The sequence below is a fragment of the Schistocerca cancellata genome, chromosome 1 (assembly GCF_023864275.1).
Source record: "Schistocerca cancellata isolate TAMUIC-IGC-003103 chromosome 1, iqSchCanc2.1, whole genome shotgun sequence".
Classification (NCBI taxonomy): Eukaryota; Metazoa; Arthropoda; class Insecta; order Orthoptera; family Acrididae; genus Schistocerca; species Schistocerca cancellata.
In genome coordinates this window covers 369645069-369894063 of record NC_064626.1, presented here as the reverse complement: position 1 = coordinate 369894063, position 248995 = coordinate 369645069, and the positions used below count along the sequence as shown (strand labels likewise).

The 248995-nt window shown below is 43.4% G+C and overlaps 1 protein-coding gene and 1 non-coding gene across 2 annotated transcripts; both read right to left on the bottom strand.

Annotated features, from left to right (window-relative positions):
* Positions 1–86824: 86824 nt before the first annotated feature.
* Positions 86825–220847, bottom strand: LOC126174884 (uncharacterized). Its single transcript, XM_049921304.1, has 9 exons — positions 220722–220847; positions 182414–182531; positions 176003–176076; positions 142168–142273; positions 111613–111749; positions 107044–107082; positions 95955–96150; positions 93163–93218; positions 86825–87402 (listed from the first exon to the last, which is right to left on the bottom strand). The coding sequence occupies exons 1-9, from the start codon at positions 220773–220775 to the stop codon at positions 87379–87381; spliced, it is 804 nt and encodes a 267-aa protein (XP_049777261.1). The 5' UTR covers positions 220776–220847; the 3' UTR covers positions 86825–87378.
* Trnaa-agc (transfer RNA alanine (anticodon AGC)) lies at positions 109636–109708 on the bottom strand. The gene has a single exon. It is a non-coding gene; the product is annotated as a tRNA-Ala (tRNA).
* Positions 220848–248995: the final 28148 nt, after the last annotated feature.

The following is a 248995-nucleotide window of genomic DNA, read 5'->3' as shown; positions in this document are numbered from 1 at the left end:
CTTTAATGACATTGGTTCGACTAGGGTTGGTGGTGGTGGGGGGGGGGGGGGGGGGGGGGGAGAGAGCAGGGGGGCATACTGCATACTACTATATTAATCGTGTGCTGGTGCTGATGGGCAGCTGGAATATGCTGCAGGTGACCTCATTACCACAGTCTCGGCTACAGCCATTCACCTCTTCATCTGAAACATCCAGGCAATTTTTCAGCAAGCTGAAATACAGATGATGGTCTAGCTTTCCATTCTACTGTGTCTATTTTCGAACTCTTGATGTCACAAGTTAAAAAGTGCTTCACCCGTTTCATATGTCCTGTTAATTTGTAGTTGTTGGAACACTAATTCTATTAAATTAAGAAATAAAAATAGTTTTTATTGCCCATATAGTGTACTAAACATTTACACTACTGGCCATTAAAATTGCTACATCACGGAGATGACATGCTACACACGCGAAATTTAACCGACAGGAAGAAGATGCGATGATATGCAAATGATTAGCTTTTCAGAGCATTCACACAAGATTGGTGCCAGTGGCGACGTCTACAACGTGCTGACATGAGGAAAGTTTCCAACCGATTTCTCATACACAAACAGCAGTTGACCGGCGTTGCCTGGTGAAACGTTTTTGTGATGCCTCGTGTAAGGAGGAGAAATGCGTAGCATCATGTTTCCGACATTGATAAAGGTCGGATTGTAGCCTATTGCGATTGTGGTTTATTGTATCGCAACATTGCAGCTCGCGTTGGTCAAGATCCAATGACTGTTAGCAGAATATGGAATCAGTGGGTTCAGGAGGATAATACGGAACGCTGTGCTGGATTCAAACGGCCTCGTGTCACTAGCAGTTGAGATGACAGATATCTTATACGCATGGCTGTAACGGATAGTGCAGCCACGTCTCGATCCCTGAGTTAACAGATGGGTATGTTTGCAAGATGATAACCATCTGCACGAACAGTTAGACGGCGTTTGCAGCAGCATGGACTATTAGCTCGGAGACCATGACTGCGGTTACCCTTGACGCTGCATCACAGACAGGAGCGCCTGTGATGGTGTACTCAACGACAAAGCTGGGTGCACGAATGGATGAACCCAGGTTCTGTTTACAGCATCATGATGGTCGCATCCGTCACATGAACGCACATTGGACTCGTGTGTTCGTCATCATCATATTGGCGTATCACCTGGCGTGATGGTATGGGGTGCCATTGGTTACACGTCTCGGTCACCTCTTGTTCACATTAACGTCACTTTGAACAGTGGACGTTTCAGATTTCAGATGTGTTACGACCCGTTGCTCTACCGTTCATTCGATCCCTGCAAAACCCTCCATTTCAGCAGGATAATGCACGACCGCATGTTGCAGGTCCTGTATGGCCCTTTTTGAATACAGAAAATGTTTGACTGCTGCTCTGGCCAGCGCATTCTCCAGATCTGGTCAATGGTGGCCGAGCAACTGGCTGGCAACAATATGCCAGTCACTACTCTTGATGAACTGTGGTACTGTGTTGAAGCTGCATGGGCAACTGTACCTGTACACGCCATCCAAGCTCTGTTTGACTCAATGCTCAGGCGTATCATGGCCGTTATTACGGCCAGAGGTGGTTGTTCTGGGTACTGATTTCTCAGGATCTATGCACCCAAATTACATGAAAATGTAATCACTTGTCAGTTCTAGTACAATATATTTGTCCAATGAATACCCGTTTACCATCTGCACTTCTTGGTGTAGCAATTTGAATGGGCAGTAGTGTATTTACCTTGATATTCTTTCTTTACTTGTTTATAAATTACTTCATACGTTTCTGGAATTGTGGTATTTAAGTGCTGTATTGTAAACTAGAATAGCTCTCTCCTGTATTAAGAAATCAGTGTTATGGTTTAGGCCGTCTTCTGCATATATAACATTTCTCGAGTGAGTATTCTGTTTTGTAATATGAGAAGCCACTTTATTGAAATTCACTCTCGTCCATTTGTAACTAATTTACATAAGACTTCACAACCTCCACTTGCAGCTCTCGGAACAAATTTTGCTGAATGCTTTTGTTATTTTGACATAAAACCTACAGCTTCACCCAAGTAAGTTTCCTTTTTTTCCGTCACTTATTTTCCAAATGCACACACAATGCAACTTTAGTACAAGCAACTACAGCACATAACAAGAAGTTGTTGTTGTCTGCCATGTTGACCTTTGATGAAAAATATAATGGCAGTGCACTACCCTTTTTCAATGCCACGTCAAAGATCGTTGTCAAAGAAATTTGATGAATATCTGATTGTGTTCCTTTGTCAAACAAATATTATAGTGTAATACCGGCCTAAAACTGAATTTTACATTTTTGTTTGTTTGAAATAAAACAAAAATAGTATTACTCAATTTAAAAGATTGCATTTAATCTCTCTAGTGACAAGAAACTGGCGATGCATGTTCATGAATTACTTTTGTCAGAATTACAGAGAAAAAAATATACTTTGAACTATTTTTATTCTGAGAATGACTATATTGTAAAATTTCATCCTTTGTTGTACCACTGATTTTTTTCAAAGGGCATGGCTCACTGTGCGCTCGGGAAACGCAATCTGATTCGTGTTGTATGCACACGCACTGCTGGATGCTGTTACTGCCAATTGCATCCCAAAACACTTGCTGCCAAGACACTTCACTTCCATTTCATCAAATACGGTTGTGTTCCACACTGCGGGGCAAACTGCATTAATTGCTGCCCGCTTCGTTCCACTCATCCATGGCCTGATGCCCGATTTGCATAAGAATCAAGAGGATGGAGGGATGTGCCACCACTGTGACCTAGCAGTACATGTTAGCCAGTGTGTTAGTCCACACTTCTGTCAAGTGGTCAAATGATACTATGGTGTCACCACATCGTTTCTAACAGGCTGCAGCATCACTGCAAAACACTTGAAGTCCTGCTAATGTCTTGCTACCTCTTGTTTTGGTGTCAGCAATATATTGTTGTCTGTTTTCCATGTCATAAGGTTCATTCCTCACTCCCCTGTCACCTAAGGTGTTTGGAGGTGCGAGACATTTGTCAAAGCATGTAAGACCCCCTGCGGGTTCGGGGGTCAGAATAGGCCCGCGGTATTCCTGCCTGTCGCAAGAGGCGACTAAAAGGAGTCTCAAATGTTTCGGCCTTAATGTGATGGTCCCCTACGGGGTTTGACCCCTATCTTTCAAAACTTTCTGTTAGTGGGTACCATTTGGGGAAGGACACCTTACGTGGTGTTTTATATATCCCTCTTGCCCTAAGATCTGGCACAACCGATATTGTCATGGAGTTGGCCTTACACCGTGCTTCCAGCCACATCAGCTGTTGTGTTTTCCGGGCAGCATACATGCCCTCCATTATGAACTTCCATCTTTGCCCTCCTGACACACATGGATATTCGACACCCGACATCCAGCACGGTAGCCAGTCCGTTGTGGTGGGGTCATCATGTACCCTCTTGGTGGTAGCCCCCTGACTACACAGGGATCGCACTGCTGATGCCTGAGCTGCTACCTCCCCACGTATGCCGAGGAGTAGATGCCTATCCCTCTGGGGCATTGGGACTCCCGGCAAAGGCCATCCTGCCAGGTGGTCTTTGCTGTGGCTGGGTGGCGCCCGTGGGGAGAGCCCCTGGTCGGAGTGGGTGGCATCAGGGCGGATGACCCGCAATGAAGCGTGGTACATCATCTCTCGCTGGTGGGCCTCCACCAGCAGTCTCTAAGCGATCGAAGTCTAACCTCAATGGCAGGAAATACGAACCACGATCATTTCCCTCCCTGGCCACTCCATGGGAGGAACGTATTGCAAAAGAAGACAATGGAGAATATTTACCCCGGTACCTTGTGTGTACGAGAGTTGATGGGGAATCGTTTATGTCAACCAAGCCCCAGTTTTTTGTGGAGCATTTAGAGGACAAGTTCGGGGAGGTGGAGGGCTTGTCCAAAATGCGCTCTGGTTCAGTACTCATCAAAACAGCATCCTCTGCCCAGTCACGGAGGTTGCTCAATTGTGACAAGTTGGGGGCTGTTTCCGTTAGAATCACGCCGCATAAGAGTCTCAACATGGTCCAGGGTATTATATTCCACAGGGATCTTCTTCTGCAGTCCAACGATGAACTACGTGCCAACCTAGAACGACGAGGTGTTCACTTCATCCGGCGCGTCCATCAGGTAGCCACCGGTGCCTTCATCTTGGCCTTTGAGGGTGATGTCTTACCCGAAAAGGTTAAGGTAATGGTTTACCGTTGTGATGTGAAGCCATATATCCCTCCTCCGATGCGGTATTTTAAATGCTGGAAGTTCGGGCACATGTCATCTCGCTGTACTTCCAGCATCACGTGTAGGGATTGTGGACGTCCTTCGCATCCTGATACTCCGCCTCCTATCTGTGTTAACTGCGGGGAACACCATTCCCCCTGCTCGCCGGACTGTAGGATATTCCAGAAAGAAAGGAAGATAATGGAATATAAGACACTCAACCGCCTGACCTACCCCGAGGCTAGACGGATATACGAGCGGCTCCATCCTGTGGCAATGACGTCAACCTACGACGCTGCTGCAACGACGGTTCTCCCATCATCACGAATCGGCTCTAAGATCAGTCAGCATCCACCAGCCCCCTTGCTTGTGGGGGCACTTCACAACCTGTTGCTCCTGCTCCATCTACTTCAGGAGCAACACCCCCCCAACAATCGGGGACATCAGTTCCCCCTTCCCAGCCGGAGAAGCGTAAGACTTCTTTGGCTACTCTCGCAAGGAAGGGGTCCCTTGGGGACCTCCCTTCGCAAGTTCCGACCAGCGGCACAGCAGACACCCGCAAGTGGCTTCAACAACCACCAGTCCCTGGTCGTAGGGCCTCACGGTCATCGTCCGTCCCTGAGACTGACCCTGTGAAGCCCTCCAAGCCTGAACCACCGAAGGCACAACGAGGGAAACAGAAACAGAAGAACGTCCCCAAGAATACCGACATTGCGGTGGCACCTATCCCACCGCTTCCTACAAGCTCTGCACCTGAGGACGAGGTGGAGATTCTGGCGTCCACTGAGGACCTCGATCTCGCCGGTCCCTCAGACGCCATGGATAGCACTAGCACAGGTGCTCAGTCGGAGGCAGCAGGCGACCCAACGACATAATCTGCCTTCCCAGTCCAGTCACGCCTCTCTCAGCCATGGACAACACCATGCTCCAGTGGAACTGCAGCGGTTTCTTCCACCATCTAGCTGAGCTCCGCCAACTTATCAGCCTTCATCCTTTCCTCTGCATTGCTCTGCAGGAAACTTGGTTTCCAGAAATGAGCACCCCCGCCCTCCGTGGCTATCGGGGTTATTATAAGAACCGAGCAGCTTATGAAAGGGTGTCTGGTGGCGTCTGCATCTATGTCCTTAACTCTCTTCAGTGAGTCTGTCCCTCTACAAACAGCTTTAGAGGCTGTCGCTGTTAGGGTGTGGACGCCACAGGCTATTACCGTCTGCAGTCTTTACCTTCCACCGGATGGTGATGTCGCGCTGCATGTCCTGGCTGCACTGATAGCCCAATTGCCGCCACCTTTCTTGTTACTGGGCGACTTCAACGCCCATAAACCTCTGTGGGGTGGGTCAGTGGCAACAGGTCGAGGCGCCACCATTGAGCGTTTATTGGCACAGCTCGATCTTTCACTTCTAAATGATGGTTCCTTCACGCACTTCAGCGTGGCACATGGCACGTACTCCGCCATCGACCTTCTGATCTGTAGCCCTCGCCTCTTACCGTCTGTCCAATGGAGTGTGCATGCCGACTTGGGTGGCAGTCACCACTTTCCGATCCTTCTGTCACTGCCACCACGTCACTCTTCTGGGCGCCCAAGCAGATGGGCTATGAATAAGGCTGACTGGGACTTGTTTTCCTCCACTGCCGCTATTGCACCTCTCTCTAGTGATGCCATTGATGCGGTGGTTCAATCGGTCACCACTGATCATTACTGCCGCTGAATCTGCCATTCCCCGTTCTTCTGGGTCCCCTCAGCGGAGGGCTATGCCTTGGTGGTCGCCTGAGATCGCTGAAGCGAAAGATCGCCGGCGGGCGCTCCAGTGTCACAAGCGACATCCCTCCATAGACCACCTTATTGCCTTCAAACGGCTGCGTGCGCGGGCCCGCCTCCTTATCCGCCAAGGCAAGGAGTGCTGGGAGTGGTATGTGTCCACCATTGGCCTCCATGTCACTCCATCGCAGGTCTGGGCCAAGATTCGACGCGTCTTCGGCTATCGGACCCCTGCCAGCGTCCCTGCACTCTCACTGAATGGAGCAGTTTGTACTGACTCCAACGTCATTGCAAACTGCTTAGCAGAGCATTTTGCTATGAGTTCCGCTTCTGCGACTTACCCCCAGGCCTTCCGCTCCATTAAAGAGCGGATGGAATGTCGGAGCCTTTCTTTTCGCACCCACACTTCTGAATCCTACAATGCTCCATTCAGTGAGTGGGAATTTCACAGTGCCCTTGCCGCTTGCCCTGATACCGCTCCCGGGCCAGATAGCATCCACTGTCAGATGCTGAAACACCTTTCAGTGGACTGCAAGCGACGCCTCCTCGACCTTTACAACCGTCTCTGGATCGAGGGTGAGTTTCCGTCACAATGGCGGGAAAGCATTGTCATCCCCGTTTTGAAACCGGGCAAGAGCCCTTTGGAGGTGGACAGCTACCGCCCCATTAGCCTCACCAACGTTCTTTGCAAGCTTCTCGAACGGATGGTGAGCCGGCGCTTGAATTGGGTACTGGAGTCTCGGGGCCTTCTGGCTCTGTCTCAGGGTGGGTTCCGTAAAGGCCGCTCCGCCGCCGACAATCTGGTGAGCCTGGAGTCGGCCATCCGTACTGCCTTTGCCCGCCGTCAGCACCTGGTCGCTGTCTTTTTCGACATGCGGAAGGCGTACGATACGACATGGCGTCATCAGATCCTTTCTACGCTTCATGGATGGGGTCTTCGGGGCCCTCTGCTGATCTTTATCCGTAATTTCCTGTCGTATCGTACCTTCCGCGTGCAAGTCGCAGCCTCATATAGTTCCTCCCACGTCCAGGAGAACAGCGTGCCACAGGGTTCTGTTTTAAGTGTCTGCCTGTTTTTAATAGCCATTAACGGGCTCGCTGCGGCCGTGGGGAAATTCTGTCTCCGCTTCCCTGTATGCTGACGACTTCTGCCTTTACTACAGCTCTATTGGCATTGCAGCTGCTGAAAATCAGCTACAGAGCGCAATCCGCAAGGCGCAGTCTTGGGCTGTAGCGCATGGTTTTCAGTTTTCGGCTGCCAAGACCCACGTTATGCATTTCTGCCGGCACCGAACGGTCCATCCTGACCCGCGGCTTTCTCTTGACAACAAACTTCTTGCTGTGGTGGAGACCCACAGGTTTTTGGGTGTAGTTTTCGATGCCCGGCTGACTTGGCTGCCTCATATTCGGCAGCTTAAACAGGCGTGTTGGAGGCATCTCAATACTCTGAGATGCTTGAGCCACACCAGCTGGGGCACCGACCGATCTACCCTGTTACGGCTCTACCAGGCGTTAATCCAGTCCCGTCTGGATTATGGGAGCGTGGCTTATGGCTCAGCATCCCCATCTGTGTTGTGGGTGCTGGACCCAATTCTCCACAGCGGGATATGCCTTGCTACTGGTGCTTTCCGCACCAGCCCTGTGGACAGCATACTAGTGGAGGCAGGTGTCCCTCCACTGTGGTTAAAACGCCAACAATTACTGGCACTTATGCTGCCCATGTTTTTAGCTTGCCCGGGCATCCAAATTACCGTGTCCTGTTCCCACAGTCTGTCGTCCATCTGCCAGAACGTCGGCCCCGGTCGGGTTGTCCAATCGCCGTACACGTCAAGGAGCTTCTCTCCGGGCTTGGGTTTTTCCCTGTTCCACATCCTTTTCGGGCACCTCTGCGTACACCCCCGTGGTGCGTGCCTCGCCCTTGCCTTCGGCTCGACTTGGCACAGGGCCCGAAGGACTCTGTCCCTCCAGAGGCCTTCCGATGCCGCTTTTATTCCATCCTGGCCACGTATCAGGGCTCTGGCATTGTTTACACTGACGGTTCAATGGTTGCTGGTCATGTCGGGTATGCGCTAACTCTAGGGGACTATTCCGAACAAGAACATGTTCCTTGCAGGATGGCTGCAGCGTTTACACTGCTGAGCTGGTCGCCATCTTTCGTGCCCTAGAGTATATCCGCTCCTGCTCAGGTGAGTCCTTCGTTATCTGTAGCGATTCCCTGAGCGGTTTACGAGCTCTCGACCAGTGTTTCCCTCGTTCCCGTCTGGTGATGGCTATCCAAGAGTCCCTGCATACTCTTGCCCGTTGCGGCCGCTCTGTGGTCTTTGTGTGGACCCCCGGTCATGTTGGTATCCGGGGCAATGAACATGTTGACCGCCTGGAGAAAGAGGCCACGAGTCAACCATCTCTGGATGTTGGCCTCCCAGTGACTGATTTGCGGGCAGTCCTCCGCCGAAAAGTTTTTGCGCTTTGGGATGCTGAATAGCGTGATCGGCTCACGCCCAATAACTCCGTGCCATTAAGGAGACGATGACTGTGTGGCGGTCATCCATGCGAGCCAACCCCAGGGACTCGGTCTTCCTTTGTCGGCTCCGCATTGGCCACCCCCGGCTGACACACAGTTATTTATTGCGCCGGGAGGACCCTCCTCTATGTCGCTGCGGGGCAGCTTTGACAGTGGCCCACATTTTGTTGGCCTGCCCCCTTTCAGCTGTGGTCAGGCAGACATTTGCGCTGCCTGATACGCTCCCTGACTGTTATGGTTGGCTTAGTTTTACATTTTATTCGGGCAGGGGGTTTTTATCGTTTACTCTGAGTGTTCGTTATGTTCTTTTGTGTTGATTCTGGCCATTGGCCTACGATTTTAATCTGAGTTTTTAATGCTTTTCTCGGTGGTTGGCTTTTCCTTTTTTGTTTCTATGGTCGGCCAACCACCATCACACATCTGTGTGATTTTAGTTTGTCGTGCCTGGTGTTTGTCTAAGTCTCTCTTGTTCTGTGTTGTCTGTGATCTATTCTGTTACTTGTTTTTATTCTCTGTGGTGTTTTTAGTATTTGGAAAAAGGGACCGATGAGCATTTTAGTCTGGTCCCTTTAATCGCACAAACCAACCAATCAAAGCATGTAAGAACAGAAGAAAAATGCAATAGACAGTGATTCATATCTATATAGTGCTTTTTGTGCCCAGAGCACAGAATTTGAAGAAAAGTGTTAGACAATAATTTTGTATGTGGGAGGGGGAGCACAAGATTTTTGGGATAGAGAAAGTGTAAGGGACAGTCAAATGGAAACCAAACATTGCCACAATGGGGCGATTAAATAGTCCCAGGCAAAAGTAATCATCACATGCATTAAGACATTTACCCTACTGGGAGACAAGACGATGAGTTCCCATTTTGTAGAATGCAGACAGCTGCTGATGAATCGAGACCTCTTTGGACTGAAACTGGTGTCCACACATCTTGTCTTCAGGCTGCCAAAGAAGTGAAACAACACTGTGAAACATCCAGGCTGTATGGAGGATGTTGCAATGGTTTCCAACCAAATCGCTGAAGCATACCCTTTGTCCAATTGTCAGTATTGGGCAGGTGTTATCTTGCAACAGGATGATGCCATTAGATAGCATTCCTGGGCATTTCAACTTGATGGTGCACCACGATTTCTGCAAGTATCTTCATAGCACTGTATAGTGATTGTGGTTCCATGCTTGAACTCAATGAGCAGAGGACCCCCAACTGTCAAAGGAGTTGGTCATCATGATCTTTGCAGCACTTTTGTGAACAGCTTGGCATATCTTTGGTGGGGAAGATTTGATGTGTTTGTAACCTCCCCCTCACTTATCGACCTTAATGACAGTGAAAAATGAAACCATGTGTACCTAATGGGAATTTTGGAAAAGCAATCATCACCGAAGTTAATTTGTCGGTAAAGAGGAAGGAAAGGGTTACATCTAAATGAAAGGAAAAATGCAAATGAAACTGGTGGAAATTAATTTTGGAAAAGGGGTAAAGGTAATAAAGAAAGTAAACGTGCGGCCGTTACGTTAACAGTTAACTAGCGGTAATTAGGTATTTGAGATTTGGGGGAAATTACGGTTGCCAGTCCTAAGGACAATTACTATAGTAACTGAAAAAAAAGGTTATTACACATATAATTAGCACTAGAAGCGTGGCAACTGAAGGTTGACACGTGCAGTGTGAAAACTGAAAGTTTGTCAGAAGTAATAAATTTCGCTACACTCTGACTTAATTTAGCAAAAGAATTAATAAAACAGGAAAATCGAAAGTTAATTTAGTGACTGAAGTTAATAGTGAGCTTTCTTTCTGAAGCACATCGAAATTCAGTAAAATACAGTTAGTCTTGGACTACCTCAACAATCATTTCTAAAGCTACTTGAATCTACGCTATTTAGAAAGTAGAGATTTAACTTTGAACTTGAATTAAACGATTCTGAACAATTAACAATAGTAAAATTTAGTACGTACCAAGCTGAGCTGCAGTCACAGGTAAGCTAAAATACGGTAACAAAACTCGCACTCTTAATTCGTGCTTGTGTAATCTAAATATTGTAGCCAGCTATGAATACTTTAACTGAACTTTGAAATTAAAGCAGTGAAATGCTATAATGTTACTTTAATGCTGGCGTTTGAATTTCAATGACACTCGGGTTCATTCCAGAAAAGGAAGGGACCCTGCTTGGTAATGCAATTGGGACAATGAGCAACAAATGTTCATGCTAAGTTGCTGTAATTATAGTTACGAAAATGGTACAGTTTGAAAAGCTGAGGTCTGCCATACAGTTCTAAAACTTTACGTGCTTCCAGTCTTCTTTGATGGTTGATTGAAGGTTTGAAGCCGTCGATCGAGGAGGTGGCGACAGTCACTCATTGTCGGCCGTCGCTGTTGCAGAAGCTGGATGTTGGCGCGCCTTCTTCTCGACAAGGTCACCAGACGAAATGGGCTCTTGATGTGCGCCAGCTAATGCTTCCCATCCGCAACACCGTGTTAGAAACTATCATCGCAAGTCGAGCGCAATTACATGCTGCCAAACCCCGAAAGCACGGCAACTCGCGGGAGCTTCACACAACACACCTGCTCCACTCGCTACTCCAGCCAGACTCCCTCTCTGCCCGCGCTCCACGCGGCAGAGTTAAAACTACCAAAGATCCTACACACTTTGATTCTTCACACGACCTATCGATGTAATCGTTCGATAGCAGTTTTCCCTAGGCAAGACCCAGCGTAAAAATACAAATACTATTTACGAAACAAACCAATTATACATAGACATAAATGGATAAATATAATAGAGGGAAACATTCCACGTGGGAAAAATATATTTAAAAAGAAAGATGATGAGACTTACCAAACAAAAGCGCTGGCAGGTCGATAGACACACAAGCAAACACAAACATACACACAAAATCTAGCTTTCGCAACCAATGGTTGCCTCGTCAGGAAAGAGGGAAGGAGAGGGAGAGACAAAAGGATTTCGGTTTTAAGGGAGAGGGTAAGGAGTCATTCCAATCCCGGGAGCGGAAAGACTTACCTTAGGGGGAAAAAAGGACTGGTATACACTCGCACACACACACATATCCATCCTCATATACACAGACACAAGCAGACATTTGTAAAGGCAAAGAGTTTGGGCAGAGATGTCAGTCGGGGCGGATGTACAAAGGCAAAGATGATGTTGAAAGACAGGTGAGGTACGAGCGGCGGCAAATTGAAATTAGAAATTAGCGGAGATTGAGGCCTGGCGGATAGCGAGAAGAGAGGATATGCTGAAGGGCAAGTTCCCATCTCCGGAGTTCTGACAGGTTGGTGTTAGTGGGAAGTATCCAGATAACCCGGACGGTGTAACACTGTGCCAAGATGTGCTGGCCGTGCACCAAGGCATGTTTAGCCACAGGGTGATCCTCATTACCAACAAACACTGTCTGCCTGTGTCCATTCATGCGAATGGACAGTTTGTTTCTGGTCATTCCCACATAGAACGCTTCACAGTGTAGGCAGGTCAGTTGGTAAATCACGTGGGTGCTTTCACACGTGACTCTGCCTTTGATCGTGTACACCTTCCGGGTTACAGGACTGGAATAGGTGGTGGTGGGAGGGTGCATGGGACAGGTTTTACACCGGGGGCGGTTACAGGGGTAGGAGCCAGAGGGTAGGGAAGGTGGTCTGGGGATTTCATAGGGATGAACTAAGAGGTTGCGAAGGTTAGGTGGACGGCGGAAAGACACTCTTGGTGGAGTGGGGAGGATTTCATGAAGGATGGATCTCATTTCAGGGCAGGATTTGAGGAAGTCGTATCCCTGCTGGAGAGCCACATTCAGAATCTGATCCAGTCCCGGAAAGTATCCTGTCACAAGTGGGGCACTTTTGGGGTTCTTCTGTGGAAGGTTCCGGGTTTGAGGAGATGAGGAAGTGGCTCTGGTTATTTGCTTCTGTACCAGGTCGGGAGGGTAGTTACGGGATGCAAAAGCTGTTTTCAGGTTGTTGGTGTAATGGTTCAAGGATTCCGGACTGGAGCAGATTCGTTTGCCACGAAGACCTAGGCTGTAGGGAAGGGACCGTTTGATGTGGAATGGGTGGCAGCTGTCATAATGGAGGTACTGTTGCTTGTTGGTGGGTTTGATGTGGACGGACGTGTGAAGCTGGCCATTGGACAGGTGGAGGTCAACGTCAAGGAAAGTGGCATGGGATTTGGAGTAGGACCAGGTGAATCTGATGGAACCAAAGGAGTTGAGGTTGGAGAGGAAATTCTGGAGTTCTTCTTCACTGTGAGTCCAGATCATGAAAATGTCATCAATAAATCTGTACCAAACTTCGGGTTGGCAGGCCTGGGTAACCAAGAAGGCTTCCTCTAAGCGACCCATGAATAGGCTGGCATACGAGGGGGCCATCCTGGTACCCATGGCTGTTCCCTTTAATTGTTGGTATGTCTGGCCTTCAAAAGTGAAGAAGTTGTGGGTCAGGATGAAGCTGGCTAAGGTAATGAGGAAAGAGGTTTTAGGTAGGGCGGCAGGTGATCGGCGTGAAAGGAAGTGCTCCATCGCAGCGAGATCATGGATAGCCTGGGCTTCAGCAGTGGTGATGTTGGGAGTAGGATTAAGGTTTTTTTAAGAAGGATTGAGAGGCAAGGCTGGAAGTCAGAAATTCCTGGAAGGTTAGGAGAGGGTGATTTTGAGGAAGAGGAGGTGGGTCCCGCTGTGACGGAGGACGGAACTGTTCCAGGCATGGTTCAATTTGGATAGCTGGAATCCTTGAACCATTACACCAACAACCTGAAAACAGCTTTTGCATCCCGTAACTACCCTCCCGACCTGGTACAGAAGCAAATAACCAGAGCCACTTCCTCATCTCCTCAAACCCGGAACCTTCCACAGAAGAACCCCAAAAGTGCCCCACTTGTGACAGGATACTTTCCGGGACTGGATCAGATTCTGAATGTGGCTCTCCAGCAGGGATACGACTTCCTCAAATCCTGCCCTGAAATGAGATCCATCCTTCATGAAATCCTCCCCACTCCACCAAGAGTGTCTTTCCGCCGTCCACCTAACCTTCGCAACCTCTTAGTTCATCCCTATGAAATCCCCAGACCACCTTCCCTACCCTCTGGCTCCTACCCCTGTAACCGCCCCCGGTGTAAAACCTGTCCCATGCACCCTCCCACCACCACCTATTCCAGTCCTGTAACCCGGAAGGTGTACACTATCAAAGGCAGAGCCACGTGTGAAAGCACCCACGTGATTTACCAACTGACCTGCCTACACTGTGAAGCGTTCTATGTGGGAATGACCAGCAACAAACTGTCCATTCGCATGAATGGACACAGGCAGACAGTGTTTGTTGGTAATGAGGATCACCCTGTGGCTCCCCCCTGCGGGTCCGGGGATTAGAATAGGCCCGAGGTATTCCTGCCTGTCGTAAGAGGCGACTAAAAGGAGTCCATCCCCCTCACGGGGGTAGTTAGCGCCTGCGTCCGGAGACGGACGATCTTCACGACCTATAATCGTGGTCCTTTTGGTTTTAAACTTCTCGTTTCTTCCTTCCTTTTGTTGGTCCCTTTCTTTGCTCTTCTCCACCTCACTGTCTTCCTTACTCTTTCCCTTGACTTCTCCTTGCCTTCTCCTTGCCTTCTCATTGCCTTTTTCTCCTTGCCTTCTCATTGCCTTTTTCTCCTTGCCTTCTCATTGCCTTTTTCTCCTTGCCTTCTCCTTGCCTTCTCATTGCCTTTTTCTCCTTGCCTTCTCATTGCCTTTTTCTCCTTGCCTTCTCATTGCCTTCTTCTCCTTGCCTTCTCTGGTCTCCGCCTCGGCGTTTGAGACAGTCTGTCCTCTTTCTCCCTCTCTCTCTTCTTTTTCCTCTTCTTCCTTCCTCCCTGTGCGTGTCTGAAGGCCGACCCACGCGTTCGCACGCGTAGCCGGTGACGGGGTAACGCGTAAGTCCCCGCCCTGGGTAGACATGTAAGGCACGCGCGTACCCCCTGGTAAAGGCCAGGCCCGGGGAGGGGTGATTGCCTGAGCTGATACCTTCTGACCATGCCGATTGGTCCCTCCGTCTGTTTCTCGGGAGGTGTGACCTGAGGTGTAAACATTCACCTAAGGCGGGAGTGCCCTCTGAGAGGGTCCCCACAAGGAAGGAGCGCGCCATCGGAGACGCTGGCAATCATGGGGGATTCCTCCGCAATGGATTCTACTCCATCGCTTTCGACTTCGACCCAAAAACGGAAACGTGACCAGCCAACAGTGACAAAAGTACTACCGCCTGCCCCACAGTTCCTCGTAGTTTCTCGCACTGAGGACGGAAAGGATTTTTCCTCTGTCAACCCTTTTGTTATTCAGAAGGGCGTTGATGCCATAGCCGGATCTGTCAAATCTTGTACCAGGTTGCGTAACGGCACCTTATTACTAGAAACTGAGAATGCCTTTCAGGCACAAAAACTGCTTCGGGCCACCCTCCTGTACACGTTCCCTGTCCGGGTGGAGGCCCACCGAACTTTGAATTCGTCTCGTGGTGTAGTGTATACTAGCTCCCTCGACGGATTGACTGACGAGGAGCTTCAATCTTTCCTCGCTGAGCAGGGCGTGACGGCTGTCCATCGGGTCATGAAAAAGGTCAACAACGACCTTGTACCGACCCGGACACTCTTCTTGACCTTCGATAGTGTTAAGCTGCCATCGCGCATCAAGGCGGGCTACGAGGTTATTTCTGTTCGCCCCTATGTCCCGACACCTACGCGCTGCTACCAGTGTCAGCGTTTCAATCACACTCGACAGTCTTGTTCCAATGCGGCTAAATGTGTCACTTGTGGCAGGGATGCCCATGAGGGTGACTGTCCACCTCCGTCTCCTCATTGTGTGAACTGTCAGGGTGACCATGCCGCATCCTCCCGCGACTGTCCTGTCTATAAGGACGAACGTTGCATCCAAGAAATTCGTGTCAAAGAGAAAGTGTCAACCTCGGCTGCTCGCAAGCTATTGGCTAGTAGGAAGCCCACGCTGCTCCCAGCGGGGAAATATAGTACTGTCCTCGCCTCTCCTCGGACTACCCGGGAGGTCGCAACCCAGACATGCGATCTGACCTTCAGCACCACGGTCGTCCGTTCGGCCAGTGCTAAGATCGCGCGGTCGACGTCTCCTCTTCCTCCCATCACACCACAGACACCAGCCACTTCCTCAGCTTCTGCTAAGTCGAAGACACCGAAGTCAGATGCACGGTCCTTCAAGAAGGAACCATCCCGTGCAGACTTCCTCCGTCCCTCGACCTCCCAGCCTTCGACCGGTACTTCCACCAAACGTCCTTCCAAAAAGGCGCATAGGAAGCACAGTTCTCCTTCCCCGCCACGGCGCATCTCTTCTCCTGCGCCACCCAGCGGTTGCCGCCCCAGGCCGTCATCCGTTTCGCCTGGCCGCACCGCCGGTAGCCGTACATCTGGCCGTTCACCGGCGGAGGAAGCTCCCCCTCCCGGCCATCCTCCCGAGATGGCCGATGACCCTATAGACCCCATGGACGATGACTGTCCGCCTACTGATAGCGGCGGCAGTGCTCGCTCGAAGCCAGGCCCTAAGCGGCCTTCGAGGTGACCCCTTCTCTCATCTTCCTTTTCTTACGATGGCACTTATTCACTGGAATATTCGCAGCATTCGCTCCAACCGAGAGGACTTGAAGTTGCTGCTCCGCTTGCATCGTCCGCTCGTCGTAGCCCTCCAGGAAACGAAGCTACGCCCATGCGATCACATTGCCTTGGCACACTACACCTCTGTGCGTTTTGACCTACCCCCTATGGTAGGTATCCCAGCTCATGGAGGGGTTATGTTGCTGGTCCGGGATGATATTTACTACGATCCCATCACGTTGCACACCGGCCTGCAGGCAGTTGCCATCCGCATTACTCTCCCCACTTTTACGTTTTCCTTTTGTACCGTTTACACTCCATCGTCATCTGCCGTTACCAGGGCAGACATGATGCAACTTATTGCTCAGCTACCTGCACCGTTTTTGTTAACTGGAGACTTCAATGCCCACCATCCCCTTTGGGGTTCTCCAGCCTCCTGCCCGAGGGGCTCCTTGTTAGCAGACCTTTTCAACCAGCTCAATCTTGTCTGCCTTAATACTGGCGCCCCTACTTTTCTTTCGGACACATCTCATACCTATTCCCATTTAGACCTCTCTATCTGTACTCCCCAACTTGCACGCCGGTTTGAGTGGTATGCACTTGCTGATACATATTCGAGCGACCACTTCCCGTGTGTTATCCATCTCCTGCAGCATACTCCCTCTCCGTGCTCCTCTAGTTGGACCATCTCCAAGGCAGACTGGGGGCTCTTTTCTTCCAGGGCGACCTTTCAGGATCAAACCTTCACAAGCTGCGATCGTCAGGTCGCACACCTCACGGAAGTCATTCTCGCTGCTGCTGAATATTCCATCCCTCACCCTACTTCTTCTCCACGTCGTGTACCGGTCCCCTGGTGGACTGCAGCATGTAGAGACGCTTTACGTGCTCGTCGACGTGCTTTACGCACCTTTAAACGCCACCCTACAGTGGCGAATTGTATTAATTATAAACGATTACGTGCTCAGTGTCGTCGTATTATTAACGAAAGCAAGAAAGCCAGCTGGGCTGCTTTCACAAGCACCTTCAACAGTTTTACTCCTTCTTCTGTTGTCTGGGGTAGCCTGCGCCGGCTATCTGGCACTAAGGTCCACTCCCCAGTTTCTGGCTTGAAGGTCGCGAATGAAGTCCTTGTGGCCCCTGAGGCTGTCTCCAATGCCTTCGGCCGCTTTTTCGCCGAGGTTTCGAGCTCCGCTCATTACCACCCTGCCTTCCTCCCCCGCAAACAGGCAGAGGAGGCTAGGCCCCCTGACTTTTGCTCCTCGAATTGTGAAAGTTATAATGCCCCATTCACCATGCGGGAACTCGAAACCGCACTTGGCCGATCACGGTCCTCCGCTCCAGGGCCTGATTCTATTCATATTCAGATGCTGAAGAACCTTTCTCCTGCGGGTAAAGGTTTTCTTCTTCGTACATACAATCGCATCTGGATTGAGGGACATGTTCCCGCATGCTGGCGCGAGTCTATTGTTGTCCCGATTCCTAAGCCGGGGAAGGACAAGCACTTGCCTTCCAGTTATCGACCTATCTCACTTACCAGCTGTGTCTGTAAAGTGATGGAGCGAATGGTTAACTCTCGATTGGTTTGGCTGCTTGAGTCTCGACGCCTACTTACAAATGTACAATGTGGATTTCGTAGGCGCCGCTCTGCTGTTGACCATCTGGTTACCTTGTCGACCTTCATTATGAATAACTTCTTGCGGAAGCGCCCGACCGCGGCTGTGTTCTTTGATTTGGAGAAGGCTTACGACACCTGTTGGAGGGCGGGCATTCTCCGCACCATCCATACATGGGGCCTTCGCGGTCGCCTCCCTCTTTTTATTCGTTCCTTTTTAATGGATCGACAGTTCAGGGTACGTGTGGGTTCTGTCCTGTCCGACACCTTTCGCCAGGAGAATGGGGTGCCACAGGGCTCAGTTTTGAGCGTCGCTCTGTTCGCCATCGCGATCAATCCAATAATGGATTGCCTCCCAGCTGATGTATCAGGCTCCCTTTTTGTGGACGATTTTACCATCTATTGCAGCGCGCAGCGTACACGTGTCCTGGAGCGCTGTCTTCAGCGTTCTCTTGACCGTCTTTACTCCTGGAGTGTCGCCAATGGCTTCCGTTTTTCTGCCGAGAAGACGGTCTGTATTAACTTCTGGCGCTACAAAGAGTTTCTCCCACCGTCCTTACGACTTGGTCCCGTTGCTCTCCCAATCGTGGAGACAACCAAATTTTTAGGCCTTACCTTTGACAGGAAACTTAGCTGGTCTCCACATGTGTCATATTTGGCCGCCCGTTGTACCCGTTCTTTAAATGTCCTCCGTGTTCTCAGTGGTATGTCGTGGGGAGCGGATCGAACCGTCCTACTTCGTCTATATCGGTCGATCGTCCGCTCCAAGCTGGATTATGGGAGCTTTGTATACTCCTCTGCACGGCCATCCATCTTACGCCGCCTCAACTCCATACAACATCGGGGTTTACGACTTGCGATCGGAGCATTTTATACCAGTCCCGTAGAGAGTCTTCATGCTGACGCTGGCGAATTGCCGCTCACTTACCGGCGCGATATACTGCTTTGTCGGTATGCCTGTCGGCTACTGTCAATGCCCGACCATCCGTCTTATCGTTCCTTTTTTGACGACTCTCTCGACCGTCAATACGGGTTGTATGTCTCTGCCCTGCTACCCCCTGGAGTTCGCTTTCGTCGCCTCCTTCAACACCTTCATTTTTCACTCCCTGCAACCTTTCGAGTGGGCGAGGGCCACACGCCACCTTGGCTCCAGGCTCAGGTCCGTGTTCACCTTGACCTCAGCTCGCTCCCAAAAGAGGTCACCCCCAGTTCGGTCTACCACTCCCGTTTTTTGGAACTTCGTTCGAAGTTCATCACCATGACTTTCATTTATACAGATGGCTCTAAGACCAATGACGGGGTTGGGTGTTCCTTTATAGTCGGGGCACAAAGTTTCCAATACCGGCTCCATGACCATTGTTCGGTCTTCACAGCTGAGCTCTTTGCCCTCTACCAGGCTGTTCTTTACATCTGCCGCCACCGACATTCTGCTTATGTCATCTGCTCAGATTCCCTGAGCGCCATCCAGAGCCTCAGTGATCCGTACCCGGTTCACCCTTTCGTACACCGGATCCAACGCTCTCTTCAGCGGCTGGTGGACGTCGGTCCGCCGGTTAGCTTTATGTGGGTTCCCGGCCATGTCGGTATCCCTGGGAACGAAGCTGCAGATGCCGCGGCCAAGGCTGCGGTCCTCCAGCCTCGGACAGCTTCTTGTTGTGTCCCTTCGTCCGATCTTAGCAGGGTCATTTGTCGGCGCGTTGTGTCGCTGTGGCATGCCGATTGGGCTGCACTTACCGACAACAAGCTTCGGGCCTTAAAACCTCTTCCCGTGGCTTGGACGTCCTCCTCACGCCCTTCTCGGCGGGAGGAGGTCGTTTTAGCAAGGTTAAGGATTGGACACTGCCGGTTCAGCCATCGCCATCTGCTGACGGCTGCGCCGGCGCCGTTCTGCCCATGTGGGCACTTGCTGACGGTTAGGCACATTTTAATGTCCTGTCCCGATCTTAACCAACTGCGCCTCGATCTTAACCTGCCTATTACTTTCGATGCCGTTTTAGCGGATGACCCACGAGCAGCTGCTCGTGTTCTTTGTTTTATCAATTTGACACACCTTGCTAAGGACATTTGATGAAGTTTTTTAATCCTATGCCTGTCAGTCTGTCTTTTATTGTGTTTTTCCTTTTAGTTGTTGTTGTCAACTTGTGGCTCGCGGTGCATTTTTAGAGTAGTCAGGGCGCTAATGACCATTGAAGTTGTGCGCCCTAAAACCACAAAAAAAAAAAAAAAAAAAAAACCCTGTGGCTAAACATGCCTTGGTGCACGGCCAGCACATCTTGGCACAGTGTTACACCGTCTGGGTTATCTGGATACTTCCCACTAACACCAACCTGTCAGAACTCCGGAGATGGGAACTTGCCCTTCAGCATATCCTCTCTTCTTGCTATCCGCCAGGCCTCAATCTCCGCTAATTTCTAATTTCAATTTGCCGCCGCTCGTACCTCACCTGTCTTTCAACATCATCTTTGCCTTTGTACATCCGCCCCGACTGACGTCTCTGCCCAAACTCTTTGCCTTTACAAATGTCTGCTTGTGTCTGTGTATATGAGGATGGATATGTGTGTGTGTGCGAGTGTATACCAGTCCTTTTTTCCCCCTAAGGTAAGTCTTTCCGCTCCCGGGATTGGAATGACTCCTTACCCTCTCCCTTAAAACCCAAATCCTTTTGTCTTTCCCTCTCCTTCCCTCTTTCCTGACGAGGCAACCATTGGTTGCGAAAGCTAGATTTTGTGTGTATGTTTGTGTTTGTTTGTGTGTCTATCGACCTGCCAGCGCTTTTGTTTGGTAAGTCTCATCATCTTTCTTTTTAAATATATAAATGCATAAATATATATATATATATACAAATAGTAAAACAATTACAATATGTAAAGACACAGAAATGTCATATATTCAGGTAACAAAAATAAGGAAAACAAATTTATAGTACAATAGATGGAAATAGGAGGATATGCATTTCCGGCGTTACATGTTTCCACTGTTGACTTTGCTGTTTGTCCTCAGGCTGTCTGATAGAATCATCCTGCTGCACAGTAACACCCAGCCCACACTGCCAATCAGATGAAAGCTATGCATCAGTGATTTGTTTGGGAAACACTGCAACATCATCTGCATGGTCCTGATCTTTCACTGTGTGACTTTCATATTTTTGATGACCCGAAAGAAACATTCATGGATGTCTGCAAGAGTGGTTGTGATTGTGGATCCGTCAGCATCAACCACATTCTATGAAGCAGGAATTGACCATCTCATCTCCCAGTGGGATTTCCGTCTGAACACATGTGTTGATTACTTTTGAATGGAACCATTCTACGGTCCTGTTGTGACCGGTGTTTGGTTTTCATTTGACTACCCTCATAACTCATCTCCAAAAAATACAAAAACACTGAAAATGTGGCAGCTGGAGTATTCTGTTGTGATTGGAACATTTTTATTCATTTATTTTTTTGAAGAATACACTCTTGGATGTGTGGCTTGTGGTTTGAGGCTGCAGTACCACTGTTGATCATTCCTGAAATATTTTTTTAATTGTTTTTCATTTCATCTTCTGGAAAGTGTAGGGGCTCTGCTGATTATTTGCGTGTACTGTTTTATTCATAGCTGTTATTTTTCAGCAACTGTCGTATGTATTTCAGAATAAAATTCAGTTGTCAGATATTTCTATTTCTCTTCACTGGTTTTGACAAATTGTCTTCAGAAACCAACAAAATAAGGCCAGTGTCAAATGATATCCCTAATTTTGCAGACTTCTGGAGATGACAAATTAATTTATCGAAACTGGTAAAGTGAAGATATCTGTGCAACTGCCAACTGAATTTTATTTTGAAATTTGTCTATATGTTTACCGAGCCCTTTTCCTAAGGGTTAAACGTTGAAGATTTTCCACTCATTGAAGGCCGATAGTGAAAGACATTGATTTAAGTGTCGTCCCCCCCCCACCCTCCTCCGAATTCTTACTCTGTGTTGATGAAAAATGAAAGTATACTGTTTGTTCAACATTAACTGGAAGAATTTTTCTAGGTTCTAACAGATATCAGTAATACCACAGCTTTTAAAATAATTCCTTGACAATGAGTCTAACCTGTGATACATTTCTTGTTGTTGCTGAATTAGTGATTGGTTACTGTGGACTAGGAAAAATGACAGATAAATGTAAATGCAAAATGGAAACGTATTGTTCTAGTGATTGAAAGGAAGTTAGAATAGGGGGAATCTGGTGTAAAACTGTCATTGGATTATGGGATAGCCAGGAAAACTTACAGTAGCCTTAATTACTTACAGGTGAGTGTCCTGGATTGTCCACCAGCTTTGCTCTCTCAATCACCACTGCTGTGCAAAATTTGTGTTTCGCAGGTGCCACATGTAAACTTTGTTGTTGTTGTTGTTGTTGTTGTGGTCTTCAGTCCTGAGACTGGTTTGATGCAGCTCTCCATGCTACTCTATCCTGTGCAAGCTTCTTCATCTCCCAGTATCTACTGCAACCTACATCCTTCTGAATCTGCTTAGTGTATTTATCTCTTGGTCTCCCTCTACGATTTTTACCCTACACACTGCCCTCCAATGCTAAATTTGTGATCCCTTGATGCCTCAAAACATGTCCTACCAACCGATCCCTTCTTCTAGTCAAGTTGTGCCACAAACTTCTCTTCTCCCCAATCCTATTCAATACCTCCTCATTAGTTACGTGATCTACCCATTTTATCTTCAGCATTCTTCTGTAGCACCACATTTCGAAAGCTTCTATTCTCTTCTTGTCCAAACTAGTTATCGTCCATGTTTCACTTCCATACATGGCTACACTCCATACAAATACTTTCAGAAACGACTTCCTGACGCTTAAATCTATACTCGATGTTAACAAATTCCTCTTCTTGAGAAACGCTTTCCTTGCCATTGCCAGTCTACATTTTATATCCTCTCTACTTCGACCATCATTGGTTATTTTACTCCCTAAATAGCAAAACTCCTTTACTACTTTAAGTGTCTCATTTCCTAATCTAATTCCCTCAGCATCACCCGACTTAATTTGACTACATTCCATTATCCTCGTTTTGCTTTTGTTGATGTTCATCTTATATCCTCCTTTCAAGACACTGTCCATTCCGTTCAACTGCTCTTCCAAGTCCTTTGCTGTCTCTGACAGAATTACAATGTCATCGGCGAACCTCAAAGTTTTTACTTCTTCTCCATGAATTTTAATACCTACTCCGAATTTTTCTTTTGTTTCCTTTACTGCTTGCTCAATATACAGATTGAATAACATCGGGGAGAGGCTACAACCCTGTCTTACTCCTTTCCCAACCACTGCTTCCCTTTCATGCCCCTCGACTCTTATAACTGCCATCTGATTTCTGTACAATCTGTAAATAGCCTTTCGTTCCCTGTATTTTACCCCTGCCACCTTCAGAATTTGAAAGAGAGTATTCCAGTTAACATTGTCAAAAGCTTTCTCTAAGTCTACAAATGCTAGAAACGTAGGTTTGCCTTTTCTTAATCTTTCTTCTAAGATAAGTCGTAAGGTCAGTATTGCCTCACGTGTTCCAACATTTCTACGGAATCCAAACTGATCTTCCCCGAGGTCAGCTTCTACCAGTTTTTCCATTCGTCTGTAAAGAATTCGCGTTAGTATTTTGCAGCTGTGACTTATTAAACTGATAGTTCGGTAATTTTCACATCTGTCAACACCTGCTTTCTTTGGGATTGGAATTATTATATTCTTCTTGAAGTCTGAGGGTATTTCGCCTGTCTCATACATCGTGCTCACCAGATGGTAGAGTTTTGTCAGGACTGGCTCTCCCAAGGCCGTCAGTAGTTCCAATGGAATGTTGTCTACTCCGGGGGCTTTGTTTCGACTCAGGTCTTTCAGTGCTCTGTCAAACTCTTCACGCAGTATCTTATCTCCCATTTTGTCTTCATCTACATCCTCTTCCATTTCCATAATATTGTCCTCAAGTACATCGCCCTTGTATAAACCCTCTATATACTCCTTCCACCTTTCTGCCTTCCCTTCTTTGCTTAGAACTGGGTTGCCATCTGAGCTCTTGATATTCATACAAGTGGTTCTCTTCTCTCCAAAGGTCTCTTTAATTTTCCTGTAGGCAGTATCTATCTTACCCCTAGTGAGACAAGCCTCTACATCCTTACATTTGTCCTCTAGCCATCCCTGCTTAGCCATTTTGCACTTCCTGTCGATATCATTTTTGAGACGTCTGTATTCCTTTTTGCCTGCTTCATTTACTGCATTTTTGTATTTTCTCCTTTCATCAATTAAATTCAATATTTCTTCTGTTACCCAAGGATTTCTATTAGCCCTCGTCTTTTTACCTACTTGATCCTCTGCTGCCTTCACTACTTCATCCCTCAGAGCTACCCATTCTTCTTCTACTGTATTTCTTTCCCCCATTCCTGTCAATTGTTCCCTTATGCTCTCCCTGAAACTCTCTACAACCTCTGGTTCTTTCAGTTTATCCAGGTCCCATCTCCTTAAATTCCCACCTTTTTGCAGTTTCTTCAGTTTCAATCTGCAGTTCATAACCAATAGATTGTGGTCAGAATCCACATCTGCCCCAGGAAATGTCTTACAATTTAAAACCTGGTTCCTAAATCTCTGTCTTACCATTATATAATCTATCTGATACCTACTAGTATCTCCAGGATTCTTCCAGGTATACAACCTTCTTTTATGATTCTTGAACCAAGTGTTGGCTATGATTAAGTTATGCTCTGTGCAAAATTCAACAAGGCGGCTTCCTCTTTCATTCCTTCCCCCCAATCCATATTCACCTACTATGTTTCCTTCTCTCCCTTTTCCTACTGACGAATTCCAGTCACCCATGACTATTAAATTTTCGTCTCCTTTCACTACCTGAATAATTTCTTTTATCTCGTCATACATTTCATCTATTTCTTCATCATCTGCAGAGGTAGTTGGCATATAAACTTGTACTACTGTAGTAGGCATGGGCTTTGTGTCTATCTTGGCCACAATAATGCGTTCACTATGCTGTTTGTAGTAGCTAACCCGCACTCCTATTTTTTTATTCATTATTAAACCTACTCCTGCATTACCCCTATTTGATTTTGTATTTATAACCCTGTAATCACCCGACCAAAAGTCTTGTTCCTCCTGCCACCGAACTTCACTAATTCCCACTATATCTAACTTTAACCTATCCATTTCCCTTTTTAAATTTTCTAACCTACCTGCCCGATTAAGGGATCTGACATTCCACGCTCCGATCCGTAGAACGCCAGTTTTCTTTCTCCTGATAACGACGTCCTCCTGAGTAGTCCCCGCCCGGAGATCCGAATGGGGGACTATTTTACCTCCGGAATATTTTACCCAAGAGAACGCCATCATCATTTAATCATACAGTAGAGCTGCATGTCCTCGGGAAAAATTACGGCTGTAGTTTCCCCTTGCTTTCAGCCGTTCGCAGTACCAGCACAGCAAGGCCGTTTTGGTTAATGTTACAAGGCCAGATCAGTCAATCATCCAGACTGTTGCCCCTGCAACTACTGAAAAGGCTGCTGCCCCTCTTCAGGAACCACATGTTTGTCTGGCCTCTCAACAGATACCCCTCCGTTGTGGTTGCACCTACGGTACGGCCATCTGTATCGCTGAGGCACGCAAGCCTCCCCACCAGCGGCAAGGTCCATGGTTCATGGGGGGGTAAACTTTGTACACAATACATTTACATGGGAGACGAAAACCAAATTTTGGAAAAAAAAATTTTAAGTGTATTTGTTTAGCCTAGCCAGATTTGGCGTCTCAAAAACAGCTGTTAGAATTCCAGATTTAGTCAGCCATTGCAACTGGTCGGCTGTTTTTAGTCTTATTAGTCAGTATAATCGCTATTTCTCGTCAGTTAAATGTAAGAGGTAGAAAGCTTCGTGCTCAGTCTAATATTACTACTGTTACTCCACTGTACAAAAAGTTACTCCAACAGTATTAGCCGAAAACTTCTAAAAGCACAATGAAACAGACAACCCAAGTATGTTTTGAAAATGGTTATGCATTTATGTGGGAGCAAAAATTGAATGTTAATGTGGAAAACTGGCAGCTAAAACGGGATTTTTTTAGAATCTATTTTGGAGTGTTTACAAAATCAACCAAGCGATGTTGGGAAATTGGTTTACGAAATTGGTTTTGAGAGCCTGAAGTACACACAGTGCCCTGTGAAGGTAAACAAGGAAGTCCATGGCACTCATGTGAACAGACAGTAATAAAATTGCATGAGAATGACAAAAAGGATAGGACTCCACCAGTAATTACCCAACAACTGGTATTTTAACTAGCCTCCCATGCTAAACAATTATACTTGTCATGAGCTGAGATTACAACAAAATTTCAAGACCTGTCATTGCATACAGGAAAGTGGACTGCAATGCTTTAAATACTTAAGTCCCAAGTGAAGTGCTCACTGTTAAATGTTCATGCAGAGCTTTGCAGGCCATTCCAGCAAATGAGACATTTGCACTTACACATAATTAACTCTTCGCTCCTACAGCTGAAAACTAAACCATGCACCATAAGCCAATTCTGTAATTCATTGACTTAAAAGTATGTAATTACCAAATTAAATGCTGTGGATATGAAACCATATTTATTCATGTGTCAGTGGCACCAAAGGCAGCATTTTGGTTGGTACCACATGACTTGTTAAAGAAAAAGCAATTCATCTAGATAATAAAGCTTTAAAGTGTGTTATAATAAACAAGTTTCTAATTTTTGTAAACAGCGATCAAAGTGATTTTTGCATAAAAACACTTACTATGGTGATCAGTTTAAATTTATTTTTGAGACCATATTCAGATCGTTCTCCAGTGGTGCAAGGCAGCAGCTATGAGTGGATCAGATACCATCTGCCGAGCCATGAATATCAGCTGCACTAGAGCAGTTGACAGTGTTTTCACAGACGTGTGCATGTGCACACATACACACATTTACGGTAGATGACTGTTCAGACAGGTTACTGTTGTCCGGGATAAGTTTGGAACTCACTAAGTTTTGTTTTCTCTGTAGTCTATATTTTACTCTTCAGGTGATGAACAAATGTTTTTTTTTTTTCCTATAGTCAATTGCTGCTTGAGCGTTTTTTTGTCTATGTTGTTGTTGTTGTTGTTGTTGTTGTTGTTGTGGTCTTCAGTCCTGAGACTGGTTTGATGCAGCTCTCCATGCTACTCTATCCCATGCAAGATTCTTCATCTCCCAGTACCTACTGCAACCTACATCCTTCTGAATCTGCTTAGTGTATTCATCTCTTGGTCTCCCTCTACGATTTTTACCCTCCACACTGCCCTCCAATACTAAATTGGTGATCCCTTGATGCCTCAGAACATGACCTACCAACCGATCCCTTCTTCTAGTCAAGTTGTGCCACAAACTTCTTTTCTCCCCAAACCTATTCAATACTTCCTCATTAGTTATGTGATTTACCCATCTAATCTTTTTGTCTATAATAATTTTGATGTACAGCCATTGTAATACTTGTTGAATGGGTAATGCACATTTCAGTTATTTCAACAAAGTTTGTAACTATCTTAGGTAATTATCTTTCCATTCTTATGGACCAATTTTCATTTCGTCTTAGTCACTCACCGTGGCACGAGTTGTTATAGCTAACCTTTGGAAAGGTGGTTGTTCTTTCCTGTCATTTCACACAACTTGAACAAAATATCTAATAGTATTAACATTCCAGTGCAACACAGGTTTTTATTCATGATGATTTGTAAATCCTATAGTGAGTGTAAAACTTTAGGAATGAGGAAAATGTCGATGTATGCAAAACAGAAAGAAGTAGCTATTAGAAACTGCACCGATATTTGTTAGTAAACTGCTGTAAATGAGTTGTGAGAATTCAAGTAGGAATAAGCAGGAACTGCTATTTTGAAAAAGTTGCTGCTTTATCATTTACAACAAATACATGCTTGTTTAGTATATGCACGATGTCATTAATATCAAGGAACAAAATAGAGAGAATAGAGGGCTATTTGTAGTAAAGACTAGCATGCACCATATAATCAACAGGTTGCTTTAGTCTTTGTGTAGGTAAAGGTGTCTAGATAAATAAGATTGTTTTGGTGTGGTTATGTGTGTTGGTGTAATGTGCTATTGTGGTAATGTGTCTTACATTGGTATACGATAGTCACACCTAATTAGGAACTGGAAAATACCAACACCAGCAAAGATAATGATATAGAAATAATATTATCTACCAATTTTGAACTATGGGTAGAAATACTGGACATGGACAAAGATAGATCTGGGTAGAATACATGTGACGAGAGATACGCTTTCTGTGAAGTGTCCTGGGTGAGATGAGAAGTTTCAGATAAAACAATTAAACTCAGTTCAGACTGATCCCCTAAAATAAACTATGGAGAGAAATGTGCTGAAATGGTTTGCCCACATTAAAAGAATTGGAAAGGAAAGGTATATCAAGAAGACGGATTCTGGAAGAAGACTAATTAGAAGACCTCAACCAAGACGGGGAGACCAGATGAACGATGATAGAAATAGAAGAGGATTGGAATGGGAGGAAATGCTGAACAACAGACTGTGGGAGGAAAGAGGATTAGAAGAGGCTTCATGAAAGTTTCAAGAAGAACCAGACCACTGCTAAATGTTTGTGCTTTACTTAAGCTTTAAGGAACATGCTAAATCCTCTGTCTGCTACAAACTTCTTCTATTCACTCTGACCCATCCGTTGACGAGTTGGTAGGCTTTGTCTTCTTACACGCATCACCCTACAAGAGTGACAAATTCTTTAAAAAGAGCAATTGCCTCTTAAAACGGCCAACAGGTTTGTTTTAATTGATGTATCTTTCACGTGGTTCATTGTCTTCTGTTTCCTGGCTAACACGTCCCCTTCCTCTCCTTGGTGGTGGTGGTGGTGGTGGTGGTAGTAGTAGTAGTAGTAGTAGTAGTAGTAGTAGTGACTGACTGACAGCCCACTACCTCTATTCTCACTGTAGACAGAATATTGTGAGTTTTGTGTGCAGTGTAAACATTGTAAGATTAGTGTTTTTCTTTCGTGACTAAACAAGTGTGGTTATAAATACAAATTTGTGATAATTCTGGAGAAATTGCAGGCTGATTCCAAGGAAGAATAACACAAATTTATATTGATATTATGAGAAAGAAAGTTGTTACTCGCCATACAGTGGAGATGCTGAGTCGCAGATAGGCACAACAAAAAGACTCTCACAATTATCGCTTTACACACACATACAGGTGCGCGCTTCTGCAGTTTGAGGCGACTGAAACTGCACTGAGAGCGGCAGCACCAGTGCATCATGATGGGAGTGGTAACTGGATGGGGGTAAGGAGGAGGCTAGAACGAAGGGTGGGGAGGGAGGGGGTGGGGAGAGGGAAGTATGGTGGATGGGTGGGACTGGCGGACAGTAAAGTGCTGCAGGTTAGACAGAGGGTGGGGAGGAAAGGGGGGAGGGAAGTAGCACAAAAGGAGAGAAATAAAAAGACTCGGTGTGGTGGTGGAATGATGGCAGTGTAGTGCTGGAATGGGAATAGGGAAAGGGCTGGATGAGTGGGGACAGTGATCAATGAAAGTTGAGGCCAGGAGGCTTATGGGGATATAGGATGTTTTGCAGTGAAAGTTCCCACCTGCACAGTTCAGAAGAGCTGCTGTTGGTGGAAAGGATCCATATGGCACAGGCTGTGAAGCAGTCATTAAAATGAAGGATATCATGTTTGGTAGCGTGTTCAGCAACAGGGTGGTCCACTTGTTCCTTGGCCAGTTTGTTGGTGGCCATTCATGTGGACAGACAAGCTTGCTAGTCGTCATGCCTACACAGAATGCAGCATGGGTGGAAGGAAAGTGGGCAGGATATTGCTCATTTCAGGGCACGACAAGAGGTAATGGAAACCCTGGCAGAGTATGTAATTCAGTTGCTCCAGTACTGGGTAGTACTGAGTTACGAGTGAAATGCTCCTCTGTGACTGGACGGTGGGACTTTGGGAAGTGATGGGAGACTGGAAAGATAGGCATGGGAGATTTGTTTTTGTACAAGGTTGGGAGGATAATTACGGTCAGTGAGACCCTTGGCATATTTCAAGAGGGACTGCTCATCACTGCAGATGTGACAACCACAGATGGCTAGGCTGTATGGAAGGGCTCCCTGGTATGGAACAGGTGGTAACTGTCGAAGTGGAAGTACTGCTGGTGGTTAGTGACCTAATACAGATGGAGGTACTTATGTAGCCATCTTTGAGATGGTCAACATCTAGGAATGTGGTCTGTTGTGTTGAGTAGGACCAAGTGAAGCAAATGGGAGAGAAGTTGTTGAGGTTCTGGAGAAATGTGGATAGGATGACCCCACCTTTGCTCCAGATAGCAAAGATGTCATCAATGAATCTGAACCGGGTGAGGGGTTTAGGATTCTGGGTTTTTAGGAAGGATTCCTCTAGATGGCCCGTGAATAGGTTGGCATAACTTGGTGCCATGTGGGTGCACATAGGCGTACGTGGATTTGTTTGTAGGTAATGCCTTCAAAGACGAAGTAATTGTGGGTGAGTATATAAATGGTCATGTCAACTAGGAAGGAGGTTGTTGGTTTGGAACCCGTTGGGTGTTGAAAAAGATAGTGTTCAATAGTGGTAAAGCCATGGGCATTAGGGATATTAGGGTACAGGGAGGTGGCACAATAGAGTCAAGCAGGGCACTGTGTGGTAAAGGGACAGGAACTGTGGAGAGTCGGTGGAGGAAATAGGAGCCTAGGTTCCAGGTAATAGGTTCAAGGTGTTGGTCTATGAGAGCAGAGAGATTCTCTCAGTGGGGACACAGTAACCAACCACAATGGGGCATGTAGAGGGCAGGAGCAATGGGAGTGGTAGGGGTGAGAAGAGAGATGGACTCTGGGGAGAGGTTCTGGTATGGGCATAAGGATTTGAGTAGTGACTGGAGATCCTGCGGATTATTGGAATGGGTTCACTATGGCAAGGTTTGTATGTGGAAGTATCCGACAGCCGGCAGAGTACTTCCCACCAGCTAACAACAGTGGTCGAACCTTTGTAGGTAGGATTATGAGGTCAGGATCAGTTTTTAGATGGTGGACTGCAGTTTTTTCCTGCGGATGTAGGGTTAGTTTGCATGTTGAGGGGATTGAGGAATGATGGTGAGGCAAGGTTCGAGGTTAAATTCTAGAAAGTTAACAGGGGGTGGTTTGATGGCAGTGGGGGTGGATCACAGTTAGATGGAGGGGTGAACTCGGGTAAGGTTCAATATTGATCTGTGGCTGAGTCTGGTTGGTGGCGAAAAAGTTTATCCACTGTAGGGGCCAGGAGAAGGTAAGAAGGTCTTTAACAAGTCCGGCATGATGGAATTTTGGACTGGGGTAAAAGGTGAGGCCTTTGCAAAGGACTGATACACTCCTGGAAATGGAAAAAAGAACACATTGACACCGGTGTGTCAGACCCACCATACTTGCTCCGGACACTGCGAGAGGGCTGTACAAGTAATGATCACACGCACGGCACAGTGGACACACCAGGAACCGCGGTGTTGGCCGTCGAATGGCGCTAGCTGCGCAGCATTTGTGCACCGCCGCCGTCAGTGTCAGCCAGTTTGCCGTGACATACGGAGCTCCATCGCAGTCTTTAACACTGGTAGCATGCCGCGACAGCGTGGACGTGAACCGTATGTGCAGTTGACGGACTTTGAGCGAGGGCGTATAGTGGGCATGCGGGAGGCCGGGTGGACGTACCGCCGAATTGCTCAACACGTGGGGCGTGAGGTCTCCACAGTACATCGATGTTGTCGCCAGTGGTCGGCGGAAGGTGCACGTGCCCGTCGACCTGGGACCGGACCGCAGCGACGCACGGATGAACGCCAAGACCGTAGGATCCTACGCAGTGCCGTAGGGGACCGCACCGCCACTTCCCAGCAAATTAGGGACACTGTTGCTCCTGGGGTATCGGCGAGGACCATTCGCAACCGTCTCCATGAAGCTGGGCTACGGTCCCGCACACCGTTAGGCCGTCTTCCGCTCACGCCCCAACATCGTGCAGCCCGCCTCCAGTGGTGTCGCGACAGGCGTGAATGGAGGGACGAATGGAGACGTGTCGTCTTCAGCGATGAGAGTCGCTTCTGCCTTGGTGCCAATGATGGTCGTATGCGTGTTTGGCGCCGTGCAGGTGAGCGCCACAATCAGGACTGCATACGACCGAGGCACACAGGGCCAACACCCGGCATCATGGTGTGGGGAGCGATCTCCTACACTGGCCGTACACCACTGGTGATCGTCGAGGGGACACTGAATAGTGCACGGTACATCCAAACCGTCATCGAACCCATCGTTCTACCATTCCTAGACCGGCAAGGGAACTTGCTGTTCCAACAGGACAATGCACGTCCGCATGTATCCCGTGCCACCCAACGTGCTCTAGAAGGTGTAAGTCAACTACCCTGGCCAGCAAGATCTCCGGATCAGTCCCCCATTGAGCATGTTTGGGACTGGATGAAGCGTCGTCTCACGCGGTCTGCACGTCCAGCACGAACGCTGGTCCAACTGAGGCGCCAGGTGGAAATGGCATGGCAAGCCGTTCCACAGGACTACATCCAGCATCTCTACGATCGTCTCCATGGGAGAATAGCAGCCTGCATTGCTGCGAAAGGTGGATATACACTGTACTAGTGCCGACATTGTGCATGCTCTGTTGCCTGTGTCTATGTGCCTGTGGTTCTGTCAGTGTGATCATGTGATGTATCTGACCCCATGAATGTGTCAATAAAGTTTCCCCTTCCTGGGACAATGAATTCACGGTGTTCTTATTTCAATTTCCAGGAGTGTATTTCTGTGGGGCTAAGGCTTCTGGAGGAAAGATTCATGACTTTTTTGCAGGTCTGTTTAGGTTCTGGATTCTGTGTGGTGGTGGAAGGGAGTTTTGGAGGGTGGGGTAAGTGTAGTAGGTCTGCGAGACAGGGTTTGTCAGCTATGAGGTGACGTGGGGGTTGGTTTGGAGGTTGTTATAGAGGTGGTGGACAGTGGTACTCAAGGCAGGAGTAGGAAGTGAGCAGGATGGAGAGCTTTTTGAGGTGGCCTGCATGTTGGTTAAGTTCCTGCAGGGCAAGAGTTTCAATGTGTGTTAGGGGTAACAGGAATTTGGGATTCCACGGCAGGAGAATTTTGCAGATGGAGAGAAGGTACTGCAAGGTGGTCTGGGCTTGGTTGATATGGTTTTGCAGGACTATGTTCATGACAGCTAAGGATTTGTGGAATCTGAGTAGGTGGAGGTCATCGTGGAAGGAGGGGCGTTAGCCAGAGATGGGTAATTTGATGGTTAGGCCATTAGAGGGGATTCCATGAGCCAAGCAACAATGCAGAACAGTATCTGGGACTGGGATCTGACTAGGAATAAGGAAACTTTTCTGTATTGATGCAGGTGGAAGGAGCAAGTATCCGTGGTGGTGGAAAAATGAGAAAAATAATGTAGTATTACATCCGAAAAAATTCGCGAAAATACACCCAAATAGGACGTGAAATTTCACGAAAAGGATTAAATGGATGGAAAAGGGGGAAACAAGTTGAAATCTGAGTGCGTCGACGATAGTGAAAGGTGAAAACTTACTAAATTTGGCGAGAAGTCATAAGGATCAAAGTAAAGAATAACTAATAAAATTATATATACCGATATTACAGTGGGTAGCCGGTCTGAGGATGGAAAAATGTTAAGAAAGGGGACGGCAGATGTGATTGGATGGTGGAATTAGTGGGTGCAGACTGGGATAGAATGGTAAAGTGAGGGGGGGGTGGGTGGAGACCTATAATTGTGAGAGTCATTTTGTTGTGCCTATCTGCGACTCAGTATCTCCACTGTTTGGTGAGCAGAGTAGCAACTTTCCTTCTCATAATATTCTTACAACCCAGCTTGGATTTTCCATTGTTTGTTTTTGCCTCATGGCTTTTTTTCGGTCATAACCCAGTGCTGTTTTCCTTTGTTACTATTTTCCTTTGTCACTATTTACCTTTGTCTTTCTTTTCTTTCCGGTGTTTCTCTTGTCGCCTTACAAACTGCACCCTCTACTTATCAGCAACACTGAATCAACCGCCTCGGCTGCACACAACAGATGACTACAAGACCAAGCTGATTGTTGGTACGGCATATTTTGTCCCACATTACTCCCGCCGATATAATTAATCCTATACTTTCAAATTGATCACTCTCTCTGCGTCATTTCACGTATTTTTGTATGTTGACTCCTGCACCTTTCCCGTGCTACACCACACACCATCTTGTATCTAATCATATTAACCCCCCCCCCCCCCCCACACACACACACACAAGCACACTTTCTCCATTCTGTCACAGTTCATACGACTAGTTCCACTATCTGGTCACATGTACCTCACCCTTCTTCATATTTATCCATCCACAGACCTGCTACCCACAGAAATATACATTTTAGTATTAGTTATTCTTTACTTTGATCCTTGTGACTTCTCGCCAGTTTTAGTGAGTTTTTGCCTTTCACTATTGCTGACTCCCTCAGATTTCAACTTTTTTTCCCCCTTTGCATCCATTTAATCCTTTTGGTGAATTTTTACGTGTCCCATTTGGGTGTATTTTTGCGAAACTTTCGGACGTAATTCTACATTATTTACATAATTTTTCGCATTTTTTGCACCACCATGGATCATTGCTCCTTCCATGTGCGTCAATACAAAAAAGTTTCCTTATCCCTAGTGAGATCTCACTCCCACATACTGTTCCTGCGTTGTTGCTTGTCTCATGGAATCCTTTCTAATGGCCTTACCATCAAATTACTCGTCTCTGGCCGCCACCTCTCCTACCACCTGTTCAGATTCCACCACTCCTTAGCCTCACCAACATAGTCCTGCAAAACCATATCAATCAAGCCCAAACCACCTTACAGTACCCAGTGGCGGATTTAAAAATTTTGTGCCTGTAGGCACACCATATTATATGCCCCCCCCCCCCCTAAAACAACATGTTTTAAATAATAACTGTTACCCGATCACTTCACAGTTATCGTTTTGGGTAGGAGCACTGTGAGCTGTTTCCATACTCTGCTGTTCATTGTTCTGAAAGACATGTGGATTCCACGTGGCATTGAACCATAACAGCACACTAATAGGGTGAATAGAGAAAGACGGTTGTCGAACATAGCGCTAGAACACAAAGACAGGAAGACAAAACCAAAGAGCATAGTCAAAGAACTGTTGCTTCGCGTCAGAGATAGCACATGTCCACAAAAAAAATCTTCGTGCCACTGTGGCGGGCGGAGGCAGTGTCCAGCACACGAAGTGTGCAGCTCGGATGCATCATTGTCAGAATCCCCTGCGTCGGACAGCTGTGAAGGTGGTGGCAGGTCGAAGGGGGCCGTGACGTCGGCGGAGGCTGGTCTGCAGGGATTGGCGAGAAGTGGATCTGGGAGGGACCACACAAGCTTTAAATGTTGTACTGAAACTGTACTCAGGTGGCCGTTGAGCAGAATAACGAATGGTTCGACCACACAGCGTAATATGCGGTGCAAGCCGGAGTACATAGGTTGCAGAGCCGCACAAACAGTCACCTCATAACATGACGAAATCACATTATTTCAAGTCCTTATGAGCAAACACCTGAGGCATAGTGTGAGTGCGAGGTAGAGGTAGGCGAAGGTGAGCCACATGAGCATGCACCCATTCGACGAGGGCCAGCAGGTCAGTAGTGTCTGTCGGACAAATGTCCTTGATGAATTCGGCAGGCAGGATGAGCAGTTCACCATACAGGACCTCTGCCAACAAAGCACTGAGATCCTCCTTGTGTACGAAATGCATTCCCAGCAATACCCATGGCAGAGACTCAGACCAAAGCCTGCCATGGCACATGAGTGCAGCTTTTAGCATTCTGTGCCTTCGCTCCACTAGTCCACTGGCCCGTGGATGATATGCAGTCGTATTAAATTTCGTCCCCCGGACAACTCACACAGGCGAACAAGAAGTGACTACTCAGATTGGCGGCCCTAGACTGTAGAAAGTGACGAGGGCAACCAAATCTAGCCACCCACACTGAAATGAATGCACGAGTGATTGTCTCAGCTGTAATGTTCACCAGGGGTACCGCCTCAACCCAACGGGTGATGAGGTCGATAATGGAAAGGATATATCTGTATCCCTCAGACGGGGGAAGAGGACTGACCATGTTAATGTGCACGTGGTGCAGGTGGCCCCTGGGAACGTCAAAATGTCCTAAAGGCAGTTGCACATGTCTGTCACCTTGCTCCGTTGACAAGGAATACACACGCTTGACCAAGAGTGGCAATCCTGCCGCATGCCCAGCCAGACAAAACATTCGTTTATGAGTTGTGTTGTTGCCCGCATTCTGAGGTGGGCAAGATTATGTAGTGTGTCGAAAATCCTGCGCCGAAGGGGGGAATGCACCAAGGGGTGGGGCAAATCAGTAGAAATGTCACAGATGATAGCAGTTGATGACCCATGCAGGGCAATAGGTTTGATGATGAGCGAAGATCTGTCATCCGAGAGCAGACATTGTGTGACCCCATCTGCAGCTTGAAGCTGCGTCAGTTGTTCAGTGGTGTGGAGAGCATTGAAATGCAGGAGAGGTAGTCGGCAACTACGTTTTCTGCGCCACGGATGTAACAAGCTAAATAAAGTCCATGTGCCAGAAGCGGCGTGGTGGTAGATCTTTTGCTGGGTTGTGGATCATGTCAACAAGAGGTTTATGGTCCGAATAGATGGTGAAAGTGCATCCTTCGACATTGCTCCTGAAATGTTTGACTTCTTCATAAATCGTGAGGAGCTTGCGGTCGAAGGCTGACAGTTTACACTGACTCCTTGTTAGCTTTTTCGAGAAGAAACTGGGCGACTGTGTTGAGTCTGCAGTGTGCTGTTGGAGGACAGCACCTATTGCTGACTCGCTAGCATCAGTAGTGATAGAAATCCGCACCTCGTGGTCGGGATGTGTGAGAGTGATAGCCTGCATGATAACCAATTTCAAATAGTCAAAAATGTCCAGCATGGGCCCAGTCCAGTCCAGTTTACGCTTTGCTGTTGTATTTTTACTAGATGGAGGCAGCCTGAGGTATATGTCGCCAATAAAAGTTCACCATCCCTAGGAAATGGCCCAGGGGAGAGGTAGAGCGAGGACATTAACTATTCGTGAGGCAGTAGGGCGGAGGCCATCAGCTGAGACCGTATGGCCAGCCAAGGAGAGTAACAGATGTGGAACAGACCTGTGATTTGTCATGGTTGATAACAGCACCAATGGCCGCAAAAGCCGCACGAAATCAGTGTTCCTCTGCAGACAGGAAAAGATAAGTATATCATCCAAATAGGCAGAAGCGAAAGAAAGTGGTAGCAAACTCGAATCAATGAAACGATGCCACGCCTGCACAGCATTTTTTAAACCATAGGGCATGAAGCAGTATTCGAAAAGGCTGAAAGGCATAATGATAGCCTTTTCCAGAATGGCTGGTGGGTGCATTGGAATTTGGTGATATGCCTTTGATCAGTCCAAGACAGTAAAGAACTTTGAGACATGCAGTAACTGCGTGAAATCCTGGATATGAGGAATCAGATATATGTCTATAATAGTCCTAGCATTAAGGGACCTGTAGTCACCACACATGCGGAGCGAACCATCTTTCTTAGACACCAGGTGGATGGGAGAGGACCAGTTGCTGTCCGATGGTTGGAACACACCTGATGCCAGTAAATCCTGAACTATCTCTTTCACTCGCAACAATTTTGAAGCGTTAAGAGGTCGAGCTTTGTGATGTACTGTAGTGCCGTCCATGGTGCAGATTCGGTGGCAGGTGCCATTGCTGATTGCCTAGACCTGCAAAGGGAGGCATGCGTGATGTGGCGAGAGGGGGGGGGGGGCACGAGCGGCGGCGGTTGACTGACCTCTGTGTGCTGGGATGGCGTGTACGAAGCATCAGCAATAGGCACCAGCTGAGCACGCCGTGTGGTAGCAACAGGAAATGAGTGATCCCAAGAAGTGGGAACATTAGTGTCCGAACCAGGCCGGCGTGATGTGTACAGGGCCTCGGCGGGAGATGGCCCATGGTGGGCATGGCACAATGGCCATGCGATGCGAAGGATTTCACAAAGCGGGGACAGGAGTGTCCTGCAGGTCCAACTGTGTCTGCGCGGAACCAGCAGCAGGAAAGGTGCAGCTCGACACAGGAACAAAGCAGAGTGAAGACACAGTAGGAGAGGGAGGCTGTGTTGACAGGAGCAGCTCTGCAGAGCGGCACAGTAAGGTAACCCATGCATGAGCCAATTCAGCAGAGGTGGTAGCAATGCAGGAGTGTAACTCCACATTATGAGTGCATAGTACGTCGATCTGCTTGCGGACATCTGATAAATCAGAGAGGCGAGCCGTAATGTTTACGAGCAAAGCAGCACATATGGAAAGTGTGGGGAAAGACACAGAGAGCGGAGACGTGCTGCACTTGTTCACGCACGGAACGGTAAAAGCAAATGGGTGGTGGAGCATAGCAGCCTGTAGGTCTAGCGAAAGCTCGTAAAGGTGCAGAAAGTCCAACCTCATCCCCAGTTCATTCACTTTGGCAGTGTGAAAGGTCCAATAAAATATTGCGCCCAGGGATATACAAAGTGACATGTTGATGGAGCCAAGGACCACGATATGAGAGTGATTTGTGGTGATGAGTGCGAGGTTAGCAGGAGAAAGCATGTTACCTGCATGCTTGGCCAGTGTAACGTTGACATCAGCAATGGTGTCGATGAGAAAGCGCATGCCCGATGACAAGTCTGTGACGTAGAGGTGTTGCACCATTGGTGCAAGCAGCACAGCGTCGGAAGGTAGGCACTGTTGATGATCATGCTGTGACGTGGGACCTAAATGTGCCCACCTAAGTTGTTTGGGTACACACAAGGGTCGTGGCAGTTGTGAGCGGTGTCCCTGTAAATTGCATGGTACCAGCAAAGTGGGTAAGCTTGGAGGTAAGGCGTTGTGGGGTGGGTAAGGGATGCAGCTGGCTGTGTCATAGCCCAAGAACGCTTGAGCTGCTGCTTGAGAGAGGTCGGCTGCTGTCGGGAGTGCGCTGTTAGTACCTCCTGTAGGTCGCCAGGAGGCAGCTCCTGGCAGGTCACTGAGCTGCTGAGGCGCACGCACAGGCCTCTACCGGGGGCGTGTCGAACTGGCGAAGCATAGATGCCAACTGAAGGTGAAGGCAATGTTGTCCGTGACAGGCGGTGTTGGTGATGAATGACTGCATAGGCCCATCGGCCATCCATAGGCAGACCTCGGGAGGGTCGGCAACATGCGATTGCAGGTGAAGCTGTAGGTCTGACGGAAGCTTGACCATCCACAGAGTCCACAGCGTGGCGTCAGCTAGTGCTTGGTCATCCGTCAATGTATGAAGGTGCTGCCAGAGCTGCGAAGGTGTGCGATCGTCGAGGTGCTCGTCATGGATGATGTGGTGGATGGCCTCGGCCAGAGGATGAGAAAGGTGTTCGATAAGCGAAGTTTTCACCATCACATACTTAGGCGAAGCGGGTGGTGAGAGTAGCAGATCAAAGATAAGATCAGGATGGTCATGGAGGTGGCTCACCAGGAAGATGAAACATGCATCGTCATCCAAGATCCCGTGGATATACAGTACTGGTCCACCAGGGTGAACCAAGTCTTAGGGTTGTCCTTTTGCCACACAGGCAGCTTAGAAAATCTGCTGGGTAACACACGTTGATGTAGCACAGGCAGGCAAAGATCTGTGTTTGCAGATGAGGGAGCCCCTGATGCTGGAAGTGCAGTAGTGGTGGGCGATGCGTCGCCGAGGTCTGCATGGGGTGGCGGGAGGGGGGGGGTGGGGGTGGCTGCAAGCAGCACATGAAGAGGAGTAGGCCGGCGCAACCAACGGCACATTGTGTCCCAACTGCAGGTCAGGAGGCAGGCACAGCATGGGCGTAACGGCCGGTGCCATTCTAACAGTGGGCAGAAGGCGGTCGCGATACAGCCAAAGGGTGGCTGATCCCGAAACCGGTGCAGAAGCGACCTTGATGTGACCACTGATCGATGGTAGCAGCAACTGGCATGGCTGAGGCGACTGGTGTCGCCGAGATGGCGTGCGGGGTCTTGGGGGGGGGGGGGGTGCAATGACATCAGGCAAGTAAGAATGTGCAACCCCACGTGTATGAGAGTTCAGAGTACAGTTCTCGAACTGCGTCTGCATATCAAACCAACCAGAAGGCGGCTGCTTAATCGGAGGGTGAAACACAGTGTCCTTCACACGATTATCGTTCACAATGTTGGTGAGTGGCGTCCACTGTCCGAGTGGCAGGCCTTGCTGTCCAGTGTAGTATTTGTGGTGGTCATGTTGGGCCAGCAATGGTTAAGTGGCCGCTAGCATGGCAGGGGCCAGAAAATTGTTCACTTTTAACCAACTGTACATTAGGAACGCTATTAAAAACACAAGCACAATTGCAGGTTTGTGACACACTTGTACAAAATGACACTGGTAGATTCATTGTCCTCAAGACAATGTGGGCTGGCACACGGAGTCCGTTACTGATGAAAATAAGCACAAAATAATTCCTGAACGCACAACGTTGAAGTCGGAGTCACCACTGTGGGTTTGTTGATCAATAATAACACACTTGTAGTGTCGAAATGACATTTATTTCGTCACTTAATAGAGCGAATAAAGAAAGGTGGCTGTTGAACATAGTGCTAGAACACAAAGACAAGAAGACAAAACAAAAGAGCATAGTCAAAGAACAAGTGGTCTAGTCGCACTCAATGAAAATGTAATATGGTTCCTGAACTGTACGTTGGTGTACGGCAATGGATAAAAATGGCTCTAAGTCAGGCGCATCTCGTGGTTTCTATACTGGGGAAGGCTGCGGTATTTATCGATCGGAGCCAACATAGACGTCGGGTTACGGTACAGATTAGTCTGACATAAACAACTAAGGATTCAGGGGGAGGGGGGTGGGCATATCACTCTCTACCCATAATTTTACGTACTGTATCTTCTATAATCAGGTATTAAATATCATTAGAAGCTAACTTCGAGTTAAAACCTTTGGTTAGTGTTTTTATACGTCATCATTACATTTTCTGACACTTTGCAGCAAATCATATGAAAAGACGCGTTTCGGAGAGATCTTTAATGCGACGAATCTTAACTTTGCGGCTGCTTAATATTTTAGGTGTTTTCAGTTCTAAACTTAAGGCGTTTATTGTGGTTTACCTCCAAAGCTCGAAGTTTATGAGTTCGCATGACGACACTGTGATGTTTTGGTGACGTCACAGGTCTTGTGCAAGTAAAACTCAATAAAATCTTGCAAAATACATTCCGAAAAAGAAACTTGCTAATATCACACGATATCAACAAAAGCAGTCAGCATCAGCAAGCAAGGAAAGTAAAGTAATGGGACAAATTTCGCGCGCTTTGCCCTCTAATCACTTATGAAACTCTCGCTAGATGGCAGTACTGTTATGTTACTGTTGAGAAGTGCACTCTGGCGGGATATTTGCAAACTTATTCTAAACGTGGATAAAATAGCCAATGGCAGAAACAAAACAACTATGTAAAACATTATCAAAACAATAATACTAAACGTCGATTAATGACACATCGAAGCGTAGTAAAGATGTGCAGAGACAGAGATTGGATAGCGAAGTTTCGGCCACTCTACATTCCTTTATTACATAGATAGTGGAACGTGAAAAACGTGTGGTGGTTGGTATGACACCCTTAGGCTGCAAGCTCTGAGCCTTCGGGTCGCCCATAAAGAGCAGTACCACAGTCTAACATAACAGTCGCAACACTTCGCCTCGATTTTGTTGCCTACAGCGCCAGCAGCGCCCCAAGTGGCTGGTAGGTTGAACTGTGAGTTCGGCGCGATCGTGAAAGCAAATAGTGATTGATTATTTTGATTTATACAATGGTTTTTACCATCGGGAGCGTTTGTAGCGCAATAACAGGAAGAAGACACCACAGCTGTCTCTTTTTAGGTTTCCTAAGGATCCTGAGAGGTATATACCATCATGTTACTAAACTGTATCGTCAGGGTTCACTTGCAAACTATATGTGTATAAATGATGAATGTATCGTTTTAGGAGCAGAAAATGGCTTGTTAATAGCAGACGAGAAGACCTTATGAAGAAAGACCCAGTTTACCTGTATAATAATATTAGGTTTTGTCTGCTACATTTCGAAGAAAACCAGTTCATGAACGCAGGCAATAACAAACTCGTGTGGAATGCAGTACCCACACTGTTTGACATCCTAAATAAGCCACCTCAACTGACGATGAAGAGGAAACTGCCATAAAGATTCGACAGTCAATCTAAAGCTGTATAACAGTCGTATGACACAGAAGCAGCCAGTTCAGCTCTCCATGTATTAGTGCCAGATTCATGCGAATCGTCACCACAGACGTGCTTTGACGATAAAGTGGTTAGATTAAGTGCAGCTGTTCATATCTTACAAAAGCGTGTGAAGTGTCAGAATGTGCAGATCGAGTGAAACTATTACGGGACAAGGAAAGTGCCTACAGACAGATTGTTTGAAAATTATTCAAATATTTGGTTTTTCGTGAAATGTGATGTAATCAGCTCATTATAATGTTTTCAGCATATTTCTGCCACTATTTGTCAGTTGCTTTACCCACTCTGAATAATATAAAGATTAAGGTCGTACTTGTGGCAACAGGTAACAATGACACACACAGTAGGCCTACAGAACGATAAACGAGCTGTCGATCGCTTTTGCATGTAGAGGTACATGTCTCTGCTTCTTACATGTGAATCTGTGTGTTTATATTCTTTTGATATCAACGTGGTAGGCTGCAATTCTGTCCAATGTCACAAGTGTTTCTTCCCGAATGTGTTGTAGCTTGCCACTCTATTCATGGTTTTTGTCCATACTTGCGCTTATTTTAGAATCTTTAATAGAAACATATATGCCTTCCGATACTAAACAAACTCTTGGAGGCAAGAAAATAACTCGAATAATTCGGAAATTACGTAGGAAATGGATGTAAACAAACATTATGCTTACAACGCGTCTGACGTTCACCTTACCTGCCGCTTGAAGCGCTAGTGTCGCTCCATCTGTCAAGCGGCAACAACTTTTACAGCAGTGAGTGTCGCGACTGTTATGTTAGACTGTGGCAGTACTATGTAGAAGCCACGCCCCCAAACCGCTACTACATGCAGCTTACGGACGTTCCAAGGCGCAGCCTAAACATTACTAACCGTTCGGAAAACATCTATCGATACAAGCAGTTCCAAAAACGTTGACCGTCGTTATTTTAATCGGAATGGGAAATATGCGAAATTCGTCCTGATAATTTAAATTATGTAATACGTTCTTGCGAAATTTTCTTTAACATATATTTTGGGGCGGCTCCGCCTCAGAGCCTTTAATTACGAGCCGCGCCTGCTCTAAATGCTATTTAACTTAACATCTGAGGTCATCAGTCCCCTAGCGGATAAAACAACTTTAAAACTTCATTGTGTTAACACATTCTTCTGTCGAAAGACAACAGAAACGACCACAAGGAAAATCACTTTTCTTTTATGGCCTAAAAATTCAGCAGAGCGTGTAGGAGACAACGGGTTTCTGTTACACATTCACTTTTAATATGTTGTTTTACACGAAACTGTTGAAAATGAAAATAAAAACGTGTCATACATTAGAAATTAATACGTACTTTTACAGAGATGCATTCAAAATTAAAATTAATCTGTCGTTTTACAATCTAATAACTGGAATGTGTAAAAGATAAAAAAACATGTTTGGTACTGGTATTAATATGTGAATCTATAGGAAAACGTAAGAAATGAAAATGAAATAGAGATTTCGGTGCATGAACTAATAACTAAATGCAGACGAACACACAGAGAACTGGATTTGCTATTACATAATTTTACAGACTACTGTGGAAAAATCAAATTTGTTTTATATTCTAATAATTAACGTGTAAAGCATTAGGATCTGTGTAACTAGATGCTGCATAGTAAGTGTACACAATACCTTTAATCCATGTAAAGGTTCAAAATGGTTCAAATGGCTCTGATCACTATGGGACTTAACAGCTATGGTCATCAGTCCCCTAGAACTTAGAACTACTTAAACCTAACTAACCTAAGGACATCACACAACACCCAGTCATCACGAGGCAGAGAAAATCCATGTAAAGGCTTTAAAACTAATATGAATAAATAAATAAACAAACCCACCAGTCATGTTTTCATCTGGCTTTGACGACAGAAAACGCATTGATCATATCTTCATAGTTCAGACAGTTATCAGTTAGGAGGTCAGCTTCGATGTGAAGAACGGACAAGGCGTTCAATCTCTTCTCAGACAAAGTTGGTATATCAGTTTTTTAAGAGCTGTAAACGAGCGTTCTGCTGAACAATTTGTAAGTGCCGTGCATAGAAATATTCTGAGAGCAATGTCAACTTTCGGAAACACAGTCTGTAACCTCGCTTTTCGTAAAAATTTACTCATTTTAACTGGTATATCACTAATCTCAGATGATTTCAAAAGTTCAGCCAAATGCACACATTCACTAGGGAAGGAAGGTTATAAACCTGTCATATGACGCTTGGAGTTTTGCTCCATATTCAGCAATATCGTCAGGTGAGCTGTTCTTAAGGTTACTGAAAACTGTGAAGGAGTCCAACAGTGTTCTATAGCTTTCCTTCCTCCTCACTAATTCGGTGTACAAGTTGTCGAGTACTGGCAGAAATGTTTTGACGCTATATTTTTCACTTCCAGCAAGAAAAGCTTCCTCAGAGTCTGCTTGTTCGTCATCATGAACTCTGCGTTTTCGTGATCTACTATGGGCGCATTCATAGTCTATATCAGTCACAATCTCCATGGATTTATTTTCATAATAATCGAACATGCCTCGAATAGATGCAATAAATTCTACAAGTGATTTATTTTCATAATAATCGAACATGCCTCGAATAGATGCAATAAATTCTACAAATGATTCATATAATTCATGCACTATTTTAGTATCAATATTTACACTTCGCAATTTCAGATTTACACTATTAAATCTCTGGAGTATGTCCTTCCAAACTGTCATCATGAATACTGTTTCTAGTCTGCTGAGCTGATTCAGTAAAACTGAAGCCTTAGTTCACACAAGAGGTTTTTCAAACGAATTATTGGCAATATGTGTGAGGGCATTGATAACGCCCTCCCAGTTTTCGTATAGACATATTATGCGTGCCAACAAAGTTGACACTCGGTGCGGTGGCTGATGGGAGCGACCGTAAAGGCATTTTCCATTTACAGTCTCTCCCATCAGACACGGCGCCGAGTGTCAACTTTGTTTGCGCGTTTAATACACACGCTTCCTGTCTTGCTGACCAATGTGTTTTTGATAAACGTTTTACTGTTTTGGTTTCATGAAAGAAAGGAGTTTACCCCAGCGCTGTGTAGAAGCAGAGAAAAAATTATAAAGCTGTGACATTGAGAAATGAACATGCTTCCCGACAACAGCTTGCAGCACTAGTGCCAACTAAATTCAAAGAATGTGCTGCACAAGGCACATAATGCAATTTCGGATTTCGTTCTTTAATGCGTGCCAGCAAACCAGTGTAGGTTCCTGACACATTGCTTGTGTTGTCATATGAGTCAGTAATATCAATGGAATTTGAAGACAGGACTTTTAGAACGGCCTCAGCTATGTTTTCGGACTTGTGTCCCGGGTTTGGTAAAAATAGAAGGAACTGTCCATAGGTTCACCATTTTCGTTCGTATATCTTAATATGAAAGATAATTGATCAGTATGTGAAATATCCGCAATAGAATCTACTATTATAGAGAAATATTTGGCCTGTTTTATTTCACTTATGATAATTCTTTTTATTTGTTCAGAAAGAAGCTATATTATTTCATCACTGATTGTTGAAAACAGATATGGATTTCCATATCATTCAACGTGCTCTGTGAGAAAAGGATCAAACTCGGCTATAAGTTCAAGAGACATCATAAATTGACCATTATGTAATGAATGGAATCTTTCAACGTGTCCAGATAGGGGAAGTCCACGACTTGTTAGCTTCTTCACTACTGCCAACACCCTTTTCAACACACTGCGCCAGTACATTTTTTCTGTCTCATCATATGACTCGAAATGGTTATCTATTGTTCCAAGTGACTTTTTTCTTGTTAAGAGTGATAACTCAGAATTTTTTGTTCAAGTGAATTCTCGTGATGAGATAAAATGTTAGAAATATTTTTGCAATCTGCAATGCCATTAGTAGCGATCGCGGCTTTAGCTCCGAACAATTTACGTGGTGCACAAAAAACAGCACCGGTGCTACGGGAGTATACTACAAAATCACTCAAAGTTGATTCACCATTTAAAAGTTTATGGTAAATAAATTTTTGTTGAAATATCTGGTTTTATTGCCTACTCTTCTTGAAGAAAAATCACCGTCACAATTTTGATTAATGCCACATTGTAAAACAATGTCGATTGTTGATTCATTGACACATCATTCTGCAGGACCATCACTAACGAGGTTATTCATTTTTGTAATGTCTACCTCGACTCTTAGTTTTTCGTGAAACTCGAAATCAGGAACAATTTACTTTTCTTCATTTATAACTTTTGTTTCTTCTGTATTTACTTCTTTTACAACAGCTGCAGTTCCAGAAATATCATCCATACTACTTGAACTCAAAAGTCGAGCCAGCAACATTTTTTGCGAAAATTTATCTACTAGCCTTTCCTTTGATAATTTCCGAAATGCCACCCCCACTTAATTTTGCACTTTGGCTTTTTTCACTTTACAAAATTGTCAACCAAAAGTCAAAACAAAAGAAAAAAATTGTAAAAGGAAAGAAAGAAAGACTGCATCCAGTTCCAATCGTACTACACCGAACATGAGCACAAAGCCTTATACTTTAAACATGGCACACGAGCACAAAGATTTTTCCTTTTAGCACGGAGCGAACTGACCAACTCCGATTACTCGTCGTAACTGTGGTATAAAAGAACGACAATGCACATTAATCTAATTTCATTGTCACCTGTTTCTCTGTTGTCAGTGAACAACAAAATCACACCTGTTGGCTGGAATTCGGCTCGTAAAGAAAACGGGAAAGTCCCTTTTTTGGGTTCTGTTTCCCGCGTCGCCGGAATTTTAGCTGGGACACAAATATGTTCCGAATATTCCTGACACTGTCTTTCTAATTTAAAAAGCAAATAATTTTGCAATTTCTTGCAGTGAGGTGTACTGGATCGACTGTTATCCCACTTGTAAGTCCGCCCCCGGTAGCTGAGTGGTCAGCGCGACGGAAACGGCCTGGGTTCGATTTGCGGCTGGGTTGGAGATTTTCTCCACTCAGGGACTGGGTGTTGTGTTGTCCTGATCATCACTCGTTTCATCCCCATTGACACGCAAGTCGCCGAAGTGGCGTCAATTCGAAAGACTAGCACCAGGTGAGCGCTCTACCCGACGGGAGGCCATAGCCACATGGCATTTCCATTTATTCTTATAACATTTTAGCGGTTTGTGTGGGTAGAGAAGAGAGAAGACAGACTACAAAGTTTAAGTAGTCTTGTTGGCAATTGATGAGGTGTGTTGTCATTTGTGTGAAGACTTCTGTTATGCCTACACGCAAATGAACCATTTGTTCAAACATAAAATAAAAATAACCTTTCCTCGACGAAAAAAAAGCTTAAATAAGAAGTTTAATATAAAATTTGCAATGACACTACCATTTGATTGCACAGAGTTGGAACGTTTATATCGTGTAGGTTGCAGCACAATAAATGAGACAAACGAAAGTTGGTTTTTTCGCAATAAAAAGTAACTTAAGTAAATAGATAAATAAAATTTTTAAACTGTTGTGAAGTGTATGTGACACATTATTAGATACTCTGCTTATATTCTTTTCGTATAAACATGTGTTTAAAATTGTAAAACATTCTCAGTATCAACAATCAAAGCTCAGTTACTGAAGACCACAGATCTGTCACATTAATTACAATGATGAAGGGTTGACTTCATAGTTCCCCGTAATTTATACAAGAAATTTAAGGAGTCGGGTTGTACATATTGAGGCCCACAAGCGTCACAATATTTAAGAAGCTGCTTATTAGTTTATCACAGCTTATCAGGGGTCCCGGTATTTTCATGGAGAAAATATGGTAGGATTAAGTAGAAATCGACATTCTCGGAATAATAACGTTTCAAACATTATATTGTAGACTGCTGTCTTGACAGCTTACTTCAAAATATTTTGAACAATAATGAAGATGATACCAGACATAAATCGAATGTGCAATTTCCATTTAGTCATCAAGTAAATTATGTGTATTTCTAAGCTTGTATTGTCGAATTTCGTTCTTAAAGCTTATTTAAATTAGTAAGTTGTTTAACAATATTAAAAAAATTGTTGTTTGTAAGGGCAGTCATTTTAAAACGTAAAATGTTAAAATGAGTACAGAACAAAAAAAGCCGCCCCCCCTTAAGGTGTCGTCCCTAGGCCCATGCCTAGTGGGCCTGTTTGTAAATCCGCCACCTTCTCTCCATCCACAAAATTCTCCTGCTATGCAATCCCAAATTCCTGGAAACCACAACACACATCGAAACTCTTGCCCTGCAGGAACTTGACCAACCTGCACAATGCCACCTCAGAAAGCTATCAATCCTGCTCACTTCCTACTCCTTCCTTGAGTAGCACTGTCCACCACCTCCAAACCTCTCCCACATCCCCTCGTAGCTGACAAACCCTGTCTCGCAGGCCTACTACACTTACGCCACCCCCCAAAACTCCCTTCCACCACCACCACACAGAATCCAGAACCTAAACAGAACTACAACAGTCATGAATCTTTCCTCCAGAAGCCGTACCCCACAGAAATATCAGTCCTTTCCAAAGGCCTCATCTTTTGCCCCACTCCCATATTCCATCATGCATGGCTTCTCTCCTTCTCCCGGTCCCCTACGGCTATGGGCATCTGCATGGCACCATGCTATGCCAACCTATTCATGGGCCATCTAAAGGAATCCTTCCTAAAAACCCAGAGTCCTGATCCCCTCACCTGGTTCAGAGTCATTTATGATATCTTTGCTGTCTGGACCGAAGGTGGGGACACCCTATCCACATTCCTCCAGAAGCTCAACAACTTCTCAACCATTTTCTTCACTTGGTCCTACTCAACACAACAAACCACTGTCCTAGATGTTGACCACCTCAAAGATGGCTACATCAGTATCTCCCTCTCTTTCAGACCTACTAACCACCAGCAATATCTCCACTTCAACAGTTGCCACCTGTTCCATACCAAGAAGTCCCTTCCGTACAGCCTAGCCACCTGCAGTCATCGCATCTGATGTGATGAGCAGTCCCTCTTGAAATATGCCAAGGGTCTCACTGAAGCCATCACTGACCGTAATTATCCTCCCAACCTTGTACAAAAACAAATCTCCCATGCCATATCTTTCCAGTCTCCTACCACTTCCCAAAGTCCCACCATCAGGCAGCAGAGGAGTATTCCCCTTGTAACTCAGTACCACTCAGGACTGGAGCAACTGAATTACATTCTCTGCTAGGGTTTCCATTACCTCTCATTGGGCCCTGAAATGAGCAATGTCCTGCCCACTATCCTTCGCACCCCTCCCACAGTGGTATTCCGCCGTCCACTGAACCTACACAATATACTTGTCCATCCTTACACAACCCCTGCTCAATACCTTACCTCATGAATCATATCCCTGTAATAGACCTAGATGCAAGCCCTATCCCATACATCCTCCCACCACCACCACCACCACCACCACCACCATCACCTGTTCCAGTCCTGTCACTAACATCACCTCTCCCATCAAAGGCACCAGTCATGTGGTCTACAAGCTAAGCTGCAACCACTGTGCTGCATTCTGTGCAGGCACGACAACCAATACACGGTCTGTGTGAATAGCTGCCGACAAACTGTGGCCCAGAACCAAGTGGACCACCCTGTTGCTGAACATGCTGCCAAACATGGTATCCTTCATTTCAAAGACTGCCTCACAGCCTGTGCCATATGGATCCTTCCCACCAACACCACCTTTTCTGAACTGTGCAGGTGGGAACTTTCCCTGCAATATGTACTGCATTCCCATAACCCTCCTGGCATCAACCTTCATTAGTCACTGTCCTCACCCATCCGGCCCCTTCCCTGTTCCCATTCCAGCACTACACAGCTGTCATTCCACCACCACACTCAGTCTTTTTATTCCTCTCCTTTTGCACTACTCCCCCCCTCCCTTTCTCTCCACCTCTCCCCTGCCCTCAGTCTATCCCTCCCCCTCTCCACTCCAGCCTCCTCCTTACCCCCACCCCCCACGCAGTTGCCACTCCCATCATGCACTGGCATTGCTGTTTGCAGTGTGGTTCAGTTGCCTGAGACTGCAGTTGTGTGTGCGTGTGTGTGTGTGTGTGTGTGTGTGTGTGTGTGTGAAGCTATAATTGTGAGAGTCTTTTTGTTGTGCCTATCTGCGACTCAGCATTTCTTCTTTATGGTGAGTAGCGACTTTCCTTCTCATATTATTGTTACTTTCCATCCTGGATTTTCCATTGTTTTAAAAAGAATATTTTGTCATTTTCTGCAAAGTAATGCAAACTTGAATTTTGTCTGTGCAAATCTTAAGCATAATTGTTCACATTAATATTAATATGAAGACAAAGATGAGGATCCATGTGTCACAGCAGAGCAATGAGAAATGTGATTGTTAAAAAGAGAATGGAGTCTTGTAATCTTTCATATTTTCACCATGCTCCTGAGCAGAAAAAAAGAGGGGGAAAGAATATGTATGCAGTACCTCCCGTGCAGTTGCTTCTATACTTCCTCTGACAGACATGCAGCTACAGATACATACAGTTTAGACTTCCACCATCTAAATTAACTAGAAAACCTTTTTGAAGAAGTTAGGGATCAGTTACTGTTAGGGAAACTGAAGAGGCTCTTTGCCATCGAGGGACATATCAGACAGGATGTCATGCTTCTGGATGCTCAGATTCACGTTGAATCTTAAGCCTGCTCTGATACAAATAACACAGATCTAACTTAGGCTCACTGTGTAGTGTGTCAATGATTTGTTGATGCTATGTACTGTAGACAGATGTGATGGCAACTTCCAGGCAAGATGCAGGGACCCAATTTACACCTGTTGTGAGCAACGGTAATTACTGTCCGTCACATGTAGCTGCGACACATTTCACCAAGTCAGCAATTCTGTTGTCCATACTTTTTAATGCACAGTGTTAGCAATACATAATTTCTGTTCAGATATACTTAACATTAAGATTTCAGTGCTAAAATGCAGATTAGGCAGGTACTTTTTAACTAGAACATAACTGATTATTGAAACAATTTTTAAAAACTGTTTAAGCTTGGAATGAATTATATGGGACATGTAATAAAGATTTTAATGTTTTGCCACTCAGCAGAAGAAAATCATAGATGGAAATGCGAGTGGGGGAGAATTAATTAATTAATATTAATATGAGGTACTGCTGGAAAGAACTGTGAGTGCGGGTTGAGCATCATGTTGGGATAGCTCAGTCAGTGAGATGATTGACTGTGAAAGACAAGGTTCCAGTTAAGTTCCCTGGTATAGCACACCATTTTAATCTACCAGGAAGTTGAGGTAATAACAACCTATTTGGATTTTCTGCTATAAATACATTTATTACTGATAATGCAACTCTTTTTTGTACCAAGTGGTGACAGTAATTTTCAAATTACTTTATTTGATGTACAAATCAAGAGAAAGAGTAAAAGTAACCATTCACTGTTAAGTCGAGGTATTGTGTGGTCTACAGACACACAGCCAGGGCTGAAAGCGTTTTTCTGAAATATTTGTGGTGATTTCACTCTTGTTTATATGCCAGTCAGTAACTGAACTTTCATTTCATTGTTTGTATTCCACTCCTGACTTTCTTGATCTACATAGTTTAAAATTTTTAAATTAACTGTTTAGTGACTGGCTCCACAAGAAGAGGCCTGTAAACATTTAAAGTTACAGCAATAAGCAAAATGGCACATTTGGGGGACTGAGAATCAGCATTTCACAATCGAGAAGTCTCTTCAGCCTCAACGGGTGACAGTGTGATGTGCAATGATCAGTCATGGAATAATCAGTATGATATTTCTTGATGGCACAGTGACTACTGAATGTTATTTGAAGGTTTTAAAATTTTATTTCGTCTCTATTATCTGACATGACCCTGATTTCAACAAAATGTGGTTCATGCAAGATGGAATTTGATCCCATCACAGAAGGAGAGTGTTTGATATCCTGGAGGAGCACTTTGGGGACCACATTCTTGCTCTGGGGTATCAAGAGGCCACCCGCATTGGCCTCGAGTAGCTGCCACATTCTCTGGATCTGAATACAAGCTATATCTGAACATATTTTTGTGGTGCTATATTAAAGACAAGATGTACAGCAATAACCCCAAAACAATTGCTGAGCTGAAAACAACCGTTCAGGATGTCACTGACAGCATCGATATTCCGACACTTTAGCGGGTCATACAGAATTTCTCTATTTGTCTGTGCCACATCATTGCCAATGATGAGAATATCTGTAGATATCTGTAGTGATGTTTACATGTTGAACAAAGTGTGCCCATGCCATAGTTTGTAACTAATTTATGTTTTTTTTTTCATACAGTTCAGTAATTATCACCCTGTATGTTTAAAATTTGTTGGTTTCTGTTAACTTAAGGAAATAGTTGGCGTCTAAAAACTCGGACTAAGAGAGTTATCGGGTCATATGTGTTACTGAATTCAGGACTTTTTGGGAGATGGAACTCAATATGTTGTTCTTAGCGTTACGAAATCGACAGATACAGAAGTAATTTTGGGAATAACAAAGAGAGAGTGCTCTATGGCTGTTAACGTTCACAGTATAAACAGTTTAGTGGATAACAGTGCAAGCTTCATGAGACTGTTCCTGAATGATAGCATTGTACAGTACATTGGAACACGGCGACGCCAGAAGACTAGCGAAATACAGGAAGATCTGCAGAGGATCGATGATTGATGCAGGTACCTGCAATTGATGCTGGACATAAATAAATGAAACAGGTGAAGATACGCTCAATTTTTCAATTACTCTATTGATGAAAAGCCCCCCATGAACCATGGACCTTGCCGTTGGTGGGGAGGCTTGCGTGCCTCAACGATACAGATAGCCATACCGTAGGTGCAACCACAACAGAGGGGTATCTGTTGAGAGGCCAACAAACGTGTGGCTCCTGAAGAGGGGCAGCAGACTTTTCAGTAGTTGCAGGGGCAACAGTCTGGATGACTGACTGATCTGGCCTTGTAACACTAACCAAAACGGCCTTGCTGTTGTGGTACTGCGAACGGCTGAAAGCAAGGGGAAACTACAGCCGTAATTTTTCCTGAGGGCATGCAGCTTTACTGTATGGTTAAATGATGATGGCGTCCTCTTGGGTAAAATATTCTGGAGGTAAAATAGTCCCCCATTCGGATCTCCGGGTGGGGACTACTGAAGAGGACGTCGTTATCAGGAGAAAGAAAACTGGCATTCTACGGATCAGAGCGTGGAATGTCAGATCCCTTAATCGGGCAGATAGGTTAGAAAATTTAAAAAGGGAAATGGATAGGTTGAAGTTAGATATAGTGGGAATTAGTGAAATTCGGTGGCAGGAGGAACAAGACTTCTGGTCAGGTAAATACAAGGTTATAAATACAAAATCAGATATGGGTAATGCAGGAGTAGGTTTAATAATGAATAGAAAAATAGGAAAAGGGAAATGGATAGGTTGAAGTTAGATATAGTGGGAATTAGTGAAATTCGGTGGCAGGAGGAACAAGACTTCTGGTCAGGTAAATACAAGGTTATAAATACAAAATCAGATAGGGGTAATGCAGGAGTAGGTTTAATAATGAATAGAAAAATAGGAGTGCGGGTAAGCTACTACAAACAGCATAGTGAATGTATTGTAGTGGCTAAGATAGACACGAAGCCCATGCCTGCTACAGTAGTACAAGTTTATATTCCAACTAGCTCTGCAGATGACGAAGAAATTGAAGAAACGTATGATGAGATAAAAGAAATTATTCAGGTAGTGAAGGGAGAATAAAATTTAATAGTCATGGGTGACTGGAATTCAACAGTAGGAAAAGGGAGAGAAAGAAACGTAGTAGGTGAATATGGATTGGGGGGAAGAAATGAAAGAGGAAGCCGCCTGGTAGAATTTTGCACAGAGCAAAACTTAATCATAGCTAACACTTGGTTCAAGAATCATAAAAGAAGGTTGTATACATGGAAGAATCCTGGAGATACTAAAAGGTATCAGATTATATAATGGTAAGACAGAGATTTAGGAACCAGGTTTTAAATTGTAGGACATTTCCAAGGGCAGATGTGGACTCTGACCACAATCTGTTGGTTATGAACTGTAGATTAAAACTGAAGAAATTGCAAAAAAGGTGGGAATTTAAGGAGATGGGACCTGGATAAACTGACTAAACCAGAGATTGTACAGAGTTTCAGGGAGAGGATAAGGGAACAATTGACAGGAATGGGGGAAAGAAATACAGTAGAAGACGAATGGGTAGGTCTGAGGGACGAAGTAGTGAAGGCAGCAGAGGATCAAGTAGGTAAAAAGACTAGGGCTAGTAGAAATCCTTGGGTAACAGAAGAAATATTGAATTTAATTGATGAAAGGAGAAAATATAAAAATGTAGTAAATGAAGCAGGCAAAAAGGAATACAAACATCTCAAAAATGAGATCGACAGGAAGTGCAAAATGGCTAAGCAGGGATGGCTAGAGGACAAATGTAAGGATGTAGAGGGTTATCTCACTAGGGGTAAGATAGATACAGCCTACAGGAAAATTAAAGAGACCTTTGGAGAAAAGAGAGCCACTTGTATGAATATCAAGAGCGCAGATGGAAACCCAGTTCTAAGCAAAGAGGGGAAAGGTGGAAGTAGTATATAGAGGGTCTATACAAGGGCGATGTACTTGAGGACAATATTATGGAAATGGAAGAGGGTGTAGATGAAGATGAAGTGGGAGATATGATACTGCGTGAAGAGCTTGACAGAACACTGAAAAACCTGAGTCGAAACAAGGCCTCGGGAGTAGACAACATTCCATTAGAACTACTGACGGCCTTGGGAGAGCCAGTCCTGACAAAACTCTACCTTCTGGTGAGCAAGATGTATGAGACAGGTGAAATACCCTCAGACGTCAAGAAGAATATAATAATTCCAATCCCAAAGAAAGCAGGTGTTGACAGATGTGAAAATTACCGAACTATCAGTTTAATAAGCCACAGCTGCAAAATACCAACGCAAATTCTTTACAGACAAATGGAAAAACTGGTAGAAGCTGACCACGGGGAAGATCAGTTTGGATTCCGTAGAAATGTTGGAACAGGTGAGGCAATACTGACCTTACGACTTATCTTAGAAGAAAGGTTAAGGAAAGGCAAACCTACGTTTCTAGCATTTGTAGACTTAGAGAAAGCTTTTGACAATGTTGACTGGAATACTCTGTTTCAAATTCTAAAGGTGGCAGGGGTAAAATACAGGGAGCGAAAGGCTATTTACAATTTGTACAGAAACCAGATGGCAGTTATAAGAGTCGAGGAGCATGAAAGGGAAGCAGCAATTGGGAAGGGAGTGAGACAGGGTTGTAGCCTGTCCCCAATGTTATTCAATCTGTATATTGAGCAAGCAGTAAAGGAAACAAAAGAAAAATTCGGAGTAGGTATTAAAATCCAGGGAGAAGAAATAAAAACTTTGAGGTTCGCCGATGATATTGTAATTCTGTCAGAGACAGCAAAGGACTTGGGAGAGCAGTCGAACAGAATGGACAGTGTCTTGAAAGGAGGATATAAGATGAACATCAACAAAAGTAAAACGAAGATAATGGAATGTAGTTGAATTAAGTCAGGTCATGCTGAGGGAGTTAAATTAGGAAATGAGACACTTAAAGTAGTAAAGGAGATTTGCTGTTTGAGGAGCAAAATAACTGATGTTGGTCGAAATAGAGAGGATATAAAATGCAGACTGGCAATGGCAAGGAAAGCATTTTTGAAGAAGAGAAATTTGTTAACATCGAGTATAGATTTAAGTGTCAGGGAGTCGTTTCTGAAAGTATTTGTATGGAGTGTAGCCATGTATGGAAGTGAAACATGGACGATAAATAGTTTGGACAAGAAGAGAATAGAAGCTTTCGAATTGTGGTGCTACAGAAGAATGTTGAAGAGGAGGTATTGAATAGGATTGGGGAGAGGAGAAGTTTGTGGCACAACTAGACTAGAAGAAGGGTTCGGTTGGTAGGACATGTCCTGAGGCATCAAGGGATCACAAATTTACCATTGGAGGGCAGCGTGGAGGGTAAAAATCGCAGAGGGAGACCAAGAGATGATTACACTAAGCAGATTCAGAAGGATGTAGGTTGCAGTAGGTACTGGGAGATGAAGGAGCTTGCACAGGATAGATTAGCATGGAGAGCTGCATCAAACCAGTCTCAGGACTGAAGACCACAACAACAACAACAACAACAACAACAAGGACAACATTTAGTGCATGGTGTGGAGTAAACAGCTGATGCTAGATGCTGATGTAGGGATTTAAGCTATTAGGTATTTAGATATAGTTTCTGCAACTTGGCAGATGTATTTTGCCTTCAGCATTACGTCAAGTCAGTTGATGGTATTGTGGTGTACTGTGTGAGAATCGTGTATGGTGATTACAATTTCCCCTGGTTGACAGCCAAAGAACTGCTTGGGTAGATTGTATCAGGAAAGCCTCCGGCTTTTTAGTTTCTGTGTATAGCACTTGCATTTGTCCAACACAGTAAATCAGTTTTTTTACAAAATGAGTCATTTTTTGTTCAGATGTTAACAACACATTAAACAAAGTATTTTTTATGGTTTAGAATTTCTCTCTGGTATAAACATTACCTTTTACTTTTTTTTTAATTTTCAAATTATGTTTGTAATTAGGAATGAAAATCCTCTAGTAATCAGTGAAGTGTAGTCTTGGAATTAAAAATTTGTATTAACACTACAGTGATTTATTAAGGTATGATTCCAGTGTGGTGACTGAGACAATTCAAGCTGTCTGCCTGTAGCAATCCAATTATCAGATGAGACTCCTTCAGTGTAGCAGAGTAGGGCCCTTTCCAGTGACTGGACTGCTCTATCGAGCAGTCCAATTGTGACAGCCAAATATGATCAGAAGATTTGTCAATACAGTTCACTTCATTCACTGCCTGTTTTGGTGTTTAAAATGGATTTGCAACTCACTGAATTTTTTACATCCCAGTACCTGTATAATATGAAGATAACAATTTTGGGGATAAATATGGATGGAAATTGCAGGACAGCTGAAACTACCCTTTGATTAGAAATTGGTGAAACCTCGCAGTGAAGCCAACAATATTTGTAAAGCCACTCTACTTGTGGCTGTTTTGCCTTCTTTTATTTCTTCGTTGATTGTCCTCGGTGTAGACGTACTGGCTGAAAAATGGGTTATGGAAGTACAACTACTGTCTACTGTAAATGATGTTGCAGACAGATCCACAGTTGTGTTTCACAGTCTTTTACTTTTACTGTCCGCAACCTCACAATAATACACAGCTCTCTATATATATTGCTCTATTGTTTAAATTTTCCATAAGTCTCACCAAGAGTTTGCAGGAAAACCTCCACATACTGCTACAATAGTTTACTATTGAACATCTACAAGCAGTAAAAACCTAACCACAAAGTTCACAGTACTTGAAGAATAGAAAGATATGTCTGGAGCAGACACTGTCATTGTTTTTACACATGGCCTAATTGTTTAGCACTTATTTCATGGATGCATTGTTGTTGTTCTAACCAACACAGGTTTCTCATCTGAAACTCGGCCGTGGACTGATTGTCTCGTGACCAAAAATTGGGTTCTTATATCCCATCACAATAATAGGTTCTGAAACTACACATTGTTCAAAGTTTAATTTACAGAAATTACAATTAAAACTTAATTCCTTAAATTAACTGAATACATCGAAAAATTCCTTCTTTTTAACAGTTTCTTCTACGACAAGAGCTAGGCCGAATTATTTGTTTAAATCATGAAATTAACAAATATATATTTATGCATACAATACTTTTGACAAAACTGTTAATTACTTTGGAATTAATTAAGGGCTAGCTTTGCTAACATGTTTTCGGATAGAGCCAAATAAATCCTTCGAGAATACAATTAGTTGTTCCTCCAAATGTTTATAATTATTACAGAATTTATATTTGTTTGTACGTCAACAATAGAATTTTAAGTTACGAAACAATTACTGACTTCACCCTATAATAAAAGATACTAACTAGGAATAGTTGAAATAAATGAGAAAATCAATCACATACCTAAAACTAAACACAAAATTAGATCTGGTATCATATTCGTAGTGACCCATTTCTGACAATCGATCCCTACAAATGTACAATGCTTCATAATCATTCCGTGAAGTGTTAATTTATGTGCACTGATATAATTATTCTTTGACTTAGCTTTTGTTAGTTATTCCGTGCTGTTCATGCCTACACAATTCATTCATTTGTGTATTGTTAAGTTATTGCTAGATATATGTGGGAATAAAGGAATTGTTTTCTCCAACACCCACATTTGGTGACCCCGACAGGCCAGCAGTGCGATTAACAGGGTGCCGATAAAACCTCCACCATTCTGGTTACATAATCCTCTATTGTGGTTTGCACAGTTAGAAAGCCAGTTCGTCCTCGCACAAATATCGGCGGACGAAACTAAGTACAGCTATGTGGTTGCAGCACTTACAGAAGATCTAGCAGCAGAAGTACAAGATATCCTAGCCGCACCACCGGATACCGATCGTTATGCATCCATTATAAAACTCATTAATAACGCGTTTGTCACAATCAGAGGCAAAACGGCTAGAGAAGCTACTGCGGCACTGAAGAACTCGGAGATCGCACTCCATCACAACTCTTCCGACGTTTGCGCTCACTGGCAAGTAACACTGTAACTGATGATGTGCTACGAAATATGTGGTTGTCTCGGTTGCAGTCAGATATTCAAAAAATTCTCACGGTATGCGCAAGCGATTTAAACGCACTGGCACAAACGGCCGACAGGTTAATTGAAATGTATCCCACATCAAGTGTCTCAACATTAACGCCACGATAAGAAAATTCGCCCACAGTGACGCTAGTCTCCCTACAATCACAACCGGCATAGTTGACCGCACAGGTAGTTGCATTACAAACAACGCACAACCGCCAACGGCCACGCCGCCGACGGTCACGAAGTCGCAATCGATCATCACTACAGAACTTATGCTGGTACTACAAGACATTTGGTAATGATGCACTTAAGGCTGCGTTCACACTGCCGGCCGGGCCGGGCTGGGATGACGCGTACTGGCTCAGGCCGACGTGTAGTGTATTCACATTGCGCGCCGCGCCGAGCCGGGACGACGAAATGGGGGAAAATCCACTTCTCAGATTTTCATGTTTTAAAAATTCTTAGCGGTATATGAGACTTCGTCACATCGTTTTATAAACTTATTTTTTCCTTAAAAGCATTACTTACGTCGTGAAAAAAGAAAAAGTCTACTTTTCGTTTCGCGTGATTTCTTAGTTTCGTAACGCTTCCCAACCGATTTTGAAGAAAGTATGAGGCTAAAAAATCTGATTTTTGTACACGTTGTAGTGTAACACTTTAGCTTCGTATTGAATCATTTATCTTTCCATATTTCTCAACAGTCATTGTGAAATGATGCTATTTGTCAACGTTGTGCACTTGATTTACAACTCTTGTAGTGAAAAAGTTATGTAGCGGGTAGCTTACTGTTAGATCCGTTTTAGATCATACATTGTTGGGAATGAAATGTAGCTAAAAGTACCAAAAAGTTTTTGAAATGATAATGATACTGATATCTGTCTCTGGTCACAAGTAATGCGACCTATTCAGTGGCGTCATTGCCGCGTCCGCAAGCCACGGAGTTCGCGCTTAGTTGGCTTAGTACATGTACAGGTAGAAGTGTCAATGACATAGGTCTGATAAAATTTGGTGTAAAACTAATCACAAAAACAAACTGGAGATTTGTGATACGTTTACTGCAGAAACTGAAGCGCAATTCTGTAGTCTTGTGTTGTCTACTTTGACAGAAAAAATAATGGAGAGTTAATGAAACTACTGTAGATCGACACAGATGTGCGTTTCATTGTTCTTCATTGTTTTTTTTTTTTTTTCTTCTTCCTTGGCGGGCTGCGCTGCACTGTCAAGGTAATCCCCACTCTTTGGCTAAATGGCTGTTAGTTGCCTGGAGGCCAAATTAATAAATTTAAAAAAAATCCCCACCCTTCGACAGCTGACAAGCAAGTCAGTAGAAAACGCAGCTGCAGTCAACAGTTGCTCGGCTTTAGCTAGTCTGTACTGTTGTGTAGAACAATGTCTTCACTCTTTTATTGGTATTGTTTTGACTCTGCAGTAACTCTTCGAGTTTTGAAGTACAGAAGAACTAGGAGGTTATGGATTCATCCCATAAATAGCGACAGACATTTAGGAGAGTTTTTTTCTTTACATGAAGAACTTAAAAACTATCCTGAAAAATTTTATCCATATTACAGAATGAATCATAATACATTTCAGCATGTGCTGCAGAACATTCAAGACAAAATTTCGAAACAGAACACAAATTTTCGCAGAAATATAACAGCAGAAGAAAACTTGTGTATAACGATAAGGTAAGATTCGTTAGTACACACTTTTTGGTTCGCAGTAGAACTTTGTGCAGCATTCACTACCTCCAATTAATTGTAGTTATGCTTTTGTATTTTAAATTTCACAAACGCTTACCTCTGAGGGGAAGAGAGTTTATGGGACTCCTGAGAATCATTAGTAAGTAATTAGCTTCGTCATTTTGGGTAATGTCTTGCTGTGCCTTCAACGAAGAATGTCAGAAATACTCCTTCAGAATTTTCCAACTTTTTTCTTCTTTTTTCTTCACCGCTTGGCAGTGGTGATGGTTCATCATGTGGAGCCACTGATGACCTCACAGAATTCTTTTCATTATCTTGTAAGATAGGCAGATTGAAAGGCGATGAGTTTTGAGATAATGCCCTTTGACTCAGTGGTCCTATTTCCACTGATAAGGAACTGTGCATAGCTCTTGGAACTTAGGAAAATCACATGACAGAATAAAGCCCGAGTGGAATTGCATTTTAATATACTATTCCCTGGATCACATGACATTTTTCCAAGTTATACAAGTTATTCTCTGTAACTGTCTCTCAGGTCTTTGCATTTCGATTTCATTATTTTAAGTGAAAGAATATACAGGGTGTTTCAAAAATGACCGGTATATTTGAAACGGCAATAAAAACTAAACGAGCAGCGATAGACATACAACGTTTGTTGCAATATGCTTGGGACAACAGTACATTTTCAGGCGGACAAACTTTCGAAATTACAGTAGTTACAATTTTCAACAACAGATGGCGCTGCAAGTGATGTGAAAGATATAGAAGACAACGCAGTCTGTGGGTGCGCCATTCTGTACGTCGTCTTTCTGCTGTAAGCGTGTGCTGTTCACAACGTGCAAGTGTGCTGTGGACAACATGGTTTATTCCTTAGAACAGAGGATTTTTCTGGTGTTGGAATTCCACCGCCTAGAACACAGTGTTGTTGCAACAAGAGGAAGTTTTCAACGGAGGTTTAATGTAACCAAAGGACCGAAAAGCGATACAATAAATTTCAACGGACTGGGAACATGACGGATGAACGTGCTGGAAAGGTAGGGCGACTGCGTACGGCAACTACAGAGGGCAACGCGCAGCTAGTGCAGCAGGTGATCCAACAGCGGCCTCGGGTTTCCGTTCGCCGTGTTGCAGCTGCGGTCCAAATGACGCCAACGTCCACGTATGCTCATGCGCCAGAGTTTACACCTCTATCCATACAAAATTCAAATGTGGCAACCGCCGGCCGCGGTGGTCTAGCGGTTCTAGGCGCGCAGTCTGGAACTGTGCGACTGCTACGGTCGCAGGTTCGAATCCTGCCTCGGGCATGGATGTGTGTGATGTTCTTAGGTTAGTTAGGTTTAAGTAGTTCTAAGTTCTAGGGGACTGATGACCACAGTAGTTAAGTCCCATAGTGCTCAGAGTAATTACAAATTAAACGTGGCAACCCCTCAGCGCCGCTACCATTGCTGCACGAGAGACATTCGCTAACGATATAGTGCACAGGATTGATGACGGCGATATGCATGTGGGCAGCATTTGGTTTACTGACGAAGCTTATTTTTACCTGGACGGCTTCGTCAATAAACAGAACTGGCGCATATGGGGAACCGAAAAGCCCCATGTTGCAGTCCCATCGTCCCTACATCCTCAAAAAGTACTGGTCTGGGTCGCCATTTCTTCCAAAGGAATCATTGGCCCATTTTTCAGATCCGAAACGATTACTGCATCACGCTATCTGGACATTCTTCGTGAACTTGTGGCGGTACAAACTGCCTTAGACGACACTGCGAACACCTCGTGGGTTATGCAAGTTGGTGCCCGGCCACATCGCACGGCCGACGTCTTTAATTTCCTGAATGAATATTTCGATGATCGTGTGATTGCTTTGGGCTATCCGAAACATACAGGAGGCGGCGTGGATTGGCCTCCCTATTCGCCAGACATGAACCCCTGTGACTTCTTTCTGTGGGGACACTTGAAAGACCAGGTGTACCGCCAGAATCCAGAAACAATTGAACAGCTGAAGCAGTACATCTCATCTGCATGTGAAGTCATTCCACCAGACACGTTGTCAAAGGTTTCGGGTAATTTCATTCAGAGACTACGCCATATTATTGCTACGCATGGTGGATATGTGGAAAATATCGTACTATAGAGTTTCCCAGACCGCAGCGCCATCTGTTGTTGAAAATTGTAACTACTGTAATTTCGAAAGTTTGTCTGCCTGAAAATGTACTGTTGTCCCGAGCATATTGCAACAAACGGTGTATTTCTATCGCTGCTCGTTTAGTTTTTATTACCGTTTCAAATATACCGGTCATTTTTGAAACACCCTGTAGTATGGCCATGTCTCTTTAGTTATTTATTGTTATATAACTGTGAACTGACATGGACTAAGTAAATATCTACTGTGCAAACAAAACTGTAAAAACTTCGCCCAACACCACACTTGAGTGACACATTTTACGATTTTTTTTTTTTTTTTTTTTTTTTTCTGAGGTATCTGTCCACTAGCATCTCCTTTCATGCACTAGCATCGTCATTCCTATAAGGAGTGTCCACCGTATCAGTGGTGGTGAAAGACGTTTGTATGGCCATATGGGAGTCACTTGCTCCCATTCATTTACCAACGCCAACTGTTTCTCGATTTAAAGAAATTGCCAGTGAAATGCATACGAGATGGGGATTTCCAAACTGCGTTGGATGTATAGACGGGAAGCACATACGTGTCCAATGTTCTAAACTTTCTGGCAGCATGTTTTACAATTACAAACAGTATTATTCGATTGTACCCCAAGCAGTTGCTGATGCAAATCACAAAGCTATAGCTGTAGACGTTGGTGCCTACGGTAAACAGTCTGATGCAGGCGTGTTTAAAGAAAGTATACTATATATAAGAAACTTACAAATTGGGAGCTGTTATTACCGCCACCAACAAGACTTGAAGGAATGTGTCAGGAACTACCTTACGTCATTTTGGGAGATGAAGCTTACCCCTTATTAGAGAATTTGATGAGACCTTTTCCTCGCAGAAATTTGGACAACGAGAAGATTCTATACAATGATATGCATTCAAGAGCAAGGAAAGTTGTTGAATGTGCATTTGGTATAATGACCAATAAATGGAGACTACTGAGGAAGGAAAATGCAACATCCATTGACTTAGCTGATCACATAGTCAAGTGCATTTGTCTACTTCATAATATTGTCAGTGACAGAGAAGGATGCAATGTTTAAGCTGAAAAGTTTTGTAACAATGCTGATATGCAGACAGCTGGTGCCACATTCCACAGAAATTCCACATTACGTTCGAAAACTGTCAGGAACACTTTTGTTGAATATTTCGTTAAAAATGCAGCTTAAAATAATTAAAAAACCTTTCAAAAATAAATTTTTGAATTGAAAGTACTTAGCTATTTACTGTATTTTTGTGTATCTCATTTTCACTGTAAATAAAACAAAATTGTAAAGGAAAATAATTTATGTTTGTGCGTACTATCTGAAACACACTCCTTGGTTACTTCGTTCCATAATCTGGAAACTGCATCATTACTGTCATACTAGCCGAATTTCTGATACCAAATTGATGGACACAAGTTAATGTCATGTATATGTTATTCTGCATTCATTAAAGTAAGAACATCGCAAAAAGATGTCACAGACAACAGCTTATAGTAACGTGCCACAGCATGACTTTACAATTCATTGTCATCTGGTAGAGACACATTTCCGTCCCTCAGTGACACTCATATCTGTCTCCGTTTACAAGTAAATGCGAACTATTCAGTGGCGGCAATGCCGCGATCGCTGGCAAGCTATTGTTGTAAGTGCATGTAAATACGGTAGATTAAATAAACGAAATAAAAGTAATTTCGCATGTATCAGTATAATAAACGTAATTTTTCCATGCTGTTTGTGAAATGTGAGGTAATATCTTAAAATAAAAGACGTGTGCAGTCACACTTGTGATGAAAGCAGAAGGGAGACGTGTGATGTGTGTACTGCAGAAGCTGTAGTGCTGCTCCACAGGCTCGCGCCGGCAATATTAAACACTCGGGATGTCGCCGGCGCGCGGCCAGGCCGCCAGTGTGAACACCGCAATTCAAAACCATGTGTTTGATATCAAAGCGGGCGGCGGCCTGGCCAGGCTCTGCTCGGCCCGGCCGGCAGTGTGAACGCAGCCTTTTCAAGTGTACGCCACCTTGCAAGTGAAACATGAAGCAGACACCGTAGCAGCGATAACTTTCAGTGCAAACACTCGCCGACTTTCTGTGACAGACCGCGAAACAAAACTACAGTTTCCCGTCGATACAGGAGCAGAAGTGTCCGTATATCCAGCAAACCGCCTATCACGCCGGAGCTACGACGACTGTTATCTATTCGCCGCCAATGACTTCAAAATTAGAACATACGGTCGAGTAACATTATTCCTTAACTTGGGGCTACGCCGTGTGTTTGAATGACAATTTACAGTGGCAGATACATCACAGCCTATTACCGGAGCAGATTTTTTGTCCTTCTACGACTTACTACCAGATCTGCGACGTCAAACTACTAGTCTGCATACAACAGGAAAAGTCCGTTTTATCACACCACTAGAGGTACGCACAGTCACAGGCAACACACCATATATACGATTTCTGAAAGGATACCCCGAGATTGCACAGCAATCGCTTACTCTCCCACCAGTCAAGCATACAACCGTCCACCACATTTTGACCACGCCAGGGCCGCCAACTCACGCTCGGCCTAAACGTTTAACGGCCGAAAAGCTAAAAGTGGTAAAGCAAGAATTTCGCAGCATGCTGTCACAAGGTATCTGCAGAGTTTCTAGTAGCAGTTGGGCATCCCCAATTCAAATCGTGCCTAAAAGGAAGAATGGATGGCGCCCCTGCGGTGACTATCGCCACCTCAATGAAGGACCATTCCAGACCGGTACCCAGTTCCACATATAGAAGACTTTTCTGCAAATGTTCACAGTAAGACTATATTTTCTACCACTGATCTAGTTCGAGCTTACTATCCGATCCCTATAGCTGCAGAAGACATTCCTAAAACTGTGGTGACAACACCATTCGGTCTATTTCAATTCACCCGAATGCCATTCGGACTATGTAATGCCACCCAGACCTTCCAACGTTTTATAGCTGAGGTTACAAGAGATTTAGATTTTTGCTATGTGTATATAGATGATTTATTGGTGATGTCTACATTGAAAGAGGAGCACTTACAGCATTTGGCACAAGTGTTTGGTCGCCTACGTACACATGGACTAGTAATTAATCCTGCCAAGTGTGTTTTTGGTGAGAAAGAGGTCCACTTTCTAGAATAGTTGGTGAATGCACAGGGTATTCGAACGCCACACAGTAAAGTAGAGGGCATAAACAAATACCCCCGCCCTGTCACAGTGTAACGTTGTTGCTTTAATTTGCTATGAAAGCGGTGCTGATAGACAATAAAAGCAGGGTTAAAAGCTGTGAGCTGTCTGGGGAAGTTAACCTTGCATTACTGTGCAACTGTTTCACCAGGTATCCAGTCTAGCTTACCAAATTCCCAACCAGACTAACATTAATTATAATCTTTTAATAGTCATACGACAACCGGTGATATATATTTATATAAAAGAGAATTTAAATAAAAAGAAATAAATCAGTTTATATTTGGAAATTTATTTTAACATTGATCATTGAAATTTCAACACATTAAACTTGATTCATAACTAAACTGGTGCCTTATTTAGGATTGTGAAAATGTGAGGTTGTAATCTTACGGAACACATCAAATATGGAGCCAAGATTGGGAGACTGCATACAACACAACATTCATAAAATAACACACGAAGAACTCCCTTCCCAACCACTGCTTCCCTTTCATGTCCCTCGACCCTTATAACTGTCATCTGGTTTCTGTACAAATTGTAAATAGCCTTTCGCTCCCTGTATTTTACCCCTGCCACCTTTAGAATTGGAAAGAGAGTATTCCAGTCAACATTGTCAAAAGCTTTCTCTAAGTCTACAAATGCTAGAAACGTAGGTTTGCTTTTCCTTAATCTTTCTTCTAAGATAAGTCGTAGGGTCAGTATTGCCTCACGTGTTCCAACATTTCTACGGAATCCAAACTGATCTTCCCTGAGGTCGGCTTCTACTAGTTTTTCCATTCGTCTGTAAAGAATTCATGTTAGTATTTTGCAGCTGTGGCTTATTAAACTGATAGTTCGGTAATTTTCACATCTGTCAACACCTGCTTTCTTTGGGATTGGAATTATTGAAGTCTGAGGGTATTTCGCCTGTTTCATACACCTAGCTCACCAGATGGTAGAGTTTAGTCAGGACTGGCTCTCCCAAGGCCGTCAGTAGCTTAAATGGAATGTTGTCTACTCCGGGGGCCTTGTTTCGACTCAGGTCTTTCAGTGCTCTGTCAAACTCTTCATGCAGTATCGTATCTCCCATTTCATCTTCATCTACATCCTCTTCCATTTCCATAATATTGTCCTCAAGTACATCGCCCTTGTATAGACCCTCATTATACTCCTTCCACCTTTCTGCTTTCCCTTCTTTGCTTAGAAGTGGGTTTCCATCTGAGCTCTTGATGTTCATACAAGTGGTTCTCTTATCTCCAAAGGTCTGTTTAATTTTCCTGTAGGCAGTATCTATCTTACCCCTAGTGAGATAAGTCTCTATATCCTTACATTTGTGCTCTAGCCATCCCTGCTTAGCCATTTTGCACTTCCTGTCGATCTCATTTTTGAGACGTTTGTATTCCTTTTTGCCTGCTTCATTTACTGCATTTTTATACACTCCTGGAAATGGAAAAAAGAACACATTGACACCGGTGTGCCAGACCCACCATACTTGCTCCGGACACTGGGAGAGGGCTGTACAAGCAATGATCACACGCACGGCACAGCGGACACACCAGGAACCGCGGTGTTGGCCGTCGAATGGCGCTAGCTGCGCAGCATTTGTGCACCGCCGCCGTCAGTGTCAGCCAGTTTGCCGTGGCATACGGAGCTCCATCGCAGTCTTTAACACTGGTAGCATGCCGCGACAGCGCGGACGTGGACAGCGCGGACGTGAACCATATGTGCAGTTGACGGACTTCCCAGCAAATTAGGGACACTGTTGCTCCTGGGGTATCGGCGAGGACCATTTGCAACCGTCTCCATGAAGCTGGGCTACGGTCCCGCACACCGTTAGGCCGTCTTCCGCTCACGCCCCAACATCGTGCAGCCCGCCTCCAGTGGTGTCGCGACAGGTGTGAATGGAGGGACGAATGGAGACGTGTCGTCTTCTGCGATGAGAGTCACTTCTGCCGTGGTGCCAATGATGGTCATATGCATGTTTGGCGCCGTGCAGGTGAGCGCCACAATCAGGACTGCATACGACCGAGGCACACAGGGCCAACACCCGGCATCATGGTGTGGGGAGCGATCTCCTACACTGGCCGTACACCACTGGTGATCGTCGAGGGGACACTGAATAGTGCACGGTACATCCAAACCGTCATCGAACCCATCGTTCTACCATTCCTAGACCGGCAAGGGAACTTGCTGTTCCAACAGGACAATGCACGTCCGCATGTATCCCGTGCCACCCAACGTGCTCTAGAAGGTGTAAGTCAACTACCCTGGTCAGCAAGATCTCCGGATCTGTCCCCCATTGAGCATGTTTGGGACTGGATGAAGCGTCGTCTCACACGGTCTGCACGTCCAGCACGAACACTGGTCCAACTGAGGCGCCAGGTGGAAATGGCATGGCAAGCCGTTCCACAGGACTACATCCAGCATCTCTATGATCGTCTCCATGGGAGAATAGCAGCCTGCATTGCTGCGAAAGGTGGATATACACTGTACTAGTGCCGACATTGTGCATGCTCTGTTGCCTGTGTCTATGTGCCTGTGGTTCTGTCAGTGTGATCATGTGATGTATCTGACCCCAGGAATGTGTCAATAAAGTTTCCCCTTCCTGGGACAATGAATTCACGGTGTTCTTATTTCAATTTCCAGGAGTGTATTTTCTCCTTTCATCAATTAAATTCAATATTTATTCTGTTACCCAAGGATTTCTACTAGCCCTCGTCTTTTTACCTACTAGATCCTCTGCTGCCTTCACTACTTCATCCCTCAAAGCTACCCATTCTTCTTCTACTGTATTTCTTTCCCCCATTCCTGTCAATTGTTCCCTTATGCTCTCCCTGAAACTCTGTACAATCTCTGGTTCTTTCAGTTTATCCAGGTCCCATCTCCTTAAATTCCCACCTTTTTGCAGTTTCTTCAGTTTTAATCTACAGGTCATAACCAATAGATTGTGGGCAGAGTCCACATCTGCCCCTGGAAATGTCTTACAATTTAAAACTTTGTTCCTAAATCTCTGTCTTACCATTATATAATCTATCTGATACCCTTTAGTATCTCCAGATATAGAATAGTAATAGATAGATAGTAGCACTGAAAGCAGAAAATCGGAAACAAGGCTACTAACAGCTGGGGACCTGGGTTTTCCGGACCCATAATACCCCCATATCGGATATTCCCCTGAGTTTTGCATTAATTCAACACAGATCTTGCTTCTCTCAGGAGCGACTCTTTTCAATTTACGCAAAAAAACCGTAAACAGCATTTTACTCATTCACAAAGAAACCTTTTATCTTCACATTTGAACCAACCTAAATCCTAATAACTCAAGGAAAGAAAAATAACTAAAAACATCACTTCAATCAATCACATAGAAACATCTTTATAATTATTTTTCCCAACATATTATTCAAAATGTATATGTCACAAATGTAAACCAATCAATTCATTCTCCTCCCTATACACCCTATGTACTCATTTGCCATGTCACTCATTTGTTCCGATTGGGCGCCTTCTGCGCTAATCATTTGTCATTGCCGGTTTTGTTCATTTCCGTTTGCTGGGTTATGTCTTGGGTTAGCTGGCCGAATTTTAACATCATGAGGTGCTCCGCCTACAGTCCTATTTCCACCGTGTTCACCGTAGTATCGATTCTGGTTGCTGTAACTGTTGCGTTCACGATCCTGTCCACGTCCTCAATCATTTCCGTTGTTCCACCTGTGTTCGCGACTGTTACCCCAGTTTCTATATGGCCGGTCCCGATTATTGTTCCGTTTGCGTCACGACGACCAGTCAAGACGTTGATTAGTACTACGGCCAGGACTGCGATCGCGCTGCTGTGCCCTGTAATAGCTTTGTGCCTGATTAGGCGGGCATTCTCCTGTATTGTATTCCAACTCCTGGAGAAGTGTCTTAAATGTTTCCACGTCCTCTTTGAATCGTCTCACAAGAATGACGTGGTGCAAGTGCATCGGCAATTTGGTGATGCATATCCTAATTAGTTCCGCAGGCCCGTATGGGTCGTATAAAAATTGATTTGCCTGCAGCATGTGGTCGAATAGGCGTGCTGGGCTGCCGAAACCAGACTGGTTCAAATTTGGCAGCATAATTATGCCATGCTTGACCAACAGGTGGACAGAAAGGCTTGTCGAAACTCCCGAGTTGAGTTGCAGTGACGCGCTGCCGACCTCATGCGAATCGCCGGTTCGCCTTCCAAATAGCCATACATATATTCTATCTTATGTGAACTTGCCCAGTTGGGGGGAAGACAGAATTCAAATTGCTCGAGCCATGCTCGTGGATGTATTCCTTTTTGCGAATTTCGAAATATCTCAAACTTTCTCACAGTAAGGAAATGTTTGAAATCAAATCCCCACATTTCCTCCTGGTGAGGCCCTTGAATGTTTTAATTTTTCTCATGTCCGCCCCTCAAAATACATTCTTCCCTGTCGTCAAAATCTCCCTCGTGGCCGGAGACCCTCTCTGCACTGTTCGTACGGCTATTTTTAGTGCTATTGGCGAGTTCGGAATCACACCCAATGCGGCTTTCCAGATGCGCCACGCATTCTTGTAATTCGCCTATTACAGCTTTGTGCCGCCTGTTCACTTCGAATTGTCCCTTCTGAAATCTAAGAAGCGAACGCATTTCTTCGGTCTCTGCGACCGCTACTTGTGTAGTATTGTTATCGCTCTCCATCACCGTGCCTACAATGTCCGCTAATGCCACAATCTTATGTATTTGTCTGTTGTCCTCCACCCCAGTCTGTTTCAATTGTTCTACTTGCTGTTCGAGTTCGTGAATCGCTTGACTGTTGTCCACTACTGTGTTGCTAACGGACGCGGGACAATGTTTTTCCACCTCCTGGACCCTCGAGAGTACCTGCTGGCGTTCCCTTTGGCATTCTTCTCTCAGTGCTTGGAAATTCCTAAGTAGCTGTTCCTCTCTCTCTTTCGATTCCGCATTGCGACTCCGCTTGCCCTGTTCTAAGGCTTGCAGACGGTCATCGATTTGTTCAAATGTACGGCCTAATTCTTTCACAATACCACTTTTTATTTCACTTGCCAGATTGTTTATTCTTTGTGAGATATCATCGGACACTCTCTGCATTGACTTGTCGACTTTATTTGTCTGCTGGATTAGTTTTTCGTCTATTTGTTTGCCTAGCTCGCGGATCAATTTTTCAGATTTCTGCGTCATTTGTTCGCATAGCTCTCGGATCGATTTTTCAGATGATTCTTTTTGTTCTCGGAACGATTTTTCTGATTTCTCTGTGTTTTCTTTATTTTGTTGCAATAAGGCTTTCATGAGTTCTGCCAAACCAATTTGGTTAGTAGGAGGCAAATTAATTTCTGGCTCTGCTGTGAACCCGTTTGTCCTGTTTTACATTTCGTCTGAAGTATTCCCCATTGCGTTAATATTCGAAATCAAATTATGCCCTTGGTCCATGTTGCTTAAGTTGTTGGACCACCTACTTTTAGCTTGGTTATGTGTCTGCATTCGTTCAATTTACACCCGGTACGCAACACACTAATCACAATAAATGTATCCCCCAAAAATTACTACAGTTACACGAAAGGTACCCAACCTAGTACGCACTTTTTCACACGCAAAACAAATTTTTATCTTTGATCGAAACTGTGCAATTTACAAGCGAGAAAAAAAAACACACACACACATATAAAACACACAAATATAGAAAACAAAATAACAAGACAAACAACACAACGCCGCTCAACAACGCCGTGAATCATTTGAAAGTCTGCTCAGAAACAACGCAGAAGTTGTTTGAGCACAAACAACACAATGCCGCTCAACAACGCCGTGAATCATTTGAAAGTCTGCTCAGAAACAACGCAGAAGTTGTTTGAGCACTGCAGGGGGGAAAAAAATTAAGATTATACAATCTAACGTTTCAGAGATTCCAGAGTCTAGTGGAATCACAGAACAGGGTCACCATGTGTAACATTGTTGCTTTAATTTGCTATGAAAGTGGTGCTGATAGACAATAAAAGCGGGTTAAAAGCTGTGAGCTGTCTGGGGAAGTTAACCTTGCATTACTCCGCAACTGTTTCACCAGGTATCCAGTCTAGCTTACCAAATTCCCAACGAGACTAACATTAATTATAATCTTTTAATAGTCATACGACAACCAGTGATATAAGAGAATTTAAATAAAAAGAAATAAATCCGTTTATATTTGGAAATTTATTTTAACATTGATCATTGAAATTTCAACACATTAAACTTGATTCATAACTAAACTGGTGCCTTATTTAGGATTGTGAAAATGTGAGATTGTAATCTTACGGAACACATCAAATATGGAGCCAAGATTGGGAGACTGCATACAACACTACATTCATAAAATAACACACAAAGAACATTGAAACATATGCAAGAGGAAATTAACCACAACCAACTGATTCAATTTTCACCCAAAGAAGTTATGTTCGTAGCACAATCCTGTCCGTCATGTAATTACCACACACTGGTATACTAAATTCATACTAACTCTCTGTGAAATCTTCCCGAAAAGAACAGCTGAGGGCTACTTTGATGATTACACCACATGCTTCACGTGGTCAACTTGGTTTACACAAAGAGTGTAACTCCACAATAATTTTGATAATTAAAATAAATTAGATCAAAAAGCAATTTACAAAAGAAAAACCTCGAACTGGTTACTATCATCTTACTATTAACCTGATGGGTCAAACAATTGTATAAGCACGTGGTACTGGTTTCACAAAGTACACCCCACGTGGGTTGAACATAAAGAAAAGTTGCTATATTGAAAAATATTGTCAAGACGAGACATTATAATCTCACGCACATTCGCATTTAAGACTGATGATCTTAGTTAGAGTTACTGATCAACACGTGATTCCACTTTACTCACAAAATAGTGACAAAGCAACTACCCGAATATATTCTGAACTTCACACTCGAATTACATTGCGTTGCAATTTAAGATAACATTAGATATTTTAGAGCTAAACCTAAAATAAAGGTGATTAAATTTTCAGTTAGGCTGATCTTAAGAAATCCATTGTCCTACGGACTTAGCAGACACGCGCTTAGCCAGAGATCTTACCACTTCAGACGCTCACCGCGGACAGACTGCCCTGGCCCGCTACCGAGCGTGCTTCACAAATACAAACGGAGGTGACCAGAGAGGCAGCTCCCTATACCAACATGACAAGGGATGAACAGGACCATACTAAGAATAGAAATCTCTTTGCTTCTAGAAAGCATAGCTACCTGTTCCGACGTTGGTCCTACTGTTCTCTAGCAGACAGGCTTGTCTGCTACCATCAAGCATGCAACTAGAAATACATTTGCTCATTCATCCTCTCACACAGAAGGGAAGGGGGAAGACAGTATCTTATCATATACAGTATATAAAAGAAAGCGGATGTAGGTTCCGTATGAGACTGTGTGACATGAATTACATATAAACTGTATTTTAAAGTGTAGTAGTGCGACAGATCGTTCTTGTTTATGTGTAAAAGTAACACGTTTCACTGCTCAGTCTCCTCCCAGATAGTCAGAAATACCACAGTAAATTTAGAAAAGGAATTTATGCCGTAAATGACAACAGATTTAAGAAATTAACATGAAAGGAATCCAACAGAGACCTTTCAACAGTCAGAGAATTACGACGATTCTTTGGAGTAGTGAATTTCTACCAACGCTTCATTCGCAATCATGCACTGATAACTGCACCATTGAATGAACTACTTAAAGGCACACCTAAACCTAACCACAGTGTGCACTGGACTATCGAGGTGGACACAGCATTTCACGCTATAAAAAAAGCTATGGCAGAGGTCGCACAATTACCACACCCGGTTGCGCATGCCCCACTCGCTCTCATGGTTGATGCTTCGTCCACTGCCATTGGTGCCGTACTTCAGCAACAAATTGATCAGTTATGGCAGCCCATTGCATTCTATAGTCATAAGTTGTCACCATCTCAGCAACGTTGGGCAACATATGACCATGAGCTGTATGCCGCTAATGCGGCAGTAAAAAAATTCAGACACGCATTAGAAGGGAGACAGTTCACGATTTACACAGATCATAAACCATTTACATATGCCTTTAAGGTAAAGCCAGAGAAAACATCGCCCAGGCAACTGCGACACTTAGATTATATCAGCCAGTTCACGACCAGCATTGTGTATGTGGAAGGGAAGCTAAATGTTCCAGCTGATGCACTTTCTCGCATAGAAGCAGTGTCCACAGTAGCAGATGACATCGCACAGGTGGAAGCAGTGAGAAAGGCTATTGATTACGACGCTGTCACGCATGCGCAACAATGATATAGTGAGTTGCGTGATCTATTGCAACAAGAGAAAGGATTGAAGCTACAGCTCGTGACATTTCCTGAAGCAAGCATTGAGTTGTACTGTGACGTAGCAAGAGGAAAGATACATCCATTTGTGCCACAGCAATTCAGAACACAAGCAATTGCATCAATGCACAGTCTGTCACACCCAGGAGTAAGAGCCACATACAGATTGGTCAAACAAAAATTTGTACGGCCATGTATGCACACAGACTGTAAAACATTTGTGAAGCGATGCTTGGCGTGCCAGAGGAATAAAATCACACAGCACGTCAGGGCACCATTAGACACATTTCTTCCACCAAATCAGCGTTTTGACCATGTGCATGTTGACATCATCGGCCCACTCTCGACATCGGAAGGCTACAGTTATTGCCTCACGGTGATTTACAGATTTACTAGGTGGCCTGAGGCATTTCCAATGAAGGACATCACTGCAGAAACTATAGCTCCAACATTTTTTCATGGTTGGATTGGAGTTCCACTGAGAATTACAACTGATCAAGGACGACAATATGAAGCCTACGTTTTCAAAGCATTGGCTACGTTATTAGGTACGAAATGCATACGCACCACAGCATACCACCACGCATCAAATGGCGTGGTTGAGCATCTTCATCGACAGTTGAAGGCAGCACTGAGATGTCACGCAGACAGAGACACTTTCTATCGTACTTTTGGGTCTACGAACATCATTTGAAAGTGACCTGAAAGCAACAGTAGCAGAACTGGTGTATGGACAAATGTTACGCCTACCTGGAGAATTTCTGCACAGCATGGCAGATGATACAATCACAGCCTCAGAATTCGTAACAAGATTAAGAGAGATTAATTGAGACCAACAATGCCTAGAATCCAGCTTGGAAGACACTCGTTCGTTTTTGGGAAGCTAGACAAGTACACACATGTATTCTTACGGAATGTGTGTAAACCACTGCAGCCACCATATGACGGACCATATCTGGTAGTCAGTGGGGATACCAATACTTTCCGCATAATGATTAACGGTACACCCACCACAGTTGCAGTGGACCGTATCAAGCCTGCATTTCTGGACGCAACAGATGCCACAGCTACCACTGAACACAAACCAGAGAAGACAGGAGAAGCTACAAGATGTGTTCCTGTACCCCCATGAACACTACAACGCTCAGTGAACACCAGTCACTGCAACACCAAGACCGACGTCGAGGACTACTACACCACTCCCTGACACAACCACTGACACATGTGACCCACCACCCGGTTTCAAGAAAGAAGTAATTACAAGAACTGGACGGCGTGTGAAATTTAATCTGTGGTATCATTAGCATTAAAGGGGGGAGTCATGTAGTGACCTATTTCTGACAATCGATCCCTACAAGTGTCCAGTGCTTCATAAACATTCCGTTAAGTGTTAATTTACGTGCAGTGATATAGTTATTCTTTGACTTAGCTTTTGTTAGTTGCTCCGTGCTATTCATGTCTACACAATTCATTCATGTGTGTAGTGTTAAGTTATTGCTAAATATATGTGGGAATAAAGGAATTGTTTTCTCCAACACCCACATATTCTTTAAAACTGAAAGTCAGTCTTTCCCTTTTATGAAGATGCAGATTATATTCATGTATGTTAATGGTAATTAGTTAAAAATGAAAAAATAATAATGTTAAGGGGGCAGATGGCAAAACAAGTGGTGAAGTAAAGATATCCCAGCTTGCTTTGTCACATACTGACTAATGGTGTAAAATTTTCCGTTGGTAGATTTTCTAAGTGCAAAATAACAAGGAAGTTTTTTCCCCAAGGAAAGCACCTCTGAGTAGCGGGCAGTCATTATTAAACTGTCTATCATTTATGGATTAACAACAATTAGAATATAATATATGGTATTAGACAAACATGACTTAGGAACACAATGGAGCTTTCCAAGGCCTTCCTTGCTTGTGAGAATCCACAATTGAAAATAGTTTTTTTTTTGTTGTTGTTTACAAAATTGCATCGAGTGACACTGGATCTTCTCCCACATTTTGCAGGAGGGGACATTCTTAATTTTTTATTACTTTATGGATATTCGGTTATTCAGTTGGGGGTGACTGTCTTTACTTTCCTTTAGGGACCAGTGTGTACCATGACAAGTTTGCTGTTAACATCTACAAAAGCAAGCAGACCACAAAGAAAAAGTCGTTTTTGTTGAAAAGTTGAGAGCCACTTTTACCAGGACAATGTTCTGAATGTTTCCCATCAAGTATGAAAATTCTAATCAGAAAATTCCTGTTTTCTCCTAATTCATTTGCTACTGCAGGAAGGAGCTGTTGGATCCATGGTAAAGTTTTCAACACTTTTTTTCACAATGCAAAATATGTCTCTATGGCATGTGAAATGTAAATCACAATGAGTTGTAGCTTCTTCCAGTCAGTCAGAAGTAGAAATAACCACAGTGTGCTGACATCAAAACTATTTTCTCATTTATATGAATTTATAATACGTAAAAACACTCTTAACTTCATCTTTTCCAGAACTTTTAAATCTTTACTGTGTAAATATCATTTTTGATATTGTGATCTGCAACATTTGTAGCATTTTTGTTTCAGAACTTCATGGATTATGAATTTAGTATCAGGTGGTGCAAATTAATATCTAAAGAAGCTAAATTTAACAAACATGGAGTCTTAAAGAAAAATTATAATGAAATATTTGAAATAACAAAATTTCTGGTGTACTTAAAATTCATATTATTAATTTTACCCAATCTAATGCTAATTATTAAATTTATTTCTAGACTGATTTACAAAATACTCATATATTTTAGCAAAGATTCTTCTTTGGTACAGAAAGTTTGTAAACTCTTTTGCTTTGCAAACTAATTGGAATAATGTGAGTACTGCAGAATGTAAGTAGTGGTGGGCATGCCTCTGATGGAAGTAGACATTTTCTTAGTTTGTCACCAACAGTGAAATTGTTGATTTTTTTTTTTTAAATGTGGAAAATGTAAAAATGGTGTGATGCTGAAAGATGTGACAAAGAATAAAATTCAAGAATACAGGCAAATCTTCATAACTTACTCAGTCATCAAGAATCTACAAAATCAAAATTTCAGCTGCAAAAATGTACCCCTAGACAAGACTTTGAACCACTGACAACAACAACGAGATAATGAAGATAAGTAAGAAGTTATTCTTTTATCTATCTTACACCTCTTGAAGCTTTCAAAATTAGTGCAAAGACAGAATTTTAACAGTGATATGTGGGAGGGTAAATTACAAGGTGGAAAAAAGTGATAGACAAAGATGCAAAAAATTTGTTACCTCAAAAGGTTTACATGTTGCACACTAAACAACAGACCATACAAAAAAATGTAGGGTTAAGTATGCAGTGGCATTTTGAGGAAGAAGGAAAATAATACATTACGACAAGCAAGTATGATGGAAAATTCAAAACAAATCGTATCTACAATGAAGTGCATAAAAATTTCAACACAGTGGATGGTAGCAAATAACAGATTTTCCCTCATGTAGTTTGTAAAGCAGGAAGAATAAACCATTAAATTTGTAAGTTACTGGATATTAAATAGGACAAGAAATTCAGGACACAGAGCAGCCACATCTAGCAGGAATAATGTCTCTAGCCCGGCTGGGCATCAAGTTGCACAGAGCTTGGGTGATAGATATGCCGATTCGACTCTAGGTGAGACTTAATCAACCATTGTGGCTGCTGAATGGTAGCCAGCAAATCTCTCAGCAACCTATGACTAGTTTTTTGGAGTATGTGAGAAGACTGAACATGCTGACCACAACAACAACTAAACATACTTTGTATTGAGGTAGGCCATGGACCACAGGGAATATGGGGTCTCGCATTATCATCTTAGAAAGTAACACCATGGAGTTGTTGAACATAGGGCATAGCCAGCAGCCTAAACCTGTCAGAAACCTAATGGCCGCTACCCAAATAACTGGATATGTGAACCATGTTATGTGCCCAGTGTCATCCCGTACCTCCTCACGTGGTGTTGTGCCCATAAGATGAATGCATTCTGACAACATTTGTTCTTCCCAGAACGTGCACATGCAGATACATTGATTGTGATGCTATGCACACAATCAGGAATTGTGTGGAAAGCAGTGTGGTGCCAATGTTGGCATGCCGTTCACTGCTGGTGCCACATCAAGGGTAGCCACAACAGTGGTCACTGTGCTTACAGCCTTTTAATGCTCTTAGATGTTGTCACGCTGTATGTGTGCATATTGTCCTGCAGCAAAAAAGCCCATTTCCTGATGCAAAGTACCTGATGTGGCTGTACTATCCTGCATGGCTGAGTCAATAATATGTACGTATTCCTGGCACTATTCATGTGGGGCTGCTGTTATCCTGCATCTGATTGAGTATGGTGCTATTGAGCCCATCAGTTATGTATTTGAATGCCAGTTGTAAGACCCTGACCAATGCCAGCAGTAATATTAATTTGTCATCTTCAGAAGTCTACAAAATTAGAGATATTATAAATCTTTAGACCTTGGCTTTACATTTATGTGAACGACAAGAAGCGTATTGCAGAAACTTATTTAATATTGGTTTGGCAGATGTTGAATATATTCTTCATAGAAGTATAACGCCATGGTATGCCCAGAAATGTTCATATTGTACATAATTATTGTAAACATACATTGACAGTTTCCAGGAACTGAATCACATCCATTTATCTGTTGTGCTAGCAGCAAGGAATTTATATAAAAGCATATATCAAAAATTTAACCAAGGTATAAAGGAGTTATATGTAATACATTTGAAAAACATGGCACACAGTTCTAATATATTAAAGGAATGGGCTAATTTTCACATTTTGTAACAGATGATATGCAATCAAAATAGTGTCTGTTTTTTATTGCAGATTGATCATTCACCAAATCTTCTGAATTTGGGTGGGAATGTTTATATATTTCAAATTCTTCTGAAAGGTTCATTTTGTATCCTTTGTCAACTGTATGTAAAATTTCCATGTTAAGCAATGGCAGAGAAGGGACAGAAGGGGAGGACATTTAGGACCCACTTTTGTGATCGCCTGCTCAAAAAGAAGGCGAGGATTCATATGTCACATTTTCAGAAAATCTCAAAATAGGGAAACACACACTTCCTCCTCCAACCTTGCTTAACATGGAAATTTTATTCTGAAAAATATATACTACAGTTACTGAAAATGAATAAAAAGTTTATGTTTGTTGCCTGCTGCCTTCATGGTGCTCCAATCTTAATGGCCAGCAGTGTATTTAATTTGTTGTCATCGGGTATGGACCACTATCTGCACTTTTAGGTTCGTTTCACACTGGAACACTGGTGGCAGTCATCAGCGATGGTCACCGACAGAGAGACATTTGTTTGAACTGGAGGATTCACATTGGGACACTACATTGCCTCATCGAGCCACTGTGACCCAGCAGTGACTCGCCCTCATGACACGTGACAGACATGGTCAGTGTGTTTACAGCAGTCACTGCCAGACATGCATTAGTTTGAACTGGAGTGTTCACACTGGAACACTGATTGCAGACACAGCGCTGCAAATTTGCCAACTGACAAGCAGTCATTTCTGAGACAGTGACGCGAAACATTCATTGTACATTATACTGTACACACTGTAGCCATGAGTTTAGATTTGATTAACATGGAAGATTTTGTAATTGAAGTAGAAAGTTGTCCTGCTATTTGGAATGTAAAAAGCGATCACAAAGTGACGAAAATGAATGCATGACAAGAAATTGTAACTAAGTTTGTTCCTGATTTCAATGAGAAGAGCTTGGATAAGAAAAACAAAACTGGTACGTTGTATGTTCTTTCTTCAAATTTAATATATTATTTTTTGGACCATAAAAGGCTAGCGAAATTTAGTTGCTACTCCAGTACGAGTCCATTTCACTAACTAATCATTGGCAAAACCTGCGGTGTCAGACACCAGTGATCCAGGAGTGTTCACCACAGTCACTGGTGACCATGACTGGCAGCCGTCAACAGTGTCCCAGTGAGAAATGGGCCTTAGAGCAAAATACTTCATCTAAGTACATGTTTTGCCACAAAAAACAGTATATGCACATAGCTGCTGGTAAATCTTTCGCGATGTGAGGTCGTGGTCCAAGAAACTCTTCTGTTCGTGATGTTTTGTACAGGACTGCGCTGGACATCCTCAGAGGTGCTCCTCTGCAGAGTCTTGCCGACTGACCAATCAGATGTCCAAGAGCGACAGATATACTGTAGGAAAGGGGGCATCGTCGAAGTAACATGTGATGAGCAGAGATAATTCTTGTCATAGATAAAACTTACCTATTGATTGTCATCTTGTCAAAGATGAATTTCCTTATTCACTGTGATTCCAGTTAACGTGAATTTTATGAGCAATTTGATGGTGTAGCAATCGGTAACCAATTAGGTCCTGTGATCACTAATTTCTATATGGAGAAATTTGAAAAATCAGCTCTGGACAAAGAAAATAAAAAATCATCTCACTGGTATTGGTTTGTAGATGACACATTTATGATTTGGTCACATGGTAGAAAGGCTTTGGACATATTCTTTGATCATCTAAATAAAATTAATCCAAAAATCCAGTTCGCCAAGGAAATGGAAAATGATAACAGGATATCTTTCTTGGATGTTTTAGTTATGAGACAGTCTGATGGAAGTTTGGAACATAAAGTTTTTCGGAAAGTAACACATACCAACAGACATTTGCATAAAAACTCCAATCACCATCCACAACAAAAGAGAGCTGTCATTAAAAGCCTTGTCGATAGAGCTGAATGGATATGCACATTGGAGCACCTGGATACTGAAATAAAATATCTGAAGCAGGCCTTTGAGAAAAATGGCTGCTCAGAGAAAGAGGTAAAGAGAATTTTGTGACCAAGGAACAGAAGACCGAAGGACAAAGCTGAACCACAATGATGGAAAAATACAGTTTCTCTCTCTTATATTAAAAAAGTAAAGGATCAGATTGGTAAGATTTTACAGAAACATGACATCAGACCAGACTTTAGACCAACAAATAAAATAAATCAACTACTCCGATCTGTGAAGGATAAATGTCCTCCTCTGTCGACATGTGGTGTATACAAAATTCCGTGTATGTGTGGTAAAGTTTATATTGGAATTACCAAGAGGAGCATAAATACACGCCTAAAAGAGCACAAAATTCTTTGCTGATTAGGGAAAAAAGAGAAATCAGCTGTAGGAGAGCATGCTCTTCACTTGGGAAACCACGAAGTGAAGTTTTCGAAAACCAGAAATTTTATCTACAATGTCAAATTATTATCCGTGACTATGTAGAGAAGCTATTGAAATTTATAAGCATCAGGATAATTTTAATAGGAAAGAGGAGGCAATGAAACTTAGTGACATGTGGACAGTAGTCTGCAGAATCGCTAGACAATTTTATCTTTGACAAGATGACAATCAATAGTTAAGTTTTATCTTTGAAAAAGATTATCTCTGCTCATTATATGTTACTTTGACCACACCCCCTTTCCTACAGTATATGTAATTCGACTCCACCCTAATCTTTTAGGCTGGAGGTTTTAACATGTTGCAGAGTGGCTGGCTCAGCCTATTATTTTCGTGATCAGCCAGCCACAGTCCTCTGCTGTGCAGTTTTAATTCCTTCTGCCTTTGTTCTCTATGTAGTTTTTGTTGCTGTGCTCCGTTTTCTGTGTTGTCTTACCATTGACCATGGGGCTTTTCTTCCCCCGGAATTTTTATTTTAGTGCTTCGCCTGACTGGTGGATGGTTTCACTGTGCTCTGTGTTTTTATGAAGCAAGGGACCGATGACCTTTGCAGTTTGGTCCCTTTAATCTTTAAACCAACCAACCAACCAACATCTGATTGGTCAGTCGGCAAGACTCAGTGGAGGAGCGCCTCTGAGAATGTCCAGCACAGTCCTGGGTGAAATATCAGGAATAGAAGAGTTTCTTGAACCACGACCTCACATCCCAAAAGGTTTACCAGCAGCTATGTCATCCAGTCCTGAAAGCCTTCAGTACATGCACAACCAGACTTATAAAACCTACATTTGCCACTACACAGTTTTGCATCTATCATTAGGATCGTAATCATTTTATTTAGTGGCAATTACACCAATGATACAGGAGGAAATTTATGGAAGTGTTAGTGATGTGCCATTGGTAATAGAAGCCTTTCACAGTGATAGGATTTCATTCTAAAAATGCAGCCTCAGCTATTCAGTTCATTTATGAAATTGACAACCGTGGCCAACTAGTTTCAAAATGAGCTGATGAGAAGCCACACTCTCTGTCCATCATCATTGAGCCGTGGTAAAAATTGCTGTTTTGAAGAGCGTGCCATAGCACGTAGGGTGAAGCAGTCGCCCTTCGTTTCTGGCAGTGGCGCCGCTGTGGCAATCACAGCTTTGGTGTCTCCCTCTGGTGGGAAAGGGGAAAGGTTGCCTGTTGACATGCATTTAAGGGGTGCTATGAGCTCATCAGTGATGCAGTCTGGGTGAGTCTGGAGTCAGTCTGGGGTCAGTCTCTCATCAGCAGCTTTCTAGTCTGTCTCTCGTCCAAATTTGTGGTGCAGTGAGAGAACTCGAGTGGTCGCCCGGTTGGGGGCTTAGTTCCTGCATCTGAGTCTGCACATTAGGCCGCCAGTCTGCTCGAGTTGCTTAGGCAACGGTCATTGGCGGTTGGATTGATCGGTTGGTCAGCCGTGCATTGAGACACAAGATGACTTGTCCGCCTTGAGCTTCAGCACATGTGAGGTCGTCACGTGAGTCCAGTGGGCCGCCCCGTATAGTGAGGGGTAGTGGCTTCCTGGCCGACATGAGAGCAACAGGAGTCAACCCACGAAATCGGTCTGGCTGGTGCGAGCTGCGACGCCGTGAGAGGGGAGATCAGCATGCCTTCCTGCGTCCATTGAAGCGGCTAGCAGCGGATGGTTCGGGAGAGCATTTTGGGGGTGCTGCGGCAGGTCTTCACCAGAAATCACAGTTTATTAGAAGTTAAGTGATTGGTGATATGTTGTTGCATTTACTTGTTAAATTCTACTTGTTTTTTTGGTGAGGTCACCAGCTGCTTTGTTTTGGGATCGTCCCATCATTCTTCTCCGTTTGCCCACCCGTGGGAAGGTGGTTATTTATGAATTGGGTGGTCCGTTTTTTTTCTTGTGGAGTAGGGGTGGGTTAGAGCAACCTGCGGTTCAGGTTGTTTGGTAATCTCCCTATCAATCTGTTGTACGTTAATAGCTGCCTCTGTCATGTTTGTCAGATTTGGTGTGTTAACGAATTTATTGCTTGCAGTGTGATTCCTGAAATATTTTTTTATCTTGCCTATCATCTTGAGAAGTGCTATATGTGTACTGTAGAGCATGTTTGGCCAACCTTGTATAATTTTATGTAAGGTTGCATTTCATGGGCTTTTATTTAAATGTTCATTTTAGTATGTAAAGTTGCCACCCTTCCACCGTAAGACTTTTCTTAGAATTTAAAATCAAGTTGCACCTTCGGTGGCAAGTTAATCTTTTAATTTTAGTGTTTTGTACCATTTCCATCCCTCCTACAGGGTGCATAGTTTGTGTGCTTGTGTGAATTGTTAATACTTTTACTTTAAGGTAATCTCGTGTGTTGCAGATTTGCACCTGTGTAGTCTTTCAGAGGTTGTTGTGAGCGGTCGTGACTACGGCCATGTCAAAAGGGAGCAGCAAGGTTCTCAGCCCGAAAGCTCATACACTCAAAAATTTGTTTCTTCCTGCCTCTGAATAAATTGTAACTTGATATTTTGAGGATGCTTTCTGCTTATAATTTTAAATCAGTTTTTTTAGGAATAAAATTCCCATTTGTTAAAAGCAATTTGATTTTGATTTCATCAGTTACTCCTTGGCAACTACTTCCATACTCACATAATGTGATTAAATGTGTTAATGTTCTTGATGAATTGCTAGTAAAGAAAGTAAATTCCTAAGAAAAAGTTTTGAAAGTAAATTCACAGTTCAATCGTACTTGCTGTTATTTCATAGACTAGACTGTTTATATTGATTTAGCACTTTGAATCCTGTATGGCCACCTGTGGCCTCATGCTTAACACCATGTACCTGGCCTGGCCTGAAATATATAAAATGCACTAACTCAAGACATTTTCCCAGAGAGAAATCTGCTCTTTAATATAGGTGATAAGAGAGATGTCAGTAATTACCAACCTGTTTCACTGCTGACATCATTTTCCAAAATTTTTGAGAAGGTGGATGTAATCTAGAATAGTACCTCACCTTAGCAACAATAACATCCTCAGTAAATCACAGTTTGAATTTCAGGAGGATCGTGCTACTGAGAATTCCATTTACATGTTCATGCATCAGATTTTACAAGCACTAAATAACAAAATAGTGCTTGTTGGTATTTTCTGTGGCTTGTCAATGGCATATGACATCTAAATTATGATATTCTATTAGATAAATTGAAGTTTTGCTGGATTGATAGTGGAACCAACCAACAGATAATGTCATATCTAACCACAAAAATGCAGAAAGTTCTACATGATAATTCAATCAATATAGTCTGGGGATGTAATTCTGACTGAAGAGAAATCACATATGGGTTCCCCAAGGCTCAATCCTAGGTCATTATGTACATATATTCAATTTTAAAAAGACACAACATGTTCAGTTGTGCACATGTAGGGCTACTACATCAATTATAAGTGAAACAACGATGAGAAAGTCACAAATAGGGTGGAAACTTCAAAATTCTTAGGTGTCCATACTGAGGAGAATTTAAACTGGAAAAATCACGTTTTGGAACTCCTAAAACAACTTAGTTCAGCTACATTTGCACTTAGAATCATTGCAAATCTTGGGGAGAGACAAATCAGTAATTTGATATATTTTGCATATTTTCGTTCAATAATATCATATGGAATAATGTTCTGGGGTAACTCATCTTTAAGAAAGAAAGTCTTCATTGCAAAACAGTGTGCTGTAAGAATAATATGTGGTGCTCACCCGCAATCATCTTGTAGACATCTGTTTAAGGAGTTGGGCTTTCTTACTACTGCTTCACAATACACATGCATCACTAAGCATGCAGCAGTCTATGCATTAATATATTTCAAAAGCTGCCACCCTGCAGCCCATTTGTTGCTCCCTGAGTCATAGCACTGGAGACTGAACATGTTGCTTGGAACACCTGGCTGTAGTCATGCGTCTTAGATTTAGTGGCTGCAGGTGTCACTGCCATAACATTAGAACTGCTGCTTCAGGCATAGCTTGTAGGGGTGGTATACATGGGCAGTAACTCACCTAGCTCTTTGTAACAGATTGTTACAAGGAATGCGTGTAGTTCAAATGTGAGTGCAGTGAAAATTTTTAAACTTAACCAAGCGGAACTTCAGTGCACATATGCCTTTACTTACAACAGCACAAAATTCAAACAGAATTTGTCAAAATGATTATTTGAGATTAGGAATCAGAATATGAAATATCGGAAGGAGAGTTGCCTGTATATAATTAGTGCCTAGAGCGACACTACAAAACTTCTACGGTATGCTCTGTGCAATCAAGGAAACAGTGGATCAAGTGTTAAAACATGTCTATTTTAAGAATGAAGTGAAAGCCGCTTGAGAAACTATGTGAAGTGTAATAGCTTATATGATACAACTTCAGAAAGTAAGTTACACATTATTATGGCAGGCCAAGTAACATTTACTGAATGCTGCACTACATTTCAAAGTGACACAGATATAGGGCACTAATTTTCAACATGGTTGGCAACTGTCTGTAAAGAGTCGTCAGAACTTTCTACCAATCGTTGAACTCCTTGATGATAGCAGTTGGCTCCTTGATATCATGGAGCCATTCAAGAAGTATTGTGTGAATGTCCTCATCATTGGAAAATCTCTTTTTCTCCTTCAGCAAGATATGAACTTCATCATCATCATCATCATCCATATATGTATGGCACCTTGTTCAAATTGTTGGCAGTGTTTCACTGTGGCTGGATGTGACATTGCATTTGGTCCATAAAATGCCAGAATTTCTTGGTTAATCTGTTTGCAAAATAGATATTTTGCCCACAAGACTTGTACTGTGGTGTATATTTCAAGTGGAGTACATTTCCAATTGCCATGCCATTCGTGTCTCACACTGTGATGCATTTGTTATCCATACCACAGCAGAACTTTGTCTGGAGGAAACCCAAACATGTCCTCTCTTTTGACAATGTGCCAATATTGTTGTGCAAGGGTCTTAAGATAGTACAACATGTGTAACTTACTTTATATATTCCTTACATACCTAGTAGAACTACTGAAAGACAAACAAAAGTAACTTAAAACCAATGTCTCAAATTATATTTTATTTTCTTTGTTGTAATTGGGAGGACTGATATTCAGTTATCAAAGTACAAGTGCAATGAATGTGCTCTTTATGTTCACCAAAGTATGTAAGTATTATGCAAGTAACCACAAAGGAAATATTAAAAATTAATCATTTATATAGCTTTTGTAATATTTCATGAGAAATATTGGAGTTTATGTAGATCTGGCAGGCCCTTCTGTGAGCTATGGCTGTAATCTGCCAGTGTTTCACCTGAGAGACTAAAATTTCACACACACACACACACAAAAATGATACTAATTTCTGATTGGAGATATTTTTATTAACCATAAACTCACAGCAAAATAACAATCTTTTATTTACTAAAACATCAGAATGACACCATTATAATGCCATTTATAATTGTGTTTGATCTGTTTCAATATGATACAGTCAAACAGTCAAACTGAAATAACATTAAACATTATTCATTACTAACACAGACAGTAATGATGCATATCAGCTGTCTTAAAGGATTTTTTAAGTGTAAATTAATGTCAAAGCTTAATCTACATGACAATAATGAAGTCTTTATTAGAGATCTAATCTACATTTGCAGCATTAAGAGAGTCAATCATTGGCATTCAGCAATAAAGTCATGTTCAGTTACAAAAAATATGCAAGTAGTGTTTGTGGGTCATATTTTGATTGAAATGCTATTATTCAGTTACAAAATTCATTTGCATTACATTTACAGGCATTTATTGCATCTGCAAATGCTTTTTTATCTATATATCACACATTTTATGTTGTTTTTGTGCCTTCATCTCAGATTTTTAGTTACCTTATAGAAGTGTAAGTGAATTGGTAGACATTCAACTTCTACTGATATCTTCGTACATCTTGATTTTATGGGTACTTGACGATAGGACACTGCAGAAAAAGAAGATAAATTATATTTAATGATCATTGAAAATGAATAAAATTAGCTATTCTTATAGTAGAATGTTATACAATAGAATACTGAAATGGTAAAAATAATAATTGCAGTTAACTTCTTAGAACAAAAATGTCTTGAAAACTGACAATGTTAAACTCCCACAGTCCAATAAGATAGTTTCAAGGAAAGACTTGCCAGTAATTCATTTATGTGCTCTGAGAAATAGCATGAGGTAGCTATAGAATAGCAACTACAAATAGATTACTGCAGAAAACATAAATATTTTTTTTGTGATGTTCAAAAGATCCTGCTTGTTAACTTCAGAGAAGTCTGAACATAGACAAAAACAGAAACAAATCAGTCTTTAATCTTATTTAGTAAGCAATGCTAATAAATCAATTACAAGTCTAATTTATTGTTCGCATTTTTTTTTTTTTTTTAAAAAAGAAGTGCTTTAGTAGAATAGAAAAGCAGAACAAACAGAAAAAAACTGGTGTTGTGAAGATGAATATAAGCTTCTTGGTGACAGCAGATGTTTTTGTTTAGGTTATATGACAGTGTAAAATGTCTGTGTGAAAATTCGGTGAGGAAAAAAATAAATAAATAAAAATAAAAAATAAAAAAAAGAGAAACAAATGATCATGTGGCATTGTTGGCTGGGAGGCCACCAGCTTGCAGTCTTATTTCAAGTGACACCACACTGGGCGATTTGCGTGTCGGTGATGATGATGAAAATATGATGACGACAACACAACATCTGTCCACTAGTGGAGAAAATCTCCAACCTGGCCAGGAATCAAACCTGGCCCACTGCACGGTAGGCAAACACATTACCACTCAGCTAAGCAGGTGGACATAACAAACACACTCAGTGCGTTTTCCAGCCATTTGTTGTCTGTTATTGTTTCTTTTGTCATTTATTTGTCAATTTTTTGCAGCCCCATCTTTTCTACCTTGACATATTGTTGTGCTCCACAACCCACCAATGTTACTGAGGTGATGCAGGTAGCCATACAGCAGGTGCAAATATATCAGAGAAGTATTCTCAAAGTGACCTGACAAGGATATGGTTTCTGAAGAAAAGCAGCAGTATTTTCAATAGTTGCAAGAACAGTGGTCTGGATGATTGAGTGATCTGGCCATATAATGCCAAAATAGCCTTGCTATGTTGGTACTGTGAGTAGCTAGAAGCAAACTGAAATTATAGCAGCTGTATTTCCTGAGGTTATGTAGGTCTACTGTATGTCTTAATGGTGATGGCATCCTCTTTCGTAAAATATTCTGGAGGTAACGTAGTTCCCCATTTGGATCTCCAGGTGAGAACTACTCAAGAGGATGTTTTTACCTGGAAAGACAAATATAGCACGTTACAGATCGGAGCATGGAATGTAATATCTCTTAACTGGGTAGGTATCTTAGAGAAATTAAAAGAGAACAAGGTACACTGAAATTAGATACAGTGGGAATTGGTGAAGTGCAGGTGCAGGAAGAATAGGGTTGCTGAACAGGTAAGAACAGTGTTATCAGTGTAAAATTAAGTAGCAATAATGTAGGACTAGATCTGATAATCAATTAAAAAAGGTAGGAATGCAGGTGAGCTGGGTATAACAGCATACTAAACACATTGTAGTAGCAAAGACAGATAAAGCCAACAACCACCACAATGATACATGTTTATATCTTGCAGGCAATGAAGAGAATGAAAGAATTCAGTCATACCAAACACTTGGTTTAAGAATCATGAAAGAAGGCTGTACATGTGGAAAAGATCTGGGAATACCAGAATGTTTCAGATAGGTTCTGTAATGGGAAATATTTTGATACCAGATTTTAAAATGCAAAACATTTCCAGGAGCTGACACAGATGCTGACAATTATTTTTTTTTGTTTATGAACTGTAAATTAAAAATGAAAAAAATTCTTAAAGTTAGATCATCAGAGAGATGATACCAAGATGGATTGAAAAACCACTGCCTGCTGAGAGTTTCAGAAGGAACATTAGCATGAATGCAACAAGGCAACAAGAGACAGGACAATAAAGGACAGATGGGTAGCTTTTAGAGGTGAAATAATGAAAGCATCAGAGCATGAAAACGGTAACGCAAAAAGGCTCGTTAGATCTCCTTGATCAGTGCATAAGATATTAAATCTAATTTATGAAACGAGAAAATGTAAAAATGAAGCAAGCAAGCAAGAAGAGAATACAGATGTCTAAAAAATGGGATTGACAAAAAGTTAAAAATTCCTAAGCAGGCGTGGATAGAGGATAAAAGGAAGCTGTGGAGGCATGCATGACTCTTAGAGGGCTAGAGCCCAGATGAAAAGCCAGTACTAAGCAAAGAAGGGAATGCTAAAAATAGGGAAGAATATATAGAAGGACTACACAAAGTAAATTAATTTTAAGATAACATTATCAAAAAGGAAGGGAATGTAGATGAACATCAGATGATAGAGATGGCTGAGAAGAATTTACTGGATACTGAAAGACATTATTCGAAACAAGGAACCTGGAGCATATGACATTTTTTCAGAATTTTTAAGATCTTTAACAAAACATACAGTACCCAAAGTATTCCATCGAATGCAAAAGATACTGAGACAATGCAAATACTCTCAAACAATAAGCACAATGTAGTAATTTCAACTCCAAAGGAGGCAGTTGTGAATATTACTGCACCATCAGTTTATCAACAATGTAGGAAAGGAGAGATTGCTACTTACCATAAAGTAGACATGTCGAGTTGTAGGAGAAGACAGATTGCTGCTTACTGTGAAGAAAACATGTCAAAATGATGTGTCTTCTTTATGGTAATTTGAAGCAGCAATCTGTCTTTTCCTACAGTGTTGATATTCCTACCTGGAGTTTCCACTGTTTGATTTAAACCCTGAGTCTGTAAGTCATTGTAGCAAAGTACTGACACAAATTATTTGCAAAAGAAGGGAATGACTGGTAGAAGTTGACCTCAGGTAAGGCCAGTCTGGAGAAATGCAGGAACATGCAAGGCAATACTGACACTACAACTTGTCTTAGACTATGAAAAGCAAACGTATGTTTATAGTATTTTTTTGATTTAGTGAAGGCTGAGTGGAATCCAATCTGGCATTATAAAGGTAGCAGGGATAAAGTACAGGGAGAAAAATACCATCTATAACTTATTTGGAAACCAGACTTCAGTTATAAGTAAAATACATGAAAGGGAAACAGTAGTTGAGAAGGGAGTGACACAGGACCGTAGTCTATCCCCACTGTTATTTAATACATACACTGGGCAAGCAGTAAAGGAAACCAAAGACAAATTCTGAAAGGTAGTGAAAGTCCACGGAAAAGAAATAAAAACAGGTAGGTTTATCAGTGACATTGTATTTGTGGAAGAGACAGCAAAGAGCTTGAAAGATCAGTTGAACAATATGGATAACACCTTGAAAAGAGGTTATAAGATAAACATCAATAAAAGTGAAACAAGGATAATGTAATGTAGACAAATTAAACCAGCTGGTGCCAAGGGAATTGGGTTAGAAAATGAGGCACTAAAAATAGTAGATGAATTTTGCTACTTTGACAGTAAGATAACCTGCAATGACTGAAGTAGAGAGGATATAAAATGCAAGTAAAGTATTTCTAAAAAAGAGAAATTTGTTAACATCAGATATAAACTGAACGATCTACTCTCTTCTGCAAGAAGGAAGTCAGTACCAAGACTAAGTTATCTGTGCACCGTTCAATCTTTCAACCAACTTTGTTGTATGGGAGCGAAAGCTGGGTGGATTCAGGTTACCTTATCAACAAGGTTGAGGTTACGGATATGAAAGTAGCTAGGATGATTGCAGGTACTAGTAGATGGGAACAATGGCAGGAGGGTGTCCACAATGAGGAAATCAAAGATAAACTGGGAATGAACTCTATAGATGTAGCAGTCAGGGTGAACAGGCTTAGATGGTGGGGTCATGTTACATGCATGGGAGAAGCAAGGTTAGCCAAGAGACTCATGGGTTCAGCAGTAGAGGGTAGGAGGAGTCGGGGCAGACCAAGGAGAAGGTACCTGGATTTGGTTAAGAATGATTTTGAAGTAATAGGTTTAACATCAGAAGAGGCACCAATGTTAGCACTGAATAGGGGATCATGGAGGAATTTTATAAGGGGACTCTGCTCCAGACTGAACACTGAAAGGCATAATCAGTCTTAAATGATGATGATGATGATGATGATGATGATGAGATATAAACTGAAGTTTTAGAAAATATCTTCCAAAGGTATTTATGTGGATATGGACTTGTATGGAAGTGAAACATGCACAGTAAACAGTTCAGACAAAATTTATGCTGAAGATTAAGTGAGTAGGTCAGAAAACTAATAAAGAGGTATGTAACTGAACTGGGAGACTTGACTGATAGGATGTGTCCAGAGGCACCAAGGATGGAGGGAAGTGTGAGTATAAGAAGTGTACATGGAGACAAAGGCTTGACTTGAGGCTTACATAGGATGTAATAGCATGGACAAGTGTATCAAACCTGTCTTCAGAGTGAAGACCACAAAAACAATTTTTTTTTTAATTTATTATTGCTGTATTTTTTTCCCAGTTTAGAACCGTCCTGAATCTTGAAATTCTTTTGCCTGTGTTACCTTAAGGTTAAAATGAATTCAACTAATTTAGTGTTGGGGAGTTTGTACCATACTTTAGTATTCTCCACAATAATACCACTGTCTGAAATTGTCAGAAATTTTGAACGTGGTTCTTCGGTGATCTTGAGACTTACCTATAATGTGTAAATGTATTACCTCCAGTTTAAGATAGCAAAATAAAATTTTACTTTGAAAATCAAATAAATGAAATAATACAACAGATTGCAGGTCTGTAAACTAGAATAACTTATTCCTATATCTATATCAATATATCAATGATTAAATAAGCTTAATGTACTAACAAAAACTTGTTGAAGAAATTATTGATTATTGTGTCTGTAGATGTAGGTGCATAATTTCTTTCAGTATAGGAATAGTAAATCAGTGCTGTTGAAATTACATTTGGAAGCCTGACTAAATAATAATAATAATAAAGAATTCATTCAGCATATGTTGAAGTCAGTTGACAGGATGCTCAGAAACAGTCTGAAAATCTTGTAAGAGTGTTGTAGGTGATGTTGTGCTGAGAAAAAAAATGATATGTTTCACCTTTGGCAATTTAATTAGTTTTGAAGTTAGCCAATCAGGTCACTGCATGTACAATCAAGCAGCATGTCTGAGACAATATCGCCAAACAAAGCTAACTTCTGCTCACCTAGCTTAAACTTGCCACTTCCATTAAAGGCAATTTTAACTGGTAATGAGTATTTGAACAAGTGGGAACTCACAGATCCATGTTTTAGCATGTGCAAGTGCATCAATTTGAATACACACTGACCTGACTGGCTAACTTTAATAACTCGTAAATGGTGCAACACTCCGAATTTTTTACTTAACAGTTATTTCTTAGCACAACTTCTCATGCCAGACCCTTTACAAGGTTTCCATACTGTTTCTGACCACCCTGTGAATGCATTTATGAATACAAAACTAACAAGTGAGAAAGCAGAGCGACATTTAGTTCATGATACATGTTAAATAAATAAGTATATGACAAGACTTTCTCTGTGAAGATATTAAGTTTTAAGGCAACTAACTAGTCATGTACTTTCTAGAAAGAGAGGAAAGAGTAGAAATTGTCATTCAATCAAGCTTTCAAAATTAAAATGTCAATGTTATTCACCACACATACCTCAACATGGTTAAGGCAGCACAACAGCGTCTTTGAAAAATCACACTTCATTTGGTCTGAAATAAATAGGTTACTGATATTAGAATTTGCTTGTTTTCTCATCTGTATCATTTTATGTCACTCTTTTGCATAGTTCAAAAATGAGATAAAAACTATATATTTTAATTTTTATATTTAACTTTAATTTTTATATTTTCATAGTATTCTTTCCAATATACCAATGCCGTTCCTGGCATCATCTTCTTTTAATTGTTCTACTTTTTAGAGTGCAAAGTACAGTAAAGAGGACAAGGCTGCTGTAGTGGCGTTAGATTGTTGGAAAGTATGGTACAGAAGAAATGAACTATAATCTATGGAGTTTTACATAATCACAACCATGAAAGTGTGCTTAACTATATAAATAATAAGTATCACATTCATTTATTCATCATATTCTATACATCTCATGTCAGGAATATGAAATGGGTCAAAGTATAACTTAACAAAAAGTAGCTGCCATTAGAAAATAAATTAATTATTAACTATTGTTAAGTTACTGGTACTACAAACTATTTGTGGTTGATTGGTCTAAACTTAACATAGTACAATCAGCAAGACCATTAATCTTTTTAAAGAAGCTGCTGCCATTTATCTTCTATATGTGGCTTAGTATGTACATGACATCTTTAATATTTGTTATAATAGAGAACTCCACACTGAACAAGGAGATAAAGTCAACATGAAAATATTTTTTCAGTTATATATTATCACTTTGTAACTCACTATTCACCTGAAAGTGAGTTTTATTACTTAACAAATAAGTAACAATTACCACAAAGGAGTTGACGTTCAGAGAATTGGGTGTAAGAATTCCGAGATGTTTGAAAAGACTTCTTTGAGATGCTTTGTTACATACTCTATACCATATTCTTACTGCTCATTATTGCTAAATGAATATTTTATTTGCATTAGCTGCATTGTCAAAGCATGTAACTTGAAACAGCTACTCTTTATCTCCTGCTAATGGTTAGACATATAACATGAAATTGCTACTCTTTATCTCCTGCTAATAAATGAGTAATCACACTGATGTTTATTTTAGAACAACAGTTATCCAGATACCATATGACTAGAGATTTGTTTGGAATGAAATTGATACTTATCATGCAGATTAACTTTGTATTAATATTATTATATTTGTTTAAAGACTTATTAGCTTAATGTGTCCTGAAGTGAGGGCTTTCATATAATCCAATGCTAAGCACCATTTGAGTGGACGAGCAGTACATAGGAAGATGATAAGTAGGGTGGTCATGTGGACAGTTGTTGGTAATTAGCACAGATGAGCAATTAATACATTGGGACAGTGAATTAGCATGCAGATTAACTTTGTATTATTATATTTCATTAAAGACTTATTAGCTTAATGTGTACTGAAGTGAGGGCTTTCTTATGATCCACTACTAAGCACCATTTGAGTGGAGGAGTAGTACATAGGAAGATGATAAGTAGGGTGGTCATGTGGACAGTTGCTGGTAATTAGCACAGATGAGCAATTAATACATTGGGACAGTGAAATAAACTGTTAAGAAAAATAAATGCTCAAAGACAATGATAACACATACCTAAACTGAACTGTGATTTAGCTTATGAAGTATGTTCAAAACTGCATTTTCTAATGTTAGTCGGATTACACAGATTGAACTGTGATTTTACTGGATGATATGTATGCCACAGATAAATACAGTTTTATCACAAACTATTGGTTGTGTAAGTCAAAATGAATTTTTAAGTGAGTAAGTGAGTAACGTACTTCAAAATGGGCTTGTAACCTAAAACCCTGGTTGTGCAGTAACTATAATAAAATTTGTGAAATAAGGCAAAAAAACAATGTTTGTTTACTTAATCAAAATGAATTATTTGGAACAAACAATTGATACATGACTTTCTGAGAGACTACAAGTTTTTGTGTCTGGATTCAAGCCTAGAATCTTGCCTTTGGTGGGAACTATTGTTACCAGCTGAGCAAAACAAGCACAACTCATGACTTGCATTCAAGCTTCATTTCTGTCAGTTTTTTTCTGAAAATTACACAGTTTTAATACTCTAGGAAGGTTCACAGCATTGTACAGTCTGCTGCAGACTGAAATATTCATAATAAATGTACTGTATGCGTAAATGCATACACTCATCATGTCACAAAAATGTGAGCAATGTAGAATATGAGACTCATCAGCAGTGCAGCAGTTACAGATAATGAACATTTCTATGACAGACATTCACCAGTTTGATTTACATGAGTCAACAAAGTTCTTACTTATTAGTGCTTGCATACATCCTTTGTTTTTACTTAAACTTTTATGAAGAGCTAATATGAAACAAATGTTTTCATCTAACCTAAAGTACATCTTACATTGTTTTTAATGTTTGATTTATGTCACAACAAAAGAAAAATTGGTGTTTTGTATGAAAATCACAGCTAAGGTATAAACAGGTAAGAAGTATCCTAGACCTAGTTAACAGTGGGAGTTCTTAAGAACAGTCTGGCGATTTTCAAAATATCAGGCAGCCAGGATCTAAGTGATACATTGGAAGTGGTTAACATGAAATGTTTTTTACTTTCTTTTGAATTCAGAGGAATTTGAATTCCTTAGTAGATTGTGGGTGAAAAGGCCTGCACAAGTGGGAGCTACATTTTTGGGTTTGATTTACTCTGAAAGAACACCTCTTTAAAATGTTTATGTGATAATGATATGTTTATCACATATACAAACAACCTAGCCATTTATGACATATATGGCTTATTTGCTTACCTTGCATCTTAGAAGACGATTCTGTGCTTTTCTCAGTTTCCTCAGTGCTACTTTCAGTACCTTCAGTTTCATCTTTCGATTCAGAAAGACAGTGGTTTACTCGCTGCTTTGTCTGCTCTCTTTGTGTTGCATCTGTTACATTTGTTGCTAACCATGCTTCTATCTTAGACTTGCTGGGAACTTCAGCTTCATTGAGCTGAAATAGATATATTTTGGAACTTTGAAAAATGATATTAATTTTATTTAAGAGAATTTATAAACTGCATAGGTGCATTATTATACAGTTGATGGGAAGCATAAGTTTGCAAAGGTCACATTATTTCTTTAATTTCATGAATGTATTTATACATTTTTCAGTCATTTTAACTTTTTGAAGATATAGTTGTCTGTTACTCTTACTGTTTTTCAGAAAATAACTTTTATTTTATTATACTTAAAAATAGCTCTCCACTGTATGCAATAGAGAGGACAACAGAAAAAAATTAAAAGATGAAACAACATAATAATGAAAGATTAATTACATTTAGCCAATTTTTTGATGTACACCTATTATTTACAGGGTGTTTCAAAAATGACCGGTATATTTGAAACGGCAATAAAAACTAAACAAGCAGCAATAGAAATACACCGTTTGTTGCAATATGCTTGGGACAACAGTACATTTTCAGGCGGACAAACTTTCGAAATTACAGTAGTTACAATTTTCAACAACAGATGGCGCTGCAAATGATGTGAAAGATATAGAAGACAACGCAGTCTGTGGGTGCGCCATTCTGTACGTCGTCTTTCTGCTGTAAGCGTGTGCCGTTCACAACGTGCAAGTGTGCTGTAGACAACATGGTTTATTCCTTAGAACAGAGGATTTTTCTGGTGTTGGAATTCCACCGCCTAGAACACAGTGTTGTTGCAACAAGACGAAGTTTTCAACGGAGGTTTAATGAAACCAAAGGACCGAAAAGTGATACAATAAAGGATCTGTTCGAAAAATTTCAACGGACTGGGAACGTGATGGATTAATGTGCTGGAAAGGTAGGGCGACTGCGTACGGCAACCACAGAGGGCAACGCGCAGCTAGTGCAGCAGGTGATCCAACAGCGGCCTCGGGTTTCCGTTCACCGTGTTGCAGCTGCGGTCCAAATGACACCAACGTCCACGTATCGTCTCATGCGCCAGAGTTTACACCTCTATCCATACAAAATTCAAACGCGGCAACCCCTCAACGCCGCTACCATTGCTGCACGAGAGACATTCGCTAACGATATAGTGCACAGGATTGATGACGGCGATATGCATGTGGGCAGCATTTGGTTTACTGACGAAGCTTATTTTTACCTGGACGGCTTCGTCAATAAACAGAACTGGCGCATATGGGGAACCGAAAAGCCCCATGTTGCAGTCCCATCGTCCCTGCATCCTCAAAAAGTACTGGTCTGGGCCGCCATTTCTTCCAAAGGAATCTTTGGCCCATTTTTCAGATCCAAAACGATTACTGCATCACGCTATCTGGGCATTCTTCATGAATTTGTGGCGGTACAAACTGCCTTAGACGACACTGCGAACACCTCGTGGTTTATGCAAGATGGTGCCCGGCCACATCGCACGGCCAACGTCTTTAATTTCCTGAATGAATATTTCGATGATCGTGTGATTGCTTTGGGCTATCCGAAACATACAGGAGGCGGCGTGGATTGGCCTCCCTATTCGCCAGACATGAACCCCTGTGACTTCTTTCTGTGGGGACACTTGAAAGACCAGGTGTACTGCCAGAATCCAGAAACAATTGAACAGCTGAAGCAGTACATCTCATCTGCATGTGAAGCCATTCCGCCAGACATGTTGTCAAAGGTTTCGGGTAATTTCATTCAGAGACTACGCCATATTATTGCTACGCATGGTGGATATGTGGAAAATATCGTACTATAGAGTTTCCCAGACCGCAGCGCCATCTGTTGTTGAAAATTGTAACTACTGTAATTTCGAAAGTTTGTCTGCCTGAAAATGTACTGTTGTCCCGAGCATATTGCAACAAATGGTGTATTTCTATCACTGCTCATTTAGTTTTTGTTGCCGTTTCAAATATACCGGTCATTTTTGAAACACCCTGTAGCTTCACAATTCCTGACATATTGTATGACAAACAGTTAGTGGTATTTTTATTGCTTATGCTCCTTTTTATTCCATTGCTGTATGAGAAAAATTACTATTATATGCTTCTGTATCTATTTTATTTATATCACTGTGGCCCTTGCACAATGTATTTGTATGGAGGATAAATATGTTTTTGTAATATTGTTCAAAGAGAGAGTCCTAGAATTTTATAGGAAGCTTTTCATACGATGAATGAATGAATGAATGAATAAATAAATGAAGGAAAATTTGGATTCAAGAGCCTGTTGACAAAAAGGGAAACCTTAAATTGGATAACAATAATGAAGGAAAATGACCAAGTTCTTATCAAAGAAACCATCCTGACAGTCATGTTAATCAGTTTAAAGGAACTGTGGAAATGCTAAATCCGGATAGCCATATTAGATCATATGGTGTATGATATATCTCTTGTGAGACCTGCCATTGACGTTCACTGAACATCCCCATAATACTCTTGTGCTAAGTAAGTAGATCTACCACAAACTAAGCAGACTTTTTGAGGATTTATAGTGTTTCCAGAGATTCCTAAATGATTATAATGCCAGACAGTAAATATATATTCATGGATGGATCATTAGGTCACTGTGTAATTTACTCATTTCATGGGGAAACTACAGTTTCACACAAGTTACCCAAAGCTAAAGTTTTTACATGGTACAATTGATTCTGGTGAGTGACTGCAAATGATACAGCTAAAAGTACTAGTAAATTTGTCCTATTTATGAAAATCACATTGTCTTTCCTTACGTTACAACTACTGGTAGCTGCATCAAATATTAGTTTTCTGGACATCTTCTTGGATATCACACAAAGTATCTATGTAAACAACTCTATTATCTGCAAACAATCTCCAGCTGCGATGAATTGCTATGTTCTACATTGGTCTAGGTCATAACTGATTACAATGCTGAAGTTGGTAAGGAATAAGTATTGTGTTGTTGGGTTTCATCAACTTGGATACTGGCACACCAAGAGATGAGATTAAGTTCTACACAGAATACGTTGACTCAGTTCACAAAATACAGTAGGCATTTCCCACAATACACAGACACAGGGGAGCAAGAAGAAGAAAATATACCAGGTTTGATACTTAATAAGGACACGAATTATCAACACTCCAGAAGATCAACAGCAAATGTAACTACTTTGGATAGCAATGCATGCATGATTTGGAACTTTCTGGGACATGCCCCATAATGCTGTTCGCAGGTTCTGTAAATATGTTCTTCTAATATTCCCTTGTTGTGATTTGAGCTTCCAAGGATTCTATAACATTTGATTTTAGAATTATTGTGTGGTACTGGTCTATCTGTAACTGTGTATGTTCTGTCTACAATATGTATGTCTGTATGTGTGCAAACAAACAAATATTCTAACATTAATTTTCTATCAATACCTTCACATTTTATGGAAATATGAGCTAGCTGTATGGCGTAAGCTAAAGGTAAATAAATTAAATTAAAAAGTGGGGTCTCTAGTTGGTGGAATCATCTTTGCAATGTACCTTACTAGATAACACCATGCCTGCTCCATATGATTCAGAACCAGCAAAACTGTAGATTATTTGATTTGTCTGATGTCCTCACTCTCCAAACAGCTATGTTCTCACTGACATTATCATCTATGAAGATTAAGTTATGACATATTGCAGTATGGAAATTCAAACATAACCTTCATTACATCAGTAGAACATTTGTCCCTTGTGATGAATCCTTTGCTGAAGACAAGCAAGAGTGTTGGTACACTCGTCATAATAGTCACCTATATGTCCACCACAACTTTCACATTTCAGTGTTTTTGAGTGTAGTACAGTTTTGTACATTTTCCCCTCAACAGTCAGCAACAAAAATTAATTTTGGCACTGAAACATAACCCTGACCTTCTGTCACAGAAGTAGTATGGAATAATTAAAATGGGTAAGTGCTACGTTAAGTACGGAGAGACGAATAAATTTTTGATGACGTTTGTATGGTCTCTGTATCACTTCATCTCTTACTTCCACACAATATTATACTGCTGCTTTCTCATGTTAGCTGGAAACCCTACGACATGAGCCATACACTGGAATTCTTTTCTGTTTCTGGTACTCTCTTGGAAAATACATACAGAACTGACAGTTGGAAAGTATTCTTTGTATAATGTGATTTACATTATCTTGTTGTCAGTCTGGATGAACTGTATGATAATAAGATAGCCACCATGAAATGCTCACTAACACAAAAATTATCTCCAAATGTTTAACCTACACTCAAAACTACTTGCAGCAGGATGACACAGTTGGCAGCTGTAATGTGTGGTACACACCTCTTTGCCTCTTTGCATCTTCCCACCACCTGCCTTCTTACAAGCATAGTGGACTAGTCCCAATACTATTGTTTATTACACCTCTGCAATTGAGCACTGCAGTTTGTGGCTGATATAAACTAGTAGATTTATGTTTTTGCTGTTGGTGCAAAGAGGAAAATTTATACAAAATAGTTGCAAAGGCACTACTGTAAAACTGAGATGGTGCCAACATAGACATTTTGGAAACTAACAGGTCAAACTTCCATGAAATTTTTACAGGTGATCACAATACAGTTGCAGAGGTGTTGGCTTGTTTTTTCTGGTTTTCTTTCTTTTATTGTTAAAAAGGCAAGAAAACTATTTTTGCTTAAAAATCAAGTCACATACAAATTGTGAATTACCACAACAAGTTTGACTTCCCTGACTGCTTAATTTTCTTGTCAAACTTGACATAAAATTTTTGAATGGACCTATAAATACACATTTCCAAAATTCATCTCTGTCCATACACTGAAGCACCAAAGAAACTGGTATAGGCATGCATATTCAAATAAAGAGATATGTAAACAGACAGAATATGGCGCTGCAATTGCCAATGCCTATAGAAGACAAATAACATCTGGTGCAGTTAGATTGGTTACTGCTGCGAAAATGGCAGGTTTTCTGGATTTAAGTGAATTTGAACATGGTGTTATAGTTGGCAAATGAGCAATGGGACACACATCTCCAAGGTAGTGATGAAGTGGGGATTTTCCCCATACAACCATTTCACGTGTGTACTGTGAATATCAGGAATCAGTAAAACATCAAATCTCTGACACCACTGCAGCCGGAAAAAGATCCTGCAAGAACGGGACCAATGACAACTGAAGTGAATCGTTCAACATGACATAAGTGCAACCCTCCTGCAAATTGGTGCAGATTTCAATGCTGAGCCATCAACATGTGTCAGCATGCAAACCATTTGACGAAACATGATCAATATTGACTTTCGGAGCCGAAGGCCCACTCATGTAACATTGATGACTGCACGACACAAAGCTTTACGCCTCACATGGGCCCATCAACACCAGCATGGGGCTGTTGATGGCTGGAAAGGTGTGGCCTGGTCAGACAAGTCTCGTTTCAAATTGTACCAAACAGATGGACATGTACAGGTATGGAGACAACCTCATGAATTCTTGGACCTTGCTTGTGAGCAAGGGACTGTTCAAGCTGGTATAGGGCATGAGCAGCTGGAGTGACATGGGATCGCTGATAGTCTAGATATGACTCTGAGAGGCAACACATACGTAAGCATCCTGTCTGATCACCTGCATCCATTCATCTCCATTGTGCATTCCGACAGACTTGGGCAATTCCAGCAGGACAATATGACATCCCACTCATCCAGAATTGCTACAGAGTGGCTCCAGGAACACTCTTCTGAGTTTAAACACTTACTCTGGCCACCAGACTCCCCAGACATGGATATTAATGAGAATATCTGGGATGCCTTGAAATGTGCTGTTCAGAAGAGATCTCCACCCCCTCATACTCTTATGGCTTTATGGACAGCCCTGCAGGATTCATGGTGTCAATTCCCTCCAGCACTACTGCATACATTAGTAGAGTCCATGTCACATTGTGTTGCGACACTTCTGCATGCTCACAGGGGCCCAACGTGATATTAGGCAGGTGTACGAGTTTCTTTAGCTCTTCAGTGTATGACAACAGTTTTAGATTTATAATGAACACTAGCAGACAAACCTGGAATTGCTCAGGTATTCATTTTTGCAATTTTATATTATAAATGGAAAAAAAAAAAAAAAATGAACTGAGTTTGTAGCATAATACTGAAAAAATTTTATTTCCATGTATTCATTATTCCATGTATTTAAATTATGAAACAGTCATACAAAGAAATATGCATTATGTACAAATGTATAAGTGCAGCTGCTTTATGTGTCCACAACATGATTTTGTAAACATTCTATGGCAACATATCTCCATAGCTCTATAGATGGTTATTGTCCTCACCTGGAGCCATTTGTGCTTTGCAAGTGAAAGCTGCCAAAAGCACTGCCTATAGTTGACTCAACTATAGGAGTGACTTAGGTGTAAAGGATAATTACAGAAAAACTTCATATGACATTTTTTCACCCATCTCAGTGTTCACAACATGACATCTCTTGAACTATGTGCTTTACAATGATGTGATTGTGCAGGTACATTCAGCAGGATGTGTGGCTACTGCATGAAAATTGTGCTGTGAGTAGAGTTAGTAGCAATGAAGTAATAAATTAAAATGTCATGCACAATGTGGCAGTTTTTTCACACATCTCAGTGTTTATGAACTATGCGTGGTACAGTCATATAATTTTGTAGGTGCATTAAGCAGCATATGAGATACTGTCTATAAAATTTATTGTGCATAGTAGCACAGAAGTAATAAATTTAAACATCATGCATGATTTGGCAGTTTTTCATACATTTCATTTTTTATGACATCATATCTCCTGAACTATGATGGATTGACAGCTTTTAGCTCCACAGTGATTGTTGGCTGACAGTAAGGGGTATGTGTACATATACACACACACATATTCATTGTTATAATATTTATTGATTTCATTACAATGTCGTAGTATGAAGTGTGAATAATAAATTATGAACTTTGGTGCCCTATGATGTAAGGCTAGTATAACATGACTATATGTTTATACATGATAACAATTGTTGTGTGAACAATGCTGCACAAATGACAACAGTGAAATGTTAAAACAGACCAGAAAATTTTAGTTGAGGGTGTATAACAGTAACTTCACTTTTGTAAGCATTTGAACGGGTACCTTCTAAATTATCTATGTAGTGTAAAATGAAGCATAAAATTACTTCTTACAGCACAAACAGATACATACACCGTGGATAAAAATATTTACATATTTTCTAGGAGGAGTTAATGCAGTATGGTTTAGTGAAAACAATTTTATACACACCTAACAGTAGGTCATTATTAATTGTTTAATGTCTTTCTGTTCAGACAGTGAAATTCTATTACTTATCGATGGATTTAAAGTTTTTTGCTATTGCTACCATTAATGCTGTACTTTGCACTCATATTCTACTTTCACTTAGAGCCCAGCCACATAAGAGGTATGCATATTCAAATTATGAGAATATTTGTGGCAACTGACTGTTGAGTGTTATATATTGACATAATCATTAAATTGTTAGCAGTATGATCACTCAGTCATACTAGATTTATATTTAGATATAAGGAATAAACTATTGCGGTCCTGAATATGAAATAACAGTGCTGTGTTGACACAAATGTAATTTTTGTACTGCACTTGAGCACTATTGCATTGGGAAATGGTTATGCCAATATTTGTGGCTTTCTCTCTTCTCATGGGTATCATTTAAATAGCCCGTCCCTTGTTTCTTCTTCATTCTTTCTTAGTTCTCACCTCCACCCAATCTATCATAAGTCTCCTTTTTTTCCTATTTGGTATTTTCACAGTATTTTTTCTATGTGCCCCTACTTCCTTTACTCCTCTCATATATAATTAAATTACTGGTATTTATAATTTTGATGTGTTTAATTAACTTTCCTTAATTTTAATTTATCCCTTTTGCACCATGTTGACATACAATTTGTTGCAATTGGCATACTGGACTTACGTATAAAAATTGCAGCTTGATGATTATTAATTTTAAAAATTAATTAAAGAAACTAGACTGGTGATCACTGCTCAGAGTGCGAGGGAAGGTAAGTACTAGTTAAATTAGTTCTTTAATTTTGTCTAATCTTTAGTGGCAGTACAAAAGAGTCTGTATCTGTAAGTCATTGTACTCTGTATTTCAAATAAATAACAAGGGTGGTGCTGTACAGTGACTGAATATAGGTCTATACGTAGAAAACTAAAAATGAGTTTTCATTTTTGCACTGTGGGCCTACACATGTAGAGAAATAACTTCTAGATAGGAGGGTTATTCATTTTTGTACCAGTGGCTCATACTATAACACTAATGTCTACTTTGGCCTGTTTGTATGCACACACAGTGTTCAACAGTGTCATAAATGACGAATATAATGCAATAATATGTCTTCACATAGTTAGCCTAGACTTGGATGTTTAGGAAATTCCGATGATGCAATTCATAGCTAACATGCCAGTTTGTGTGCAAATGTGAGTGTATAAAGTAAGCAAATAATATCATAATCTTGAAGTTAAATCTAGAAACAAAGTATTTATATTTGTATGTAATGAACAGTTAGCAAATAAGAGAACAATGAAGATACTATGAACAAAAAATAACAAACATTTCATAAATATATTATAGAATTATTTTCTAAATCCCACCAATAGATACAAAATAATATGCAGAGGAAAAGAAGCAAATAAAGTAGCTTGGAAACAATATAAATACTGTATAACTGTCTGATTATGTATGTCTCTAGCCCGGATACACTCATCACATGCTTTTAAAATCCTGTAAGGTCATAGCTATTTATAATAAAACTGACTTGCATCATATACGACAAATGTGAGTTTGCTAAAATAAAACTGTTTCAGTATACATGTGTTATAATAAGACAAGGTGAAAATTTGTAGTGACATTGCCTCATGATGTATTAAGTTACTGTACTGAGCAAATAATTATATGGCAGAAAAAGGCATCACTCCATTGACAACGATTGTCAAGGTATTTGGCACAGGGCTGTTATTCCTCAGTTACAGAATGAAAGAAAAGTAATTTAAGAATTTCCAGTGTGCTGCTGTAAATTGTAGCTGTCATATTGTTTCATTACCAGTAACTCTACTAATTGTTTCAGTTTCAATGAATCTTCCAAACACAACAATTTAAACTGTACATTATCAAAAATAATACACTCCTGGAAATGGAAAAAAGAACACATTGACACCGGTGTGTCAGTCCCACCAAACGTGCTCCGGACACTGCGAGAGGGCTGTACAAGCAATGATCACACGCACGGCACAGTGGACACACCAGGAACCGCGGTGTTGGCAGTCGAATGGCGCTAGCTGCGCAGCATTTGTGCACCGCCGCCGTCAGTGTCAGCCAGTTTGCCGTGGCATACGGAGCTCCATCGCAGTCTTTAACACTGGTAGCATGCCGCGACAGCGTGGACGTGAACCGTATGTGCAGTTGACGGACTTTGAGCGAGGGCGTATAGTGGGCATGCGGGAGGCCGGGTGGACGTACCGCCGAATTGCTCAACACGTGGGGCGTGAGGTCTCCACAGTACATCGATGTTGTCGTCAGTGGTCGGCGGAAGGTGCTCGTGCCCGTCGACCTGGGACCGGACCGCAGCGACGCACGGATGCACGCCAAGACCGTAGGAACCTACGCAGTGCCGTAGGGGACCGCACCGCCACTTGCCAGCAAATTAGGGACACTGTTGCTCCTGGGGTATCGGCGAGGACCATTCGCAACCGTCTCCATGAAGCTGGGCTACGGTCCCGCACACCGTTAGTCCGTCTTCCGCTCACGCCCCAACATCGTGCAGCCCGCCTCCAGTGGTGTCGCGACAGGCGTGAATGGAGGGACGAATGGAGACGTGTCATCTTCAGCGATGAGAGTCGCTTCTGCCTTGGTGCCAATGATGGTCGTATGCGTGTTTGGCGCCGTGCAGGTGAGCGCCACAATGAGGACTGCATACGACCGAGGCACACAGGGCCAACACCCGGCATCATGGTGTGGGGAGCGATCTCCTACACTGGCCGTACACCACTGGTGATCGTCGAGGGGACACTGAATAGTGCACGGTACATCCAAACCGTCATCGAACCCATCGTTCTACCATTCCTAGACCGGCAAGGGAACTTGCTGTTCCAACAGGACAATGCACATCCGCATGTATCCCGTGCCACCCAACGTGCTCTAGAAGGTGTAAGTCAACTACCCTGGCCAGCAAGATCTCCGGATCTGTCCCCCATTGAGCATGTTTGGGACTGGATGAAGCGTCGTCTCACGCGGTCTGCACGTCCAGCACGAACGCTGGTCCAACTGAGACGCCAGGTGGAAATGGCATGGCAAGCCGTTCCACAGGACTACATCCAGCATCTCTACGATTGTCTCCATGGGAGAATAGCAGCCTGCATTGCTGCGAAAGGTGGATATACACTGTACTAGTGCCGACATTGTGCATGCTCTGTTGCCTGTGTCTATGTGCCTGTGGTTCTGTCAGTGTGATCATGTGATGTATCTGACCCCAGGAATGTGTCAATAAAGTTTCCCCTTCCTGGGACAATGAATTCACGGTGTTCTTATTTCAATTTCCAGGAGTGTATATTTTATTTCATGAATACTATATAAGTGCAACAAGATAAAACATCTCTTGAAGGATAATGTGGTTTTACTAAAATTGTAAGAAATGCTTTTGTGTATTCTTACTAATTATTTTTAGTATGGCCCCAGACTGATGAAGGAGTTTTTTAAACAGTCTCACACTTTGCTTTTTGGTATAATAATGCCACAGGAACATGTAATAAATGTGGGGAACATAAGTTAAATTGCATGTTTTTGTAATAATATTGACTATATTTCTGGAACCTAACTTTTTATATATCAGTCAGCCTGCTGAAAAACGGTCGAAAATTTTCCCAATCAGTTTATTTAATATAAAGAATTTAGTACATTTTCTTACCCAATTCAGCTTTTTCAGAACACAGTGGTAGTAGAAAGACTGAAATAAATGAAGAAAATGGTTATTATTTTCATTTTATAGACAGTCACATAAAATAATTCAATTTTTTAAATATTCAGAAGCTGTGTGAGAGCAGTGAGCCTTATGAAATAATGGTAATTGACTTCTGCCAGTACTATTATATGGGATGACTAATAATGTGAAATTGTGTAAACAAAGACATGCATGTAAAACAATTGTGGCATAGTTGCAATGAATATTCAGGGTTGTCACAAGTTTCCCCAAGTGAAGTTCCCAGATATTTCCCTGATTTCCAGACAAATTTTAGCATTTTTTTCCTGACAAATTTTGAGATCTCAAAAATATATAAGGACTTCTGTATTTCTCCCTTGTTTGCACAAAAATCTTAAGGGCTAACATTAACATCTTTTGTAATGAATTTTTTTTAGATGGAGAAAGCAAGTCAAATGGTTTACATGTTTCATTAAAAACACTGTCCTTATTTTATGTCAATAAAATGAAACACATTTGGAGACAAAAATACAGTTTTCCTTGCAGTCACAAGATGTATTTAAAATACCTTCACTATTTTCAGAAATAACCTCATAAGAAAGTAGGCCTCTTGAAAGAAGGGTATAAGGCAGGGAAGAGTTGTGTAAACCAGCAGTATAGGTGACCACCAATAAAATGTCGGTTCTACTATGTTCGTTATTGTTGGTTATTACCCGCTATGTTATGTCTATTATTTTACAGGTATTGTGTGATGTTTCTTTCAAGAAATATATGAGTACACAGCATACAAACCACCAGTGACTGCCACAATTTTCTTCTTCTTATTGTCCATACCTCCTAATATATAAACTACTTTTGAAGTGCCAAAACGTGTTAAATAAATAAAATATCTATAAGAAGCTGCACTGTACAATGCACTTTGGTGAGACAGTTGCAATAACTGAAATCCATCCCCCATGGCTTCTGGCCTTCCGAGGAGCACCACAATCCTGGTACCACGGATAGACCGCGAAAATCTATTGCATTGTGCCACACACAAACAGAGCCAGCCTGCGGACAGGTTGGTGAGACTAGATTCCATTGGCAGGGCCTGCACATTAGTGGAAACAATGGGCTCTAGATCAGCAGGCCCTATCTGTTAGAGATACCCGCAGAAATGGCCTGCGGTTGTGGCCTGTCATGGAAATCCACTCATGTGGACAGCTATTCACTTGTCACAGACACCATTTTGATGAAATGAGACCATGGTGATTAATCCATGCAACAGATAATCTGCTCAAATACTTTGAGAATCAATACTAATGAGGATAGATATCAACTCACTGTATAGATGATCAATGAGCTGCAGACAGGCACATAAAGAAGACAATCACACTCTCAGAATTAAATTTTCGGCTATAGCCTTTGTCAGAAAATGAGAGCACACACACATTTGCACAATCAGTCAGACACAACTCATTGATGTACGATCACCATCTCCGGCTGCTGTGTCAACAATCTCTCAGAATCAGATCCAAACTAACAACACCTCATGCCGCCCTGCCTCTCGTCAGCAGGTGCTAGGCTAGCAGCAAATAGTGGTGGCTGACTGCAAACTGAGGAGAGTGGTAGGAAGGAGTGAAGCAGTAGGAAAGAGGGAGTAAGGAAGCAGCGCACATATCCAGCTGTGCCCAGCCAGTGACGATGCATGACATCCCAGTATAAATAAACCATTTCATCTACTGAGACAAAAACAATATTTTTCCAGTGTTTTTTGTCAAATGTCCCTGATATTTCCCTAATTTCCCTAACACATTTGAAATTCCCTGATTTACAGAACTTGTGGCAACCCTGATATTCTATAAAAATACACTGATAGTAAAATTACAAAATGAAATCTATTTACATAAACACAGAGGGTACATAAAAATGCGGAAACACCAAAACAGAACACATTACCATGCCTAATATGGTGTAAGAAAACCATTGGCATTCAAAACAGTTTCCTGTCATCTCTGATTGGATGGATACAGGTTCTGTAGGGCTTTCAAGGGGATCTTATACAATTCTTGCTGTAAAAGAGTGGCAAGTCAGGTAACAATGCTGGAGATGGATTGTGGTCATGCACCTTCTCTCCAAAGCAGACCACAAAGACTCAATGATATTGCTGTCTGATAACTGTAGTTACCAGGTGAGATGTACCAATTTATCCTCATGCTCACAAAACCAGTGCTGTATGATATGAGCTGTGTGAACAGGGGCCTTGTTGCCTTGGAACCTTGGAACACAGCATCACCATTGGGGTAACAACCATTGTGCCATGGGATGGACCGGATCACCCAAAGTGTTCACATAATTGGTAGCTTTAATGCGACCTCGCAAGGTAACAATGGGACCAATGGAGTAATATGATAGGGCTGTCCAAATCATCACTGAATGAGCAAGTAAACTTCGCCAGAGGTTGGAATCAGTATGAAACAAGACTCAGCTGACCAAATGACCTCGTTTTATTGATCTTATAATTAAATGTTTCCCTGAGATATTTAAGTCTCTTTATTGTCTATGATAATGATCAAAGTAGAAGAAATGAATTAAAATTTGTGCTGCGGCTGGGACTCAAACCCAGGTCTTCTTGCTTGCTAGGCAGAAATGCTAACCATTACACCACCACAACACGCCATTGTGGCTGTAAAATGATTGTTACAGCTGTCATCCTCATATTTTTTTGTCAGAATCTTCGTCAGTGAAGGTCTGTCATGATCACACAACACACACTATGTCTGCGTTGCCTTAGTGAACAATGTGTATCCTATTCCGCAGTGTTGTTGTTGTTGTTGTTGTTGTGGTCTTCAGTCCTGAGACTGGTTTGATGCAGCTCTCCATGCTACTCTATCCTGTGCAAGCTTCTTCATCTCCCAGTATCTACTGCAACCTACATCCTTCTGAATCTGCTTAGTGTATTCATCTCTTGGTCTCCCTCTACGATTTTTACCCTCCACACTGCCCTACAATGCTAAATTTGTGATCCCTTGATGCCTCAAAACATGTCCTACCAACCGATCCCTTCTTCTAGTCAAGTTGTGCCACAAACTTCTCTTCTCCCCAATCCTATTCAATACCTCCTCATTAGTTACGTGATCTACCCACCTTATCTTCAGCATTCTTCTGTAGCACCACATTTCGAAAGCTTCTATTCTCTTCTTGTCCAAACTAGTTATCGTCCATGTTTCACTTCCATACATGGCTACACTCCATACAAATACTTTCAGAAACGACTTCCTGACACTTAAATCTATACTCGATGTTAACAAATTCCTCTTCTTGAGAAACGCTTTCCTTGCCATTGCCAGTCTACATTTTATATCCTCTCTACTTCGACCATCATCGGTTATTTTACTCCCTAAATAGCAAAACTCCTTTACTACTTTAAGTTTCTCATTTCCTAATCTAATTCCCTCAGCATCACCCGACTCAATTTGACTACATTCCATTATCCTCGTTTTACTTTTGTTGATGTTCATCTTATATCCTCCTTTCAAGACACTGCCCATTCCGTTCAACTGCTCTTCCAAGTCCAGTATGCGGTATGAATCTTCAATATGGTGCCGCTTGAAACACCAAGCACTTCATCTACCTTGGATAGGGAAGCACCCACCATATGAGCACCAACATTTTGTCAACATTTGAAGTCACTTAGCTCTGAAATGATGCACTCACAACTACAAAGGACACTATGATAATGATGGAAACTGAAGAAATGAATTGAAATTTGTGCTGCAGCTGGGACTCAAACCCAGGTCTTGTTATTTATTAGGCAGAAATGCTGACCATTGCCCCACCGTAGCACTATGGCCAACATTGTTGCATGGAGTACCCAAGAGTCAAGTGCCCTCTCCAACACAAACTTTAACTCTTATCTTCAGCTTATTTTCCCCCTAAATTGTCACAATGGCCGGGGCTCTCTAGCTTTGGAATAGCACCCCAGCATTGGACATAGTGGGGAAGTCCTGCACCTCATGTGATCTTATAGATCTTGCTATTTCAGTGCTGGAGAGCCCTGGCAATAGTGACAGTTAAGGGGGAAAATAAGCTGAAGATACGAGTTGAAATTTGTGTTGGGGAGGGCACTGGACTTGGGTAGTCCATGCAACAATGTTTGCCACAGTGCTTCAGTGGTGCAATGGTCAGCATTTCTGCCTAGTAAGAAAGGAGACCTGGGTTTTAATCCTGGCTGCAGCACAAATTTTAGTTCATTTCTTCAGCTTCCATCATTATCATAGATAAAGATGAGACTTAAATGTCTTGGGGAAAATTTAATTATAAGATCTACAAAGGATACTGTTTTGCCCATGACTGATACTTGCAAGGTACTGTTTGTGGTGAAATACAACAGTACAACCTGTGTTAAAGCTAGCATTTTTTGTGGTGTTTCCATGTCTTTGTCCAACCCCTGCAAGTATGTGTGTGAGACTTTCAGAAAATATAGAACATAAACAATCTCAAAAGTAATTACAAAGTCTTATTCAGTGTTGCGTAGTATAAACTTTTATAACAAATAATTTTGCGACCCACACTTACCATGTGAGCATGGTGCTTATGTCCTGGTGAATGTGTTGTCTCTTCTGAGGAGGCTGTATCAGGTACTGTTTCCAACCTGATTGTTGCTGCATTGGGTGCCTCCTTTTGAATCACAAATATATCTTTAGTTGGTGGAGCTGTAATGAAAGCAAGTTTCAGTGTTGTATAGTATTCAAAAATAAAAAGAATTACTCAAGTCCAATTTCAAAACTAAGAAGATTTATCTTAACAAATACTCCATTGTGGCTTGACTACTATCTATTTTCTAGTAAAAGGACTATAATTGTCTTATCTCAGAAGACTGATTTTATAATTCATTTATCTTTTGTTAATAACACAGTTCTAGTTTATCTTTTGTTGCTGGGAAACTGCAGCCTGAGTAGTTCATAATCTTTAAGATATGTCCTAGCAAATGAACTGGACCACTGTTTTAGACAATTTTCCCCAATTTGTATGTTTTATTAGTGGTTTAATCTCCAAGTGTCGCTTCTCTTACCGTCTTGATGAACAAGAATAACTCAATATGTATTTCTAGTAGGTTTAAAAACTTTTACGAAATAAGGCACTCTTTTAAAAAATTGTAAAGTTTTTGAAAACAAAATTATATGTACATTTCCTAAGAATCAACTTAAGCATACCATAATTATTTCTTTCATATAAACATAGTATCATTGAGTTTTATATTGTATTTTTCACTCCTGCTATACCACCTGCTAGTTCATTGGGAACTACCGTATTTACTCAAATCTAAGCCGCACTTTTTTTCCGGTTTTCGTAATCCAAAAAACCGCCTGCGGCTTAGAATCGAGTGCAAAGCTAGCGAAAGTTATGAAAAATGTTCGTACGTGCCGCCACAACTAACTTCTGCCGGCGAATACATGTAGCGCTACGCAAGCATACTTTGTCGGCACAAAGATAAATACTGGCGCCAAAACCTCTGCGTCAGTAAATAATTTTTTTTAAAAAAAAGTGGAAGACGAGATTTTTTTTCTCCGCCGCGAGTTTCGACCACTGCATTTTCATACATTATCCAACGAAGTAAATACAAATTCCGTATTGTTCATCTTCGAATGTAGCACAATTTCAGTGTACTACGAAAATCTGACTGGCAAGACTGTTTGGGATGTTTGTCAATATGGCCAACTCTACGTTCTGACTTTTTTCCTATCTGTGAGAAGAGATGGTTGCTAATAGGAACCTGATGAAATTTGAATCACATACAGTATTCTCTTCACCATAAGAATAATATGAATATAAACATTTTGCCATGTATTCTTTCGTGTTTGCTGCTATCTCATTTAAATCCTGTCTGCCTAATAAACTACGAAACTATAGAGTGAGACAACAGCAAACGTGGAAGAATATACATATCATGTCATGTTAATATTCGTATTATTCTTATGTCTAATAGTGATACAGTCAGAAATGAAGCACGGCAAGTGACTAGATTTTTAAATCTAAGATGACTGTAATTTCTGTGCAGAATTTGATGTAATAAAGAACCGGCCGCAAAGATTTTCAAACGGAGAAAAATTTTCACAAACTCTCGTTCACAACATGTTCTATCATACGCAGTCTATTATTTGATTCTTGTTGATCATTATTAAAGAAAGCAGCAGTGTAAGTAACAACAAATAGCAGTCTCTTGCTATTGTTTCGCTAATGAGACAATTCCTCTCTCTCTCTCTCTCTCTCTCTCTCTCTCTCTCTTTTTTTAATTGTACGCGGCGGTAGCGCGCACAAAAGCACTATCAGAATGCGACAAACAATGCATGACACAGTGCAGTAATGCATTTTTAGCTTAAGAGTGACGCAAACACCTATAACAAAGAAAACGGCATTTATCAGATCAAAGCAAAATAAGCAATCGATTCAAAACAGACGAAGCACGTGAAAAAGGAAGCGTATCCGTATAAATACGGACGGAGCGCCTGACGCATAGCAATGACTACGTGGTGAAGCTTAACTGCTAAGCTTACAACTCGAACCAAACTACTGTAGCTGTATCGTCATTCATTCGGCCTAAATTGTCAATCATATTACAATGGACCAACTTTGTTTCGATTTGGAGATGCGGCCTAAAACTTTTCTCTCCCCTTGAATTTCGAGTCTCAAATTTCAGGTGCGGCTTAGATTCGGGAATTTTTTTTTTCTTTATTTCGAGTCTCATTTTTCAGGTGCGGCTTAGATTCGAGTGCGGCTTAGATTCGAGTAAATACGGTAGTGAGTGCAGTAATTACATTCATCTGCTTCAATATATATGAGTGTTAGAAGTGTGTGTTTGTCTTTAATGACAGTATTTGCAGAATGCTTCTGTATTGACACCAGTGGTAAGATTTCCTGTCAGTATCAGTAGAAGCTGTGATTTGGTACTCGCATGCACACACTAATGAAAAAACAAAGTCATAGCCAGAAGTAGCACACCCTTCCACATTTATAGCAATGCTGACTTCTACCATACACTTTGTAAGATGCCAAAAGCATTGAAAAATCATGAGTTTAGTATCACTGCCAATGGATATCAAGATGGCTGGAAAGGAGCCAGCATGGTTATCGCAGCGTAATAGTACGGGGCACTGTCTTGGAGGACATGAGTGAAGTGTGGCCAGGGCAGAGCCACTGACTGAGATATTTACCTGCTGGTGGCAATAGGCATGGATTGGCAGTGTTTACACTGATTTCAACTATCATGGACCAGTCATGCCATGCTCTGTCTTCTGCAAGCTTGTGACATCTGTTTGCATTGGTCAAGTTTGTGTTTTGTGATTTGGTACTTGCATGCACACACTAATGAGAAAACGAAGTCATAGCCAGAAGTTGCACACCCTTCCACATTTATAGCAAGCTGACTTCTAACATACACTTTACAAGATGCCAAAAGCATTGAACAATCGTGATTTTAGTATCCCTGCCAATGGATATCAAGATGGATGCAAAGGAACCAACTTGGTTATCGCAGTGTAATAGTACGGGGCACAGTCTTGGAGGGCATGAGTGAAGTGTGGCCTGGGCAGAGCCACTGACTGAGATGTTTACCTGCTGGTGGCAATAGGCATAGATTGGCAGTTTTTACACTGATTTCAACTATCATGGACCAGTCTCTCATCTCATGTCATGCTCTGTCTTCTGCAAGCTTGTGACAGCTGTTTGCATAGTCCAAGTATGTGTTCATCTCCAGGCTTCACCTGTACCCAGTATTTGGACTCGCTGCTCCCCTGTAGATTGACTCACACTTGGAGTTTCATCCCCTCTTCCAGGGGTCAGCTCGCAACTTGTTGTCAAGCTACTGTTGACTTGTATAGTATACATTTGTGCCAACAGTGGCAATTCACAACACACTGTCACATCTTGTATGGATACTAAAGTGGTGATGCAAATCCACCCAACAGCATCACAGTGATGTTTAGGACTGGGGTAGGAGATGCACACAATTCTGACAGTGCACATAATATGACTGACATCACAATAAAAGTGATGTATGTCCTCCAAGTCTACAAGATAACTTCAGTGAAAATTTCATGGATATGTCTTATACATCTACAACTCCTAGCTAATTTTTATGTTGTTTCCGTGGAGGTGCATTAACACAAAAACAGAGAGGAACAGGTGTAATATGTGAACAGACAGAAGGTATATTACTGTGGTATTTAAATGGAAAAGAGGAAAGGATGTTATTTTGAGAATTGGTGATGGATGTCAGATGAAACTGATAGCAGTGAGATATATTGGGAAAATTTGAGCATGTATTGAAAGGATAGCCTAATGGTAAATGGAGATGGTGTTTGTCACAGTAGACAAGAAACTAAAATCCACCACAGAAACTGAAACTTCATAAGAGATTGTCTTGGCAAAACTCTGTATATAAAGAATTGGCATAAACTTTTAACTGTACCCTTCTACCAATAACAAGACTCACCTTCAGAGGTAACTGAAAACTGTAATGAAAACCTAATTTCACTACTGCATAAGTTCCTCAATCTGACAATTATCACTGGAGGAGACTTTTGTCGTCAAACAATCAATTTGGAAAATTACAATTTTGCAAGTGGGGAACGAAATATAATTAAATGCGTTCTCTGAGAACCACTTAGAACAGACTTTTGGGAAACTCACTCATGATGGAAATATATTGGATCTAATAGCAACAAACAGACCTGACCTCTTTGTGGATGTTGACACAGAAACTGATATCAGTAACCATGAGACAGTTGTGGTAATAATGATTACTAATATACAAATGACAACTAAAACAAGTAGAATGATTTATATTTTCTGAAGTTTAGATAGGTAGGCAGTAGTGTTGTACCTCAATAAGGAACTTGAAACAGTTAATTCTGGACAGGAGCATGAAAAAGACATGTGGCTCAATTTTACAAGGATAGTTGACCATGTACTTGATAGTCATGTGCATACCAGAACAATTCATAATGGAAGGGACCCTCCATTGTATACAGTCACTGTAAAGAAACTTCCATAGAAACAGAGACTACTGCATAACAGGTGTAAAATAAATGGGTAGAGATAGAGAGATATTTAATGAAATGTGTTAGGCTGTCAAGAAGGCAATATGTGAAACCTTCAGCAACCACCTTAGCAGAATATTATCAAACTGTCTCTCAAAAACCAAACAAATTCTGGTCATATTTAATGATTGTTAATGGTTCCCAAGTTAGTGCCCAGAACCCAAGGACGAGACAGAGGCTGAAATTAACAGTAGCAAATCAAAAGGAGAAGGGCTAAACTTGGTTTTCGAAGGTTCCTGTACAAATGGAGATCCAGGAGTAATGCCCCAAAGATAACTGTCACACCACTGCAAAAAGAAGAGTGATATAGATATTAGTGTCAGTGTTGTTGAGAAATATGTAAACTCACTGAAACTGAACAAAGTACAGTACGAAGACCAGATAAAATCCCTGCAGATTTCATATTAATTGGTGGCTGAGATAGCCTCTCTTTTAAATATAAACTGTTTATGGAATGGGGCTAATCATGCTCAAGTCTAGAACAGTAATCTGATGTAAGGCATTGCTTGAATTATATTGAAGTATCTCAAGTTTCATAACAGCTAGGTGACGTACATCTGATACAGAAGGATGCAATTTAAGCGTCTGGGCCTCTTCAGATGTTGCAAGAGCTGAGACTGGGATGATGCATTTGTTACTTCTCAAGGAGAAAAAAGTATTCCAGACAGTGACATTGGAGACAATGAAACTGACATAGTTGAATACGTATTGACAGCATGTTACACTTGCAACAGACTGTTCTATGTGGTAGACAGTTGATAGCTCCTGCTGTTAAGATTTTTTACTAATGGCTCACTTAACAACCACAAATAAGTCCTCACTTTAATAAACTCAAAATAACACCACTCTATAAACATAAGCCCAGTGAAGTTATTCTGTCTATTCACATAAGAGAGCTGGGCAGAAAATGCTGTGGAGATACAGTATCTTTGTAAAGTGAATCTGAGTAGCACTTGTTGAGGGGCGGGGGGGGGGGGGGGGGTGCCTTTCCTGGAAGAACACTAAAGCTACTGTACAGGATGATTGAGAATCAGCTTCCCTCCAGCAGTGTAGAACAATATGCAGGGATTTACCTACATTCTGTTCATATGCGTTTCATGTATTAGTGTTATTAGCAGCTTATATTTGCATCCCACATAGAGTTAACACATTTTGTGGAAAATAAACATCCCCCATGCCTGTCTCACACTGCATCACCAATGATTCCTAGGGTGGTAGTTGCTTCTTGTGACGTAGTGGGGTAGATGGAGAGGGGAATTACCTACTTGATCTTTGTTTGTAGTCCTTTGAAGGAGGGAATGAACACAATCCAGTGACCTACCTTTCCTAATACTTGTACCCCCTACCGCCCCCCCCACCCCCCCTCCCTTCACCCTGTTTCACCCTGGAACACAATTTATCCTTTAATACGGCTCTACTGCACTTGCCATCGTACACACTTTTAATGTTTGTATTTAACCGACTGAACATAAAGATTTTATACCGTTAAAACAGTATTTTTAATAATCTGTGATTTTTCCACACCCTTCAATGCAGAACCTATAGTGCGAGAGAAAAAATGAATAGGACCTTTTTTTGCAGGAAATTTAATGTAGTTTAACTTTTTACTGGGAAATATTTTCGCTAGATAAAAACATAAAAAAGTGGCCTTTAAACTCTCTCACCCACCCACCCACCCACCTACCCAACCAACACTCACAAAGTTAGGAGTTTTTATATGCTGTTTACGACGCTTGCTTCCAGCACTGTGCTAAAATTTGCAACTACACGATTTTTTCCTCTAATAGGCTTTTCTTGGTCTTTGTTGACAAGGTTAAATCGTTGCAACAGCAGTTGGAAGAATAGAAGCGGTAGGAGGCCATCTTGGTCAAATTGCTTTCCAAACAGACGGCTGCGTATCTGCCATCGCTACCGTCGTATGATGAAATGGCTGAAGTGATATACGTACGAGACGCGATTCCGGCAACATTTCGCCGCATTTTGAGGAAACAGATCTACATCCACATCTACATAAACAATGCGCCATATAGCCCGTGGTGGATGGTATCCCGTTCCTCTCTTGTTCCACTCGGAAATACAGCGAGGGAGAAACGACTGTCTGTACGCCTTTGTATGAGCCCTAATTTCACGTATCTTATCTTCGCGGTCCTTACGTGCAACTTATGTTGAAGACAGTAGACTCATTCTGCAGTCAGCTTCAAATGCAGGTTCTCTAAATTTTGTTAATAGTGTTCTTCAAAAAGAAAGTCCCCTTCCCTCCAGCGATTCACATTTGAGTTCCTGAAGCATATCCGTAACACTTGCTTGTTGTCCATACCTAGCAGTAACAAATCTAGCAGCCCACCTCTCGAAGGGCTTCGACGCCTTCCATTGATCCAACCTGGTACGGATCCCAAACACTCGAGCAGTCCTCAAGAATAGGTCATACCAGCGTCCTATATGCGGTCTCCTTCACAGGTGATCCACACATTCCTATAATTCTCCCAATAAACGAAAGTCGACCATTCGCCTTTCCTACCACAATACTCACTTGCTCGTACCATTTCATGTCGCTTTGCAACGTTACGACATGACTGTGTCAAGCAGGAACATTATGGGTTTTCTTTTCCTTTTCATCCGCATTAAAGTACATTTTTGTACATTTAGAACTATCTGTCAGTCATCACACCACCTACACTACTGGCCATTAAAATTGCTACACCACGAAGATGACGTGCTACAGACGCGAAATTTAATCGACAGGAAAAAGATGCTGTGATATGCAAATGATTAGCTTTTCAGAGCATTCACACAAGGTTGGCGCCGGTGGCGACACCTACAACGTGCTAACATGATGAAAGTTTCCAACCGATTTCTCATACACAAACAGCAGCTGACCGGCGTTCCCTTGTGAAACGTTGTTGTGATGCATCGTGTAAGGAGGAGAAATGCGTACCATCACGTTTCCGACTTTGATAAAGTTCGGATTGTAGCATATAGCGATTGCGGTTTATTGTATCGCGACATTGCTGCTCGTGTTGGTCGAGATCCAATGACTGTTAGCAGAATATAGAATCGGTGGGTTCAAGAGGGTAATAAGGAACGCCGTGCTGGATCCCAACGGCCTCGTTTCACTAGAAGTCGAGATGACAGGCATCTTATCCGCATGGCTGTAACGGATCGTGCAGCCACATTTCAATCCCTGAGTCAACAGATGGGGACGTTTGCAAGACAACAACCATCTGCACGAACAGTTCGACGACGTTTGCAGCAGCATGGACTATCAGCTCGGAGACCGTGGCTGCGGTTACCCCTGGCGCTGCATTACAGACAGGAGCGCCTGCGATGGTATACTCAACGACGAGCCTAGGTGCACGAATGGCAAAACGTCATTTTTTCGGATGAATTCAGGTTCTGTTTACAGCATCATGATGGTCGCATCCGTATTTGGCGACATGGCGGTGAACACACATTGGAAGCGTGTATTCGTCATCGCCATACTGGCGTATCACCCGGCGTGATGGTATGGGGTGCCATTGGTTACACGTCTCGGTCACCTCTTGTTCGCATTGACGACACTTTGAACAGTGGAAGTTACATTTCAGATGTGTTACGACCCGTGGCTCTACCCTTCATTCGATCCCTGCGAAACCCTACATTTCAGCAGAATAATGCACGACCGCATGTTGCAGGTCCTGTACGGGCCTTTCAACTGGCTCATCACAATACGCCAGTCACTACTCTTGATGAACTGTGGTATCGTGTTAAAGCTGCATGGGCAGCTGTACCTGTACACGCCATCCAAGCTCTGTTTGACTCAATGCCCAGGTGTATCAACGCCATTGTTACGGCCAGAGGTGGTTGTTCTGGGTACTGATTTCTCAGGATCTATGCACCCAAATTGCGTGAAAATGTAATCACATGTCAGTTCTAGTATAATATATTTGTCCAACGAATACCCGTTTATCATCTGCATTTCTTCTTGGTGTAGCAATTTTAATGACCAGTAGTGTAGTAACTTGGCCTAAGTCATCTTGTATCCTCCTACAGTCACTCAACTTCGTCACATTGCTGTACACCAGATGCATGTAGATGTAAATTTAGAACTGTTAAATAGATCTTTTTGTCTTGGATTCCTCCCCAGTCATATCGACTTCTTTGCAAACTTGGCTCAGATCCCTTTGGATGAAACGCGTGATCTCTCTTAAATGCTCATTTTCACTGGCATCGTCATACGGTATCGTCACGGATGGAATCCTAGCAATGTCGAAAACAGCCCAGCCAGTCATACCGCGCTGGTCGGCTGAGCTACAGGGGCCCAGTAGACAGGAGAAAGTTGGTGATTGAAATTTCCTGAGAAGGTCCTAATGCAACGGAAAACGCGTTTGTTTTAATCATTGCCACCCAATTGACATATCATGTCTGTGGCACTCTCTCCCTTATTTCGCGGCCGGCTGGAGTGGCCGAGCGGTTCTAGGCGCTACAGTCTGGAACCGCGCGACAGCTACGGTCGCAGGTTCGAATCCTGCCTCGGGCATGGATGTGTGTGATGTACTTAAGTTAGTTAGGTTTAAGTAGTTCTAAGTTCTAGGCGACTGATGACCTCAGAAGTTAAGTCCCTTAGTGCTCAGAGCCATTTGAACCTTATTTCGCGATAGTGAAAAACGAACTGCATTTCTTCCAACTTTTTCGATGTTCTCCCTCAAACTCTTCTGATGCAGATCCCACACTGCACAGCAATACTCCGTAAGCTGGTGGACAAGCGTGAAGTAAGCAGTCTCTATGGTAGACCTGTTGAACTTTCTAAGTACTCTGCCAGTAAATCGCAATCTTTGGTTTGCTTTACCCACAACATTATCTATGTGCCGGTTCCAATAGAAGCTATTCAGAATTGCAATCCCTAAATATTTAGTTGAGTTTACAGCCTATATATTAGTGCGAGTTATGGTGTAACCGAAATTTAGCCGATTTATTTAGTACTCATCTGAATGACTACACACTTTTCATAATTTGGAGTAAATTGCCGCTTTTCACACCATACAGACATCTTGTCTAAATCATTTTGCAATTGATTTTGATCATTTGATGACTTTACAAGACGACAAATGACTGCATCATCTCCAAACAACCTAGAGTGTTGCTCTGATTGTCTGCTATGTCGTTTATGCAGATCAGGAACAGTTGGGGACCTATAACACTTCCTTGGGGAACGCCAGATATCACTTCTGTTTTACTTGATGAATTTCCATCATTTACAACGAACTGTGACCTTTCTGACAGAAAATCGCGAATCCACTCACATAACTGAAGCGATACTCCATAGGTACGCAATTTGATTAGACGACGCCTGTGAGGAACAGCATCAAAAGTCTTCTGGAAATCTAAAAATATGGATTCAATTTGACATCCATTGTCGATAGCTTTCAATACTTCGTGAGAATAAAGAGCTAGTTGTGTTCCACAAGAAAAACATGCTGACTATTTCTCAATAAACCGTTTTATTGGAGGTAATTCATGATGTTCGAACACAGTGAATGCTCCAAAATCCTAATGCAAATCGACGTTAGTGATATTGGTCTGTAACTCAGCGGATTACTCCTATTTCCTTTTTTGGGTATTGGTATGACTTGTGCAACTTTTCAGTCTTTAGACACGGACCTTTCGACTAGCAAGCGGTTGTATATGATTGCTAAGTACGGAGCTATTGTATCAGCATACTCTGAGAGGAACCTGATTGGTATGCATTCTGCACCGGAGGCCTTGCCTTTATTAAGTAATTTAAGCTGCTTCGCTACACCAAGGATATCTGCTTCTGAGTTGGCAGCTGTTCTAGACTCGAATTCTGGAATATTTACTTCGTCTTTTTTGGTGAAGGAGTTTCGGAAAGTTACTCATGTTTGCATTAATTCTTGATTGCATTTCTGGCATATTTACTTCATCTTCTTTGGTGAAGGAGTTACGCCCGCCAGTGCCTCATCTCCTATCTTCCAAATTCCAAAGTAGATCTCTTGCACACCTTTCAGGACTAGCACTTCTGGAAGAAAGGATATTGCGGAGACATGACTCAGCCACAGCTTCGGGCTCTGTTTCTAGAATGAATTTTTCGGTCTGTAGTGAAGTGTGTGCTGATATGAAACGTCCTAGTGAAACTTTCTAGCCCTGCAAGATACGCAGGAGAACTTCTGTGAAGTTTGGGAGGTAGGAGACGAGGCACTGGCAGAAGCAAAGCTTGAGGACAGGTCATAAATCGTGCTCCGGTATCTCAGTTGGTAGAGCACTTCTCTACGAAAGGCAAAAGTCTCAGATTCGAGTCCTTGTCCGGTCCACAGTTTTAGTCTCCCTGGAAGTTTCATAAATGTGACCGGACTGAAGCAAACACAAGTTCACCTTATTAATATGCTGCCAGAGGAAAACCAGTGCATCCTTTTAGAGGTTTCCAATTCATTCAAGATTTATTGTTGCAATAGTGCATATGGAGTACATGAAATGATTACATTTACAAATCAGTAGCACAAGCAGTTCTGAGATACCAGGTTTCGACTCATGTTAGTACGTGGTGAAGCCCTTACAGGAGGCAATACAGGCAGTGACTCTGGCGTCCAGTCGACTGTACAGATGGCGAATACTGTCCGGGACGGATTACGCCACGCCTGCTCGACCTGTTCGCGTAGTTCTGTAAGAGTAGTTGGCTGACGAGTCGCGCGAGTCATTTCTCGTCCCATCGTATCCCACATATCCGACTTCGAAATAAGTGTCCAAGGAATAGAAAAGCAACTGAAATCACTCAACAGAGGAAAGACCACTGGATCTGACGGGATACCAATTCGATTCTACACAGAGTACGCGAAAGAACTTTCCCCCCCTTCTAACAGCCGTGTACCGCAAGTCTCTAGAGGAACGGAAGGTTCCAAATGATTGGATAAGACCACAGGTAGTTCCAGTTTTCAAGAAGGGTCGTCGATCAGATGCGCGAAACTATAGGCCTATATCTCTGACATCGATCTGTTGTAGAATTTTAGGACATGTTTTTTGCTCGCGTATCATGTCATTTCTGGAAACCCAGAATCTACTCTGTAGGAATCAACATGGATTCCGGAAACAGCGATCGTGTGAGACCCAAATCGCTTTATTTGTTCATGAGACCCGGAAAATATTAGATACAGGCTCCCAGGTAGATACCATTTTCCTTGACTTCCGGAAGGCGTTCGATACAGTTCCGCACTGTCGCCTGATAAACAAAGTAAGAGCCTACGGTATATATCAGACCAGCTGTGTGGCTGGATTGAAGAGTTTTTAGCAAACAGAACACAGCATGTTGTTCTCAACGGAGAGACGTCTACAGACCTTAAAGTAACCTCTGGCGTGCCACAGGGGAGTGTTATGGGACCATTGCTTTGCACAATATATATAAATGACGTAGTAGATAGTGTCGGAAGTTCCATGCGGCTTTTAGCGGATGATGCTGTAGTATACAGAGAAGTTGCAGCATTAGAAAATTGCAGCGAAATGCAGGAAGATCTGCAGCGGATAGGCACTTGGTGCAGGGATTGGCAACTGACCCTTAACATAGACAAATGTAACGTATTGCGAATACATAGAAAGAAGGATCCTTTATTGTATGATTATATAATAGCGGAACAAACACTGGTAGCAGTTACTTCTGTAAAATATCTGGGAGTATGCGTGCGGAACGATTTGAAGTGGAATGATCATATAAAATTAATTGTTGGTAAGGCGGGTGCCAGGTCGAGATTCTTTGGGAGAGTCCTTAGAAAATGTAGTCCATCAACAAAGGAGGTGGCTTACAAAACACTCGTTCGACCTATACTTGAGTATTGCTCATCAGTGTGGGATCCGTACCAGGTCGAGTTGACAGAGGAGATAGAGAAGATCCAAAGAAGAGCGGCGCGTTTCGTCACAGGGTTTTTTGATAAGCGTAACAGCGTTACGGAGATGTTCAGCAAACTCATGTGGCAGACTCTGCAAGAGAGGCGCTCTGCATCGCGGTGTAGCTTGCTGTCCAGGTTTCGAGAGGATGCGTTTCTGAATGAGGTATCGAATATATTGCTTCCCCCTGCTTATACCTCCCGAGGAGATCACGAATGTAAAATTAGAGATTCGAGCGCGCACGGAGGCTTTCCGGCAGTCGTTTTTCCCGCGAACCATACGCGACTGGGACAGGAAAGGGAGGTTAATCACAGTGGCTCGCAAAGTGCCCTCCGCCACACACCGTTGGGTGGCTTGCGGAGTATAAATGTAGATGTAGCCTCTGAGAAGCTCATCTGCATAAACCAGCACGGTTTTAGGAAACAGCGGTCATGCGAGACAAAGCTGGCCCTCTTTATGCATGATATACAACAGGCTCTAGATACCGGCTCTCAGGTTGATGCCGTATTCCTCGACTTTCGAAAGGCGTTCGACTCAGTTGCGCACTGTCGCTTGCTCCAAAAAGTGTGGGCTTACGGTCTATCCGATGATGTATGCGGTTGGAGAGAAAGTTTTCTAACAGACAGAAAGCAGTATGTCGTCCTGAATGGGGTGGCTTCAACAGACATAAGCGTAAATTCAGGTGTGCCCCAGGGCAGCTTAATAAGTCCGCTGCTTTTTACGATTTACATAAACGATCTGGTTGATGGTATTGACAGTGGCATTAGACTATTTGCCGATGATGCTGTAGTCTACAGGAAAGTAATATCACACGAAAGTTGTGAACAAATCAGTGAGGATGTGCAGAAAATAAATGCGTGGTTTAATCACTGGCAGTTATCTCTCAATATTAGTAAGTGTAACGTACTGCGTGTACGAGTACAAAATAAATGCCCAGTCTTAGGAAGCGTAACATTCGTCAAGTATCTGGGTGTGACTGTTCGAAGTGATCTCAAATGGAATTATCAGATTACACAAGTAACGGGCAAGGCGAACTCTAGATTGCGGTTTATTGGTAGAATCCTGAAGCGATGCAGTCCTTGCACAAAGGAAATTGCTTACAATACGTTGGTTCGTGCAGTTTTAGAGTATTGTTCGTCTGTAAGGGATCCTTACCAGTTGGGTCTGATTCAACAGATTGAGAAGGTCCAAAGAAAAGCGGCAAGATTCGTGACTGGTACATTTAGCCATTGCGAGAGCGTTACAGATCTCATAGAAAGTTTGAAGTGTGATACACTTGCAGTTAGACGACGGGGCTGCTCACTAAATTCCGAAGTCCGATCTTCGCCGAGGATGTAGAGCAAATATTATTACCACTAACTTTCAATTCACGCAATGATCACCATTCAAAGATTAGGGAAATTAGAGCTCGTACTGAGGCGTTCAGACAGTCGTTTTTCCCTCGTGCGATCCGCGAGTGGAACGGAGGGGGGGAGTTGAATATGACTTTGGTACGAATTGTGCCCTCCGCCACACACCGCTTCGTGGCTAGCGGAGTATATATATAGATGTAGATCGGAGACAAGTTTGGAAGTCGTGTTGGTCAGGGAAGTTGCTGGAAGTTTTGCAGAGCACGTTGAGTTTCACGGGCTGTGTGTGGCTGAGCACTATCCTGTCGGAACAATACATCGCCTTCCTGTTGCATTAATGGCAAAAGAACGAGTCTAACAACATTCTGCACGTACCCAGCGCTGTTTATCGCCCCTTCCAGAAACCCCAGAGGTGAACAAGAATTGTTGCTTATCGCAAAAAATGTTCAAATGTGTGTGAAATCTCATGGGACTTAACTGCTAAGGTCATCAGGCCCTAAGCTTACACACTACTTAACGTAAATTATCCTAAGGACGAACACACACACACACCCATGCCCGAGGGAGGACTCGAACCTCCGCCGGGACCAGCCACATAGTCCATGACTGCAGCGTCATAGACCGCTCGGCTAATCCCGCGCGGCGTTGCTTATCGCGCCCCAGACCATATGGCTTGAGGTGGGCCAAGCGTTTCTTGGACGAATGCACTGTACCAGAGTGTGCCCACCAGGTGTACGTCATAGTCGCAAATGACCGTCACTTGCATGCAGGCCAAATCTGCTTTCACCGCTAAAGACCTATTGTGAGCAGGTGTCATCCCATCTCCCAAGTGACCCTCTGACACAAGCTAGCCGTGCACATCGATGCTGTGGCGTGAGTGGAAGATGGGCTACAGGTATGCGTGCCCGTAGTCCTACCGCTAACAAACGTTTCGCACCAGTTAGTGTTGACATGCCTGGGCTCACAACCCCTCTTATCTGTGCGGTGACCACTGGTACCAGCATCATTGTACAAATGACGCAGCACACCCAATTTGTGTGGCAATTCTCTGAAAGGATCATCTGCCCACTCGGAAGGCCACTATCTAACCCTTTCAGAATCGCTCGGTTGGCTGTAGGAAGCACGTGTGCAACTCCATGGCACCTTTGCGTGCTTGCTTCACAAGTTTGCAGCACACTTAGCCTTCTGGCTGTGAGCATTCCCCATTAAATTGTAGACACAGATGGTACTGTGGTTGCTGTGCCACTATGCAATCTGTTGACGGACGGCGCTGAAACAATTAGCAGTACATCTACTATCCCCCAGGTGGCAGATGCTGTCATCCGATCAAAATCGGCATCGTCTTTCCAGGTGTACTAATTTTCTCCGCTAGTGTACATGCCAAGAAAAAAAATACGAGTTTATTACCAATGATTAACCGTTAACATCGTCAGCATGCCCCGGTCTCTCCTGTAATGCGGGAAATGCCACGTTATGAAGGTTGTGTGTGCGTGTACAGTGGGGTCCTGTCCCGTCGGTAGAAAGAGTGGTGGCAGGCAGCGTGCCACAGTTCCGTAGGCGTGCTGTGCTCTGGCAGTGGGCGCAGGAAATGTCTCTCAGCCGACACATTTGTCCCAGCAACGAGATGACGCCTCAAGAAACAGCGATGATCGACACACACAGCAGTTCAGAATCTAGTACATGGCAATTCAGTGTTAGTTACTGTGCGATTCTTTTAAGTACTCTTCAAGCAATGACGCAATAGGAAAATCGATCCTCATAGCATAACACCCCATAAGAACTGTATTTAGATTTTTCTTTCACATTAATAACCTTTTTTCCCTTTATTGTCATTTTAATACCGTGTACAAAAGGTAGGCCAGCAGCGGCCTCTCTACGCCACTCTTCGGCCATAGAAAACCAGAGGACAGATAACATGTAGACAGATATACAGAAAAATATGAATATGAAAAAACAGGTGACACACGCAATGATAATAACGAAGACTTTCGAACTGAAGACAATGAATTGCATAAGTAAGTGCAACTGTACACGAAGCCACAATGAGTACACTGTCAAACGGTTGGGGACACTGGAGACACACAATTGCACTGGAACGGAGAAGCACTGAACAGAAAACATTGACGATGATCTTCGACGCACTGCACACACCAGTACACGAAAAAGGGGGGGGGGCTGCCACAGGGAATAGGGGGGGGTAGGAGGGAAGTGGGGAGGACGCCAGTGAGAGAGAAGAAATGAGAGGGAGAGGAGAGGGTAGGGTTGAGTGTGGAAGCCCAGGGGTGGGGGGAGAGGGAGAGAGGAGGGGGAAGGAAGTTAGGAGGGAGAGAAGGAAAAGAGGGAGCCCTGGAGAAAAAACTCATAAGGAGGAATTGGAGGATCAAATCTGGTAGGAGGGGTAGATGGACGGGACAAGGGCATCACCCAGGAGGGAGAGTTGGTGGAAGCCACTTCGGGCGAGGGTATGGAGGGTGGTAAGATGGAGAGCGGGTGGGATGCAGGAGGACAGGAGCGGCAGCGGATTGGGGTGGGAAAGGACAGGAGAAACAAGCAGGTGAGAGGGATCAAGTTTACAAGAGGTGTAAAGGATCCGTATCCGTTCAAGGAAGAGGAGGAGGCGTGGGTATTAATAACCGTTTTTCTTTATTATCATTTTTATACCTTACAAACAAGGTAGGCCGGCCGCCAAACAAGGTAGGCCGGCAGCGGCCTATCTATGCCGCTCTTCGGCCATAGAAAAGACGTACAGTACAACAGGAATACAGAAAAACAAACATACATGGAGGACAAAAACGGAAGACAAACATAGTAAAATAAACAAAGTCATTCACTGATGCACTGCTCGGATGAAAAAAAATTCAACACTGCACACAATGGAAAATTCAGAATGTCACATGTGAATGGAGGAGCTCGGATGGAGAGACTGATGCACTGACGGGACGACAAACACGAGCACTGCGGTGACGATATCCGGCGCAAGAAGACGCGCTGTTCACACAAAAAAGCTGGCGGCCTGCCAGAGGGAAGGGATGAGGGTAGGAGGGAGAGGGGGAGGGGTTGATGCCAGTGGGAGAGAAGAAGGGGGAGGGGAGAGGGTAGGGGTGTGTGTGGAACCCCAGTGAGGGGGGGAGGGGAGCGGAGGGAGGGAGGAAGTAAGAAGGGAAAGAGGGTGACCTGGAGGAAAAACACAGGAGGAGGAAGGAGAGGATCAAAGTTTGGTAGGAGGGGTAGATGAAGGGGACGAGGGCAGCATCAGGGAGGGGGAGTTGGCGGAAGCCACCTTGGGCAAGGGTATGGAGTGTGTTAATAACCTTTTTTTTTTTTTTTTTCCTTTATTGAATTTCAATTCCCCCCGAAGGGGGCGGGCTGGCAGCAGCTTAGTATGCCGCTCTGCAGCCTACAGATTTTCTGACAAAGAGCAGGAGAATATATAATAATAAAAAACAGGCGATACAATCGGGGACATAGTGAGTAACAAGGTGAAAAGAAAACGGGGAACTTAAAACAAACAACAGAGGGATGATGAAGCGAATAAACACACATACGGAGCAGACAGGGAAAACAATAGACAATTAAAAAACACGGCGACAGTCTGTATTCTGTTCGCAAAGGATATAAAATTCACACCCAGCGACAGCATGGTTTCTGTTCGCAACACGTGAAAGACAAACAACACTGAATAGTCACTAGAACACTGCACGAAAAAGTCGGCAAATGTGACACCACAGTCGAGAGCAGGTGGGGGGAAACTGGACAGAAGATGGGAAAACAAAAAGGGGGGGAAAGGAGAGTAAAAGCGAAGGGGGGGGGAACCGGGAAAGGAGCTGATGGAGGATGAGGACCCAGAAGAGGGGCGGGGGGCAGACACGACAGGGAGGGGGGTAGGCAGAGGAGGGGAATACAAAGGGACTGGGGGGGAGAAGGGAGGTAGGGAGAGGTGGAGTGGGGAGGAAACAGGACGGAAGGGGGGGGGAAGAGGGAGCCCAGGGAAAGGACAGAGGAAAGGAGGGGGAGGGAGGATCAGAGTTGATAGGAAGGATAAATGGAGGGAGAGAGGGCATCATCCGGGAGGGGGAGTTGACGGAAGCCACCTTGGGAAAGGAGATGGAGGGTGTAGAGATGGAGGGTAGGGGGGACACAACGGTGAAGACGAGGCAGGGGGTGAGGATGGGAGAGGAGAGGAGCAACCAGGGGGTGAGGGGGTTCAAGACGGCGGGAGGTGTAGAGGATGCGGATATGTTCGAGGAATAGGAGCAGATGGGGGAAAGGAAGTTGATCATAGAGGATCCGCGTGGGGGACGGGAGGCGGATACGGAAGGCGAGGCGGAGTGCATGACGCTCAAGGATCTGGAGGGACTGATAGAATTTGGGGGGGCAGATATCCAGGCAGGACTGGCATAACAGAGGATGGGACGGATTAAGGATTTGTAGGTGTGGAAGATGGTAGAGGGGTGCAACCCCCATGTCCGGCCAGAGAGGAGTTTGAGGAGTCTGAGGCAGTTGTGGGCTTTGGATTGGATGGATCGGAGATGAGGGATCCAGGTTAGGTGACGGTCAATGGTGAGGCCAAGGTAGGTGAGGGTGGGGGTGAGACGGACAGGACGTGCACAGACAGTAAGGGAGAAATCCAGGAGCCGGAAGGAGCGAGTGGTACGACCTACGATGATTGCCTGGGTCTTGGAAGGATTGAGTTTCAGGAGCCATTGGTTACACCATGCAGCAAAAAGGTCAAGGTGATTCTGGAGAAGGCGTTGGGACCGTTGGAGGGTAGGAGCGAGGGCGAGGAATGCGGTGTCATCAGCATATTGCAAGAGGTGTACTGGAGGGGGGGGGGGGGGTTGGGGCATATCTGCCGTGTACAGGAGGTAGAGGAGAGGGGAGAGGACAGAGCCCTGGGGCACACCGGCAGAGGGGTAGAAAGTGTGGGAATTGGCATGATGGATGGTAACATAGGAGGGGCGGCGGGAGAGGAAGGAAGCCACCAGACGGATGTAGTTGATAGGAAGGGCGTAGGTTTGGAGTTTAAACAGGAGACCGGGATGCCAGACACGGTCGTAGGCCTTTTCGAGGTCAAGTGAGACAAAAATGGCGGAGCGATGGGAGTTAAGCTGGAGGGAGAGGAGATGAGTGAGGCGGAGGAGTTGGTCACCAGCAGAGAAGGAAGGTCGAAAGCCACATTGGGTGTTTGGGAGGAGGTGGTTGTGGTGGAGGTGGAGATGGATGCGCCGGGAAAGGATGGATTCCAAGAGCTTGCTGAACACTGATGTGAGACAGATAGGACGATAGGAAGAGGCATCGGATGGAGGCTTATTGGGTTTGGAGAACATCAGGATACGGGAGGTTTTCCACAGGTCGGGATAGAAGCCAGTGGCAAGGATGACATTGTAGAGGGCGGCAAGGAGGGAAAGGAAGGAGGGAGGGCAGTGTTTGAGGTGGCGGTAGGTAACGCAGTCGTGGCCGGGAGCAGTGTTGCGTTTAGTGCGGAGTGTGAGGCTGATGTCCTGTGTAGTGATGGGAGTGTTAAGTGCAGATGGTGGGGTGTGGCCCAAGTACTGGAAGCTAGGAGCAAGGGGAGGAACAGAGGTATTTGTACGGTCCATGACATCAGGGAAGAGGGAATAATCAAAGTGGGGATCATCTGGGATGGAAAAAACATCAGAGAGGTGGGAGGCAAAGTGGTTGGCCTTACTGAGGTTGTCAGGAAAGGGACGGTCATTAAGGAGGAGAGGGTACTGGGGGGTGGGGCGGTTCCCAGTAAGGCGGTGGAAAGCAGACCAATACTTGGAAGAGTTGATGGGGAGCGTGGTGTTGAGTTGTGTACATGTCTGGCGCCAGGCTCGGCGTTTCTTCGCAACTAGCAGGTTGCGGATGTGTCGCTGTAATTGCCAGTGGCGGGTAAGTGTATCCCGGTCACGAGTGTGGAGAAAAGAGCGGTAGAGGCGGCGGGACTCCCGAAGGAGAAGGACGGCCTGTGGAGGCAGGGCGGGGCGGTGAGGGTGGATGGCTTTGGTGGGGATATGGGTGGCGACGGCGTCAGACAAGGTCTGGTGCAGGAAGGCAGCAGTGCGAGAGATGTCATCAGGAGACTGGAGGGTAAGGTCGTGGCTGTCAACCTGGGTGTGAATGGAATCCCGGTAGGCATCCCAGTTGGCATGGGAGTAATCATGGACAAGTTTAGGAGGGACGTCAGGGCGAGGAGCGTGGCGGGGATGGCGACCGTTAGAGATAGTGAGGAGGACAGGAGCATGGTCACTGCCAATGAGGTCAAGGACATCCGCGGTGATGTGCCCAAGGAGGTTGGGAGAGGCAAGGACTACATCAGGAGTGGTGTTGGATTCGGGCCGGGTGTGCTGAGGCAGGGGAACCAGGTCTCCCTGGAGAGTGGTGAGAAACTGATGCCACCGCCGGAGGTCGGCAGGATCACGGCTGTGGATATTGAGGTCAGCGGCAATCACGTAGGTGGAGAAGGTGCAGTCAATGTGGGCCAGGAAATCGTACGGGATGGGGGTGCGAGGGCGGACATAAATGGTGGCACAGGTGATGGTAAGGGCGGGGAAGAAGAGGCTGAGGGTGAGATGCTCGGCAGGATTGTTAAGGAGAGGTTTGGGCCAGACAGGGAGGTGCTTGAGGTGGCCTATAGCAACTCCGCCACGTGCCAGAGGGTACGGGTTATCGGTGCGATGTAGGGTGTAAGGGGCAGTGGACACGGAGATACGGGGCTGAAGGAAGGTTTCATTGAGGACGAAGGCATCCACGTGGTGCTGACGTAGGGTGTGGAGGAAGAGGAGTTTGTGGGTGGGCAGGGAGCGAATGTTGTGGTACAGGATACGGTACGGTTGTTGTACCATGGGAGTGGAGAGTTAGACGAGGGTGGTGAGGGGGGTGAAGGTGAAGTGGGCCTGGTTGTGGGAGTAAGTGGCATAGGTGGTAAGATGGAAGATGGAACGGGCAGCGAGGGCGATTTGGGAAAGAGTGTGGGAGCGCTGGAAGGGGTGGATGTTTTGGAGCACAATGGTGGTGAAACGGATGATGTCCTCAGCAGTAGGGGGAGGGCGGAGCGAGTTGTTGGGGTGGATGGGGTCATCAACAGGACGGACAGGGACGGTGAGCTCAGGGGTTACTGGTGGAGGTTTCGCTTTACACTTCGAGGAGTAGGTAGGATGTGGTTCATTACAAGTGTTGCAGGAGGGGGGAGAGGTGAGGTTGGGGCAATGCTTGAGGAAGTGGGAAGCTTTGCAGTGGGGACAAGTAGGGGGGTTCTTGCAGGCAGAGGTAACGTGGTCGTTGTAGGTGAGACAGCGTTGGCAGCGGTAGGATTGGACTGGGGAACGGGAGGGGTCCACCTTATGGCGCTGATTGTAGATGAGGGCTCCCTCGGTGAGGAGGCGGTCAATGGAGGAGGAGGATTCAGTGAATATCCGCATGAGAAAAGTCGGCCCGGCATCATTGAAGATGCGACGGGCCGAGCGGATTTCAATGTCGGGCCGGGAGTTGAGTTCCGCCAACACCTCAGCCTCCGTGATCACGGGGCTAAGCTTCGTGATCACAGCGGTGAAGGTCGGCGGACGTCGGGGAGGTTTAATAACCTGTCGTACATGTCATAAAACGTCTATGAAGAACCAAGTGCGTGTGAGCAGTTCAGTAAGAAGACCTATATCTAAATGACAACATGCCTTGCAAATGCGTGCATGAATGTGAACAGATGTCTAGAAGCACCAAGTAGCGTGTCGAACGCAATAACATATTGAGGATTTCCCGGCAGCTAGGACGTAGCCAGTTACCTCGGATGGAGAATAATCGACGGATGTAGATATGCCAGGTGTAGAAGTATGAAACCGGAATTTTTCCTATAGATGGTGCTAGCCGTAAGTATAGGACCCGTGAGACCTCGTCTGCAGCACCATCTGCTTCCTGCAACGGCTGACGATGAATATCAGCACACAGTAACCCAACTTCCATACATCGGTATATGTTACAAACTTGTAAACATGCCGACTTTCGTGCCTGCGAACTACGATTTGGAGACAGCATTGGTTTTCTGTTATCATTTAAAAAAAAAAACTGCTGCAGAATCACATAGAATGCTTGTCGAAGCTTTCGGCGAACATGCTCTTGGGACAACATAGCGTTTAGAATAGTCCAAAACATTCAAAAGTAGTGATTTTGACGTGAGAAACAGCGAGCGCGGAAACCACCAAAAACGTTCGAACACAACGAATTGCAGGCCTTATTGGATGAAGATGATACTCAAACTCAACAATGACTCGCGGAACAATTGACTGAGACACGCAGAAAGCCGTTTCTCTTCGGTTGAAAGCTATCGGAAAGGTGCAGAAAGTGGGAAAATGGGTTCCACATTAACTGAATGAAAGACAGCAAGCAAATCGAAAGACCATTTGTGAAATGCTGCTCGCCGGATACAAAAGAAAGTCATTTCTTCATAGAATAGTGACAGATGATGAAAAATGGATATATTCTGAGAATCGTAAGCATCGTAAATCATGGGTGAATCCAAGCAAAGTATCGACATCCATTGCAAGACAAAATCGCTTTGGAAAGAAGACAATGCTCTGTGTTTGGTAGGATCAGAAGAGTATCTTCTATTGCGAATTGTTAAAACCTGGCGAAACTGTTAATACTGATCGTTACCTTCAGAAAATGATCGATTTAAATCGAGAATTACGTGAAAAACGACCGTAATATGGAAGAACGCAACACAAAGCCATATTACTCCATGATAACGCCCCATCACACACTGCAAAACGGGTCAGGGAAACGATCGAGGCATTCAATAGGGAAATACTAGGGCGTGCGGCTTGTTCTCCAGCCTTGGTCCTGTCCGATTATCATCTATTTGGATCACTGGGACACGCTCTCCCTGAACAGCGCTTCAATTCGTATGAAAATGTACGAAAATGACTCGCTGACTGGTTCGCGTTCAAAAGAAGAGCTGTTTTTTTGGCATGGCATTCATAGCCTGCCGGCGAGGTGGGAGAAATGTATAAATAGCAATGGAGATTATTCTGAATCAAATACTGTTTATCAGTTTCAAAATACAAACGTGTAATTATTGCAACTAAATTCCGATTTCATACTTCTACACCTGGTAATTTCCAGAATGTCCCTGGGAGGTTTGTTGGAGCCCTTGCTGTTGATGTTGTGCATTAATAACATGTCTGACAACGTTAATAGTAACCTCAGACTCTTTTTGTAGATGATGCTGTTATCTATGCAGAAGAAGGCTGCTGTCCAAAAAATCCTGCACGGATATTCAGCCAAATATTGTTAAAATGCAGAGATTGGTAACTTTTTATACAGGGTGGTCAGAAACAGTCTGAAAAGCTTTTAAGGATGTTGCAGGGTACACTGTGCAGAGAAATAATTGTTAAGTAAAAAATTCGATACGTTGAGCCCTTTCCAACTTAATTAGCACTGACGTTAGCAAATCTAGTCGTTGAGCGCGCAAATTCAAACACTTGCACGCGCTAAAATTCGATAATGCACAGACATCTTCGGGTCCGTGAATTACCACTTGTTCAAATGTTCATTACCAGTTAAAATGTGCCTTTTTCTAAAGTGATAAATTTGGGGCCGTTGAGAAAAATCTACGTTTGTTGGTTTGAGGAAACCGAACGTAGAACACGTTTGCCGACATTGTCTCTGGTAGACTGCTTGGATCTGCGCTCCAAATGACCTAATTGGCTAACTCCAGTGTAAATCAGAAACGGCGCAACGTTTCTAACCGTTGTCTTAACAGTTATTTCTCAGCACAACCTCCCCTGCAATACCCTTACAAGCATTTCAGTCTACTTTTAATCACCCTGTATATCTTAGGACAGGTGCAATTGTGAACTTCACAAAATGCAAAAAAAAAAAGAAAAAAAAACTTGCTATCCTTCGATTGCAACATCAATCAACTATTGCAAAGACCTGCGTGTAACAATTTGCATAGATAAGAAATGGATTTGTCACGTGGCAGAATTCAGTTCATTGGTAGGATACCGGAAAGATTCAGTAAGTCTACAAGGAGATTGTTTACAAAACGCTAATGCGACCTATTCTAGAATATTGCTGAAATTTGTGGGATCCATACGAAACATATTCTTTAAATACAACTCACGTGTATAAAAAAGCTTCAAACGTCTGATTAGTAACGCAAATGAGTTAATACGTCGAATATTTAACGTTAAGCGTATAAGAGAAGAAATTATGTAGATACATTAAAAAATATTCAACAGACAAGATCGCACAAGACATTTTTTATTTAAGACAAGCGGTTTCAACAAACAATCAGGTCTTAAAATCCTTTGTTGTATAAAATGTTCATTTTACGGTGATCTCGCGCACAAGATGTCAAATGGATAAAAATAGCACAGTATATGAGGTTTGTCATCGCTAAAATATTTAAAGACGTAATAGTCTGACGTGATACCATGTAATTTCTTATTCTTCGTTCCAACTCCTCTCTCCACGTAGATACCAAAATATGTTGTATGTGCTCTATTTAAAGCAGCCCACAAACCAGTTAATAAGTTTTAGAAGTTAAGTACTAAGCACTATAAACTGTTTGTATATGTGTATATGAGTAGAGATCTTAAGGTAAATAAAGGAATTTTTTTAAAAAAGAGCTTTTTAGACGTACTTTATGTAGTCGAAAATCATGTTTAGTTGTGTTTGCTACTTATTTCGCAACACGCATATGAAAACTATACACCACTCAATAGGTGCGTCCCTCCTTAAGTCTCTCTATTTCCGAAAAGACATCACAAAATCATTTGTTCCAATGGTGCTCTAGCCTCTCCATTCACTTTGGCAAAAAGTCCAGACCGAAGTCTTCCTCTGGTTAGCTTTGACGCCTACACGGAAGGCAACCAGAGCAGCTTGGCAATACGCGTGGTTGCTAACCCTTTATCAAGCAAGTGCACAGGGGCATATTGCGTTTTACAGAAGGGACAGCTCGAGGTCTTGGGGTTAGCGTTGCTGCTTTTTGACCTCTGGTCCCAGGTTCGATTCTGGCCGTGTTTGCGCGTTGTCCTCATCATCATTTCATCAATATCGATGCGCAAGTCGCCGAAGTGGCGGCAAACAGAAAGAGTTGCACTAGGCGGACGAATTCCCCAGAGGAAGAGCCAGGCCCAAATGCCATACGCACATTTCATTTCATTTCACAGAAGGGACAATGAAACAGAACATTTCTGATATTTGAAGCAGACAAATATTGCCCCTGTGTATGATGAAAAGTTAAGAGACTTGGACAGGACACTCTAGTGTAAAAAGTTGCATCAAACCAGTTTTCACACTAAAGACACCACCACCACCAACAACAACATACAACAAAATTAACAGATTAGATTTAAACAACCTGATATTTTTGGGTAATTAAAGCTCAATAATTAATTTACTACATTTTAACAGCTAATGTAAGAAGTGTGACCTGGAGTCATCACAGATAAAAACATCAAATACTACTCCCTTGAGCTGATTCATTATGGAGGAAATTCTTTTCAAAACTGTCATCGTAATCCGGGGACTACTATTAGAATGTATTAGAAACATTAAGTATAAGGGGCGTTCAAAAAGAAACGACACAGAGTCTGGAATGCACAAATCGGTGACAGGAGGGTAATATCGTGGCGTGTGTATCGAGGTGTGGCTCCGACCAGAGCGTGGAAGTTCACAGCCCATCAATAGAGGCACGCGTGCACGTCACGTGACTATACAGAGCTAGCAGCAGCATGCATCAATCGTCTGCCATTTTGCAATAGTAGATGGCAGTAGCGTTAAGTGTTGGTGCAAGTGGTTAGTCGTAAGTGTCATACATTAATCATAGGCATTTGTAAACATATCGCCATCAATAATATCAGTCGATTTGTGATTGTGTCAAAGTTGTTTTCGATTGAATATGTCAACTTATGAGCCCAGTTCTCGTCATTTGCAGGAAGTCTCAATTCTTGCTTTGATTTGAAGAGGGTCATAAAATGATAGGTAAGACCTATTAGTGAAAGAACCTGCAGATATTGATTTCAACGCTTCAAGAACGGTGATTTTGACGTCGAAGACCGACATGACGGTGGAAGAGCGTAGGTCTTCGTAGATACTGAAACCTATGGAAGCTGTCACATGAGACCGTTACCGAAAGCAGTTGATGCGTTTGAACCGAATACTGAAAGACAAACGGCCACAATACAACGATAGACATGAAAGGCTGATTTTGCAACATGACAATGCTCGACCCTGTGTTGCAATACCCGTCAAAACATACTTTGAAACGTTGAAATGGGAAGTCCTCCCCTATGTGCGTAGTCCCCAGACATTATTACCTCTGACCACCACCTTTTTCGGTCAATGACACACGGACTGGCAGAGCAGCGGTTCCAGTCGTTTGAGCAAGTACAAAATTGGATCGATTAATGGATTAATAGGACCGTTACTGTTTACAATATTCATGAATGATGTAGTCGAAAGCGTCGGATGCTCTCTAAGGGTGTTCGCAGATGATGCGGTTGTCTATAACAAAGTAGCAACGCCAGACGATAGTAACGATTTGCAGAATGACGTCCTGAGAATTGATGAATGGTGCAGGGTCTGGCAGTTGACCCTAAACGTAAATAAATGTAACATACTGTGCATACATACGAAAATAAATCCACTGCTGTATAGCTATACCGTTGATGAAAAACCGCTGGAAACAGTATCAGCCGTAAGATATCTAGGAGTAACCATTCAGAGTGACCTTAAGTGGAGTGATCACATAAAACAAATAGTGGGAGAAGCAGGTATCAGACTCAGATTCATAGTATGAATCTTAAGGAAATGTAACTCATCCACAAAGGAAGTGGATCATAAGGCGCTTGTTTGACCGACTCTAGATTACTGTTCATCTATCAGATAGGACTGACAGAAGAGATAGAGAAGATCCAACGAAGAATGGCACGTTTCGTCACTGGATCGTTTAGTCGTCACGAGACCGTTACGGAGATGCTCCATTGGCAGGCGTTACAAGAGAGGCGTTGTGCACCATGGAGAGATTTACAACTGAAATTTCGAGAGAGCACTTTCCGGGAAGAGTCGTACAACATATCACCTTCACCCACATACGTCTCGCGTCATGGCCATGAGGAGAAAATTCGAGAAATTTGGGGTAATACACAGGCTTACCGACAATCATTCTTCCCACGTGCTGTTCGCTAGTGGAACGGGGTTGGAGGGCTCGGTTAGTTGTACAACCTCCGCCACACACCATTTAGTGGCTCGTGGAGTATGATGTAGATCTCCTCGAAAGACGTCCAATTCTTCTGCCGTGGGGTTCGGATGCAGCCCAAAAGATATGAAGAAATAGTGGCCAGCGATTGCCATTACTTCGAATAGCAAATTTTTTGCAAGTTTTTCACAATAAAGCCTTGAACTTCGAGGAGAAACGGCGGAAGCAAAGTTGTAGACCTAATAGTTGCAGTACAATAAAGATTTTAGCGTCATTTTGGTATACATAAGAAGTCTTTTATCGAAACTGTGAAACACAACCGAGATAAAGTTTTGTATTTCGTCAAGTCACCAGAGCCCCTACACTGACGCGTTCTTTGTGACGTCATCCAAAGATATATAATTGGAGACACCATGTGTCGACGCAGCAGTAGTGTTTCCTATGAGAATGAGTCATCGAAGAGCGTCTAGTGGGGACGATGCATGATCTTAGGGCACCACTGCTTGGGCATTCCGTCAGAAACATTTCACGAAGCCAGCTGTCAGCTATGTTATTGTGTCGGGGAAGCACTTAAGCCAATCATTGCTCCGGTAGGCCTAAGAAGGATACTGACAGGAACAGCCAAAAGCACGCTGTGCGGGGCAAAACCGTTGGGGATTCTTGTCAACGAGTACGTAACGTCATTCAGAGCGCTGAAATCGACGTCGTCATTGCTCCTTAGAAGAGTTAAATGTGTTTTCTTTTTTGATATTATAATACCTAATGACGTAATCACATGCGCGTGTACGAGGTATGACCATAAAATAACGGGGCTGATGTTGTCACAGGAAGTATACATGCGCCAAAGATGAACGACCGACAGCGCTGAAGAGGGCAGCCTTATAAGTCGAATGCGCCATCTCTGGTGTTTATAGACCAAACATTGCGGCCGTGGCCTTCCTTTGTTTCGCCGGAAAAGTGTAATAATTGGGCACCAAATTATCATGAATTTTCACATAAAACTTGAAAAAAAAACAGCTACTGAAACTAGTCTTTTACTAAAAGAAGTGTATGGTGAAGAATTTTTACGATGTATGCGAGATTTTGAGTGGTTCGAGCGTTTACAAGCTGGCTGAGAAGATGCTGAAGATGGCTGATGCGCGAGACACTCTACAACATCCAAAAACGGATGAAAATATCGAAAAAGTAGGTAATCTGATTCGATCTGACCGTCGGTTGATATTTGATCGATTAATGAAACTGTAGGAATACACAAACAATGTGTAAGGCACGAAACAGGTGTCGAAAATTCTCACGATCGAACAAAAAGAAACTCGTGAAAATGTTTGTACTGATACATTAAATACCATTTAAAATTATCCTAGTTCCTTGGAAAGAGAGACACCATATAATAAACCTTGGTTGTTCACTTATGATCCAAAATATAAGCGCCAATCCACTCATTGGAAACGTCCAACTTCATCGAGACCGGATAAAGGTCGAATGAGCAAGTCGACATTCAAAGCGATGACGACCGAATTTTTTTTCGATATTCATGTAAGTGTGAATCTTTACAGGGTTCCTGGTGGTCAAGCTGTTAATGAACATTACTACATTGAAGTTCTTGCTTAACTCTGTGAGAAAATAAGAAAAAAAAACGACTAGGTACCGGCTCATACTGCATTGCCTATTAAGAGGTTTCTAGTTAAGTACAGCATCCCAGCGTTAGACCATCCAGCTCATTCGACCTAACCTAGCACATGTGACTTATCTATTCCCCAAGGTCAGAACTGGATTAAAAGGAATAAGATTTCAGTCCGTTGAAGCAATGAAAGAAAAAGCGGCGCGGGTCGTCAAGGAGCATCCAGAGCAAGATTTCCAGCACTGTTTCCAGCTTTAGAAAATTCGCATAGAGAGTTGTAGGAATTAAGGAGAAGAGTATATTGAGGGTGACAATAACTAAATACGTATGTTTTTGAAATAAAATGTTTTACGGCAATAGTCTTGTATTTTATAGCCACATTTCGTATGGTATTTGTTGTATGCATAGTTAGCAATATTGACGCCAGTGTGTTGCCGTGACGTAGGAATTCAACAGGAATGGTGCGCTGATCTGACGCGGGTTTTCTTTGTTTCTGGCTGAGGGAAAAATGACTGCCGGCGTTTATGAAATTGGTTTACATGGTAGTAAGTTTTGGAAATTGTGGGAACAGTTATGATTCCAACATCGTTTGCTTCAACAAGATAACAGCGTAGCCGAGGAACTGCGGACCATTTCGTTGTTTTTCGAAGAGAATCATATGAATTTGCTGGAGCGACCTACTCATTGTCGCAACATGAACGTCATCATACGCCTTTGGGGGAATTAGAGCCTAGATAATATTCATTTCTAGCCCCTCCAGTAAGAATTAGGATTAGTGATAGTGGTGAAAGGATATATTGATGGGATTCGCTGATGATACAGTATTTACATTCTCCGTAAAAGTGACTAAGAATTACAGGACCTGTACAAAATGAAGAGTCCATTGTGCACAAAACATAAATTGAAAGTAAATCAAAGAGGGATAAACGTATTGAGAAACAGTAGAAATGGGTCTAGCAATAAGCTTAATATGAAAATTGAGAACCATATTAGTAGAGGAAGTGAACATTATTTGTTACGTTGGAGGGAACGTAACGTACGGCGGATGAAGCGAGAAGGACATAAGAAGCTGATTAACAGAGGCAAAGAGAGCATTCATCGCCAAATGAAGTCTACTAATATCAATTATATGTCTTAATTGAATAAAGACTGTACGTCTGTAGCAGAGCATTGTATAATGAATCATGGATTGTGGAGAAAGCGGAAAAGAGGAGGTCGAAGCGTCTGAGATGTGATGAAGGATGCTGAAGCTAGTGGACTGATAAGATAAATGGAAATGATCTTCACAGATGGGGCAAGAAAAGAAATATGAGGAAAAGACTAAGCGGAAGAAGGGATAGGATGATAGGACATGTGCAGAGGGTAAACACTGTAGGGGACAGAGTGAGATTGTGATAAAGCCAACAAATAACAGAGGTCGTTTGGTGTGAGAAGACGGAAATTCGTGAGGATGGGGGAGGGTGGTGGGGTGGAGGAGAGAGGGAGGCATTAAACAAATCGGCGGACTTATGACATAACAGAAAGAAGAAGAGAACGTAAATTACATACCAGATTGATTCACCGAAAATTCGCGCAACAGCTATTCACCATGCTTCAGAAGGAAAGTGAAAAAAGCGTTTGCGGCGTTAATGAAAAGTCTTTCTAGAAGATTAAATGTTGTAACAGCAATAAATTAAGATCCAAGAAGCAATTACGTAGATGAGGCTGGAATCAACGACAATGGGTATGGAAGTTCTTCTGGCATACAGCTTAGCCACAGTCCAGTCCAACGTTCTATGGCTGTAGGTAATATGCTACATTCATGACTGCGTATCTGTGCGGTTGAAGACTCTGAAATCATTCCTAACATATGCCTTACAGCTTACCCTTAAAGTTATTATTGTTCTAAATGATTTCAGTTCTTGTGCTGCACTATTTTCCTTGCACGTACCCGACTGTGTAGCAAGCGCGTGCATCGATGCTTGGTTGGAGAAGACAGCGTAGAGAGGTACTCACCCATGCAGGGGGCGTCCTTCTTTTTCTTCTTCATTTCGTTGTACTCGGCCATGCACTGCTGCTCTATCTCGACTACCTCAGGCCGCCTTGTTGGGCATGAGAAACTCTGGAAAGTAAAGTGAGATTGTACAGCAGTCGTCTCCAATGGCCTATAGCTGAGACAAATTAAATTAAAATACTGCTGTAAATTCACACCTTTCTCACAATAAGTATCCTTGTTTTAACGTTCACAGTTTAAAGATTGTATCGCAAGGGAAGACAAACTGCTAGCGCACAACAATGAAGTACACTACTACGGACCAAAAGGTAATGAGTAATTTTCTTTATTTTTGAATAGTAATCTTTGTTTGTAAATACACTCCTGGAAATTGAAATAAGAACACCGTGAATTCATTGTCCCAGGAAGGGGAAACTTTATTGACACATTCCTGGGGTCAGATACATCAAATGATCACACTGACAGAACCACAGGCACATAGACACAGGCAACAGAGCATGCACAATGTCGGCACTAGTACAGTGTATATCCACCTTTCGCAGCAATGCAGGCTGCTATTCTCCCATGGAGACGATCGTAGAGATGCTGGATGTAGTCCTGTGGAACGGCTTGCCATGCCATTTCCACCTGGCGCCTCAGTTGGACCAGCGTTCGTGCTGGACGTGCAGACCGCGTGAGACGACGCTTCATCCAGTCCCAAACATGCTCAATGGGGGACGGATTCGGAGATCTTGCTGGCCAGGGTAGTTGACTTACACCTTCTAGAGCACGTTGGGTGGCACGGGATACATGCGGACGTGCATTGTCCTGTTGGAACAGCAAGTTCCCTTGCCGGTCTAGGAATGGTAGAACGATGGGTTCGATGACGGTTTGGATGTACCGTGCACTATTCAGTGTCCCCTCGACGATCACCAGTGGTGTACGGCCAGTGTAGGAGATCGCTCCCCACACCATGATGCCGGGTGTTGGCCCTGTGTGCCTCGGTCGTATGCAGTCCTGATTGTGGCGCTCACCTGCACGGCGCCAAACACGCATACGACCATCATTGGCACCAAGGCAGAAGCGACTCTCATCGCTGAAGACGACACGGTCTTGGCGTGCATCCGTGCGTCGCTGCGGTCCGGTCCCAGGTCGACGGGCACGTGCACCTTCCGCCGACCACTGGCGACAACATCGATGTACTGTGGAGACCTCACGCCCCACGTGTTGAGCAATTCGGCGGTACGTCCACCCGGCCTCTCGCATGCCCACTATACGCCCTCGCTCAAGTCCGTCAACTGCACATACGGTTCACGTCCACGCTGTCGCGGCATGCTACCAGTGTTAAAGACTGCGATGGAGCTCCGTATGCCACGGCAAACTGGCTGACACTGACGTCGGCGGTGCACAAATGCTGCGCAGCTAGCGCCATTCGACGGCCAACACCGCGGTTCCTGGTGTGTCCGCTGTGCCGTGCGTGTGATCATTGCTTGTACAGCCCTCTCGCAGTGTCCGGAGCAAGTACGGTGGGTCTGACACACCGGTGTCAATGTGTTCTTTTTTCCATTTCCAGGAGTGTACAATTATATTTAAGTTCTTTTGTTACCAGTTTCAACCATGTCAAACAGCTGCCTTGAGATGAATGTTTAGCACAGTAAACATAGCCTCGTTGAGGGTCACGCATTGTACTCACTCTATTTTTCAATGTCTCCAGTCTTTGCTGCTGCTGCCAAACCGCTCCCAATCTTCCTCTACTCTGTCGATCCCCGTATACCAACTACTTTTGAAACTCCTCGATAGTTGTTTTGTTTTTCTACTTTACTATTACTCTCAGAGAAATTTTGTTAGGTTCTAATACTTAACATAATTATAAAGTTTACCTTACACCCATTCGAAGATTTTTAAACAACGTTTTGAAATATTTTTTCCATTTTTCGCTGCTTCTGCGCTAGGCTACCACAGTTAAGGAAGTGATGAGTGTTACAAAGGAGTTAAGTGAAAAACGAAACGCTAGTAGATTAGTGATATATTATTCTGCATTGAAAGTTCATGTCGTCATGTTTTATGTTTCCCGTCGTTTCTTAGTTTCTTGTGTATTGTTGGAGATGTGTTTCGTGTAATGAAGGAGTGAGCGACCTTTTGTTACTCGCGGGCCACACTGACATAATTACGAGAGCGTGCTCAAAAGCAAGGCCTCCGAATTTTTTATATGAAAACTCTTAAAGCTTTTTTAATAAAACAAACGTTGGAACTCTGCTCTCTGCTGCTAGAGGGCGTCGGCCCTTGTGGCCGAGCGGTTCTAGGCGCTTCAGTCTGGAACCGCGCGACCGCTATGGTCGCAGGTTCGAATCCTGCCTCGGGTATGGGTGTGCGTGATGTCCTTAGGTTAATTAGGTTTAAGTAGTTCTAAGTTCTAGGGCACTGATGACCTCAGATGTTAAGTCCCATATTGCTCAGAGCCATTTCAACCATTTTTTGCTACAGGGCTACAAACTGTAGCTTGTAACAAGGCGGTGTGTAACGTAACTACGTCGGCGCTTGCGAAACAACGCAAACAAGAGGCACCCTCTCCGTCAGGTTGACAATGCCAGATCACACACGAGCGCTGCGACATCTGCATCAATCCGACGTCTTGGTTTCACTGTCACAGATCGTCCTCCATACAGTCTACATTTACTACCAACCGATTTTCATATTTACAAAACTTTACATTCGAGGGCTTCACTTTGATAGTGAAGAAGCGGTGCAAGCGGAAGTGACGTTGTGGCTCCGTCGACGAAGTCACAGGCAAAAATACGGAGGCATTACTTTTCAGTAGGCCCTCGTACTGAAGCCCGCGAGCCGCCTCGTCACGTGACCCGACAGCAGCGCTCTCGGCGCATTACGTCAGAACTACAAAGTCCGTGACATCATGTCTATGGGGTAACGTTCCGAGATGAATAGCACACTACTGCCACTGTTCAAATCGCCAAATTTCGAAGGAAGTCGGTAATTTTCGAGCCACTGTCGCTTTCTATCAGAGTGTAGTACAGACGTAAGCAGTAATTAGTGAGTAACGAATGTGCTGTCGGCATTGATCCAGCAACGAAAGTACTTCTCTCCGTACCCCTTCAAGGTAGTGAGCTATTTCCTCAGCACTTGAGCACGTGGAGCATAACTTCGCATTCATACTCTTTGTTGTTCAAATCCAGCGGCGGCGAAATTGCGTTGTGCATGCGTGGAGTAAGCTAAACTTTCACTGGTATGCGTCACGACCTGCAAACCCGAGGCGAGCCGTGCGTCGGCAGAAATATCCGAAAATAAGCCCAGGGCGGAGTACAACGCGAGCGCCTCTCTCTCTCTCTCTCCCGCCCATGAATTTCTTCCGCGGGCCGGACTGAAACCAATCAAATGGTTCAAATGGCTCTGAGCACTATGGGACTCAACTGCTGTGGTCATAAGTCCCCTAGAACTTAGAACTACTTAAACCGAACTAACCTAAGGACAGCACACAACACCCAGCCATCACGAGGCAGAGAAAATCTCTGACCCCGCCGGGAATCGAACCCGGGAACCCGGGCGTGGGAAGCGAGAACGCTACCGCACGACCACGAGATGCGGGCATGAAACCAATCGCGGGCCGCATTCGCCCCGCCGGCCGCCGGTTGCCCACCCGTGGTCTGATGCAACTAAATGAAAGGCTGTTTGTATTGTGCCATACGTGTTTCTCCTCTTTTTATTTGTGGAGCGTTTTCTGTGGTGATTTGCGATCTTATTAATGCATATATGCCGTCCTGGAGTTATACTTGGCTGATTTTTTGGTTTTCAAGCCAAAATACAGTGAACGGTGAAAGTGAGGGTTTAAGTCGAAATGTGTTCGAAAAACGCCGAAAATCGGACATCCTGTGTACGCTGGCCAACTAACATGGGAAACTCCCCATAGCACCCTTCGGATTTAGTTGTAAAATGGCCCCAGCGGATAGCCCCCTCAAAAACTGAACACAGATCAAGCAGGAAAACGGGAAGAAGTTTACTGAACTGTGGAAAAAGAAGCAAAATAGAAAAAGTAAACGCTCGAAGCTCAAGATGTGCAACAGCGAGAAAACTGCAAGTATAACGGTGTTGTGGTTGTGTGGTCACGGTGTGGAACTGCAGAGGGGGGATCCGTGTTCAGTTCTCCCTCGAGCCCAACTTTTCTTCACAAATTTAGGAACTGTCTGTCCCGTCATTGACGTGTCTATTCTCCTTCTGTAGCCTTGGCAATTTTCATGCTATACATTGGTTATAAAATATAAGTCATGTGGTAAGAATGTTTTACCGTCGCAAGTAAATATGTTGAACAGTAAGAGCAGGTGAGATGCCACATAAACCTCTCACAGAATTGACAACAACAAATAAACGGGTGTGAACTATTTTAGAATCAAGGAATTCAAGAGTCAAAACTTCCAAAACGGAACGCAAAAGTCATAACATGTGGTACTTGTGTAGAACGAATAGAAGGTACGTAAGTTTGGAGGTTCTATCCTTATGCCTCGCTGCTGAAAACGGACGTTACGCCACGGCACAGAGACAGATTTGAATACGACGAACAGACACGCTAATGACAGCACGGACAGCTCATAATCTAGAGAAAAAAAAATGAGGCAGTAGGGAGATTCGAGCACAGATCTCCTCTTTCGCAATCCAACAACACGCCCGCATAACTACAACGCCAGGGCATTCAGTCGCTCGATGTTGCACGTCTTGAGTTTGGACCGTTCACTGTTTATATTTTGCTTCTTTTTTCACAGTTCAGTATACCTTCTTCCTATTTTCATGCTTTATCTGTGTACAGTTTTTGACGGGCTATCGTACCACTAAGTCTGATGTGGGTGCCGTGGGGTTTTTACCTTGTGAGAACAATATCACAAACCGCTTTACAAATAAAAAGAAGCGAAACACTTATGGCAAAATATACCAATGGTCGTTTATCTGTGGAATCAATTGTTCGTATGGCCAGCGGTTTTCAACCGTATTTTACAATAACATATGTCTGGCAACAGCTAATTTTAGGGTATTTCCTGGGGCAGACGTGAACTGTGGCCACAAGTTACTGGTTATGAACTACACACTAAAACTAAAGAAACTGCAAACAGGTATGAAATTAAGGAGATGGGACCTGCATAAGATGAAAGAACGAGAGGATATATTGAATTTAATTCATGACAGGGGAAAATATAAAAATGCAGCAGGTGGAAGGTAATAGAAACGTCTAAAAAAGGAGATTGACAGAAAGTACAAAATGGCTACGCAGGTTCAGCTAGAGGTTTTAGAAGCGTATTTCACTAGAGGAAAGATCGATATCGGGAACAGGAAAACAGAAAGTACAAAACGACTAAGCAGGTACGGTAAGAGGATTTAGAAGCATATTTCACTAGAGGAAAGATAGATATAGGGTGCAGTAAAATGAAAGAGATCTTTGTAGAAAAGAGAAGTAGCTTTACGAATTTCAAGAGCTAAGATGGAAAACAAATTCCGAAGCAAAGAAGGGAAAGGTGAAAATTGAAAGGACTATGCAGAGGGTCAGTACGATGAACTTGAAGGCGTTATTATAGAAAGGGAAGAGGGCATGGATGAAGATAAGGTGGGAGACATGGTATTGCGAGAAGAATTTTACAGATCATTGAAAGACGTTGAAAGGTGGCTACACTGAGCCACAGCGCCAAAAATCGCGCCAGAGAGAGTATTGTTCCGCCGCCTCCACTGGCAGTGCTCATTGAGAGGTAGCGGTAGGCAGTTCTTGCCGAGAAGTTGTGGTGGACACTGATTGTAGCTGAAGTCAGAGTGAGATGCGGTAGTGGAGAGTGTTGTTCCATGTTTATGCAGTTATTTGATGGGAGAGATATCAGATGTTGTTCCAATGGAGATATTGTAATGATCTGAGTGCTTTTCGTCAATATAAATTAAGGTAACTAACTACTGTTCTTTATTTTCTTATTATTTGTGTGTCCTGAATAATGTGTCATTGCGAGTTCGGTCAGCAGGGCATCTGGCTTGTGTTCTTGTGTTGGAGTGTGGTTCTGATTTTCTTGCGCAATTGTAGTGTTTCTAACTTTCTTTTATCACGTCAGTATGATTGGTATTTGGGATTTCTGGTCTTGTTGAGGAAGAACCGTGCCAGATGTGTACGTTGAGTCATACTTCCACACACAGAACAGCTACACTTGTGCTATGTTGGCTTCGTAGATTTTATAGTTGCTGGGGACTTAATTAATTAATTGTGCTAACAGAAATTTTCTTACATTCTTGTTGTCATTCTAAGCAGTCAGATTGCGTACTAGTACTAGTCAGGGCCAGCCGTTTACGAAACAGCGTAATCGGACATACAGCGACAGAAAATTAAAAAGTATTTGCATTGCATTCTTATATCTTTATTTAAATTAAGCCCCCATGCACGTGTCGACCGCTGCTTCGGATCGTCCCTTGGAATTCTTCTGATTGGAAAAATAGTAGACAGTAGTATTGTTGTAGTAATTTGTAGTTTAGTAATTGTAGTCTAGATTGCATGTGTAGATTTGGTAATTGTCATTCTTCCAATGGTATTTCATAATTTAATTTTGTTGTCTTGTATACGCGTTTGACAATCTAGTGCAATTATTTCAATTCTTCGTTAATCGTGTTTGAGGGAAACATTTCATGTAAATGGTATTGTTGGAGATAAAGAGTCATTGTGTGTAATTTTCATATAGTGACGAGTTTTGTATATTTTGTAAATGATTACGCGATCAATGAATAAGGCAAAAATAATGAATAGTGAGAATAATGAAATTGTTGACATGGCGAACTCGCCAACACAGGACAACAGTATGATGGATAATGAAGTGGAAAACAATGTAATAAGTCGGGAAAATAGTCCGGAACCAGTTCAAGGTTTTTCTCAATCAGAAAATTCACAGAATACGAGAGTAACGATAGAAGATTCTGGAATAGTATCGAACACAGATAGCCTTATGGCTATGCAGAAGGAAGTTAGTTTTACGGGAAATGTTAGGGGCGAAAAGAATTTCGAACAAGTTAATCTGGAGCAGTTGATGAGTGCAATATTAAATTTACGAACTGAATTAAAAACAGATAGGGGAACAACGGAGCAGTTTCGATCTGAATTAAAAACAGAGATAGGGACAATTAAGACACAGATGGGAACAATGGAAACACGGTTAGACTCACTGGGATCACATATGGGAACAATGGAAACACGGTTTGGATCTGAATTAAAAACAGAAATGGGAACAATGGAAACACGGTTAGACTCATTGGGATCACAGTTAGGATCTGAATTTAAAACAGAGATTGAAACTTTGGAAACACGGTTAGACTCACGAATAGGGACATGTTTCAAAAACATGAAAGATGAATTAAAGAAAGAAATTAGAGAGGAAGTACAACCGATTTTGAATTCTCACAATAATAGATTAATTGCAGTAGAGATTAGACAAAGGGAACAGGATAGAGAACAGGAAGAAAGAGATTGTGTGATAGTACAAAAATTTTCAGAGTTAAATTTACAACGTGCAAAGGATAAGGAAGAAATATTTGAGAGAATCGAGGAATCCGTACCAAATGACAGATTAAATAACCTAACACAACAGTATGAACAGTTAACTACCAAATGCGTTAATACTGAAACGCGAGTCGCGACACTTACGGAAGACGTAAATAAACAGAAAGAACAAATTGGTGACTTATCGGAAAGAGTGGAGGAGATTTCAGATAAATTGACAAATCTTAGTTTAAATGGGGACAGAGATTCAGATGACACAGCTCCATTGCCATTTTCAGAAACCGAAGAGTACCAGAGCATAAATAAACATGTTGAAAATCAGGGAAAATTTAATGAACGCGTGAAAAGGGAATTTGAGGCATTAAAAAAGCAAGTCAAACAAATTGAAGTCGAAATCGTAGGAAAAGACGGCAAAAGAAATTTAGAATCACAGATACCAGAGGGGTTTGAAGAAAATAATTTGTTTCATTTACGGGATGCAACAAGAGAGCGCCAGGCGCGCGAACTTGACAATAATCGACCTTGGGACTGGGACAGACGCGGTAGGTCTTTGTCGCCACGAGGCGAAAACTTTGACTATAAACACTTTTTGACTGTTCGGAAATTTAAGATCTTCCGCAATTCTAAGAATGACATACATCCATGTTCATGGTTAGATCAATTTATGTACGCACTTCCACCAAATTGGCCACTAAGTCACAAACTGGAATTTATGTGTGGATATTTAGAAAACGAACCGGCGACGCGGATGCGCGCACTCATTAGAGATTGTAATAATCTGAATGATTTTTATCATGCATTTTTATCGGCATACTGGTCCGAAAACACACAAGACAGAGTCAAACATAGTCTGATTATGCAGCGTAATTTTAAACAGTCTGAGTTCCGCACGCCGGCAGAATACTTTGAAGACATGATTCGAAAGAATCAGTTCCTTTCCAACCCTTACAGCCCGACTGAATTAATTCGCATTTGTTTAACTAAGCTGCCACAATCCGTAAGACAAATTGCTTTAGCCGGAAGATGTAAAGACGACATTGAGACTTTTAAGACCTTGTTACAAGAACTTGAGTATGACAACGACGATGGGACTTCCTGTAATTTTTTCAGTAACAGTAATTACAGTAGATTTTCAGAGAAAATGGATAGTGATCGGAACGGGCGTTATATGGGTAATTTTGACAATGACAGACGTAACAGACAGGACAATAGATACCAGCCTTATGACAATAACAGACGTTCTAACAGAAATTACACAGACAATTATAATAATGGTAATTCGTACCGGAATGATCAATCATACGGAAACAGTAATCGGTATTATCAAGACAGAAATTATTCAAACAGTAATAGAAATTCTTACTACAGAAATAATCCGGGTAGTAGATACAACAATAATTTCAGAAGTGACAGTCGAAATTACACAAGAAGTAGCTATGCAGACAGACAGGAAAACAGAAATTTTAATAACAGACACAACCAAGAATTCGTATCTAACAGACAGGAGGGACCTAATTGGCATCCTCCACGTGACAGAACTTCAGAGAGACAAGTGCAAATCGTAGAAATGGATCCGCGAAGTGACGCGAATAATCAAAGACGTGACGCAAACAATCGACAATGACTTGTAGCTTCGGCTTCTGGCAGCAGTATAGACGGTTCAGAAAGTAATGACACTACGGCTTTACACTACGTACGCCTGGAAGACATGAGAGACATTTTGTTAGACGAAAAGGAAAATAATGTAGACGCATTTTTACATCCTGTTATTGAAGTATGTGTGGGTAAGAATAAGTTCACTGCAGTTTTAGATTCTGGGAGCCCATTGAATGTCATTAGTGAATCAGTTTTTCGTATATGTGAAAGAACTATTGCCTGTCCTGTGTTACCTATTTCTAAAACTACAATTCGAGGAGCGATTTCTGGAAAAGGTGTAGAAGTTAAACAACAGACCAACCTAAATTTCAATTGTCAAGGATACGAATTTTCTGCTAATTTTATTATTGTTCCATTACTCAGCACACAAATTATATTAGGTATGGAGTTTCTTAACGCACATAAGGCAATTTTGAACTTTAAAGAGGGAAGTGTGAATTTGACTGTTGCCGGAATGCCGAAATGTTTGAAATTTTTCGAGTGTTTAACAAGATCTGAGTCAGATACAAAATGTTTAAGGTTTCTTACTTCTGATGTTTTCGTTGAGCATTATGACGACAATGTGTTTATTCATGACAATGACAATAGATACAGAGACGCGATGGATGACATAATTAATAGCGAAGAACTAATTAATGAAAAGGTTAAGAAAGCTGAAGTGCCAGATGACGTTGCAAGAGAAGAGCTGCACCAAATTTTGACTTCACATGCTACAGTGTTTAGTCATCACACGGGAACTATACAAGGCTTACAATATTTATTTAAAGTAAAAGAACACACACCATTTCGCGGGAAAACGTACGCTATTCCTTTGGCTTACAGAGACAAGGTTAAGAATGAACTTCAGTACATGTTAGATCAGGGCATTATTGAGCCTGCAGTCAGTCCTTATACCAGCCCATTGCACGTTGTTCTTAAAAAAGATGGGTCGATTCGTTTGGTTCTGGATTCCAGACAGATAAATAATATCATCATTCCTGAAACTGACCGTCCACAAAATTTAGATGAACTTCTTCAACATTTTCATGGAATTAAAGTTTTATCCACGATTGATATGCGCGCAAGCTTTTGGCAAATAGAACTCCACCCTGATTGTAGAAAATATACGGCCTTTCTAGCCTTTGGTAACTGTTACCAGTTTCGGAAATTACCGTTTGGACTTACTGTATCTTCAGCAGCATTCATTCGTAGTTTAAACGAAATTTTACCTGTTTATCTTCGGGACAATATTACTTCATATGTTGACGACATTCTTATTGCTAAACATTGTTGGAGTGAGCACAACAAAATTTTGGATTCATTATTACGTATTTTTGCAAGAGTTGGCATTACAGTGAACTTAGAAAAATCCGAATTTGGCCGTTCTCAGGTGAAATTTCTCGGTCACATTATTTCTACAGAAGGTATTCTTCCTGATCCAGAAAAACTTGACGCTATTCGTAATTATGCTGTTCCTACCACAAAACGTGATGTTCGTAGTTTCCTTGGTGTCTGTAATTTTCTTAGGCGCTTTGTTAGATTGGACAATTTGGCCACACCTCGTTTATGTGAACTATCCGGAAAGAAATCTAATTGGTGTTGGGATGAGGAAGCTCAGTCAGAATTTGAACAACTTCGTGATGCCTTAGTTGCTGCTCCACTTCTTTCACACCCGGATTTATCTAAAGATTTTTGTTTGGCGACGGACTCATCATACAAAGGGCTAGGTGCACATTTATTTCAAGAGATAGAAGAAAACGGCGTTGTAGTACAAAAGACGATTGCATTTGGAAGTCGTGTTCTCTCGAAATCAGAAAAGAATTATTCGATTACGGAACTTGAAGCTTTGGCTGTTGTTTGGGCCTTTACAAAATTTCGCACATTTTTGTTTGGCAGACATACTAAGGTTTACACCGATCATCGAGCTCTGGAGTTTCTTATGTCGACAAAATTAACTCATGGCAGATTGTCACGATGGGCGTTGTACCTACAGGAATTTGATTTTAGTATTGTTTACATACAGGGTTCTTCAAATATTGTTGCTGATGCTTTATCACGTGCACCTATGGGTTTGAAACAAAGTGCTGAAGAGGACTGCAAGGAAAACAATTATTGTTTGATGTATATTCAAGGTGTTGCGTTTGAGAACTTTATTTCGTCTTCGCTCCAGGACATCGCTAAGGAGCAAAATAAGGATCCAATCTGGAAGGACATTAAGGAGAAGTGGAAGAGAAAGGAAAGCGTAGCGATTAGACAGCATTATTTAGTTCGCAATGACATTCTTTTTAAACGAAAATCGGTCGACAACTCTGTTTGGTTAGTTTGTATTCCTGATGAGTGGGTTAATAAGCTGATTTGGTATACGCATTTCAGTTATGCACACTTTGGTCCCAGAAAATGCTTTCATAAATTACGAGAAAATTGCTACTTCAATAATATGGAAAAACGTATTCGATTTGTTCTTGCCAAATGCAAATTATGTCAAAAGGCTAAACCGCCGACAGTTTCTCACAGAGCACCGTTGTTTCCTATCATTCCAGCAAAATTAAAGGACATGGCTGCAGTTGATTTGTTCGGTCCAGTGGTTCGATCTACTAATGGTTTTGCGTACATTTTCGTAGCAGTGGAGTTGACATCAAAGTATGTGTGTTTTACACCGTTACGCAAAGCAACAGCTCGTTCAGTATCTAATGCTTTCATCAAACATTTTCTTAAAGAAGTGGGTCATGTTGATAAGGTTATATCAGATAATGGATCACAGTTTCGTTCTAAAATTTGGCTTCGTACTCTACAGCGTCGTAAAATTAAACCAATCTTCATTTCACTTTTTCACCCCCAATCTAACGCTTCAGAGAGATGGATGAAGGAAATCAATAAATTGTGTCGTCTTTATTGTCATCAGAATCACAGAACTTGGGATCAGTATCTTCATATTTTTCAAAACATTCTGAATGAACTTCCTAACGACTCAACTTCTTTACCGCCTATACTGATATTAAAAAACAAAGCACCGACAAATCGCATTTCTGAAATAGTTCCTTTTCCGCCTTCACGGAAACTGCGGCATTCTGAAGTTGTCAACCTGGCTCTACAAAATATTGCATCTGCGGCTGCTAGAAGAGTGAAATCAGCAAAGCGTCCTGGTCGTTTAAAAATCTTGTCAGTTGGTCAGAAGGTGTTAATTAAGTCTCACCGTCTGTCTCACAAAGGAAAAGGCTTGTGTCGGAAATTTTTTCTGCTTTATAACGGTCCATATAGAATTCGCAAATTTATTCATGATAACACTGTCGAAGTAGAAACTCTGAAATCACGACGCTCTAAGGGAATACATCATATATCCAACGTTAAAATTTTTGTGGAATGATATACTTTTGAAAAACTTTTTGTAGAATGACATACTTTTGAGGAACTAACAGCTACATGTAAACATGCGGAGAGTACAAGGATACTGCGCTGTGTTTTGGCGGCGGCACATACTCAAAGCAACAGTCAAGTCTGCGCGCCGCACAGGGCAGTCGTTGACCGCAAACAATTGCTTTCTACGTCACGCGCCTACAGCTGATCGAGCGCTCGGTGCGAATGCACTGACAGCCGTAAATAAATACACAGTCTAATTTCTCCGACTAAATTCAGTATAAAGCTATAGTGACTTGTTGAATTCTGTTATTAACATTCAGTATTTTTCAGGATACGGTTCTATAAAATATTTAAGAACTTCAGGTAAATTCTGTGCGTGTCCGACGTTAAGACGACTTGCTATCGAGAAAATTTCAGGAAAAATGTCATTTCGAAGAAGAAAGTAATAAACTAAAAAGGTAACTATTAATTGAGTTTATTTTTCAGGTAACATATTTCCACTTAGGTACGTACTTTAGACGTAATTTGCTACTCGCGATTACGTGATTCATACTTTGTGCTAATTACATGTTCTATGAAATTACTTGTGAAGCGACGTGCTTGCGTACGTTAACTGATTTTGACAATTTTTATTAATGTACTGGATTGTAACTTGTGTATACTATGCATCGCTTGGCTGCACTGCTTTTTCACTGATGTCATATTTTTAATTATGTGCCTGCTGTGCCTATTTATTTAAATTATAATGGTCACCTGATTAATTGTGCTGATGTGGTTAGGTATGTAAGTTATACTTTGTGATTTATCTGCTTGCGCCTTCATGTTTACTTATTAAGATACGATGCTAATGACCTGTTTAGTACGTAAGATATATGTTTACTGCTATGCGTATGGATTGCACATTTACACATTTCTGCTTGTTGTCATAACTATACTTTAATTGGGTATATAGAAATGCTGTTGTACTGTGTATGAACATAGAGTTTAGGTTACACTATGGTACTAGTTACAGATTGTTCGCTTGGCAGAGCCTCGTTGTAAGAATTGTGCTGCATCCACTTGTTGACATTCTGTTCACTACTGGTATATTTACTCGCTGTTGCTTGTTTTGCTTACGCTCAGTGCTTTATATTTTAACATAAGAAAATGAACTGCAATAATTCGACGAACGACATTAGTACAAGAAACATCATAGAAGTCACATGAGCTGGAGGTTTTATGAAAGCTGTATAAATGTAAGCCAATAGGAAGGAAGCTAACGACATGACATACCAACACAGTTATTACACTGCATTTTTCGTGAGCAATTGAAATAGGAAGTGACACTTGACACAAGAAATACTCCACATGTTTGCTTCTGTTTGCCATAATTCTTGAAGTAGTGTACACACTGTGAAATATTAGCATCATTCACACTCCGTAATCGTACTTAATTACTGAGAGTTATTCGAACTAAGTCTGTTAGAGGTCATGTATGCATTCTTTGTTTATAATTCATAGTGAGTAGAAGATTTTGGTTAGATGGATTACACAGAGGATGTGTGTTGACAGTGTGTCTTCGGATTGTATGGGGTGAGGAGGTTTGCATTAGGATTTTATCTGTACTTGTTCGACGAAACTGACTTGAGGAAAGAGTTGTTATGGAAGTGAAATGATATTGGTAATATTGGAGTTTTTGTGGACAAGAGGTAAGGTAAATGATACTGGCAATAAGGTTTACATGTATCGACGAATTGAAGAGGTATTATGGAGGTATTGAGATTATATGAAGATAGCAGACTAGAACACTAAAATGAAGGAAGATTGTCTACACACACTTTGTTAAATCACTAAGCAGTAGGTACTTTTTTTGGAGAGAGGAAGCATTGCATATCTTGGCACACTGACAGTTGTTCAGCAACCATACATTTTGATCTGGCTTGGCAAACATTGGTCTTGACATGATGACTATGACGTTGACTTAACTATTATTGACTGTTATACATTGCTGCCACTATTACTTGATACACATGATGAACATGAAATTTGACAGAAGTGGATTCAGACAGTTAACACTATACAATTACACAGTAGTACTTAATGTGGATGAAAGATGAGTGAGTGTGTTTTGTGTGTTTTCCTTTCCTAATCCTACCCACCTATCTCCTAAATATTATTTTATTTGTTTGTAGTGGCTTGCACTGACACCCATAAATATTATAGGTTTACTAATGTTTGTGTATTTGTAATAGTAATATGACAATTATCTGATATCATTTGTGTGTTTGTTATGATTTGTATGTTTAGTGCAAGAGCATTGTAAAAGCATTTGTAAGTGTATTCAAAGTATTGTTCATGCTTGAACTGTCTCATTAGGGATGATGAAATTATGGACTGTTACTTGTACTTTTTCTACATGATTGGTGCCACTAGGACATGTTTAATTTGTGGTGAGGAACAGTATGATCAGTGATAGTTGTTTAATGTCATTTGTCGGTGTCTGCACCTACTCAACATTGCTGGGTGCCATTGATGGACTGCTTCTACTGAATTAATGTCACCTGTTGGAGTCTGAACCTACTCCACAATGCTGGGTGCCACTGATGGAACTGCTTCTACTGACATAATGTCACTTGATGGTGTCTGCACCTACTCAACATTGCTGGGTGCCATTGATGGACTGCTTCTACTGAAATGATGTCACCTGTTGGAGTCTGCACCTGTTCCACAATGCTGGGTGCCACTGATGAACTGCTTCTACTGAAATGATGTTACTTCTTGCCGTCTGCACCTACTCAACATTACTGGGTGCCACTGATGGACTGATTCTACTGAGATGATGTCACCTGTTGCTGTTTGCACCTGTTCCACAATGCTGGGTGCCACTGATGGACTGCATCTATTGAAATAATGTCACCTGTTGGAGTCTGCACCTGTTCCACAATGCTGGGTGCCACTGATGAACTGCTTCTACTGAAATGATGTTACTTCTTGCCGTCTGCACCTACTCAACATTACCGGGTGCCACTGATGGACTGATTCTACTGAGATGATGTCACCTGTTGCTGTTTGCACCTGTTCCACAATGCTGGGTGCCACTGATGGACTGCATCTATTGAAATAATGTCACCTGTTGGAGTCTGCACCTGTTCCACAATGCTGGGTGCCACTGATGAACTGCTTCTACTGAAATGATGTCACCTGTTGGAGTCTGCACCTGTTCCACAATGCTGGGTGCCACTGATGGACTGCTTCTACTGAGATGATGTCACTTGTTGCTGTCAGCACCTATTCAACAGTGCTGGGTGCTACTGCTGGAACTGTGAACTACTTGTTGTGAATATTGTATTAACTGATTTTTTGTGTATTACTGTTTGTGAAAAGTTATAAGACTCTTACCTGCTCATATTCGTCATTGCTGACGTTATCGATTGAATTGTTTAACCACATGATATTTCTGTAAACTATTATGTAAAGTCACATGTATGAAAGAATTTGTATTGCTTAGTGTATTTTATATATTAGGCTATTGAAAGGTCAGTGCAAAGCCAAAATTTTATCTAGTTATATGATATTTACGTATTAATATTATCCTTTATTTTTGTCTGTATTTTTTTTTTGACGAATTTGGTGGTATTTTCACCACCAATGCTGGCAAAAATACCATCAAATTCTAGCCCGTGGAGGAAGGGCATATGAAAGGTGGCTACACTGAGCCACAGCGCCAAAAATCGCGCCAGAGAGAGTATTGTTCCGCCGCCTCCACTGGCAGTGCTCATTGAGAGGTAGCGGTAGGCAGTTCTTGCCGAGAAGTTGTGGTGGACACTGATTGTAGCTGAAGTCAGAGTGAGATGCGGTAGTGGAGAGTGTTGTTCCATGTTTATGCAGTTATTTGATGGGAGAGATATCAGATGTTGTTCCAATGGAGATATTGTAATGATCTGAGTGCTTTTCGTCAATATAAATTAAGGTAACTAACTACTGTTCTTTATTTTCTTATTATTTGTGTGTCCTGAATAATGTGTCATTGCGGGTTCGGTCAGCAGGGCATCTGGCTTGTGTTCTTGTGTTGGAGTGTGGTTCTGATTTTCTTGCGCAATTGTAGTGTTTCTAACTTTCTTTTATCACGTCAGTATGATTGGTATTTGGGATTTCTGGTCTTGTTGAGGAAGAACCGTGCCAGATGTGTACGTTGAGTCATACTTCCACACACAGAACAGCTACACTTGTGCTATGTTGGCTTCGTAGATTTTATAGTTGCTGGGGACTTAATTAATTAATTGTGCTAACAGAAATTTTCTTACATTCTTGTTGTCATTCTAAGCAGTCAGATTGCGTACTAGTACTAGTCAGGGCCAGCCGTTTACGAAACAGCGTAATCGGACATACAGCGACAGAAAATTAAAAAGTATTTGCATTGCATTCTTATATCTTTATTTAAATTAAGCCCCCATGCAACGTAAGTCGAAAGAAGGAGTAGAAGACGTTCCGTCGGAACTACTAATAGCCGTGCCCTTCCATCTGGTGAGCAAGATGTATGAGAGAGGTGAAATACCCTCAGACTTCCAGAAGAATATAATAATTCTAACTCCAAAGAAAACAGGTGCTGACAGGTGTGAATATTACCGAACTATCAGTTTAATAAGTCATCGTTGGAAAATACTAACACGAATTCCTTACAGATGAATGGAAAAACTGCTAGAAGCGACTTCTGCAAAGATCAGTTTGGAATCTGGAAAAATCTAGGAACATGAGGTAATGTCTTAGAACATAGGTTAAGGAAGAGCCAAGCTACGTTTGTAGAACTTCTAGATTTCGATAGAACTTTTGACAATGTTGACTAGAATTCTCTCTTTGAAATTCTGAAAGTAGCAGGGTAAAATACAGGAAGCAAAAGCTATTTACAACTTACACAGAAACCAGATAGCAGCTCTAAGAGTCAAGAGGCATGAAAGGAAAGCAATGGTTGAGAAGGGAATGAGACAGGAGACTGCACACTGAGCAAGCAGAAAAGGAAACGAAAGAAAAATTTATGGTAGGAAATAAAACTTCTATGTTTGACGGTGACATTGTAATTTTGACAGAGAAGTCAAACGACTTGGAAGAGCAGTTGAACGAAATGGATAGCGTCTTTAAGAAAAGATACATGACGAACATCAACAAAAACAAAAAAAGGATAATGGAGTATAGCCGAATTAAATCGGGTTATTTTTACGGAATTAGAGACACTAAAGTAGTAGATAAGTATCTATTTGGGCGGCAAAGCAACTGATGATGACCCAAGAAGAGCGAATATAGACTATCAATGGCAAGAAAATCGTTACTAAAGGAGAGAAATTTGTTAACATAGAATATAGATTTAAGTGTTAGTAAGTCTTTTCTGAAAGTATTGGTCTGTAGCGTAGCCATGTATGGAAGTGAAAGATAGATGATAAACAGTTTAGAAGATCAGATGTAAGTGGAGCAGCAGTTGCAATCTGTTCAACAGGATGGGTTAGTTGCAGTAGCACTTCCTGAAACGAAGGGGCATTGTGTGACTTCATCTGCACTGGTAAGATTCCATGGGAGCCTTTCAAAGAAGAAATTCCAACCGAAGCATCAAACTATGGAGTACAGTTTATGTTTCAAGACCACTGTGTCTCATTATACGCTCAGACCATAAAAATTAGCAAATTCAGCGGAAAATAACTATATGGTTACTGGCAAGAACTGCGAAACACGATAAGCGCTTTCGGATACACGCTACGGCATTGGGAATATTCCAACCCCTTTCTTCCCCTACAGTTTTTACCCTCTGTGGCTTCCTCTATTAACACCACAGAACCTATTCTCTGGGGTCTCAACACATTTAATATCATTCTGTGCTTTCTTCTTGTCAATGTTTTGCGCTTATCCCCTTCCTCGTCGATTCTGCGAGGAACTTCCTCATTCTGAACCTTACGGTCCACATCTCAAACGCTTCGGATCTCTTCATTTAAGGGGAAAGCAAAAAAAGACTTTAATCTACAAACGGGCAATGACTGGGAAAGACGGGTTTTAATTTCTACACCGAGAAGTCTGTGTGCGCTCTCTTTAACCCTTCACATTCTGTTTTAAACTTTAACTAGCTGCAGATGGGGGACACTGCTCTTAACTGTAAAGACACTGCGAAGTTTCTGGACCGCATATTTGATTCTAAGCGTACTTGGTTGCCCCATGTTGGGGAACGTAAAAGACGGTACCTAAAATTACTCATTATTTTAAAATCTTTTAGTCAAAATTCATTGGGAGAAGATCGAACTTTTCTGCTCCAGTTTTACAGGGCCTTGTATGATAGCGACTTGACTATGGGTGGCACAGTGTATGGATGTGCACGACCTTCTTCCTTACGAAGAGGGAAGGAATTCTACTGGCCACCGGGAGCCTTTAGGTTCAGCCGCGTACAGAGCCTTTGCGCTAACGCTAGTGAGCCGCCACTTCACATCACACAACGACTCTCCATCGTGCAACTGGATTATAAAACACTGTCCACGCCATATACACTTGCAGACAGCACCATTACTCTCCCACCAATGGAAAGGTTTTTCCAATCGACAACTGTAGGCGAGGTCCGATTCGATTCGCACGAATCAACCAAAGGGGACGTGCTCCCTGCCGCCGTTGGATAAGCAGCTGCAGCAGCAAGTCGTATACTCCTAGCTCACTCATTTGTTACATAGTTTGATTCTTAATTTCTTTGCGTGTTTTTGGTACTTTCATTGTTTAATTCATAAATTTCGGGCGTATTATAGTATTTGAGAGTTGTAGCATCGCGTTTTAGTACCTGAATAGTGTAAATTCGCGTAGTCGTCTGTCTTCTGTTTTTGTTTTGAACGGCCAGTGTCGGTTGGTCACAGTCAGTGTGCTCCCTGCCGCCGTTGGATAAGCAGCTGCAGCGGCAAGTCGTATACTCCTAGCTCACTCATTTGTTACATAGTTTAATTCTTAATTTCTTTGTGTGTTTTTGGTACTTGCATTGTTTAATTCATAAATTTCGGGCGTATTATAGTATTTGAGAGTTGTAGCATCGCGTTTTAGTACCTGAATAGTGTAAATTCGCGTAGTCGTCTGTCTTCTGTTTTTGTTTTGAACGGCCAGTGTCGGTTGGTCACAGTCAGTGTGCTTCCTGCCGCCGTTGGATAAGCAGCTGCTGCGGCAAGTCGTATACTCCTAGCTCACTCATTTGTTACATAGTTTAATTCTTAATTTCTTTGCGTGTTTTTGGTACTTGAATTGTTTAATTGGCCGGCCGAAGTGGCCGTGCGGTTAAAGGCGCTGCAGTCTGGAACCGCAAGACCGCTACGGTCGCAGGTTCGAATCCTGCCTCGGGCATGGATGTTTGTGATGTCCTTAGGTTAGTTAGGTTTAACTAGTTCTAAGTTCTAGGGGACTAATGACTTCAGCAGTTGAGTCCCATAGTGCTCAGAGCCATTTGAATTGTTTAATTCATAAATTTCGGGCGCATTATAGTATTTGAGAGTTGTAGCATCGCGTTTTAGTACCTGAATAGTGTAAAATCGCGTAGTCTCCTTCCGCCGCCGAGCAGTGTGTCAGCAGTGCGCAAGTAGCAGCATTACTGCATTTACTAGGCAATCTTGGATTTTAATAACCGTTTAAATTTTGTGTCGATTTGTTTGCGCTCTCTGAAGATTAGTTCAGACGTTCTTTGCACAACAGTTTTTAGCATGGATAGGGACTGCAACTGCTGTGTTCGGATGCAGGCTGAGTTGGCATCCCTTCGCTCCCAGCTTCAGGCAGTGTTGGCTTCGCTCACACAACTTGAGGCTGTTGCCAATGGGCATCACTGTGGGGGTCCGGATGGGGGTTTGTCGGGGACGGCCAGCTCGTCCCACGCATCCCCCGATCGGACTACGACTGTGGTTGCCCAGGATACTGCCCGCATTGAGTCTGATCCCTCACCTGTGGTAGAGTGGGAGGTCGTCTCAAGGTGTGGCAGGGGGCGAAAGACATTCCGGAGGGCTGAACAGAAGGCCTCTCCAGTTTGTCTGACGAACCAGTTTCAGGCTCTGTCTCAGGCTGATACTGATCTTCGGCCTGACATGGCTGCTTGTCCTGTTCCAGAGGTTGCCCCTCAGTCTGCAAGATCCGGGCGGTCGCAGAGGGTGGGCTTACTGGTAGTTGGGAGCTCCAACGTCAGGCGCGTAATGGGGCCCCTTAGGGATATGTCAGCAAGAGAGGAAGAGAGGGGAAGAAAACCAATGTGCACTCCGTGTGCATACCGGGGGGAGTCATTCCAGATGTGAAAAGGGTCCTTCCGGATGCCATGAAGGGTACAGGGTGCACCCATCTGCAGGTGGTCGCTCATGTCGGCACCAATGATGTGTGTCGTTATGGATCGGAGGAAATCCTCTCTGGCTTCCGGCGGCTATCTGATTTGGTGAAGACTGCCAGTCTCGCTAGCGGGATGAAAGCAGAGCTCACCATCTGCAGCATCGTCGACAGGACTGACTGCGGACCTTTGGTACAGAGCCGAGTGGAGGGTCTGAATCAGAGGCTGAGACGGTTCTGCGACCGTGTGGGCTGCAGATTACTCGACTTGCGCCATAGGGTGGTGGGGTTTCGGGTTCCGCTGGATAGGTCAGGAGTCCACTACACGCAACAAGCGGCTACTCGGGTAGCAGGGGTTGTGTGGCGTGGGCTGGGCGGTTTTTTAGGTTAGATGGCCTTGGGCAAGTACAGAAAGGGCAACAGCCTCAACGGTTGCGGGGCAAAGTCAGGATATGCGGGGACCAAGCAGCAATCGGTATTGTAATTGTAAACTGTCGAAGCTGGGTTGGTAAAGTACCGGAACTTCAAGCGCTGATAGAAAGCACCGAAGCAGAAATCGTTATAGGTACAGAAAGCTGGCTGAAGCCAGAGATAAATTCTGCTGAAATTTTTACAAAGGCACAGACGGTGTTTAGAAAGGATAGATTGCATGCAACCGGTGGTGGAGTGTTCGTCGCTGTTAGTAGTAGTTTATCCTGTAGTGAAGTAGAAGTGGATAGTTCCTGTGAATTATTAAGGGTGGAGGTTACACTCAACAACCGAGTTAGGTTAATAATTGGCTCCTTTTACCGACCTCCCGACTCAGCAGCATTAGTGGCAGAACAACTGAGAGAAAACTTGGAATACATTTCACATAAATTTTCTCAGCATGTTATAGTCTTAGGTGGAGATTTCAATTTACCAGATATAGAATGGGACACTCAGATGTCTAGGACGGGTGGTAGGGACAGAGCATCGAGTGACATTATACTGAGTGCACTATCCGAAAATTACCTCGAGCAATTAAACAGAGAACCGACTCGTGGAGATAACATCTTGGACCTACTGATAACAAACAGACCCGAACTTTTCGACTCTGTATGTGCAGAACAGGGAATCAGTGATCATAAGGCCGTTGCAGCATCCCTGAATATGGAAGTTAATAGGAATATAAAAAAAGGGAGGAAGGTTTATCTGTTTAGCAAGAGTAATAGAAGGCAGATTTCAGACTACCTAACAGATCAAAACGAAAATTTCTATTCCGACACTGACAATGTTGAGTGTTTATGGAAAAAGTTCAAGGCAATCGTAAAATGCGTTTTAGACAGGTACGTGCCGAGTAAAATTGTGAGGGACGGGAAAAACCCACCGTGGTACAACAACAAAGTTAGGGAACTACTGCGAAAGCAAAGAGAGCTTCACTCCAAGTTTAAACGCAGCCAAAACCTCTCAGACAAACAGAAGCTAAACGATGTCAAAGTTAGCGTAAGGAGGGCTATGCGTGAAGCGTTCAGTGAATTCGAAAGTAAAATTCTATGTACCGACTTGACAGAAAATCCTAGGAAGTTCTGGTCTTATGTTAAATCAGTAAGTGGCTCGAAACAGCATATCCAGACACTCCGGGATGATGAAGGCATTGAAACAGAGGATGACACGCGTAAAGCTGAAATACTAAACACCTTTTTCCAAAGCTGTTTCACAGAGGAGGACCGCACTGCAGTTGCTTCTCTAAATCCTCACACAAACGAAAAAATGGCTGACATCGAAATAAGTGTCCAAGGTATAGAAAATCAACTGAAATCACTCAACAGAGGAAAGTCCACTGGACCTGACGGGATACCAATTCGATTCTACACAGAGTACGCGAAAGAACTTGCCCCCCTTCTAACAGCCGTGTACCGCAAGTCTCTAGAAGAACGGAAGGTTCCAAATGATTGGATAAGACCACAGGTAGTTCCAGTTTTCAAGAAGGGTCGTCGGGCAGATGCGCAAAACTATAGACCTATATCTCTGACGTCGATCTGTTGTAGAATTTTAGAACATGTTTTTTGCTCGAGTATCATGTCGTTTTTGGAAACCCAGAATCTACTATGTAGGAATCAACATGGATTCCAGAAACAGCGATCGTGTGAGACCCAACTCGCTTTACTTGTTCATGAGACCCAGAAAATATTAGATACAGGCTCCAAGGTAGATGCTATTTTTCTTGACTTCCGGAAGGCGTTCGATACAGTTCCGCACTGTCGCCTGATAAACAAAGTAAGAGCCTACGGAATATCAGACCAGCTGTGTGGCTGGATTGAAGAGTTTTTAGCAAACAGAACACAGCATGTTGTTCTCAACGGAGAGACGTCTACAGACCTTAAAGTAACCTCTGGCGTGCCACAGGAGAGTGTTATGGGACCATTGCTTTCCACAATATATATATAAATGACCTAGTAGATAGTGTCGGAAGTTCCATGCGGCTTTTTGCGGATGATGCTGTAATATACAGAGAAGTTACAGCATTAGAAAATTGTAGCGAAATGCAGGAAGATCTGCAGCGGATAGGCACTTGGTGCAGGGAGTGGCAACTGACCCTTAACATAGACAAATGTAATGTATTGCGAATACATAGAAAGAAGGATCCTTTATTGTATGATTATATAATAGCGGAACAAACACTGGTAGCAGGTACTTCTGTAAAATATCTGGGAGTATGCGTGCGGACCGATTTGAAGTGGAATGATCATATAAAATTAATTGTTGGTAAGGCGGGTACCAGGTTGAGATTCAATGGGAGAGTCCTTAGAAAATGTAGTCCATCAACAAAGGAGGTGGCTTACAAAACACTCGTTCGACCTATACTTGAGTATTGCTCATCATTGTGGGATCCGTACCAGATCGGGTTGACGGAGGAGATAGAGAAGATCCAAAGAAGAGCGGCGCGTTTCGTCACAGGGTTATTTGGTAACCGTGATAGCGTTACGGAGATGTTTAACAAACTCAAGTGGCAGACTCTGCAAGAGAGGCGCTCTGCATCGCGGTGTAGCTTGCTCGCCAGGTTTCGAGAGAGTGCGTTTCTGGATGAGGTATCGAATATATTGCTTCCCCCTACTTATACCTCCCGAGGAGATCACGAATGTAAAATTAGAGAGATTAGAGCGCGCACGGAGGCTTTCAGACAGTCGTTTTTCCCGCGAAACGTACGCGACTAGAACAGGAAAGGGAGGTAATGACAGTGGCACGTAAAGTGCCCTCCGCCACACACCGTTGGGTGGCTTGCGGAGTATAAATGTAGATGTAGAAATGACTCGATATCTAAAATAGCGCGGTGGGAGGAAGGACTGTATAAAGATAAAAAGACGTCCTCGAAACTCTATTCATGGAACTGCCAGAGGATAATATGGTCCCAGAAAGTATCGTAGACCTTCTCAATATCAAAAACATACTGGTTAGTTGAGCTCGGGGATGAAAAGATCATTGTATAGCCGCTTCCAGGAGGACATGTTTGTCAAAGGTACACTGTCAGTGAGAAATGACTGGAAACAGCAACGATTGTAAAATACCTAGGACTAACCGTCCGAAGCGACCATAAACAGAATGACCATATACAATTAGCAGGAATAATGAGATGCTGGACTAACATCAATTGGGAGAAACCCGAAGGAAATGTAATTGCAAGTTCGATTAACAGAAAGGATAGAGAATACCTAACAAAGAGCGGCGCGTTTAGTTATGAGAGCGATAGGTACATGCTCAGCAAGCTCCAGCTGTAGACACTACAAGAGAGGTGTTGTGCATCACGGTGAGGTTTACTGCTGAAAATTCCGAGAATTTATACAGTACAGCCACATTAATGTGACCACCGCCATTAATCGAAGTCAATAGCCACTCACAGATGGTAGCTGACATTACTACCTGTGTAAGGTATATAAAGCAGTGACGCAGAAACAGTACAGTCGTTGTCTTACACGGAAACAGAGCGATTTATCTACCATCAAAAAGGGCATGTTCATTGGCTTTCAGGCCAAGGGTGGAGGCATGTCAGAAAGAGCTAAGTTTGTATACTGTTCACATGCTGCCGTGGTTAAAGTATATCGTGCATGACAAAATGGTGCTATCCAAAACTGGTGCCGAGGTGACCGTGGTTATGTTATGTTACATTAACCAGGGACCTAGAAACGACGGAGAGGCTCGGTCCCCGCCGCAGCCGCAGTAGTCCACAACCCACGACGACTACCGCAATCCACTTCGCCCCTCCGCCACCCCACACCGAACACAGGGTTATTGTGGGGTTCGGCCCCCGGTGGACCCCCCAGGGAACGTCTCACACCAGACGAGTGTAACCCTTATGGTTGCGTGGTAGTGTAATGGTGGTGTACGCGTACGTGGAGAACTTGTTTGCGCAGCAATCGCCGACATAGTGTAGCTGAGGCGGAATAAGGGGAACCAGCCCGCATTTGCCGAGGCAGATGGAAAACCGCCTAAAAACCATCCACAGACTGGCCGGCTCACCGGACCTCGACACAAATCCTTCGGGCGGATTCGTGCCGGGGTCCAGGCGCTCCTTCCCGCTCGGAAAGCCGTGCGTTAGACTGCACGGCCAACCGGGCGGGCGGTGACTGTGGTACACCACACATGATACGGGAGAATGATGGATGCGGAGGTGCGTACAGGCGAAAAAACGTACTGTTGTTGAGTAACTGACCGGCCAGATGAACCAGCAGGCTACTAACAGTGTCTCTTCAAGGAACAGATCATTTCGCGAACGTAGCTGCGTATGGCTGCAGGTGCCCAGTTCATGTTCCCGTACTGACTGTTACTCATCGGCAACGAGGGCCAAAATTTGCCCGCCAGCACAGCAACTGGACGTCCATTGACTGGCGACAGGTAGTCTTTTCAGATACGTGTTCTACTCCACCGAACAAATCGCCATTGGCGTCTACAGCGTGAAACGTCTGAAAGTAAACATAGTGCAACAATCGTGTGAAGGGTACAGACCTGATGGCATTCCCTGCGCAGTCTCGTCATTCTGGAAAGTGCAATGGACCAACGCAAGTAAGCATCTATCAACATCTACATGCAGTCTGGTTTTCCTCGGCACGATGGTTCAAATCAAATGGCTCTGAGCAATATAGGGCGTAACTTCTGAGGTCATCAGTCCCCTAGAACTTAGAAATACTTAAACCTAACTAACCCTTAAAACATCACACACATCCATGCCCGAGGCAGGATTGGAACCTGCGACCGGAGCGGTCACGCGGTTCCAGACTGAAGCGCCTAGAACCGCTCACCCACACGAACCGCCCGGCACCATGGCATTTACCAGCAGGACAATGCAACATGTCATACAGTTCGCAGTGTACGTGCGTGGTTCGAAAGGCACCAAGATGAGATTACTGTACTCCCCTGGGCACCAAACTCTCCGGGTTTAAACCCAGTCGAGAATCTGTGGGATCACATCGATAATGCTGTTCGCACTGTGGATGCTCCACCGAGAAACCTAGCGCAGACGCCACGGCGCTGGAGTCAGCATGGCTCCATATCCACGTCGGTACATTCCAGAACCTCACTGATCTCTCCCTGCTCGTCTCGCAGATTTCCGCTCTGCAGAATGTAACTGTCCACACTTTTGGAAGTTAGTCACAATAATGTGACTGGACAGTGTAGGTCCCAAGGACAGTCAGGCAACTTTTTACTTCTTCCCGCATACCTCCCTCGAAATGCATAGGACGAGAAAATCAGAGAAATTAGTGCCCATAAGGAGGTCTATTGGCAGTCATTATTCATATGTACCATTTACGAATGGGATATGGTAGGGGGAAGAAAACACCGCCAGGTGGCCTGCGGAGTACAAATGTAAAGGTTGATGCCCAGAACAGTTCAGAACTGGCCGTCTTTCAATGAGGCACGCAGGAGACACTCCGGAAGTACGTAACCTCTCTGACTGAACATGCAAGCTTTTAGAGGCCTAGGAATATTTTCGTATTCGAAACAAAGAATGGGAACAAAGAGGCCGCTGGAAGTGAGGGGATGTGCGGTCAGAGGCGCCAGGGCGTGGGTGCGCCCGTCCAGCAGGAAGAGGCTGCCCGGAAGCGACGCGCCGGCTTCCTGTTTGGGCCGGGCGCGCCCCTCGCTACCTGTTGTCTCCAATCAAAACAATGTGTTGCGCCTCCTGCGCAGCTAAGTTCGTTCGTGGCACCGTAGTACAGCAGTGTTCATCACCGACGAGCCGATACACTCTGTTACACTTCAGTAACTGAAGCAGTAGGTAGCCTATGTCGCCAGCTGCCGCTAGGGCATCATCCCCAACAGCAGTACGCAATGAAGCAGATTAAATCTGCACTACTGTGTATTAAAACTGCAACACAGTGAAGGCAGCATGCAACAGACATCAAATTGGTACGATGTGTACTACATGCTAGTGAATTATTGACATTTCAGTGCAACCACACGAATGGCGTTTTGAAGTGCTTACATCACATGTCTAGCGGTGAAAGATCACGTCATGGGAAACAACTCCTGTTAGAGGCGATAAGCATAATGACACTTCCCTGCGAATGGTTCAAATGTATGTGAAATCGTATGGGACTTAACTGCTAAGGTCATCAGTCCCTAAACTTACACATTACTTAACCTAAATTATCCTAAGGACGAACACACACACCCATGCCCGAGGGAGGACTCGAACCTCCGCCGGAACCAGCCGCACAGTCCATGACTGTGCGAATGGTTCAAATGGCTCTAAGCACTATGGGACTTAACATCTGGTGTCATCAGCCCCCTAGACTTAGAACTACTTAAACCTAACTAACCTAAGGACATCACACACATCCATGCCGGAGACAGGATTCGAACCTGTGATCGTAGCACCAGCGCGGTTCCGGACTGAAGCGCCTAGAACCGCTCGGCCACAGCGGCCAGCTTTCCCTGCGAAGTTAGGCGTTCTTTATTATTCGCCGGCCTTGGGACAACGAGATTTCACCGAACTGGCAACGTCTACTACACAGGTCTGCTACATACTAACTATGCCAGTAAACTGACTGATTTTCAACAAGAAAAACAGAAGAACGAGTATGTAGAGTATAGAGGGTCGTTATACGAGGGTGAGTCAAACGAAAACTTTAAATTTTTTAAAAATATTATTTATTGTGCAGAAGTGGTACAAAGCTGTATCACTTTTCAACATAATCTCCCCCACGCTCCTCCAGCGCTTACAAAGTGCATAAATTCCTTTAGAAAAAATTCTTTTTGTGGTCCGGCAACCACTCATGCACCGCGTGGCGTACCTCTTCATCAGAAAGGAACTTCTTTCCTCCCATTCCGTCTTTGAGTGGTCCAAACGTATGGAAATTGCTTGGGGCAAGGTCTGGTGAGTATGGTGGATGAGGAAAACACTCAAAATGTAGGTCTGTGAATGTTGCGACTGTTGTACGGGCAGTGTGCGGCCTTGTATTGTCATGCTGACAGCAATCCACGTTGCTTTGATTTGATTGCAGGCCGCAGATGATTTTTTAGGAGATCTGTGTATGATGCAATGGTGACAGTGGTCCCTCTAGGCATGTAATGCTCCAAAATGACGCCTCTTTCGTCCCAAATGAGAGTCAGCATAACTTTCCCTGCTGATGGTTCTGTTCGAAACTTCTTTGGTTTTGGTGATGAGGAATGGCGCCATTCCTTGCTCCCTTTCTTCCTTTCCGGTTGGTGGAAGTGAATCCAGGTTTCGTCCCCAGTAACAATTCTTGCAAGGAAGCCATTACCTTCTCGTTCAAAGCGCCGAAGTAGTTCTTCACAAGCATCAACACGTCGTTCTCTCATTTCAGGAGCCAGCTGCCGTAGGACCCATCTAGCAGACACTTTGTGAAACTGGAGCACATCATGCATAGTGTCGTGTGCTGGCCCATGACTAATCTGTAAACATGCTGCAATGTCATTCAGTGTCACTCGGCGGTTTTCCTTCACTATGGCTTCAAATGCTGCAATGTTCTGTGGAGTCACAACTCGTTGCGCCTGGCCTGGACGATTAGCATCTTCCACTGAAGTCACACCATTTGCGAACTTCCTACTCCATTCGTAGACTTGCTGCTGTGGCAAACATGCATCACCGTACTGAACCTTCATTCGTCGATGAATTTCAATAGGTTTCACACCTTCAATAGGCAAAAATCGAATAACAGAAGGCTGTTCTTCCCTGGTGCAAGTCTCAAGTGGGGCACCATCTTTATACTGATACTGCGACGGTATGTGTGCATCTGCACTATGCTGAAACCTACAGGCCATTCTGCACGCTGTTTGTAACACGCTTACCAACTTACAGGATAACGGGGCGCAATTTCGATTTGTTATTACAAATTTAAGGTTTTTATTTGGCTCACCCTCGTAAATAAAATGCAACTGCTAACGGAGGTCCAGTGTGGGCTTGGTAGACATGCTAATACGTTAATCTGGAATTGATTTACGCTGGGAAGGAAATAGCTTCAATTGCGACCACCGGGTGCAAATCTGGCGCTGTACACTGTATGTGTGACGGTACATTCACGTTATCATTTGACAAGCTATAACGTGAGTGAACGTTATGCGAATGACAGCAATTACAGTGAGAGAGTATCGCTGATTGAAAGGTCTAAGGAGAGACCCGATGTCATTAAATGGTTTAAAAAATGTGGCTGAGCTTGGTGTGGCAGCTGGGAGAGGAAGGTGTCCTATCCCGGTGGACGTTACTGTCGAGGTTGCTGTCGCTGTAACTGACCATGCAGCACGTGTCTTGGGTAGCGCTAGTGCTCATGCAGTTCCACGGGTCAACAGTAGGTAAGTTTTGCTCTCTATTTTACGTTGGTACCCGTTCAAGATCCAGGCGGTGAAGCAACTGAAACCTCATGATCCGTAGCAATGTTCTGAATGTGATTTTCACTCTGCAGCGGAGTGTGCGCTGATATGAAACTTCCTGGCAGATTAAAACTGTGTGCCCGACCGAGACTCGAACTCGGGACCTTTGCCTTTCGCACAGAAGGTTCGCAGGAGAGCTTCTGTAAAGTTTGGAAGGTAGGAGACGAGATACTGGCAGAAGTAAAGCTGTGAGTACCGGGCGTGAGTCGTGCTTCGGTAGCTCAGATGGTAGAGCACTTGCCCGCGAAAGGCAAAGGTCCCGAGTTCGAGTCTCGGTCGGGCACACAGTTTTAATCTGCCAGGAAGTTTCAGCAATGTTATGAATTGCTCTTTAGTTTCTGGCACGACTCGAAGTTGATGACATGGGCCAGGAAATATTGAATGGAATGACAAGACACATTTTACACTACAGCGTGCAATGACCACACGGAAATGCCGAATTTGTGGTGGTGTTAAACCAAGTGTTGTGCACGAAGAGCCACTGCACTCGCCGTATGAGACTGTGTGGTGGTGACTCTTGTTGCATACTGGAGAGAATTCACCCAGAAGCCTGTCAGGTGTACAGTGGCGGCTGCTCGTTATCGAGACCTCCTTGTGCAGCATGTGGTTTCTAATTTAACACAGTACAATTGTGTTGAAACCACTGTGTTTATACAAGATGAAGCAACACTTCATGTCGTTCGCCAGATGCAAGTCCTGCTTAATACAACTTCCCACCAACGTGTTATCTCCAGAGGTTTCCCAGATGCATGCCCTGCAGGATCACCTGATCTGAAACCATGCGACTTTTGTCTCTGGGGATATCTAAAAGAACGCATTTACCGGTACACGTTTGTCTTTACCTGATCTGAAGGTCAGTATACAGGAACACTTCGCTCAGGTTTCACGGGAACCGCTATGACCAACTGTTGATCACATCACTTTACGGATTCAGCGTACCGTCGACGTCTCCAGTGCTTATACTGAACAAACTGTATAAGATTTGGTTAATAATAAAATCAACATTATGCCTTTCAGTCCCGAAGACCACCGAAGACGTCTGTGGAGAATCCCCGGGACAGTGGTGGATACCAACCAAATGAACCGGCAACCAGGAATGATGGTCTTTTCACAGCAGCACCGCTTTGGTCGTCATCCGCGGCACTGTCACAACACAGCTGTACGTCAACTACACTCCTGGAAATTGAAATAAGAACACCGTGAATTCATTGTCCCAGGAAGGGGAAACTTTATTGACACATTCCTGGGGTCAGATACATCACATGATCACACTGACAGAACCACAGGCACATAGACACAGGCAACAGAGCATGCACAATGTCGGCACTAGTACAGTGTATATCCACCTTTCGCAGCAATGCAGGCTGCTATTCTCCCATGGAGACGATCGTAGAGATGCTGGATGTAGTCCTGTGGACCGGCTTGCCATGCCATTTCCACCTGGCGCCTCAGTTGGACCAGCGTTGGTGCTGGACGTGCAGACCGCGTGAGACGACGCTTCATCCAGTCCCAAACATGCTCAATGGGGGACAGATCCGGAGATCTTGCTGGCCAGGGTAGTTGACTTACACCTTCTAGAGCACGTTGGGTGGCACGGGATACATGCGGACGTGCATTGTCCTGTTGGAACAGCAAGTTCCCTTGCCGGTCTAGGAATGGTAGAACGATGGGTTCGATGACAGTTTGGATGTACCGTGCACTATTCAGTGTCCCCTCGACGATCACCAGTGGTGTACGGCCAGTGTAGGAGATCGCTCCCCACACCATGATGCCGGGTGTTGGCCCTGTGTGCCTCGGTCGTATGCAGTCCTGATTGTGGCGCTCACCTGCACGGCGCCAAACACGCATACGACCATCATTGGCACCAAGGCAGAAGCGACTCTGATCGCTGAAGACGACACGTCTCCATTCGTCCCTCCATTCACGCCTGTCGCGACACCACTGGAGGCGGGCTGCACGATGTTGGGGCGTGAGCGGAAGACGGCCTAACGGTGTGCGGGACCGTAGCCCAGCGTCATGGAGACGGTTGCGAATGGTCCTCGCCGATACCCCAGGAGCAACAGTGTCCCTAATTTGCTGGGAAGTGGCGGTGTGGTCCCCTACGGCACTGCGTAGGATCCTACGGTCTTGGCGTGCATCCGTGCGTCGCTGCGGTCCGGTCCCAGGTCGACGGGCACGTGCACCTTCCGCCGACCACTGGCGACAACATCGATGTACTGTGGAGACCTCACGCCCCACGTGTTGAGCAATTCGGCGGTACGTCCACCCGGCCTCCCGCATGCCCACTATACGCCCTCGCTCAAAGTCCGTCAACTGCACATACGGTTCACGTCCACGCTGTCGCGGCATGCTACCAGTGTTAAAGACTGCGATGGAGCTCCGTATGCCACGGCAAACTGGCTGACACTGACGGCGGCGGTGCACAAATGCTGCGCAGCTAGCGCCATTCGACGGCCAACACCGCGGTTCCTGGTGTGTCCGCTGTGCCGTGCGTGTGATCATTGCTTGTACAGCCCTCTCGCAGTGTCCGGAGCAAGTATGGTGGGTCTGACACACAGGTGTCAATGTGTTCTTTTTTCCATTTCCAGGAGTGTATATTCTACGTGTCGTTCTGTTGCCCTCCATAGCAAGCCATCCTGGGCTTACATTTCAGCAATATAATGTCCATCTGGACACGGTGAAACTTTTTACTGCTTGTCTCCGTGCTTGGCAAACCCCACCTTGGCCTGAAAGATTACCGGATCTCTCACCAGTTGAGAACTTTGGAGCTTTATCGGCAGGACCCTCCAACCAATTGGGATTTTGACGATCCAACCCGCCAATTTGACAGAATTTGGCACAATATTCCTCAGGAGGACAACCAACAACTCTATCACTCAGTACCAAGAAGAATAACTGCCTGCATAAGGGCCAGAGGTGGACCAACGCGTTATTGACTTGCTCAATTTGTGAAGCTCTTGAATAAGCCGTTCAGTGTGTCTGAAATTGCAATCATTTTTTTGTTTGTACACGTACGTGACATCTACCTATTTCCGTCACGTTCGGGTAATTTTTCGTGGTGCGTTGCTTTTTTTTTTGTCTTAGAGTGTTTTCTCAACACAGTTATCAATTGGAAACTGTTGTGGCTTGAGTATTCGTAAGAACATAGGTGAACTCAAATGGTTCAAAGGGCTCTGAGCACTATGAGATTTAACATCTGAGGCCATCAGTCCCCTAGAACTTAGAACTACTTAAACCTAACTAACCAAAGAACATCACACACATCCATGCCCGAGGCAGGATTCGAACATGCGACCGTAGCAGTCACGCGGTTCCGGACTGAGGGGCCTAGCACCGCTCGGCCACAGCGGCCGGCTATGTGAACTCAATTTCAGATATTCATTAGTATGTGTCATAACAGCAACATTTATGAGAGTGCGGTAAATGGAAAGATATTCATGGGAAATAAAAACGAGTTTATGGCGCGTAAATAATTATAATCCCAAAGAAATAGCCAATTTGTGATCTGAAGAGTGCTGTTTGAGCGCTCGTCTTTATTATGGGCTATTGTGGAACGTGACATTAAAGACCATTAGCTATGCATTGTCAACGGGAAGAAGGTCCATATGAGTAAGTTACGATGTCTGAATGAGGATGAATTCTAAGAGAAGTAGACGAGTCATAAATCTGACAGTGTGACGTAAAATATGTCATCAAAACGATATTAAAAACAACGTCCACACGGCAGTGACGAAACGTGGTGCACCATCTCGTGTTTGGTACGACACTAGGTATTGTGACACAAAAATGGTTTTTCAAGAGACGGAAGTAAAAGAGAATGTAGAGAATGTAGAGAATGGAATTCAAACCAATGTCGTATTTGGAAAACACCTGAAAATTCTTGGCAGAGAAAAGCTGTGTGCTGGACCAGAGGCCGAAACTGGGAACTTTTCCATTCGCGGGAAAGTACCCTACTCACTTTTTTTTTTATTCTTCCACCAGTACCTCACTTAGTACAGGGATTTAAGTTTACGTTAGATGCCTGTGTCTTCACCGTCAAAAAGATTTTTTTTTCACGAATGTAGGCATGCGAAACACCTACGACGTTGCTTCCACGTCGTTTCAGCAGATTCCTAATCGCGACAGGCGCATTAGAATGAAATTTCCAAAGACGTGAATAGATTGTTAAGAAATACATTCGTTCTCCTCGAAGTGAGCTGCGACTCTGCACCTACCTTGCCTTCCACGTGGATCTCGTCATCATCGTCGTCCTCGTCATCAGTGGCATCGTCATCGGCGTTGTCATCATCTGCAGAAAAATAAGCGCGACTGTCATATGGTATCGTACAAAACTTTATGTACAATAGAGAATAAATGCCAGATAATTTACTAAACATTAAGACGGTCTGGTATTAATTGCCACAAAACCTGCAGTGCCGATAAGACACACTATTACAGTAGTTGAAGATCTGCCTCATGGCTAAACAAAATATCTTACGTACTGGCCATTCAAGTTTTGCATCATTTACTTTTGGGACATTTCGCGGTTTTTAATACGCGACTGGAATTAGTATATACATGTATATAAAACTTAATTCTATACATAGTCGTTTCTTCCAGTTTTTGCTTTAATCCTTTTTTTTAGTTTGAAAAACTTTTGGTGCACATTTTTTAGCATTTGTAAAGCCTTCTTAACTTTATTTTCAATTTTTCGTTATCAGTTGTCGTTTTGTGCTGTGATGGTCCTTTTTGTCTATTGGTAATACATTGCAGTAGACTTTAGTAGCACTTACAAAAGAAGAAAATGAAGGAAGATCGTGTATAACGTCCCGTCGACGTCGAGATCATTAGAGACAGAGCACAGCTCGGATTGTGTCAAGGACGGGGAAGGAAATCGACCGTGCCCTTTCAAAGGAACTATCCTGGCATTTGCCTGAAGCGATTTAGGAAAATCACAAAAAACATAAATCTGGGTGGCTGAACGCAGATTTCAATCCGTCGTCCTTCCGAATGCGAGTCCAGTGTGTTAATCATTGTGCCACCTCGGTTTGGTCGCAACACATAAGTCACACTTCAGTTTTACTTCGTGTGTGAAAGCGACCAATAGTTCTGCTACCTCCTCTCAGAACGCTCTTGTTGGTTTCTTTGTATTCATTTTGGAATTTGTGACGCTAAATCCTCATTTGTTTGTCACACTGATGTATAGGTGCACGTGGTTTGGCAGAGGGGTGGAGGAGCGAGTGGAGTCGGAAAGGACGGAAAGAGGAGGATGGATGTTGAGAGGGGATAGAGGAGGTGTGTGTGTGTGTGTGTGTGTGTGTGTGTGTGTGTGTGTGTGTGTCTTTTAGGACACTCTGATAACATGGGTTCATTTAGCACGAAATAATAGCAGAGGGTGCGGAGTAGGAAGTTTGGACGGGTCTTTTTCTATAGTTCAGTTCTTAATATTTCACTAGCTAATATGATCCATGGAGTCTTCCAAAAGAAATGAACGGAATAGGATATGACTTACAGTTAAAAGTCTTTTTTAGTTGTAAAACGGTCTTTACACACCTGATTTTAGCATTAAGAGGAGGAAAAAACACGAAAGAAGAAAGTGAAAATTTTTGAAATTTTTGTGATAGGACATAATGCTCAGAATCCCATCCACGGGCATAATTCACAATGAGGAGAAATTAGACAAATGAAATGGGGAAAAAAATTTTGGACCTTTCTATGGGACAACGAGTTTGGTAAAGATTGGGGCGAAGACCGTAAAAAATTATAGGAGGCAACAATGATTGAAACATACAGAGTGTTGCCTAACTTTTCATGCATATTTATAGTGGAGGTCGAAAATACCATAAAAATATTCTGACTGTAGTCACTGATATTAGCCTGGAAAACTGGGGAACACATAAAAATATATTAGAGAATATCATGTGTGTCATATTAATACGCCAAGAAATTTATTTTTAGTGTTCGAACACTTGCAGCACCATCTTGGAGCATTGAGTGTGAGATACATTCCACGATATACGAGTATTCTTAATGGCAACTGCGGCTACGGCAAGCTCTGTGATGTAGTCCTCCGCGTGTGATGTGTCGGTGTGTATTTAGGTGGTTCGATTAAGCAGTTATTAGCGCGTTGCTAAAATGAGACAAACGTGGTACAGCCTATCGCGTGCCTTCTGTCATCGTAACTGACAGCAGTTACCCGCTGCGGAGCCTCACTTTCAACAATGTGCGCTGAACGATGTGTGCCGAAATACTTATATCTGCACCAGCATTGTACTCTGTCGTTAATCTGCCACAGGTCTCCGCTTACGCTGCTTTACGGAGTGGGCAAGCCTTCGAGTTCCAAGCCATTTTTTGCGCCTCGGTTGCAAGTTCAGATATATTAATGCGTCTTAAGATTAGGTATGTAGGGAATTACGGTTTCTTTCTGGGACATTCCAGCGAATAAGTGTGACTACTGTTCGTTTGATACGTAGCAACAAGCTGAAGTAGCGACACGTTTGAAGAAGAAAGCATCCGCTTAAATTTTGCACTGGATGGGCTATTGTATAGAAACTTTATATTAGCATCACTGGCTGTTGTTACATGCACGTATGTCGATTCGAGATTTGAAACAGCAGTTTAGAAGCAAGCAAATCCGCGTACTTTAGGAGGTTTGTGGAAGCCACATGACAGGCACTTTCTGTTAAGCGATTTGATCTCTATGAACATATATTCCATTTGTTTATGTTCATTATTGTTGAATGTGTGTAGAACGCCGGTGTTCATGCGCTCTGCACTCATCGTATGACTGCCGTCTATGGCGAGGATCGTTTGCAACAAACCATCGAGGACTTGATACGGTAGGCCACCAAATGGCGAAAAGACGCAAGCCACCATGGTTTATCATCGACCAGTGCCTGCACCAATACCACTCGTTAAGGTCCCTGGAACGGCTGTGCCCTCAGACGATGTGTACTCAAATACCAGGATGTTATGATCAATCGTCACCTCACTTCGAAAAAACATATTGAGAACCTCTTGTGATTGGCCACAGGAAGACTGTGGGTTCTATATCAGTTACTGAACCCTCGCGGTAGCGTTCTCGCTTCCCACGCCCGGGTTCCCGGGTTCGATTCCCGGCGGGGTCAGGGATTTTCTCTGCCTCGTGATGACTGGATGTTGTGTGATGTCCTTAGGTTAGTTAGGTTTAAGTAGTTCTAAGTTCTAGGGGACCGATGACCATATCTGTTAAGTCCCATAGTGCTCAGAGCCATTTGAACCATTTTGAACTGAACCCTCAGGCCATGATTCCGCTTCAGCTGGATGTTGCGATCTAGCTGGCGCTCGTTAGTCCGAGTACGTGCAGGTTGTCTGGGGTAACGCGGGGGACTCGCGCATCATTCGTCCGCAGAGGTTTCAGAGCCGTTTCCTCCGCCCGACCCTCCACTTGCTGCGACGACCTTCGTGAGAGACCCAGCTACACTGCACCCCTCTTCTACCAGAAAACCGCGCCGTCTACCGACCCGCACGTACTCGCCTTTGGCACGAGAGTCCGGAGATTCAATTCCACACATTGGTCGCACATTCTGAGCTGCCAGTAAGAGATGTCGAAGACAATACTGCAGAACATCGCGGGGGGTAACCAGAACCTTACGACATTAAACGACTCCATATCGAATTTAAAGGCATAAGTCTAAGAGACACGCAGGAATTAAACACATTAGCTGCCAAATGGCATTGATTTATATCAATGGGACGAGTCAATAATTTGTGTCGAACCGGGATTCGAACCTGGGTCTCCTGCTTACCAGCCAGATGCACTGACCACTACGCCATCCGGACACAGTGATCACCACAACTATACGGACTAGCCCAGCATGCCTTAATGCTAATGAGCAGGGGCCCTACATCAGTAGTTTGTGGTATAAGTTAAGAGCTTGGGTCTGACAGGTGGTGTGTTAGGGTTATCCGTGCTGTTGTGGTGACCACTGTGTCCAGATGGCGTAGTGGCCAGCGCATCTATCTAATAAGCTAGAGACCTGGACTGGAACCCCTGGCAGGCACAGATTTTTGATTTGTCCCATTGAACATAAATCAGTGCCCACTGGTAGCTAATATCTATTATTCCTTTTTGTCTTGATTCATAGTGGCTGCAGGATCAAACTGGTTTCTGTTCTTTCGGACATGGTGAACGCCACGTCAGCAGGGGATGAGAAGAAATCCCGCCATTTGCAATATGTGACGTGTGTCAAGGTCACCGCCAAGTAATATCTCCTCAGAAAGCAGCATAAAATTGGCTGGAGTGTCACAGGATTATGTTCTAGGACCTGTGTTGCACTGCTATCTACATAAACAGCTAACCGAAGCAGATGTACTCCGATGATACTGCGCACGCCAAGTGTTCACACAACCTAATTTGCACTTACAGCTACCTCCAGAGACATATAGAAAAAAATCACCTAGTTGTGTAATGTATGGAAGATGAAAACCATTCCTAAGTAAAGCCAAGCAGTTCTGTTCACTACTAGGCTGAAGCACCTTAACCACAAACTCACAATAGATCGTACGGACTTGACGTTGTACGTCTCAGTTAAATACCTTGATCTCATAACACACGAGATATTGACTAGGCGACTAAGGATAAGCAATGTGGCCAACAAAAATTGCGGAGTGATCAGACGTCGTAAAATTACCTATCTGACGTTTCATCATACTTTGAGCCATTCTGTACGGTTCAGCAGTACGGTCAATGTCGGGCTGAATGTCTGCTGTCTCTTTTCCGAATTGTCATCAATGCTGATCACTATACACTCAATAGGTACTATACACTTGGGGTAACCATAAATCTTCCACATCACCCAACAGAAATCCATAAAATTTTACGGAAAAACAAACATTTTTCCCGCCATTCCATAAACTCAGTAAGCCAAGATTCCCCAAATTCCATTCACAAAGGTCCAAAATAATCTTCACAAAATATTGAAGCTACTGACACACTCTTTTATAGACAATACAAACACATACACTGTCACACAAATGACATGTTGTTGTTGTTGTTGTTGTCTTGTTATGATGTTCAGTCCAAAGACTGGTATGATGCAGCTCTCACACTGGTCTATCCTGCATAAGCTTCTTCATCTCAACGTAACTAGTGCTGGCCGTATCCATCTCTATCTGCTTACTTTAGTCGAGTCTTGGTCTCTCTCTATTAATTTTACCCCACACACTTATCTCCATGACTAGTCTGATCTTGATGGCTCAGGATGTGTCCAGTCTACCGATCCGCTCTTGTGGGCAAGTTGTACCGTATATTCCTTTTGTCCTCAATCCGTGTCAGTACCTCTTCGTTAGATATCCAATCTTCCTACCTAACCATCTTCATTCTTCTAGAGAACCACATTTTGAAAGCTTCTATTCTCTTTTTGTCTCAGCTGCTTTTCAACCACATTTCACTTTCGTACAAGGCTACACTCCATAATGATACCGTAAGAAAAGACTTAGATTTACTCTACATTCTATGTTCACAAATTTCTATTTTTCAGAAACATTTTTCTTGCTATTGACAGTCCGAATTTTATATCCCCTCTACATTTTTACTGTTTAATTTCCTAATCAGATACCCTCAGCATCACCTGATACAATTCGACTCCATTCCACTATTTTGTTTTACTTTTGTTGACATTTATCTTATAATCTCTTTTTTAGACACAATCCAATTGCTCTTCCAAGTCATTTTCCGTTTCTGATGGAATTACAATTACAATGTCATCGACAAATCGTAAAGTTTTTATTTTTCCCCCGACGATTTTAATTCCCTTTCAGAATTTCCCTTTCGTTTTCTTTACGCCTTGCTCAATGTACTTCATCAGTAACATTGGGGAAAGGCAATCCTGTCTCACTCCTTTGCCAACTACCGTCACCTTTCATGTCTTCCGACGTTTACAACAGCAATCTGGCGTGTGTACAAATTGTAGAAAACCTTCCGCTTTTTACATTTTATTCCTGCTACGTTCTGGATTTCAAAGAGTGCATTCCAGTTGTCAGAAGCTTTACACTACAAAAGTAAATTTGTCCCCTTTCAATTTTTTAAGATAAGTTTTGGGGTCAGTAATGTCTCGCCTATTCATACATTTCTCCAAAACCCAAACTGATGTTTCCTGCATTTAGCATCTACTATTCCACACATTGGTCGCACATTCTGAGCTGCCAGTAAGAGATGTCGAAGACAATACTGCAGAACATCGCGGGGGGTAACCAGAACCTTACGACATTAAACGACTCCATATCGAATTTGAAGGCATCTACTATTCTTTCCATCCTTAAAATTGTCATATTTCTAAACATCTGTATCACTGCCGAAAATCAGACGATTATAGTGCCCAGTGGAGATTCTACTACTGTAGTATTACAAGTGATCTGCTTGATTTTGGACTTGTATTACGATTTTGTTTGGAAGCTGTGTTCAGTCTGTTAACGAATACCGTTGTGACTATAGAAAACATACCTCCTCAGTTAATTTGAACGAACAGGTTTGCAACACTTGTGTGGTACATATTCTTGATAACGATGGGTCCAATACTTTGGCAGAGATGAAGGCCTCAGAACAGAACATAAAGAAAGACAGAATTAAAGTGAAGAGAAAAATAAAGTGGACCACGTCCGCTCACCGTCATCCTCAGCACTGCTGCTTGTGGTTGTGGCATTGGCGGCCGTGTCGTTGTGCATGTCCATCTCGTGGGACAGCTCTCCAGACATGCGCATCGACGCCGGGTGGTCCGGCATCGCCTGCAACACACGCATCGACAACATTAGACGACTCTCCTAGAAACGGCAATGAAAGAATACAATGCACAGATTACTGTACCTACCTGCCGTACGTAACCGATACAGGATAACTCGAATGTGAGAGCACCCTCCCCCCCCCCCCCCCTCCCTCCTCACGCACCCACTCAACGTTCAAATTGTGAAAAATGTCAAGAAGTGGTGTTTCAGGAGGAATAGTAAATACGTATTTCAGGTGGCAGTAGGATAGATTACTTCTAACAAAAATTCTAGATAACATGTGTCCATTTTTTACTAGGGCCTACTTGTAGAAATATAGCTTGTTACAGAGCTGATTTTTCATTTTGCCTGTTGGTACTCCAGTTTATGTATCACAGCGTGCATGACTGTCATGCGAATACCGAAGTCCTGTGTTCAGGAGGGCCACACTGGACCATGCAGCATCCCGACAGACTCATGTGACTAGCGCCAGAGAGGATCGCCTATTGTTCTCTCGAGCGTGCGGTATCGGACAGCCATGTCACCTACCTTCAGCCGGGAAGTGGTCTTGTTTGCAGCGAAACAAGTATCCCCACGTACAGTGCGGCGACGTATGAGGCACAATCGATTATCAGTAGGGCGATCGATGTTGTTGCTTCCGTTGACAAGGAAGCACAGAGAGGTGAACCAACAGTGGAGCGCTCAAGGACAGCTGTGGACACAGGTGTGACACGTCGTCGCCTTTTCAGCTGAGTCTGGAGACCACTGTGCAGCGGCTACCGTCGGTAATGCAGGTAATGTGTTCAAAGAATGTGGAATCGAATCTTATGATCCCCTTATGATTTCTCAACATAATTTAGCTGTGGATGAAACCACACATCGTTTTCTTGTAATGGAACATTCAGAGAAGGAAAAGGTTCCTGTTATGAGTACGGCACCTAAAGACTAAATCAAAGAAATTCGCATTGATACTTGAGATGAATATTATACACCGAAAAATTAAAAACCATGACTTTCAACATATGGTGCTTCCATTAAGCAAAAACAATGCCGAAGTGTTGTTGATTTTGAATAATGTCCCAAATAAAAACCATAGGCGAAAAAACGCAGAAGTCTAAGTAAGCTAAATGCAAGTCGTTTAATAACAAGCTCTCAACTATGAAGCAGACATTGATTGATAGGGAAGCACGCAGAGTAAACAAGAACGTTTAACGTAACACAGGAAAGCTTCTAAATAAAGTATAATGCACTGTTAGTCACAAAGTCTTTACTTCATTCACTAGGCTACATGTTTCGACAGTTCCTCCATCATCAACAAGTGGAACTCATGTTTGACATAGCCTTCGTTAGTGGCACGCATCGCCGGTTGTTTGCAGCTGCATGTGAGGTGGCTGAGAATTTAGGTTACGACGCACACAGTTACAGCCTACCGAAATTAACCACACGATCTATAGATGTGATGTAGCAGACAGTTTAAAAATGTAAAAGGTAGACGCGATGGAAGAATAGTATGTGCGCTGCAGTCTGATGCGAAAAACACCTATACGTCTCACAATACCTAATATATGACGTGTGACTTTTCACGTCAGACTGCAGCGTATATACTATCCTTTGGACTGTAACTACTTTTTATACTTTTAAACAGCATAAAAGATACCCTCCATATGATGAGTGCAGTGTAACCGTTGAAACGCATAGTGCATGTAGTAAAGACTGTGTGACTGATGCGGAATCATAAGTTTTCGTTTTAACTAGCATTCGTAGACCTCGAAACACAGTCCATAACTGATGTGAAACTTACAGTCAATTGCCCTGAATGTCGTTAGGTAAGCTTTTACACTCCTCCAGAAGATTGGATAGAGTGTTGCAAACGACATAAAAATGCTCAAAATTTGCTGGAGGAATCTTTTTGTGTGATTTTTGCTAACGAAAAGCACAGATATTGAGTTACATTAACTTTCAACTTGAAAATTCATTCTCTACATGTAATTCAGTAAGAAATAAATAGAAATGTTTAATTAATTAATGTACTGTTTTATACATTCCAAGATTAAAAATGTATTCTACTTTTATCATTACGTCATTTGTCCTGTGGTCAAAGACATGCTGCCTCTCTACTGGAGCAGGATAAAACTTTTACATTAGCTTTTAAAATTGTAAAAATAAATCTGAGATATTAAAATTAAGTAAAATACGATGAGGTAAATTCTGAAACTAGGGTGCAAAAAAATGTCTCCAGAAATGAAGTTATTAAAAATCATTAACCGCTAATGTCGTCACACATCGGGAATTTATCCACCGTTTGATTTCAATGTCGGCGTTCATCAGGGCTTCGCCCTATCACTGCTGTTATTTATCCTCTGCATGGACCCAGCAGCGTCTAACATACAAGTATCTCATCGTTGGAACTTATTTAGGAGGACAGTGTGATCCTAGTCCAAGAAGCACGCTTGAACGATCTGGATGCAAATCGGATGCATCTCAGTGTTAAGGTTGGATACCTGTAAGGTGGTCCCCTAACGAATCAGTGACAAACGCTACAGTAGACCATTCATTTTAAATACCTAGGACCCATTGTCACCTCAAGTTGTGATGGCACTTCTGATACCCAGCCAAGGTTGAATGCAAAAACTCACCGGAATCATCTGCGATGGAAAGATGCCGCAACCTTTATAGGATCACTTCGTTGTCCATCTGTCTGTCTGCCCATACGACACTTAAGACGCCTTTTTCTCAGGAACGAGTAGAAGTATTAAGTTAAAATTTATATCAAATACAAACGTCTATGGTCCGTTGGCGGTGTTAATAATTTAAGCTTCTAAGTCAACACAATCAAAAGGTACAGACATTTATATCACATATTTTGATACTAGCAAACACACTCATCAAACCTACATGATACTTCTCGTTGACCTAGAATCACGAAATTTGGCAAGAAGCAAGGTTCACAGTACAAGTTAGGGTTCAAAATAGTTCAAATGGCTCTGAGCACTGTGGGACTTAACATCTGAGGTCATCAGTCCCCTAGACTTAGAACTACTTAAACCTAACTAACCTAAGGACATCACACACATCCATGCACGAGGCAGGATTCGAAACTGCGACCGCAGCAGCAGCGCGGTTCCGGACTGAAGCGCCTAGAACCGCTCGGCTACAGCGGCCGGCTACAAGTTAAGGAAAATATCCAAAACGTTGTTAGTTTATAATTATATCCCATAAAAATATTTTTTGCTATTACAAACTTAGCTACACTGCGTTCGTAATCTGTCAAAAATCTCTGGAACTACATTTATACGCAGAGTGGTTCACAAGGAAGGTTTGTATGTATAATTTACAAATATTTCGTGCTAATTGGCAGAGCTACGATGGAGGGAAGTCTCCCGCCCTTGTGAGAACGGTGTCTTTACCACTTAGCGGTGACAGGCGAAAGGCCGTCTGACTACTGCGCTGACAGTCTATGGCTGCGATACTTACGGAATCTGTAATTTCTCAGAGAAAAGTAATCTTTGGAAATGACGCAGGATTGCGTTTCCGTCGTTTGCGCTGAGGTTCCGAAATTCCATAAAATATGAGTTAAAGCGTTCCACAGAATAATTCGTCCTTTGCGTTACAATAGCCGCATGGCCGACTGTACGTTTTCTTCTCTGGAGACATCTGTCAAATCATTCCAGTAATCGCAACAGGGGGAGGGTAGACTAATTGGCTGCTAGCATACCATGTAACTGTAACTCGAAAATTAATAAAATAAATGAAAAATTACAGTACAGATTGTGTTAATTACACAAAAATTTAAACTTACAATTAAACCATTCTCGAAAGTCTTAGCATTCCTGGAACCGAAAGCTTGGCAGTACCGGCATCAATAACAGCCAAAAATTGTCGAATTTCTCTTTTCCTAGGACGGAAGAACTATTTATCTAAATAATTACGTTTGCAGGGAATCCTTTGTGATCGAGTTCAAATGGTTCAAATGACTCTGAGCACTATGGGACTTAACATCTGAGGTCATCGGTCGCCTAGAAATGAGAACTACTTAAACTTAACTAACCTAAGGACATCACACACATCCGTGCCCGAGGCAGGATTCGAACCTGCGACCGTAGCGGTCGCGCGGTTCCAGATTGAAGCGCCTAGAACAGATTAGATCAAATGATCATTGAACTACATTCCCACACACAATCTTCGTCCTCGAGTTAAGTACTGTAAAACTTCAATCAAAAAAATCATTTTAAATTGTTGCTAATCTGTGTGGACATCTATTTTTGCCATAGCTCTTGCTTAACCCTATTTGACACTGTGACAAGTTAGTTGCTGCTTGCAAGCAGGCCATCACAAAACAGCATCTCCTTCAACGGTAAGGGCTCCTCATCATCTCACATTGGTACGTTTGTCTCCAGGTGCACTGGGTGAATACAAACCCGCTCGTGACAGACAGAGCAGGAGGGTACACACAGTCGCCATATGATGTCAGCAGCTTGTTGGGACGAGTCGCACATTTGCGCCGCGGGTACTGGGTGGCCTTTGTGATGGTGACGGTGCTGCCGAACTCACGGCTACGTAGTGTCACCGTTAACGATCAGCAGCGGGGCGCGGGGCAGAGCAGAGCAGAGCAGAACAGTCCCCCAGCCAGCCGCCCCACCCACGCCTCACTCACTGACTGACGTTTCTCGCGCCACCGGCTTTTGTCCTGCCGTGGGAAGAGCTCGCTGCTATCAGCCGTTCAGCGGCAACTCTCCACCGGCAGGAGCCATATAGCCTACTCGCTTCTGGATCGTCACTAGCCATGCTACAAGAAGCGTGTAAAAAGCTGGATGAACGCTGACGTAAAACGAAAACAACAAATGATACACGCAAAATTCTCATTTGTTGGGCCGGCCGTTGTGGCCGAGCGGTTCTAGGCGCTTCAGTCTCGAACCGCGCGAACGCTACGGTCGCAGGTTCGAATCCTGCCTCGGGCATGGATGTGTGTGATGTCCTTAGGTTAGTTAGGTTTAAGTAGTTCTAAGTTCTAGGGGACTGATGGCCTCAGATGTTAAGTCCCATAGTGCTCAGAGCCATTTGAACCATTTTTTCATTTGTTGGTTTTCCTGTTTTTAGTAGTCACAGGCATTCAGAACTGTGTTAATGATATAACTGTCGCCCTTTGACAGTTACATTATTTCCTTTCGGACCCTTTCGCAATTGTTGCTCTATAGATACTTTCAAGAACATCATAGATGTGTATCATACACTGAAGCGCCAGGGAAACTGGTATAGGCATGCGTATTCAAATACAGAGACTTGTACGCAGGCAGAATACGGCGCTGCGGTCGGCAACGCCTGTATAATACCAAAAGTGTCTGTCGCAGTTGTTAGATCGGTTACTGCTGCTACAATGGCAGGTTATCAAGATTTAGTGACTTGGAAAGTGGTGTCATAGTCGCCGCACGAGCGATGGGACACAGCATCTCCGAGGTAGCTATGAAATGAGGATTCTCGAGTACGACTGTTTCACGAGTGTACCGTCAATATGAGGAATACGGTAAAACATCAAATCTCCGACATCGCTGCGGACGGAAAAAGATCTAGCTGGAAGGTGACCAACGACGATTGAAGAGAATAGTTCTCCGTGACAGAAGTGCAGTCCTTCTGCAAACTGCTGCAGATTTCAATGCTGGGCCATCAGCGTGCGAACCACTCGACGAAACATTATCGATATAGGCTTTCGTAGCCGTAGGTTCACTCGTGTACCCTCGATCACTGCACGACACAAAGCTTTACACCTCGCCTGGGTCCGTCAACACCGACTTTGGACTGTTGGTGACTGGAAACATGTTGCTTGGTCGGACGAGTCTCGTTTTAAATTGTATCGAACGGGTGGACGTGTACGGGTATGGAGACAACCTCAGATGGACCCTCATTTCAGCAGAGGATTGTTCAAGCTGGTGGAGTCTCCTCTGTAATTGTGTGGAGCGTGTGCAGTTGGAGTGATATGGGACACCTGACACTTCTAGATACGAATCAGACAGGTGACACATACGTAAGCATCCTATCATATCACCTGTATCCATTCATGACCATTGTGCATTCCGATAGACTTGAGCAATTCCAGAATTGCTACAGTGTGGCTCCAGGAACACTCTTCTGAGTTTAAACACTTCCGCTGGCCACCAAACTTCCAAGACATGAACATTATTGAATATATCTGGGATGCCTTGCAACGTGCTGTTCAAAAGAGATCTCCACCCATACGTATTGTTACGGATTTACGGACAGCCCTGCAGTATTCGTGGTGTCAATTCTCCCCAGCACTATTTCAAACATTAGTCAAGTCTTGCCACGTCGTGTTGCGGCACTTCTGCGTGCTCGTGGGTGTCCTACACGATATTAGGCAGGTGTGTGTATATACCTATGCATATATGTACGAATGTATGTATGACTGGATTATTAATCGTGTGTCAGACATGAAATACGGGGTGAATCGCCTAAAACTTGCACCGCAAATATTGCGGATATGGAAAGCGCTGTTGTTCTGCGGCTTTCGCAGAATGGATTGGCAGTCAGGGACTTGTATTGTTAGCCAATCAAACGATCATAATAATACTTAGAACGTGTATTTATGTCGAAACATACATTCTATTAAATGGGACAGTGTCTATTGACATTAACAAACTACAAGTCGGTTAAATTAGAATGTCAGTGATGTTTGTTGCAGAAAAGTAGTGTGAGTCGTCTTCGAGGTATCGTATTTTGAAAACTTTCCACACCAATGTTTGTACAATACTTGTGGTGGTAAACATTAAAGAACACCACAAGTGCATGCACTAGTTATGTGAATTCTGACCAGTAACGAGACAATTGACCATTACATCTTGTGTTCAAAATGACCACCGGCAGTGGAAATACGTGCTTCCACTCTGGTATGGAGCGACTGCTGCATAAATGTTAGAATGTTTGCGGTGATGTCCGAGCAGGCTGCAATAATACTCCGTTGCCTATTATCGTGTGTAGTTGGTAAGTTCTTGTAGAAAGGGTCTTTCAGTTTTCCCCACATAAAAAAGTACGCAGGCGTCAAACTCGGGGAACGAGCATGCCAAGGTACAGGTCCCATGCGCCCAATCCAACGATTTGGAAGCAGTTTGTGAAGACATGCTATAGTACTTCGTGCACTATTGGCTGGACAGTCATCATATTGGTACCACAGGTTCCTCCCAGTCTGCAGAGCAACGTCTTACAGCATCCGTGGAAGATGCTATACTAGGAAGCTGCGATACTTGTTCGCGTTCAGTGTTCCGTCTGTGAAAAATTGGCCTATAAGCTGATTCACTATCCCACACCAATCGTTTACACTCCATCGACGAAGCTTCGGCGGTTTACCTGGCCATGATTGGTAAATGTGGCTTCATCACTAAACAAGACACATGATTCTACAGGAGTATTCTTTCTTAATACCCGTGTACAGAATTTAACATCTCTCTTGATGGGTAGACTTGTGACTGGGATGGAACCTATGCTGATGGAAATCCATAGAACACTTGCCTCACTCAGTCCACTTCCTCGTGCAATTGCGAGGGAGCTAACGTGCGAATCAACTGCAATAGCAGCAAGAACATTAATTTCCCCATCTTTTGTCGTCACTTGTTTCCTTAAGTTACGTTGTCTAGGTGTTACACTTCCACTTTCACATAACTGGTTGGAGATGGTTGACGTCTATTGAGATATCTTGTTGCCGCGTACACTGTACAAGAGTGAACTATTTTCTTGCTACATTCTCCATGCATCATGAGCATGTCGGATTTTTCTGTATTGGTAAATCCCATAGTCCATATCACGACCTACTAGTTGGACTGTCACACACTGACTACCAAGTCGCAGTGCACTCAAGGAACACACGAGCACGCTGTAAGCAAACTGTTACGCCGGCGCCGAGGTAGCCCCTGCGGGCCGGCAACACATCTAACACCACACAGGACCGAGGTTGTTTAAGCCCAAGGCGTTACATTGGCTGTTTTGGAAACAGACATCCCGCGTACTACTTCCTGCAGAGGGTGATCGAGATGGCCTGCTGGAAGTATTACTACACAATTGGTAGGCCAATAAAGGCTAGAACCAGCACCGGACGTCAGTTCACGCCGAATACCGACCTCAAGGACGTCTCCACGGAAGACTACGTGTTCGCCATCGGAATAGGACTTGGAATGAAGTGTCTGTGTGTTACCACGGACTCTTGTGGGAAACTTAGAAGTTGTCTTTTGTTGCCTCTAGTAGGAAATTCTTACTGACTTTGTGACTGTTACTTCTCATTGTTATTCAGTCATTTCCATGTAGACTCATGCAAATAAATGTTGTGTAGTAAAAACTTTCAAATTGTCAGTTACAGCACAAACGTAACAACATTATACCTAGTAACTGCGCAGGTTGAATGACGCAAACAAGTGTCGGCGTGGAAACTTCTGTCGTGAACGGCTCGCACTAGACTCCTGCAACGAACAGCATTGATATTCTACAGGGCTATTACAAATGATTGAAGCGATTTCATAAATTCACTGTAGCTCCATTCATTGACATATGGTCACGACACACTACAGATACGTAGAAAAACTCATAAAGTTTTGTTCGGCTGAAGCCGCAGTTCAGGTTTCTGCCGCCAGAGCGCTCGAGAGCGCAGTGAGACAAAATGGCGACAGGAGCCGAGAAAGCGTATGTCGTGCTTGAAATGCACTCACATCAGTCAGTCATAACAGTGCAACGACACTTCAGGACGAAGTTCAACAAAGATCCACCAACTGCTAACTCCATTCGGCGATGGTATGCGCAGTTTAAAGCTTCTGGATGCCTCTGTAAGGGGAAATCAACGGGTCGGCCTGGAGTGAGAGAAGAAGCGGTTGAACGCGTGCGGCCAAGTTTCACGCGTAGCCCGCGGAAGTCGACGAATAAAGCAAGCAGGGAGCTAAACGTACCACAGCCGACGGTTTGGAAAATCTTACGGAAAAGGCTAAAGCAGAAGCCTTACCGTTTACAATTGCTACAAGCCCTGACACCCGATGACAAAGTCAAACGCTTTTAATTTTCGGCGCGGTTGCAACAGCTCATGGAAGAGGATGCGTTCAGTGCGAAACTTGTTTTCAGTGATGAAGCAACATTTTTTCTTAATGGTGAAGTGAACAGACACAATGTGCGAATCTGGGCGGTAGAGAATCCTCACGCATTCGTGCAGCAAATTCGCAATTCACCAAAAGTTAACGTGTTTTATGAAATCTCACGGTTTAAAGTTTACGGCCCCTTTTTCTTCTGCGAAAAAAAACGTTACAGGACACGTGTATCTGGACATGCTGGAAAATTGGCTCATGCCACAACTGGAGACCGACAGCGCCGACTTCATCTTTCAACAGGATGGTGCCCCACCGCACTTCCGTCATGATGTTCGGCATTTCTTAAACAGGAGATTGGAAAACCGATGGATCGGTCGTGGTGGAGATCGTGATCAGCAATTCATGTCATGGCCTCCACGCTCTCCCGACTTAACCCCATGCGATTTCTTTCTGTGGGGTTATGTGAAAGATTCAGTGTTTAAACCCCCTCTACCAAGAAACGTGCCAGAACTGCGAGCTCGCATCAACGACGCTTTCGAACTCATTGATGGGGACATGCTGCGCCGAGTGTGGGAGGAACTTGATTATCAGCTTGATGTCTGCCGAATCAGTAAAGGGGCACATATCGAACATTTGTGAATGCCTAAAAAAACTTTTTGAGTTTTTGTATGTGTGTGCAAAGCATTGTGAAAATATCTCAAATAATAAAGTTATTGTAGAGCTGTGAAATTGCTTCAATCATTTGTAATAACCCTGTAATTTACCCTATTTTTAGCCCGTTAATGCCAATAACTATTGTTCCATTTAAAAAACTATTAAGATAGCACAAAAAATACACATTCTAAGTATTATTACAATCTGTTTACTGGCTAACAATACGAGCCCCAGACTACCAATACATTCTGTGAAAGCCACACATCAATAATACTTTCCAGTTACGCAATATATGCGGTGCAAGTTTTAGGTGAGTCACGCTATATGGTAGGAAACTCGTTGGCATTCGAAACTGCTTCCAGCCATCTCGGAATGCGTAAGTACACGTTCTGCATCGTTTTCAAGGGAATATTCTACCATTCTTCCTGCAAAATAGTGCCAAGTTCAGGTAAAGATGATGGAGGTCGACAGTGATCAAGCACACTTCTATCCACTAATACTGAGATTTGGCGGCTGTGGTGGCCAGGACAGACGCCACAATCCATCCTCGTGCTCTTGCAAAAGAGCATCACCACTGGGGAGCAAACATTGTAGCAAGCGAATGACCGGAGCAGACGAAGTGCTCCCATACTCCTTCGCAGTAGTGCAACCTTGCAGCGTAACCCTGGGGCTGTGGCATGTCACGATGTGGCAGTCCAAGCTATCACCGAATCCCCGCATGTTTCACTCTTGGGACGTAAACTCGGCCTGGAAATAATGTGAAACAAGACTCGTCCGGCCAAATGACGTTTTTTCATCACTCCATTGTCCATCTTTTTGGCTTCGATACCACTTTCTCCTGTTACGAACATTTGCATCACAGATGGGTTGTTATCGAATTTCAGCTCGCCCTGCAATTCCCTTCTTATGGATCTTCCTTGTTTTGGCGCTGACGTGGTTCGCGAGTGCGACATTCAGTTCTGCAGTGACTTTTGCAGCTGTCGTCCATTTATTTTTCGTCGCGGTCTTCTTCAATGACCGTCCGTCACGATCACTCAACACAGACTTTCGTCCGCGTTGTGCTATAGCAGATGATGTTACCCTGTATACGATATAAATCTTCGGTTACGGAGGGTCTTGAAACATCAAACTCTTGGTTACGGAAGCAGCCACCATACGAGTTCGAATTCCCTTAGCTCCGACATAATACACTCACAGTTACACAGAACATTGTTCTGACCACGACTGACACTTGCAACGTATAGATGACACTGCACAGGTGCCTCTCGTGGTCAAATACAACGGCACAGCCTGGAGGTTTGACTAGCACCTGTATTTATGTTCAAGCAAGTATCTCTCGCGGCGTTATTTATTTTTTTATTTATTTTTATTTTTTTTGTAAAATATGTACACAAAATTCGCATTGCCCACAATGTAAGTTACAGTCATACGTAGTATCTTTGGACATAGTGATTGTCTTGGTGACTATTTAAGAAATATAAATGTAGATACTACAGGTCGAAGAGCTAAACCTAGTTCTCAAGATGGTGCAGGATGGGCAAAGTACAACTCACACGAGGAGTCTGACTGGTGAATGAGCAGCAGAACTGTTCTTTGCGCACCAATCAAAACCAGTTACGTCCCCCCTTTTTTCCTATTATGTTATGCTGTCGCGAAATACCCAAAACACCTTTTGGGCCAGGTTTATATTTGGTGTCCCGTACATAAGGGTTCGATCAGTAGGAATTAAATGGGAAACAGAAGTTTGTGCCAGCGTAGGGTGCCAACGGTAGTAATTTTTCATGAAACTTTTTCATTCATACACGTGTGACCATGTCCTCAAGGTCACCTGCAAACTAGACTGAAACATTGAACTACAGAACACAACACGTGGTGGTGGCGTGTTGGGGCTTATGGGCGCTCAACATCGAGGTCATCAGCGCCCTGACACACATTAAAAGGAACGAATGTGGACAGACCTAAGAAAACTAAAGCACACACTCAAAGAAAGCAGGAAAAGAAGTAAAATGCTACATAAGAAAGTGAAACCTAAGGAAAGGGGAAACATAGCAACAAGAATGTCACAGGAAATTGTTATTGGCTGGCCACTTACATAAAATATGGGCGAGCTTGTCACACAGTGAGAAAATTAAAATCCTCTCCCTAAAATCTTTGTAAAAACATTTGACAGGGCACAGAACTTTAAAACTTTAGCCACATTCGTCCGAGTGTTGCCTAAAAGAGATGGCAGGTCCTCTGGCAAGTCAGCCGCGACCCGCTGGTCAGAAAATAAAACACAATCCAATAAAACATGGCGCACACGTACCCAATAAAGTTATAGTCCGGCCGGTGTGGCCGAACAGTTCTAGGCGCTTCAGTCTGGAAGCGTGCGACCGCTACAGTCGCAGGTTCGAATCCTACCTCGGGCATCGATATGTCTGATGTCCTTAGACTAATTAGGTTTAAGTAGTGCTAAGTTCTAGGGGACTGATGACCTCAGATGTTAAATCCCATAGTGCTCAGAGCCATTTGAACCATTTTTTGAAAGTTATACGGACGAAACCGGATTTTTTAACGAAATAGACTAAATATAAAACGCTAGAACAACGTACATAGGAGTATCGCTCGAGTATGTGGAGATTAAAAGTATCATCATAGTGTGCCCTTCACGATCACAAGAAACAACTAGCTTACAGTTGTGTGTAATAATGAATGGCCAACAACTGTCTCCTACTGAGAAGAATTTGTTACTGATGAATGATCTACATCTATCTACATCTACATCCATACTCCGCAAGCCACCTGACGGTGTGTGGCGGAGGGTACCTTCAGTACCTCTATCGGTTCTCCCTTCTATTCCAGTCTCGTATTGTTCGTGGAAAGAAGGATTGTCGGTATGCCTCTGTGTGGGCTCTAATCTCTCTGATTTTATCCTCATGGTCTCTTCGCGAGATATACGTAGGAGGGAGCAATATACTGCTTGACTCTTCGGTGAAGGTATGTTCTCGAAACTTTGACAAAAGCCCGTACCGAGCTACTGAGCGTCTCTCCTGCAGAGTCTTCCACTGGAGTTTATCTATCATCTCCGTAACGCTTTCGCGATTACTAAATGATCCTGTAACGAAGCGCGCTGCTCTCCGTTGAATCTTCTCTATATCTTCTATCAACCCTATCTGGTACGGATCCCACACTGCTGAGCAGTATTCAAGCAGTGGGCGAACAAGCGTACTGTAACCTACTTCCTTTGTTTTCGCATTGCATTCCCTTAGGATTCTTCCAATGAATCTCAGTCTGGCATCTGCTTTACCGACGATCAACATTATATGATCATTCCATTTTAAATGACTCCTAATGCGTACTCCCAGATAATTTATGGTATTAACTGCTTCCAGTTGCTGACCTGCTATTTTGTAGCTAAATGATAAAGGATCTATCTTTCTGTGTATTCGGAGCACATTACACTTGTCTACATTGAGATTCAATTGCCATTCCCTGCACCATGCGTCAATTCGCTGCAGATCCTCCTGCATTTCAGTACAATTTTCCATTGTTACAACCTCTCGATACACCACAGCATCATCTGCAAAAAGCCTCAGTGAACTTCCGATGTCATCCACCAGGTCATTTATGTATATTGTGAATAGCAACGGTCCTATGACACTCCCCTGCGGCACACCTGAAATCACTCTTACTTCGGAAGACTTCTCTCCATTGAGAATAACATGCTGCGTCCTGTTACCTAGGAACTCCTCAATCCAATCACACAATTGGTCTGATAGTCCATATGCTCTTACTTTATTCATTAAACGACTGTGGGGAACTGTATCGAACGCCTTGCGGAAGTCAAGAAACACGGCATCTACCTGTGAACCCGTGTCTATGGCCCTCTGAGTCTCGTGGACGAATAGCGCGAGCTGGGTTTCACATGACCGTCTTTTTCGAAACCCATGCTGATTCCTACAGAGTAGATTCCTAGTCTCCAGAAAAGTCATTATACTCGAACACAATACGTGTTCCAAAATTCTACAACTGATCGACGTTAGAGATATAGGTCTATAGCTCTGCACATCTGTTCGACGTCCCTTCTTGAAAACGGGGATGACTTGTGCCCTTTTCCAATCCTTTGGAACGCTACGCTCGTCTAGAGACCTACGGTACACCGCTGCTAGAAGGGGGGCAAGTTCCTTCGCGTACTCTGTGTAAAATTGAACTGGTATCCCATCAGGTCCAGAGGCCTTTCCTCTTTTGAGCGATTTTAATTGTTTCTCTATCCCTCTGTCGTCTATTTCCATATCTACCATTTTGTCATCTGTGCGACAATCTAGAGAAGGAACTACAGTGCAATCTTCCTCTGTGAAACAACTTTGGAAAAGACATTTAGTATTTCGGCCTTTAGTCTGTCAGCCTCTGTTTCCGTACAGATGTACATGGTGAGTTTGTCCACTGTGTACAAACTCTAGCGATTGATCGATGAGAAGATACGAAACAAAGAAAGTCTAATGAACTTATGTCCGGAAATGCTTGAGACCATTTATTCAATCATACTTTGTTACAGAGACTGCGTTTTATTGAAACTGGTTTCCCTGTTCCTCAAAGCATGCGTGTACGCGCCCTAGCGTATTCTGTCTCACACGTTCACATCGGCCAGGCTGCATCCGTACAGTGTCAAAAGCAACACGAGTACGCTGCTCCAGTGTCTCCACATCTGGAATGCGCCCTGCCCACACATAACCAGCAATCACACAGGTTGTGATCCGGTGAACGAGTAGGTCATGCAACAGGACCCCCTCGTCTGATCCATTGACCAAGCAAGACACGACTGACATGCGCCCGGACGTTAATGGCGAAGTGGGCTGGAGCACCATCATGTTGCAGACAGTTAACCCTTCGAACTGTTACTGGCACTTCTTCCAGCAGGGGAGGCAAAGTCACCCGCAAGAAACGCCGATAGTTCCCGTCTGTTAGGCGACGCGGAAGGAAGACTTGTCCCAAAATACGGTCGCCAATTATCCCGGCTGACACATTCACACGGCACCGATGCTGATAATTCGCTGTTACCATACCGTGGGGGCTCTGCATGCTATCCCCAAGATGAGTGTTATGAAAGCTGCAGATACCACTCCGCCTAAAGGTGGCCTCATCTGTGAATACGACGGAGGACACAAATCCCGGAATCGTGGTTGCCTAGTGAAGAAACCAGAGACAAAACTGCTCCCGCGGCGGGAAGTCTGTCGCTAGTAAACCCTGCACGCGCTGTAACTGATAAGGGTAGTAACAATTGTCCTGGAGAATGTTCCACGCATTCGTCTGGCTTATCCTGTATTGGCGGGCCAAATGCCTCTATTGACACGGCGGGTCGCCTTCCACAGTGTTAATCACATTTTCCTCCAAGTCTGGTGACCGAACATTTCGGGTACGTCCTTCATGATTTCCTACTCCCTGAAACGACTCTGTCTCAGACAAACGGCGAAACACTGTCATGAAAGCTGAAGATACCACTCCGCGTAAAGGTGGCCTCATTCTGTGGTTGTTGCCGGGGATATGTCTCCTGATATAACCTTGCTGCCCGCCGCCCGTTGCCATTTGGCTTTCCGTAAAGTAAACACCACGTCGGCAAGCACTCGATTCGAACACGGAACCATTGTGTACAACGCTGTATCACATCCACTACAAGCTGTGTCAGCAAGAGAGGTGACTCGGACACAACATTACCAATTACTATGGCAGGAGAGGGCGCTAGGGCATGATGTATGAGAAACAGTGCCACCATCTAGGAGGAAACCATGTGGTTTGTTTCTGGGATTAAAGGGGCCAGACTGCTACGGCCATCGGTCAGGAAACCACGCATTCTTTAACTGTGGCTGCATGGTACAGTGCCAGTTAGACCGCAGTCTCTGTAACAAAGTGTGATTGAATAAATAGTCTCTAGCATGGAAACCACGCGTTTCCCAACATAAGTTTATTAGACCTTTTCGGTTTCGTATCCTCTCATTGGTCAATCCCTCGACTTTGTAAACGGTGGAAAAAATCTTTCTATATATAGACATGTCCACATTTTAGACGTTGAGGAACTAACGATATAATCTTAAAAATATTGCACCCTTGACTTCCAAATTCCTAAACACAGATTTGTGTGTGTGTGTGTGTGTGTGTGTGTGTGTGTGTGTGTATGTGGGTGGGTGGGTAGGTGGGAGTGTTTGCAAGAGGGAGAGAGAGATGGCGAGGAAGAGAGAGAGAGAGGTAGTGTGTGTGTGTGTGTGTGTGTGTGTGTGTGTGTGTGTGTGTGTGTGTGTGTGATTATGTACGGGAATTAGGACGAGAACAGTCTGTATAGTAACTTTTCGATCTTCATCGATTGGTGGCATGTATGGTCTCTAGATGCCACGGAAAAGATCCTCTTTTGGAGGAACGTTCAAGAAATATTTGTATGGATATTTACCTGAATGCAAAACTTAGTGACGAAAGTAATTTTCGTATGATGTATCACTGCCAAGTAACGTAGCACGATGAAACAACACATAGAAGGAGCTGCAACGGTATAGTATACACGGTAACTGAAAGAAATACGCAATGAGAAGAACACAAGTAACACGATTTTGAAACTTAATATTTGCGCTGAAGTCACCGCGATTCTTGATGGCCGCCTGGACATCACAAATGGCAGGACATGGTGCTCAATACGCTGCATGATAGCCGAGGAAGGCAGTGCATGATCTGTAACTTGCTCCCATGCTGGTCACAAGATTATTGAGAAGTTCTTGTGGAAGGAACACATAGAAAATGTTGTGGTTAAGGCTAACCAAACACTGCGCTTTATTGGCAGGACACTTAGAAAATGTAACAGACCTACTAAGAAGACTGCCTGCACTAACTTGAATACTGCTGCGCTGTGTGGGATCCTTACCAGATAGGACCGACGGAGTAAATCGAAAAAGTTCAAAGAAAGGCAGCACGTTTTGTATTATCGCGAAATATGGGAGAGAGTGTCACAGATTTGGGCTGGAAATCATTAAAAGAAAGGCGTTTTTCGTTGCGACGGAATCTTCTCACGAAATTCCGATCACCATCTTTCTCCTCTCAATGCGAAAATATTTTGTTGACACCGACCTACATAGGGAGGAACGATCACCACGATGAAATAAGGGAAATCAGAGCTGGTACGGAAAGATGTAGGTGTTCATTCTTTCCGCGCGCTATACGAGATTGGAATAATAGAGAATTGTGAAGGCGGTTCCATGGACCCTCTGCCAGGCACTTGAATGTGATTTGCAGCGTGTCCATGTAGATGTAGATGTAGGGCGTTCCATTTCCGCACGAGCGCGGTTTACAACTGCTTACGGTCGTTGGTGCTACAATACGTCTGCCCAAAGGACCCCAGACATGCTCGATGGCATTTAAGTCGGGGTGAACAGGCAGCCCAGTTCATTCGTCGAATATCCTGTTGTTCCAAGAGCTTCTATATCTGCGCATTTCGATGCGGACTCGCATTGTCATCCATAAAAACATGAGGTTTCTGGTGGTCCAGGCGTTATGGTGTGGAGAGGCAAAATGTTGCATGAGCATACTGACCTCCAAATCTTTGTACAAGATACAATCACCGGTCAACATTATTGTAACACTGCACTCTTTCTGCACGTGCGTGTTTTCAGTGGTGCGTTCATGCCTGACTTAGGTTTTATGAATGACAATGCGTGAAACTCGCCCCGATAGCTGAGTGGTCAGAGCGGCGGTCTGTCACGCGGAGGGCCGCGGGTTCGATTCCCGGTTGGGTCGGAGATTTTCTCCGCTCAGGGACTGGGTGTTGTGTTGTCCTCATTATCATTTTATCTTCACCAGTGGAAGGCAACGGGAAACTACCACTGGAATCACTTCCTAGACGCTCATGCGGTGGATCTCTCTGACGAGGCTTCCCCCATGACAAGACCTGCCGTAAGGCAGAACACCAAGTATTTTTAATGCGTGAATGCATCTAAATGTGCAGTTGGAGATGCTCTTGGAACGAGATGATATGCAGCGAATGGAGCAGCCTGGTCGTTCCCTCAACTTAAATCCCATCTAGCAAGTGTGGGATGTTTTGGGGAGACGTTACAACACATCCACATGCAACAATGACTATCCACAGATGTCAACCGCACTGGTGAAGGAGTGGGAAGCCAACCACAAGAACTCCTTATCAGTCTTTTGGCCACCATGGCAGCACGTTGCAGGACATTCATTGCCGTCCTTTGTGCTCATACAGACTATTAACGACCACGTCCTGACTTCTGTAATGTTCATGGACCATCAAAAATCAAAAATTGTTCAAATGGCTCTAAGCACCATGGGACTTAACATCTGAGGTCATCAGCCCCTAGACTCAGAACTACTTAAACCTAACTAACCTAAGGAGAGCACACACATCCATGCCCGAGGCAGGATTCGAACCCGCGAACGTAGCAGCAGCGCGGTTCCGGAGCGAAGCGCCTAGAACCGCTCGGCCACAGCGCCGGCTCATCAAAAATCGCGGTGAAGTCAGCGTAATTATTGTCATTGAATAAAAGTGTCATTTCTGTTCGTTTCATTGCGTATTTCTTCCTTTCAGTTACATTTTGCATTATACTGTAGCACTTCTTTCTATGTATGTCCACGTTTCGTCGAGCTATGTTACTTGGAACTGGACACATCATGCGAAAGTGACTTTCGTCCTTACGTCTTGTACACCAGTGTACTTTCAAGTCGGTGTACGGTGTTGCAAATGACTGCTGAAAATTAAGTGGACTGTTACTAAATTGACCGATGATCTCAGCAGTTTGGTCCCTTAGAAATTTACATTTGAACCTTTTTTTGACTGATACTATCTTGTGAGGTCCTGATGTCCTCAACAGTGTAGCGAGGAAGGAAACATGCGGAAAACGCTGACTAGAATTCAGATAGCTCTGTATTGTGAGTTTGGCTTTTACATTTCAGGCAGGTCGTTCAGATTTATACGTGCAAACTCAGACTTCAAACAAGAACTATCAATCTGTCTTCAGCGACGGATCCAGTAAACTAGTGTCGCCTCTCAAGTGACGTGGTCAGCTAAAGTGCTACCGCCACAGAGGAATGTACGGGCGTCACTTTCTGCGCTCTGTGTTGAGTACCACTGTGAGAAGCACCTCCTGACAAGCACCTAAAAATATAGTCTACGAAACACGTCTATATATAACGACAGGAAGAAACAGTTACACACCACGTTTAGAGTACGAGCGACACGTGAATTTCGCTGCTCGCGTGCAGACTCATCATGCGGGTAGTCAGTGTAGCGTTTGAAATAACTTCCTGTAAAAAGTTTCGCTGCTGCAAACGCCGGATGCACGTCGACGCACAAAAGGCGAAAGCACAGCAGGGATATACCATCGAAATTGCAGCCCAGCCACTACTCGACTGGCTCGCGTAATGTAACGGCGATGTTCATTTCCTCGCTACAGCGAGACAAAGCGGCAGGTGACCTATTGTTATTCGAGCCGGAGAGCGCCAGCACTTGTTAACAGCCATTGTCAACATTTGCAGTTCTCCGGCGTGATTGTACGCTGCTGTTCTGTTATTCTGACAGCTTTCTCCAACAGCTTTTATAATTCGTCCACGTTTCAAATTTGCGACTCGAACTTTAATTCCTCTCTCTTTACTGGTGTAATTTTTGGAACCTTAACGTACAGTGATTGGACAGAGCAATATGATCACTTGCATATTTCTGGTTCAAGCCCACTTTTGATATCAAAAATAGCTCGATTCCTTCCGAGGAACAATGGAGATTCTAGAATGGTCGTCGATTAGATTTTATACTTTCCTTGCACAAATGCTGTTTCAATTCCTTTCACAAACGTCCGATTGAAGACCGCAGTAATATCCAACTCTGCAGTTGTGGAGGGCACGTCAGACGGTGTATTGCATCCAGATGTTCAGCAAACTAATCTCCATGACGATGCCGACGAACTGGGTATCAGCATCTCTATGACGTACAATCAGTACCTAATTAGGCAGCTATAAAAAAAGCTTGCGAGGAGTGAGGTTGGGAGCGGAGAAACAGACTTTCCCCTCTCTCCTCAGAACCTAACCCCAGCGGTTGCCCAATATCTAAGAGAAAAATACTAGATTACGAGTCAACTATGTCTTATGTCTTGTTGTTCGGCGTGTGCGGTCTCCTATTTTTGGTTTATAGTACCGGCCCCAAATGGGAAAATTATAGTGAAATGAGTATGTAAGCATCATGTTTCTATTGTAAGCAACTAAGAGTCGAGAAAACCCTACCACGGATACATAAATGAAAAATTTGACCAATATTTTCCCAAAAGTAGCAGTACACTGAAAAGTTGACATGATTTAATATATTTACGTCACGCGAACCTCGTCAGATAAGTCACAGACACAATGTTTTGTGTAACTGCTTTCGTGAACATGTTTTTTAGAATGGCAATTCCGACTCGCTGCCACATTCCAGTCGAGCGCATTCTTGACAGCAACGTACAGTATAGAAACCACAGACCCATACGTGCTCTCCTCAGAGTACCCCACAGTATCGTCGTAGGAGTTCAACCACTGGACATAAGAAGCGAGAGAAAAGGTAGCCTGCACTGATGACTCACGCTGCACATACGTACATACTGATGGCGGGGTATGAACTCGTCCAGCTTGTCTACTGACGTATTTCAGGCGAGGATGGAGGTATTCTCATGTACAAGATATTCAAATGGAATGAAATCAGCTCGTGATGCGTTAACCAACGCCTCTTCCCGGGAACGATACCGAACACACACTGACGAATCGGAACATTCTTAATGACGTGTTGGTCCACCCTTGGAGCGTAACAAAGCAGCGATTTTGTGTGGCATGAATTCGACAAGTCTTTGCTAGGTTTCTGGAGGTATGGGGCAACAGATGTCTAAGCACAAGTCAAGCAATTTCCGAAAATTACGACCTTGTGGTTTGTGTACGGGGAGGAGGCGCCCGGTAGCCTCCCACACGTGATCCATCGGGTTAAATCAGGTACATTTCGTGGCCAAGGCATCAACGCGTGTTCTGTATCATGCTCCTCACGATTATGGACTTCTGAGACGGACAGTTGTCTAGCTGAAAATGCCATTGCCGTTGGGAAAGACATCAAGCGTAAAGGGATGCAAGTGGACCGCAATGACGTTCATCGCATTTCTCGACCTGGAGAAAGCGTTCTCCAATGTCACTTCTGAGGAAAACTGGAGTGATCTACACGGAGGGATGTGTAATATACAACAAGAGCCAAGAAGGAGTAATAAGAGTGGACGGCCAAGAAAAAAAGTGCTCGGATTAAAATGGGTGTAAGACAGGTATGTGGTCTTCCGCCCCTACTGTTCAGTCTCTACACAGAAGAAGCAATGATGCAAACTAAAGAAAGGTTCAAAAGTGGTATTAAAATTCAAGATGAAAGGAAATCAGTGATAACATTCCCTGTTGACATTGCTATCCTAGTGACAGCGAAAAAGAGTTTCAGAATCTGCTGAATGGAATGAACACTATAATGAGTACAGTATGACTGAGAGTAAATCGAAGAAAGACGAAAGTAATAAGAAGTAGGAGAAACGAGAACAACGAGAAACTTAACATCCGATTGATGACCACGAAGTATATGAAGTCAAGGAATTCTGGTATCTAGGCAGCAATATGACCAGTGACGGACGGAGCAGGGAGGACATCAAAAGCAGACTAGCTATGGCAGAAAGAGCTTTCCTGGACAAGAGAAGTCTATTAGTATCAAATATAGACCTTAATTTGAGAAAGAAATTTCTAACAATGTACGTTTGGAGCACAATATTGTATGGTAGTGAAACATGGACTGTGGGAAAACTGGAACAGAGGAGAATAGAAGGTATGGTGCTATAGAAGGTATGGTGCTACAAACGAATGTTGAAAGTTAGGTGGGCTGATAAGGTAAGGAATGACGAGGTTCTGCACAGAATCGGAGAGGAAAGGAATATATGGAAGAAACTGACAAGAAGAAGGGACGGGATGGTAGGACATTTGTTAAGAAACCGGGGAATAACTTCCATGGTACTAGAGGGAGCTGTAGAGGGTAAAAACTGTAGAGGAAGACAGAAACTGGAATTCATCCAACAAGTAACTGAGGAAGTAGGTTGCAAGTGATACTCTGATGATGATGATGATGATGTCTGGTTTGTGGGGCGCTCAACTGCGCGGTTATCAGCGCCCGTACAAATTCCCACCTTTTTCTCAGCCCAATCTCGCCACTGTCATGAATGATGATGAAATGATGAGGATAACACAAACACCCAGTCATCTCGAGGCAGGTGAACCTGACCCCGCCGGGAATCAAACCCGGGACCCCGTGCTCGGCAAGGGAGAACGCGACTTTGGGACCACGAGCTGCGGACGTGGTACTCTGAGACTGAGAGGTTGTCACAGGAGAGGGATTCATGCCGGGCCTCATCAAACCAGTCACAAGACTGAAAAGAAAGGTGTCACAATTGACTGAGGCCCGATGGCTAGCGAAGACGCGTCTGGAGACGCCCAGGGCAGCTGCTGGGTAGCTGTCGTCCGCCGTATATCCCCCAACAACCAGGAATGATGGTCTGGGTGCCATTTTGTTTCATAGCAGAACCCTTTCGCTGTCATGCGCGGCGCCCTTACAGTACAGATGTACATCGGCGATATTCTACGCCCCGTTTTGTTCCCCTTCATGGCAAGCTATCCTCGGCTTACATTTCAGCAACATAATATCCACCCGCACACGACGAGAGTCTCTATTTCTTGTCTCCGATATTGCCAAAACATATCCTGGTCAGCAAGGTCGCTGGATCTTAGTCCATTTGAGAACGTTTGGAGCATTATGAGCAGGTTCCTCCGGCCAAATCGGGATTCTGACGATCCATCGCACCAATTGGACAGAATTTGGCACGATATCACTCCAGAGGATATTCAACAACTCTGTCAATTAGTGCCAAGCCGAATACTGCTTGCATAAGGGCCAGAGTTAGACCAACACGTTATTGACTTGCTCAAGGTTTTGAAGGTATGGAGGTCATTCTCCTGAATAAATCATCAATTTTTTAAAAATCTAATCCTTTTTTGTCTGTACGTGTACATCACATGTACCGATTTCCGTCCCATTCGGATAATTTATACGTGGTGCATCGTTTTTTTTTTTTTTTTTTTTTTTTTTTTTCTTATAGTGTAACACGCTCATCAATTCCTGACAAATGAATTATAGTACCAGCGGCTAGACATTAAGTCGCAACATCGTGAAGGCCGCATGCAACGAACATCAAATTAGCATGACATGTTCTATATGCTTAGATATGCAAGTGATTTGCACTTCAGCTCCACATCACAAAGTAATAGTAACATCATATATGTGAAGTAAATAAGAAGAGATTAGATAGCGTGTTTCTCATTCAGAAATCGAATTTGAATATTGTTTCTTTGTGAGAAGATCGTGCTGTGCCTCGTGTAAGAAGAAGAAACGCCTGCCAGCACGTTTCGGAATTCGAAAGCAGCAAGGACATTGGCTCTCGAGACTGCAATTTACAGTTCCACGACATTTCTGCCATGTGGACATTTCTGCGATGTGAATATGGAATCGATGTGTTCAGTGGGCCCCACTGAACGCCTTGCAGCGTCTCAACAGACGCACGCGACTAGCGCCTGAGAGGACTGTATAGTGCTCTCCCGTCGGTGCGGGATCGTACATGCGCGTCACATGCCTTCGGTGAGAGGAAATGGCCTTGTTTGCAGCAAGCCAGGTATCCCCACATACAGCGCGACGACGCGTGGGTCACCATCGACTAACAGCAGGGAGATCAATGTTGCGACCTCCTTTGACGCGGAAACAGAGAGGTGCGCCGAGAGTGGTGCGCTCGAGGACAGCTCTGGACAGAGGAATGGCACCTCGCCACCTTTCAGACGGGACCTAGTATTGGATAAATCACAATGGCCGCATCTGTGTGTGGAAGATTCGAGTAGAAGGAACGTGTTCGTCATTTTCTTAATGGCCTAGCACTTGGCGTGATGGTACGCGTTGCCACAAAACTATTACTCTAGCTCGCTGAACCAGTAATTTGAATAGCAGCCGTCAAATTTCTGACATGTTGACACCGTAACTATGCCGCATGTTCGAAGTCTCGTTGAAATCTTTCATCAGGATAACGCAGACCGTCTGTTGCCTGTGGTTTTATAATCTGATATATGTGGGTATTCAAGCGTTGTCCTGGCCAACACGATCTCCAGCTCTCTGGCCCATTCAAAACATCTGGTCGTGGAACGTCCACTACGACAGATGGACCCCAGCAATGAGATACTGTTCATGAAATGACGTACCGTATCTATCGTTCAAACTCAGTTCGACTCGACGCCCAGCCGGTTTAGAGCAGTTATTATCGCCCGAAGTGGCAGCTGTCGGTACTAAATTTCACGCTCTGTACGGCTTGAATTAACCCATAAATTTATTCAAGTATTCTTTCAGCTATACTGTATACGCACAATAAATAAAATTGCAGCATTTTCTATCTATCTTGATGTTGCAATTTTAATGTTCAGCAGTATGTTTTCTACCCTCCCTACACGATTCGCTTAGTACAGGTCGACCAGTGGAGCAGCTTAGAAACACGCCACTAAGAGCACGACCGCATTTGGAGACGGGCGGCGCAGAAATTAACAACGTCATTTGTTTTGTATAAAGGAGAAATTTGAATCGCGGTTCGATTACAATTATTTTGAGTTTTTGTAGGTTCCCTTGGTCACATCATACTATCGCCTCGTTGGACTGTTTAGAAATTTCCAAACTAACAAGTGTCTCGCTGTACGGCTACGGCTGTTGGTAGGACTTTATCAGCTTTGACGAAACAGTGTTATGGAAACGCCGCGCGGGATTAGCCGAGAGGTCTCGGGCGCTGCAGTCATGGACTGTGCGGCTGGTCCCAGCGGAGGTTCGACTCCTCCCTCGGGTATGGGTGTGTGTGTTCGTCCTTAGGATAATTTAGGTTAAGTAGTGTGTAAGCTTAGGGATGATGACCTTAGCAGTTAAGTCCCATAAGATCTCACACACGTTTGAACATTTTTTTTTGTTATGGAAACAATCTGACGACTGATCATACAATGCAGGCGCTCGAGGCGGTATTTACATCCAAGGTGATTTCTGTTGCATGAGCAATGGGCATGTTTAAAACTGAAAATCAAATTTGTAGCCTCTTAGGACGCTTCTAGAATTAGGAGACGAAACATTTGACACTGAAACACGGCCTAATGCCCACAAAGCGGGAATCATCAATGGTGTGAAAACTTGCCGATTGTTTGTTTGGCAGGGCACGTAACCGAACTGCGGTTATCCAGCGTACAAACGTAATCAAGTATTTTCATGAGCATGAAATTGACCAACATGGTGCAATGCTTATGGTTAAATACAGAGCTTACTTTTGGGAGGAGCCTTCAGAAATACATTCTGCCATCCAAATTCACGGTTTTTGTAGTTTGTCTACATTGGTTTGGGCAGATGACAGTAGATTCCTTGAAAACAACACTGCTTGTTCCAAAGACTGTTCTATATGAGCCTGTGCTCTAATGACCTCGTCGTCTATGCGACGATGAAATGCAGTCATCCTGCTTTTCATCAACAAGATGCTTAACAGTTTTAGATGTCATCATGCTACGGAGACCACTATGCAGTTCTCGGCGGATGTTCCCTTGTTCTGTTATTTTTCAGTCCGTTTGCTATTGCATTCACGTATGATTTTCACAGCGTTTGACTATCACCAGTGGCTGATATTACGGAAGATTCACTCTCCATTGATGACTGCCTCGAGTCTGCCAGCGGCCATCGACGGTGTGTCTTTCATGATACCACCTACTCGTACTAGTCAAACGTCGTGAAAATCATTAAACAGGGCTAAGGATCCAGCGATGTCAGCAAGGGGCCACGAAAGGCTCAACAGTTTTGTTAGACTACTGGATAAAGGCATCTGAAGACACTTACAAGGGGAGGCCACGACGTTTGGAACGCGGATTTACTGAAAACTTCGTACACTCGTAGTACTCCATGAGGACAACAAAATGTGTGAGCAGTAGCGCGTACTTCTCAAGTGTTATTGAGAAAATCGCAAGATAATTTCGGTCGTCAAATATATACCTGTGAGTGGCCATTTTTACCATGAACCGGCGGCAGCCGAGTGATTAGCGTTCAAGCCCCGTAATCACTGGATCGAGTCCCTTTCGTCTGTTTTTTTTTTTTTTAGTTTTCACCACACTAATTTTATTTACTATTTATATTACAATTGATATAGTGGGGAAAATACGTGTAATCGGATGAACTTTTATTAAATTTACAATGTTATTTGGCAGTCTACTAATTTTTATTGTCACAAATAATGTAATATTCATAACTATCGACTAGTAAACGAGCAAACGCATAAAGTGATACTGAAAATGTATGCTTGTCCGTGATTTGAGAAATCCCTTATACCTGGAAGGAGCCCGAAAGGTTACCTCCAAGTTTTGAGCGGCACAGACGGCTTCGAAAGATGTACAATTAATCGTCGCTTTCGACATTACGAGTACAAGTTGCAGGATGGTATTTTCGTAAAAACATGGAAAACATGAAGTTAAACGGCACCAGCTGCATTGAATAAATGCTATGTTTCCGCATACACAAGATCTTTTGAGGGTTTCTGTGGAAAAACAAACCTCGTTAGCATTTTCAAAAACCTCTCTTTCAGATGATAATTTGGAAGCAAACCATGCATGACGCAGTATTTCCTTAAAAATCGGCGCTGATAATTGGTAATGCAGTATCCAGTGTATTTTAATAGCATCTTCCGAGAAGCAATTTCTCGTTCTCTTTCGATTAAATACGAACAGTTTTGAAGACACGGACAAGCATACATTTTCAGTATCACTTTATGCGTTTGGTCGTTTACTAGTCGATAATTATGAATATTATATTATTTGTGATAATAAAAATTAGTAGACTGCCAAACAACATTGTAAATTTAATAAAAGTTCATCTGATTACACTATTTTCCCATTATATCAATTGTAATATAAATAGTAAAGAAAATGACTGTGTTGAAAATAAAAAAAACTGACGAACGGAACTCTATCCATCGAGCCAGTGGCTTGAACGCCTATCACTTCTTTTTTTTTTTTAACATTAGGTTCTATATTGTTCGTTGAGTTTGTTCAGGGCGGACGTCCGACGACACCCGTTCAATTTGTTCGATGATCCGTTCGCTCAGTTTTTTTTATTAGAAAGGGTAGCTAACGCTCTGACCGAACACGCTGAGCTACCGTGCCGGAACCACTCGGCTGCAACCGCTTCATGGTTAAAATGGCCAGGCACAGCCATATATACACTCCTGGAAATTGAAATAAGAACACCGTGAATTCATTGTCCCAGGAAGGGGAAACTTTATTGACACATTACTGGGGTCAGATACATCACATGATCACACTGACAGAACCACAGGCACATAGACACAGGCAACAGAGCATGCACAATGTCGGCACTAGTACAGTGTATATCCACCTTTCGCACCAATGCAGGCTGCTATTCTCCCATGGAGACGATCGTAGAGATGCTGGATGTAGTCCTGTGGAACGGCTTGCCATGCCATTTCCACCTGGCGCCTCAGTTGGACCAGCGTTCGTGCTGGACGTGCAGACCGCGTGAGACGACGCTTCATCCAGTCCCAAACATGCTCAATGGGGGACAGATCCGGAGATCTTGCTGGCCAGGGTAGTTGAATTACACCTTCTAGAGCACGTTGGGTGGCACGGGATACATGCGGACCTGCATTGTCCTGTTGGAACAGCAAGTTCCCTTGCCGGTCTAGGAATGGTAGAACGATGGGTTCGATGACGGTTTGGATGTACCGTGCACTATTCAGTGTCTCCTCGATGATCACCAGTGGTGTCCGGCCAGTGTAGGAGATCGCTCCCCACACCATGATGCCGGGTGTTGGCCCTGTGTGCCTCGGTCGTATGCAGTCCTGATTGTGGCGCTCACCTGCACGGCGCCAAACACGCATACGAACATCATTGGCACCAAGGCAGAAGCGACTCTCATCGCTGAAGACGACACGTCTCCATTCGTCCCTCCATTCAAGCCTGTCGCGACACCACTGGAGGCGGGCTGCACGATGTTGGGGCGTGAGCGGAAGACGGCCTAACGGTGTGCGGGACCGTAGCCCAGCTTCATGGAGACGGTTGCGAATGGTCCTCGCCGATACCCCAGGAGCAACAGTGTCCCTAATTTGCTGGGAAGTGGCGGTGCGGTCCCCTACGGCACTGCGTAGGATCCTACGGTCTTGGCGTGCGTCCGTGCGTCGCTGCGGTCCGGTCCCAGGTCGACGGGCACGTGCACCTTCTGCCGACCACTGGCGACAACATCGATGTACTGTGGAGACCTCACGCCCCACGTGTTGAGCAATTCGGCGGTACGTCCACCCGGCCTCCCGCATGCCCACTATACGCCCTCGCTCAAAGTCCGTCAACTGCACATACGGTTCACGTCCACGCTGTCGCGGCATGCTACCAGTGTTAAAGACTGCGATGGAGCTCCGTATGCCACGGCAAACTGGCTGACACTGATGGCGGCGGTGCACAAATGCTGGGCAGCTAGCGCCATTCGACGGCCAACACCGCGGTTCCTGGTGTGTCCGCTGTGCCGTGCGTGTGATCATTGCTTGTACAGCCCTCTCGCAGTGTCCGGAGCAAGTATGGTGGGTCTGACACACCGGTGTCAATGTGTTCTTTTTTCCATTTCCAGGAGTGTATTTGAGGACCGAAATTATCTTGCTATTTTCTCAGTAACGCTTGAGAAGTACGCGCTACTGCTTACACATTTTGTTGTCCTCGCGGAGTACTACGAGTGTACGAAGTCTGAAGTAAATCCGCGTTCCAAACGTCGTGGCCTCCCCTTGTTAGACGTTTCTCTCCATGCTTTACGTCAATGTATCCGCCTCCGCAGCTAAGTGGTCAGAGTAGATAGTTGCCATGCGGAGGGCCTAGGTTCAATTCACGGTACCACCAAGGATTTTTCCTTGGCAGGATGACTGGTACGAGACCGAGTAGTAGCGGCTCCGCTGTCTGCAAAGTCGGCAAAACGGCAGGAAAGGCCGCGTGCTGCCCCCATGCCCTTGTGCATGAAGCCGTGAGGCACAGGATGAGACTATTGACATAAAAGCATTATACATGGTGTGAAGGGCATAAGTGCACATATTTTTGTTAGTGACCGAAGGCGGTGTTGTTGTTGTTATTTTTTTGGGGAGGAGACCAGACAGCGAGGTCATCGGTCTCATCGGATTAGGGAAGGAAGAGGAAGGAAGCCGGCCGTGCCCTTTCAAAGGAACCATCCCGGTATTTGCCTGGAGCGATTTAGGGAAATCACGGAACACCTAAATCAGGACGCGGGATTGAACCGTCGTCCTCCCGAATGCGAGTCCAGTGTGCTACTGAACGATATTACATCAGTATTGACCTCATTTGCAGACTAATAATTGTAAATGTTAGAGTAGTATGTTTTTATGTTGGTTAATACCTACAAGTATGTGTGGTAACAGCAAGCCATTAATGCATATTTTCCACTGGGCAGCGAAGTCATGCAATGAAGTGTGGCCGTGTGGATGCGAAATGATCAGTCTATACTGACATGTGTAGTCCACTTAGTGGTGCAGTTACGACCAAACAGAAAACATAACATCGTGAAGTTTGTAATGTGTTTGTAGGAAGACTGTTAAACGCAGAGAGAAAACAACCTACACGCTGATGAGTGCGCATATTAAGGTACCACAATAAAAGTGTCTGCCCTTATACACGTAACATACTGGGTATCGTAACAATCGTAATCAAACACAATCTTGCGATGAAGCAAGCGAAGCTGTCTAGCTGGAAAGTATTCTGTGAGGAAGTGGAAGGTACAGCTACTTGCGCTAGTCTTTTTAAAATCCTCACTAGAATACCAACTAAACTAGGGGGTGCTATAAGGAAGGAGGATGGTGAGTATAAAAGGAAAACGAGTGAGATACTGGATGTGTTCGCAAGACTCACTTTCCCCAATGCACTCTATCAGATAACACAGACCTGGAGTCAATCCATGACAGGCACTGGTTTACGAGTAATCGAAGGGAAAACTGGGAATCTCCCAGAGAAAATGTTGTTAAAAAAAGGGGGAGGGAGCGGCGGTGGGAACGTTTCAACCATTTAAGTCACGATTCCCAGATGGTATCTTTCCAGCTGTACTGCAACAAGCAGGAAAGGATTTAATTAGATTCCTATGCAAACTGTGTAGGTTTAGCCTAGCAGCATGGATCATTCATAATGCTTGGAGGAGATTAGAGGACAGGCCGAATCACCAGATGAACGAACAAATTTGAAGTCAAGGTGCATGGGATAACTTCAAGAAGAATGTAATAATTCCAATTCTGCTGACAAGTGTGAATACTACCGAACTATCAGTTTAATAAGCCATGGTTGCACTACACTGACACAAATTATTCACAGAATACTGGAAAAAACTGATAGCAGCAGAACTAGGGGAAGATCTGTTTGCGTTCCAGAGAAATGTAGGAACATATGAAGCAATACTGACTATGACTTGACTTAAAAGATAGGTTAAAAGCAAAAGATAACCTACATTTATAGAATTTGTAGATTTAGAGAAATTTTTCAGCAGTGTTAACTGGAGTACAGTCTTTGAATTTCCGAAGATAGGAGGCATAAAGTACAGGGAACAAACGGCTATTTTCAACTTGTTCGCAAACCAGACCACAGTTAAAAGAGTCAAAGGATATGAAAGGGAAGCTGTGGTTGGAAGGAAATTTGAGAGCTGCAGCTTATGTTCGATGTTTTGCAATGCCTACATCGAGCAAACTGTAAAGGAATCCCAGGAGAAATTTGGCAAGAGAGTTGAAATTCAGGGGAAAAAATAAAAACTTCATTGTTAGCTGATGACACTGTAATTCTGTCAGAGACAGACAGAGGACTTTGAAGAATAGTTGAATGGAAGGGATAGTGTATTGAAAAAAGGTTATATGGTTTGAAACGAAATCGCAATCCAGATACAGGTCCAGTGTGTCCAACACGCCGCCAGGTTGGGTACAGTTCCTCAACTAAGCTCCTTCTAACCAAACCGCCGCCATCACAGCATCTACATAGAATCAGCTTTCATCAGAAAACACAACAGACGTCCACCTGCGCTCCAGTGGCCTCTCGCTTGACACCACTGAAGTCCAAAATGGCGGTGGTTTGGGATCAGTGGAATGTACACTACAGGGCGTCTGGCTCGGAGGTGTCCTTGAAGTAACCGATTTGTAACAGTTCGTTCTGTCACTGTGGTGCCAACTGCTGCTCAGATTGCTGCTGCAGATGTAATACGTTGGGCCGGAGCCACACACCGAACACGATGGTCTTCCATCTCGATAGCGCCACCTGGTCGACCAGAGCCTGATTTTATGGCGACTGTACATTCTCGTGACAACCGCTGCCAGCAATCACATGCAGTGGAATTACTGCCAGGTCTTTGTGCGGTAGGCTTCTCCTAGCCCCATTACACGACCTCGTTCAAACTCAGTCGAGTGTTGATAATGGCGTCTTTGTGGCCTTAAAAGCATTCTTGACTAACATCGACTCACAACGTCCAGTTCCAAATATAGCTAATGGACACGACCGCTACAACGTGTATTTAAAGCACACCTGATTTGCATCCTCATACAGGTGCTATTATCGTCACTCTTACGCGGCTGGCACGAAATTTGAATGGACATCATCTTTCACATATAGAAACGCACCTACCAACTTCAGTTTATGTGATACAACTGCTTTTTGGTGCTGCGACTTTTTTCAGTCAGTGTACGTTCCAAGGCGGAAAGTACTGTTATGAGCACTAGAAGATCCTGTGACAGCTAATGGGTTCGAAACCCTAGAAGTATCTACTGGATGTACATCACTGTGATGAGACTTATGATAATGTACGGTACTACAGTATAGTGGAATATAGTAGAACACAAGGTGAATTCTAAGGTGCTTGGCAAGGAGATTGACCTGCTTAGCCAGAATAGGCGGAATTAGCAGCACATCCACTGCTGGGATGGTGACCGCGCTGAATATGCCCCCATTACGTCTTTTAATTACAATGGAGGCAGCGGTAGGGGCATACAGGTTAAGAACTGGAAACATCTGGATTCCTTTAGCATATCCAGAATCTCACACCAATATAGTGAGTATGGTGAATGTAGGAATGGTCGGGGAAATGCCGGCCGACCATACAGTAACTCGCAGCAGCTTCAATCACTCTTAATGTAACAATTGGAAGAAGGGAGAAGTGGAAGAATGAACCACAATAACGTCGAAAACAGATGAAGGCGCCGGGGTCTGACTGAACGGATAGTTATTGGAGATGGTGTCTGTTCTTTCGGACATGTCCGACGCCATTGATGACCCGCAGTCATATAGAACGAAATTAGAATTATATATTAATACCATCAGCTGCTGACGGGTGTTGATATATATCAACAGAGACAGGTGGAAATGTGTGCCCCGATCGGGATTCGAAACCGGTATCTTTTGCTTACATGGCAGATGCTCTATCCATCTGAACCACTGATGGCACAGAGGATACTGCGACTGCAGGGACTATCTCGCGCACGCCTCCCGCGAGAACCACATTCTCACCTTTTCACTTCTCCCCGTTGATATATATCAACGCCTAATTTCGTTCTAGACGGCTGCAGGTCATCAACGGTGTCTGTTCTTTCGGGCATGTTCTGGCAACGCCGGCCATGACCTTCTTCTTCTGTGCGGATGCATACATATTACCCGAACTCTCACGGGACTTGGTAAGAATGTCTTCCACGAGTAATGAGTTGGGTAGGGACACTACGAATGTAGTGTGTGGACATACAAGGTGAGAAAGTGGATCTCGCTGGAGGCGTGCGCGAGATAGTCCCTGCAGTCACACTATCCTTCGTGCCCTCGGTGGCTCAGATGGATAGAGCGTCTGGCACGTAAGTAGGAGATCCCGGGTTCGAGTCCCGGTCGGGGCACACATTTTCACGTGTCCCCGTTGATATATATCAACGACTATCAGCAGCTGAAGGTATTAATCTATAATTCTGATGTACGGGTAGTCCTGTAGACTGGCCAGAACAGGCGTGACGATTCCGTTTATTGGATCTGAACCCGTGCTAACCAACACTAAAGTGATTGTAAAAATCAAAACTACGAAACCGGATCACGAGGTAGTATGTAGAATATTGGACTATGGTCTAAAAACAATGATCATAAGTCAGGGAAATTCTGTAATCTTCAACTTGAATAGGGAACAGATTAAACTCATGGCAGGACAAATGAGTGGCCATGGGAACATTAAAAAACACTTACACACTATGGTCACAGAGGAAGAAGTCCCTAAGTGTAGATGAAACAGCACGACATCCAATCTTCAAATGAGAAGCTCTGGAGAGCAAAAGACAGAATATTCGAGTCGGTTGAGCCTGAAGAAATCATATCCAATAAGGAACAGGAAAAAAGGCCTCCTACTATTTATCAAGGGTGTAAGTACGCTGTTTAGGTTTTTATGTTGGTAACGCCACGTAGCGCTCTGTATGAAAATCAATGACTGCGCTATGTACAGTCTGTGGCTGGTTTGCATTGTTGGAATATTTGCTATTGTAGTGTTGGGCAGTTGGATGTGAACAGCGCGTAGCGTTGCGCAGTTGGAGGTGAGCCGCCAGCAGTGGTGGATGTGGGGAGAGAGATGGCGGAGTTTTGAGAGCGGATGATCTGGACGTGTCTCCATCAGAAAGAGTAAATTTGCAAGACTGGATGTCATGAACTGATATATATATTTGAACACTATTAAGGGAAATACAGTGTTTGTTCTCTATCAAAATCTTTCATTTGCTAACTATGCCTATCAGTAGTTAGTGCGTTCAGTAGTTGGAATCCTTTATTTAGCTGACAGTATTGGCGCCCGCTGTATTGCAGTAGTTCGAGTAACGAAGATTTTTGTGAGGTAAGTGATTCATGAAAGGTATAGGTTATTGTTAGTCAGGGCCATTCTTTTGTAGGGATTATTGAAAGTCAGATTGCGTTGCGCTAAAAATATTCTGTGTCGGTTTAGTTCAAATGGTTCAAATGGCTCTGAGCACTATGGGACTCAACATCTTAGGTCATAAGTCCCCTAGAACTTAGAACTACTTAAACCTAACTAACCTAAGGACATCACACACACCCATGCCCGAGGCAGGATTTGAACCTGCGACCGTAGCAGTCCCGCGGTTCCGGACTGCAGCGCCAGAACCGCTAGACCACCGCGGCCGGCTTGTCGGTTTAGTGTTGATCAGAATAGGTAAAGAGAGAAATGTCTGAGTACGTTCAGTTCTGCTCGGCTGTTTGAAAATCAAATAACGTAAGAGGTTTACCAGCATTGTCATTCTTAAATTTTTCTAAGGGGACGTTAGAAGGGTACCGATTGACTTTACTACAGTCACAAGGGGTGAAGTCGCACAATAAACCTCGTTTCGGTGCGAGCTATAATAGGCTAAGAAGAGTGTTGTTTTTGTCTGCCTGCATTAATCAAATCAACCGATAACCATAAAGTACCTAGGAGTAACCGTCCGAAGCCGACCTGGAGTATAACGTTTAACTGAAATAAACTGTAGGAGAACCAGATGCTAGTCAGAGATTGTGAGAGTCTTAAGGAAATACATTTCATCCACGAAAAAAAAATTGCTTGTAAAACATCTAGTAGACCGATTCTTGATCATCAGTCTTGGGCCCTTAACAGAAGAGTGAGAGAGGGAGAGAGAGAGAGAGAAGATCCAACGAAGAGCACCACGGTGACGAGGTCGTTCAGGTGACCGCGACAGCATTACGCAGATGCTCAATAAACTTCAGTGGCATTGTCTACCACTGAGAGAATTACTGCTCAAATTCCGAAAACGTACGTTGATAGAAGAGTCGGGCAGTACTTTAGGTTGGTGCGTAAGTTCGTAGCGTTTTCGATAAGTTTAATAAACATAACAAATGTATATAACGAAGACTTTAGTCATCAATAATATATTTACAAAGGTCTAGCAACCCTGGGATAACTTTTCGATTCCGCGACTGTAGAAATCAAGTGAGGTGAAGAATTCTTAGAGACATGTTCGGAGCGCATTTTCATCCGGAGAGGCAGTTCCTTGAAGGATGTTCGGTAGAGAGCGGTAAAGGTGAAAATCTGAGGGCGCAAGATCAGGTGAATAAGGTGAGTGCGGAGTGACTTCCCAACCCAACTATTGCATAATTTTTTTTTTTTGTCAGTCTATCAGAATGCGGGCCGATGTTAACATGGAATAGCATCGCTTCACGCAGTCTCCCTAGTTGTTGTTCTTGGATTACACCTGCAAGACGTCGCCTGGAGACGTCTCAGTTGTTGACAACAGATGGCAGCAGTGATGGTTACACCTCGGGGAAGCAGTTCGTAGTAGAATACACCGTCGTTGCTCCACCAGATGCATAACATTATCTTTCGTGGAGGCGCGCAGTCCTTTGTACACAGAGTTGCTGCTTTGTTTGAGCGCAACCATTCCCTTCTTTTAGTTATGTTAGCATAAAGACACCATTCCTCATCACGAGTAACGATAAAGGATAGGAATGATCGTTGTTGTTCACGAGCCAGTTGATGACGACCAACTAGAGATGCACAAATGGCCACTTACTCATTTTTGTGATTTTGGCTTAGAGCACTCATTGCACGCAAATGTCGCACGATGATGTAATGATTACATTTTATAATATTTGCCAGTTCTCGAGTACTCTGATGCGGATAATTGGAGATTAATGTGTTTAAACGATCTTCATGAAACTCCGAAGGTCTTTCTGAACGTAGAGAGTCACTAATGCCAAAACGATCCTCCTTAAAATGAGAAAACCACTTTCTTGCCGCGATCTGTCCAATGGTATTCTTCCCATATACGACGCAATTATTTGCGGCCGCCTCCGCGGCTGCACCCCTCCACCAACCTCAAACAGAAGCTGATGTCGGAAATGTTCAGATTTCGACACTCGGAGCTCCATTTTGTAGCGTCAATAGCTCCACTGTCTCCAAACGTCAAAATTACAATATGAAAGCTCAGACAGCAGCGCTGAACTGCAAACAAAAAACGACACTGATGAATTCTTGTCGGGTTATCAGCCGAGTGGTGGCGTCGTCTTGTCGCAACGTTTCAAAGAATTTCGCACCCACCATCTTCTTGCGAAGTCTTCGCCAGAAGATGGTGGGTGCGAAATTCTTTGAAACGTTGCGACAAGACGACGCCACCACTCTTCATCAGTGGAATACGCCGAGAAAGACGGCAATCGAAAACGACAGTTGATAAATAAACCCATAGCAACCGGAATACCAACATCTAAAACAAAAACGCTACGAATTTCTGCACCAAACTAATATTACTTCATCCCACATATGTAAAATGACCACGGCCGGAAAATAATAGAAATCAGAGCTCGTATCGATATTCGCTTCCCTTCCAGGGAAAAGGGAGAGGGTTAAAGCTAATGGCACCAGAAGTATCTTCCACCACACGCCATATGACGACTCGCGAAGTACAGATGCATATGTAAGTACGAATTTCGTACCCCACACAGTTTCAACAAGCACCGAATGTTCAACGCAGCAAGTTGCATCTCTAAGAGGAAGCAGTTTCATGTAAGGGGCAGTCAAACGAAAACGAGAGAAATGGAAGAAAAGTAAGTAAACTGTTTATTATTTCAAAAGTAATCCATTTTTATCTGTTAATACATTTATCCCATTGTGAGGCAAGACGGTCAATGACCTTACGGAAAAATGTTTGCAGTAGCGTAAGGAACGATGTTTGCACCCATGCATGGACTTTTTCTTCGTCCGAAGTAAATCGACGGCTACGAATGTCTTTCTTCTGGGCTCCTAAAATATGGAAAACTCATGGGGAGAGACCAGGACTATATGAAGAGCTTATTTCAATAGTGGTACAAGTCCACTTTTGTTCATTCTGAGATACAGAGTCCTAAAGTTAAATGAGCGCTGAAAAATCTGCAGTTGAGATACCAGAAATATTCAAGCATATGGCTTCCTGTTACAGATGAACCTTTCTTTCTGTTTGTTTGGACCATTAATGTCAGAAGCATTATAGACAGAAAAGTGGAGGTAATGGCCATGTACCACTATTGAAATAAGTCCTTCATATACACGATATATACGGGCTTCCCGGCGAAACATCTGCATCATAGTTGAATCAACCTTGGCAACATGTGAAACGGCATTTTGTTGGCAGGTTGTTTCAACTACGATGAAGACGTTTCGCTGGGAAGTCCCGATGTCTTCCCACGCGATTTCCATATTTTTGGAGCTCTGAAGAAAGACATTCGTCACCGTCGATTTTCTTCGGACGTAGGTGTGCACGCCTGGGAACAATCGTGGTTCCGCAGGCAACCGAAAACATTTGGTTCAAATTGTTCAAATGGCTTGAGCACTATGCGACTTAACATCTGAGGTCGTCAGTCCCCTACAACTTAGAACTACTTAAACCTAACTAACCTAAGGACATCACACACACCCATGCCCGAGGGAGGATTCGAACCTGCGACCGTAGCTTTCGCGCGGTTCCAGACTGAAGCGCCTAGAATCGCTCGGCGACTGCGGCCGGCGAAAACATTTTTCCATGATGGTGTAGACCTCCTTGTCTCACAGTGGGATAAATGTGTCAACACTTAACGCGATTACTTTTGAAATAATAAACAGTTTACGTGCTTTTTTCCCTTAATCTCGTTTTCAGTTGACTGCCCCTTATGTCTGTAGTTAGAACAGACGTTGGCACCTACTGTGTATAGTGCTAGGAAGGGATCTGACCTTCCCTAGTTAAGCACAAAGTGAACAGACAAAGCCTGCCGGAGTGGCCGAGCGGTTCTAGGCGCTGCAGTCTGGAACCGCGCGTCCGCTACGGTCGTAGGTTCGAATCCTGCCTCGGGCAGTTAGGTTAGTTAGGTTTAAGTAGTTCTAAGTTCTAGGGGACTGATAACCTCAGAAGTTAAGTCCCATAGTGCTCAGATCCATTTGAACCAATTTTTTTGAACAGACAAAATAAACATGATATAATACTTGGTATCAATTAAAATAGGAGAATATCTTTATCCACTTTCTTTGCGATTCCACCAAGAGTTTGGGGGTATTATACTGAGAGCTGCAGGTGGATTCCGTGAACGTTAATGCAACACAGATATTGATTTCATGTAGGCAGGTTTATGAGCAACCTGTAGCACAGTCTAGAGGTGGACTGTGTAGACATGCCCCTTAGTTTACTCACAAAGTTACATACAGAAAATCAGCTCTAATTTTAACTGAATGAATTTGACTGAAATGCTTCGTGGAATCGCAAATTAAGTGACAGGTCACACGTATTCTCTGTTCGAACTGATGTGAAAAACAGTCACCGTTAGGCAAACATTAAACTGTTGGCGCTCAAAGTATAGCATAAAGAGCGCAGAGTTGGAAGCTTACCAGGGCACAGTGCAAAGCCAGAAGCAGCACGGCGAACGAGAGCAGACGATACATGATGGCGGCGCGGTGTTTCTGCCCAGGAACAACAAACGCAAATGGTGGCAGTCTCGCTGCGCGCGCACTATATAAGCTCGCCTCGTTAGACTGTAGGGCGGCAGGGGTGGGGAGGAGGTAGGGGTGAGTGTAGGTTGCGCGCGGGCGTGCCCCGCGAGGGGGGTGGAAGGGGGGGGGAAAGGGAAGGGTGGACGGCTGGGTGCAATCCGCTGACCTCAGCCGTTCTGCTGCTGCACGCCCAGGTCAACGCAATTGTCCAATTGGCGGCCATTTAGCATTAAATCCCATTTACAGAGGGGACCGCCCGTAAGGCTAACGAACGCCGCCGCAGGCGCGGGATGAAATATTGTTCTCGCCTTCCACGCCGGAAGCTGCGGCGAAAGGGGTGGAGAGGCGGGAGCGGGGGGAGGGCGGTTCGGTCAATCTCGGGGCTCGCGGTCGCTCGTAATTCATGTCTTCCGCCACGCGATGTCACTAGGTTGCCTGCACCTGGCGCCGTTGCCAACTACACGCGTATTTGGAACGTCATGTCTGTATACTCGCACCATGTCATTGTTGTTGTTATTGTTTTTACATTTACGCACATTTCATTTTGTTTCTGTACCGGAGGATAATTTTTTTAAGAAAAATCAAGAAAAGACAGGAAGTTTTGAAATGTGCCTACAGGACGAAGGCGAACTCCACCGACAATGTATCGGATGTTGTTCAGAAACATTTTCTAAGAATTTTAACATAAAGGACTCATGTTCTCCAGTTACTCATTACAGAGCAATGTTGTAATTACGAGTTGTTTCGTTCGTTACCCCAGTGAAGCCAGTGAATAGCCTGTAGTATGCCTTCTCCAAACCGTACAACACGAAATATACAATAAAGCAACGGCATTCTGACAGACGCAAAAGTACTGTGATGTTTCTTGTGGCCGGCCGCTGTGGCCGATAGGTTCCAGGCGCTTTAGTCCGGAACCGCGCGACTCCTACGATCGCAGGCTCGAATCTTGCCTCGGGCATGGATGTGTGTGATGTCCTTAGGTTAGTTAGGTTAAAGTAGTTGTGAGTTCTAGCGGACCGATGACCTCAGATGTTAAGCTCCTTCGTGCTCAGAGCCATTTGAATCATTTGTTTCTTGTGGTCAGTTACGAACTGAAAATTCACAACCTGTTATTTGTTTATTCCAATGGAAGTTTCCTTGCAGTTGCATTTTTTAATTTTATTCTGATGTCTATCTTATATATCTACTATCGATTTCAAAGCAGTATCGTGTCGTCCTAATACCTACGTAACACAAAGCGTCTACTTTACATTGATCATTTCACGCAGTGTTTCATATCTTTGTCGATCACTGGACCTCGACACAGAAGGTGTTCGATTGTTAACTCGGCCAGCACGTTCTCCAGCTCTGTCACCCACTGGAAACATCTGGTCATCGGTTGCTGACGAACTACTACACAATCACTCACCGGCCACTACTGCTGATGAACTCTGGCATAGAGTTCAAATTCAAATGGCTCTGAGCACTATGGACTCAACTGCTGAGGTCATTAGTCCCCTAGAACTTAGAACTAGTTAAACCTAACTAACCTAAGGACATCACAAACATCCATGCCCGAGGCAGGATTCGAACCTGCGACCGTAGCGGTCTTGCGGTTCCAGACCGCAGCGCCTTTAACCGCACGGCCACTTCGGCCGGCCTGGCATAGAGTTTTAGCAGCATAGAATGACGTAGCAGCATACATCATCCACGATCAGTTCTACTCGCTCCGTTGCCAGTTTAGGGCTATTGTTGCTACGAGAAATAGCAGATGTGTGTACTGAATTTCGCACCGAGTACACTCCCAAGTAATCCAAAAATTTTATAATGTATCCCGCCTACTGCTGATTATACACACAGTGAGTAAAATTTGCTTATTTTCTTTCCTTCACGCTCTTACAAATGTTAATGGCCGGCAGAAAATTATGATAAATAAACATGAAACATTTTAAAACATGTGTATTTGGTCATTTTTGATTTCTGATTTTTTTCCCATGACGCGATGCTTGTCCTGAAGAACCATTCATAATTTTGTTGGTATCATCTGATGTATATTTGCATCGTATGCGTATTGGTTATTTGACTCGCTCTCCCTTGATGGGATAGTCAATCCCTTGAAAACGACATCTCTCCTAGGCAGCGTTCCCTACTAACGAACATCCATACAGGTGTAAGAACACAAACTATTTAAGTTATTGTCTTCAGGTCTTGTGGCTTGTGGAGTATAGATGTAGATGCAGATGAACACTGGTGTCCAAAATTAAAGCAACAAACCGCTATTTCCCCGTCCGGTGTGTAATCCACGAGATAATCATACTAACTGCCAACCAGATATCCGTGCGATCGTGTTCTGCACATAATATAGCATTCCATCAACGGATAGCCACGCTAACGATGACGTCAGGGCACCTATAAAACAAGGTAGTGTTTGCCGGGTAGCCCCACATTGACATTCGCTGTGTACACAGTTACAGACTGTGCAGTATGGCAGAGAAGATACCTACCAAGGCCTTAGAAAGAAAGGAAGCAGGACAGTCGAAAATTGATTTGGCCCGATGGCTTAATGTCAATCGTTCTGTTGTTCTTCGGATATGGCGACAGTTTATAGAGACCGGAACTGTATCCCGAAGAGCAGGGCAGGACCGAGCACGTGTGACTTCAGAAGAGAGGACCGTTATTTAGCTGTAAGGGTACAGGCACTACCGCTTGAGTAATGCACGGCAACTGGCATGTGAGCTCGCAGCATGCACTGGACGTGTTGTATCGAGGCTTCGACACAGTGGCCTTTAATGTCGGAGACAGTCTCTATGTGTGCCTCTGGTCAAGGCCACCACGCGGCCATGGCGTACGTCCTACTAGTCATGCAGGAGGGATGAAATTCTCCTCACTCGCCTCCGCATCGGGCACAGTCCCTTAACGCACGGTTTTTTACTCCGGCGGGAGGACCCCCCAATCTGCAGTACTTGACTGTCCTTTATTCTCTGACCAGAGGGCGGTGGTTTCCTTGCCACCGGATTTGCCCTCTATTTTGCAAGACGACGCAACGACTGTGGTTAAGGTCTTACGGTTTTGTGTCCTGTCCAATTTGTTGCCTCGGATTTTAGGGAGAGGATTTTAATGTGCTGCTGGGTGACTGGCTCACCCAGGCTTTAGGTAAGAGGTCCGCCAGTCACGATTACCTACTTGTTTCACTTCGATTTCTGTTCTCTTTTCCTTGTGTTTCCTTTCCTCTTTTAGAGCGTTTCTTCTCCTCTTGTTTTGCCTCTGTATGTGAGGATTTGGAACTGCGTCAGGTCTGTGTCTTTTAGCCGTTCTCCTTGTTCGGCGTCCGTCTTCGTCCCTTCACTGCATGTGTTCCTGTTTCTATGCGTTTGGGCGCTGATGACCACGCTGTTTAGCGCCCGAAAACCTCAAACCACACACACATGTGTGCCTCTGACGCGTCTTCACAGAAGGGGACATCTAGAGTGGAGTAATCAACATCCCACCCGGACAGTCGAAGAGTGGGTCAATGTTCTTTTCACAGATGAGTCTCGATTTGGTCTGGACAGTGATTGTTGACGGATTTGCATCTGTAAGGAACATGAAACACGATTTCGGGACCCAAACATTGTGGAAGGGGACTGATATCGAAGATGATTCCTATCGATGTGAGCAGGGGTTTTGAACACCACTCGAACACCTCCTTTTGAAATAGTACGGGTGACTCGCTAAGGTTTAACTGCTGACAGGTATCGTGAGGAGGTCTTGGGGTCTCATGTTCGGTTGTTGCGAGGTGCTGTGGGCCCAGATGTATTGCTGGAGGATAATGCCCGACCTCATAGAGCACGAGTGGTTGATGTTTCCTTGTAAACGGCAGATATTTCACGCCTGGCGTGGCCTGGTCGCCACCCCGATTTGAATCCTATAGAGGAGGGGCGGGCAGGAATTCAGCACGTGTGCGGTGCACATGCACGTGTGCAGTTAACAGGTGTTCTGCGTGCACACAGGGGCAAACTGGCCACCCGCTTCTCACCCCTCCCCACCATAGGTCTCTCCGCTTCTTCCCCTGTAATGCGTTTTGTTTCCTGGCCTGTTTTATTAAATGAAGGAATAATGTTAGTAGGAGTGTTTGAAAGTAATCATGGTTTGAAAGAGTACCTATTACCTACGATACGTTTTGTTTAATTATCACAGGTGGAGTTTAGAATACGTTTACTGTCTGGAACAAAATTTCTACATACAGACAAACGCAAACAGTTACGTAAATTTTCATTACTGATGTTTGCTCTTAACCGAGACTTATTAATTTTCATAACAGTAGAAAATCTCTCACAAAAGTATGTCGAGCCCTACATTGACTATCTTCATGGCTTCACGATGGAGACGAGGAAACTCTAGCTGTGGAAAGTCGTGATAAAGATCTATTACACGTCTTGCCAAAAGGAACTTGTCTCTCAGACGAGAATTACACTGTAGATCTATTAATTCCATTTGCAAACTGAGATGAATATCATCTACAGAAACCAGATTCTCTCGAGAACTATTCAAAACCTTGGGATAAGTAAGATATATCCCCAAATCGCTTGAGAAATTCCTCTTTTATTGCACTAAGAACGGCAACATACTGAAATTTATTATAATGGCGTTCAATATTAAACTTCCGCTCACCAGCGAGAATACTGTCACATATTATACATTTCCAATTTTCACGTTTTTCCACAGAGAACAAATGAGTCTCCCATTCCTATTTAAAAGATAGCAAATCTCCAATTCTCCGTTTCCTTCATTCACTCTGCATTTTCCGGTTATTGAAATACAACGTTCACTACGTAGTGGTTGCTTCGCTTCAACGTCCGTAGCTTAGCGTGGTACTACACTGCCGCAACCTGCAGGCTGTCGGCACTGTTCGGTTCGACGATTGCACGCGAGCAGCACACGTGCAGCGCTGTGTGCTCATGAGCCGCGTGCAACGTTTGCCCGCCCCTGCTATAGAGCATGTCTGGGGCGCACTAGGAAGACGGCTTGCATCACGCCGACATCCACCAGCCACTCTCCAAGACTGCGAGCAGCTCTGCAGGAACAATGGGCGTTACATCAGACTGATGACATCATTCACAGCATGCCCCGTAGTTGTCAGGCCTGTATTGTTGCCAGAGGTGGCCACATCTCCTACTGAGCACATTAACAGTTGTCGCAATGTGTGTGTAAATCTGTTAAGTTGAAAAAAAAACGACCATTTTTCCTACCACTATGTATTTTGCAGTTGAAACTCCCTGGCAGATTAAAACTGTGTGCCGGACCGAGCCTCGAACTCGGGACCGAAAACCTTGCAAAGGTCCTGAGTTCGAGTCTCGGTCCGGCACACAGTTTTAATCTGCCAGGAAGTTTCATAGCAGCACACACTCTGCTGCAGAGTGAAAATCTCATACTGTATGTTGCAGTTGTTTGTTTTCAGTATTCTTTACATTGTTTCTACTTTACTATTACCTGTTTGTACTGTTTCGTGGCAAAATACACGCAACCTTGCAAAATTTCCTTTTGTTGCTTTAATTTTGGAGACCAGTGTAGAATATTGCATTTGGATGCAACTCTCTTGTGAATCACCTCCACAATTCCTGCTATATTGTGTAACTTGTTACAGTTTACACATAAACATAGGTTTTCTTTTTTAAAAAAAATGTCAAACAGCACCATTTTCAGTCTTAGAGATAACATTTTTTTTTCTTTGTCTCCTGAGAGCCACTTTAGGAACCACGCAGGACTCTGTGGCAGTAATTGGTGACGAAGAGGCTACCTCACCCGCGTTGGCCTCGAGAGTGAATAGTCCTATTAGAGGACAGTGGGAAAACTGTTGGCTTCCTGGCTGGTGTGATAACGAAGACTGTCACGGCGGCGCAGTGTTCTTCCAAAATTCGCTCGCGTGGGGGCGAGGTCTTCTTGAGGGTGAGTCATCCTCAGACACCAGGCGTGGGCAGCCGCAATGGGCCAACTGCTGGTTCCCACACGGGCGGCCTCATCAGTCAGCGCCTTGCTCTGCGACAGCTTCGTTGCACTGGTAAAGGTCCTCCTTGGAAGTCACGTTCTTATACTAGGAAAAATATTTCACCGGAACGTGGAAGATGCTCTCCAGCACTACAGATTTTGTTGATGTGGTATTCAGTCTGAAGATGGATTTGATGTGAAACCGATCTGCTTCTGTGCTTCGAAATAAAAACCTGCGAGTGCTAGTCACTCGTCAGCACAACAAACAGCTCTGTGTGTTATGCAACATTCCTTAATAATTTGCCCGCTTCGCACAACGAAGACCACCAACAACACCACACTGTAACAACATACAGTGTATTTATGATTGTATTTGTTACAAAAGGGCCGCTTAATCATTGGTTAAGTTGAAGGAAGTGCGAAAATTTGCAATTGACGCTAAATAATGAAAAATGTGAGGTCGTCTACGTGAGTGCCAAAAGGAACCTGTTAAACTTCGGTTACATGATAAATCAGTCAAATCTAAAGGCTGTAAATTCAACTAAATAGTTAGAAATTACAATTACGAACAATTTAAATTGGAAAGAACACTTAGAAAATGTTGTGTGGAAGGCAAACCAAAGTCTGCGTTTTATTGGCAGAACACTCAAAAAATGTAGCACATCTACTAAAGAGGCTGTCTACACTACGCTTGTCTGTCCTCTTTCGGAATACTGCTGCGCGATGTGGGATCCTTCCTTACCAGATAGGATTAACTGAGTACGTTGAGAAAGTTCAAAGAAGAGCAGCACGTTTTGTATTATCGCGAAATAGGGGAGAGAGTGTCACTGACATGATACAGGATCTGGGATGGACAATATTAAAACAAAGGCGTTTTCCGTTGCGACAGAATTTTCTCACGAAATTTCAATCACCAACTTTTTCTCCCTAATTCGAAAATATTTCATTGATGCCGACCCACATAGGGAGAAGCAATAATCATAATAAAAAACGGAACTCAGAGCTCGCACGGAAAGAAATCGGTGTTCGTTTTTCCCGCGCGCTGTTCGAGTTTAGAATAATAGAGGATTACTGTGAAGGTGGTTCGATGAACCGTCTGCCAGACACTTAAGTATGATTTGCAGAGTATCCATGGAGATGTACATGAAGTAGGGTTCATAAATGGAAGCTGATTTCATAAATTACTTAAGTTTTTATTCAAGTTGAAAAACCACATGGAATCTTACACTATGTGAACAAAAGTATCCGGACACCTGGCTAAAAATGACTTACAAGTTCGCGGCCCCTCCACCGGTAATGATGGAATTCAATATGATGTTGGCCCACCTTTAGCCTCGATGACAGCTTCCACTCTCGCAGTCATACTTTCAATCGTAAGGTTTCTTGGGGAATGGCAGCCCATTCATCACGGACTGCTGCACTGAGGAGAGGTATCGATGTCGGTCGGTGAGGCCTGGCACGAAGTTGGAGTTCCAAAACATCCCAAAGGTGCTCTATAGAATTCGTGCCAGTCCATTACACGGATGCCATTGTCGTATAACCACCCTGCCACAGGCCGTGCATTATGAACAGGTGCTTGATCGTGTTGAAAGATGCAGTCGCCATCCCCGAATTCCTCTTCAACAGTGGGAAGCAAGAAGGTGCTTAAAACATCAATGTAGGCCTGTGCTGTGATAGTGCCACGCAAAACAACAAGGGGTGCAAGCCCCGTTCATGAAAAACACGACCGCATCATAACACCACCGCCTCCGAATTTTACTGTGGCACTACACACGCTGGAAGATGACATTCACTGGGCATCGCCATAAAAATGTAATGCATAGAGATTATACAAAGCCTCTTAACAATTATAATAAATGAATCCTTCACATCAGGGACATTTCCAGAGCAGTTAAAACAGGCAAGAGTTGTATCTTTGCTTAAGAAAGATAGTGCAGAAAACATAGACAATTACCGGCCCATTTCCCTGCTGTCACCATTCTCAAAAATAATAGAAGTCATTATGAAAGACAGATTAATTAATTATCATAATAAATACAATATTTTAGGTGAATCACAGTTTGGTTTCCGAAGTGGCAAAAATACGGAGTCAGTCATAGTATAATTCACAAAGGTATACTTGATGCTCTTGACAAAGATGAGTATATCACAAGCATATTTTTGGATCTTTCTAAGGCGTTTGATACAGTTGACCACAAGATTCTATTAAATACTGTATATTAGAAGCAGTAGGAATAAGAGGGATAGTTAATGACTGGTTTCGATCATACCTAGCAGATAGGGTACAAAGAGTAGAGATAACATTTACTTCAAATAGATCTAAACATTTAGTAAAACATTTATCACAACCAAAAATACATTAATATAGGGTTTCCGCAAGGGAACGTATTAGGACCAGTACTATTCCTGTAGTGTTACTCATGGTGAAAAAATTCTCTTCGTTGATGACAGCAATATTATAGTCACTGAAGAAACAAGAGAACTCCTTGCAGAGAAAGCAAATGAAACTTTCAAGGAGGTTTAAGACTAGTCAATAAGCAATAAAGTTACACTGAACATAAAGAAGATTAATGAAATAAATTTCAGTTTGAAGAGGGAAAATGACAATGTCTATAGACCGTGTAACATAAAATTTCTAGGAATCAATATGGATTCTCAGTTGAAGTGGCGTGAACACACAAAGGTACTTGCAAACAGAATGTCATCAGCATGTTATGCCCTTAGAATCCTATCATCAGTGTGTAACATGCAGTGTCTTTTAGTTACATATTATTCATATGTACACTCAATTCTTAGCTATAGCATTCTTTTTTGGGGAACAAATGCACAAAATATGAACACAATTTTCAAACTTCAGAAAAGAGCCATAAGAATCATAACCAAAAATGATAGTTGGGCTCATTGTAAAAAATCTGTTCAAAACCCTGGGGATTTTAACTGCTCCGTGTGAATACACTTACCAGTCAGTTGTACACATCAAAAAGAACATTGGTAATTACTGCTCAAACAGTTCTGTCCATGACCATGGAACAAGAGCTAGGTTCAACTTACATTTGCGAAGAAAAAATAAACATGAAACTCAAAACAGCATTTTTACCAAGGAATAAAACTTAACAATAAATTATCAAAAGAAATAAAAGAAATTGCAAAAATACACTTCTTCATAAAGGCAGCTAAAAAGTACCCGTTATGCAATACATTTTATACATGGAAGAATTACTTAGATAAAACAGAGTAGGGGTTTGGTAAAAAAAAATGTTATACAAATAAAGAATTATAATGATTATAAAACATCCAACATTCCACATAACACGTTCACACTATGTTTTTTCTTTCTTTTTTTCCTTTTCTAGAAAAACTTACCCCCAAGCTATGCATTGCACAATACTAACACCTCTTGCTCTTTCTGAGCTCAACATCTCACTCATTATAGAGGGATGCTGATTCAGTTTTTCAGAATAGCCAATAGGAAGCTGTGGTACAGAAAATAACCCAGAGATCGCCAGTGTGTTTGTGTTTGTGTGTGTAGTGAGTGATGTGTTATGAAACATTTTGTGTATAGTGTATGCAGTGACTGATAGTGAGATACGAGTGAACAGCGTGGCATTACATAATTTAATAAGTTATTTGTAAAAAAAAAGTACTGTATACCAGGAGTAAATCTAATGATTGTCTCTAACTAGAAGCCTGTAAATGTATGTGTATACGAATTAGTTTATTTTAAATTGGTCTAAACTTGTAAATACTTTGACATGTCCTATATCCCTGTAAAAAGAGATCTACGGATGAATAAATCTACTACTACTACTACTATACCTACACCCTGCCATATGATCGCCACATTGTGTACCGTGATTCGTCATTCCACATAACGTTTTTCCACTGTTCAATCGTCCAATGTTTACGTTCCTTACACCAAGCGAGGCGTCGTTTGGCATTTACCGGCGTTATGTGTGGCTTATGAGCAGCCGCTCGACCATGAAACCTAAGTCTTATCACCTCCCGCCTAACTGTCATAGTACTTGCATGGGATTCAGATGCAGTCTGGAATTCCTGTGTGATGGTCTAGACAGATGTCTGCCTATTACACATTACGACCCTCTTCAACTGTCGGCGGGCTCTGTCAGTCAAAAGACGAGGTCGGCCTGTACGCTTTTGTGCTGTACGTGTCCCTTCACGTTTCCACTTCACTATCACATCGGTAACAGTGGACGTAGGGATGTTTAGGAGTGTGGAAATCTCGTGTACAGAAGTATGGCACAAGTGACACCCAATCACCTGACCAGTTTCGAAGTCTGTGAATTCCGCGGAGCGCCCCATACTGCTCTAAATGGCTCCAAGCACTATGGGACTTAACATCTGAGGTCATCAGTCCCCTAGACATATAACTAACCTAAGGACATCACACGCATCCATGGCCGAGACAGGATTCGAACCTGCGACCGTAGCAGCAGCGCGGTTCCAAACTGAAGTGCCTAGAACCGCTCGGCCACATCGTCCGGCCATTCTGCTCTCTCACTATGTGTAATGACTGCTGAGGTGACTGATATGGAATACCTGGCACTAGGTGGCAGCACAATGCAGCTAATATGAAAAACTTATGTTTTTGAGGGTGTCCGGATACTTTTGATGACATAGTGCACTTCAGCGTTACTCTTGAAAAAAAAAAGCCCTTAAGAAATTATCATGAAAAACTGAAGCGAATAGTGTGGCACTTTGATCTATATCGTTAGGAAGAATGAAAGAAGAACAAATCAGAGTTTTTCCATTTACGTCTACATCTGCATCTATACTCAGCAGGCTACCTTAGGCGTATGACGGAGGGTACTTTGTATAGCACAGTTACGTCTGCCTCTTCCTGTTCCAGTCGAGTATGGGTCGCGGGATGGACGATTGCTTATAGGCCTCCGAGTGAGCTCGAATCTCTTTAATTTTATCTTGATGGTCTTTCCCAGAGATGTATGTAGGAGAAAGCAATATATTGGTTTATTTCTTTTAGCAAGGTTTGCTCTCGGAACTTCAGCAGTGCAGCATATGTGGATTCAGAACGTCTGTCTAGTATACGTGACGCTTTCGCATTTACTAAACGATCCCATAACGAAACGCGATGTTCTTCTTTGGATCTTCTCTATTTCTTCCATCAATTCTATCTTGTACGGATCTCAGACTGACGAGCAATATTCAAGTACTGGTCGAAGGAATGTTTTGTAAGCTACCTGTTTTGTTGATGTATACATTTCCTGAAGATTCTTCCAATGAATCTCAATCTGGCATCTGCGTTACTCGCGATTCATTTTATGTGGTCGTTCCACTTAAGATCGCTCCATAGTACACTCCTAGATATTTTATGGAAGTAACTGCTTCCGGTCATTGTTCTGTAATTGTTTAAACAGAAAATTAAGGGTCTTTCTGTCTAAGTATTCGCAGTTCGTTACATTTGCCTAAGTTGAGGGTCAATTTGCCACTCCTTGCATCAAGTGTCGATACTCCACACCGTCATCCTGTGAAGATCCCATTTTCAAATAAACAAATGAAGTAACACAATGAATTCCATATACAAGACGTAAAAACAACCAGATAAGTGCGAGCAGTTCAGAATACGGACTCTGATACATGTAACTAATCTCTCATGCTACAGCAAAAAGTGACCTCTTCAATCTCCACAGTAAGCATTTATGACTGCCAGGAAACGAATAATGTTCAGCACAGGACGAGTTCCAGGAAATTAACGATTAGAATACTAAGTTCTCTGTTTTCAGGTCATACTCTCTTTGGAGGGACGGCAGCAAGCTTGTAACCAGTGTGATGAACAAGAAAGTGCCTTGCAGCTTGAAAATTGAGGGGAACGCTGCAAAAACTTCCCTGATATGGCGTACGAATACGAACTATAATTATGAAATAAATGTAACTGAAATGATACAGGAAGCTATTTTTATCAGTCGTGTTATAAGTGAATTGAAGAGAAGAATGAATTTTCCTCAGTTTGCAAGTCAATGGAATTCAATTTTATTTTAAAATGATCCCGTGGTTCCATCAACGATGTAAAATTTAAGTTTTTGTATTGTGTATATCTTGCCAGCATATGAGAACTCTTCACATGTGCATCTTATGAGGCTAGAAGCCTCGAACTCGATGATGCTAAAACAAAACTGAACATCATTTAACTATAGTCTGAGGCAAACTACGTCAGTGCCTTCCTCATCCCATTAACAGGAATCAAATACGAATTGATGCATCTCAATGTGGTAGTCTATCCAGTGGAAGCCTTTTCATCTCTCCGTAACTACTGCAGCCTACATTTATTTGAACTTTTTACTGTATTCAAGGCTTAGTCTTTCTCTACAAATTTTACCCAGCGCACTTTATTATGTTACCACAGTGGCTACTCCTCAATGTCTCAGGAAGCGTCCTACCAACATATCCCTTCTTTTAGGCATGTCGTGGCATAAACCTCTTTTATCCATTATTGGATTAAGTATCTTTCCATTAATTACTGAATGTACATGTATAATCTCCAGCCTTTTTTCGTGTTTCCAAAAGCTCCTAATGTCTTCTTGTCTGTACTGTTTATCGTCAACGTTTCACTTACATATAAACCTAGGCTGAAGACAAACACTTCGGAAAAAAACTCATAAGACCTAAATTTGCATTCGATGTTAACGTATTTCTCTTCCTTGTTGTTGAGAGTCTACATTTTATACCCCATTTACTACTGCCATCGTCAGTTATTTTGCTACCAAGTACCAAAATTTGTCTACAACTTTTAGAGTCGCGTTTCCTAATCTAATTCCTCCAACATCACTCGATTTGATTCGACTACACTCCATTATCTGCATTTTACTTTTTTACTTTGTTTATCTTGAAATCTGATGTAAGACACTGTTTACTCCAATATTGTTTTATTCCTGCTGGATCTTGGTGAACTCAGCGACCACTGCTACTGAGAAATTCAACCAGTCGCAAGTACTCATATGTGCTTTACATTCGATGTTTTTGTTTACAATGCAAAGTAGTTGCTGCTGCTAACGAATACATTACGGCAACTGAAAAAAGTTAGTCATCTGTAAATGGACAGACCGAAAACCCTATCGGCATTAAAAGAAAGCTTTTTAAAAGTATTTTTTGCTGCTATCTGTTTCGTTTAACTAATTTTCTGGTCATTTGCCATCTTTGACAGGATTACAAAGTTAGGGCAGACGTTACTGTTTTTATTTCTTCTTCCTTAACTTTAATTCCTTTTCTAAATTTTTCTTCGCCTTACCATACTGCTTGCTCAAGACACAAACTGAATGACATCAAAGACAGGCTACACTCCTGTCTCATCCCATTCTCGATGATGATGATGATGTTTGGCTTTTGGGCGCTCACCTGCTCGGTTATCAGCGCCCGTACAAAGTCCCACTTTCTACACACTCCGATTGTTTCAGAGTCCAATCTAACCACTGCCACGAATGATGATAATGACAATGAGATGATGAAGACAACACAAGCACCCAGACTCCGGGCGGAGAAAAATCCCAAACCCGGCCAGGAATCGGAATCGGGACCCCGTGATTCAGAAGCAGCAACGGTAGCCACTAGACCATGGGCTGCGGACACCATTCACGGAAACTTCCTCCTGTTGTACGTTTTGCAACGTAGCGCCATACATCGCTTCTATAGAAATATAACGATAGCTAGTAGCATCGTAAAGTCAGGTAATCAGGGCTCCACAGTGACATATGATCGACCATATAGTACAACTGAGAGACAGCTATATGCTAATAGTTACGGCTCCGACCGAAAGATGTCACTATCGTATACGAGACGAAATATTAAACAGGTTATTGTAAATATGGAATACAAGATTTAAAATATACCGAATGGAATAAAACAGTATATTTACATATGTTAACAACTAAAATTTCAGACAATATTTAGATTTTCAGCAGCAAGGGTACAACACTTTTACGTATAACGCTTTACTTTTCGTTTTTATCTTCTGCTGATGACGTATTCTGCGTTAAGTATTGCTAATTTCATGTTTTGATTATCAGAGTGAATGAAGCTATGAATAAGATACGTAAATATTAAAATTTTTTATTAAGTGGGTATGTGATAGTTTGGGAACATGTATCAAAATCGGCTGTGCGTCTTATACATCGGTGGAATTTGTGGTATGTAATTCGTAAGTTTACGGTAGTGGGGTAACAAGAAACGTATTTCAGTAGTGCAGTTTTCTAAAGAACGTATCATTCTGCTATTTATGCGTTTTCTGAAATTGTTTATTTAATAAACTGATGTAAAGAAATATTGATAAATTGATTGGTGCAAGCTAAATGACGCGGATTAGTAAGGTTTAGATATGCTAGCTGATTGATTACGACGGAACTCAGCCAATCAGAAGAGAGACCATTCGCAAGCATTTTGTAGGCTAGAGGGTCACTTTCTGGAATCTGAAAACACATTCAGGACTCCGACATCATGAAGATTGGACGCGTTGAGACTCAACTCTTAAAAGATGTTTTAATTTTGAGCAACCCTAGTCGTTAAAACATCATGGAGTGCCGTAAAGTATTAACGGACAAAGGGAGAAAGTGGAAATTCTGCATTTCTTTTTTTTTTTTCTGTGTGTGATCTGTGACCTTCCATGAATAACTTAAATGCGCTTGTATTGTACAGACCGTGACCTCGAACTGATAACTCAAAGTGACCAATTTGTAGAATTTTGAGCGAGCATTCTATCAATCCGTTTGAAAAATTTCCGGTAACATGTTAAGGTGTATACCATAAGCTGACTATTGAGAGTGACTGCGTTTACGTTCGAATGTCGTAATTTTAACTCCAACATAATTCGTCTGGGTAGTGAAAATATATACAAGGAGTGATGACATATCGAAACTTTCATTCAATGACTCTGTCTCATTTATAGGTAGCCAAACATGGAACTACAGAACAATTTTGCACCCTGTAGATTCGTGTAATACGGCATGTTTCTATTAAAGCTTTTCTAGTCGACGAAATGTTACACGACGTCTTCAGGTAAGGCGTGTGCAGCAGAATAATATCACAAAAAGGTGTAGAAACAGACCGCACCACCGCATTCTGGTTACTCTAAGTCTGTAGTTAATTCTTCGTTGCCGGCCATTGTGGCCGAGCGGTTCTAGGCGCTTCAGTCTGGAACCGCGCGACCGTTACGGTCGCAGATTCGAATCCTGCCTCGGGCATGGATGTGTGTGATGTCCTTAGGTTAGTTAGGTTTAAGTAGTTCTAAGTTCTAGGGGACTGATGACCTCAGATGTTAAGTCCCATAGTGCTCAGAGCCATTTTAACCATTTCTTTTTTTAATTCTTCTATGCCTGCATTTTACCCCTGCTACCTTCAGAACTGTGAATAGTGTAGCAGTGCAGAGCTAACTGGAAGAATGCCGCCAGCAATAAAACCTGTGCGTGCAGCAGGGCCTCTGAACTTTCTGAGTTTTAACCTGTTGTGAATATACACTCCTGGAAATTGAAATAAGAACACCGTGAATTCATTGTCCCAGGAAGGGGAAACTTTATTGACACATTCCTGGGGTCAGATACATCACATGATCACACTGACAGAACCACAGGCACATAGACACAGGCAACAGAGCATGCACAATGTCGGCACTAGTACAGTGTATATCCACCTTTCGCAGCAATGCAGGCTGCTATTCTCCCATGGAGACGATCGTAGAGATGCTGGATGTAGTCCTGTGGAACGGCTTGCCATGCCATTTCCACCTGGCGCCTCAGCTGGACCAGCGTTCGTGCTGGACGTGCAGACCGCGTGAGACGACGCTTCATCCAGTCCCAAACATGCTCAATGGGGGACAGATCCGGAGATCTTGCTGGCCAGTGTAGTTGACTTACACCTTCTAGAGCACGTTGGGTGGCACGGGATACATGCGGACGTGCATTGTCCTGTTGGAACAGCAAGTTCCCTTGCCGGTCTAGGAATGGTAGAACGATAGGTTCGATGACGGTTTGGATGTACCGTGCACTATTCAGTGTCCCCTCGGCGACCACCAGTGGTGTACGGCCAGTGTAGGAGATCGCTCCCCACACCATGATGCCGGGTGTTGGCCCTGTGTGCCTCGGTCGTATGCAGTCCTGATTGTGGCGCTCACCTGCACGGCGCCAAACACGCATACGACCATCATTGGCACCAAGGCAGAAGCGACTCTCATCGCTGAAGACGACACGTCTCCATTCGTCCCTCCATTCACGCCTGTCGCGACACCACTGGAGGCGGGCTGCACGATGTTGGGGCGTGAGCGGAAGACGGCCTAACGGTGTGCGGGACCGTAGCCCAGCTTCATGGAGACGGTTGCGAATGGTCCTCGCCGATACCCCAGGAGCAACAGTGTCCCTAATTTGCTGGGAAGTGGCGGTGCGGTCCCCTACGGCACTGCGTAGGATCCTACGGTCTTGGCGTGCATCCGTGCGTCGCTGCGGTCCGGTCCCACGTCGACGGGCACGTGCACCTTCCGCCGACCACTGGCGACAACATCGATGTACTGTGGAGGCCTCACGCCCCACGTGTTGAGCAATTCGGCGGTACGTCCACCCGGCCTCCCGCATGCCCACTATACGCCCTCGCTCAAAGTCCGTCAACTGCACATACGGTTCACGTCCACGCTGTCGCGGCATGCTACCAGTGTTAAAGATGCCACGGAAAACTGGCTGACACTGACGGCGGCGGTGCACAAATGCTGCGCAGCTAGCGCCATTCGACGGCCAACACCGCGGTTCCTGGTGTGTCCGCTGAGCCGTGCGTGTGATCATTGCTTGTACAGCCCTCTCGCAGTGTCCGGAGCAAGTATGGTGGGTCTGACACACCGGTGTCAATGTGTTCTTTTTTCCATTTCCAGGAGTGTATATTTTAACTAGAAACGTTCATAACACATAGTTAGAGAGTTTGGTTTGAGAGCTCCTTCGTCTTCAGTCACAAAAATAATTTTGATTTAAATTATGCACGATATTTCATAGCCTTTCGATTTGAACCGTTTTTCTGATTTTTACAATATCCGCACATATCCTTTTTTACGTGTCATTTTTTGTATTAACAAATTTATTTATGCAATTCGAATATCACTTAGAGGATTTTAAAAACGGAGAGGCATTTCCTGCAAACCTATTGTAGCCGTTGTGGACTATCACGTGTTCCCTCTCCCATTTTGCGTTACACTCTGGTAAGGAATGGTTCTCTTGTCAACAATAATGTATGTCTGACTTCAGCTGTTATTATTGGTAAAACATTTTTTTGTTAACTGTAGACACAAAAATTCACATAAAACGACACATGTAGATACTTATAAAACCAGTGCAGCACCTGAAGTAGATCTATAGGATGCGAAACGCCATTATGCGTGCTTTTAAAATAATAGAGTTTTGTAACTGAAGGAGCAAAATAAACTCTAAGGCCATGAAGAAATTATCCGAAAGCTATGGAAATTGGTAGATGTGACATACTGTACAGACAAACAAATGATTACAATTTCAGAAAAATTGGATGAGTTGTTCACGAGAAAGAGTTTCACAAACTGAGCAAACCAAAAACGCATTGGTCCACCTCAGGCCCTTATGCAAGCAGTTACTCGGCTGGGCACTGACTGATGGTGTTGCTGGATGTCATCCAGAGGGATATCGTGCGAAATTCCACCCAATTTGCCCATTAGATCGTCAAAATCCCGGGTTGGTTGGAGGGCCATGCCCATAATGCTGCAACCGTTCTCAATTGGAGTGAGATCCGGCGACCTTGCGGGTCTAGTTAGGGTCTGGCAAGCACTAAGACAAACAGTAGAAACTCAGCCAGCGTGTGGGCGGGCATTGTCTTGCTGGAATGTATGCCCAGGATGGCTTGCCATGAAGGGCAACATGAAACGTCCCCTTAGAACAATTGTACACGACTGTGCTTAAACTGACATACAATATTTTTAGCGCAACGCAATCTGACTTTCAATAATCCCTACAAAACAATGGCCCTGACTAACTTTAACCTATACCTTTCACAAATCACTTACCTCACAAAAATCTTCGCTACTCGAATTACTGCAATACAGCGAGCGCCACTACTGCCAGCTAAATAAAAGATTCAAACTACAGAAGGCACTAACTACTGATAGGGATAGTTAGCAAATGAAAAATATTAATAGAGAACAAACAATGTATTTACCTTAATAGTCATAATATATATAGCAGTTCATGGCAAATTACTAAACCCCGCCATCTCTCTCCCCACATCCACCACTGCTGGCGGCTCACCTCCAACTGCGCAACGCTACGCGCTGTTCACTTCACTTCGCACATGGCTGAGGGATGGACCCTCTTCAGTGAACGAAGTTCTAGCGCTTTATGCGCTTCTCCTTCTTAAATGGTGTGGTGGTAAAAAGGGGTTACATGGTGGGTGTTTTTTGGTCTTGACTTTTGTGCTGTGTTTTTTTTTTTTTATTAAAGTAGAAAGGATAGTTAGAGTGATAGTGGAAGAAGCCGTGGATTACTACTAAGTTACAGATTAAAGGAGAGGAGGAGGAATAGTGAGAGATGGTGAAAGCGAAAGGCCATTGTCCTGGCCTCTTCTTCTTCTTCATAGCGGCGTCTTGATGGTGGTGGTAGCCGGTCTTGATGTGGCGGGTTGGGGGGGTCGGGGAAAGAGAAAGAAGTCAGAGAGCGACAGATCCAGCTGCCGCTGCCCAACACTACAATGGCAGACAACAATGCAAACTAGCCACAGGCTGCACACAGCACAGCCAGTGATTTTCATACAGAGCGCTACGTAACGTTGCCAATAAGAAAATATAAACAGCCTACTTACAAACAGAACGGGGTGTAGAATATCGTCGATGTATCGCTGTGCCCTAAGGCCGCCGCGTATGACAACCAAAGCGGTCCTGCTATGGAAAGAAATGGCACCCCACACCACCACTGCAGGTTGTCGGGCCGTACAGCGGGCGACAGTCGGCATGGTTTCCCACCGCTTTCCGGTGGGCCTTCAGAGGCATCTTCACTGGTCGTCAGGGCTCAGTTTGAAAGGAGACTCACCACGGAAAACAATCTTACTTCAGTCAGCAGCAGAAAGTCATGAGAAACTCCGCCGCTAACGTGCGAGGCATGACAGTGAATAGGTGTGTATGTGCTAGACGACTGTGTGGAATTAATGCAGTAAGATGGATCGATGTGGGGAAGTGACATAACGGCGGAATGTAACTATCGTGTTTGGACATGTCGATGACCATAAATGGCTGAATCAGGGTCGTCGATGGATGAAAATTGGGTAACAAAGTTAGATCTACATCACACCTCTTCAAGGCCTCTCACAAAGACGTGCCATGTTAAACCGAAACACCAGCAGCACATTAAAATCCTCTCCCTAAAATCCGAGGCAACAAATTGGACAGGACACAAAACCGTAAGACCTTAACCACAGTCGTTGCGTCGTCTTGCAAAATAGAGGGCAAATCCGGTGGCAAGGAACCCACCGCCCTCTGGTCAGAGAATAAAGGACAGTCAAGTAAAATGTGGCGGACCGTAATCTGGACGCCACAAGCACTGCAGATTGGTGGGTCCTCCCGCCGGAGTAAAAAACCGTGCGTTAAGGGACTGTGCCCGATGCGGAGGCGAGTGAGGAGAACCTCATCCCGCCTGCATGACTGGTAGGACGTACGCCATGGCCGCGTGGTGGCCTTGACCAGACGCAGCTTATTTTCACCGACTGCCAGCCACTCCTCTTCCCATTGACGCATAACACGAAAACGCAAAAGGGAGGTAACAGCATGGAGGGGAACGGCACATTCAACAACGTGAGGGAGGGAACATGCATCTTTGGCAGCCACAGCGTTTCTTCTCCTCTTGTTTTGCCTCTGTATGTGAGGATTTGGAACTGCGCCAGGTCTGTGCCTTTTAGCCGTTCTCCTTGTTCGGTGTCCGTCTTCGTCCCTTCACTGCATGTGTTCCTGTTTCTATGCGTTTGGGCGCTGATGACCACGCTGTTTAGCGCCCGAAAACCTCAAACCACACACACACACACACACATGGCCTATCCCCTAACGAAGAAGGCGGCCTTTTATCATCGTCGCGTGGCACGAAGTAATCAGTGAGAGACAGAAGAAAGCCGACACGGATTGCCTCAGCAAAGAGTCGCAAGAGGCTATACCCTGACTTAGCATTAGGCTTCAGTGCCAGAGATTTGGCCGAGAAATTGACGCCCTCATCTAACTTTCCTCTAAAAACCAAATTTAAATTTAATCCGCTGTTGGATGAAAGTTTCTTCATTAAGGCAAAAGTTGGTTCTGAGATTACTTATAGACTGGCAGCTATAAAAAACACAAGCCGAAAAGCAAGTCTGTCGGAAGATGGAATTTGTAATGCAGGAAATCAATGGCCATTGCCGGTGTACTGACGACACCAGTGGCCTTATGAAGTGCCAGAAATGTGAGAACCAACGGAGGACAGGTAATTCTTAGACATTTGTTATTGGCAACGTAGTTTGAATCTGTGCCATCTTGTGACAAAACATTTTAGGTTACTTCCTTAACTGAATAGCTAGAACCATCTCTTCACTGTACATGATAGTAACTAACTCGTATCTGAGGAAAAGTCTTGAACGTATATTTTAATCTCGCGAACATTAAATTTGGTAATTGTATTAAAAAGTAATTTTAAAGCATTTGTTACATTATAAACTGGAAAGGTTTTAGAATTTTGATTTTGTTTGTTTATGCGTTGAGTGGGGGCACTAGTTTACTTGCAACTAATTAAAAACAGGTCTATCCGCGTAGAACAGTGCATTGGTAGCCGTATGTGCGTGAGAAAAGTAAGCATACGACGTTCTGAATAATGATACTAAAACTTTTTATATAGCAATGTAACGAGTACATTAATATGTAGAGTCAATTCTAATGGCTATTCTAAGAGAACTCGTGTGCCTACCCATAAGTTGATTAGTGCGTGTTACGCATCGTAAAATGCGAGATTGATAGACACTGAGTGGACTGTGAGAATATAGCTAACGAACTTCTATAGAAATGCGTAAAGGTAATATTTCTGAAAAATCTGTATGCGAAATTGACGCGAAGGACATCGTCATTAATGCACAATTAACATCCTGATTAGCAGTGATAACGGAACAACAATACGAACAGTTACATACGCTGAAGTGCAGTCGAAAAAACGACAACGATAGAATGTAAGGCTAAATGAACAAATGAAATACCAATAACTTTGTTTAAGAAATATTCTACAAGTAGAACTCTATACGCAGCTGGACAAATTTCGAAGTACTCAAGAAAAGGCTATATTTTGGGTATTGTGTTAGCTAACCGGATGAATGGTTAAAGTTAGTTAAAACTGTTTCGTTTGTATGGTGAAGGCTGCGGCACTTGTGAAGAGTGATTGATTTACAGGTCGCAACAACAGTGTTTCTTTTTAATCAAGTAACAAAATAATATTCAAAATGGTAACTATGTCAATTTTGCTTTTGCTATCGGCGATGTACTTAAAATGAGCAATGTGTTTTGCCAAGTGGTTAATGGATGATGATACGCAGCTTGATCATTGTACTGTTTTTCAAAATGTGATTACCTTTGTATCACTATGTTTATTAGACCGTCAGGTCACAGTGAGTGTCTTTAAATTATATAGATACAGGACTTATTTAGGTTGAAAAATTCTCTTTCTGACTGTCTAAAAGAATGTGAAATGAGTATCTGGTGTTTGAAACTGCAGATTTTTTATTCCGATTTATAATTATTGTTATATTTTGTGCCGCTCATTATTTTACGTGCATATAACAGCACTAAAATCTAGCTTGATGTAAGTTATTATTGCAGCTTTAGCAAATGAGTGAAGATCAGCTAGTTATGTTAATTTCACCTTGAGGTTGAAGCATACTCTACTGTGCGTGTCTGCTTTCAAATAAATTTGATTTTGGATAGGTTCCACCTAAGCAAACAATTTCTCTCATCTTCTTTCGATCCAGAGAAGTTTCGCTGGGGTTTTTATTTTCTTTCTGTCAAATTACAGGAAATATAATATTTACTGTCCGTACACATAAAATTTCAGTTTTTAGTTAAATTATTCTCATTTTGGAAAGAGAGTTTTTTATGCCTTGTTACAGATGCTGTAGTTTCTATTGATTTCTGAATAGGTTCTGTTTTCAAATCTGAGAATGTTTTACTCAAAAACTGAAATTCTATATGTACAGACAGTAAAAAGCAGTTTCCTGTTATTTTGCAGAAAGCAAATATAAAACCGCCTGGTTATGCTGTAATTCAGAGAAAGGTGTTTGAGAAAAAGAGAAGAGAAGACATAGTGGTCATGGCGGAACCTATCAAAGTAAATGTACGTTAAAACTGTTTGATAGAGTTGTGACGAATGTTCATCTGGGAAAGACAACGGCCGGTCGGGATGGCCGAGCAGCTCTAGGAGCTACAGTCTGGAACCGTGCGACCGCTACGGTCGCAGGTTCGAATCCTGCCTCGGACATGGGTGTGTGTGATGTCCTTAGGTTAGTTAGGTTTAAGTAGTTCTAAGTTCTATGGGACTGATGACCTCAGAAGTTAAGTCCCATAGTGCTCAGAGCCATTTGAACCATTTGAAAGACAACGTTATCCGTGTAACACACTTAAATAACACTTACGATAAATAATATGCAGAGTGGGAGAAAAGAAAGTGCGTATTAATATTCATAAATTCCTGCTACTCTAGGTAAGGAAATTCTAATGCCGTGAGCTACGGTTTGTAATCGGTGTAAACGTGAGACGACATGCGCCACCTGCAAATCTTTATTCTGCATTCTTAATTTTGGTGGCTATTGTGTCCATCAATCATACATAGATCCTTCCATGATTCAGTTAGTTCCTTCACAAACACTAAGATGCGCTTATGCGCTTCACCAACGCAAAATGCGTTTCCCATACTAAATATATCGTCAGTAATGTCTTACGCTACAGAACTTCAGTTTTAGGACCCTAAACACCCCAAAAATGTAAAGAAAGTTTTTTCTGAGGTCGATGACCGGGATAGTCCGTGCAGTTGCGATAACGCTGTGTCCCGGATGGCGCAGTGGTTACCAAAGCTGCCTAGCAAGTAGGAGGTCCCGGGCTCGAATCCCAGTCCGGTACACATTTTCACTCGTCACCGCCGATTCGGCGTAATGTCGCAATGCAGCTGACAGCAGTGATCCCTCTCCTTTCCTTTCTTCCTCTCCCCACCTTCAGTTAACATATAACTCCAACATTTTGAAGCGGGCACCATGGATAGTCCACGACAAAGAATGTAGGCTAAATCTATCTGGATGAGTGGCAAAAGAAGAGGGAAGAGGTGACAGCTAAAAGTCGTGTTGCCAGAAATTGCAGAAAGCGATGCTTCTGTTGACAACTAAGAAGTCAACAGGTACACAGAAACGACGAAATATTCCGGAAGGAGAAAGAAATACGCAGAAACGACGAAATATTCCGGAAGGAGAAAGAAATACGCAGAAACGACGAAATATTCCGGAAGGGGAAAGAAACGTCGCAGGGGAAGATGCAATACTACAGTAAAATCCCTTGATGGAGTTGGCAAATGAACAGACAAGAAATAGCAGTGGGAAGATTACTGCTGTGAACCATTCCGGGACTCGAATATGGGACCTTTCCCCTTTGCGGAGAAGTATTCCTAACTATCCAAACACGAGCACGACCGGCCCTCACAGAGTCATAAACAGCCTTTAAGACCAATAGTATATGTATTTACCAGTGTCAGTCTGCCGAATGATGTCATAAACTGTCAAAACTAGTTGAGGCGCAATAAGGAGTTTAATACATGTTTAGTAGCCTACATAAAAATGCCAGAATATCTGGGGGAGAAAAAAAAAACTGCCAGAAAGGAACCCCATCTAACAGTGTATCCACTTTTGCACGACACTGAGCGTATTTGAAGCGCCCTTCCTGGTTCTGATGGCGTTGCCAGGTCTCTGTGGCTGCAGCCGGTGTGGCCCAGCAGGAATCACGTCAGTCAATGTCCGGCCTCAGTAACGGTGTTTGGCGCTTTCCGCTATGACTCACTGTCAGCTTCACGCTAGTTACCACGAGCCCATTGTTCGCGTGTGAACGCACTTTCGTTTTGCTTCTGTTAAGTAGAAGCGACCTCACGCTGTTTACAGTCAGCGTGCTTTCTATTTACTTGCAGTAAAAGCGTTGTGTTTGTGCCCCATTGACTTACTAGTTACTCGAACACACATGAGGTTGGTGCAAGAGGACCACCAGAGCCACAGGTACTATATCTGGAAGCCTATATTACATCCACGCCTGTCCTTCGCATGTCACCTTACGGTGTGTTGCGGAGGGTATTTCGGAGGGTATTCCTGACGCCAATATCTGTTCCCCCTTTTCCGTTCCATTCGCGAATGGCGCGCAGGAAGAATGATTGTCGGTAAACCTCCGTGTCAGCTCTAATTTCTCGTATTTTATCGATATAGTTGTTTCGCGAGCGGTATGTGGGAGGACATTGTTGCTCGACTCCTTCCGGAACGTACTCTATCGGAAATAATAAACCTCTGTGATGCACAACGCCCCACTTGCAGCCTCTGCCACCGGAGCTCGTTCAACACCTCCATAACCCTCTCGCGCCAATTAGCCGATCCTGTGACGAAACGCGCCGCTCTTCGTTACATTTCTGTCTATCTCCTCTGTTAATCCAGCGGGGTGAAGATAAAGGACTGGTTAGCAATAGAGATGGCAACGTCGTTCATCCTTGGAAACTAGTTCACTGGTGATCGCTCTTTTTTGGGAATCGTTCATTTTTACTCGTTCGCCGTTAATTGTGCTTGGTATATGGTTCTTATGAAAAACTGAAAATTAGTAGCATAGGTGACTGAAGATGGAAGGCGCCAAGAGAGGGCACTTGCCTCCCTCCTGAGAGTTTTTATTCATAACAGAATTCTCACGTAATTTTCGTGATTTTGCAAAACATCTCGTTTAGCCAACTGTAGCGTTATTTGGCTGATCGCAGTGAAACAATAAAAGGTGGCGCACGAATAACCGGCTCCGAGTACAGACTGCTTGCCAATTACGCACGATTTATTGACCGCTACGAGCGGAATAGATAAACATGTAATAATGAGGAAGTGAAGAAATAGTAAATAAGCTAATGCAAACAACTTCGAAACAGTAAATGACTTCTGGTAAGCGACAATGAGAAGTCAAGTACTCGGGGCCGATTCTGCGTGCGCCACCCTGTACCACTGAAATAGTATTGTAGGAGTTATCATATTCTCTTTACAAAATGTGACACCATACACTTGATTACGAAGCACGGGCTTCATTCGGTTGTAAGTCGTTCTGCCTTCCATAACAATGAACATGCTCTTTTACCTTGTATCAAAAAAAGACGGAAAATGGCCAGTCGTGTGTGCTGTGCCGACGTCCTTTGCATATCTAATAACAAAGAATCTTGCTTTTCTACAAAATTTTCTTCTGCTTTTTAGCGAAATAATGAAGTAAGCTGATACGCCGTTTTGCTGCCTGAAAAGATATATGTATTTCATACCACGTAATTTTTATGTAATTTACATAATCATAAAATACATTTTAATTACCGGTCGTGGACGCTGAATAGAATACGAAAAGAACCAGAAGTTCAGAGTTCAAAAAGGTTTGAAACAGATCTAGAATGGCCGTGCGAAGCGAACGAAACGATCAACAAGTCGATACTGAACTAACTATGAGCAGTCGGCAGTGGAACTGCGACGACTGGCCACGCGAAGGACGAGTCCGGCCGAGCGAGAACGAGACAGACGGGAACGGGACAGAGGTTGGAACGAGACCGGCCGACGTGCCGTTCGGGTAAGAGACCGTCCGTTTCCCGTTCCCGGGAACTACAAGTAGAAAGCCGCGACCGAAGTGAACTATGAAAGACCGTTCCTTAGAATTCGTTCCTCGCTCGTTCCGTTCATCTTGGTGAACCGTTCCTTTGGACCTGTTAGTTCGCGAACGACCCATCTCTAGTTAGCAGTACTCAACAATCGGTCGAACAAGTATTTTGTAAGGCACTTCTTTCGCGGATTAATTACATTTTCGTAAGATACTTCCTATGAAGTTCAGCCTGGTTTCTGCTTTTCCTCTTTTGTGTGGCCATTCCACTCTGAATGATTCCACGTAAGTATTTTACAGTAGTTACTGTTTCCACAGGTATGTCATCAATAGTAAAATAGTATAGTAGTGGATCTTCTCGTATATATGCGCAAAATGTTGCATTAATCTAGGTTCAGGATCAAGTGCCAGTCCCTGCATCATTCATGAAAGCTCTGCAGTTCTTCCTGCATTTCGCTGCAGTCGTTGCAACATTCCTATAGACAACAACGGCATCTGCGAACAACCTCTTCTAACTTCCGACATTATCTACTAGAGAACTGTAAACAGCAACGGTCCTGTCACACTCGTTTGGCTCTGAGCACTATGGGACTGAACATCTGAGGTCATCAGTCCCCTAGAACTTAGAACTACTTAAACCTAACTAACCTAAGGACATCACACACACCCATGCCCGAGGCAGGATTCCAAACTGCGACCGTAGCAGTCGCGCGGTTCCAAACTGAAGCGCCTGGAACCACTCGGCCACATCGGCCGGCACACTCCTTTGGAAAGAATTAGTGAAGTTACAGATCTGAGAGGGATTTTTGCAGAATATACACTACTGGATGACGTGCTACAGACGCGAAATTTAACCGACAGGAAGAAGATGCTGTGATATGCTGTAATGTTGTAACTTTAATTTTGTATGCTGAAATCGGTGCTAATTGACAATGAAAGTGGGTTACAAGCCGTGATCTGTCTGGGGACGTTAACCGTGGATTACTGGGCCACTGTTTCATCAGATATTTAGTCTAGGTTTACCAAGCAGACTAACATTAATGATAATCTTTTAATAGTCATACAAAACCGGTAATATATATATATATATAAAGGAGAATTTCAATAAAAAGAAAGAAGTCAGTTTATATTTGGAAATTTATTTTAAGATTGTTCATTGAAATTTCAGCATATTATACGTGAGTTATAACTGAGCTGGTGCCTTATTTACGATTGAAAAAATGTGAGATTGTAATCTTACGGAACACATAAAATATGGAGCCAAGATTGGGAGACTGCATACAACACTGCATTCATAAAATAACACACGAAGAACATTGAAACATAAGCAAGAAGAAATTAACCACAACCAACAGATTCAGTTTTTACCCAAAGAAATTACGTTCATACCACAATCCTGTCCGTCATGTAATTACCACACACTGGTATACTAAATTCATATTAACTCTTTGTGAAATCTTTGCAAAAGGAATAGCTGAGGGCTACTTTGATGATTACACCACATGCTTCACGTGGTCAACTTGGTTTACACAAAGCGTACAACTCCACAATAATTTTGATAATTAAAATAAATTAGATCAAAAAGTAACTGACAAAAGAAAAACCTTGAACTGGTTACTAACGTCTTACTATTAACCTGATGGGTCAAACAGTTATATAAGCACGTGGTAGTGGTCTCGCAAAGTACACCCCACGTGGGCTGAACATAAAGAAAAGTTGCTATATTGAAAATATAGTCAAGACGAGACGTTATAATCACACAAGCATTCGCATTTAAGATTGATCTTAGTTAGAGTTACTGATCAACACGTAGTTCCACTTTACTCACAAAGTAGTAACAAAGCAACTACCGGAAAATAATCTGAACTTCACACGAGAATTATACTGCGCTGCAATTTAAGATAACATCGGATATTTTAGACCTAAACCCGAAATAAAGGTGATTAAATTTTCAGTTAGGCTGAACTTAAGAAATCCATTGTCCTACAGACTTAACAGACACGCGCTTAGCCGGAGATCTTACTACTTCAGATGCTCACCACGGCCACACTGCAACTGCCCTACTGCCGAGCGTGCTTCCTGAGGGTGGCTCACAAAGACCAACGGAAGTGGCCAGAGGGGCAGCTTCCTATACCAACATGACAACGGACGGACAGGACCATACTAAGGATAGAAACCTCTTTGCTTTTAGGAAGCGTAGCTACCTGTTCCGACATTGGTCCTACTGTTCTCTAGCAGACAGCCTTGTCTGCTACCCTCAAGCATGCAACTAGAAATACATATGCTCATTCATCCTCTCACACAAAAGGGAAGGGGGATGACAGTATCTTATCATATACAGTATATAAAAGAAAGCGGATGTAGGTTCCGTATG

Excerpts from the sequence above, each read along its gene's own strand:
- LOC126174884 (XM_049921304.1), bottom strand. The coding sequence starts at position 220,775 with ATGTATCGTCTGCTCTCGTTCGCCGTGCTGCTTCTGGCTTTGCACTGT. Across the intron at positions 111,750-142,167 it reads GAAGGACGCCCCCTGCATGG|CTCCACCAACTAAAGATATA; the intron begins GTGAGTACCTCT and ends CTTTCATTACAG. Across the intron at positions 93,219-95,954 it reads ATCGTCTTCTAAGATGCAAG|ACCAAATGAAGTGTGATTTT; the intron begins GTAAGCAAATAA and ends TATTTATTTCAG.